This window comes from Vidua macroura, chromosome 10 (assembly GCF_024509145.1).
Source record: "Vidua macroura isolate BioBank_ID:100142 chromosome 10, ASM2450914v1, whole genome shotgun sequence".
NCBI classification, from domain to species: domain Eukaryota; kingdom Metazoa; phylum Chordata; class Aves; order Passeriformes; family Viduidae; genus Vidua; species Vidua macroura.
In genome coordinates this window covers 3,507,234-3,753,753 of record NC_071580.1, presented here as the reverse complement: position 1 = coordinate 3,753,753, position 246,520 = coordinate 3,507,234, and the positions used below count along the sequence as shown (strand labels likewise).

Sequence of the window (246,520 nt, the reverse complement as noted above, 5' to 3'; positions counted from 1 at the left end):
ATCTGCTGCAAAGTGCTACAGAAACATAAGCATCTTTCTCAAGTTACCTTCTTTGCATTTTGGTATAATGATTCACCAAAAATGTCTTACCCAGGGCAATCAAACATCAGAAAATTGTCCACCCCAAAACAATATTGGCATAGCATAGTACCATACCCAAATACATCTCGATGGAGGCTACCTAGGAACTGATCAGCTGCAGGGATCACCATTATTGGGTGAGCTCAGATGGTTCAGGGTACTGAAAACTTGAAAGAAAAATAGCACTGGAAGTCATTGCTTCTGATCTTGAACTGATTTTTTGAAAGATGTAAATGCTGCCCTTCTTTTGAAAGATAATATTTCCCATAATGGCCAAGAGAGAACCCAACTTTCTCTTCACATCAAAGGTGCTTTATGTCAGAGGTGCTTATAGGAATAATATTAAAACTCAAGGCATAGAAGGTCAAGGGGCTTGAAAACAGACTCTCTAAGGACCTCCTGCTCAAATCCATTAGAGCAGGAACTGAATCTCAAAGGTTGGCAACTTCTAGGGAGCTGCAGCCAGACAAAAGTGGGGATAACAGCTCGTGTCAGTCAGGCACATCCACATCTGAACTGCCACTTTCCCCAGAAGGATGAGGGGCTTTTTGGCAGCATCATCCTAGCGTGCTGACACAGACAATGGTATTTCCAAGAACACAAATCAATTCAAGTACCTTTTGGAAAGGCACTCAGATAACAACAAATTTATGGACTTGTAGCCTCTTCACTTTGCTTTCGGGCAGCTCGGGCTCGTTGCTTCATCAAGAGTGTCAGTTTGCAGAGCAGTGCTTGATCTGCAGTTCTTTGAGAAAGAAAATATTTTTAAAACTTATCTTGATAGATATAGAATTTCATATGAAAGATACATTTTTCCTGCCAAAAGATTCCTACAATTCTCAAGGAGCACTTCAAAACTGGTAGAGCTGGACTGACATTGCATATTTTACTGGTAATGGAGCATAGTAAAAACAGGAATGGAAAGAATAATCAAGTACCCAAAGCTACATTATCACAGAAGTATCAGCTCCTTTCAGACTTTTTCCTGGATAACATTTCAGCACCAGCAGCTCTACCTAAAATTTGGCTCATGGGTTATGTTTAAAATTGAAATTGTCTGTATTAAACCCATACATAGGCAGGTTTCTGTGTTTAATTCAAAATTCTTCCCTAAACAAACTGTAACTTCTCCATGCTTCAGGTCACAACAGTTTCTCTGTACATATCTCCAGATGGAGATGGTGTTTGCCAAAATTGAGGTTTTCAATATCTATTTAGTGACTTTAGTTACTTTCCACAGTTCTCACAAGCATTAGAAGCTCCAGCAAGTGCAGTGTCTTTTAAAACTTCTCCCACTGTGCTTGTTCAGGCAAATATTTCTGCTGAGTTCAATTCCTCACAGGGGAATTTACTTTGGAGAAGAAATGGTTAAAAAAAATTCCCCCAGGATCTGACTGAGTAGAAGTGTCATCAATTTAGTAAGAACGTTGGGACATTGTGAAGTTTAAAATCAGATTAAAAAAAAAAAAATCTGTAAACCAGGAAGTTAAGACTTCAGTCTTCCATCTCATCCAAGAAACTGGGTCTAGTATAATTTAAATAAAGTTGTTTTACAAGTAGGAGCTGAATGCTTGACTTAGAAGACGTAGAAATGCTCCTGCTCAGGGGAGGTTTTCCAAAAGCCATCAGCAGCTTTCTGCCAGCTGCCACATGCACTTGCAGGTCCCACTGGCTCAGCAACACCTCCAGGTTAGATTTGCCTGCTGAGATCAGCCAACAACGCTCCTCTTTTATAAAAAAACTACAAGCAATGACAATGAATTTGGCATTTTCTTCATCAACAGTGCTCAGCTTTGAATTCTTGCCTCATTTAGCCAAAGATATTTGGCTTGGTCGCTGTTCCTCTTTGACAGTTTAGATATCCGTGCGCTTCGACTTCATGCAAACATGTGCTTTTTATTTTAGGCTATGCAAAACTATGTCAAAATGGTAGGGAAAATATGTCCTCCTGCATCCCAGGATAAAAAGGATGGCAGTCGATTCAAATTCGTGTCCACTCTTCCATGACAAGTGCATGCACATCTAGCTGATAAATGTGTTTATTTCCAGTGTTCCTCTATGGTTCAGATGTCAAGAGAAGGACAAACTCCACCATGAGGGGTAGAAGGACTTCCAGGAGGAGCCATGCCTCTGGCTGATCTATTCCTGGACAATATTTTTAAATGACTTGAAAATATCCAAAACAACAAATGTGTCTTTCAAGCAGAACTCAAATGACAAAGAACACAAAGCAATGAAACGCAAAACTAATTTGGCTTTGCTGCTTTTCCTGAAAGAAAAATCAGTGCTTTTATAAAACTCCAGTGCTTCCAGTTATGATTTAGAGACTCAACACACTTGGGGGACAGAGTGGAGGTGGAACAGCGCCTTTCTGAAATGAACCCCCCTGACTGAGCGTCATGCTTGATTCCACTCAAGGAGAAGACAAATGCTGCTGGATCCAGTGTCCACATGCATTCCTGGCTGTCCAGCCACCAAAACCTGGTGGAGAGGGAGGCTATAACAGCATCAGGAGTTGGCTGGTCCCATGGGAGGTTGTTAGGACATATAAAACAAATTTAAACAAACAACAAGCACCAAGCACTAACATAGTGAGAGCCCTTCTTGAAAGCCTGAAGAGGCTTCATGGAAACAACAACTCCTTGGAAGCATTTACAAATGCTGCCCCATCTGTAAACACAAGAAACATCCTTAATGTAAACAGCGTCCCTTGCTTTGGAAGTGAGGGGAGAAATGAACAGGAAGCAGGGCAGCAGGAGGAGGAATAAATCAGTGACAGACTTTTATGAAATAAGACATCTTGGTCCTTTTGCTCATACGCACACACCAAAATCGCTTATTAAGTCCACATGGATCCAGCGAGCTCTTTGGAAAAGGCAGCCTAAAGAGATGAGGAACATGAAAGGAGCATCCAGAAACAGATGGGACATGAGGTTTTCAATAAACCTGAACATAGATGGGGATCTCACATAGCAGCAGCTAAGCTGCCTCGTGCTGTGAGCCCATCAAGTTTCACAAGCTTGACAACACTGGACTGACTCTGTACATGGGGATGAGAATTTGCAGAGGATAAATCCAGCCAGTTATGTGAGGCTGATGAGCTGTGTGGTTCAGCTGTGAGGATGTTTCCTCCAGGAGAATGCAAGGTCCCCTTGTAGCTCATTGCTGGAACCAGCAGCTTCTCAGTGGGATTTGCCAACGTATCTTGCCTGGTCCATGGTTAAATAAAGGATCATTTCCCTTTCTGGTTCTGTGCCCGTGCCAGAAATTCTTGTTCTAAGCCTGGATCTGGATCTCACTTTGAAATAAAAATTTTAAAGGATCCTCAGTGTCTGCTAGTATTCCATAGTTATTATGGAATAAGACCAACAGATCCAAAAATAAGATGAGAGCCAATATGGTCATCTCTGTACCAATATAGTGGAATTATTCTTATCTTGGAGAACTTACAAAAAATAGGGAGAAATGGACAGAAATTCAAAGACAGGTAATTAGCATTGCAAGAGAATAAGCTCTTGACTCCTTAATATCCCCCATTCTGTCCTGCCCATCTACCCATTCCTCCTAGACCTCCTGGCACCTCCTCATAACCACTTGAAGATTGTTTCTTTTCATCAAGAGGTGCTGTGGTCCTGATGAATAGTACCACATAGTACCACGTAGTACCATACTTCTCTGGGACAGAGAAGAATGACTGCAGACAGAAGATGCCCCCAGGTGAGATCAGATTTCCCATTAAACAGCTTTATGTGTCTTCAGTCCTGACATGACACCAAGTGCCACCAATTAAATGTGACACAGCAGATAAGACAAATCTATAGTTATCTCTAATATGTAACAGTAACTGGAACATAATTACCTGAATCACATTCACCATCACTCTGAGGCTGGAGATTCACAATTCATCATCACTTCACCGACCTCCATCACGAGTTTGAAAAAAGGCACCTTTGAAGAAAAGTTGAATTTTACAAGAACACTCTATTAGACTATGGATTAAGACAGGAAATCAGTACCTAGGGTCAAATCCTTCTGGTACTATTTACATTGGCAAGGGGCTCCCTGATTCATATCTCTATCAATATTATCTGCTCACCAGGGGCCAGCTGGGGGCAGGGCTGGACTGTGGAGGGTGTAAATCAGGACAGGACATGGTGCATCCTCTGCATCTGATGAACTCCCTGGGGATGTGGGTGGAGATGTGGGCTGCAAGACAAGATCCTTCATTTTGGGCTCCAGGGAATTCAGGGCAGAAATACGAGCCCAGAAATGAGCATCACGGGCACAGAAGGTGGGGCACACGTATGCACACTCAGATAGATTGTCTCTCCCATTCAGATCCACAGTGCACATGGATTAAGGGACATCCCAGTAATTTGCAGGCATTCCTTTAAGCAGAATCAGCAGTCACTTGCCTGACTCGGGCAGCAGAAAGGTGGACTTTATCAGACATTATCAGCCCTTACCATGAAGTCCTGACTCACAAACTGCATTGGCCCTGCTTTTCCATCTCTTTCTGTGCCATGAAGTCAGTCTCTTGGGATGAGCAAGGGATGAGCATGGTGCTGAGCATCTCCTCCTTCTCCAAAAGCTCTTCAAGATCCATCTGATCATGCCGTGTCATTTTGGGACACAAAGAGATGTCAGTGGTTCCATCACTGCTTTTTGCCATGATTTTGGTCAGTCCGGACCCATCTGAAAGGGAAGAGGTGATGATAAAGCAAATTTCCCCACATGCAAACCAGAGCTGAGGTCCTGCCGTGAAGAAATCCCTGCAGAGATGGATCTTTGGTCACCAGGCCACCTTTAAGGATTCAGTGAAGTGCCTTGGGTAAGTGAGACTCAGCAGTGCCCTGCCACTTGCAGGAGGCATTTGGCAGGATGAACAGAAATTGCTTGCTTTACACTTCTGAAAAGGCCTGTGCTGCTTAAACTCAAGAATATTTTTAACAAAAGATGGCACTGCAGAAATATTTCAAATGGGAATTCTGTATCACTAAATATGGAGTTATTTTTCAAGTCTGAGTGTGAGCAGGATTTATGGCAAGATTGTGCCTTCAACTATTGCTACCACAACTGCTGGTCCTGCCCAGTCATTAAATACTGGGTTTTTGGAAGCACTAAGAGCCTTTCATAGTAAATAAATGTAAGTATCCTCAATTTACGATTGGAGAAACAAAAACAGAAAGCAAAGACTTTAGATCTTCCTGAGATCCCAGTCTGTGAAATGTCCATGCTGGAAAACCGCAATGCTTAGGAAAAAAGTGATACAGGATCTAAGAAAGCTTCAACTGTTTTATAGAAACATTTACACACATCAAAACATTTCATCCCAGGCCACTGCCACTGCAGGTAGCTGCTAATTAAGATCTGCTGTGCTGTGGCTACTGTCTTTAAAACTCTGGCCAGCATATGTTTTATTTCTCTTCTTTTTTTTTATGTTTCTATGTTGTTTGTTTAGCTTCTGAGCTTGTCTGATGATATTTTCAAAATTCAGTTTTATGTTTGAAGATTAAGGTTAATAAGCTTGTACAATATATAAAAAGATTATAATTTATTATTCAAAAAGTTTCCTGACAAGATGTCTACAAGAAACATGACCCAAACCACACTGCCTTGTAATAATACCTCTTAAAAATTCCTGACCTCCCACTAAACACTCCTGCAGACTTCCCTGCCTCAGTCCTTGCTGAATATCTCATATATGTGCCCTGTAACATTACACAGGAGGAAATGAAACGGGAAAGTCATCAGCTCAGACTGACAAACGAGGGGCACTAGGTTACCACTAGGTTATTTTCTCCTAGTATTGACAAAAAACATTTTTTCTGGCAGTGAAGGGCTGGAGGCTCATGAAAACCCTTTCGTATCCCCTGTGACACTTCTTAAAAATGGGCCACTGAGAATATGGTGCACTGGAAAAGGAGAGAGGGCGTGGGCTGTGCTCAGAGGGCAAAGGGAGTACAGGTGTGAGGAACACAGGTGTGAGAAGCCCAGGTGTGGAAAGTGAAAGCATAAACCATGAAGAACACGGTCACTCTGCAGTCAGCCCCTTCTGACAGGGATTTGGAGCTCACATAAGCACGCCCAGGCTCAGCCCAGCAGTGGTGCTGCCTCTGCCTGGCCCCAGAATTGCTTCTCAGGACCAGCCACCAGCAGGTGACACTCCAGCCTGAGGGCAGTGTGTCCTCTTCCAGTGGTTTCCATGTGCCCACTGACCTGGCTCTCTCCTTTCCCTGCATTATACTACAAGGATGGACACCTTTTTGCCATCACCACTGTCCCTTGTGTCCCCACAACTGCAGGTGACAACCAGGCTGGCCATGGGGTTGGTAATTTATTGACACAGCTGTTTGACAATTTGTGATTTGCATAATTACAGATTTTATATTTGCTAAAAGTAGTTTGCTTTTCTAGCTAGAGAATGCTTTTTTTTTTCCCTAATTTTGTCTTTCTGGGTGGTTTTTTTTATTCCTTGTGATAAGGTTTGGGAGCACTACTATAAGAGACTTTTGTGTGACCTTGGTCCACATGCCAACAGCCACTCACCACCACTAATAGGTAAAACTACTCAGGGATTTTAAAGCTTTTAACAAGACCTTGTCTAGACTGGTATTTAGTGGCAATACAATTAAATCATATTGCAGAAGAAAGAAAGAAAAAGAGATTAAATTATTTTAATTACCTTTTGAAGCCACTTCTTCCCCATAGAGGTCAGACCTTGGTTTAAATTGCTGCATGTCAGGTGTTGGTCCACTGATGGGGCAGCAGTGTGAAGGTGAAAGGGATCTTGTGTTTGTCAACAAGATAGGCTAAAGCCTGGCCTATAGCACAGCTATATTTGCAATAAATCTGTTCTTATTTTTTTCCTTGCTACAAACTTTGTCAAAGGAGTCCCTCAGCATGGTGCTGTCACTCAGGATTCCTATGAAATGTCCAGGGCGCAGATATTGGGCATAAATTTTCCTGGGATGCATGGATGGGTTTTCCATGCCTGTTTCCCATGGGCATCACCTCTCCCTTTTGTGCCACCCTGCCCTGTAGACCCTCAGTGTGGAGTGAACACCAACCATGTCCAGAGTGGCCAAGGGCTATATTTACTTATTTATCCATATTAATTTCTCCCATATTATCCCATTTATTGTTTCTCCACCATGCTTGGGTGGATGGCATTGCTTTGCTCCTTGGGTTTTTCCAGCCTTCCCTCCACATCAGATGCATCTCCAGTGCTGATAATCTTTCCCTAGACAATTAAGCCTTCATTTGTTGCTTCCTTGCAACTCCAGATTTTAAAACTACACACTTTTTTTTTTTTTTTTTCTGTTAGGTTAGGATTGCTTCCAACTTCCAATCCCCAATTTAGATTACACGCTCAGAAACTAACTCCAAACATTTACTGCGTTTGAAGGTCACAGTGCTATTGATTGATTTCCAGTTATAATGTATGTTGTCCTAACATGAGTTAAAAACATTCTGGGCTAAATCCAAAAATGCTGGGATCAAAGCATCTGGACTTGTTGCTTTCATGTTTGGCACATAAAGGGGCTGGCAGTCACCAATGTGGTCTTGGCTGGGCTATAGTTGTTTTCATTCTCTGATGTGAAACAGTTGGGAATCACAGACCCTCCAACAGTTATAGTGGACTAAATAAAAATTGGCTTAAAAACCTGCCAAGCATTTGAAAGTGCCAGTCTCCAGAGTTTTTCACAACTTATTGGCTATGGCATGTTTTTCTTTTCATTTCTCTTGTGTTTTTTTTCTTCCTCTCTCTCTTTTTTTTTTTTTAAGAAAGAATTTTCTGCAAAATTAGACTTTCAGTTGGGTATTTGAAATAGGTAAAGTCTTCATCTCATCAGACCCAATTTATCATCTTTGATCTGACTTCACTCATTCCTTTGGCTGCTCCATCTGATTTTATAATTAAAAAAAATACATTTTTGCTATCGAACTTATCACATAAGAAAATAAACAAAGGCCAATTTCTTGGCTAGCCCATCTTAAAGATATCCCAGCACTGCATCTGCATGTCAGCTTTTCACTTTCAAATTCACTTTAAACAGATTATTCCTAAAGTTTTTTCATTAGTCTCCCCTAAAAGTCTTCTATTTATATTTGCTGTTTATAAAATCGCATCCAGAGGCCATTGTGCAACGCACTGCACAGAGTCAAAAGCCATCAAGCCCTTGAGACAAACAATGGAAACACTTTACAGATGGGAGCTGTTGTACAGATGGAGGATGGGGGCAGGAGGGACATGGAAGTTGGGGAGAGGAAGAATTATGGATGTTGGCCATGCTTACAAAAGAAGCCAGTGGCAGAGCCAGCCATTTAACCCACATTCCCATCCAGTTGCTTCCCTACTAATTAATTTTCCTCTCTTATCCTTTTAGAAGGCACGTTATAATTTTTACCCCCTTCTCTCGCGTTTCTAAAAAAATAAAGTGCTGGCAATTGAAAAATCAAATTTTTCACCAATGTAACGCATTTTTTCAGTCACTTTGGCTAATTTCTAGGAACTGTGTTAGCCTTGGGAGGGATGCTCCATGATCAGCCATGGGGGCTACCCCTGGTGAGGGCAGCACCAGGAAGGTCACTGCTGCCAAAGTTAAAGAGCTGCTCCTGTTATTTCCAGCCAGACAACGGCACCTCGCTGCACACTGGGTTGAGGTTTATGCTCAGACAAGTTTTAGTGCAGTCTATCGGTCAGAGAGAGCAATGCTGCTCCTCCTGCTTCCCACTCTTGACAGCTAATCCGCAGGAAAAGGGAATTTATTGTGGCCCCATCAGTGGTTCAGCCCTGCACTACACCTCGGCCTCCAAGATTGATGCCGTCAATGTTCTTTGCCCATCCCTCCATGCCTTCAGCAAACCTCTCCCAAGGGACCACGTGCTGCAAATCCCCTTTCTGCTGCCCAGACTGAGCTGAGATTCCTTGGATTCAGGCTAGTGATACCAGAGCAAAAAGTGGGAGGGAGAAAAGGACTATATGATCCTTAACCTCTGCATGAGAAGCAGGGTCTTGTCTGACTAATTTTTAAACAGACCATTTTCAACATCTCCAAGAGGCTTCCAATCAGTTCTGGGACAGTAAAACTTGGATTGAAGAGAGGCTAAAACCAGCTAAAAGTAATGTTTTAGAGACAGTCAGGACATGAGGGATGAAGTGTTAAAGCAAAGAGATGATTTCAGTTCTGGCACCTTTGGCAAGTCTAAATATCTCTTCAGAACTCATAGTAATGAAAAAATGAATGTTCCACTAAGAAAACCAACACTCAGCATAAAACACACATTTACCATTAATATGTAGTCTAGAGCCATCTAAAAGTAAGATTACCTTATAGTAAAATGAATATAAATTTAGCTTGCTAAAGGATTTTGAGGACATTTTTGTGTTCAGGTGAAACATTATCAATTGCTGCTGTGTGTGGCTGTATTTATACAGTTTGCTTTCTGTATTGCCATTAGAAAAACCCGTGCACATTCTTTCCATGTAAAATAATTTTGTATAATAACTTAGTCCAACAGTTACACCTAGACTGAGTATCAAAGATTTTTTTTATTTTTAATGTTTTGATTATAAGTGAGTAAATGAGCATATGTGCAATTATATTTTGGGTGCAATAGCTTCAGCCGCCACATTTTGGCATTTTATTTTATTAGCTAAAAGCTCACATATGGTTTCCATGTTTCCAATCTGGCTTTAAGGATGCAATGGCTGAATTAAGCAATGTTTCTCCTCACTCCAATTCCCTTAGATATACTTAAAAAGTCCATTCAGATTATAAAAAAAGTAAATTACGTTTTATAATATTCAGAAGGTGGCCCATGGTAGTGAATAATACAGTGCTATCTTGTAAGTCCCCTTGCACCCTGCAGAAACTGTTAAAGGCCAAGTTTCATAGCTTAAAATATTAAATCAGTCTGTGATCCTGTGGGGCAGAGTCATGCCTGAATCCCAGCAGATTTCTTTTGCTAACAACAATGCCATTATATCAGCGTGAGAACCCCCAGATAATGGGTCACCCCACACGACCACTGGGATTTGCAGGGCCTCCAGCACCTCCCCACCTTGGACCTGGAGGATCTGGGGAGGATTTTGAGAGTCCCTGCTCGACACAGTCTGACAAACTCTAGAAAAATGACCTGGAGGAAAGAGCTCAGGGTCACTTGATGTGTAGCTCTGAGCGTGGTCAACAGGAATTGTTGGGTCTGGGAGAGGAGCACAGCTCCAGGGGGGGTTATGGAAAGGGCAAGAACAGCTCTGTATCCCACAGGGTTTGTGGCAGAGGTGGTGTGGCTCAGACATGAGGCAGCGCTTCCCAACCACAGACATTGGAATCCCTAAATGCAAAGAGGGAAGTCAGGGAGTCCCTTGGGAAGAGATTTGCAATAACTGCAGGCAAACACACGTCAGGGATGGTCTTGGCCTCAGTGCAGCAGCTTGGCTGAATGACCTCCCAGGTCCCAGCCAACCCCTCATTTCTGTGAGCTCATCAAAACACATCTACCACGTCTGGGAGCACGGGAACATGGGACTTCTCTGCTCAAGTGGTGCAAAAGTAAATCACATCCAGGATATCCCTCATTTATTGCAGAATCCTGGAGTGGTTTGAATTGCAGGGGGGCCTTTAAAGACCATCTCATTCCAACCCTCCACCATAGGCAGGGACAGCTTCCACTACCCCAGATTGCTCCAAGCCCTGTCCAACCTGGCCTTGAACATTCCCAGATTTGAGGTAGCCACAAGCTTCTCTGGGCAGCCTGTGCCAGTGCCTCACCAACCAACCTAATACAGATTTCTCCAGATCTTCAAGTTTCCATCTAAATCCATCCAAATCCAACCATCCTAATACAGACTTCTCCAGTTCTTCAAGTTTCCATCTAAATCCATCCAAATCCAGCAAAACATGCAAGCTTGAACGTAACCCATACGCATAGGTACACTTAAGCATGGGATTAAACAGTTTTCTGAATGGGGTCCCTATGTTGCTAAGGATTGGCTGTTAGTCTTGGCTCTTTTTTTGAGCTAAATTGAGATGGGAAAAGGTTTCCATGCTAGGATGAAGCCAAGGGCTTCTTCTCTCCATTTCTCTCTCTTTTTTTCCTCCTTTTTTTCTCCAATAGAACAAGATAGATGCCTGACAACTTTTTCTATCTTAGTAATATCCTGGAATTTGGGCCTTTGGGTGTGGGAAATTCAAGACTAAATCACTGCTCAGACACATTCAGAAGATTGTAGTCCCAGTTCTCACATACATGATCTCTCCTGACCACTGGGATGTTTTAAGCAGCAGAGTTCTTATGTTTTGAGTAAATCACAGAATAAAAAGGGGAGAAAGTGTAAGGGGTGGTCTGAATCCATCTGATTTTTCACTGGGTCTTAGTGTTGACAAATCATTTTCTAAAGATTTGTTTTAACTGAAGTGTCCCAATCAACTCTAAACATTTGACTAACATGTTAAAGGGTGACCATTATTTTTTTCAGTTCTTTGGAGACATCAAACTACCACAACTTTGCCTGAAGTCATGGAGAAGGAGGTGACCTCAGCTTTTCTGAAAATCAGCTGTACATATACCATGTTTGTGAACAGAATTACTGTCTGTGATCACCTTTAAAAATGTAGAGCTTGGATGTTCTCCCTTTTGAGTACCAGTGAAATGAACTAATCAAAACATCAGGAGCTTGGAGAACAAGTGGATATTGTGTTGGAAATTCCACATAGTGCCTGGACATGGACACACAGTCTGCAAGATCAAGAGATGCTTCAGCCCTTCTGCCGACACTTGAAAAAAACCATTATAAGGTTTAAGGAGGAAAGCAAATTAATGGAAACATCCGCTTAAAAGGACCGTTTCCAATCACTGGTACTCCATTCATTACAGGCCTGAGTGGTTCCAGAGACAACAGAAAACTATGCATTGTTGCAATGCCAAGAACAAGAGACGCAATATGGATGTTGTGTTGCTTCTCACTCATGGCAATCTGAATCTTTTCATGCCCTTCCCATCTCGCCTGGAGCGTTCATCAGCCAGAAAATTACTGCCACTGTCTCCCACGTGACCAAATGGGAGGCAGGGCTGGCGTTTCGGGGCCCTTCCAGCCAGACACAGCTGGGCTGGGGTGCTGGCACTGGAGCTGTGTTGCTTGCACAGCCCCAGCAGCAATGTAAGGCAGACACGGGGCGGGAGTTCTGCCTGATGCATCGTCGAGCTAAAAATCTTTTACGGGAGGCAAAGTTTTTTATGGGAGGTAAAAGCACAGCAGTCCCTCAATTACAATACCTCAAAGTCTTCAGAGAACCACATGGCTGAAGTTTTCCCAGGGCCACTGCGATAACTTGTTAAAATTTGGTCAATGCAATTTAATCTTTGCTCCGCCTGCCATTTCCCCAGCATCCCTGCAGCGTGGCAGTGACATTATGGCACGGACTCCCCGGCATGGTGAGGATTTGAAAATGTCACCATATGTTACATGTATCTCAAGAGCACATGGAAAAACTTCATCTCGAGGCCTGGCAAGGCACGCACAGTAACACTTTTTCAGGGCTTTTTCAGAAAATGAAGCAGCAGCCTTTCAGCAAAGCTTGATTCCAATCCACATCTAGCAGAGGGGAGGGTGCACCATTTCTGATTAGTACCTAAGGAATCTCAAACTACTCACCAGGTAAGGCAGAAATAACCCTACAATGTCCAATATTACCTATGATTGTGGTCAACAGGCCATAACCAGGAGCAGGACATCAACTGCCACAGCCCAGTGTGAAGTCCATCGCTTGTCTACTGGAGTCACCAACTTCTGTTGAGTTTGATGAAGCCAGAATGGGTTAAGAAATGGGTATGTGTGGTGAAACTGTGCAACTTGTATTGTTTTGGCACTACATATATTCTAAATTAACAATCTTGGCCAAGTTAGGCTTTTTTTTTTTTTTAATCTTTCCTTTTAGGCCTCTTGTAATTTAATCTTACCCCAAATTTATGGAAATAATACATACCCGCTTTATGCCAATCAGTGAGGATTAGTCTTTGCAAAGACTGTTTCTTCCGTGCTATTTTGCATCTTGGTGCAGTTTTCTAGATCTCTTAAATGCAAAAATAAACAAACATCCATACATCTGGGAGCAGATTTCCAAGAGGAGCCCAGCGCCAGCTCTTTTTCCTGTTCTGAGTGCTCAGCACCCACGACGGAGCCAGTTCAGCTAAACCAGGGCCAGGTTTCCATGGGAACACGGCGATCTGGAGGCTCCCATCGTGACAAATATGCACAGATTCATCGTTTAACTCATCCTCCCACCCAGGAATGATAAAATGACTCAGTGCTGCAGCAGCAACAACATCAGCTATCGATAAGAGCAGCAGCGACCCCGTGACGGACACATAAACAGCTGGGAGGAATGTTGGCCCTGCAGGGAGATTGCTCAAGTCCCCAGTGCAGACCTGAGTGTTTGCTTATGTTCCTGCTTGGCAAGATACAGCACCGAGGAGATACTGGTCAGTGCTTGGGTAAGAGAATCATTTCTGACATGCCACTGGTTCCTCAGAACATAAGGAAACCGTGCAGAAGGGAGATACAGCGCTGGTAACTGCTCTTCCTTGCTGATTTACTGGGCCTGATTTATGAGGTGCAACTCTGGACAGGATGTTGCCAGTTGAGGCTGTGCGTTGCATGTCAGCTGCAGGATTTAGGGATGACCCACGTCCTGCAGGGAAATGGCTCTGCACTGGGCAGGGGATGGTCTGAGCAGGTGTTTTCCATCTCCAGCTTCTGTGGTGAGTCCAGTTATTCAGTCTGACAACTGCCAAGTGCACATTTAATTGGGCAGGAGAGAGAAGCTGGGTGAGCAAAGCAGGGAAGCCTTGCCCTTGTTCATACAAACAGCCTGATGAATTTCTTTCTGCTACGGTCCCTCCTTATTTTGGTTTTCCTTTCCACTAACATTTGAATGAACCAAATTCATGGAAAAGCAACTCCATGGTTGTGGAAAGAATCACTGGAAATAATTTCTGCACACAAAAATACTCGGGCTTGTAATCAGGGGACAGTAACCTCATGTGCCAGAGAAGCCACATGATGTTGAGTGTCTGACCTATATCTGAATATGCACAGAATCAGAGAATCACTTAGGCTGGAAAACCCTCTAAGACCATCAAGTCCAACCATTAACCCAGCACTGCCAGCCATGCCCCTAAGCACCACACTTACATATTATTTGAACAATTCCAGGTGTGGTGATTCCACCACCACCCTGCACAGCCTCTTCCAATGCCTGATCACCCTTTCAGAGGAGATGTTTTCCCTAATATCCAACCAAAACCTCTCCTGGCCACAACTTGAAGCCATTTCCTCTCCCCATCTCTCCTTCTCAATCTTCCTTCTCAATCCTCTCTCCCATCTTCCCTTCTCAACCTCCTGTCAGGGAGTTGAAGAAAGTGATAAGGTCCCCCTGATCCTCCTTTTCTCCATACTAAACAACCCATGCAGGCAGATTCAGCTATCAAACACAGGAGTGGTGAATAGTCACACCAAAAAAAAAAAAAAAAAATTATTGAGAAATTAGTCAGAAAAACAATTTCGAGAATAATAACAATTGCATAGATCATCTTCCTTGCAAGAAATCATATAGCATGTTGGGAAAAACTTTCAATGTGTGTGACTGTTTTGCATCTCGTCTTTTTCATAGAGTTTTTTTTCCAACATTATAAAAAAAACCCAAACATCCAAACCCCCACAGTTATTTGCTCACTGTTTGTAACACTCTGCAACTTTAAAAATTCTTCCTCCCCAGTGCAAACATACTTCCTCAGAGAGGCAGCAGCAGAGCCCCGCTAAGATGCTTAAGAGGAGGTCAAGAGAAAAGCCATTTACCAGGGGAATCTCTCTCAGGCCTTAACACATTTTTATTGCTACCTATGCACACAGTGTTCTCTCAGAGGCTAGATGAATAAATATGCCTCTTTTGAGCAAACACTTATAATGCTATTTGAACACGGGGGAAAAACAATTTCAGCTTAAAAATGATACTTACACCATGTTTACATTTTTTTTCCCAAGCTGCAGTTAAAATGAAACTGTCCAGACAGACATTCAGCATGAGGCTCAGGAAAGCATGTTTCTTTTGGCCCTTTTCACTACAGAATTTCACCTAAAAATGAAATACAAAAGACTGGGGTTTGGGGGGGAGAAATACAAAAGAAAGATTTGTTTGTAGATGAATTACTCAGTGGAAATTCATCCAAGAACATCAGTGTAATTGCTCATTAATAAGAGAGTTGGAAGATAAATAAAAATGTTTCTCTTTGAACTTTCTGCAGCCAAACAGAGTCCCCAATCTGGCGATGGACTTCACTTGGAATGAGGGGGTGCCCCTTTCCTTCTCCTCTGCTCCCCAAAACCCAGTAGATAATGCTCTGATCTGCTTTGGGGCACTCTGAGCTCAGCCCTCAGTGGCAGATCTGCCCTTGGGCAGGGAACTTCCTCATTTTCACCTCTTTGCCCCCAAATTTTAAATTCCCGAGGCTGAGGAGCAGCTCTCATTTTATCAGATGATGGAGGAATGAGCTGGACCTCTGGACACTGTCCCAGCAGCATTCCTGATGTTTTAAGAGGACTCCTCACACACTAAAAGTTAAGGAGCTCTAAAGGGCTTTCCTGGCCGGGACTGGAGGAGAGTAATTAGCCCCTGTAAGGATCCCTGTTCTCCAAGCTGTGAGAAACTTCAAATCCCACTGACTTCACTGGCACTTCAGGGCACTCAGCACCTCCCAAGATTAATTCCTCAAGCAGGGAGAGGTCTAGAAACATATATATTAGAGCACTTTACGTCTTCAGCTGCAGTAGGGCTCTTTCTGGTGAGCTTGACAAAGGACAGATTATATATTATGCCACGCCATAAACTTCAGCAATCTAAGAATTCTGAAAATACCCCGTTCTATTACTCTCCTCGCTTTGACATGAAATATTAAACACCGCTTACCAAAGTGATGTTATTGAACACAGATGTCTGCTATCACATTCAAATTGTTCAAGTCAATCTAGGTTTATATATTTTCTTTACTTAAGCGTTTGTATAAACCCAAGTGTGCCCTGACAGTAATGATTTCACAATATACTATATTCAATTAAGGAGACAAATATGCATTTACATTTTTACTGAACTTGTTTCACACACACACACACACTCACAGGCTCCAGCTCCAACTTATTTTTGACATTTGGTGGAAAATAAAGGAATAGAAAGGGTGCCACCTACTGAGTTGCTCAAAAATTTTTGGAGGCCAAAAAATAATTGTGCAAATTACCAATATGCTCATTCCAGTTAAAAACAAACAAACCTTCAAGCTATATTTGTAAGCCTGTGGGAAGGTAGCCATAAGGAGTATTCTGGTTATCAAATCACTCAGTGACTGGAGCTCTTACCAGGGTGTAGGAGACTCCAGTCCAGCTCTCCCTTGGCTCCCAGCAGGTTTGAATCCACCTATTCCTCTGGAAAACCCAAGCAGAATTAATCAGTCTGTGTCATGGCAGTCCATGAACATCTTTTGCAAGCAATGGATGTCCCAACATGTGAGAATGCAGCACTCAACAGGAACTGCTCCGTGGGAGCCACATCAATGATCAACCTGACAGGAACTGGGAAGATCTGTTGTCAAGTAGCTCCTGAACTCTATCAGGCAGATGAAATTTTGGCAGATATATAAATTTACAAGCTGAAAAGGTGCACCAAGGCTCAAGAATGAAGACAGGTTCTCAGTACCACTTCAAAAGCCAATATCACTTTCTGACCTCCACCAAGGCACAGCCTAGTCTTTAAGATCCTGCAGAGAGAGGCAGAAACATTGAAGGTGTGCCAGTGCTGCTGTTTCCTCATTTGGGGAGGATAAACTATCAATATAAGCTGCAATGTTGCCTTGATATCAGACAGAGCAGCTACAATTTGTGGGGTTTTGTCAGTTGTAAACGTCAGCCTCATCCGCTTTGACATCTACATGGGGAAGGCAAGCAAGAGCTCTGTAAATACACCTTGAGGCAGGAAGGTCACACCTGCGGTAAATCATGAGTTTGTATCTGGTATGAAGCCAGTGACCAAGCAACACCTTCGTGGGGATGGTGAATTACAAACAATCCCTCCTGACGGGCCACCAACACTGCTCTCCTTCATTCCCCAGAGCAGCCTCTGTGCAGAAAAGTTGGGATGTGACTGCCATGAGTAATTTGTGGTTTAGCTTCCTTCCACAAAAGACAAAAATCATGTTGATTTTCTTTGGAAATGTTGTAGTTATGGCTGATAGAGTCCCAGCTTTTTATTCATCTTGATTGCACTCAGAGTCCTCCCCAGACCTGCAGATGTGCAGCTGTATCTTGGTCTTGGCACATGCAGACAGACCAGAGGTTTGCACAGTTCTTGTGTATTTAATATCTGCCAGTTTCTTGTGTTGGGGACTGCTGCAGCAATTAAATACTTGGGAAAATAATTGTGAAACATTAACAGGTCCTTATTGTTAACAGGTATTTCTGGCAGAGATTCCTTCAGGGCAACTTGGACAAGGCACTCTGGTGGAGCTGGCAATGGCATTTTTTCCCAGAGGGACCTTCAAACCCTCTTGTGTGGGGCTTTGTTTTGCTGGCAGCAGAGGCAGGAAGAACAGCAGTTTGCAACATCCTCCTTCATGCCCACTCAAAGTAAAACATTAATTTATTGGTCATGATGCTTTTCACATCTGCCCTGCCTTGGCACATGTTGCTGCAGCACCATTTAGAGATAACAAAAGCTCTTGAGATAACAAGAGCTGCAGATCCATCCCTTCTCCAGCTCCTCAAGGGTCCAGGGGCTTTCTGCTTGGATAAACCCTCACTGAGACATGCATCAAGATGGATTTATAATGCTGAAATAATTCTGTCCCAAGTGCTTACAGGCATTTTTGGGATTTTTCTCAAAGGAGGCAGCCCTGTCTCTCTAGAGGACCCTTGTGTGTTGGTTGGGGTTCTTCACATATTTTTTAAAAAGGCAAAAAAAGCCAAGGCTTCTCTCTTTTTTTTTTTTTTTTTTTAAGCTAGAAATCGAAAATAAGAGAAAATACACTGCCAATTCAAATACTTTTGCACCAAATCACACACCTTGTTATCCCTTGTAGAGAGTACATCATCCGAGCAGTGACACTGAACTATCAAATCAATCAAAGCTTCCCAAGGGAAAGAAACCCCCAGCTAACACCCCACAGCAAAGGAGTTTGCAGCAAGAAACCAAACCCACTCAGCCCCTACTAATGCTCTTTTCAAAGACATAAAGATTTCCAGGTGCTTGACATCCACGTTAACTTTCTAAGTAATAAAACTTGAGCAGAAGATTCCCGTTGGATCAGAGGGGAGACTTTGCTACAACAATAGCTGTGCTGGCAAACTGACTCCTTTCAACACATTCTTGAGTTTGCATTTTAAGTGGTTTTGCCACATTGGCAGCCAAAAATAACTATTTTCTGATCAAATTCACTGGTTCTTGTAAAATGTTTTAACACGCTAACTATGACCGTGAGCAGTTCTAATAGTCTTTCAAGCTGCCTGTTCAGACCTCTTACTTTTGAAAGGGTGAAGGGCTCCACAAAAGGCTCCAGCAGAGTGATGCCATCCCTGGCTGCTGCTCCTGCAGCATTCCCACCCCTCATTACCCAGGGATACAGCCCAGATTTAATGTGATGCTATTTGCTGCTTTGTATTTCATACCTGCCCTTAACGTAAAGTAATAATTAAGAGCAGCTTTCCCCTGTGCCTGGTAGTGCAAGGCCAAGATCCACAACAGCTCCCACAGCTGAAATGTCAGGGAAAAAGGAAAAAAAGCAAATGGACAGGCAGGAATTACCCCACAGTCTCTACTTGCACCAATCTTGCTCTTTGATGATGATGTACAGCAAGAAATCCTAATGTGGTTCTTAGAGGAAAAATAAATCATTTAGCAACTGGATTTCTGGTTGAAAAAAAGCCTCCTCCAGCTGCAAAAATCAGAGCATTTTCATTAAGTCACTTTGTAAGTAATTTATGGCACTTCAAGACTTAGCAAGTAACAAAGAAATGACAGGCTGGTTTGAATGGGAACGTGGGGCACTTCCACCCCAAACGAGGCTCCACTTACCCATGAAACATGAGCCCAGTTCACAGTGCTGCTCCCACTGGGAAGCCTCCATGGCCACCTCCAGAGCAGGGGACAGAGCTGAGACAAGCCCTGGATTTCTGGATGAACCAAGGGCTTGTAGGCAGAAAGGAAACACAAAGCACAGAACCCGCTCCAAATGGCAAAGCTGCAACTTTTGCACCACTTTAGGTGGGAGGTCAGTGAGGTCACCTGAGCAGGTGGATCTCAGTTACTGTGGACCAACATGGTGGTCTTGGATAACAGACCTTAATTAATTAATTAACTAATTAATTATCACTAGGTTCTTGGAATCACTGGAGGGAGAAGCGAGCACATGCCTTAGATCAGGATGTTACATCTGGATGGGAAAAAACACCCAGCAGACGATGGCATGAAGCATTTAAGTATTAACTATAATATCTACACCACATGCAGCTTCTCAAGATGTTTTGCTGTCATCAGCTTAGTAAAAGATAAAGATTTATTGGGCTATTACTGAAAAGGAAGCTACATACTGCCAAATGGCACGGACAGTTAGATGACTACTTGCTGACATCTTTATTCATATATAAAACAACACAACTGAGTTGTGTTTTTTTAAACAACCATGCTTGAAGGAATCAACAAAGAAGTGCCTTATCATACAGCACTTTTAAGTCATTTTTAAACCATTCACAGGGTTTGGATGGTTGTTTTTATTGCATGCATACAGAATATTCTGTGAGCACCCCGTGAACTTCTAGTGCTGACTAAAAGAAGAGATAAGCAGTGCTGGCTGCAGATTGGGGTGATCATTTCTGAAGGTGCTGAGGGACAATCCCATGGAACAGTGCTCCCTGGACACAGTCACAAGGTCACTCTGGTCCCACATATCTCAGATATCAGAAAAAAAATCTTTACTCTGAGGGTGGTGAGGCACTGGCAATGGGTGCCCAGAGAAGTTGTGGCTGCTCCATATTTAGCTGGAAATAAATGATCTTTAAGGTCCCTTCCAACCAAAACCATTCCATGATTTATGAACATTCCAAGTGCTGCAGAGGCACGTCTTTTTAAAGGTTTAAAACACAGATCAATGCTAACTCTGCAGAGGTTAATATTCTGGTTTAATATTCCATGTCTAGTTTTTGATCAGCTTTTAACAGCAATCTGAGAGGTTAATATCAACATGATTTGTTGATATAGGATAACATCAACAGCTTCTTAGAACAGTAGGAATATGGCTTCTAATAAAGAAATTACTGGGTAAGTTGCAAGGATTATAGAATTATTTTTAGAACATATGTCAAAAAGATGACAAACCAAATGAACTTAATTATTCTGTTGCTTGTTGAAAACTGCAGGAAGAGTGAAGTAAATCACACAAGACAGAACCCCGCAGTATTACACAGCTCCATTCAAAATGTTTGCCCTGAAATTTCAAAAGGAATCCAAGCCTGCTCTCCCAGAAAGCAGCAAGCCAGAGCTGTCCCCTTTTTCTCTGACAGCTTGATCTACCGTTCCCCCTTTGTTACACATTTTGAATTCAATTTAGCCTGCTACTTCCAATTAACCAGCACACTCCTACTGCATTATTTGGCATTAAGCAGGCACACAGGTTCCTTCAGCTCCTGCCAATGTGAGAAGACAATACCCTGAAGGTGAACTGGGCAATCTGTTGGCAGAGCTGGGCTCTGGGAAGTGCCCAGGCAGGCTGATGGGAGGCTGCACGTGTGTGGTTTCAAATGCCTTCAAAGTGCTCCGTGCCCAAGTCTTCCCAAAATGTTGCACTTCACAACCATCCTCTTCCAGCAAGATTCATGCTGTGTTTTGAATATTTCTAATACTCTGGAGTGCCAGAAAGCTCCATTTGTCAGGCTCAGTCACTGGCCAGCCTGCCCTGGTCAGGGATCATATACAAACCCACTTGGGCACAGGCCATTATTTATTCTGTACAAACTACCAAAAGCAGGTGTGATTTCAGCCTGTTTGCTCTGAATGTGAATTAGTTCAGTCGAATAAAGTCTCATCCACAACATAAGCCTGTTGCTTCAAAACTAGCAATAAGGGAAAAACAAGATAAAGTTTTAATGACATGTTTATATATAAAAAAAAACCAGCATCCTTTCACTACAACGTGTCTACAACAAAAAGTACAGTACAAATCCAAGATACACCCCACACATTTCTTGAAGAGGAATTACAAATTCACAGAGACATAACATTGCTATGCAAGTGCTTATTAAAAGCAATAAAAAGAACAGAATGAAAAAATTATGCTCTACAAGGTTGAGATTTGGTGTTTACTGCTGGAAATTGCTTTACTCAGTGTCAGAATTTAAAGCTGTGACCTTACAAAAGAATTACTGGGTACAGTTGCAGCCCATGCATGGAGCTGCTCAGTCAGCCACAGGTCAACCTGGAGGAAAAGTCCTTCAAAAACTGGGGGCTGAGATGGTTTCCAGCCTAAATATAAAAATATTAACACAAGGATGGGAGGATAGATGCTTCTTGGTCCACCAGCACTCTCAAAGATTGTTCCTAAGCTTTACTTTGCTCGGATAAGAAGCTAAATTCTAACAGAGTCACTGTTTGATCCGCACAATGAAGCCACGATGGCTCCCAAATGTGTCTTTGCTTCTTCTGGGAAGGACATGAAGGTATTATTTCCATGTTTGTCCCGTTGGCAACTCCTGACACTATGCTGGTTATTACTTACACAAACAGAAACCTGCAGCCAATCAAAATAATATGGTTGGCAAGGAATCTGGGCAAACTTTAATAGCTATGGTTCTTCAACATAAAAAGGATAAAAGTAGAATAATAATTTTTGGCAGGGGAAGCGGGGAATTTTTAAAATTCTGATTGTTTTCCTATGAGGATAGTGTTAGTGAAGTCTAACTTAAAACATGTTTCATGGTTTCATGAATTCACAGCGAGCGAGGTTCTGCTGGGCCCACTGAGTTACACTCAACTCCTTCCCACTCCAGCTGAAGTTATCTGGAGCACACGAGGTAAGAGAGGGGGATTTGGCACAGGAGCTGCATGGCTGAAATAATTCCAGTGTCTTTCTGAAAGGAGTTATCTGCACGTGCAAGTGCGCTACAGAGGAACACACAGAGCTCTCTCTTCAAGCAAGTGTAACTAACTTCAGCCTCCTGGGAGCCAGCAAAGGCCTTCACCAAGAGGAAGATGGACATCAATTTAACTATAAACCCCATTTTCACTTTCATTTTCAACAAGCCCCAGTGCTGTGCTCAGCACTACATCAGCCTGACACTCTTTCACTGGAATCTGATCAAGCAAATAAGCAAAGTTGTGTTAATTCAGTAGCAACTATACTCACTTGCCACAAAATTAATCTCTGGAAAAGCTGATTTAGTCAGTTTTGCATTAAAAAAATTCCATCCTGTCTAATAAGGACTACTTTGTAGGCAAAGAATCAGGTAAATGTGTTAAACTGTAGTAAGGAGCAGAATCAGAACAATAATATCAGAAACAAGTAAACTTCCTTACTTAGTTGTTAATAAAGTTCAGGCTCTTCTAGGAAACAAAATCTTGTAAACATTTTCTCTGCCTTATGGAAAAAGTAAGAACCAAGATCAGACATTCCAACTACCCCAATCAAAATTCCTCTTTTTACATTTTTGAAATCTTTAATTCTGATTTTCACCTGTATATGACTGCATTTTGTTTTGGAACAAAAAGTCATGCAGAGCCACAAATCAGAATGGTCTGTTTGATGGCACTGAAGTGAACTTCTTTTCCCAAGGTAATAACATAAAGCTAAGAAGCACTTTAAATAAAAAAGTCTATTGCATATGGAGTGGTTTATATGAATTGGCATTTTTTGATTTTAAAAAAGTTTGCTGAAATATTTCCCAAAGCAGATCTACTTGGGCCCTTAATTCATTGGCACAGGCTCAGTATCAGTCACTTAAAATATGTATTTCATCATGTACCTAAAATAGTGACGTCCTTTAAAAACATGTCATACAAAAATCTTTCATTTCCTTATACTACATATTTACAATTCTATTATCAAGGTACTATGGAAAATGTAAACAAGTATACATGGGTGTAAATAATATGGCTTGAGAAAGGTTTCCCCTTTGATTAGCTGCTCAAATCACACATCAATCTACAAAAATAAGAGAAAAACAGTACATTTGATACACTCTGCTGTCTGACAGCAGTGTAAAGAGTTTTATGCTGCTGAGTAACCACACCAGTCTCTGGCAGCTGGGATGAACTGGAATGTCTGAGGTACTGGAATGTGGCCAGTGGATAGGGTGTCTTCAGAAGAGAAGACCAAGGCTGTAGCCAACTACCCCATGGGGGCTCTGGGGGAGAGGAAGCCAAAGGCTCCCCAGAGGTCCACACTGAAAGGATGAGAAGCAGTGGAACAAAGATGAAACTGAAGAAATTCTGATTAGAAACCAGGGAAAAAAAAAAAAAAAAAAAAAAAAAAGGAAGAAAATGAAATCTCCACTAGGACGGGTTCAAAGAGGTGGTGGGATCTCCGTCCTTGAAGATATTCCAAACTAGGTGGAATGAATCTCTGAAATTTGACTTGAGTGATGAATCTCTGACCCATTTGACTCTGAAGCTGACCAGGCTTTAAGGGGAAGCTCAGACCTTCAGAGATTTTCTACAGCTTTACTCACTCGACGATTCTACAAAAAATCCTAAGTGCAGTGTGACACTTGCACTTGCTGTTGTAGTTTGGCTCTGCAGTAAATACAGAGCTAAGTCCAAAATATGTTAACTGCTCAACTTCAACTGCTCTTCCCCAGCAGTTGCTAAGATTATATCTCATTGTCTCACAGGAGATTCACCTTGCAGGTTCCTGTTCAGTGAAACTGCCCCAAATTCACGTAACTGTAGGATCAGACCCAGGCCATCACACCTCCAAATGAACATTTAAAATATCACTTCCTTGCTGAGAGTCACACGCTTCTGGGACCATAATTTTACCACATTTACATTGAATGAACTTTCCAGTGACATTCATTGAGCTCTACAAAAGAAATTAAAAGGGATCAGCATCAGCCCCAGTGATTTTCTGGCTGAAAGAACAGTTAGTTAATTAATTTTGACACATTCACAAATACCTTTAATTTCAATACCTATGAAGTGATGAATAACAACAATAAGACTTCCATGAAGCTTGGAAAACACCTCCTAAAACTGTTTTGCCTCCCACAGATCACAATTTGAAATAAACTCCCAGGGGAGCAAGTGGCACTTGCTTTGGCCTGGACAGTCATTGGCTGCAGATGATCCATGGGGGAAAATTGTGACCTCACCTTCCCATCCAACCTCCTGGATCCTGCTTCACCAACTCACCACCTACCCAACCACAACAACAAACTTCTTCAAAAATCCCAAGTTACCATCAATTAATGTCATTTTGTCTCTTGCAAAACAAAATCCTGCTCTTGCAGAGCTGCAGCTTGCTCTGGTGGTGAATGGAGTGTCAGCACAAGAGCTGGAACTGCCCATACTCTGTGTCTACCATGGTCTTGATGCCCCTACTTAAGTGCACTTTTGATACAGTCAGAGTCAAGTGGTTACCACACAGATTTTGTAACTCCTAACCTAAAGAGAGGTATAAAGAGGCACTCTGAAGTATTTTAGTCTGGTTAACTCAGAGTATTAAAATACAGGACATAAATTTCTTTATAATGACATAGTTCTATATCAAAGGCAAAACCTGTCTAAACAGACAAAATAGCACCAAAATGTCTCTGTTCCATGAGGTGGCCACCAGCAGCTGTTGAATGGTATCAGGACTGCTGTGAGATGACTTGATTAAAAAAACCAAAATTGCTCAATAAAAGCACAAGCCCCAAAGATAGTATCTTTAAGCATCTCTCCTTGCTTACTATCTGCTTTCTCCATTCAAGATAAAAACTTTTCTGCATTAGCAGATACTCTTTGATGAGAAGTGCTGCACAACGCACTGAGTTGACAACCCACTGAGAAATTTATCTGGTAAAATGTGAGAACAGATAATTCCAGAAGAGCCTGGCAGATGACACCATGGTCTTTAGGAAGACAGATTCAGACAGAGTCCTTCCAATCAGTCAAACCACACCAGGAATGCAGAAGATGCTCTTAAATAAATTAACAATGTATTGAGGACCCTTGTCGGATTGTAGCAGATTCTTCTTCAGCTGCAACTTCAAAATTATACTGCATGCTTCTCCAGAACACACAGTTTTATTCAAAGAGGAATTAACTTGATGAATCCCTCTAGTTTCTGTGCACAGAGAAATAATCTGTGGAATACTCGTCAAACTTGGTGCTGGTTGTCAAGTGGGTTTAGAAAGTCCCTGATAGGGAGTGTGGCTCATTCCATGGTGATGTGTTACATGCTGCTTATCCTGATACTCTTTGGAGCTGGTCTGATTAAAAACATGTCCAGGATTTCAAGCAATGTATTATATTAATACCAGAAAGAATGTCCAGAGTAGATTAATGGAGGGCAAGAGGCTAGGAATGAGCACATGAAACAGATTCAACTCTTTAAAAGGATCCAGCTACTAAATGGCCTCTGTAGTCTTCCATAAGAAGTGTGAATACTTCAGTACAATTCAAGCTGAATTGAATAACTGTTTTCATATCCAAATTCAAATACCGTCTGTGCATATAAAACAGTTCATTTATTAGTCCAAATGTTACTGTTGTAGAGCTCTTGGAAAAATACTCCCTCTTTCTTGAGCTTGTTCTTCATAAAAAGGAAGCTTTGGAGGGCCACCTAGAGAATTAAGTAGAAACATGGTTTCAGGTCCATATAACCTAATACTGAAATATTATATAGATTATACAATTTACACTTAAATAATTCAATAAATGGTAGCCTTGAAAAGAAGGTAGAGGTGGGAGTTACAGCGGCCTCCTCACAGAGGCAGAGAGCAGGCAAAACTATAAAACACCTCCAAATCAGAAGGTTCCCAAAGTTTTTCCTAAACTAAAAGAGGAATTGTGATTACACTACAGCTGAGAGGAAACTCCCTCCATACTCCAGTTCATTAAGAGGAGAAATTATCCAAACAGTCCAAGGGGTTGACCCTCCCATCCAAACTGACCACCAGCATGGGCCAGAGGTGTTTTATGCCACCAGGAAAGACTGCACCCCCGGCCTGGTTACCTTCTCTGCAGGTTGGCCCCATCCAGGAGCTCGGGCAGGCGCAGTTCCCGTTGTGGGGATTGCAGCGGGATCTGCCAGCGCACTGGCACCGCAGGGAGCAGCCAGGGCCGTACCTGTCTGGCCTGCACCCTGCAAGGACAGGAGGGTTTGGGACAGGGTGAACACTCCTGGCAGCCTCCCCCTTCTGTGGGATCAGGAAGCTGCTCAGACACCTACATCTGCTCACATTCAGACGTGACATTTGGGAGAGCGCGGCAGTCGTCGAGTTTCGTCTGCCACATGCTCTGCCCAAGCTGAAGCCCAGCTGTCCTGAAGAGGTTCCCAGAATGGAAATCATTACTAAAAACAGGGGTTAACAGCCCAACAGAGAACATCTTGGGATCAGCTCAGGAAAGTTGCTGTCAGCGTCCTGGATCCACACTTTCTCCTTCCCCTGTCTCTCCTGCATGGCTGGGCTGTCAGTACGTGCTGGCCAAGAGCTTTCCCTCACAGAGTGTGACACTGAGAATTAATCCATTTTATAGATACTCATGTCTTGCTCTGATTGCACAATTCTGCTGCATCCTGGCAAATTAAACTCACAAAAAAAAAAAAAAAAAAAAAAAAAAAAAAAAAAAAAAAATCTCACTTTCCAAATGCAAATACATTTCATACCTAGGCTGGTAAATGCTCGCTTCAACTTTTTATGCATCAGAGGACAGGCAGGAAAGGAAAGTGAGCAGGTCACATGGCAGAGTGTGAAATACACAGCAAACAATGGCCCTCTCTCCCTCACCTCACTGAAAAACCCTCTAACCAGGGAATTTGCCTTCTCCCACGAGCACCCTCGGGTAAATAAAGTCCTGCTGAGCCCTGCGTCAGCTGCAGCCCCAGCACGTGGGAGAACTCGCCCCGTGCGCTCCGAGCTTGGCCTTTTCAATTAGGAAATGTTATGAGAAAAGGTCTCCCCAAACACCTCTGGACCTGATTTTAATTTATGTAATACCACATTTTCATGTTAATAACAATGTGTATTTAAGACATCTGTTTGAAAGTCTGCAATGTTAATTTACTACAGAAAAAGAACGACCATAAAAGTCTGTTATATTCTCTCTCCCTTTTTTTTTTTTTTTTTAATTAACATTTTGCCTGTTTAATGGGTGCTTTACCAGAGTTCAAATTAAAATCAGGCCTTTTATCTTTATGGCTGCTGCACAGTCACAGCTGCTCACAGTTATATCACAGATGAACTGAGCCTAATTGAAAATAAAAATGCAAATAAAACCTACCCCATAACAGCTTTTCGTGGATGGGGGCTACCCTAGCTGATTTAAGAAAAATAAAAATGACTCGCAGAGTTTGTGAGGAAAAAAACCTCAATTCCCATTTTTGGTGCTGAACTTCCCCCTTGCGTTCCCCTTCTGCCTAAAATTTTACTGGAAAGGCCCAGGGACACCTGGGCTGTGTGGGCACTGAGGGTGGCTCACGTTCCCACTGGAACAGTGCTGCAGACTGGGAGCTTCATTTCCTGACCACAGGACACTGCACAGAGGGAATCAGATGTTTTTCCATTTTAGTTTTGCAAGTTGCACTAATGCTTAAGCTCACAGCAATTTGTATTAATAACAGCTTGCTTGAATCTATTTCTGCCCCATCCTAGAACAAAAAGAGAAAAAATTTTCCCCCTCTGCTCCAGGGGCTCAGGAGGATTTTGGTTCCTGGTGAAGCTCTACAGTAGCACATGGATGTTCACTCCTTTTATCTTGTTTGTCACAGCACTGGGACCACAAATGTTTTCTTACACTCAGTTAAACCACTGCAACTCCTTTTACTCCAGTGATTACCCTAAAACTGCTCCATCATAATCACAGAATCCTAGAATAGCTTGGGCTAGAAGGGACCTTTAAACCCATGTGGTTCCAGCCACAGGCATGGGACACTTTTCACCAGACCAGGCTGCTCCAAGCCCTGTCCAACCTGGGCCTGAACTCTGATCAGAGTCACAGCTGTGACCAGAGACTGGCTCAGGAATCTGCCACTGCTGCCTCTCAACCCTGCACCCAACCCCAGCAGGGTACAGCAGTGGGGCTGCTTTTACCTACAGGAAAATTTTCTCACCTATTTTTATGTCCTTGTTACAGAAGAATTCTGCTCCTGTGGGCCAACACACAGCCCAAGTGCCTGTGCTGCAAAGGAGGGAATTACATTTGGGTTAAAAGTTCCTGGGCTGCTGCTGAAGGCCAGGGGCAAGCACAGCTGCTGCAGCTCCACTACCCTCATCGGTGGGGATTCCATCCTGCTTCCAGGGGAAGCAAATCCAGAGCTGGACATACTTTTACACTGGTCTGAAGAGGGTCACAAATGTCAGTGTGACAACACACGCAGCAATTGGAGCCCTTGGTGCCCAACTGCAGCCTCTGCAGTCTTCCCCACTACCTTTGCAAAACTTCTTGGTCTATTCTTCCCCAGCCTGTGTTCTCCAAAACTCAAGGCAAATGACATTTTACAGCTGACCCATGAGCAGTTTTCCTATCAGGATATCAACTTAAATATTGATTAAATCAAGAGGTACAAGCCTGCTGATAAAGGTGTTAATAACCACAAAGAGCAATTTTCTACAAACAATGTGTTCTTGAAAACCAGCAAATGTCCTTTTACAGTTATTCCAAAACCAACAGGTCAGAGTGGTATAACAATACACAGTCCAACCCTTAAAAATATTGCTCTTACCAATGTCACACTTGTCTCCAGTCTTCCCAGGTGGGCAAAGGCACTTCCCAGTCTCTGGATCACAAGGAGCATCTCCACAGTCACACTGATGCTGGCACCCCTCGCCAAACCAGCCCCTGGCACAGCCTGACAGCAAGAGAACCCTTTAGATGCACGTCTGAGTGGCAAGATGTACATTAAACCCAGAGTTTTCCCAGGATGTCTCAGGGGAAAGCTCATAAATGAAATCAGTGTAAATGCCAAGCTTAATGAAGAAATCAAACATAGCGGAATGAGCACAATATTTATATGAGCTCTCCTTCTGTTGGGGTTGTCTAATCTAACTTCTCAAAGGTATCTGTAAATCTGTCCCAGAAGTGTAGCTGGCACTTATTTTTATTTTTAATTAGAACTCTCTAGAAGACCCCTCCGTAGCACTCAACAGGTTTGACATGCACCTATTTAATAATCTTATTTGGAGTTTTAGAAGCAAATTTAGAATCAGTAAAAGGGACTTATTTTTAATAAATGGCATGTGGAACTCATTGCTGCAAGACATCACGGAGACCAGGACTTTCACTGTATTAATTGGAACCAGATTAGTTAATTTATAAGGGAATGGGAACACCCGGCTGTATAACAGGAAATCTGTCCCAAATTCAGTGTTTCAGGATATTCATTAAGCTCAAAATATGGAAGAAGTGGCTCCCAACAAATATTTCAGTAATTATATGAGGTTTTTTGAGTTCTGCTTTTGGCTTTTTTTTTGATGTTTGGGTTTTTTTCTGGTTGTTTTTTCTTTTCCTTTTTCTTTTTTCTTTCTCATCAGAGGTGTACCAGTACCTTTTTCACAGTGGAGACCATGATAACCCAAAGGACAAAGGCACTGTCCTGTCACTGCATCACAGCTCGCTCCATTTTTACAGGCACAGGCTTGAAGACAGCCCAGCCCATAAAATCCCAGAGGGCACCCTGAAAAATTAAAATGAAGAAGGCTCATGGAGAAAATCACACACACCCCATTAAAATCCTCTGTATTCTCTGTGACATTCCCTGGCAGCCAACAAAAAAAAATGATATTTATCCTTAAGTCTGCTAATACCATGGGCTTTTAAACCTGTACCACCCATCACCAGAGATTTGCAAGATCTGGAAGGAGCTGGATGATCTGGGACATCCCCAAAATTTTAACTGAACCAGTGAGGTGTTTCTTGACTCCTCTGAAGCCCCAAACCCGTGACAATTACCCCGAGTGCCTCCACTTACTGTGCTCACAGGAGTGGCCGTAGAAACCCTCGGGGCACCTGCAGCAGCCTGTGAACCTGTCACAGGTGCCATTGTGCTGGCACAGGCAGTCCAAGGAGCAGCCAGCCCCATACTTTCCTGGGAGGCACTCTGCTGGGCAGGACATGGACAGAAAAAGAGACAAACAATCAAGCAAACAATCACTGCCCTCACCCGTACTGCCCTCACCCGTATGTGACAGATTGCATTGCCAAGAGATGATACCCAGGGAATAGTTTGCAGACCAAAGAATATTTGTTATGAAGGCACAGGATTTCTGCACAACTATGATGCATTCGCATACTTCAGTGAGAAATCTTTTATGTTATTTCCTCAGTTTTAACAGTCTGCCTTTTTCAATTTCTCTCTTCACAGACTCGATGCTGAACCCACACCACGTGTTGTAAAGCCTTGTAGTGAATGGCATAAATTAGATTTTCTTTTTTTCTTTCTTTATCTACAGCAATATTTTCTTTTAGGCACTTAAAAAGTGTGAAAGAAAACATGAAGCTTTTCCTCCTCTGTGTTATCATTGGAATCCACACTATTCAAATTCCTAATAAAACCAGGAGGATCTTTTTCACACGTACCAACAGTCTGTCCATGTATAATGAGCTATCTGCTTTTACAGAACTAAACACGTCTCAAATTACTGAAAGCCAAGTCATGCAGAAGGGACTGTGCCAATATAATTAACCTCAGCAGCATCTCTGAATAAGTTAACTTCCCACTGCTGGGATAATTTGAATCTGGGCAGACGAACTTAAACGAGCGTGGCTGTCCAAATAATCAGATTGAGAACCCTGCAAATGCCAGACAGGATCTTCCAGGAACATCATATCTAATCTCTATTAAAAGGATGCCTGATTAGCTGTCTTTGATTTCCAGTCACAGCACACTCAAACCCACACTGCTGTGGAGATCAAGACTCAATTTTCCAATAATTTCACTCCCTCTCTCAAAAGATAAACAGTGAAGCTCTCTCTAGTGATGCAGCACACAGTTCCTTATACAATGTGTGCGTGTTTGCTCCCTGTGCTCCACACCAGAGATGTTTTATCTGTGAGATACACCCACAATCCATTACTCCATGTGGGGACACCTGCACCACCCTGCTGAGGCTTGGCAGCCCCAACTCAGCCTGTGGGTGACTACAGAGATCTCCAGGAACAGGCAAATGGAGCTGAACACAAATGGCCTTTTCGAGGTCAGCCAAGTATTGGTTAACTGCAAATGTTTTAGAGCCTGTGCCCAGAGAACATTCAGTGCCCACTGAATCCTCACAGCACTCACACTGTGAGTAGCTGCATCTTTCCTTTCCTCCCCGCTCCTCCTCTGCACACAGATGCACGGCGGGGCTCTGAGTCTCCTCAGATGCAGAGTGGAACAACTGCATCTCAGAATGCTGCTAAAAAGTGTCACTTCTGGATGACACTTTTATATAGGGACACTCCCCTGTAACAACCAGTTCTTGGTATAGATACATATGGAGTTTGAGGTGAATGTTCTACAGATGTCAGGGACAGAAGTGCTGTAAATCAGAGCCTGGGAGGGTGTTGGGGAGCTTGAACCATTGCAGTTATGATTTAATGAGACATTTATCTTGAATGTGTACTTAGAATTATTTACTTGTATTTCATAGCAGCAAACTTGTGGTTTCCTGAACATTCAAGTCCGTAACTATACAGATATCTCTTACCTACAGAGAAAAATAGGAACAGAGAAATGCAGAATGGTTTTTGGGAGATGGTCAGGACAGTTGTGGGAAGACTGGGCTGACAGGAGAGATTCTGGAGTAGGATATGAGCTTATTCTGTTAGTGTGTTTTGTCTTGCACAAGGGACAGGTGTCATGGAGAAGTAAGGGTGAGAGAGCAGGACAATCTCAATTGCTTTGGACAGATGTTGTCAGAACATCTGGGAAGTCTACACACGGGAAGCTCAACTCCAGTCCAGAGTCAAATGAAAGAGAACACAGCCAGTGAGGAGGAAGACATAGGCTTCTCCTGCTCTGAGGATCACATGGAAGAAGACAAAACCCAGCATTCCTATGGACAAAGAACACAAAAGCTGGACTGGAGAAGAAGAAGAAGAAATAAGGAATTCATGAGCAGGACTCAGGAGGAAACTGCTTTTGAAAAAAGACCTGAAGCTCCAACTAGGGACATTTCTGAAACTGTCCTTGTCTCTGGGTGTCTGGGGACACTGCAAACCCCAGCTTGAGTGCACAAATCCACTGCCATCAAAGCAGGAAATCACCTTCCTCACAGGATCTTCCTGTCCAGCCGAGCCCGCAGGTGCAGTTGCCATCCACGTGGTCACAGATGCCACCATTCTGACAGGTACACGTCAGGTGGCAGTTGGGGCCATATTGTCCCTGGGGACACACTACAGAGAATTAACAAAGTTTGAAAAAACCCAAAAATTAGCACCCCAAGCAAAGGATGAAGGTGACAGGGAATAAATACAAACACATGCTCCCCACATGTATCCCGAGTGATTAGGGTCTCCCTAGGGTGGTGGGACACTACTCCATGATTATTATCAGTTTCACCCAAACACTCTGTCCTGACATAGCCCCTCAGCTTCCTGGAGAAGCCAGTGCCCTGGCACCGAGGGTGGCAGGAAGGTGTGGGCAGGATTAGGCTGGGTGATGGAGCGGGGAGGGACAGAGGCTGAGCGCCCCAAACCTCAGCCTTATCAGCAACAGCCCTGGGCAGCGTGGCTGTGAACAATGTCTGGCACTGAGTTTATTTGCTGGGTATTTTAAGTGTGTCACCCACTGGCGAGGTGACCTGGGTCCTGCTTTGTTACCTTGCTGACAGGCAGGGCCCGTGTGGCCGGGGGCACAGGTGCACTCGCCAGTCCGTGGGTCACACTGGCCTTTGCCACAGGCACAGAGCTGGGCACAGTCCTTCCCATACCGGCTCTCAGGGCAGGCTGAAGGGAACACAGGATTTGTTAAACACCCAGAGGATCCAATGGCAGTTTTCATTTTTAACACAGCCACAGTCTTAGGGGAAGAGCTGGCTTTGTTTTTATTCCCCCTAATGCACTTCAAGAATCAACCATGAAGCCAAAACCCACCCAAAGACACGACTGCTTTACCTTGTGAGACTACTTGTGATTATAAAATAACCCATGATTTCACATGGAATATTTACTGTCCTTCCTATCAGAAGAGTGAATGTAGAACTGAAATATCAGCCGCTCATCCTTCAACCTTAAAACATCCTTCCATAATATTGATGCTGCCCAACAATGAAGAGCAAAGCTACGGGCAACCAAACATTCAAACATTGCCTTTCTGTGAAAAAACTAAAGAGAACTTCACAGAGACCTGAGCTTTGGAAGCAGCACAGAAATTCAGCCACACCATTTAGCTCTGAAACAGAGAAGTAACAGTAGGGTTGCCATGGAGTCTTTACCAGTTTTGCCATGACAAAACTTGATTTTTTTCCCATTTATTGAAACTAATGGCACCATAGCGTGAAGCAAAATATTGAGATAATTTCTCAACCTCGAAATTTTGGACAGGAAGAAGGAACTTGAGCAATTCATGCTGAGCTGGCTCTAGAAATAAACTTGGGCAAGCAGGTTGCAATCCTGGGGTAAGCGTCCTTGCTTCTATGCATGCAGCAGTGAGGGAAAATATTTTGCAAGAGATTTTTTTACAAAGCTGGAATCCTGATTTACAATTCAAGGAAGAGGTAGCTGGGATCTGTCTGTTTTTCTTCAGACAAGCTCTTATGCAAATGATTCTCTTTGCTGTGTTTTGACAGAAGCAGAACATGAATGTTGGCTTACTTTTGCTGCAGTTGGCTCCGATGAATCCGGGAGCGCAATCACAAGTTCCCGACACGGGGTCACAGTGGCCTCCGTTCATGCATTTACAGGGATTTTGGCAGTTTGAACCATAAGTACCTTCTGGACACCCTGTTTTAAAAGAAAACATACCCAGCAATTAGGTTAGGTTGCTACTGGGCCTGTTACATTTCATGTCTTAAGCACTTTGTTGCTTTCAGTCAAAGTTTGCTTTTCATTTTCTAATGTTATTCACTTCCAGAGGGCCAGTAGTAGTCATTGAGGAGCAGATGGCTCCTTTGGACAACATGCCCTTGGGACAGCACTGATTGCAATGTCAAATGCTGGAGAGCTGGACTGAGTGCTGCTGCTCCTGGCTCTGTGCTCTCCCATTCCCCTTATGTGACAGTAGCAAGAAAAGCAAGCCTCATTCTACAGAGGTTTTCCTCTTGGGGTTTCTCCTCCAAATGAACGTATTCCCTCTTCCCCTCCTACACAAGAGAGATGGGGTCATTCTCCCTCTTCCTTTGGGCAGCAGCCACTTGGTTTGTCCAAGTCAGAGAGAAGCTGTGAGCCATTTCTGCCTCTTTTAGCAGCTGTTTTATGGATGTAGAGTAGGTCACGTCTTCTTAAAATGTGTAACTTGGAGCAAGTTTGTTTTCTTTATAATCTATTCCTTCCCTGCAAACTGGAGCTGGCATTGTTAGTGGTTGTCCTGAGAGGCTGTGGATTCTCCATCCCTGGAAATGTCCAAGGCCAGGTTGGACAGGGCTTGGAGCCTGAGACAGTGGAACTGGATGGGCTTTAACTTCTCTTCCTACCCTGTGGATGGGAGACCATGAAAATGTGCACATGACAGCAACACAGAGTTTCAGAAGACACCTCCTCAGAACATAGATACGGGAGGAACATTATTTAAATGCAAAGCCAGAAAATTCTCTGAGGAAAAAAAAATCACCTGTATTTTGTAAGAACCACAAGAATCACTACACCTGGATGGATTGCTGTGCCAGTGTTACATGGCAACAAACTGTCTATGGAGAGGTTTTCCAGCTGGTAGTGAGGATTTCTGGTTTCTTTTTTGGACAGCTAATGTTCAAGGAGAATAAAAAGATCAGGAAGATGTAAATGCATTTGCCATGCTTAGTTTACATCTTCTGGATGATCTTTAGTGATGGAGGCTGGAACTGAGGGGAAGAGCTGGGCAGAGCTGCTGGCCATGGGCACCACTGAACCTCCAATGTGCCACCTCTGAACTCTGGAGATGCAGGTTATTCTCCTAATTTCCCAGTGTACTGGAAAAAGGAGTAGCTGGTGCTCGAGCAGCATGATCATCATCCACCAGTTCCACTTGTGCTACTACCCCCAAATGTCATTTCTTTGCTCACCCCTTCCTTCTCTTCCCTGGCAGAAGGAAAGTCTGTGGCTACTTTAGAACCCTGGTTGAAAATATATTTGCTCACGTTTCCAAGCAACAGATCCCTTGCAATCTGTGCATAAATAACTTGATGTATTCTGTCTTTCCTAAAGGCACAAAAGCAGGGCCTGAGTGGCTGGAGAAATCTCTGGCTTTTCTGAACTATTCAGTAGTGAGGGAGAGTTTATGGGGAAACTTTGAAGGGGTGCCTTTTAAAATAAAACTGAACGTTGGCTTCTGCTCAAACCAGGATAGCAGATCATCAGGGCTAAGCAGATACACTTCTATAATGTGCAGATACTCTCCCCAGCCCTTCTCAAACACAGATTCTTCTCAATGAATGCTCTGTCATCAGTGTTTCCATCTGCCAGGGATGCAAAATCTGTTTCACGTGCAAGCCCTGGATTCAAGGAGTGAGCCCTGCAACACCCCCTTAATTCCCACCAAGACTTGAAGTCAAGGACTCAGCCAGATTCAATGATTTAATTATTCTATGTGAGTTTCACCTTTCCTCCTTCTTTTCCTTTTGGTAATCTGGATTTTCTCCTTTTTTTAAAAATTCTGTCTCCCAGAATCCAAAGGATGCTGCTTCTCCCTGGCAAAGCTTTCAGAGCCATTCCTTAGCTCAAGGCTAGCAGTAGTTGCTCCATTACTGAACGGGCTGCAGTAATTCCCTCCTTCCCAAATTCTTTGTCCCTGCAGTATTTCCTGTATTTTGGCTCAAGAAGGAGCAGCACATGCTGGGCATGTTCAGCTGCTGCACCGTGCACATGCTCAATAACAAGGCCACCTCATCTGTTAGTACTTTGCAGAAGAATTTTGATGCAGATAACAAGGGCAATTTGCACCACGTCCCACCATTTCAGTAGGCTCTGCCTTTGCAAAGAGGGCTATTCTTGCACCACCAGTTATCTCATAAAGACATTTTCTAATTTAACAGCTTCCTGTGCCTCTGACTTACGTTTTTTCTGTGAACAAAAGAGTGGCAGCCAGATTTCCACCTCATTTCCTGATTTTCCTTCTGCTTTGAGTGGACCAAGAGCTCCTAAATCTTTCCATAGCAATTGCACACACACTGAGGCTTTTCTGACCAATGCTGTTAAATCACATTGTCAAATAATCCCTTCTGACACATCCTGTCACCTACAGCTTGAAGGTGAAGCTGTTGAGATCTTTCTGGCTCTGGGTATTCCCAACCCAGTCAATGTCACAGAAACATACCATGCTTTTGTTTTTTTTTTAAAAACAATTTCACCACCACTTACTGCTTTTTACTCCTTTTAACAAGTAGATCTGCCTATCCACCAAGTTACAGACAAGTGATGGGAACCTTGTTTTTAGTTTGTCTGCTTCCTCTACACCATGCCAAGAGACTTTTTCAGCTCCTCACTCCAAAATTTGTGAACATGAAAGCCCCGTTGCTCTTGGCTCCTGGAAATTTGACTTCCCAGCCAACTACACCTTTTATAGATACTTTCTTGACCCTTTTTTTCATAAATACAGCAACAGTTGCCAGAAACTGTTTCCAGCAGCATCCAGCCACATGTTGACTGGACCAGAGCCCGTTTGGGAGCGGCTCCCTGTGCTGGTTTAATATTCTATCGAGAGCTTCTTCACCCTGGAGCAGCCCCAGCCTTCCCTGCAGGGAGGACAGCAGGAACTTGGAGTATTCCCACCAAAATCATGTAAGCCATCCTTGGTTTTCAGTCAGTCACTTCAGAATCAGGCCCACAATGTCTCCCTCCACTGACCTGAACTTAAAATAACCCACAATTGACTGTTTTCCTTCTATTTTTTGTGTCTGCCTACGAGTGGCACAGGGGACAATAGGAGCAACACCAGCATAGATGAGTATCTTTCTGTGAACTTCCATCATTTCATTATTTCTCCAATAAATATCTAACAAGCCCGTGTTTATGGTTAAATGCTGTACATTTTTGGAATCTCAGAGTATAAAACACCATGAAATCTCAAATCTCATACGCTTTAGGTTTAATCCCAGCTACACAGAAATCCATGGCAAAAATCCACCCGAATGCAACAAAACTAATTTTATTTTGCAGTGAGTCTTTTTATATCCTTTTTTTTATCAGAACTTCAGTGTAATTGTTTAAGCTTTAAATTTTAAAATTCTGAAATAAAACCTGAAGTATCTAAGTAAGTTTGAGGACATTTACTCTAGAGATTTAGTGCTATACACACACAGCTATTGACTACTGAGAAATTGCTACATAAAGGTAATAGGCTGACCATGATTAAGTCTTTTAAAATGCTCCTGTTAAATAGTTGATCTCCACTACTGCTCTCCTACAACATTTATTACAATCTAATGTATAATGGATCCAGATGGCTCCAGCCCCAGTGCTGAAGGCCAGATTTCGATCTCACTTACAGCAAAAACTGATGCACAGAGGAGGACAGAATCAATCCTTTGTATTTTATTTATAATTTATATTTTGAAGAATAACTTGTGATGACGTGATGGCAATACAAAGGCCCATCTCCAAAGCGAGTCTTTCTCCTATTTCTGCTCAAGGAATAAAACAGTGTTTTAACCCTTTCTAGAGCTGTGCATGTGACAGCTGGCTTTTGTATCCAGACTGTCACCCCAAAAGGCAATTAAGCCAAACAGAGCTGTGCTGGATTCCCACAAAACGGAAATCAGCACTCGCCAAAGAGAGAAAAACTGAGCAAGAAAGACAACAGCTTTTTCTTTTTTTCCTTTTTTTCTCCTCTAAATGATACTATTACAAGCCGTGGAATAAAACCAAAATTAAAGTTGTAAATAAAAAGGTAATTAACTGTCTCCTTTATTGGCTGCTTTGGTATATGTTTCTTATCAATTGCCACATTCCACCAAAAACAACTTTACAGATGTCCTAAAATACCGGCATGAGCCATGTGGATCTGGGAATATTTTTTATGATGGAGCATTGGGCCAATTGGCATTTTGTCCTCTACACTAGTCACCATTTTTCAGTCCAGAGTAACAGTTGGTTTAATTTGATTGTTCCTCAGAAGGCTCTGTAACTGAAAGGACTTTATGAATCACTTGGATTTATTGGATTTCAGCTTGTTGTTTTCTCATAACCATTTGTCCTTACTTGAGCACGCAGAGATTTCGGGAAGTATTTTGGACTTGGTATTTGGAAATGAGAGAGCTGCACAAAATCCAGGTGTAGCTGAGAGATGCAATGCAGAGAATGATCTTTACATTCTTTAACGTGGCATGAGACTGGAAAGAATTTAGCTGGTAAATCTGGTGGGTTTCAAAATTAATTTGAAGGATTGAATTAATTACATTATTGAACTAACATTATTATTTTTTTTAGGATTTTTATTTAATTAAAAAAAATTAAAATTAATTCCTTGCAATAATACAACTACTTTTCTTTAGTGTAAATTAACCCACCCTATGCTTACTTCCTATACTGTAACTTATTTGTAATATTATAACTTTTATACTAAAATTAGGCTCTACTTCTCTCAGTCACCACTGTAATGACACAGATGAACCCAAAGCTTCAGCAGATGCTCCTGCAAGACTCAGTTCTCTGTCAGAAAGGCAGCAACCCCCAAAAATACTCACGGAGGTGGCAGTGGGCCCCATGGTAGCCCGGGCTGCAGGAGCAGTGGCCGGTGACAGGGTGACATTCCTGATTCTCAGAGCACTGGCACACTCCATGACAGTCCTGCCCATACGTGCCCACTGGACAAGCTTTGGGAAGAAGAAATGCAAACCAATAAATTAAATTTGTCTTGGTAAATACAGCGCTCAAAAAAAGAGTGGGCTGAAATTTATTAAATAAAATCCCTGCCTACGGAATGACGCTCTCCTCCGGGACTTTGGATTTATTACATTTACTTGGGGGTTACTTGAACGCTTGATTTTGTTTTGTTCAGTCAATTTGTGCCCAACTGTCAAGGGCCAGATACAATTTTCTTGTCACTAGAAAAAAAATCATAGGGAAATGTCAGGTGAAATTGACTAAAATAACAGTATAATTCCCAAGGGACCAGGCGTGTGGATAAAGACATTCTACCTTTTGCAGAGAGTTTAAACTTGCAAAGCTGCTGAAACATCAACATCAACAGGTTTCATTCTGCCTGCTGACAGCCACATTGCCTAGAGGTTTTGGACCTTCCACATTTAATTCTTACATCTCATTTCCATTAAGCTGCCCTGGTTGTGGGTCAGCATTTAGAGTCCTCTGGTGGGGGATAATGGACACTGATGTCAGTCCTTTCAATTCTTATTTATTGCTGGTTCTCCTTTGGCTAAAACAGGGCTCAGGCAAAGTTTTGTAGGGAGGAACAAAATCAGGGTGCTGCAGCTGGGGTCAGAGCAGGAGCCTGCTTCCTAAGACAGCTCTGGGGGACCAAACTCCATGCTAAGAAAGCAGAAAATGTCCTTTCCATGAGGTCTGAGAGCAGGAATAGATAGCCTAGCACAGGGACAAGGCCAAGAGAAGCTGAGCTGCTGCTTTACTGGCTGTGAGCAGGGCAGGGCTCCACTGGCACATCCTCAGCCTATTTGTGTCCACTTCAGCCCCTGGCTGCTCCCCGCCAGCCCAAGAGCTGCAAACACAGAGAGGGCAAACCCCAGCAGCCCAAACTGCGCTGGCACAGAGCTCAGCGCTGGCCAAACCACCTGGGCGAGGGCCAACCCACCCTTGGCCATCTTCCCTCCCGTCAGGTTGTTGTCTCCTCCCTCTTCAGGCGCCGCATCGCCACGTTCTAGAGTCAATAAGTGCAATAAAGAACGAGTCGACGAAGGGATGTTGCGACGAGGAACTCACTCTTGTGGCAGCCGTGGCCGGCGAATCCCGGGGGACATCGGCAGGCGCCCGTCAGGTGGTGGCAGGGCCTTCCCGCGGGGCAGCGGCACCGCCGCGCGCACCCCGCGCCGTGGCGGCCCGGCAGGCAGGCTGCAGGGGGACACCCACCCCGTCAGGGCCAGCACAGGGGACAAAGCCACCTGCTGGCACCCTGCCCACCGAGAATGTCACACTGGCCCCCCAGCAGAACGCTGCGCTTGACCTGAGGCCGCGGAGAAGGCTTGAAGAATGGAATGATGGAGCTGGGATTGTGGGTGTGTAATTTGAATAGAAGTGTGTGATATCACAGGGTGGGAAAGGTTTTAAGATATAAAGTTTTAGAATACAGTAATATATAGTGTAGAATATATTTAGAATATAGTATATGTAGAATATATATCTATATATAGATGTATCTATTTTTATATCTATATCTATTTTTATATAGATATTTTATATAGATATGTTATATATTTATATTATTTAGATATATTTATATATCTATTTTTATTATATCTATATCTATTTTTATATCTATATCTATTTATTTAGAAATATTTATATATCTATTTTTATTATATCTATATCTATTTTTATATCTATCTATATCTATCTATATCTATATCCATATCTATATAGAATAAATATACTTTATATATATCTATTATATAATGATATATATGTATAATCTATATATTTAGAATATAGTAATATATATAAAGCAAGATAGAGGTATTAGGGTGGAGACTAGTCCTTCTTCTTCACCTTCTTCATGGGTTGGGTGGTATTATGTAATTAGATAAAAAAGTGCACATTACAAACGACAAGTGGTTGGTTATTAAGTTAAAAATAAAAATAATTTAAGTATCATTTCTTAATTAGACAGTTTATCCTTAAAAAGCCTTACAAATAAAAATACAACTCAGTTTTTAATTCATTAAAATAAAATACTATAAAACTCATGGTTTGTAAAACTATAATATAAATAAAAACTAACAAATATCTACATCCAAACAGGAAACACCATCTCACACGTTTAATCCCACCCAACCTTAACAAAAAAACCCACAAAATCTCCACGCGCCCATCCCTGCGAGCACCTCCCGCCCGACCCCGCGGAACGAGGGTGTGAAAATACCCGGCCACGGCTGAGAGCTCTGGGTTTGGGGGGGACGTGCTCCCCAAACCGAGCTGCTCCCCTCACTCACGTTTGTCACAGTGCCTCCCTCGCCAGCCCCTCTCGCAGTGACACGCTCCGCTCTGGGGGTGGCAGGACCGGCCGTGGGCGCAGTCACACCGCTCCTCGCAGCGCTTGCCGAAAAATCCCGGGGGGCAGGCTGGGGGCAAGCAGAGACAGCAACGTTCTACCTGCTGCAGCAACGCATTTGGCAAGGTCTAGGCCGCAGTCTGCACCAGCCAGGCTGCTTCTGGTTATTCTTATCAGCGCCCTCAGGAATTTGTCAAGGTTACTAAGACGGGAATTGTGCTAAATCGAGAAAGAAGAGGCTGAGAAACAGAATACCGAGACTGCCAGAATGAGATAACAGAGGGCTGTGAAGCACCTGAACTGTAACCAGTCACATGCTCTGAGAAGGGCATGCAGAATGCATGGACAAGACAGAAGCACCAATCAAGAAGTGTGCAATTAGCATGTGCAGTAGTTTGTAGAATGCATAAATAGGGTAAAATGTAAACAATAAATGGCTTCTGCTTAATCATATTGGTTTGTCGTAAAAGAGTCCTGCTTCCCGCAACCTGCTGCCTGGGGAGCAGCCTCCACTGGCCCCCAGCCAGGACCCTCCCTGCCTCAGCTCCTGCTCAGGAGGATATTTAGCAGGCTGCGTGGCCAGAAAATATCAGTGAAGATATTAAAAATATTAGAAGTGTTTAACGCTGGCTGCTAGTGAGTCTGCACGGGAAAGTTTGCAAAGACTGAGTCACAGCCTGGGGTGCAAATCCAGACGGGTCCATGGAGAGGGTGATGCTGTTTGCTGTGACACAGCTCTGCACACAGGGACAGCTGTTTGAGCAGTGGGAACTGTGCCCACGAACTGCTTCCACTTCCCAGGTCCCTGCAAAGTGACCAAAGAGAAAGGGAGCTGGGCACTGAGAAGGCTTTACAGGTCGAACTGGTGGATGAGGCTTTGTGAGTCCTCAGCGCCTCAGGAGACCTCAGAAAGCTGCCCGTGGCTTGCTAAAAGCACAGCACCATAGTGGCTGAGCTGAAAGCATGTTTTAAGTCACCTGTGTATGAGATTTAGTCCCTGTTTCAGGGATTCAGATGGCTCTAAGCACGCCAAACAGCTGTGTCAAGTCTGGGTCGTGTGCCACATCTGAACCATCTGAACCATCACAGTCCAGTTTGCTGAGCTCCCCTCAATGACCCACAGAGACCCAGCAGCAGGTGGCTGATCTGGCAAATTTTCCTTAAAACTCCCTCCCTTTCCTGTGTTCTTCCTTGTGTGTAAGGTAGAGAAATACCTTCATTTTCTTAGCAGGCAGAGAACAGAGGTAGGAGGAGATAAAATGACTGGGACAAGGGCATGGTTGGGCAGAGACCTGCCTGTGGGTCTGAGATGGGGTGAGAGTGCATAAATTCTGACCGGCCTGCAGAATACTGGAAATTTAAGACAGAAAACAGAAAACTGGCAGAAATAGCTGATGGTTCAAATGAAGGATTTGCAGAAGGAGCTGCCCTTACCAACATCACAGCGGTCCCCGGTCCAGCCAGCGTGGCAGAGGCACTTCCCTGAGGGCTGGTCACACACCCCGTGGTGGCAGCTGCAGTTCTGCTCACAGCCCTCTCCAAACTGCCCGTCCCCACACTCTGAAACGGGATGGGGGAGGCTGATGGGGGGCCAAGCTGGAGCAACCCCAGCAGGAACTCCCTCATGCCTCTGCAATATGATGAGCCATCCAAACTGGGCCTAAAAACCTTCATTGAAGGAAATTTTGAAGCCTCCTTTAGGAAAATTCTCTAGAAATACACCATTTTCCTCTTTAAGCATTTCTTTCTTTCTTTCTCCTTAAATGGAGCTCACTACCTATCTTCCCTGTTCCCAAAGGACAAAGAATAGCTTATTCCTCTCCTCTGCCCAGCAAGTTTCCAGCACCATGGATATGTTCAAGTACAAACATCATGTCTCCCCTCAGCCTTCTCACTTCTCACTAAACGCCATTCTTTTTAACTCCTCCCCACCTGGTGTTTTCCACCCTTTTTCCTCCGGGTCATCTCAAACCGGACCCCAGCACAACCGAACTCCCTTCCAGGGTGACTGAACCGAGGTGTTGGAGGGGTGGAGGGGGTGGTGGGACTCACCCAGCTCACAGGCTGTCCCCGTCCAGCCCTGAGGACACTGGCACTCGCCGCTCACAGGGTCACAGGCGGCCTGGCCGTGGCAGAGGCAGCGCTGCAGGCAGTTTGCTCCGTACCACCCGTGGGGACAGGCTGCGAAGGGAGCCAGGGGAAACCTTCCGTCAGGAAGTGCAGGAGAAGGATCAACAGGGTCAACACCACCTCTCCCACCTTACAGCCCTTCTGGCCCTGGAAGACACCGCGGGAGGCACGACCAAGCAGAAATGGGGATGCAACCAGTAAGGAATTACTGTGATCATTGTAAAGCTGGTCTTGGAACAAAGTAGGTGATGAAGTGAATTAGTGACTCACCAAATAACCTTGAGACTTTCTGTTTATACCTACAAATCCCATTTTTTTTTTTTGTTCCTTCCAGCTTTCTCAACACTGGGGAGTGCAGTTCTTGATTTCTCTGTTCTCAGAATTTCTTTGAACAGTCCTCTTAAAATCACAGCTCCTTCTCTAACTGATCCTGTTGCCCACATCTGGCTGATGACATTTCACCATTTACCTAATTTTAATTAGGGAAGTCTATTAATTCCTACCACAACCAGTTTCTATGGATAGAGCCTAACTTTTTGGCAAAAAACCACACACCTCTGCCACGTGCCAGAGTGACACCTCTTTAAGATGGAAACAGGGGCAAGCTGTCACTTTGGAAAAGCACAGGCACCAGAGGATGGCTCCCCAAGCCTCACACAATTATTCTACCTCCTCACTTCAAAGAGAAAAGAAATCCCCAAACATGTATTTAAATAGAAAAGATGTGTTTGAAACAGCTTTTGTAACTTTCATTTTGGTTTTGTATTTGTGGCCTTCGAACAAAACAAAAGATAGGTACATGTTGTCAAGAACAGTTGGATGCCTTCCCAATTTTTAAATCCTTCATGGAAAGGCCTTTTCATATGAAGTTTTAAAAGGGGAATGTGCTAAATTTAAATATCACTCTCCCCCTGCCAGCTTTCATCCCCTTTCCCTAACAATCCTGTTGCGATGCTGAAGGGCAGAGCCTGAGTGGAGGTGCTGACTCCAAATCCCTGCTCACCCAGGAGCACCCACAGCAGCATTCCCAGCTCCATGGTACTGCTGCCACCCCAGGGACCTCGTGGGGAAGGCACAGAGCAAGGAGGTTCTGCAACGGGGATGGACAGACTTTTCCTACTGCCTGGGATGCATGGATTAGGATGTACAATGCAAGCCACAGTGCAGCCTTTCTTTGCCAGCCTCTTCTTAAGGCTCTGTGGAGCTGGGCTTGTGCTTAAGCCTCTTGTATGGGTCTGATTGCCAAGGCTGGAAGGCTCAATGCCTTTCACATGTTCTGGATTTAGGCTCTGTCTGGAACAGCACAAGGTAATGCCGAGGATCAGTCTAGCATGGGACAGTAAAGCAGCCCATAGAAAAGAAACAGAGCTTCATTTCAGCGTCATAATTGGGAGTTTTATGGACCTTTTCTCCCTTCATCAGCCTTCAAAATCAGCTCTCTTTCCAGTTTATGGCTGTTTCACCCCTCTGCCCTGTGCACACTGGGATCCTACAACACAGTGTCACGGATTAACTTAATGGACCAATTCACGTCACTGCAGATCCAAACCCAACGATAACTCAGGGCAACGAGCTGAGACCTAAAATACCAGTGAGCTTTCCCCAAAAAAGGGTTTTATTTTTCCCTGCTATAATCCACAGCCAGGGGTTTGAATTTCCAACTGTACCTTCTTGGCAGGTGGCTCCTTTCCAGCCCGGGCTACAAAGGCACGCCCCGGTGACGTGGTGACAGAGAGCTCCGTTGTGACAGTGACAAGTGTTCCTGCAGCCCGGCCCGTAGCTGCTCCCCTGGCATGCTGCAACGACAGAATTCCATAAAACCCCATCAGGAAGTGTCCAAGGAAGCACAGAGCACAACGCAGTGCCAGGGAAATCAGGTTGGAGCTGTGCTCCAATGACACTTTTCACATCGTAAGGGTGCCTAAGGTCATATAAAATCATAGAATATTGAGGTTGGAAAAGATCTTCAAGATCATCAGTCCAACCTTTGGCCAAATACCATCATGATCCTTAAACCAAATCACAAAGTGCTGTGTCTACTTGTTTTTTGAACACTTCAAGGAATGGTGACTTCACCATACCTGGAAATACATATATATATATATAAAACCCCATATATTAAACATGCCTGACTCTAGAAACAATAATAGAATCATTTAGGTTTGAAAAGACGTTTAGCATCATCAAGTTCAACTGTTAACTCGGCACTGCTAAGTCCACAATAGCAGCCAACACATAAACTGCATTAAAAAAAAAGATATTCTGCAAATTAAGCTCACATAAATTGAAACTGCTCTGCAACACTCACAGTTTAGAGATAATGTGTCTTATGAAAGCCTAACCTAATAATGTGGGTTAAAAATATGAATCAGAGCCCATTCTGAAGAGGTTTCTATCAAGGGGCTGGATCACTGGGGGTGATGGATCAGCTGTCATCCCCTGCTCTGCAGAATGTCTTTGTGCTAAACTAATGGCCCAGCAGAACCGCCAGCCTGACAGCCCTGGTATTTATTTGCATCCTGGTAAGAGAACTGACAACTTCATTGTTTTCAGTGTTCATTTTGCACAGCTGGGTGCCTCTGCTCACCCAGACTCTTTCTTTGGTCAGAGAGGGGTGATATTTTCAATGAGTTTGGTTAAGCAGCTGGCTCCCAGGTGAAAACTTAATGCAGTTGTCTGGCAAGCAAACGCTCTGCTTTCAGTGCTGCTCCCCGTGAAAAATGGCAGTGATAAAATTCCTGCAGTCTCCATTGCACTGGAGATTTGGATAGCTTTGAATGGTGGAGAACAGACAGTTCTGCTACCCTGTTTTCTTCAGATATCACCCAAAATAATATAAAGGGGGTTGATGGAGCTGGATCTCCTCCTTGCACAGTTTTTGCTCTGCATTGCAGGGTCTCCTGTCAGAGCCTCTCATCCCTGCAGCACCTCTGGCATGCACTGGAGAGGCAAAAAAAGCCTGGATCCCTGATCCAGGAGAGCGTCCTGCACTTGCTGAATGTGACATCTTCCAGGTTTCACAGCCAAATAGTGAATTTTCACTCAAACTTCTCTGCCTTTCAGGGTGTCAGTGAACATGGTGCACTGCTGTGGGAGAGCAAGCCCCTGGGGACAGAAGGGAGGTGTGAAACCACCTTGATCTTGGAAGTGAACTTGGTTGACAGTCTCTGACCCATTCTCAGCCCTTTTCTCCCCATCTGAGAAAGGCTTCCAGCTTCCCAGCCTGGTTCTCAGACACCATTTCTCCCAGGACTTCTTTTCTATGCTGCTCATTCTTGTCATCACTTGGAGCCCATCCATGTTGAAACCACAAGAAAGAGCAGGAGCTCAATCCCATCACAGCTAAAAGTTTGTTCTGCAAATGAAGCTTGGTTGCCAAGTGAAAAGTTCAGCACATCTACAGAGCTCTGGCTCGGGTTTTGGGAGCAGAACTAAATATTTCCACAATACAGACCAGAACTATAGCACAACCAAGCCAAAGGAAAAACCAGCTCATCACCAGATCCCCTGACTGGTTACCAGTGGTTTGTGGGAGGTTTTTGGAGTCTATATGCAAAGCTCTTGTTACACTTAACAAAAAGACAATAGGGTGTTTCAGTGAAAATTCTGATAAGAATGCAAAAATTTGTGGAGAAGAAAATTTAAAGTATTCTACTGGGTAGACACAAATGTTGTTTTGCATCCTGGTGGGATAATATTGATTTTCAAAGTACTTTTCTGAAGATTTAGGGAAAAAGTGATATACTGAGACTATTTTGTGGAGTTCCACAACTGAATGTACACATATCCCTGGGCCTTTCCTTTCTTCATGATGAGAGAAGAGAGATAACTTAATCCAAAAGTTTAAATTAATAGATTTCTTCCTGGCTCAAAATTTTCCTCTTGGTGTCTTTCCTCTGCAAGAGGAGGATTTATTTGTTTGCAGTTTTTAAAATCCCTTTTTGCATGCAGAGTAAGGAACACAAGAAACTGGAGACTTTTCTTCCAGACTAGAAGTCAACAGAATTCAAAAGTGCCCAGGAGCAAAGGAAAATGATGGGCTCTAATGTTCTACAGGGTGTCCAGGAGCTTTGATTTCAAGTGACTTCTGTGGATTATTCTCCACAAAATGAAGTTTTAGCTTTAAATGAACAGGGAATCTGCAAATTCAAGTGCTCACACACCATGAAATGTCAAACCCCTGTTATCAGTGCCTCTGGCTGAGCAGATTTTTCTGTAATGATTTATTTTTCAGATCAGTGTGGTCTCTTTTTTACCACAAAAAGCCACTTCAGTGAAGATTCTGCTGAACTCCAACAGCTCCAGAAAGAGGCATGTTTAGTACTGACAGAATTAAGGCAAAATTCAGATGTTGAGTTGTGTACATCTGCTACAGACCATATGCAGCATGAGATTTTTGGAGGGTTTGGTTGGCTTTTTTAAAGTTTGTAAACTTTGGATGAATTTGCAGTGAATCAGAATGGTTTGGGTTGGAAGAGGCCCTAAAGATCATCCATTTCCAACACCTCTGTCATGAACAGGGATGCCCTGTCATGATCAGGTTGCTCCTTCCATCCAACCTGGCCATGAACATTTCCAGGGATGGGCTATCCAGACAGGAAGGTTACATTTCTATCACAAAGAAATGCCAAATGTCAGGTCCTCACTTCTGTATCACTGAGCTATCACTGCACTCAGTGAAACAGTTCATTAAAACAACACAACAACAACAAAAACCAAAAACCAAAACCAAAACAAACAAACAAAAAAAAAGAGAGAATAGGCAACATACTTTTCCTAAGCCTCTTTCTTGGAAACCTAAAATACCTCAGGTGGACACTCAAAAAAAATCCCCAAATAAAATCTCCAAGCACAAACTGAAGCTGAGGCAGAGCTTGCTTGGCAGATTTCAGCCCAGATTAACATAATTCATTTTCAAACAACTGAAATCCACGGTCTGGTAATGGAAAGCATTAGGCAGCTTCAACAAAAGGCATCACTGTCTGTACTGCCTGTAATTAGATAGCAGAGCATAAAACTCACTGCATGGCTGGCTTAGGATCAATTCAAATCCCATGATGCCAAAATTATTCCTCAATATCCTCCAGCACATTGCCTGCAATCTGATTACTTCCACACGGGTGCTGTCCTTCCAGCTGCTGGAGCTGGTGGGTCCCAGGAACAGGCAAGGTGAATATTAAACACCCTGGGAGGATGGGGAGGGCTGAGCTCTCTCCCACCCGGAGCTGCCTTGCTCTGAGCAGCTCTGGAGCAGAGTGGACGAGGCCCAGTTGTAAAATCAAAATGAAGATCCCTCACTTAGCCAAGAGGAAAGGAGGAGACACCCTGCACTGTTAGCTGACCTCTCTCACTCATGGAGGCCTCAGGGACTTTGGCACCTTCACCAGCAGGAGGAATAAATCAGCCCAGCACAAAGCTCTAATGGCTCTGGCACAAGACAATAAATAGGATTTTTTTCCCTAATGTGAGTAAAGCAGGGCACCAGAGGCCACGGAGAAGGAGCTGCAAGTCTTAATTGAATTTAATGAAATATGCAGCAAAGCTTCCCATCCCTAATGCTAAGGACTGGGGAAGGGGCAAGGTGACACATTGCCAGTGCTGTGGCTGGACAGGAAAAACGGGCTGTGAGCAAGGAGCAAATACTGCACCTGTTCAGCAGCACCTCTTCTGACCTGTGGCATGGAAAGGTGACTCTGGTCTGCTTCTGTCCTGTGCTCACTGCACTAATCTACACTCAAAGGCTGTGACCACCACCGTCTTCAGGTGGTGCAGGTGGAGAGCCAAGTGTTCCGGTGGGAGGGCACGAGGAGGCAAAAAACTGCAGCGGTGGGATGTGAGGAAAAGTGTCTAAAATGGGGGAGATTCAGCAGAACTGACCCAGCTGCAAACAAAGGAGCAGGGGATTTTGCAGGAGAAGCCTTCTCAGAAGATGGGCTGTGTTGAGTGGTGAGGGAAAATATTATGAAGAGCAAGCACTGCCCTCAAACAGGGCTGATGATAAAATAGTGTATGGCTGAAGAACAGCATTGCCTCAATACAAGCCATATTGCTCTCTATTTTCCAAATTAAACCACTTTTCTACTGCAGAAAGCCATGATGTATGGACTAAAGAAGTGTTCCCTCACAGAGCTGGCTCGCTGTGAAGCTGCCCTGGAGCCCAGCTCCTCACCCCAGTCCTGCAGACAGCACTCATATTTTCAAAAGGAAGCTTAGACCATGACATCATCCTAAAGGAAAACAAGGAAGTTGAGAAGGTAAAACCTGAAAATCTTAAAAAAACCCACTTATTTGCTAAACTTTGCAAATAGGTTCAGTGATCTCCATATGTAATGCCATGCAGCTAAAGAAAATGACCTAATTTCCCATGAGATGGAATGAAAAATTTCTCAGAATAGCCAATTTTATATATGTATACATACAAGCACTCTGTTAGCTTAAAAATTGTGGGATAATCCACACTTGTGAACATCTGGGAAGCTGAAATTTATTTTAAAACAAATAACTTTCCTACCAATTATTTTAAAAACTATTTTGTCATGCTCAAATAACAAGAGTCCCAGCCCTGATTTTTCCAATTTGCGCATTTGTAATCTGACACTTCATAATTGATAATTATATGAGATACACCAGAAACAGATACACAACATTTAATCTCCTAATGTCATACAAAAATAAAAAGCAGGGAGCTGTCATATGGCAGGAAACAGCTCTGCTATTTAAAACCTGATGCTTATCATTTTGACGAGTTACAAAAACAAAAAAAAAACATTATAAAGAGGTGGTGATTTTACACAGCCACCAAAAATTTTTCCCTTTTTTGGTATATTTGGGAAGGAAGGTGATCTATCTGTGTTGCAAGCATATTCTTTCTCTCGGGATTTTTTGTAGAGGTTCACAGAGAGAAGAAAGAGAAAACAATTTCTATTTCTGCTCCTTGTTTTTCCCATGTGGAATGTGTTTGGAGAATTGTTTACCTGGGGTGGTTGCTTGGTTGGATTCTGGTGAGGATTGTTTGAGCTGATGGCCAATCCAACCCACCTGTGGCTGGACTCTCAGAGAGGGTCACGAGTTGTGAGTTAGTGAGATAGGAGTTAGAACAAGTAGGTTTGTAGTTTTAGTATCTCCTTTAAATAATATATTCATGTATTTTAGTATAGTTATAATAAAGAAATCATTGAGCATTCTGAACTGGAGTCAGACATCAGCATTTCTTCCCACTGGGTTCAGCTGCATTTACACTATATCTGGAAGTGTGGCCTGGCAGGGCACGACCCCATTCCCAGGGAGGTTTGGGGTGGGAGCAGGGTGTACGTACGCAGCTCGCAGCTCTCCCCCAGCCAGCCCGGCAGGCAGTGGCACGAGCCCAGCACGTGGTCACAGCCAGCAGCATTCTTGCACTTGCACACCTGGTGGCAGTCAATCCCAAAGAATCCGTCTGGACAAGCTGGAAATGCAAAACATTCCTTTTTTAGCACACTTCCTGCTTTTTTTCTGCATAAACTCCATCTCTTTTCACAGATGCTTAAGAACTGAAGTCGCATCAAGGGTTAAGCCTGCCTAGTTCTGCTAAAGTGCATCTTGGAAAAATGTGACCCTTTTACACAAGCAACAGATTTCTGCACAGGAAAATAGGGCTGAGAATATTGAAAAGCCATAAAACAAGTGAGAGAATGGAGCAGGATTCACACAAGCTGTTCCTTGTGCCTCTGTAATGGACAGAGGAAATAATTCAACGTAACACAGGACTCCAGGGCCATCCCTGCTGACCTCCCTCCCTCTGGAAATGCAAAACTTCTGCTCCCATTTACTGTTCTGACTCTTTTCTAAAGATTCTTTTACAGTGAACCTAAGCCACAGTGGTGCAGTTCAGAGCTGGAATGAAAAACTGGCAAAGTGAATGAGCAGAGAAAACCAAGACAAATTAAATGTAGCAAAACAACCCCAGGGAGCCGAAGGAGCTCTGCACCTACATCTGGAACTGAACCTGGACTAAGGAAGAGCAGCCCCATGGATTCAATTGTTACCTGTACCAGTGCTGACAGCAGTGAAAATAAGGATCAGTGCTTGTCAGTGGGCCACGTCATACCCCAAATGCTGCATTACAAGAACACTAAGGCTGCTATGCAGAGTTTGAAAATGCATTCTCTATGTAGCCTTAATTTAACCTCTGTGTGTGTGTTTAGATTGTATAAGTGCATATATTCTGTCGCACAGTACAGGATATTATGTTGCACTAAGTAATAACAAATCTATAGATACACAACTGTACGTCATTCTTTCCACAGAATCCTTGAATCAACCTCAGGAGTGATGGTGCTCACAAAATAAGCAGTAATTCAGTAAAATAAGCAGTAATTCAGTAAAATAAGCAGTAAATTCAGTAAAATAAGCAATAAATTCAGTAAAATAAGCAGTAGTTCAGTAAAACTTACTTCTTTGTCCTTCTTGTTCAATATAAACTCTTATTTAAAATCCAATCCTCACACTTCTACCATGAAATCAGAATGACTGGATTCCTAAGAGAATATTAAAATGATTACCACCATCTACAGTGACCAACAACCCTCCACACTAATTCACAGCTCTCTCCCAGGTCAGAGTAACACTGGTGTCATTGAAGAATGGTTTAGGTTGAAAGGGACCTTAAAGATCATCTGCCACCTTCCACTAGACCAGGCTGCTCCAGGCCCCATCCAACCTGGCCTTGAACATTGCCAGTGAGTTCTCTGTGTGAATCTTCCACTGTTGCACTCTTCTGTCCCTTTTCTTGCCCTGGGGCTTCTTCATGCCCAGGCTTTTTGTCCAAGTCAGTGATACTGCCTCTTCCACAGATGCAAATTCAGTTCTCCAGCCACTGCTGGCTGCTCTGGCTACAAGTGGAGGGAAAATTTGGACCATCATCCAGTGACAGTGTAAAACACTGAACATCTGCTTTGGCTGCTCTGCTGCTCAGCTTGTGACTACACATGGTTGTTTCATCCACTCAAAATCAAAAGGCTGCTCTTCCCTTTGTCCTGTCCAGGCTGCAGCTTCTTCTCTGGCACAAGAGAGGTTTGCTGCCCTTCCCAGGTTTGTGCTGCCTCAGGAGAACAGAGAAAGGGCTTCATGGCAATAGAGCATCACCAGCCTCTGCTCAGTGCTCAGCAGAAGAGAGGAGATATCAACGTGCAAGGAAGAGCCACCAGGGTGAGGTTTAATCTGTTATTCCCCATTCCCTCTGCTTCAGGAGCAGACGTGTCACAGCACAAGGATGGTTCAGCTCCTCCTGCTGAACCCTCAGTGACTTCAAAGGCTGACCAAGTTCTTCTTTAACACAGGGGCTGCACAGCCTTGTCAGCTATTCCTCGACATCCACTTTGTGCTCACTTTCCCCTTTCATCTCAGCAGAACAGAATCTTGCTGGGCTCTCCTATGGTAATGATTAACTGCTGAAATCCCAAGGGAAGGGTCCAGCCTGCCCATCCTCTGGCAGTGCTGATCCCACAGCAGTTCAGATGCAAGAGCCAAGTTTTGTGCTCCACAAGGGTGATATGTTGTTGTTATTAATGCATCAATTAATAAATATATTGTGGAAGTGCTCTGAGACTCCTTCTGCCTCCAGTTAGTGCACTAATTGTTTGGTATTTGGGGATATTTGGACAGATCAATCAATGAACTGGATAATTCTTCTGTTGGCCTGATCTCAAAACTGGACACAAGCCTTGGGTCATTCAGCACATACCTCGTGGCTCAGGCTTCCTGCATGGCAGATTCTTACATTTATTTAGAGTAAGCATTGATATATTTATCACAATAATGAGTGGTTTTGGGGTTGGGATTCTTTTGGTTGGGTTTTTTTTTGCCTTGCCTGTTTAGCTGGAATTGCATAATAACCCCAGCCCTGCAGCAGTGGGTGAGCACAGAAGCATCTTTTCTGGAGAAGATGACACTTAGGTTGCCTGTGCTCGAACAGGACAGAAAGGACTTACAAAGGCACCTTGGCTGTGATCCCTGCCCTTGCAGAGCCCAGGAATGCAGAGACATTGACTGCTGCTTCAGGTCAGGAACAGCCAGAACTCCCTGTGTCCCTCTGGCACCTTCTGCCCAAGCACATAACATTCTCCACTCGCATGTGGAAGCTGGCTGGTGGCACTGCTAGCAGCATCCACCAGAAATGATCATTTTCCTTTGGTAATGCGAGATCTTGTGAAGAAACATACATTATTTCATCAGTGTTCCGCTTGTATCGCTTGCTGCTTTCAAGAAAATTCAAAGGAAGCCTTTCCTAGATTGCTCTCACAGACTGAAATAATTTCTTTGTAGATTATTTTGTTTTCAGCCTTATTTGCAATTGTTACCTACTCTGCAACGGAAGCAGTTTTGCTGCTTTTGAAACTCCTTTGAAAGAGTCACAAGATTCACAAGGTTCATTTTCACAAAGCATTGAGCAGGGCTGAAAGATGGAGCAGGCATGTACCACCTTCAGAAATGTCTAATTTTCTTTCAGAGTGTCTTGATGGCTTTATTCTTCCCCATCATTATTATATGTGACCACAGCACAACTGCAGAGGCAGCAGCACCACTGAGTGGTACCAGATGAAGAGCAGCTGATCAAAGGTGACTCAGGGCAGAGCAGAACTGAGATGCTGATGGACAGACAAAAGTACTTTGAAGAGTGTGAGGTCTTTTGTCAGCATCCTGTGGCTCAGAGCACTGAAGTTCAGTCAGCTCCTGAATAATTCACAGCAAGGTCTCATGAAACAGCAGCCCTGGAGCAAAAGTGTCTCCTGCTACGAGTGAGCTTGGAAAGTGTCCCGTGCTGCTGGGTGATGATGATGATGATGATGGTGTGGCTTTGGCTGTTATCTGCATTACTGACAGATGATATAGATAGACTGAGACTCAGCAAGGACTAAGATTACATTAACAATTCTAACAAATATTGATGAGAGATTATGGAAATTTGTGGCAAATAAGCTTGGAAATGGTCACTTGAAGTGGTGTTTTGCAACAGACTTAATTCATATTGAGGGCAGCAAATTAATGAAAAGAAACAGCAGCTTCCCACCAAAATGGGAAGAAACTTTCCCCAAATGAAAACCAAAAATTCAAAGGAAAATTTTGGGATTTCTGCAGTCTCAGCTTGAATTCAGATCCTGTGCTGCCACAATGCAAAATACCAAAAGCAACGACTGCAGGTTCAAACACCCGTGCTGTGCAGGGGTAATATTAATTATTAATATCAACCAAAATCACATTTTGTAAGGTACTGTCTTCTCCTAGGACTTCAGACTTAGGAGGGTGCAAAAGTCTCAGTTTCAACATTCCTGTGATGACGGAGAAGCCCTTCCCAGCCACGGGCTGAGGCACCAGCAGGATGTTTGAAGTCCAAGGCAGCCAGGGCTCGATGTGAATTTCTGCCTGCAAGGCACAGAGCCTGGCCAACGTGGGTGGATTGCCAAGAGGACGGCAAAAAGCACATCCCTGCCAGAAGGAAACCCTGCCAGTCTCCCAGTCACTCGGAACAGAAGCGCTGCAGCTCCTCCGAGAGAAGGTGCCAAGAAGGTTCCACCAAGGGCAAACCACCCACATGTTCTCCTCCCTCGGCGTCTTTTGGAAGCTGCCAAACTGTTCTGGTTGAAACTTCCTAAGTTAAGAGGTAACCCAGGTCAGCTGAGAGCAAACACTCTGCCTTCCTGAGAGAAAACACATGGAAAACGGTGTTTTGGGAAGCCCTGACTTTCTCTCTCCCCTCCACAATCTTCTTTCAGGAATTCAAAAAAGACACAAATGTCCAACGTGACTGATTTGGAAGCTGAGATTTGTTCTTTTTTTTTTCCACCAACAGAATCCCCCAGTCTTCTCCATATTCCTCACACCTATTCTGGCAAAACATGTTTAGCCTCTTTGTTCCCATTATAATTCCTGCTGGGATGAAGAGATTTATACGACACAGACAACTGCATCATTTTTTTTTTTAATAATAAAAATACAATAATTAAAAAAATAGTAGATTTAGGCAAACAGATTTCAGCTAAATTACACTAAAAAGGGATACCATGAATTACGGTGCAATTTGCATCAGAACCTTGGAAAGAATTTTTATTTTGTATCATAGTCCCTGATAAGAATGAGAGGGAAACAATAACAAGGAATATCAACTCCAACCTGTGGGTGCCTTGCCATATTCCTGGTCAGGCTGTGGAGCATCTTCCTTCCCATGAGAGGGCAGCAGCTGCCTGCAAGTGCTGTCACTTCCCTCCATCCTCGCTGCTGAAACTGGCTGATTAAACTGCTTTCCATGCAAAAGAGTTGTGACTTTGGCTCAAATACCATAATCTGCAGAATCTTCAATCACCTACACTTAACTTTCACAGTGTCTGAATGGCCCTGTGTTGGTTTTCTTGTATTTTTTATACAAAAAATCTACAAAATGATGCAGCACGACAGCAACCTCCTGTGGTAATGACACAGGCTGACTCACCGTAATGTAGCTAAAGAATCCAGTCCAACACTGTACCAAATGACTAGGTGATAGATAGAATAGAATTGGATTTATTTAAGTTAGAAGTGAATCTGTTCTTAAAGAGTTCCACAGGGATGATGCACACATCCATGTTTTTCTCGAAAGCAGTTCAGGGAGGCACTGGAAACAAGCAAGCATAAGGCTGAACTGAGCAAGCTTCCACTTGCTCAGTGCTCAAATAGTGGGACTCTGCTTGAAAAGAGTCTTCATAAAGACTCATAAAGCAGAAGCCTTAAGCATATATCTAATTTTAACATTTGAAAACACGTGCCCAACATTTGGCACCCAGCACGATGCTCTGCTGAGTTAGGAGGGGAGTTCACATTTCAGTATCGGCTTCCAATAAAGTTCAGTGGTTCATTTAGATCCAGTGCTGTCAACCGTAAAACCTGCTCTCTGAACAAAACCCAAAACAAATTCTCCATGAATCCTGAAGGGAGCAGGGGGAGCAGCAGTACCTCTTTCACAAAAGGTTCCTGTCCAGCCCGCCGTGCAGGTGCAGGCTCCGCTGACGTGGTCGCAGGCAGCTCCGTTCTGGCACTGACAGCTGGACTCACAGCCCGGGCCAAAGCTCCCCTCAGGGCACCCTGCAGCACAGGAATCACAACCAGATGATGGGTTAATGCCAGAGCAGATCAGGGATCAATGGGGAATTTTTACATGCATGGGAAGTCTGACTATTTCCAAAATAATCAAGGCGTAAAGGGAATGGCTTAAAACTAAGATTTAAGTGTTCCCCTTGAGGTTCAGGTAAGTTGGGGTGCATTTAAGATTTTTTAGATTTAAGATTTATTTTAGAAAAATTCCAGAGTGTTGGAAGACTAAATTCTGCACAGAAAATGAACACCTTCTATTGCAGAGCCTGAGACTTCACAGGTTCTGCATGATGACACTTTGCCCCACTGGTCTGGAGTTGCTTATGTGCACATCTCCTCTGGGACTTCATCAACTGGGAGGGGAGAAGCTCCCCTGTTTTCCTGCAAATCCTCTTTCCCCAGAAAGCTGGAGAAAATATGAAATGTGTTGGTTGCCTTCACAAAGCTCCAAATTGAATGCTGCATGCTTTATTTTCATGCTCTGCTTTGAAAGATTCAAGTGAAAACATTACATCTGGGGGACAGATTAACAATTACATTTCCACAGCAGTAAATGTGAGGAGTTTTAAAAGATTTGCATGGTACTCGCTATCAGCAGAAAGAAAACATTTGAGAATGAAAATAATTTCTTCCAGGATTATAGGAAAATCAATTAAGACCAGGGCCAGTTGCCTAATTCACAGTGGATATTTTGGACAGGCTGAAACACAGAGATAGACTTGGCTAAATACAATATTACGGGGCCTCTACTCATGTTTGAAGGTCTTGTGAACATCCCTCTGAATGAGTTATGGAGATTATTGCCAGATCTCTTCTAGAAGTCTATGATTTTAGCATTTACAGCAACAAAGTGATTTTTCAGGCAATCTGGAAGGAATCAGAGAGAACAGAAAACAAGAGTCCTCAAAGACAGGTCCATGTCTGGACTAGGGGGGTGGGTTTGGTGTTGTTTGTTTGGTGCCATGGGTGGGCAGTGATTGGAGCTGGCAGGAATTCAGGTGCTCCTGCAGCTCAGAGACTCTGCCAACTGTGTGTCTTACAGAGGAGCTGGGATGGGAGATGGGAGAAGAGCAAGGCACCTTAAGTATTTCTTCACTTTCAGAGAGTCAAAAAATGGGACGTTGTTTAAAAGTATGTTAGAATCTATTTTTTTGCACTTACAGGTGAAATCCCTTCCTCTTCCCAAAGCTGCACATCACCGTTTAACAAATAAATACATACAGCTGCACTTGTGCCTTGAAAGCTTGATCCTTCTCCATGTTTCCCTTTCAGCTGAAATTTCAGTCAGGGAATCTGTGCAAGGGAAATGGTGCTGCAGTGCAGCAAGAGGTGTGGGGCTCTCAGCAGAGCTCCCTTCAGGCCCACAGTGTTTAGCCCAGAGCTGAGGCTTTTCAAGGTGATGGCAAAGGGTCATAGCACTTCACAAATGATTTCACAGTCCACAGCACAGAGCATCTGCCCCTGCTCCAGCAGGCACAGGTTGCTGTGATGCGTGTCAGGATCCAGCCACCCCGACAAAGAACCTGAGCACCTGCCAGGGGAAGGAGTGCAACCTTCAGGGAGAAGGAAGAGATACCTGGAGAGCAGAGGAAATATCCAGGGACAGTGAAGATTTCACCTCCGAAGTAGCATAAAATTATGTGAAGAGCTATGGTTTTCATTATCTTGCACACACACATGCACACACATATACATATGTGCATTTTTAAACATATATATATACACACAGAGAAAAGGGGTAAAAAGCAGACTAAATTGAACAGAAAGCCCACAGAAAGAACTTTAGGGACTACCAGATGTTTTGTCAGTGGCGATGGCTTCGCTGATTCCCTTCCCAGCGAGGATTACAAGCAGCTATTTGGCCACTCTCTCTCCGCAGAGATGCTATTTTGAGAGAGATCAAGAGTGAAAGAGAAGCAGAGCTGGCAGCTCCTTCTCTGGGAGCTGGTCCTCCCCACACACTGTCCTTCCATTCCCTCTGTGCCAACAGCAACAAGGGCTGCCAGATCAACTTTCCAGGCTTTCTTGTCTTAGGTCACGGTTCCAGATTAATTGTTTTGACATTTCTGTGTGACACCAGCAGTTAATCCTGCTCATGCTGCTGAGACCCTGGTAGCTACATCTGTGCTACTGTAAGATTATTAAACTAGTAGATAAAATGTTTGTTTTATTTAACAACATCAATATAATCAATAATAATAGTAATAGCAGCTTAACTATGCAACTTACTGACACAAGATGAAGTGGATTCCAAATGCTTGCATGAAATGAAAAAGAAAATTGGCACATTAATTGGAAAAAAAAAATCAAGCAGTATTAAATACAGAGATACTGCTTCTGCCTCATGAAAGTCCTGAATGAGAAATTGATGATACCTGGGGAGAGATATGAGAAATTGACTATGAGCCTGTTTTCATATGCTTGAAGCATCTGCTACTGACCTCAGTTAGAGGTGAATGTTAAGGTGAGGGCCTCTGATAAGACCATTGCACATTTTTGTTGTTAATAAATACAGGACTCCAAAAATTCCTGGTTTTCCTTCTGTTATGTACATGTGAAGTATTTCTATATGCCTGACCTGAAATAGAGATTTACGAAGGGTAAGTGCTGCCCTAAAACTGAATAAATAAAACCAATACAGAAACTTTTATGCCACAACCCAAATATACATCAATCCTATCCCCCTCTTGAGATCCTAACACTAAATATAGCTGCTGGGTCCAAAACAAGGCTGAAAATACCTTTTCTGGAAATCCAATTAGGGAAAGCAACTAACCCTGGTGAAACGCGAGAGCGCGGCGCGGGGCAGAGCGGGGGCGGAGCAGCCTGGGAGCGTTCCCGCGGGGAACGACCAGGAAAACACAGCTTCCAGGGATTTGGGAGCTGGGCTTTGGGAGCTCCACGTGCTGGGGAGGCAGGCACTTACTGAGCTGGCAGTGCTGCCCGGTGAATCCCGGCTGGCAGGAGCAGGTGCCTGTGGCGGGGTCGCAGCCGCCGTCGCCGCCGTCGCAGGCGCAGGAGTTGGCGCAGTCCCGGCCCCAGCGGCCGCTGCTGCAGGCTGCCAAGGGAAACGGGGTCACATCCAGCACCACCCCCAAACCCTGCTGCACTTCCACGTGGGAGAACACAGAATACACAAAAATGATACAGGGCTAAACTCCCAGCTGCAGCGCAGGCGCAAATTGCGGAAATAAAGACCATTGTTGCTGGTCTGTTTCAGCTGGACACAGGCAGATCTTATCCCATCCATGTAAAACTAATAATTCATAAGCTGGGCCAAGGGAAATTTAGGTCAGATGTTAGGAAAAAGTTTTTTGCTGAAAGATTGTGTCCTGGTTTAGGGCAAACCTGGGAGAGAACCTTCAAAGGAGCTCCTCTAGAAAGCAGACTCGAGCGGCACATTCAAGTGGCTGAAGAGTGATAAAGATATTACTCTTATCTATATCCAGAATGATAAAGTTCTGGAATCATCTGCCCAGGGAGGTGGTGGAATCACCACCCCTGGGTGTGTTTAAAAAAAGCCTGGATGTGACACTCAGTTAAGGCATGGGCTGGACTCGATGATCTTAAAGGTCTCTTCCAACCTAGTGATGCTGTGAATCCACACCCATCAGTCACAAATCTATAATTTCATGGAAATAAAATATCAGCTATTGACTCACTCAATGAAAATCTGCATAACCAGAATTAGTTAATGGGTTTAACCAGACAGATTTGGGAGTACCATCCATGCTTTCCCCAAAATACTGGGAAATGCAACATGGACACAAAGGAATCTCACAATGTTTGTTAAATGTTTGCTTTCATCCTAAAATAGCACTGACACAATTACACCAATGTACCACAGTATGTCCTTTCTTTCAAGTAAAGGATGAAGATGAAAGTGCCAATTAGGGCAACAGAAACCTGATTTTGGAGTTGGGAATCTGTTTAATGCCTGGTCTGCAATAGCTGGAAGGGCTGCTGTACTAAGATACCACTGCAAAACAATTTTTCTTAGATCTTATCCTGAGTAGAAATGAAAGCTTTCCTTTGTCATGGTCTCTCAATTCTCTAGACAGCCCAGGGAGTTGTCAAAAGCCATCTCAGTGACTCTACACACTACCAACTGGCTTGATTTTTAAAATATGCATATGGGTGGGAAATTCAGATTTTCCCAGCATTTTCTTCAGTACAGAGCCTGAGAAGTCAGGTGCAAAACTTGCTGCTATCAACACTGCCAATTAAATGATTTTATGTGTTTAAGACCAAGTTTAGAAAGAGGTTTGTCTTCTGTTGGCTTTTTGCAAGAGGCATCACAATGAATCTAGCAGAAGAGATGTGTCACAGGAAAAGGGAGGATGGCTTCACATTTATATGGTGCCATCCAAAAAGGGCAAATCTACTCTCTCACACAGCCACCAATATGGAGAGCGATTCTATGTCAACAGAAGGATGCTCTGCTCTTCCAGAGAACAGAATTTTTCACAGCATTTATATTCCTAAGTTAAAAAGTGACCTTTAGACACACGACTCTACATGCCACTCACTTGTTGAATAAATCTCCCCCAAACAAAATGAGAAATGGAGAATTAATCTCAAAACTAATCTGCACTGAAAATGAAAAACAAAACTGTCTGTCAGTCAAAATGCTGACGGGACAGATGGTATTGGGCAAAGGGATCCATAGTGTTGAAATAAGAGCTTATATCAATACTTTGCGCTTCATCAGCCATCTATTTCAATGCTTTGAACCTGGATAATGAAGGATTATAACCACCCAGGCTGTGCAAACCCACAAACACACCGCTTCAGAAGCAGTAAGATTAGCAAAACTATATTAAAAAACTGTAATAAACTAAGAGCAAACAGAGCAAACGTGCAGTCCCCAGGAGATCCCGTGCGCCCTGACTTACGGTGTTTGCAGTCGTGGCCAGTCCAGCCCGGGGGACAGGAGCACTCTCCAGTGACGTGGTGACACTGAGCACTGCTGCCACAGCTGCACAGCCACAGGCAGCTCTGTCCATAGTGCCCATCGGGGCAGGCTGCAAACAGAGACAGGCTGTGACTGCACCCGGCTCACAACCCAGCCACAGACTCATCTTCCCAAAGAGACAGCGGCGGCTCATCCCCTAAAACAGGCTTTGGCTGAATCCAGGGATCAAAACACAGATCAGCAACACAGAAATAGCTGGGATCTGCTCACACCCTGGGTGTCTGGGGCTGAGTCTTGGAATGTGGGAATAGCCTGAGTTTAGAGCTGGTACCCCTGTGCATCAGGCTGTTTCCTCAGAGGAGGAAAACCTTCCTCAAAAGCCATTTTATGACTAACAAGAATTAAAAATGTGCCACCACCGAGGTCTTGTGCAAGGCAGAGCTGTCCTGAGAGCCTCTGTGCATCTCAACAGCCTCACTCAGGCAGCCTTTTAACACCCAGAGGCAGAAGAGCAGCACAGAACAGCTCCTTGAACGTATTCCCATGATCTCTGGCTGCAGGGATAGCGCTGATACTGCTCCTCTATCCTCAGTATTATTTAATTCTAAGTGATCTGCACCAAGGAGTGCTGCTGCAAACATCACTCAAGAATGATGCCATGTGGGCCAGCTGGTCACACCTCCTGCCAAACAGCCAGGATTACACCACCAGTGGTGTGGCTGTTAAACATTGTATTTCCAAGTACAGCTTGCCATAAGTTAGGTCTAATGATAACATCCATTTGGGATGCAGCTTGGCTGATCACGTGCATTTACCTGCCATCTCCCTCCCACAAATAATGTCAAATCCAACCTGGGGAATTCCTGGAGATGAAGGGCACTTTAATCTCAGAGCAGCGTGTTTTATCTCACGAAAGAATAAGAAGGCAGAAATCAAACCATAACCTGAGTTTTCAATCTGACTTTCTGTTCATGGGGAGGGCTGAGGCAAGGACTCACTGGCAGAGCAGGATGGCCCAGTGTAGCCAGGGGGACAGTCACAGGCTCCAGTCTCCCTGTTGCACTGTCCCCCGTTGGCGCAGGGCTCGCAGGAGTTCTGGCAGTCTGGTCCCCACTGGCCATCTGGGCAATCTGGAGAAAAAGCACACGAGGTGTAACCAGTGCCATTTTGTGTTTCAGGACAATTGTAGATTTCTGCTGTTACCCTGAACAATTTAAAAATAATAGTAAAACTGAGCTGGATTGTTATATTACCTCTACAGACTTACATCCCTACAGACCTACATATTATATATTATATTATATTATATTATATTATATTATATTATATTATATTATATTATCAATTATATCATATTATATATATATATAATATAAATATATAACAATCTTGTGTGCAGGCATTAAACTGCAGCACACAAGAACACAGCTGAAGAGAGACCAAAGGCTCTCTCCCAATTTCCACCACAGTTTGTCTGTTCATTGGTTTGGGAAACAGCCAAATTCTACTTCACATCACGTCTTCCAAAGCCAGGCACTCCCTACCTTGGTCCAGCACCTCACGCACCTTGCTCACACGTAGCACCAGTCTTCCCAGCTGGGCAAACACACTGCCCTGTCCTCGGATCACACGGGGCTCCTCCACAGCTGCACCTCTGCCTGCAGCCCATCCCGAAGCTGCCAGGCTGACAAGCTGGACAAAAAAACCCAAAATCATGGTTGGGAGCATTTTGAAGACATTAGAAGGAGCCACGGCCACCAGTTTTAAACTGAGCTGTGCTGGCAGAAGTGATCAGTGGTAGCAGTAGTGTCTGAGCAACTGGGGGTCTGAAATTAATTTTGCAGCAGAGCCCTGCAAAATCTATGTCTGAAGCTTTAAAAGCAACTATTGTTACCTGGACAAATGTTAGTTTGGGCAACTGGCCTCAGCCTTGTGCCTTGACCTTTGCAGGAAGAGAGAGAGAGAAAGAGAGACAGCATTTGCCAGGCTCCAAATATCAGTCTGGTTTCAGAGGGGAACTGCCAACTCGTATCAACAACAAATGTACCTGCTTATCTGCAACTTCTATATCTGAATCTAAGTTTCCTGAATAAGCTTTCCCATCCCAAATGTATGTCCCAGGGAATCATGCAGTGAGTACCTACACAAATGGCATTTTTCTCCATGAAACCCAGCTGGACATGGATGTTTGCAGGCTCCTGTCTCAGGATCACACAGAGCATCAGGAGGGCAGCTGCATCTCAGTTTGCAGCCAGCCCCATAAAACCCTGGGGTGCACTCTGGAAATAGAAGCAGGTACAGAACATGTATAAGAAAAAGGAAAAGTTAAGAGAAGTGAACAAAAATCGGAAAATAATTAGGCAGAAACTTGCAGAGAATACATTATAATGTACATTTTAGAGGTGTTGTTAAAAAGTGTAAATACTTAATAAATGCTTACATTTCAAAGAGGTTACTGCTTAAATGTAACCTAGAAACAGGGTGGCAGAATGCTTAAAGATTTATTCAATTAGAGCACTTGAGGATGTATTCAATTAAGTACATTGTGGAATTATCTTTTTTGATGTGTAAGTTTTGCTCTCTCTGCCTTGGTGAACAGCCAGGGCTGGGCAAGGCACGCTCCCTGTCAGAGCTCAGCCCATCAACAAGAATTATAAAAATATTAAATATCATCATTATTGTTCTCCCCAAACCCACCAGAATTACTGCCATAAATCCAACACAGTCCTGCCTGGCCAGAGAAAAATCTGAAGGGAGAATCTTTACTGTGTTACTCCACTGCTGTCTGGAAAGGGCTACTGAGACATGCAAACATGAATGCGGGATACAATTCTCTTTGAACTACCCCCAAAAACTACAAAGAGTAAGTTGAATTCAAAGAGCTGCAAATCTGAAGGAAAAGCTGCATTACTGAACCAGTTTACAAATCACCCCACTGCCATAAAACATGTATTTTGCCACTTATTTACTGACTGCGTCAAAAAAGCACAGAAATGAAAACTCTTCATTACTTAAGGCTGTATTAGGATTTAGGTTCTGGATTTAGGTTCTGGATTTCTGTTGTCATTTGACCAATGACAAACATTAAGAATTCCCAATTCTTAAGCTCCAATTCTTAAGCTCCAATTCTTAAGCTCGCCTTCAGTGTCCCTGCAACCCTAGCAGGGTTAAAACCCCACAAAATCATTACTAGGATATGAATATATGAGTAGCAGCAGCCAAACAAAGCAGATGGGTGGAAGAAGGAGAAGTTACTGGGGCAAAGGAAGAAGCAGATGTGGGGAACCCGGCTGTGGGTGGTACCTTTGTGACACTTTTTGCCGTGATATCCCGGCTGGCAGGTGCAGGAGCCGTTCCTGGGGCTGCACTCCAGCGTGTGCTCCTTCACACACTGACACTCCTCCAAGCAGCCCGCGCCGAAAGCCCACCTGGGACAGGCTGCAGCCAGAAGAAAAGGAAGCATCAGCTCTGTAATTATGCAGGAGCTGGCTGAAATTGCACACTGCTGCAGAATGTAACTGCTGCAAGAAGCAAAACCTCTGTTTCGCTTTCAGCCAGTACACCCCTGCTCCACAGCAGCACCTGTTCATGTGTGGGTGGGTGGAAGAAGAGTTTACATGATCCCTGTGTTGGGCCATTCATTTCATGTCAAGCAATATGTGGTGAATGCAAGAACCAGAAACATTTCAAAGCAAACTCAGCTGATTTTCCGAGTGAAAAAAAACTTGGGTGCACTCCAAGACAAAAGCATTCGTAATCAAACCCAGAACAAAATAAAACAAAAGATTTTTGATCTCGCATAGATTTTACAAACAAAACCTCTAAGTACAAAGAAACTTGATCATCTATTTTGCAAACATTTTGTTTTAATTCTTTTTATTCCATCTAATGTCTGATCCTCATCCTGTCCCAGCCAGCCCTGCTCCCCAGCTCCTACTCATCAGCAGTCAGCAACCAGCTCCAACCAGATTCCAACCTCAACAATAACCCTAATGTTAACCTGTCCACCCCACCTATAATCCTCACCTTTGAGCATCAGTAAATCTCAGTCCTCATAGCAAAGATTAATCACTAGAGGAAAAGATTAATGAAGTTTCTGGGGCTTCCTGGCACATCTCAAAAGTCCTGCCCTCCTGCTACTCCCAGACTATTGCAGAACCCAAAGTCTTGATCATTTTATCACAGAATGGTTTGGACTGGAAGGTAATAAAGCCCATCTCCTTCCACCCCCTGCCATGGGCAGGGACACCTTCCACTGTCCCAGGCTGCTCCAAGTCTTGTCCAACCTGGCCTTGGACACTTCCAGGGATCCAGGGGCAGCCACAGCTTCTCTGAGCACCCTGTGCCAGGGCCTCCCTACCCTCACAGCAAAGAACATTTTTCTAACAGCTAAGCTAAACTTCCACTGGTTTAGCAAATCCATTCCTTCTTGTCCTAGCACTGCCTGCGCATAAAGTCACTCTCCTTCCTTTCTGCCAGCCCCCTTTAGGTGATGTGGAATCTTTTACAGACTGTCACACTCTGCACACGTTGAGCAGATCCCAAAAAGCCCGGGGACTTACTGAGGTGGCAGAAGCGGCCGTAGAGCCCGGGGTCACACAGGCAGGCTCCATACAGTCTGTGGCAGTGGCCCTTGTTGGCACAGTTGCATGGTTTGTTACAGTTCTTCCCAAAGAAACCTTTTGGGCAACCTTTGGAGTGCACAAACACAAGAAGCATCAGCGGCTGCAGGTCAAAGCCCCAGTCCCAAAGCAGTTTGTGGCCGAGCTGGGGCTCTGCGCAGCCTCGCCACTATGGATATTCTCAGTTCAGTCAGAGACAAAAAGAGAGGTTTCTAACCAGGCTGGGCCTGGGAAGCAGTTGGAGAGGATTGTAAATAATTCACGATCTCTCTTGTTGTTCACATTGTTTATAGATATGTTCTGCCACCGTGCGTCATTCACAGCACACCAATGGTGTGAGATGTTTTTACTTTAAGACCAATGAAATTAGTCTGCACGATGTTCTCTATAAATAGAGCGGTGTATTTAAAATAAATCAGTTTTTCTTCTCGCCTTCTGAACTGGAGGTCTTTCATTCCCGTCCTGCCTCAACAGCGACATCCCACCACTGGCTTTTCTCAATAGTTCTGCTCACTGTTTAAAACAAAGGAACCCGGGGGGTGGAGTGGAGAGCTGGGGCAGAGCTGGAGCCTACCGTCCTCGCAAAGCTGGCCCAGCACACCGGGCGGGCAGTGGCACTGCCCCGTGCCGGGGTCACACCAGCCTCCGTTCTGGCACCTGCAGACGCCGGCACATCCTCTGCCGAACGTCCCGGGGGGACAGGCTGCGGAGAGAGCAGCGAGCGTGAGCACAGCAAGAAACACTTCCCCTCTGCTGTACAGGCAGCAAAACAAGGCTTTGGTCAGTGAGGAGGGCAGCAAGGCTGGTGAAGGGTCTGGGACACAAGTCTTGTGAGGAGCAGCTGAGGGAGCAGGGGGTGTTCAGCCTGGAAAAGTCACGGGAGACCTCATTGCTCCTACAAATCCCTGAGAGGAGGCTGCAGCCAGGTGGGGGTCGATCTCTCCCGGGCAACCAGCAACAGGGCAAGAGGACACAGCCTAAAGCTGCATCAGGGGAGGTTCAGGTTGGTCATCAGGAGGAAATTCCTCACAGAAAGTGTGATTGGGCATTGGAATGGGCTGCCTGGTGGAGTCACCATCCTTGGAGGTGTTTAAGAAAGAGACTGGATGTGGCACTCAGTGCCATGGGCTGGTTGAGAAGGTGGTGTTGGGTCATAGGTTGGACTCTATATCAAAGGTCTTTTCCAGCCTAATTGTTTCTGTGATTCTGTGAAAACTGAGCAAGGAGAGAGTCCTTTTAGTTGAGCAGGCTCTAAACAAAGTCATACTCTTCTGTAAAGCACTTCCACCTGATATTTACTAGGACATCTCAAAGGACACTGAATTAACCAAGCTTTGGGAAGCACTGTCATGTATCCAACCTTCCCCCTGCACATGCTCCCCTCCCCACAAAGCACGGGCTCAAAAACCATTGCCTGTCAAGTCCAAAGCTTAAACATCAGAGCACAGCTTTGAACACTTGGAGATAAATATTTTAAACATTCTTCTTTTCTCTCCCAAACACTATTATAAAAATAATATCTTGTTTTTCAAATGTAGTTTCTGAAACTCCTCAGGTAATCATGGCAGCAATGGATCCACAACAGCAAAAACAAACTGTGAGATGCAGCCTTGCTCTGCTGTTTGCAGCCTGAGCTGGCTGAGTGAATACAGTTGCTGGAGTCATCTGACTTCACTGACATTTTATCAATGTACATTAAGAAAGTTGACATTTCACATCAATTTCCATTTGGCTTCTTTGGTGCATTATTAGAGAAATTTAGTTCCAGTTTTCTCCACTGTTTTAGCTTACCCTAAACCTGCTCACCCTCAACCCATGAATTGTGCTGTATATTTCAAAAAGCAAGAGAAAAGAGTGAAAGCAATCACATATGACTAATTCATACAGATTAGATACTGTATTTATCACTGTCCCTGCTGACTTCATCAGACAGCAGGTTTAGCTCAATAACATGGTCCTATTAAAATTCTTTAAATTCCAGAGGTGAATTCCATTAGACTACATGCATGGAGGTCTAGTGCAAATACACATCATAAATGTTGTTATTTATTTATTAAATGAACTAAAGAATTTGGATGCTGCCTTGAAATTTTTATAATCTATCCTGAACTACCAGCACACCAGGGACAAAAGTAAGACTATCCTCACTTGATAGCTTGAACTGTCTTAGACAGACTGGAATTTATCCTTTTAATCTTCCCCATTCTATTCTCTTAGCTGCCCCCAGTGTTTACAAACCAAAGCCACCATCAGTCTCCCAAAATAACCACAGGCAGACTGCTGGTTTCAATCACTTGCTTGATTTTTCTACATTTCTGTCCATGTGATGATGTCTCCTAAACAATCTTGATGGCAATTAACCTGAAGAGTGCTGTCTACTGATGTCAAGTAATAAATTTTCATCGACTTTTTGTCTCACCAGTGACAGCAAAGACTTTCTGAGAATGATGGGCCATCATGTCACACACCATGAAATGGAGGGACCCATCTCAAACAGGAAATCTGCTGTATGATGTCTCAGACAAGCAGCAGATAAGTTTTGCCAAACTGCAGATGAAGAACAGCACATCAAGAAATCACCACTCTCTTTCCAATGGGTTTTGACACATACTTCTGAATCAGAAAGATCTTCTGCCAGGAAACAGGAGCAAGGAGAGTGAAAACCTGTTATAAAGGGCACTGACTTGGCAACAGAGTTCTGAAAAATACCATTTCCAATGTGAAAAATTAACTGCTCCAAGAAAGTAATGCTAATAATAAAAAGAATGATAAGGAAAGAGAAATGGAAAACATAAGGGAAAAGTTTAAAAGGCAATGTCTTGGGGTGCTACAATGGAAAAAACTCAAGTTTAGCATATACATCCACCCAGAGTGTCACACCAACTTCTGGGACAGACTTCTGGAAGTCACTAAGGTAGGTTGTGGAACAAAGCATGGCCAGCAAACTCCAGCAGCTTTTAGCAGCAGAGCAAATAGGAATGGAAAACCACCAAATATTTAGGACAAGGATGATTCTGTCCTGACCTTCACTGGAGTGCAGGGACCTCTGTGTACTGCGGCATCACTAAGAGCTCCTATCTAATGTGCCCCAGCACAGTAAATTTGATTATGAGACAGCTGTGCTCCTTCAGGAGCTTCACAGGTGAAAAGTACAAGAGGTTCCTCCCATTCCCCACCTGCAGAGCCCCTGCAGGAGGCTCACTCCCCCTGCCAGCCCCCTGTACTCACTCTCGTTGCAGATGACACCAGCCCAGCCGGGCGGGCAGACGCAGCCGCTGCGCTCGCTGTTGCAGCGGCCCCCGTGCAGACAATCCTCACACCTCAGGCTGCAGTCCTGGCCAAACGTGTCACCCAGGCACACTGGCAGCAAAAAACCACACAGGGCTGAGTGAGCAGCCAGACAAAAACGCTTCCACGAGCTCTTACCTACGGCTGGGCTGTGAACACCGCCGGCTTGGCACAAAAGGCACGGCAAAATGGGCATTCCTGAATTTCCCTCTTCATGTTTCTGACTCTACGTGAAAGGAAAGCTGGGTGTTCAGCTGGAATTTACTCCCCTAAATGCTGTCATTCTCCAGCCAAGAGCACTTCTAGCTACTTTTTAAAAGCAAGAGTTTTGCCTTCAGAAAAATGAATTTTTACCCAATGCTTGGTAACATTTTATATAACTGTAAGAAGTTATTGGGACTTTCCTTCTCTCCTTGCTCCTTCTCTCCTCCTTGTTCTTTTATTGCAGTAAGTGGATGTAGTGCTACTTAAACATAGTTCAGTGGTATTTTCAACCACACAGTTTGAGCATTCTAGGAAAACAAAGCAAAATACACATTTATCAAGTCTCTTCTCTTCTGGGATATGAAGAGTTTTATATAGGAAACCTGGTATGAAAATGCTTTTTTTCCCTCTCCTTTCCCACCCTCCTTTTATCCCTTGCACCCTCACCTTCTCTTTGTTGGGTCTATTGAGACAGGCATGAAAAATAAAGTTGTCTGTCTGGTAAAATACTTCAGTGGCATTGAAGATCCCATCCACACAGTTTAGAGCCTTCAAGGCTTTATGGCTGTGGCTGGAAGCTTTTTGGAAGGAGATTTTTAACAGCACCTGAAAGTGAGCTGGCAGCTTATTTCAGCCTTATTTCAGTAAGTTACAGGCTGGCTGCATTTCACCAACAGTTCTCTGTGTGAGGCCAGATTTCCTCAAGGTCTGAGCACCCAACTGTTCCCTTTTCTGTAGCTGAACAAATGCCCAAGCTTTCAGGGACATTCATAACCCCAGTGCTCCCACTTGGAAAAGGGTACAAATTCATACTTCAGGAGAAGAATACAGGCCATCATTAAAAACATCATGCTTCCAACCTTAAAAACTCATTCAAGTTATAGAAAATATTTAATTACTTGCACCAGCTTGCTGTTAAAACAGGCTTTTTTATAATACAGATAGCAGCACAAAACCATGTCTGAAGACACAAGGAATAAATTACTATTCAGGAGGTAAAAGAACTTACTAAACCATTTAAAGTTCCTTTTCTCCATCACCTTTTCATTAAAACCACTGAATGCTGCAAAGCCTGAACCTTAGAAAAAGTGCAGCTGCTCAGCTGTGACTGATAATACCCAAATTTCTGTAGCTAAATATAAATAAAACATGCAAAAAGTGGTCAATAAATATTTGATTGTGGTTTCTAGGCCTGAGAATTTTGCCTGTGGTTATCTCATTTATCAGTTTCCCAGTTGGTTATCGGTGTTGTTGAGTCCGGCTCTACTCTGTGTGATTTGGGAGGGTCTTAAGAGATTTGTTCTTAAAAATAAGGTAATTTTTTATTAAAGTCAAGACCAGCTCCTGATTTTTGCCTGTAGGGCACAGTCCTAAGATGGGTAATTATAGAGTTTATATAAAAATCACAGGACACACATAGGAAAAAACCAGAAATCCTCCCTGGTGATTCACCAGCACTCAGCACAAAGCAAATACAGGGTTTCACCTCATAAAACTCTTAAAATTGTGAAGTTTCCACCTTTGGGGGGAGAGACTGGATCATGCACAAAGCCCAGGTGGGTGCAAAGCTGTTCTGCACCCACTCCTGTGACAGTGGGTGCTCCTGTGCTGTGTGCCACCATGTGAGCTGAGCAACACATGGATGGGCTGGTGCTTTTCCCAGAGAGTCAAGGCAAACCTGAATCTTCAGGGATTGTTTTTAACACAGGCAAAATGCAAATATCTTACACAAAAAGCCTCCAGTTGTTATGAAAGGGTTTGTAAACGGGGAGCCATGCTCTCAGCTCTAGGAGGAAGGGAGTGTTTCCCCAGGGGTTTAGTGCCCTGCAGGAAGCCATGCCATCCTCTCACCCCTGGCACGATGAGCTCTCTGTGGCTGCTCGGTGGGGCTCTGTGCAGGCACCCTGCTTTCCAAGCAGCCTCCCAGCCACTGCTTGCTGTGCTGCTCACTCTTCCCCTGCCTCCCTCCCAAAGCATCCAGGCAGCCTCCTGGTTCCTCCAACAGGTCCCATTTGGGATGGAACATGGACGCAGGCAGGATGCTGGATTGCAGGATTAACGCTCATCCCTCCTCCTGACGCTGAGCCCTGCCAGCCCAGCCCCAAATCCTCTCCCTGGGACTGATCCCCCCAGGTTGCTGAGCTGGCTCAGGGCCCTGCTGGTCACTCACCGACCCTGTGCACCAGGGTGAGCTCTCCTCGGGGGTCTCCATCCTCGGCCAGGGCCCCGAGGGCGAAGCGGAGCAGCTGGGGGGGCCCTCGGAACTGCAGCCCCGGGGCACCAGCCAGCCCTGCTGCCTCCTCTGCATCCGCCTCCTCCACACCTAGGGCTGGACAAACACAGCCATCAGCACCTCAGCCTGCCTCCACGGCCTCTCATCTACATCTTTTCTTACTATTATCATGCCATTAGATGTTCCAGTCACACCTCTGCCCAGCAGTCCCAGCACAGGCATTTTCTCATATGTACTTACAGAGTTTTACAGATGCCCTCCCCACCCCATCTTTCCTTTTTTCTTTCTTCTGGGAAAAAAACTCTGCTCCTGGAGAATCAAAATTAAATGAGGAGATTCATTTTCCTCACTTGAAGTTTGAGATTATTTTTAGTTAATGAAGGTCATTACTCTTGCTCGTTTTGGAGATGACAAATAGAAAGTGAGGCTGGCTGTGCAATTTATTTTCAGAAACATTAAAACCTGAGCCTTAAAATGACGGGAAATCAGTTGGCTTTCTTTTTGGTGTTGGTTAGAATATCAAACTCTGGCTTAAGGTTTAGCAGTTGCTAAACTTGGTTATAAAACTGAGTTGCTCTGCTAAACTCTGGACTGGTTACTCTGGCAGAAATCCAGAATAACGTCACTGACTAATGGAAAAGTTGCCCTGGTAGTTCAAAGGAGAATCTGGCTACCCTTATTTGGTTCCCCACAGGATGTTAAACTTCATCAAATAGAGCAAGAAAAGTGTCAAATACTATTTATTTCTAAACCAGAAGCTTTAGGTTTTCAAACATGTCCAGGGGATTTAAGTGTTCATCTGCCATTAATCTTTGGCAAAACCCATTTCTGGAGGATGAACGTGGATCCACGCACTGCACGTAGCCCTACCCTGGCCACGTTCAGAGATGGCTCAAGCTGGGCTCCCAAAATCCCAGGATCTGTGAAAATCCCCGTTCTAAAATCACTTTTTAAATCAGTGGGAAGTGCTTAATGGCCCTCAAGTTTTGAGAAGAACTCACCCACGCAGGCCCATCTGCTATCCCCAAGCCTGTAACCCTCCTTGCAGGCACACTCGTACGACCCCAGGGAATTCACACAGAAATGGTCACAGTTGCCATTATCCAGATGACATTCATCCACATCTAGAAAATCATAAATGGTGATTAGGAGCAAGTATTCTGCTTGGAGAGCCCATGCTGTGCCCAGCTGCATCTGACAAATTATTCTATACATAAGAAAATACAATTTTTCTTATGTGATTTGGGGCTCTCCATTTCTCTCTGGTATTGGAGGTATGAAAACATTTCAGGGCAACAGGGAGCAAATTATTTCACTGATGTTTTTGTCTCGAGTGAAAACAGATGCTTTAAGCTGTTAAGCTCAGTTGATCCTTCAGTTATTTTGAAGGCTCTTTTTTTGTGAAAGGAGTGTTTTAACACACATCAATATAAAGTGTCCATGGAGAGAGGAGGGAAAGTTTCTCTCTGCCGGCTCCTCTCCCACATCCCCACTTCCCCTTGCTGGATGCTGGGTTATTCCTGTATTCCAGCCTCACAAAGAGGAAATTACACATTTGTAAAACCTTATCAGCAAAGCTGGAATAGGGTCAGTGACTCTCATTAGGGCAGTGCCCACAAAGCCCTAAGGGCTTTGACAGCATTTCTTCTACCTTGGGCTGTGATTTGTTAGACCGAGCCATTGGTACCAAAAAGCTTTTGACAAGGGCATGGAATGATGCAGGACATGTGGGAATGGCTTTAGACTAACAGAGGGAAGGTTTAGACTGGATATTAGGAGGGCATTCTTGACTCTGAGGGTGGTGAAGCCCTGGTTGCCCAAAGAAGCTGCGGCTGCTCCATCCCTGGATGTGTTCCAGGCCAGGTTGAACGGGGTTTGGAGCAGCCTGGGATAGTGGGAGGTGTCCCTGCCCACAGCAGGGGTGGAATGAGATGCCCTTTAGGTCCCTTGCAGCCCAGCCCAGCCCAGCCCAGCCCATTCCCTGCCTCAGTGCTCACCGTCGCAGGAGCAGCCGTCGGCGCTGAGCTGGAACCCCGCCTTGCAGGCGCACTCGTAGCCCCCCGCGTAGTTGATGCAGAACTGGGAGCAGCAGGACTCTCCAGTCTCACACTCGTCCACATCTGCAAGGAAAGAGCAGCACGTTCAGCCCTTGAGACACCCCCAGCTGCTGCCACAGCTCTGCTGAGGGCTTTTGTGCTGCAGCATTCGCTGCTTTACAGCTTCTTTCAACCACATAAACACTGTCTGAATCCTGAATCCTGACAGCAGCTGCCTTCTGCCTTCTCCCAGAGCAGCCATGTCCTGGGAGAGGCATCTCCTCTGCAAGTCTGAGCTGCCATGAGGGGATTTGCAAAACACCAGCTGGTCTTGTGGGTGATCAGGACCCAAGGGAATGGCTGGAGCTGTGTCAGGGAGCTTTAGGCTGGATATCAGAAAAGGTTCTTTCCCCAGAGTGTGCTGGGCACTGCCCTGAGGCTGCCAGAGTTCCAGAAGGTTTGGACAATGCTCCCAGGCATGCACAGGGTGGGATTTGGTGTGTCTGTGCAGGGTCTGTGTGGGACTCAACGACCCTTGTAGGCCCCTTCCAACTCAGAATATTCTATGGTTGTATGAAAAGAGACAAGAGCAAGGACCCACCAGCCCTCAAAAACATTCTGTATAACAGTAAGCTACATCTACCATTTAGACTTCTTTACATTCAGCCTTATTCAGTGCAAACTAACAATTCTGTGATCCAACCAGGCACTTGCTGGACAGCAGCAGCCTGGAAGGTTCAACTGTAGTTTTTGGTAACTCATTTCCTGTTGCCTCCTCCTGCTCTGTGCCCGCTCAGAAATTGGTATCATTGACACCACTGTTCTGGTGATTAGATGGGAGAGCTGAGCTGTTATCTGTGCACTGCAGGCTCCTGGCTGCTGTCAGGCTGCTGAGGAGGTCAGTGGCCATCCAAGGGCCACCTTGTCAGTGCTGAGCCTGCAAAATGCTTCTGAACGTGGCCTGGCTGAGCAGCTGCAGATGGGAAAGGTCAGTGTCTCAATTAACCTTGGAAGGAGCACCAACTTTATGAGGAAACACGGACAGGAGAAAGAAAATGTAATTAATCAATCGAGGTGAAGGAGGTCAGTGTGAAAATGATTAATGCAGGTTATTTGAAGGCAGTGTTTTCCAGAAATGTCACAAGCTGAGCTCCTCTGCAGTACCATCAGGTGACGCCTCGCTCTGGGTTCCAGCAACAGCCCCTTGTTTGTTCAGGAATGCAAAATCTGCATCCAACAAAAAGGAGATTTTTGTTGTTAAGAGCAACTTTTCATGTCTTCAGCCTTCCTCTGTGTTCTCCCTCTTCCCTTGCTGTGTCTGGAGTATCTGCTTCCCTCTGAGATCCCCAGCAGCAGGTCACTGAGCTGGGATGTGGGCAGGAGGCTGCTTTGCCTCCTGTCAGCTGTACAGACAAGACTGTGTAACCCACCCACCCCTCAGAGGCTCTGGCTCCAAATCTGCCTCCCAAACTTTTTCTGTTTTTGCTTTTTAAGCTCCATCATCACCCGCCCTTGCAGCCCTCAGTGCTTCCCTCCTCCTCCTCTCTCCTGCACTTGGCTTTTTTTCCTTGAAAGACTCCTTTTGTCTGTAATGCCTCTCACACTCATCAATGCTCCCACACTCTACCTCTTCTCATCATCTCTTATCTCACTACACTGCTTTGTGGTGCCTGTTCCTTTTTCCATTCCCTCTCTCTTCCTGGCTATTCTTAAAAATTGTAATGGCATAGTGACAGCAAGCCCAAAGCAGCATGAGATATATTTGCATGACAAAAGCCATAAACAAAACAAAAACATAAAACACACACATAAAAAAAATCTCGTAGTAGAATTGCTTAAAACATGAATGACTTTTGAAGCTCTTGTCTCGAAATAAACCCAAATCTAACTCTGCTGCTTTCACCTCCCAAGTGAGACTTCTCACAGGCAGAGTGTAACCTCATCACTGAGCAAATCTGATGGAAACACAGCAGGCTCTGGAGCACCAAGTGGAGTTTGCGCATGAAGCACTTGGGAGCAGCTGCGCTGCTGCTCCCAGCCACCAGCTGAGAAGGGAAGGGAAACAAAGTCAGCTCCGTGATGCCTGGGCTGCCCGTGGCGAGGCACAGCCCTGGCAGCAGGTGATGCACCAGTGTCACTGCCCCTCCCTGCCCTCCTCAGGGACCCAGCCCAGCCGGCTCCCAGGGCCAGGCAAGCCGGAGCAGCGCGGAGGGCGCGCCAGAGGACGGCGTTAATTAACACCTGCAGAAGGAGCGAAGGCACGGGTTTCCCTGAGCGACAGCTCTCCTGCAGGCTCCCCGGGCCCTTCCACACTGCTCCCTGCTCCCAGCACGGGTTACCTGGGCAGGTTTTGCCGTCCCCGGCGAGGCGGTGGCCGCGGCGGCAGGAGCAGCGCGGCCCCGCTGCCGTGTGCTCGCAGCCGTGCTCGCAGCCGCCGTTCCCGTCCCGGCAGCTGTCGACGATTTCCATCTCGATGCCTTGCAGAGAAATAAATCAAAAGGATGTTAAAAGGCAAGCCCGGGGGTGGGGGAGTCACTGGAGGATCAGCCTGCTGTAAAACAGCAGCCATGGGTGCTGTAGCAGTGAGTGTAATCAGCTCACACCCCCTCCCCAGAAGAGCAGGCTTTGGAGTCACTGAGCTCCAGGTGTTTGTGCCAGAACAGTGGATGCTCTCAAATTCAGCCAAGTGAACAAAGGTGAGGCTGGTTCAGTGATCAGCAGCCACCTCCTTCCCAGTTTTCCTCAGGTTTATGCTTTGTCTGGACACAGTGCTTGCCCCAAAGGAGGAACAGAAGCATCTGAGGAGCCCTGGTGGTGCCCCTCAGCCCAGCCTGATACACTTCCCAAAGAGCAGCTTTGAGTTTTGCATGGCAGTGGCAAAGAGCTGGGCTCTGAAACATCCCCCAAGCACAAAGGCATTGAAGCTTCCTCAGCAGAGTCCTGCTGGTGAAATGGACACCCAACCACAATGCAAAACAATCCCCAGGTTTTGGTTCTTGGATGTCCCTTCCAGGGGGACACAGCAGCTCCTCTGCTGAGACTTTGTCCCCTACAGCTAAGACAGGGTGGTACAGTGCCACTGCCAGCCCCCTTTGCCCTGACAGACTTCCATGCCCTCCTCATGTGGCTGCACTGGACAGTCCTCAGAACAACCTGGCCATTTCCAGTGGGAGCCCTCACATGAAAAGGGGAACACCTGGCCACCTCATTCCCACCCAGCTACTTCATCAGATGATTCTCCAGGATAAAAAGAAACCATAGAAGTCCTTATATGAAGTTTTTCATGAAGGATTAGCCAACTTTTGTTACAGAGCTATTTAGAGAGAAAATAATCTCTCCTACTGCATAGGGAAACTGAGAAACACCCTTCCTAAAGGAGCCACTGTATCTCCAGAAACACCCCAGCTCAGAGTGGTGGCCATCAGATCTGGCACAGAATTTCCCCACCGACATCTGTGTTGGTGGGCTCTGGTCCTACCCCTCTCTGTGCTCCCAGGGAGCAACCTGCTTGCCAACAAGAAATATAATTCCAGCTGGAAGAGGGTATAAATTAAGAGAATAAATATCACTACATCTCATGCATAGTGTGATTATTTGCACCAGGGAGAAGAAATCGTGTCTCCTGTCCAGTGTGTTAAGCTGGGATTTAGTAAACCCAGCAATTAAATGCAGAATCTGACTTCATACACAATCTTCATCATTTACTTTGTCTCAGCTCTTCATCAGTAAAACTGAAATACCAGCTCTTCCCCAGCCACTCGGGAAATGAAAGAATAAACAAGGACTGTAAATTGCTCAAACACTGGGATAATCCTGATCATAAATATATGCAGAATGTTTTTATTTTTATTGTTTGCTCTGCAATATTGTACATGAGGCAGAGAGAATCACCATCCCCTGAGATCTGCTGAACATCCAGAAAAATTATTATCAGAAAAGCACAATGAAATCTAAGTGGTCTAAACCTCTTTTTTATGCCTATGACAGAAGATTTCATATCTATATATTAATCACATTTCCTCTGCCATTGCACCACTCACAGTTCCCCATCATCTATGAAAATAACTCTCCAGGATGTCTCTCACATAATTGGGTTTTGTTTTTAATGTATGTTAATGCCTTGAAACTGGATTTCAGTCTTAATAACTATTTCTTACACACACATTTTTAAATAAAGCACTCATTCTCTGGCATGCAGCATATTTTCCTAAGGAAGCTCTGCTGAAAGCTCTTGCACAGTATTATTAGATTGAATGATCTTTGCCCACCTCTTTGCTAAAACAGGTCATGCTTTTGTCTGCATTCCAGGGAGCTTATGTTAGGTCCATAATAACCCCAACTCTTCCACATCACCTCCTTTATTAATCTAAATTTGCCCTCGAGGGCAGGCCAGGGATCACCTATCAGCTAACAGCACTGGGAGCCAGTCCCCCTCTCCAGAAAAGCTGTGTTGATTAAGAAACCCCACTGGCAAGAGGTAAGCATGTGAGGAAAGACAACAGGAATTGCTTTATCTTGGGAAGTTTGACTGTTTCAACTGTTTTTTCATCCCAAATCTTTCTTTTTTAGTTGCCTTTTTTTTTTAAAGCATCCTCTTAATAGTATCAGTAATCTTTGCCAGACAGGCAAAGACAAGAGCAGAACATCGTGTTGGTTTTCTCTTGCATCAGGTCTGTAAGAAAGCTGGGAGGAGGAGGAGGAGGAGGAGGAGGGCAGGAATGAATACATTTCACAGAACAGCAGCAATCTGGTAGCTCTGCAGCAGAATTCACCAGACTCTGAAGATAAACCAACAGGGCTATTTGCTCTTGGAAAGGCAGTAATTAAGGTCTGTGAACACAGGCTTAGGAGCTCGTCACCCTGCAAACCCAGCAGCAGCAGCAGAGGAAGAAAACAGTATTAAGCCTGATCTTTTGCATACATTTACTCTGCTGGGGATGCTAATCCCAGAGAATGAGAGGCCTGACAGGGAGCAGAGAGCAGAGGCTGAAGGTCAGGGCTGGGCAGGGTCACTTACGGTAGCAGCGCCGCCCGTCCGCGCCCAGCTCGAAGCCGGGGCTGCAGGCACAGCTGAAGGAGCCCGGGGTGTTCACACAGCGATGGGCACACCTGGCCCTGCCCTCTGCACACTCATCCACGTCTGCAAGCACAGAGAAAGTCGTTCAGCTGGATACGGAAATGAAAAATCATGCTGCTCTACATGGACGCGGCTGCGTTTCCAAATATCTGCTGGAAGGATTATCCTGGGGTCAGTCTACAAAGGACAGCACCCGATGAGCCCAGGAACATTATACTCACATTATTCTCCAGAACAATCTTTTTCTGAGCACCATTGACCTTGAACTTCTCAGTGTGACCATTTACAGTATCAAACACTGTATTTGCAGTATCAGCCAAAGCTATTTATTTATTATTCCTGTAAAAAGACCAACGGCAAAAGAAGACCTCGTGTGAAGAACTCAGAAGAAACTTCCAAAACTCTGAAATTATCACCATGCCATCCAAGCCATTATAGTTAAATTAATGGATCAGGAAATAGCTGATTATTTTCTGAATGTCAAATGATCTGGATTAAGTGGTGGTTGGGTTTCAGCAGGGACAATGGAGAGAGATCACCCCTGAATCCTGCAGCTGCTTTACAGCAGCACAGTGGGAGGCACCTGCTGCAACCACAGCAGCTCCACCAGCCCTGTGAGGAAAGGAAAAGCTGCAGAGCCTTAAGTGGGGAGGCTGCTCTTCCCCCAGTCCTCTGCCAAGCAGGCTGCTCCTCAGCTTTGCACTTGCTGGTCTGTATTCTGGAGTTAAATGTCCCCAGAGGTGTCCATCTTCCTAAAATCTCAGTGGAACATAAAAGTACTTGTAAGGAGTTAGTTAAAACTTTTAATTAGCTTAAAAAAAAACAACCAAGCCTACAAAAATTTACACCAAACAAGCCTACAAAAATTTATGTATTTATATATATAAATACAGCTGCACAGAACACTGACCTCTATGCAAAGACTGGTATCACACATGGCAAACCCCTGATGCATCTCCTGTTCCTTCCCATTCTGAACATCTTTCTGGCAAAATACACATTATTTATTGCACTGATGCTGGGTCAGTGTCTTAAAAATGGCAGGGAGCAATCTGATGTGCAGCTCTCCACCTTTTATCCCAGCAAACCACACTTTCTAACAGTTTTGCCCCTCCACATATGCTGTGCCCAGTGCTGTGCTCATGGCCCCTGCACTTGAGCACAAGGAGCTTGATGGATGCAATCAGGCTCCTTGCAAAGAGAGGCCCCAGGCAGTGCAAACACCACACACTGGCTCATGAAAATTTCAGGACAAATGACAGCTTCTCTGAAGCAGCCATGGGAGCAGCTGCTGCTTAGAATAAAATGGGTTATTCCTCCTTTTTCTCTAATTGTCATTTTGTGAATACACTACGCTGGCCAATGCTGTAAATGTTCTTTTCTCTTCTTCTTTTTAAATAGAAAAATAAGAAGTTGAACCACAGCCACCACCCTGCACAGGTTTCTTCCTGTCCTAAAGCTAATAGCTGAAGTATGACACTTCAGCTGCCCTCTGTCTCCTCTCAGCTCGATTTCCAGAGAGTCAAACAACAGCTTGAATTTTGCAAAAGGCATTGAGTAACTTCTAGGAGAAAAAAACAATAATTGTATATCCATGGTAAGACATGCTGCTTAATGATTCAAAAGATTGTTGCCATGAGGCTGGGGAGAAAATTTGTTCCAATGTATAACACTGCAAGTTAAGTCAGTGATTCAGTTTATACATAAATCAAGAGAAATGTCAATGTGCATCTGAGATAAAACAAACAGGCTGACCCTACTGCTAAACCCACTGTTGTTTCCATCCACTCATTATCAGTATGTTACTTGAAAACAGTTTGTATTTTCAGTAATTACTCATGAGTAATTCCAGTAAGAAAGAATCACTAAGATGTGCCACTCTACTCACAGAAGGGCTCACAGGCAACTGAGTAAAATACTCAGGCTAGGAAGTAAATATTTTGAAAGGCACCCAGCACCCTTTATATGAGACAATAATTTACATATTGGCAAGATTTCAGCCAAGTTTTCAAAAGAGGAGTGTCAAATTAGTGCATATATATATATATATATATATATATATATATATATATATATATATATATATATATACACACCCTGATCCTGACTTGACTGTTAAAAATCTGTGCACCATTAAGTCCACAAATATTTTTTATTTCAGAAAATTGCTAAACTATCTTCCAAGAGTTTCACTGAAAGAGAAAAGCAGGTATTTTGATCTCTAGCTCCCCCAAATTTCAGGTCGGAAATGCTACAGATTCTTTTTGACAGCTCCAGACTAAACACAGGACTTTAGAATTCAACTTTTTGAGCTCCTCTCTCTGGAAATCTTACACATCATGATTTCTTCTTTCACAGTAGTTTCTCCATTAATATGGAGACAGTTCTCTAGCTAAAAAGCCCTTTGAATTCTAAATAGGTTTTCAGTGACCTGGTTCAGAGTTTTACTTGAACCAATTTTCCAGGAGCTGTATCTGGGACATTATTTTAAAGGGACCCTACAAGAATAACACTACAGCATTCACAAATCCAGTTGCTAGAAAGCATGACTTAGGAGATCACAGAGAAATCTTCATCACCAAAAAAGTCCTTCAGGAGTATGGGCTGATGTGAATATCACAGAGAGAAAGGCTGTTTCAAAATGCCCACATATATTTGTCTAATATATTCCTTTCCACTCACAGCTCAGTAAGCCAGAGCACTGATTAATAACATTCTTCACAATAAAGAGTCCAGAGTTTCTTACCTAAACAGGACTTTTTGTCTGCGGCGAGAGAATGCCCTGGATGACACTCGCATTTTGCAATTCCTCTCTCATTCTGACAGATTTGTGAGCATCCTCCGTTCCCACTTGTGCAGGGGTCTATCACTGAAACCAATTAGAGCACACTGTCAACTGAAAGGTCACTTTTTGCCTGAAAATGGTCTTACCTGCCATTGTTGCAGCTAATGACGAAGTAGCTGTAAGAGATTAGACTGGGAAAAAATATGACAGCATCTGGTGAGTAAAGCTGCTGTTTCTCTGGATGCTTTTTGTTGCTGGACAACATTTTTCACAGAGCAGCAACAAGGCTTTAAACAGCAGGAAACCGAGCTTGTATTACATTGGAAGTAGGACAAAAAAAGTACATTTTATTGTTATTTTGCTGTACCTGAACAGATTTCAAGAGTTCTCTAAACAACAGCAATTAGCACTCCAGTATGTGTGAATCCATAAACACACACAATGATGGAGTTCACCACAAAACAATGAATATTTAAAAGGCTTGAGAGGAAATAAACACTGAAGAGCCCCCAAAGACATCTTTCAGTCTATAAACATATGCCATTCATGTTGAACATCAAGGCTTTTTCCTCTTCTTGAACAATAACATACCTTTTCAAGGATAAGCTGCCCTAAGTGGCAAGTACTTAGGAAAACTTTTATGAAGTGCCTACAGAAGCCTCCATCTCAACAATTTCACTGTGTTGTATGGGTTTATTTCTGGAACATGTACCTGCTGGAAGCATACTGCCCAAATAGAGACTGCCCAAATAGAGACTTGGCACACCCCAAAACAGACCCACCACGACTGTTCAGACAGGTCTGACTTGGGTTAAGATCTGACATTCTGCACCAGGCTGAGGTTTTGCTTTGGAGCATTCATTACACCAAAATTCTGGTGAATAACATTCCACAGGTAAATTTGGAGAACATCTTGAAAATGTGTCCTCTACAGTTCTGCTTAGCTTCAAATAAAACTTCTAAAAAGCTATACTCGTTTCCCTACAAGTCCAGCTCTGATTCAGTTTTAACATTTCACTAATTACTGTCTGATTCGAGACAGATGACCAACATTCCTCACTTGCCCTGCTCTGTACAAGCCAGCTTCTCTCAGAGCCCCAGAGGAAAGTCACCATCGGTTCAACAACACTGGAGTCAGGGTTTGAGGAGCCCTGGGAAGGGCTGAAGGAGTTTTGCTCTGACCTGGCTGCTTTGCCCTTCCACTGGCTATACAGGAGAAGGGAATAAGAGACAAAAACATCTGCTTCATGTGGATTTAAATATGGGACAGGGCTTTTTTTTGGTGACTTTTCTGTGCAGCCAAGTGGCATTTTGTGCCACCATTTAGTAAAGGAGGAAGCAGCCACAGAACATCCTCAAACTGCCTCATGTCACCTCCTGCCATCTCGAGAACGCACAACACACAAACCATTCCAGTCTGCAGGGCTGAGTTCGACTTGACAGTCTTAAAAAAAAAAAAAAAAAAATAAAAGCATGGGTAGGGATGTAGAACTGAAATTGGACTTCTGACACGATAGGTTGCAAATAGGTTTCCAAGGAACAGCAGCACTTCATCGTGCATGACACTTCCAAGGCTGACAACTTGGCTCTGCAGCTCGACAATTTGCGGTCTACAAAGGATTTAGCTCCAAGCAAGAACTCACTCCTTGCTGATATGAAATATTGAGTTATTTGCCGATTCCTTTTCTATTTGGGTAAATTAAATGAAATCACTATCAAACAGCATCTGTTAAACCTGCATATTATGAAGGTTTTCAGAGCAGCTAAAGCTTTAATTTGAGAATGATTACAGCACGGAGTAAAGCTTGTAATGCTCTGTGACATGACAACAGGCAAACAACAAATTACATGGTAGATGTTAGTAAAACATAGTAATTCAAATAAAGGTAGCAGCCTTGGAAGTCCTTGGATGAGGTAAGTTTGTAAAGGAAAGATCTTCAGGACATAAGGCAATCAGTGATTGACTTGCTTTCCAGTGATATGTGTGTTCCTGTTAGAAGCAGGTTTCAGGAAAAGCCAAAAATAACTCATTAGTGTTCTTTTTTCACACATTTGCCTCTTACTGGTTCATTTAATAACTTTAGTAGATAACAGACTCCATCCTACAAAGCTCTACTCCAAGCTGTTAAACACTATGGTGAAAAATTTACTGGCATGGTTTCATTTCCCAGGTGCCTCAGGACACAGAAACCCAGGATGGTTTGGGTTGGAAGGGACCTTAAAGCTCATCCAGCTCCACCCCCTGCCATGGGCTGGGACTCCTTTCACTGCCCCAGGTTGCTCCAAGCCCTGTCCAGCCTGGACATCCCTTGGACACTTCCAGGGATGGGGCAGACGAGGCTGTAAACAACAGGGTCTCCAGTCCTATCAGCCACGACCTCTAGAGCACCTAAAAAAAGAGGTTTGGGCCTTATCAAATTCATTTTCTTGTTCACAGCAACCATGACTTCACACTGGAGAAAATACGAAGTGGTAAAGAGCAAAACTGCCAGGCTGGAGTGTTTCTCTAAGGCTTTGCAGGGCTGTGGGTGCAGTATTAACTCCCAAGGAGTCCACAGGGATGAATCCACACCTGCACAACTCCTACACCTGCTGTGGCAAACACTCTCATGACATTGTGGTTTCTCCATCCAAACCATGACTCCAGCAGCCAAGCTTTGGTTGGAAAATAAAAAAAAAAAACAGCCAGACTTACCTCCTCCCACCTCTTCTACTTAAAATATCTCTGAACTGACAACCCAAATGCATTCGTGATCACTTCACCCTCATTTGTTCCTGTAAAAATCTTGTCCATGGGCTTACCTAGCACTTTTCTCTCCCAGGCATTCATTCACTCAGGTATTTATGGGGAGGAAAGCATCCTACTCAGTCCTCATTTTGCAAGCTGAGCTTGCAAAGGCAGAGCCTCCTTCCCCCGGGCACAACTGCCCTCCTGGGGAGGGCTGCACTTATTGATTTTGGTTCAAACACCCTGGGCTGAGCAGGCACCCAGGGAATGGGTGCTCACCTGCAGACAAGGCTGACCCTGCCCCTCTCCAGAATTCAGTAACTACAGGCTGGTGACAAACCACTGCCTTTGGTGAGTGGCTAACTCTCTTCAGCCCCACTGTGTGAGGGGGTGAACTGTAAAAACCTCCCCTTTTAGGGGGTCCCAGCTGAGAGAGAGCATGGAAGTGGTCCATGGGAGCTTGAACTGTGCTGTGAGCACTCCAGGAGAACTCCCACCCCACCTGGCACCACTCAGACCCCTCTGACCCAACCACTGTCCCACCACTCCATAAAACCCATCTCAAAGTCCTGTGCAGGCTCTGCACAGCCAAACACATCTCGAGATGTTCGGGAAAGGGATGGGGAACAGCAGAGGAAGCTCTCTGACACCCCCTTCTCCCCAAACCTCCCCTTTTCTGGCTCTTTCCGATAATCTCAAGGAAAAAACGTGAGAGACAGAGAGGCCAGCAGGCTGTGGGTGCTCCCTGAGGTGCAGCCCCCACTGAGGGCAGCATTTGGGGAGGCCCAAAAACAAAGGGGAAGAGTTCTCTGCACCCAGCAGGAGCTGGGAGCCATCTGAACAGCAGGATTTACATACACTTCATCCACAGCGTATAAAATCTCCAAGCAGAAGAGGAGCCATATGGAAACGGTTTTGTGACAGGAATTTCAGCTCAATAAATCCATAAATTTGGCCTTATCTTTCTCTGGCATGTTCAAGGGTGTGTGTGTGTGTGCTTGTGTTGGGGAATGGGGGGGGGGGGGGTTGCCTTCAGAACTGATTAATATGTTAAGATATACAAGAAAAGAAAAGCAACAATCAAACCCAAAGGTAGCATTGCTGTTCTGCTTGAGAGAGTGCTTAGAAACCTGAAGGGGAGGATGAATGAATCAGCCTGTGATAAGCCAAAAGGAGATAAAGAGAAGACTTTTTGTAGAATAAAACATGCAATGCAGGCCAACTCTATATACAGCTTGATGAGCAATAAAATTAGAATTAAATCACGATTAAGTTCCTAACCTATGTCATCAACATCATTGTGCAAGGAACAGCCAGGGATCTTGGAGGCCAAAATCTTGTTCAAAGTTGTGATTCAAAGTGAACTTCACACCTCAAACACGTGTTATTTTAAAATCCTGCTAATAAGCAATTCCTAAAGCTGCTTTTGGCACGCAGTGGGAAATAGGAATGAACACAGTGACCCAAAACACCATCCTGGGGTCTTTTAAATTGCCTTTACTGTGTGTCTTCAGGCAGGTAACACAGGACTCACCTTCACAGGATTTGGCATCTGTCTTCAGCTGGTAGCCTGGCTGGCACTGGCACTTGTAGTGGTCCTCACTGAGCTGAACACAGTCCTGCTCACAGCCCCCGTTGTTCATGCTGCAGGAATTGACAGCTGGAGCCAAGGGAGCAGTGAAGGAATGCACGTCAACAACCTGGGAGGACTTATTTCCTATTTTAAATACATAAATGACAGCAAAAGCAGGCAAACCTGGCTGAACAGCTTTCAGAAATGCACCTGTCCCCTCCCCTGAGTGACTGCCCTCCCTTGTGCTCACAGAGCCTGGCTGACAGTGTCCCACACCGGTGAAATCCTGATTCCAGGGAGAGGCAGGTGAGATCTAAGGGCTGTAATGCTGACTGAAGCACAGCACCCTTTGATCTGACAGCACCAAAGCACTGCCAGTCCACCGAGGCAAGGAGGAGGAAAAAGAGCAGCCCTGCTGGCACTTGCCCATTGATTATCTTTTTCTCTCCTTGCTTTCATTGATTAAAAATAGTAATTGTCTTTCAGGCTGATTTCCTCAGCCTCATAAATAAAAAAAAAATCAAATAACAGAAGCCACAAGCTCTGCAGAACAGACTCACACAGCAAACCACAGGAACAGAGGGTCCTCTGTACATCTTTAAAGATGCTGCTTCTTTCACCCAAGCAAATTAATATTCTTTTTTGTTCAACACATATCCCTGGCCTCTGGAGAAACATTTCTCCTCCTGACAAAACATGTTAACACACACCCACACCTATTCACAGGCTGCATGTAAAAATAAGAGTGATGGTTTGATCCTGCTATTGTGCTGTGCTGATGGGAGTGTGTGTGCGTGGCTGCATCGAGATGGATTTCCACAGCAGGGATGTAGAATGGAGAGATTTAAATGAGATATTAGGAAGAAATTCTTGACTCTGAGGGTGGGGAGGCCCTGGCACGGGTTGCTCAGAGAAGCTGTGGCTGCCCCATCCCTGGAAGTGTCCAAGGCTGGTTTGGATGGGGCTTGGAACAAGCTGGGGTAGAGGAAGGTGTGGGATGTGGGGGGAGTGGATGAGTTTTAAGGTCCTTTCCAACCCAAACCATTCTGGGATTCTCTGTTCTCTATGAGCAGCTGGAAAGATGATTTGGTCCTTCATGGAATGCACTAAACTCTGAACCCAATGAAGCCAGAAAACAGCTTTGATATTTATTTTTTCCATATTCATTTTAGCAATATTCGTATTTCTTCATTTATCTGTAACAGACATTAGTAAATGTTAGTTGCAAAGCCCGCTGCAGGATTCGTTTCACCCTATGCCACCAATTAGCAAACGCTGAGTTTGTGCAGTCAAGAATGTGTTTAAAAGGTGAAAAGAAAAGCAAATTTCTACATTCTCCTGGCTGCACACACAGCAGGAGGCTGGAGGAACCTCAGTGCCCAGAAACCCGACCCTGATCTCCACCTGTGCCCACGAGCCCTCTGCCCTGTCACAGACAGAACCTGAAAGCAGCTCCTGTCTGCACAGGAGACAGCAGACCCCATACACTCTGAGCTTCCAGCTCCCTGCACATTTGTATCCAAAGACCTGTTTTTCAGCAAGAATATTCAAATAGGATGAAAACATTTCAGAAGACGAAAAACATCTTAAATCCAAGTGACAGAATATACATGTCGGCTTTTAAAAGTGCCATTTTCTCCCTCAGCTTCTGGGCACGAGCCAATTTGGATGCAAGGGGAGATGAGCAGCAGCCTGTCATGATGAGGGTTTGGGAGGATCTGGAGGTGGGAGGGGACAGGTGTGAAATCCTGTGCTGGAGGGACCGTGCATCCCAGTTTGGTGTGGCTGTGCCTGCAGCCAGGGAGCCAGGGGCTGCTCTGGAGCAGCCAGGGCAGGTTTGTCACGGCTGCTGCGGAGGCACCAGGCTGGATCCGTGAGAGGAGGTGCCAGACTGAAGGAGAAGAGCCTCCAGGGACAGGACAGGATGGATTGTGCTGGTGGCTGCCAGGTGCCAGCAGCACGTCTGAGCAGGGAGAGGCTTGGCACCTCATGGGTCTGACTCCAGCTGTCACTAAGGGCCTGTGGCTGGAGGGCTGAGCACCTCCACGGGCAGAAATACAGCCTGACGTTCACTTTCTAAAATTTACTCCTGGAATTTGGTAGAAACCCAGCCCTGATGTGGATTCCAGACAGGCTGGGGATGATGCCAAGAGAGGGAGGGGGCATCTGGGAAGGGGAACAGTGATGGGAGACACCCAGTGAGAAACACAAGGATCACAGAATGGTTTGGGTTCATCTTAAAGATCATCTCATTCCAGCCCCTGCCATGGCAGGGACACCTTCCACCATCCCAGGCTGCTCCAAGCCCTGTCCAGCCTGGCCTTGGGCACTTCCAGGGATCCAGGGGCAGCCACAGCTTCTCTGGGCACCCTGTGCCAGGGCTCAGCGCCCTCACAGGGAACAATTCCTTCCCAATATCCTATCTAACCCTGCCTTCTGGCAATACAAAGCCTTTCTGCCTTGTCCTGTCACAATATGTCCTTGTAAAAACTCCCTCTCCACCTCTCTTGTAGGCCCCCGATCTCATAACAGTTAAGAAATACACATTTCTCAACCCATTTTGTTTTTATAATAAAGGTGATATTTTTACAAAGAGCTGGGTCTGAAGCCATAGTTAGATACATGCATAGCAACCATGGGGTTAGAACGTGCAATCTCTTCCAACCTATGTTTTCTGTCACCTTAAATCCAACCTTGGCAGTGACAAGAAATGTAACTTCAGACATACAGGGCTTATATTTATGTTGGGAAACACAGCTTATAGAGTTGTAGAGGTATTTTCTTTGTTACTTTCTCAATATATAAGAGCCTTAGTGCGCTAAAATCTCCATAAAAAAACCTGCATCTCTACAGCTTCTCCACATAAAGCAGACATCAAAGGTAACAGCTGGCACCAGAGATGAATCAGGGTCTAATAGCTGTGCCCTGTTTTCTCTTCTAGGAGTTCAAACAGGAATAAATTCCACTGAAGTCAATGAATCTACAACAGTCCAAACCCACAGCCTGATGCTACAATAAACATGTTCTTTCTGAGTTTCAGCTTTTCAGATACCAGCTGGTTAAACTCCAGTGAAGTCAAATTCATTGCATTAACATAATCAAGGCATTACAAACAAAACAAACAAAAAAGTTGGACAGGGTTGCAGTGAATATTTGGTCTGGCATGTGTATTTATAAATTAATTCAATGCTGAGCAAAATTTGTAGGACCAAAAAGCTGAAGGAAGAAAAGGAGATGGGATTTTATCATGGCATGAAGTACTGGATAATATCACAGGATTCAGGAATTAAGTAGTTTACTTTCACACACTGGTCATCACTGAACAAGGAAACCCACTCTGGAGATTTTTGGGTCTGAGCTGAGAATGGGTAGAATACTCTGCTTTAGAGTATGAGCAGAAGTTTCCAATGAGAGCAGGAAGAATGACAAAAGCAGATCTCCTCTCTCCACATATTTTAAGGCTCACACTGGCAGAGGAGGGATGGACCACCAGCAATTAGTCAGGATCCCAAACACCCTGTGATGAGGTGGCAGGAGTACCAGATTTACTGGAGAACTTGTGGCAGAAGTTCAGTAATATTCTATTAATCACATGAGGAAGGAACCTATCCCAGTTTTTGAGTCCTCAGATGTAAGCTGAATATCTTTTAAGATGATAGATCCACTTCCTCATGTATGGGAGATTTCCAAGCCATCCAGGCTGCAAAATCTGCTTCCCCTCAAATGATTTTGGCACTTTTGTTCCCACAAACACAGGACTGCCAAAAAAGAAAAGGAGGACGTGGAAAGAATGAACGTAACAGCAATCTGGGCTGGGCTCCTCTGAAAAGCCTGTCTAGAGGGACTCTTCTTTCTTATTTCTGCAGCTGAGATAATCACCTTCCACAAACAGCTCAGTGCCAGAATGTGGTCCCTTTTCATTCTCAGCATGCAGGAGAGATCCTTACATCCTCTGAAGCATCCATGGAAGAAATACCACTGCTAATCCAAGCCTGTTTGAAATGCTGGATGTTCTGCTTAGCTGCACTGGGTCAGAGGAGAGGGGCATTACTGGTTTGCTTCTCATGAGATGAGTGATGAAAGCTAAATGTACAACCTGCTGCTGCACAAGGGGCAAACTCTCCATCCCCAACAAGGACCTACTGCCCAAATCCTGATCCTGGGCACTCCTGAGTTATATGAAATGCTTCTCCCTGTCCTCATCAATTAGTAACTGTCTTGTTCTCCAGTGCATGGGAGCTTATTATATCCATTTGTTTTGGTGTCTTGTCTAAACAGCTGGAACAGGACTCAATATCTTCCCTCAGTATCGTGTACATCCATTATCATGATAGCAGAGCTCTCTGAAACTCCTGCCTCCCATCTTAGGACTTCTGTTTCTCCTTGATAATTTCTGAGATACTGAAAACAAGGCTGATCACTGTATTAAGTATTTTGAACAACTTCTTGAAAATATTTACATTTATGAAATGAAAACTTTTTCTCTGGTATTGTTCACAGCTCGGACAAAGCTAAACTGAGCTTTCTGATTATTTGAGGCAAGAGAAAATCTAATTATTTTGTGTCCACAGAAAACTTTACAAATTACACGAGTAAATTCATTTAATTGCCATCAGCATCTACTTTTTGCCTTTATCACACAGTTCTCTTTCTCTTTTTTCCCCCCTAAGTGCCTTTAGTCCCCTTTTGGTATAAAAAATTCCTCTCCACCACAAATGAGACTATTCAGAGGGAGTAATGCAGCTCAAATAGCACATCTTTCACTTCTGGGTCTTCTCTGGTCAGATCTGATCTGAGCAAGTTTAATTTCTTTTTTAATTCACAGAAAACCACAATTGCTTTTAGTTAACCATGAACCACTCTGCTTTTACATATTTTTTTTCCTCTCACTGTAGTTTTTCCTTGTCCAGTCCTTCACCAACTAAGATAATCAAGAAAAGACTGAGACTTCATCACATTTTTAATTGCAGTTAATTACCAAAACACTGAAAGTCTCTGTATGTGATAAACCCTAAAAAAAACCTAAAAGGGTAACTTTTAAAATAAAAAAATCCATTATTCCCACAGCTTGAGCACTGGTACCTCCTATGTCCTGGCTGCATCAGTGAATGTATTGCTGTGATAATACCAAGAATGACTGATGACATCTCTGGCTGAAGTTAAGCACAACCAAGGGACTTTGTGCAGGAACTGAGACAATGCCCAAACTATTCTGCAGATGTGGTCTGACTGTACTTGACTGCTCTTCCCATATTACCTCAAATCAGATTTAAAAATTTAAACAAAAGGTGCCCTTTTCTTCTTCCCAGATGACAGAACATTTTAATCCTTTCTGCAGAATTCAAAAAATTTGACTTTTGTACTGATTTAAATGCAACACAAGAACTGTGTATTTCATATTATTGTTTTTAACAACACGCAGAATCAACTCTGGTGTGCCTTGTTTCAGGCTTTGGAGTCCAGCCTAAGAAACACAGGGTTTATTTCTAATGGCAGAGCTGCTAATCCCCTCTGCATAAACAGGCAATGTGTCATGGCTGAGCTCCATGGTGCTCTCATTGACATGAGCACACCCTGCAAATCACAATCATTTACCCTGGAAACAACCTCTAAAATCACCAAGTCCCAGGGCAGTGCTGGGATGTGCCACAAAGAAAAAGCACTCAGAATTAAAAAAAAAATGTCATTTGAAATGAAGACCCCCTAAGCCCTTTAATGCCTCCTGCAAAAGAATTTTCACCAACATGAGACAGCATCAAAAAAAATAAAAAAAAATAAAAAAAACCCAAAACAAACTAAAGAGTAAGTCTGGCAACACCTGAATCCTCACAGGCTGCTTGAACCAGAATGGGTAACGATATTTAGTGGAAACTCAGATTGGAAGAGTCTAGAAGCCCCTGCAGTCAGAGCAAAGCCAGTGCTGGAAGGGGTGAGGGGTTCCTTACCGAGGCAGGTGCGCCCGTCGGCGTGGAGCCGAAATCCCGGCTGGCACTGGCACTGGAAGGAGCCCTGGGTGTTGACACAGCCCTGCTGGCAGCCTCCGTTCAGCACCTCACACTCATCCACGTCTGCAGGAGGAAGGGACACGGTGAGGAAGGATTACAAGAGAGCCCAGCACAGACAGACCCTGGTTCTCCTGCAGGGCTCATCCAAAACGCAGCCAGGGCGCTCGGGCTGGGTTGTTGCTTACTACTTCATTTTGGCAGCAAAGGAAAGTGGAATTTTATGGTATTTTTCCAAGATCCTGCAGGCACTGCTTCTGTAGTCTGTGCTTCTGAAGTCCTTGTTAATTAGAGTGATTTGTGACATGGCTCTTTCACTGAGGCCACAAGAAAAATATAGGGGAAGAATTAGGGTTAGATAACACATCTGAGCCTGTAGGAACTGCTGATCAAACCTTTGGCTTTTATAAAAACTTGCTCTACGAAGATTTCCTTTTGCACCAGGCTTTTAATCCTATTTGTTCTTGGGGGTACAAGCAGGTACAACTGACATGAATGGCAAACAGACACATTTTCCATCACCATTACATTTTCAACCATGGAAAGCACAGAGAAAATTTTAGAAGAGTGAGGAATTTGTGCTTCATTTTCTGTGTCCCTTGCCACACAAGCATAGAATGACAGAATGGTTTGGGCTGGATGGGACCCTAAAGCTCCTCTCATTCCAGATCCCTGGCCATGTGCAGGGACACCTCCCACTAGACCACGTTGCTCCAAGCTTCATCCAGCCTGGCCTTGGGCACTTCCAGGGAGGGGGGAAAACACTTTGTCCTTTGTTCTTCCTTGTGTTCACCTAAACTTTCCACAGCATCTTCTCAGACGACCTCCCAGAAAAAGGATGTGAGCTCCTGCTGATACCTTTTCCAAAGCTAAGCAGGCATCATTCCATATTTCAGGGGATTTTGGAGGATTACATTTGGTCAAATGAAGAGGGAAACAAGCATTAAACCACCTTGAGAACACTGCTGTAAAGTTCCAGCTGAAAATGATGGACAATGATGGACAAAGATCAAGAAGAGTTTAAGTAAACAGGTGAAGGTCTAAGACAGAATCATAAAACTGAATTTCCAGAAGTACCACATAAGCAGTTTTTGCACCTCTTCAGCAACGTTGGGCTACTGTAAATAGCATTTGATTGACATGTTGACACCATTACCTTAAAAATCAACACAGGGGTCATTGGAAATAAGGGTCAATTAGTCCATTCCCTGAAAAAAAAATCACCTGGCAGATACTTGCCTAGATTTTGTCTGTCCTTTCCTTAGCAGTCCCCAGGGACAGCAATTCCACCTCCCACCATCTCCCCCAGGGCGATGCTTGTCCCAAATTATCCAAATGCCAGAGATATTTTCTTCCCCAAGTCAAGCCTCCCTCCTGCAACAGACATCTCTAAAGAACCCCTCTTTCAACACTGAAGCCTCCTGCAGATTTAATTGCTCTTTAGATCATGTTCTGAAATTATCTAATGGGAGGCAAGTCCACAACTGCTCCTGTGGGGGAAGCAAGTCCACAGTGAAGGAATTTCCCCCCATATTGCACTTGAGGAACAAGGGGTCTGGCTTTCATATCTTTGCTGTGGTTGTATCTGTTTTGCATTTAACTTTCATGGTTTACATTTTTTTTTTTAATGCTTTTATGTTTATTCCATTTTAGAAAATCTAATCAAAATTAACTGTAAGAGGAAGTTTTAAAGAAGACTTGGAAATGCACAACATCCTGCTCCTGAGGAAATGTATTTATGAAGCTAAATTTTAATACTTCACATGTGAACTTCCCTCACCTAAAATGAAGTCCTGGTGTTGACTGGTGTTTAAATTCAGACCATTTGCTAATGTGCACCACTTTTTGATCCTTCTGCTGTATTTGTTGTTTTATTAGACTGTATACTACATACATGTCCTACTGCCTGGAGACATCTGGAATATACTTTTTTTTTAAACAGAAATTTTGCCTCTTAAAATGTAAACAGTAAACAGAACATGTTATTCACCTTGTTGAATTCCATACCGCTAAGAACCAGACTGCTGAAAAATGCCAGGATGAAATCAAACCCAGGAAACCCTTTCTATGGAGTGTCAGAGAAATAAAATAAGCAAAAAGACCCAGAAAAAGAGAACAAGGAAGCAGCTGAACCACACAGTACGCCATGTTCTAGTATTTATACCTCAATAAACTCAAACACTGGGAGCTTCAATATTTTAATTTTATAGGCTACGATCAGCTGGAGAATTTCTCTCATATACCAAACACTGTTTTAAGTTCAGATATTGGCACTTACAAAGGAGAAAAAAAATAGTCCAGCTAATAAAAACAAGCTGGGAGTTAGTGATATTTGTTAGTCTCCATTTGGAGATTTAAAGGAGTGACTTGGTTTATGGGGGAGCTCTGCACCCAGCAGCAGCTCTTCTCTCAGCAGCATTTCCCTCGTGCTGGCACATCCCAGAGGGCCATAAAGCAGTGATAGTGCTGAAAGGCAACACAATTCAAGGCAAAATAAAAGATCCTAAACCACTTGTGCACATGAGCTAGAGCCAGCCCCAGCCTGAGCCTCCCTGCAGCAAGCGGAGGCGAGACCCAGGAGCCGAAAATGCAGCTCCACGACGCCACATCCACAGCAAATCTGATGACAGATGATCCCTTCCAGCCCCAGACTTCCTCTGCAAGATCAATATTTTAAGGATTATATGCTGAAAGATTCCTTCACATCCGACAGATAAAATCAAGAGAAATGCAAGGCGCAGTCGCCTTTCCACGTCTCCTCCATCTCAAGGCCAGGAAACAGCTTCGCCCCCAGTTACAGCAGAAAAATTCCCCAATTATTTTGTCTGGGGAGCAGTCTGCAAAGCAGACACTGATCTAAATGCCTGAACTGCATTTGGAAGTTTAAAAAGCCTAAACTATTTGGACTTTCACGTTTAAATTGCTCTACTAATAAAGGACACGTAGCAGCAAAGCAAGAGCTTCTGCTGTTGTAGGTACACAAGTGGTGATTTTTTTTTCCTACTTGGGAATAGCTATAGAAAGATGAAATTATTCTAGAATAGCAGATGTATAAAAAATATTTAAAAGCATTCCTGAAATATAAAGCCCTTCCAGTGCAATTCTAGAACATCACAGGATTATGGAAGATTGTATCTGTATCTGTGATTAAATTTGGATTAGTTTCCGGTGCAGATCGAACTGGAACACCTTCCTGCTCGAATTTCTATAGTTACAACCTAGGATGCTTATCTGAATAACCTGAATTTCAAGCCACTTATGGCTTGCTTATCACAAGTCAGACTGTGACGAAAGCAACTGCATCCCCACAAGAGAGAGGGAGAGCAGTTCTTGGAGACAAGAAGGAAAATGAGAGCTGTGTGCTGTCCCCAGGCTGTCTTGCCAAGGAGATTACACTGCTGGGTGAACAAAGCAGAGGTGGTGTGTGGATATTCACCTTCTCCCCTTCAGAACATTTCAGAGATGCTTTACAGGGGGATTCCCCACTTCTGTACCTTCCTGTGTCCTTGTTTATTCACCTTTCATCAGGAATTACCTAATACTCATACAAACCAAAGTCTGTGCATTCCCAAGATGTAAAATATCTTAACCACAACTTCTTTAGCTCTTCATGCTCCTGAGGGCTGTGCCCTTGGACTGACCCTTCCTCCATCCCAACACCTCAAGTTCCAAACACAATAAAAGAGGATGTGATGTACAAATGTCCAACCCACTGCCAGCACCAGACCCTTTCCAAGGGCAGATCCTACAGGTGGAGTTCCAGGCTGTGAGATCCTCCACACCCCTGACTAAGGGCCCTGCTAATCACCAAGGAGGCTGGTCCCTAATTGATTTGATTAACCACATTGATAAAAGTCCATCTGCCCTGCCCAAAACCTGTTTCAGTGCAGAGCTGTGTGGCTGCTTGTTTGGAATTCAGGATCATCACATTGGCAGCTTTTTTCACATCATTCTTAAAATGCTCAGGAACAGCTATGATCAATCAGTTCCTCAAAAATGCACAGAGAGCAGTAATAAACATGGATAATTAGTGAACCTGCAATCATGGTTTTTAAAAAGGAAGAAAGAAAGCAAGATCCTGCCAGATCAATTCTCTACTAACAGAAAGCTTTGCTTTTTTAGACCACTAAGAAATGCAAACAAGATACAGAACTGAACTCCAAAAAAAAAAAAAAAAAAGAAAACAGGATAACAAGCCTCCTTTTAGAGAATCCTGAATGGAGGAGAGATGATGTGCCAAAGGTATCCCAGTGATGGTATTCTCACTGAGGAGGACACTGCCAAAAGCTCCACATGACACAAGGTGACAGCAAGGTTTGCCTCTCAAGGAGCTTCCCCCCAGCTAGTGGCATTTCTTGAGGGTGACAAATGAACAGGCTTTCCCTCCCTTGACTATTAAAATTTGCAGATTGAGAACTGTTCAGAGTCAGTATTTTCTGAGAGATAAGCAGATAAAAAAATTCCTCTTCCTAGTGCCCAGGCACTGATGGAGAAAGAAACCAGAACTGGACAGTATCAACCTCACCATTTAGAAGAGATTTTGTCCTGGAAGGGGTCGAAAAGCATTGGAGCAGGCTGCTGGGGCAGTGATGGAGATGGCACCATCCCTGGACATGGCTTAATGGTGAACACAGTGCTGGGCTGACTGCTGGACTTGATCTTGAAGGTCTTTTCCAACCTCAGTGGTCATATGATTTCAGGATTTTATTTAAATATTAATTAGTTTTCAGCAAAATCTCTTCACTTTGTCAAGCAGAGAACAACATGGAGAGGCAGAGACCAAACAGTTGTGAGCATCAGCCACCCCACAAGCACCAGAATATGGTGTTCTTCCATATGGATGGAAAGATTTCTGTCCAGCTGGGAGCTGATGTGAGAACCCATTCTGGGTCCTTGCTGGCACCTGCACACAGGGACCCAAACCCCCACCACACCATCTGTGGATCTGGCCCAAATGACTTTCACAAAAGCATAATTGCACCCTTTTTTATTAAATGCCTAAGAAACACTACATAAAACAGGAATGAGTGACACATAAACATTTCCTCTTTCCAGCCACCACAATCCCCCAGCTTGCTGCAGAAAGGATGAGACCAGCAGAAGCAGGGAAACACAAACCCCTACTTGTACTTACTTAGGGAATGGTTTGTGCTGATGGTTTAAAAGTCAGATCATAATTTAAAATAATTACAATGATTATTTATTTAAAAAATCTGGACCAGAAAGAAGAAACGTGGTCTGGTCTTTGTATCATTATCTTAAAATCACTAAAATCAGGGTTTGACCCCTCTTTACCCAGGGAGCTCTGTGGACCACTGATCCCCACAAAATATTGTGAGGATCAGCCAGGAATGATGGTGACAGAGAAAGAGGGAAGACTGGATCTTAAGTAAAGTACAACAAGAAGAAACCTTCAGAGGCTCTATTTAAAATTATCGCAAGTGGATAAACTGTTCAACTCCAACACAGATTTGGAAATAAGTTCCAACAATCTGGCTCACCCCTCCCTTGCCCCAACCAGCTCCCCCAGACTCTTCAACTGCAGATCATTTCGTACATCTGATAAGAAAACTCTGATTGTTTGCTATTTAATGTGATATTTTAAATCAACAAAGATGCATGACAGTGCTTTGCCTTCTGTTATTTGTAACTACACTGTTACTACTCTCTTTTCTGTATTCCAAAGGCTGTTTAAACCTCACAAAAGTTATGAAGTGAAAATATCATATGGTCTTTCCCCACTAATTACATGGTGGATTTTACACATTCTTTAGTGTGTTTTTCAATTAAATAATTTATGTACTCATGGGAAGGAAGGGAAACAGGCTTAGTTCCCAGACATTCTTAAGCTGATCACAAAAGTCAGAAATTATTCTATAAAGTAAAACTTAAAATAAGCCCCTGTTATTGTTGTAAGTCGGTAAATTTATAACAGATTCAACTCACAGCTTCCTTTAAATCACAGAACTGCTCAAGTCTCAAGCTCAGAAATGTCCAAAACTTGACAACCAGTGTGAATCCCCTCACAAATGCACTCGCTACAGAGCATGACATAATTTGCTCTTGCAGCAGAAGTTTTGAAAAGGATCTCTCCTCTTTTACTAACACTAAAATGATTTTCAGGGTCTGAAACTTTGATTGGGAGTTTGAAGGGAGTTTGAAACTCCTGTTGCTATAAAAATATTTGGCCATCTTTTCCACAATGAAAGAAGTCTTACATTGGTATTGACTCTAGGAAGGAAAATACAAGTTTGAAGTCTGGTCTAAAACAAAGCCTAAAATTAAAATAAACAACAAAAAAAATTAATTCATATTAATAAAAAAATGTATTTCTTTTTCACTGAACCAAACTGAGCAGCAAAGATTGAGAAGAGCAGTTTTAGGTGGCTGGGAAGTTTTGAAGTGCAAAACTCCTGGTCTGGGGCTTTTTATTAATGCTCCGCAAAACACCACAAATATGCTACAAGCTCCTTTGAGTGGTTTGCTAGAACCTGGTGTTAAAACACCTCCACGAAACAGCTTTCAGCACAGATAAATGTGCTCCTGCAGAGCCAGCTGGGTCATTTTGAACTGTTAGTGCTCCCAGGCTTTTATTTTTGCTCCTCAGCTATTTGTTCTGCCCTTTGCTGGCCCCTGCCATGGATTAGATGAGCATCCATTGTCTGCTCCAGCTCCCAGCCAGCCAGGTCAGCCCCGACTGCTGCAGCTTCCTCACGTTCCTCACCCCCAGGTGTCCCAGGCAAAGCTGCTCCAACAGGATTAACTCATGCAATGGCTCCAGCAAACCAAAAGGAGCACCTCATGGCTGCTAAGAGACTGCTTAAAAGGCAAGGTTAATGAAATTTCACCCAATTTAGCCCCTGCAAACTGATTTCACAACGGAGGAGGACCCTTGCTGGAGCAGCCAGTTTTCTACTACATTTCTTCACCCAGGATGAAGGACAAAGCAACTTCTACCAGCAGCCATTCTGCAGGCACAGAAAGAGGCTTTACGAGTGATCTGGTTATTTACCTGCCCTTGAAAATGGGGAAGGGGAGGTGAATAATGGCATTAGACCACCACAGCTTTTTGTACCAGGTTCACTGTCTGTCAGCCCATCCTCCAGACCTCCCTGGAGATCTGGTCCATCGTGGAGAGACATCTTCTGCCCTGAAGCTGGTACCTTGCCCTACACCTCAGATGCTTTCCCAGGTAGTTTTAAGGACTTCCAGCTGTGCCTAGGCCAGGTTTCACTTCTCTCCTTCTGGCTTCTCTCTCTCTACATAGAAAACACCAAAGGATGGAAACCACAGTGCTGTGAAACGTTGAACAGCAGAGTCATCAATGGGACCTTGTGTTAGGTAATCAATATTCATGTCCAGATCTGAAAGCAGATGCATCTCCTGATGGCTGTTTTCAAGGGAAAAGGACAGAGGCATCTCCAAGGTATGGTATTTTTGACAGATCCATGGAGCAGGAATGGCAGGAGCTGCCCCACAGCCTGCTTTTAGGGAGAAGGCTTCTGTGAGCACTGCAAGGGACAATCCACCCCATCAAGTCTGAGAGACCTGGATTTCATTTCCTGGTCTCTCACTGGCCTTACTGGGGAGTAAAGAGATGAATAAATTGTCATGAGATACTATGCAACCCTGTTAGTGGGGGCCACGGGTGACTGAAAAGAACAACACTGACCTGACACAGATCCTGGTAATTTGAATTCATGGAATTTGAACTTGGTATGGCAGAGCCTCCTTTCCTTTCCCCTTTCCCCTCCTTTCCTTTCCTTTCCCCTCCTTTCCCCTCCTTTCCTTTCCCCTCCTTTCCTTTCCTTTCCCCTCCTTTCCTTTCCTTTCCCCTCCTTTCCTTTCCTTTCCTTTCCTTTCCTTTCCTTTCCTTTCCTTTCCTTTCCTTTCCTTTCCTTTCCTTTCCTTTCCTTTCCTTTCCTTTCCTTTCCTTTCCTTTCCTTTCCTTTCCTTTCCTTTCCTTTCCTTTCCTTTCCTTTCCTTTCCTTTCCTTTCCTTTCCTTTCCTTCCCTTCCCTTCCCTTCCCTTCCCTTCCCTTCCCTTCCCTTCCCTTCCCTTCCCTTCCCTTCCCTTCCCGACTGGCAGCAATTTAAAGTGGTGACTTGTTGCTCCCAATCCTGGACAGAGTGATGAGAGAAGAGAAAATTGGCCAATATTTGCACTGCCCACTTCTGCTTACTCTCCATGCCTGACATGCCACTCTCTCATGAGATATTTAACAGTGGTTTAGCTCAATAAACATCCAAAAGCCCCCTCATCCACAGCTCCAAATGCAAACCATATGCTGCAGATGAAAAACCCTGAAGATTATAATTGGAACTGTCCATTCAATTTAAACAAAGTCAAGAATGAAAACTATTTCAAATTCAATAAACAGGCCATTTCAAAGTGTAGACACTGTGGAGGACAAGCTTAACAACTTAATTGACAGGTAAAGCTTCATTTCTAATCCTCATTTTGATATCATCTGTAGCCTCAGGAGTCAAAACACATCACTGTTCAGTGCTCAAAATATGCAGAGAAAATGAAAATGTCAGCTGAATGAAAAAAAAAGGAGAAGCATCTGTTTGATAGCTGTGTAAGCCTGTGATATGTAAACTGCTTTGGAGTCAAGCAGCCCTAATTAGAGTTTCAAGGAATTCTTCATTAAATATACAGACAGAGACGTATATATATATATAGATATATATATACACATACACACACACTTTAAGCAATTATTGAAACCAGACAATTTGCAAGAAAACCAGGTTATAGAATTAAAGGAAGGAACATGACAATTTCACAGACAGACCTCAGACAACACTGTGATGTTTTCACACAGCCGTGTAAAAATACATTTTTCCATCTTTTCACAAAGCAGCTCTGTATGTTTTTCTCCACGCTAAGTATTTAAAACAAAAAAAGAATGATGCTTTTTGGGATCTTGGTGTAGTACACAGCATCTCAGCAAAGAAAAGCCAAAAGGGAAGAGTTGATAGGGTTACCAGCCCCCACAGTGGGGTTAGACTAATAGATATTTTGGCAACTGCATCCCCTTGAAGGCTCCAACTCCCATCAACATGAAACCCACACAGATGGACACAAACTCTCAGTGAAGAACTGTGCCAGGATAAGTGAATGACCACATGAAATAACAAGGGAGTAGAAGCTGAAGAATGACAAACCAGATAAAAGGGTAACTTAGGCTCCTAAATAAACAAAACCCAGCTTCACTGATGTCACTGCTTCCAGTAGAAAAGAGGTAAATGTACTGGCTGTAAACAGGGAAGTTGGGAGGGAACGTTTTAAAGACAAATATCAGAATTTGAGGTGATTTCTGCTTGGGAGAAAGACTTTGAGATCACCAGTATCAGCAGCTACTGCAACACTCCTGCAAGATTTTCTCATGTGGGGCGGAACAGCAGAGAGAATATTTGTTATGGGTCTATCAATTTTTAAATACAACTCCTCAGCACAACCCAGTTGGGCCCTGCTGTGAGGTGGGAGGGTGGCAAAGGAGGAGAGGATCTCTACAAGGAGCTGCACTTAATAAGTGACAGCATGATACAGCCCAAACTCCTTGTGTGGACTGAGTTCTGAGCTGTATTAAGGAGGTTTATATGTTGGGCCATCAGCATCTTCTCTCGGCAGGATATGGCAGTTTGCAAGAGTAGCTGTGGAATAAAAAGAGAAATGCCTGATGTGATGAGAACACCTGGATTTTGCTAGCAGCAATATTAATGCACACTTGCTGAGATCCGTGTCTCTGCTTACAGCAGAATGCAGAGAAATGTGTTTTCCACACACAGCAGGTAAAACATGCACAAGGAAATTATAATCATGCAAACACCTTCATAATGTGGTGTTTCCAGCTTACAGTACATGGGCTGTGCTGGCTGGAAATACAGGTGTGATTTGTGACAGGGAGGGCACAGGCACCATTCAGCCACCAAGCTCCACCTCTGCCACTCTAAAGCTGAGACCACAGCACAACCTCCTGTCCCCGTGTCACAGCTGGCTCCTGGCATTGCTCCACAGCCATCAGTTCATGGGGTGCAGGTGCCACCACAAGCATTGATCCCCCACTGGAGCCTGGAGCCATCCCAGCTCCAGGACAATCAAAGACATAAACTGCCAGGGAGCAAAGGACAGCATTTTACACAGGTTTTCTTGCTCTGCTTCCTTTAGGACATAAATCACATGTGACTCTGCAGAGATTCTAGCAGGAGAAGAGAGAAGTGACATGAACACATCTGAAACCTACCCATGCCAACTTCCAGAGCTGGATCCTAATCAGCAATCACAGAATGGTTTGGATGGGAAGGGACCTTGAAGATCAACCAGTTCTAATTCCCTAGCCATGGGCAGGGACACCTTCCACTAGCCCAGGTTGCTCTGAGCCCTGTCCAACTTGATACCTTCAACTCTTCCAGGTACAGGCCACGAATTCTCTGGGAAGCCTGTGTCAGTGCCTCGCAATCCTCACAGGGAAGAATTTCTTGTCAGCATCTGATCTAAACCTGCCCTCTGTCAGCTGGAAGCCATTTCCCTCTCTTATCACTCCATGCTTTTGTTGAAAGTCCCTCTCCAGCTGTCTTGGAGCCCTTTTAGGCACTGGAAGGGGCTCTGAGGTCTCCCTAGACACTTCTCATCTCCAGGCTGAACCACCCCAACTCTCTCACCCTGTCTTTGTATGAATAATGCCACCAGGCATGGAAGAATTTACTTTCCTTCCTTTTTTCTTCCTCTTCCCAAGATTAAAATTCACATCAAATGAACCAGTTGATTGCTCCATTTTTATTAGTCATTTCTGAACTCCTTGGCTGACACTGAATCCCTTTTGGGACAGGAACTGCTCACAAGGTTCTCAGGTGGGCCTTTGACAGAGCCAGCGTGCAACAACAGCAGGTTCACTTCAAGTTGTTCTTCTAATATATCCCAGCTAAAGCCCTCAGGTACTCCTGTAATTGAAGTTTGAGTAATCCAATATGATGTTGATCAAACTACTGATCTTTTAATAACGCAGTGTAGCTCTCCCAGCAGTTGCTATCTCGCTGACAGTCATGTCTGGATCGCTTCCTTTGGGCCAAGGCTTTGAACAGAGAAGCTGACGGGTTTCTGTTTGCTTTAGATTTTATCACAAATTGTTTTAAAGCTTTTTTGAGGTTGTATCAGATGGCTCATAAAATCCACAGGCATTTCAATAATAAAAAAAAAAAAAAAAAGGTAGTTCTATTAGGTGTCCAGGTGAAGAACAGTGTTAAATGCTCCCAAAGAGGAACACAAACACCACTCAGGAGCCGTGCTCTTTCCTGTCCCCGTACTTGCCATCAGTTCTTGTTTATACAGCCTGTAGGCAAAGCTTCAGAAAAAGCTGTAGCCACCCTGCACAATACCCTCCTCTGAAAGGCAAACGTGCACATTTTTCCTCTCACAATTTCCATTTAAACTATGAATTTAAGGTTTTTCTAAGCCTCGCCTCTCCACACAAGAATAATTCAGCTGCAATTTGCATTTTCGATGTGCTCGAAATGAACACCAAGATGACTCATGTGCTGTTTATAAGATGCCTGTATTTGCTGGTAAATACCTTGCTACAAACAAGCTATAATTTAAGTATTCAGAAGTCTTGCTTCTGCATAAAATTACTACTAAGTGTAATTTTGGAGACCATGACCAGTGCTTCAATTTCAGGCTTGCAAAGCTCTTCCTACACAATGATTCTTAAAAGTACGAGTGGATTTTCTTCTCTGATAACAGCAATCATTGTATCTCTGTAATTGCAAAAAAAGATTACCTGGCTTTTAATTCACATTAGTCAGCTCCAACAATACCGTGCTTCTTTCCTTCAAAATAAACTAATTATTGTCAATCAGCCCACTGGAATGTTAACATTCTCTATAACCTGCCTTTCAGATGTAGTCATAAATGCAAAAAAACTAGCTAATATAAACTCATCAGGGTTCTAGAAATATCTCAAAACATATTTGTGCTGCAGTCTGTCATTTTTTGTCACATTATTTCCAAATATTATCTTTCATCTGGACAATAACAGCCTTTTCACATCATTCTATAATGCTTTTCATCTAACTATTCATAGCTCCTCCGTTAATTAAAAGCATTAAGTTCCTGAGTAATATGGCAAACACTGCAATATTTCTGAACTTTAAATGTTTCCACTATCAAAAGCTGATCAATACACCTTTATGCATCAAGTGGTTTGGACAAAGAAAACTCTCCAGGGCAGTTTTTTTTTTTTTTTTGCCCATGCCCAACTGTGTTGTGAGCACAAAGTCCCAACTGCAATACCTGGAGCCACTCGCGGAGGAACCACGGAAGGACATTCCTTCCCAAGGATGACGGCAAGTTGAGGTTCCTGCTCCATATTTGCTCCCAGCTGGTGGAGCTGGAGGAAGACAAGGTAGCTGGAAGGCCGGGGAAGCAATCCCTGTGCCGAGTCTATAATCAGCTGTGACGCACGGGGAGCCGCGAGCGCCATATGGCAGACGCCGTGGAGATGGGGCTCTGCGTGTGCTGCTACCTGTGGCACCCAGAAACAAGATTTCCCCTTCAGATCAGTGATCAATAATTCATCTGATAACTGGAATACAAAGGGAGAAGGTGCCAGTTTTCCCTGGGGCGCGAGCAGTGCCGTGCTTTTCAAGAGACGCTGCTGCCTTGGGACGCGGCACAAGTTGAGCTGCAGGGAATGCGCGACACGGTGACAAGCTGCACTACACCTAACCCTGTGGAATCCTGACAAAACCTGAAAATTAAACTGCCAGCTCCACGGCTTGTTTACACAAAAGGCTGCTATTCAAATGTTGCAGCTGAATTAAGCGTTCAAAGGCAAAAATCTAGGCACCTAAAAACAAGCTCCGTGGAGAAAAAGAGATTTACCAAGACTATCTGGAAATAATCATTGAATCCTTGAAATATAAGTGGTCCCAGTCTTCCCCAAAAGTCAAGGGCTTTTGGGTAGGACTCCTTCAACCGTTGCTTTGGAGCCTTGGATTAGGATAACAATACCCTTGACCCAACTGGTGTGCATAAAACTTCTGCTTAAAAAGTGACTGCAAACTGACTCAGCCTGTTCTCAGCTCCGATGGATGAAAACACGTATCCAGGATAAACGAGCTGAGCCTCCAATGGCAGCGTTCACTTTGGAGGGAGCTGTCATAACTGTGAGCCTGACTACCCCGAGGGATGGCAGATGTGAGAATCTGGGTGGTTCAGCTCGCAGCCGCCTTTGTTTGGTGTGTGAGGGAGGAGCGGGGAGCCTTCAGCAACAGCCAGGCAGGAATTGGGAAGAAACTAAAGCAGGGCAATTAAAATTCAGCAATAAATCAATTATCAGAGCATCAGATGATCTTCTCGACACAGAAATGCTCTGAACCAGGTGGGAAGTGTCTCTTCTGGCCTGAGCAATGTGTGTCTTCCCTGACTGAAGAGAAACAGACACAAAATTTGGGATTTGCTGAGTTTAGTATTCGATGTATTATAATAAGATCAAGAAGGTTTGTGTACCTGGGTGTTTCTTGCTGGGGAGGGCTCACAGAAAGCAAGCCTAGACCAAGCCACTGCCAGCCTGAAATGAGCCCCCAAAATTCAGCTCAGGCTCCTGCCTGCTTGGGCTTGTCAGGAATCAGCACTCAAGTAATTCATTTAAAAAGTCCAATAAGCTGAAGTCAGTGTTACCCTTACTACGACCATGTTGTCATTTTTGCTACTTACTTGCTACAGCTTTTTTTGCTGTAGAACTACCAGGAATAGACAAATGCAGACAGATGACACAATTTGCCTGGGAGAGTGTAACAGCTCCACGCAGCTATTGATCCCAGGCAGATCCACCACAGCATGGGAGAGCACGAGGGAGGTCAGAGGAACAACCTCCAGCCATCATTTCTTCTCAGAGAAATGCTTGAAATTGAGAATTCCAAAAGAATGACTTGGGAGTAGAAATAAAATTAGATTCCCCATCAAGTTTGCAAATGTAAAACATCTCCAGCAGTTTCTGCCCGGAGCTTCTCTGCAGCCACACACAAAAATCACACAGTCCTCCTGCCTAAATCCAGCAGTCTCCAGAAAACCACTGAAGTCTGAGTGCACAATGCCCAACAATGTATATAATGCACAATTAATCCTTTATCTCTCTTAATACAGTTCCCTCTATAAGAGAAGTAGGGGAACCCTTTTTTTTTTTTGTTATTACCAACTGGGATCTGAAATCAAAAGCAGTTATTAAGCTTTTTGCTCATGACTAAAAATAATGATTTGACAGGTAGGAGCAATCATAATTAATACTTAAATATAAAACCAGATATTGCTTCTTGTTGAATTCACTTTAAATATAATATATTTACCAGTATTCTGGATGTACAAACTAATGGAGAAGAAAATGTTTGTTCTCCACCCTCCTTGGCAGATTACTGCGAGATTTTTATACTTTGAAACATAAATACTTGAAATCATCTGACTTAGCTCTAAAACCCCAAGCTGGAGTCCCAGGATACCTGAGAGCCACTAAAAACAGGTTTGGAAAAATCAGAAATTAGGCTTTACCTTCTCTCCTCTCATAAGTTTTTTTTTTTTGCTTATTCTTTTTCTCTACCTTTTAGAATTGCTGTAAAATTCCAATACCCTGACATGCCTCAGTTATCAAGATGGTTCACCCAGGGTCTGATAAGGTGATAAGGTGGAGTTGTCCATTCCCCTCACTCTAGGAGGCAAACATTAGGTGGGCAGAATAATTCAGTTACAGATAATTAGATAACTGTGAAACAATTCCTGCAACTGGATTTATTTCCTTGTCTCAAGACAAGGTCTTGAAATAGAGGAGGATGAAGAGGGCTGGGTGGCTTCCCCTCATCTGAGGGCGCCTTCACTTGAGTGCTGTAAGATTTGAGTTCAGCTGGTCTGGTACTTGCTGCATCTGGAATAAGAACTGGTACTGTTTGGTATTTGTTAAATATATTCTCCTTGTTCTCCCTCTGCTGAAGTGTTCCTGGCAATAAGTACCTCAGTGTCACGGCCTGCCAACAATGTGTGCTGAATCAAATGCAACTGTTAAGAGTTAAGATCATGAAAAACCATCCTGAATCCTTTCAGTAGACTAATTTCTCCTGTTCTAATAAAAATTAAATAACTATAATTAAAAATGCCTTGTCATTTCCCTCCAAGTGCATGGTATTCTGTCCTTCAGTTTTTTATCACAGGACATGGCAGACACCTGTACATTGATTTGGTGGGCAGGGAAAGCAGCCCAAATGCAGAATTAGCATTTGTTCTCTTCAATAAAACCAGAATTAGACAAGAGTAAGTTGTGTTTCAGACCTTATTAACTTAATAAATGCTGTCACCGTATTAATAAACACTTTCTTGCTCTCAGACATGTCCCTCAGTACTCCTTTTAGCCCACCATTAACTTTTCCAAGGCAACAAACAGTGTTTGGAGAGTCCCCCCCGCCCTGGGAGCAGCTCCAGCAGTGATCCCGGTGACTCCTCCATTTCTGGGGTAACCAGTGGTGGCCCTGGCACAGTCACACTCTGGCTCTGGAGGCAGCTGCTCCCAAAGTCCCCCTGGCAAAGGTCAGGAAAGCTGCCAGAGCTCCGAGGTTTGACTGAAACCCCCAGGGATGGGGCTGCAGCCATTGCAGCATCACTCTAATCAGCCAAACAGGAGCTCCTTTTCATCAACAGTTAATCACAGGACTTCACTTGTCTCTAAGTTCCTGCAGTTGCCTTGACAGATGAGAGCACAATAATATAAATAAGAAATGACAGTTTACCAAAGAAGGTCAACATAAGGCCACGACCTTTTTCTACTTGACTTCTGCAGCTTATTCATGTGTGAAAACACGCTTTTGTAGCTGTAGCTTCAGCATCCCTTACAGATCTGGACTTGTGCCAACAACTGAGCTTTAAAATTACCATTTAAAATACCATTTTAAATGGTATTTATGTTCAGAAAATACCATTTCTGCATTTTGCGATGCTCGAGTAGAACTGCTTCGCATCAGAATAAAATACAAAATGAGGATATCTGCATTTCACAGCCTATCTCGCTGACACAGTGGTACAAACAAGGAGGTATTTGGGCACACACCCATTTCCTCTCCCTTCCTCAGACCAGGTCACACCTTTCTGAGCAAACCCACGCAAAGCCCCTGCCTAGGCTGCCCCAGGAACAGCACAAGATGCACAGGGCACAGCATCAGCCTGACAGTCCTACACTGGTAAATGTCAAATATTAATTTGTCACATTATTTGTGCAGTGATTTAAAGCCAAATCCTGTCTCATCATTCATTTCCATCAGGCACACGAGGAGCGGGAGGGAAGCAGGAGCTTTCTGTCACAATCTGAAATGCCTGCGCCAGGAGCTGCCAGGAAATATTTCTCTGTCAGAGAAGCAAACTGAAGCTCTGAGCATGAAGGCTGCTAGAGTGAAAGCTGCAGTACAAAATGGAGATAATTAGTTTTGAAAGGCTAATCAGGTCACTGCTCTGGCTGGCATTTCTGTGGAGATGCACAGGCCTCCAGCTCACCATATCTTGCCTCTCCTTAAGAGTATCCCTCACCGAAGTGAAGCAAGACCTTACAAACCACATAACAATGAATGACATTTCCTGCATAAGAACCCCCAAAGAGCCACAAAAGATCCCTACAAATAGCCAGGAAATATCCCTACAGTCCTTGGAATGAGGATAGACCCCCACAGCATGAGTCTGTGCTGCCCAGTCCCCTTCCCCATGCGGGTCCAACCAGCCACAGAATCACTCAAGAAGGAGGTTTAATCAAAGCTGATGGCAGTAACTATTTTAAGATTATCCCACCTATTTTGTGCTGTTGTCTTGTGCATATTCATGGAGCCTTGTGTCTTGCACACACCTTTTACACCCGAGAAGGTGGAGATGTTGAGCATTGTCAGCTCGCTCAAGCTGTGAAATTAGGTCTTTGGGTCTCCAAAAAAAATTGCCCTCAAACCCCCAGCAATGCTTGATTAAAACAGCATTGCACTTCAGTACATTGTTTGTTAGTGAATTTTTATCCACTTTCCCTTCCTTAGCATTAAACAGCTACAAATGGCTAAAAAAATATTTCAAAAAACCCAACAGTTCTTTCCTGACATCTTTCCCTTTTGTCAGAAGGATGCTCTATTTTGTTTCAGAAAAACACGATCAATCTTTCCAGTAATAATGACTTGCTGAATAAGATCTGTGCTACTTCCATGCTGCTTTTCTAACAATACACCTTATTTGTACCTTGGCTTATAAAAAAACCCCGTACACTGATCAATCATTGCAGGCACCAGTGAAATAAAACCAACTACGAGACAAACAATGGGAGCAGAAGAATAGTGCACATCTATTTAATGCTTGAGTTTAGACTAAGGGGTAACATAAAGCACAATGATGCTATAAAGGCAGAAAGAATGGAACAATCCAGAACAACAATAAACTTTATTCCTCCAAAACCACTGGTCAACCTGAATGAGGAGATGTTTTACTCCTATCTGCAAAAATGACTCCTTTGAGCAATGCAGAGGCATTAATAAAACCCCAGTTCATGCCCTGGGAGGCCTTCCAGCAGCACTCACAGTTTTGTTTGAGAGCTCACTTGTGGGAATCCAGGACATCCCTCTGGCTGCCCTGGCTGGCTCCAGACCCTGGCAGGGGGCTCGGAGACCTTGGCAAGAAGTCAAAAACACCTGTGGCTTCGATTTTAGCCCGTGGAAAAAGCTGCCAATTTTGTGTGAGGAATTACAAGCCACAAGGGTTTGAGTAGTGTGGTCATTGAATTAACACAGGGTGAAAAAGTAGAATTTTGGGGCTTTTTAGAATGGGGTTCAGGGAAACAAGATGGAGGGATTTGGGCGTGTCCCAACCTTCTTCTCCTTCTCCTTGCCCTCCATGTCTTGCTGTGCTGGTGACACTTTTCTGTTGGTTTAAGGCACAGACACACTGTCCAACATCAATGACAGATATTGGCACGTTATTGTAACCACGGCACACGGAGTTTTGGGTATAAAATGTGAACACTGCCCTGAGGGCAGACAGAATGCCATGGCCGAGCTGCTGGACAGAGCTCAGCAGGGCAGAGAGAGAATGTTCTAGAGAAGGGAAAATAAACAACCTTGAGAGGCTGATCCTACACATTTCAGACTCCTCCTTTGGCTGCATGGGCTGGGGAACGAGGACTTTTACACTTTTGGGGTCACCTTGACATCCAGACTCTGAGACTTATTTTCCCCTCATGTAGTAACCAGCCACTAAGTTACTCATATTGTGTTACTCATATGAGTAACACTAAGTTACTCATATTGTAACACCTGATGGCCAGAGGTTGGCTGAATCTGGCCTCCTTGCAGGTCAGTACAGCCAAATTCTGTCATTGTCACCTCTGCAGAAGTTCAGGTGTATTTAGTGACACCACCACATTCACTCTGTTGTATGACTGGAGCACTTCCAGTTCATTGTGTTTTTCCATTTTTGCCTGAAGATTTAAAAAAAAAAAAAAAAAAAAAAAAAAAGGCCTCAAAACAGCTAATAATATATTCCCCTGCAATTCCTGGTCAGATAGAACATAGTACAAAAATCAAGTACCTTAAGCTCTGTTTGAGATTTTAAAGACTGTCCAAAAGCTTGAATTCAAAGTGTATTGTAAGAACTGAATTGTGCAGAAGGAACACTAATTTGACTAACTTATTAAAATAAGACTAGTCTAAAGGAAAAATTACTCTTGCATGCTGAGGATTATGATGAGTAGGACTCCTGCTTCCAAAAACTTTGGTGTGGTGAACTTTTATGCACTGAAAGCAGTAAGTAGTCATCAAAACACAGACCTGTGCACTGGCCCATGGGCATCTTGCCAGTCAGTCCCCCAGAGAGGCAAGAGAAGTGAAGTAGCAAGGATCTGTGAATCATAAATGATATTCCTGGGTTGAGCTCCCCAAAGGCCAAAATGAAAACATGGAGGACCATAATGAAATACTTCAATCAAAATAACATAACCATCTACAGCTTACTTTCACTGTCAAGGTGGATCTCAAATGACAGGCTGCTATAGAAAATAATTCTGTTGTCTTTTAGTGAAAAAAGGAATGCAGCCAAATGAATTACTAAGTTAGGAGAAATCATATGACCATAGACAAGAAATACAGTGCTTTATACAAACCTTAAAAAGGAGCTGGAAATGGTAAAATGAAATCTTGGAAGAAGGGAATTTGTGAGACTGTGCAATGGGAAAAGCCAGAGAACACAGTTTCTTTTGAGAAGATATTAATACAGTTTATGAAAAGCTGCCCTGAGATTAAAAAGATACCATCAGTGATGCATTTACTGCAGCACTGAAATGCAGGGGAGGTCCAACCCAGGCCCACAGCAGAGCACACCAGATGATGTGGCAGCACATCCCTGTTACCTGTGTCAGAGGAGAGCTCAGGAAGAAGGAAGTGCTCTGGCCTGCAGCACAGCACACCTTGGGTACCTCACACCTGACCTTCTGCAGCACCTGACGTTGCACAAAATGTAGTGATGTAGGTCAACACATCATCTGGGCTTGTTTACACTCACTCTGTTTGCCAGTGAGCCTTTAGGAAGTCTGACCATAATTCATTATGTGTTCTAGCATAAGTTTTTGCATAAGAACGAATTTTACCCTCTAATGCACTAACTAGACTTAAATTTCCCTTAGGAAAAAGACAAATGGGTTTACATAGCATGTGGTTTTAAATCCTTTTTTATTCAGTTAATCTCTAGCTGTGGAATTGTGACTGAAATATGAAAATGTATGTGTATTTTCTGATAAGAACCATTTTGCTTAAGAGACAGATGAAATATTATCAAGCGTATACACTTTCTTCAAGTTTTTCAACTGATGACGGAAATCCCATAATCAGAACATGGCACAGCCAATCCAGGTTAAGTGATAACATTTTTTTCAACAAAATAAAACAAAACCCCAACCCTTTGAAGTGTTCTTACAGTTACATCTTCATAATCCAGACATGAGAAGATCTGCGCTCTCGACAACTCTGAGCACACGCTCTTCAGCTGGCTCACAATAAAAGCCACCATTTCCTTCCCTTTCCTAAGTCTGCTGATTCCTTAATAGCAGTGAGATGTGGTACAAAGCATTACCTGCACAGGATTTTCCATCTTCCCCCAGCTTCTGGCCAGCTGGACACTTGCAGTGGTAGCTGCCGATGGTGTTGCAGCAGCGGTCGTGGCAGCCGCCGTTCCCCGTGGTGCACTCGTTGACATCTGCCAGGAGAAAGAACAAGCAACCAGTGAAGAGTGGGCACTGACCACAGTACCTGAAGATCTGAGGACAGTCGTGTCTGACTGATGTGAAAAAATGAGAAAGTTTCTGAGATAACCAGCTCGGGATTCTGAAGCAACCCCAGGATCAGCGACTCCCGGCCACGCTGCTGAGCCCCTCCACTCAGCCAGGCTGTGCCAGGGGAGGCCTAGACTGGGTACCACAAAACATTTCTTCATTGGAAGGACTGCCAAGCACTGGAAAAGGTGCCCAGGGAAGTGGTGGAGTCACCATCCCTAGAGGGATTTAAAAGATAGATATCATAGAATCATTACAGTTGGAAAACACCTCTAAGATCCTCAAACCCAACCATTAGTGGATGTGGCACTTGGGGACATGGTTTAGTGGTGGGCTTGGCAGTGCTGGGTTAATGGTTGGGCTCAATGGTCTTAAAGGTCTTTTCAACCTGAAAGATTCTGTAATTTAAGAGTTGCAAGGGTGGGATTTTCCTCCTCCTTTTCTACACAAGGTGAGTGCAGAGCCCATCTGGCTCCGGCCACAGGCTCTACCCAGCTCGCCAACTTCCACCTCTGGAACAACCTCTACACAGTCATTTCCAGCAGCCTCACTTGGGTATTAGGTTGCTTCTAGAAGCAGTGGCAGAGATTAGAAACCTCTGAAAGATGGTAGGATTTTGGTCCTAAAAAATCAATTATGGTCCTGCTTTCTGTCAGGTGCTGTTATCTACACACCTGACTTATTCACCTTGCAAGCTGCATGCAAAATAGAACTTTACACATTACAAACGAAGAACAATGAAAAAATGAAAAAAATGAAATAAATAAATAAGTAATAAATGAAAAAAAATAAATAAGTAAATAGACAGCTAGTGGCAGAGAAATAAATCAATAGCAAAGATCTTCGCTTACATACCTACTTAAATATCCTACATGAGAAATTTCACAGAAATATGATAGAAACCACCAAGCCAGCAGTGCTGCTCTGCTGAGCAGAAGCTTAAACAACAAACAGTATGGAGGTGATTTCCAAAATAGAAAATTTGTTCAAAGGGGATGGTAAATGTAACAAGCCCAGCAGGTATTTGCTGCTCTGACTCCATGCACAGTGAACTTGGGAAATTCCTTCTCACTCACTTTGCTCTCTGAAGTGCCCATGTCCCACACACACCCAAGTCCAGCAGTGCAAGGGCAAGCAGGGAGGGACCTGGGGGAGAACAGTGGGCTCTGGGGGGCTTGGCTTCAATTTTTGGGCAAATGTCTTCATCTGCCTTGGTGGCAGAGCTGGGGTTGAGGGGACACCCCACCTCCTCAAAGCCCAGGCTGAGGGTGCAGGTGACAGATCTGACAGGCCTTTGGCACTGGGAAGGAGCTCACAGTGCTCTCAGGTGAGACAGCAGGAAAGCCAGGAGGAGGAGGATTAAGCAGCAGAAGATAAGCATCATCACAACTGTAAAAACCACAGGCAGGTACTTCGTATTAGTGGCACTCCTCCTCCCCAAGGGAGAAATGAGGCTTTTAAAAAAACTATTTAATTAGTTTGTAAAGAAAAAATAACAAAAAAAAAAAGGAATTTCACAATCATGGAAGAGAGGTGAGAGCCTTTCAACTGTAACCCTTAGGTGTTAAAGACTAAGATTGACCAAGGTTTTTTAGTTCTTTGATGAGCTTAAGTTCCACTTGACTGGTTCATTTCTGATCCTGGCTAAAAGCCACAGTTAAAAGAAATTTTTGAGGAGGTTTCAGACTATTAAAAAACTAAAAGAAACATGTATCATGAAACACCAACTTTCGCTGAAGTGCAGCTGAAGAGGGACAAACCCACTGAAACCTCCTCATTTCTCTACAGCTTTAGATTCAACGCAATGACCAACAAAATTATAATTTCTTTGTCCTCAGTGATACTGGAAAACACTGGCGGGCTATAAAGAAATAAACCAAAATTCAGTTATCCCAGAGCTATACAACAAACCGATTCCTAACTCACGTGAAGCCAACGAGGCTCTTCTCCATTTCACGGGAACGCGATTCAAACAGAAACTTTTCCAGGAGAAAAACACTCCCCCACCCCTCCTCTCCAAAAACAAACAGCACCAAAATAACAACGTGCGTCTGCTCGCTTCTCCTCGGCAAGAGATGGGGAGAACATATGACAGGAGGCAGATTTTGGACGTGTTCCTCCAAGCTCTGGGAGGAGGCACGCGAGCGCTCGGCAGCGCGCGGCCCCATCCAAGGGGTTTACTCGATGTGCCTCGTGGTGATAAACAGCAACGAGCCACAAAATAACCCAGCTCCACAGCTTCGACTTCTATTCATACCAACAGGATCAAAACTAATAAAATCTCCTTGCTGTTTTTATTTTTTAAACAAAATTAGGGGAAGAGCTGCTTTATTTTTTAGCACCCACAGTGTTACGTGACCTCCTGGTGTAAAATATTGACTGGGTGAGGTGGTCTAGGATATACAGCCCGGTTTATTAACACCAGTGTCTATATTTTGAAGCAAATTATTGGAACAAAACCTTTCTAGCTGAGGAGCTCATCATTATCCCCTTGATTTCACCAGGGTATAATCCATTCGGAAGTGTATAGTGCTGTTGCATGCTAATACATAGGAAGTTCCTCCTTTGATTGCAGAGTGTTCCTGGTAGCAATTAAAAATCTTTTCCTTCCTTGTTCAGCATAAAATGCTGTGGTCCAGCTATTGGTGCTGCATGACTGAAAACCTTATTTCCTCCTTCTTCTAACCCTACCTTCTTAATGCTCTGTCCAGGATTTCCTTGTCTCTGCCTTAATATTTGTTTTCATCTTTTGATGAAATATTTTCAGGCCATTTCTTCGCTGCTTTTTACACCAGAAACCCACCACTTCTTCTGTTATAGTCGCAAAACTTGACTTTCCATCTCCACGTGTCTTTAAAACAAACACCTTATTAAAAGCTAATCATCATAAAATAAACTGTGATTTAATTTCTGAGTTAAGACACCAAGAAAAGCTTTTTTGATACAGCTTTATTAGAGAGCAATCACATTAGAAGGAATACACTGAGTAGGAATAAATCTCACCAGTTTTAGCCCTAATATTATGGAAATTTGCTCTCTAATCATCTGCATCCTTCACTGTCCTGTCTCCTGTTCAAGACCTTCCCCACTGCCTGCACCCTGCCAAGCTGTTTTCTGCAACTCCATAATAAAGGTCAGATGTTGCCTCAGTCCAAAGAAGCACAAGAAATAAATGATCTGAATGTGAAGTAATAAAGAATGTGTTTTACATTTGTAAAAGGCCGGGTCACAGAGCTTTTACAAGCCACAATCAGCTGTTCCATATTCCTAGAAAAGAGTAGTCAGGATTTTAAAATCTGATTACAGCTTTACCATTGAAAAAAAAAAAAGAAAAAAAGGAAAGTTAAAATAAACTCAACAAAAACAATTCTGTCAAATGATAAATTTCTGTCTGCTTTCTATATTCAATGTCACTCAAGGTCGCAAATATATTTTGCCTTTTGAATAGTGAGCAAAATGACAGAAAATTTCTGACACGTAACAAGTCTGCCACGTTAGGTCTGACAAAAGTTCAATGTTATCAAGCCTATCAATCCATCTGTAATGACATGCTGTAGGCACTTCAAAAAAAAAAAAGTGATGTTTGCTACAGCAACGTTTCACATTTATTTATAGAGCCAATGTTGCAAGACAAAAACATTATCCATGGGACATACTGGATATGAGCCTTCAATCTTGCCATGGGAAAAAATAATTGACAACACCTTGCATCTAGATTAACTTGATATTAACTTTACATATGATCTTTCTAGCATATATGTGTGGGGGAAAAAAATTCTCAATATATTTTTAATCCAGTAGTATGTTAAAATATGGATTGTTGACATGTGCCCATGTCCCACGCTCCCTGCACTCGTGGTATAATAGACAGAACTATGTGAAAAGCTGTCTTTTCTCCAAAAATCTTATAAAATACTTGATATGGATGGGAACATCCCTTTTTTTCATGAAGCAAATCACCTTTGCCCAATTAACCCTGCCTAGGAGCTACATGCTAAATGGAGAAGGACAATTCCAATCCCTTCATTCCTCTGTTCTTGTTAATGCTATTCCATCTGAAAATGTCACATATCCTCAGCTCCAGGGAAAACAGCCTTTCAGCAAGTTTTTATGAAAATGTAAGCGATTTCAGATTTCTACAAAGAAATGAAGGTTTTATGTAAAATCAGACACTGGACAAAGTGGTTTTCATTGGTAATTCCAGCTTGAAATCTAACAGCAGCGACCTGCTCTATCACTAGCTCTCAAAAGTAGAAAGCAGATGAAGAAAAATCTGTGTGAAAAGCAGAAATATGTGTTGGCATTTGGGCAGAAGTCTCCTCTCCACTGAGCTGTTGGTGAAGGCTGCAGCTCTGCAGGGTCTGCACCTGGAGCTCAATTCAGCATCTCTAAAAGCCAGTGAGGGATTAAACCTGCCCTGAGCACAGGACTGGCCAGAGCTGGGCAAGGAGAAAGCACCTGCAATGAGCAGGGCTCAGCTCTGCAGCAGGAAAACCAGGAAGTGAAAGACCATCTAATTTTGGCAAGTTTGTATGTTTAGATCAGTGGAACACAGCAGTTAACTCACTGCCTACAGGTTAAGGCATTTTTATTTTCCCCATATGACAAGTTTAATGCCATATTCATTAATACAAAGACTAAATTTTAAGATAACAAAAGGAATCTCATTACTGCCACACAGTATTTAAAACCCATTTTCCAAGGTTTCTGTATTTATCAGCTGTATATGAGCAATAACTTTATTTATTGAAGGCAGCCATATGCAAATTTGCCATGTGGGTGCCCAGTTTTGGGGCTAACCCGTGCTCTGACCCATGAGCCACAGACTCCAGCATGTGTCAGAGCACCCTGGACTTGAAATAAATCACTGAAGTGGAATAAAATCTGTAAAATCATTGCCATTGTTATTGCAATCCTGCCTGAACAAAGCCCACCAGCACGGAGCAAGGAGGTGATTTTGATTAGTTTAAAAGCGTTAGGGTAACACACCCTGCTCCAATCGGGGGTCACAGCAAGCGCAACAAATTTATTTAGAGGGAAGACAACATTTCATTAATAACACTTGGGACCTTCTCCTGGAGACTATGATGAAGGTGGGTGGATTTCAGGAATCTAAATGCTAAATATCTTCAAGAAAGTTTGATTCCTCTCTCTAACGGGCACTGGCAGCTTATATTGACTTTTTATACCAATTTAGAGATGTAAATTCCTAACTCAGAAAACACAAATGCTGATGGGCAAAATAAACCAAACCAAAGGTTAGGATCAAAGTCTAAATATAGTTTATCATGTGCACCTCAAATGCTCCTATATGCATACTTTAGTATATCTGAGTGCCTGGCACACAAATGTGTAGAACTGCAACTACCTTACAATTAGCTTTTATAAGGAGGTATTATAGGCACGTGTCTGCAAATCACAATGTCCATTTCACAACTTCTCATACATTGGTCTAAATAATTTGATTCAAGTTTTAAAAAACGCTGAAGATCCAAAAAAAATGTACCTCCTTTAGTTTTACACACTCTTTTTGTTTTTTTTAATTATAGCTTGGATGATCTGCAACCGAAACCATATGTCTAAAAAATCCTGAAACCTGAGAACGTTGATTTGAACTTTAAAGGCCATTCACTGCTACAATGCAACGTAGCTCACACGAGCACACGAGCACATAGATCAACATTACACAAAGATATAATGTAATGAACAAATACACTGGACAGGCTGCCAGGCACAACACTTGCACCCCAAAGACTGCATTTGTCTTTTGGTTCCCTGCAGAAAGCTTTGCAGCAGTTGTCTGTGAGCAGTAATTGTCTCTAAAACATAAATTACATACATCACTTCCAGCACTAACCATAAATTATCCGCCTGAATAGCAAACAAAGCTGCTCGTTCTGATAGTCAGCGCAGCCCTGCCCGGGTATTGATTAAGCACTCTCAATGCTTTATTAGGTTTTCTTCCCCCACAAAGTCAATACCAGGATGAATATTTCTTCTTGGGCTGTTATGAAGTATCGTAAATCTGAGTCATTATTAACAAGCGCCTGATTAGTGGAGCAAACTTACCAGAGAGTTTGGCACAGGCTCCTGGAGCCTCACCTCCCAGCAAACACCCATCACTGCCACTGTCTCTGCTGGCAGCTGTGGTCCTTGTGCTTCCACAAGTTATCACCTCCTTTTTCCAATTTTTTTTTTTTTTTAATTAAAGAAATTACTGCTGCACTCATTGCTCTTTATCCCCGTGTCACATTCCCATATGCAGAGAGCATCCATCACGTAACGAGTCTGTGCATGGCCCCTGCTCCCCAGGGATGGGGGCTCTGCTATGGTTTACTTTCTTTTCTTACTGTGGCACTAAAACATTTCATTTAATTCAACTTTGATGCAAAACCAAAAGTAAACAAAGCTCCTTGTTAAACATACTTAGCCAGCATTCATTTCTCCTTATTAAAATCATCATCTGAAGGGAAAAACCCACATTCATCAATCACTTGCACTTGGTCGCATTAAGAACAACTCCTTTGAAGTCAGAATAAAATCTTGTAGGGGGAAAATACAGGCTCAAAGTTTGAATAGGTGAAACCACAAGCTCCTAAAGCCCAAGATGCTGCTGTGTTAGACTGGACCTGTAGCTCATCTCGTGCCACTACAGGGAACACTCTGTACCTGCTGCAGGTACAGAGATTGCCCCTCCCACCCCAAGCTCTCCTGCACCACAGACCAGACTCAGTTATGAAACTGCCACTTAAAAATCCTTTTAAAATCTGTCCCTGATCATGGTAATCCTCCATAACCAAATACATGCCTGCCCACTTTTTAAAATTTTTCTTCTTTTTTATTCCTAATGTCCTGCACATTGAAGACATTTTGCAATGACTTCCAAAACCAAACTGTTACATAAAAAAAAAAAAAAACAGCTTTGATTTCTTTTGATCTCTGTTTAAAATTGTCTGTCAAGCAGGAACTATTTCCTAGAAGTGAAGTGCAGGACCTAGAACATGCCCGAAGTTTTCCTCTGTTCACTAGCTAGAACTAAACTGAGAGGTGGAGCTGGGAGAAGGTCTATCAGAGTACAATGAAACCCTGTAATGGTGCTCATTTTTAAACTATGTTTTCCCAGCCAAGGTATGAATAATGCAACCAAACAGCCCAGAACATCTGAATAAAGCAACAGCAGCCTAGCGGATGCTAATTGGCAGCAATTGGCGCTGATTGTGGAGTGCGGCTGGAGCTGTGATTACAAACAGAGCTGATGCAGCCAGCCCAAACCTCAAGTACTGCTGCTGCAATTAAAGATATTTTATCAAATTAGACAAGTGTTTGCCTTTCCCTGCTACGATGGTTATGAGCAAAACATAAAAGAAAGCCTGGCTGGCTGTACGGCACCTTCCCCGCTCCGCCGAGGTGAGTTTCTTTCTGCTTTGAGTTTTTATGCCACAAAATGGAACCCCTTCAGAAAGAATTCAGGGCTCTGCAGTGCCATTCTTAAAAGTCCTTGCTTTTGTCTAGAAGTGCTTTTGCCCTAAAAATGCAGTCTCTTTGCAGTCTCTTTGCATTGTACTGACTTCCAGCACCGACAAGTGCTGGTTATGCACACACTAACACGGAAAGGCTTTGAACTTTCCAAGTCTGATTTCACAATGTAAGCCCTTAGTATTTTTGCAGGCAGGTAAACACTCTCCAAACATCATTTCCGAGGCAGTGACTACCAGTGAGGCTTCAGGACTCTTAGCAGCTGGATTGATGTTTTGAGTGCTAAACCCCAAGCACAAGTTGACTCCAGCCAAGCCAAGTCCTGGAGCCCAAAGGAGAGTTCACAAAATGCACTTTGAACTCCAGACATCCTTTCACCCTGCTGCTTTCTGCTTTCCTCAGGCAGGAAGTCAGTAAACCACCTGGCCGTGAACTGAGGCTGGCTCTTTGTTAATATTTTCTATTATCACCAACTCTTGCTTCTTGCTCTCTTGCTTCTGGATCTCAAGAAAATTAATATGTACTTCTGCCTTTTCTCCAGTTTCCTGTAAACATCTATAAAGGAGGTCAGCAGAACTGAACTGAAAAATATATAGAAAAAAACCCAATGTGCTGGGTCATTTCTGAAAACTTAGCATTTACAGTAATTTTTACTGATGTCCATGAAAACAACAACAACAACAACAAAAATCAAGGTTATGCAAATGTATGGAAGTTTTCAGGCCAGAACAGCTGGAGAGTTACAGCCAGTGTCATAGAAAATTGTGAATAACCTGAAGATACCCATGGGTTAGCCAGTGCCAACATCTTCAGGACCAAACACAAGCTCGGAGACCACAGCACTGGCATCGAAAAGGAACAGCAAGGAAGCAAAGGCAGCACTCTGTGTACTCTACTCAACCTGTACTTTTAAGGGATTTATGATGTCAGGTGCTATGAAGAGCACGGCACTGATCCAACACAGCAATAACAAAACCAGAGATAAAGATAGATGTGCACGTTGGTGCTGCCTTTGAGGCTCCCCAGGATGAAAGGTGAATGAACAATTTCAAACAGAAATAAATGCTTGTTCCAAGTAAAACCTGTAAGGATGGGTCAGATTCTACCAATTTAGTGGTGGCATACTACGTGCAATGCAGGGTGTTGAGAAGCTCTGCTATAATATTACTCGAATGTCTGTGTACAGCAGCAATCTGAGTTTGTGACAGCAGGAGTGTGAGAGGATGAGCTCGAGCCAGCAGGATGCAGGAACAGGCAACCGAGGGCTGCAAGAATGGCTTGTCTGGAAATCAGCTTCCAAACATTCAGGGAAAGGACACAAATCACAGCTTTAGCTTCTAGCTGCAGAAAAGACAACAAAGAAAAGTCCTGTTGGAAGTGAAGAATAAAGTGTTTATTCCAGCTTTGTCCCTGTCTTTACTCTGTCCTCAGAAGAAGAGAATGTCTCCTTTTGTCTACACAAAATGTGGAATAAATATTTCAAACCCAGAGTGTCCTTGACTCCACTGCAACAAAAGGGAAAGGGACACCTGAAGCACTTCACAACCAAGTTTGGTACCTCAACCCACACCAGAGCAGCTCTCCCCTGGTCCAAAGCAGTCCCTGATGCCATGGGTGCAATCCCTGATGCTGCAGTGGCCAGAACTGCAGGTGATGAGTGATGGTGCTGCCACGAGGGTGCCCCCAAAACGGAAAATGTCAAACCCCTCTCCTGCCCACAGTCCCCCATGCAGGACCAAAGCCCCAAGCCCAGAAGTTGCTGCTTAACCTACAAACAGGCTGAGTTACGATAGTATGGTCTGACCAAGCTGACAAATTAGGCAGCTTAAATTTCAGGGCATTCCTATTGTAGTAAGCCAGTTCCTTACAAACTGTGCTTTTTCATAACATAATTAACCCCAGCACTAAGCATGTGAGCAAATGAGTTCATTTTTCACATGAATAATGGAAGCCTTTTTTTTTCTTTTTTCTCTTTTCTTTTCCCAAACCATTATGAGCAGAAATGAATATAAAAAAATTCTCAGCAGAGAAAGGATGATGTGTGCTGGCTTCTAGTTTAGAATAGGAATTCATTATGGAGATTTAAATGGAAGTTCCTATTTTCTTTCCTTATTTTTCTTAATAGTTGTCCTTGCCAGTCTAATCCAAAAGTTTGCTCATCATCAGATTTAGCCTGGGGTTAGATCAAACAGCCTCTGCTATGGCCTGAAATGGGTTGAATTTCTCTTCCTTCCCATATCCTCCTGAATATCCTCTCCCATCTTTTGTTTTCCATTTCTAGAAGATCTTTCTAGCAGTTCTGTGGGCAGAATTACTCACTGCCCTGACAAAAATCCTGTGCTAACTTTAAATGTAAACTCACTCCACTTCCTACTACAGAAAAGAACGTTTCTGTCATCATTCCCTGCGTGGTTAAAACACAACCACACAACCAGGTCACTTGTTTACAAGAGACACAAATGGGAACTGGTTATTCAGTTTACAGAAGAGTAAACTGTAAGAACTGGCAGAAGCGCAAGGCACAGTCACTGTGCCTTCCAGTAGCTGATCTTGTGTGTCAAGGGCAAAGCAACCCATGGGAAGAAAAAAAAAAAAAAAAAAAAAAAGAAAGATTAAATCCTCATCAGTTTAATTTGTAAAGAAACCCCCAAGGGAAGTCATTATTCCCAGAGACTCCATTGCCTGATTTGTCTTATGAATTCTTCCAACTTCTCTGACACCAACAGGTGCTCGTTAACTATTGCTTACTGTGATTGCTGCTGACTGTCCCTGCTGAAAGGGAGTCCCTTGAAAAGTCAAAATATGGCATTTAGTACTAAACAGGAGCTAAATATTGCACAGGTCTGAATCCTGCTCATCAGAAACGGCAGCCAGGTGAGCATCCTTTAGCTGAAAGGGAATTCCCACTAAGGAATTCAACCAAGGCACTTAAAGTTGAATATGGAGTTACATCAAGCTTGAAAAAAGAGGGATGTACAAACCATTAACTCCCATGCACATTTCACCAGTGACAAGCTCGAAGCATGGAACTGAAGAAACGGGATTTTCTCTTTCCAGATAAATTAACAATGAGGAGCAGAGCACAGCCGGGATTCCCCAGAGCCTTTCCCAGCAGAACAGAACAGCACAGAACCCTCCTCTAAAACAAACAAATCAGGCCCAGTGTGGTGGGGTAAGGCAGACACTCTGCAGAGGGAAGAAGCTGGCAGCCAGTTCCCTCAGCCTGGCACCAGCAGCTGAACCTGGGACCTTCCCTGCTCCTGCTCACACATGTGCTCACCACACGGGAGCAGGCTCAGCCTCACGCCCCAGGAGTTCTGCTTATAAAAATATGGGATCCCAAGGTTTTTCCAAAGGGCCGGTGTCAAAGGTGATCACCGGCAGAAATTAGAGGGCTGAAATTGTTAATCCTGCATGGCTGAAATTAATTCGTACCAGAGCAGGAAGAGTCAGTCTCACGTAACCCAAACTTCACGTTCTGGTTCCCAGCACAAACTAAATTTGCCTTTTAAATCTCTCTGGATGTGAGGCATCTGGTCTTGATGGAAAGCCATACCCTATTTTTTCAAGGGGTATAACCAAAGAGAAATTTGCATTTATGTTTTCAGGGAGACATCAGCTTAAATAATTTAAAACTTCAAAGTTACTACATGACTTGGTCTTTTTATATATGATCATTTTACACCTTAAAACCTCTCTCCCTGCAAGCAGCTGACATATATTTTTATATTCCTCACTATTAACAAAGTGTGTACCATAGTAAAATCTTAACATCACACCACACTCCTATAAGATTATTTGGTTTAGGATAACAAACTCTGTTTTTTTGAGCAACAGTAAGGTCAAAGTATTAAATTTAAATCTCTTAAACAGAATGTGCATTAGAAATAAACTCAAAGTTTTAAAGATCTATTGAAAATGTTCAAAAAATTAAAAACAGACAGCAAAGGGCAAACACTACAAGGAGAGAAAAAATTGAAATAGGGCCAGAAGGCTGTGTAAAAATAAATACATATCCAGCACACATTTATGTGCAGCACACCTAACGTAGGCAAAGACAAGTATATTCCACAGACACGTGTATTGTTTGGAGTCTGAGTCCTGTTTTCAGAAGAGTGAGGAGGTAAATCAATAAATATGTTTACCTTGATCTTTAGCTCACTCTTATAGACCACTCAGAGCATCTCATTTAACCAAAGCTCTTCAAACCCAGCGCTGCCAGCTCTTCAGCTGGTGGAAAAACAGTCGTACAACACATGTCAGAGGATCCAAGGCTGAACAGCCTGGGCTGAGCACTGATTAAAAACCAAAATCTTTCCAGCCATATGAATAAAACACCCCAAACCTGAGCAGCAAGGCAGGACTGCCGCAGCGCCGCGGCCGCGGGTCGGTGCCAGTTCGCAGCTCAGGTTTCCACGTTCAGAATTTCACCCTTCAGTTCCAATCAAAAAAGAAATTCCTCACATTCAACCCAGGCTAATTACTTTTTTGCATGGAAGAGGCAGCCAAATTCCCTGTGACGCACAAAGGGAAAGTGTGATCTATGAGCAAAGTGCATCCACCACAACGTTATGGATGGTTCTGGAAATGCAGCCAGAAACAGACGTCGCTCCCAACATCGCCGCTGTTGCCAACAGTTACCACCTAATGCTGTCTGAGAGATTGCAGTGATTTCGTGTTCAAAGGGAAAGGCAAAGCCTCTGGTGTCTCAGATCCCACGTTACTGCTGGCAACGGGGAGCTTTAACACCTGGAGGATATTCCTGGAGGAGGCAGCGATCGCCTTCCCCATGTGGGACACAGCCGCTGCCTGTGCATCCCTGAGTTACCCAAAAAACAACAAACCACCCCAAAACCTTGAGAGCTGGCTGAAGTTTGCTGCTGAAGGAATGAATGCAGCAAAGCCATAAACTATTCCTCAGTTACAGGACACTTCAGTTATTAATTTCACTTTTTCTGCCCACACTGCACTGCCTTTTTGGCCCACCCAGGAGTGTAAAATGATTAATTTTACTAGATATTTATACCTCCTAATTTTACTAAATATTTGTATCTCTTCTCCAGGACACCTGCATTATGACCATTAACAAACAGTGAAAAGTGCAGATAACGTGTGAGCATTTCTCCATATTTACTTTTTTTTAATACACGAAAGATGTCAGCAGTGGCCAACACAGGTAATGCTAAAACCTGGTTATTACTAGGGCAAAAGACCAGAGGCTCAAAGATGGGAGAGGAGAAAATGAATAGTTTAACTTAATGGGCAAACTTCTACAGAACATAAAGCTAAGAAGGGCAACTTGTTAGTATTAGACAACCCAAAATTATTAATGGAGGTTGTTAGGATTCTTGAGCAGGCAGCCATAGACCTCTGAAATGCACAGTTTAAAACATGGCTCCTTTTCCTTTACATAATCCTTTTTAGGGATCACTTTCTGAAATTCCTTTTATGCATTATCAAAGGAACCAAGAGTCAGCTTTTCTAGGAAGAAATCACTTGGTTTGGGTGAAGACCAAGAAATCTCCTTAGGCCAAGATTTAGGCTGTGTTCCTAACTGCTCCCCTAAGCCTGCGACCCAGAGAGGCAACATTCCCCTGCAAAACAGACCTTGAGCTTAACTTACAACAATCTGCTTCATCTCCAGGTGAAAGTTCTTCATAAGGTGAAAAATACTATTAAACTTTTTTTTTTCCTTATTTCTTCCTTCTCCCTCACCTCGACAGTCCCACACTTCCAATTAAATTAAAAACTGGACCAGCGTAGTTTTGTGGGATTTGCCCCTCCAATGCTTAAGTATAATTACAAAATGGGGGGAATAAAATTACAAATTCCACCAAGGTCATTAATGTACAAAATGCAAATTGTCTCCCATTTGTCAAAGACCCTGGGGAAGTCTAGAGATAATTGAAATGATAGATGAACAGAAGAGACTAACTGCTAATGGTCTGTATATCAATGAATCAATGTCACATTTATGAAGGGCTTTGGGAAATTATTCTAAATACTTCATCTACAACAGCTGAAGTTTAGCCTACTTTTTCTTTTTAATGCTGAAAAATTAATGAAAAAGTTCAGTTTATAGTTACACAAGTGTAAACCTGGGGTAATTTAAGGTGGATGGCAAGAAATTGAAGTGCTACTTATGTTTGTGCCAGATGTGACTAAAATTCTCAGGTACCAGGGATTATGGGATAAAAAAAGCAATATGTATTTCAGAGATAATCAAATATAGGACCAGCCTCACCCTCAAAGCATTTAAACTCAGCTGTTCACCTCTGCAACTCCATTTCTTCAGAATAAGAATAACCTAAAAAATCAAGGAGTACACATACCACTGATCTCTGTGCTTTCCTATTTGCCTCATATTTTCAATTACAAAGTGAACTGCTCAGATCAGGGCCTGTTTTCAGATGCATTTATGGGGCACTGACCAAATGGGAATAGCAGATGGAGAGAGGAAAACCCAAAGTATTTCCTTTTCAAACAAAAGGCGAAGCAAATCCTGCAGGTAACTTTGGTACAGTTTCACAGAAAATCACATTTCCACTTCAAAAGAGGAAAAGCTACAACCAGTAACTCCCTCTACAGAGCATTCTCCCAGTTGTGTGCTGGCCAGGCTGCATTAGTAAGGGACAGTGAAGAGGAGACATAAATAAAAAGTGACATTAAGATGTCATTTCGATTGAATCTGTAAATAGTTTGGGGATTTGGGTCAGTTTAGACTGTTTCTTTTATGATTATGATTATTATTACATTTAATATTCTTTTTTTTTCTGCTTTTCTTCCCACACACCAGAAAGGTCTGGGTGAAGGCAAACCAGAAGGACTACTGCAGGCTTCTTTTGTGAAAAAAATATTTTTCTAGCAAAAATAAATAACCCATCACACCCCTCTGAGAGGCAGTTCACACTGCAACAGGTACCATCACCACAAAATCACACACATTAAACCCTTTTCCACCTTGATTTCACTGTACAAAATCACAGGAAGGGGATGGGGAGAGGGGGTGGGTTTACTTGTCTGCGGGAATGAGAAAGATTTGTTTCATCCAGAAACAGCACCACGATTGCCTGGCTCGTGGAGACATGAGCTGATCCACAAAGACACCTGATTTCCCCAGAATCTGAATGAAATGGTCCTGTCTGAAACCCAGAACTGCTTCTCCTCTTATGGGACTTGGCACATAAAACAAGAAGGGAACAAGGCTCTCAGGAAAACAGCACTGAGAGGAAACTTTGCTGCTGTCTGAGAAAAGGTAACAAGTACACACTGCAGGTAAAATGATCACACTGCATTTCTGTTCATTACAACCACAAATATTCATAAAAAGAATCAAGAAGTGCCATCAAGCTGCTGAGAAAACAAGGAGGGATATCCACGTGTTGGAGCCTGCCTTCTCAATTATAAAATATCGCTAAGGATGATGGAGATGTGGAGCAGCTTCCCTTACAATAAAGCCTGGGGCAAAACTGGTCAGAAATGTAAAGTCAGTGTGAAAAAGGAACCCCCAAGACCAATCTGCTGAGTCACTGACATTAATCAGCACTGGTCATACTGACTGTCTTTTTTAATAAAGATCTATGAAGAAATACTCAAGAAAATCTCCACAGGAAGGGGATAGTGCTATGGGGTAAAACAAGATTTGCAGTGCCTATTTTGAGGAAGGGAGGGAGGGAAGGAAAGCTAGCAGCACAAATAAAAGAAGGTGTCTTACAAACTACAGGAAACTTTTGTAGAGATAGCCTGTTTTGGATGTTTCAGTTGGTTGGCAAAACCTGAAACCACACAAAGCCAGTGCCTGCTTGATGGTGACTTGTTAATATTCTGTCTTTTCTCCCCCACTGCCCTGTCAGTCTTGCTCAGTGCAAGCTCAGACCAACCACTCTAAACCCAGCAATGTAACAGCCCACCTCAGCTAAATCAACATGTATTTGTCTCCTTTTATCTATTGTTAGACATTTACCAGTTAGAGGGGAGCAGGAGGGTTCCCTCTCCAAGGTCTCAGAGCTGCCCTGCCCTTCCACAGGTCCCCTGTCCTCCCCAAATCCTTCCCCTGAGGAAGAGGCACAGAGAGGAGAAAGAAAAGAGCAAAAGCTACCCCAAAGAAATGAAGCTGAGCTTTACAGAACTCCCTAGCTGTCAGTGAAGGTGGATCTCAAGGGCTTTCTCTGAGCATCTCAATTTTGCAGCTTTCCATCCCTGCTGGACTCCCGCCTGGGGTTTTGTGGAGGTGCTGAAGGAGCAAAGCCCTGTCCTTTTTGGGTTTTCAGGGGAGTGCTGGTTCTCATCACCGTGGGCTCCGGTGCCAGGTAACCCAAAAGGGCTGTCAGTAATTTCACCCCACAGGTGTGCCAAAGGGGTTGGGTGCAGTCCCTCTCTGTTGCTGTCACATTTTCCCAAGTAGCCAGTTAACAGAACATTCAATTCCTCCATTTGCTGAAGCACATTTGTTCTGCTAGATCTTAATTTTTTGAATGAGTGAAATATGAGTTAGGACAATTTACATGAGTTAATGATACAATGCAAGTTAACTGATGGGTTTTTCTGGCTTTTTGCAGGGAACAATCTGCACGCAGCCTTTCTTTCAGGGCCATAATTACTTGCAATACTAGAGTCTCGGCACACTCTTGCCTTTTTTATTTTTTTCCTGTTTTACAGATGTGTCACTCTCACAGTACTAAGTGAAAACAGATTACCTGCCACTGATCACCCAACACATCCTCAGAGGAAGGTGGGGGAAGCGTCTCTCCAGTGACAAGTTTTGATTTGTGGATTAAATTCTCCTCTTAATTGAGCCATGCTTCTTCTGCTAACAAATTCCTGTGGAAACCCCAGGATAAATTTACCTCTTTGCAGAGTAACTTTTCCTCACGTCACACCCTCCCCTTTCCTTCTCCTTATTCCATTAAGATTTTGAGCTATACGTGCAAACCCTTCATCTCAAACACTCATTATGGAAATACTGCAAACCCAGAAGATGTCACAGTCGTTTCTTTTACAGCTTTTCTTTTTGTAGGCGACATTCATATTGCAGAATAATTTAGACAGTAATTTAATCACAGGGTTTAGAGGTCCAGCAAATGTTACATTTACATAATGTCAGTCTTTCAGCAGATAATTTGGTCCTTTGCATGTGTTAAAAGACGACATTGCTTGTTAAGTTCATGTTAGTACGTTTAACCCAGCAGATGAATGGCTGGCTCCTTAATCTGCCATATATTTCTAATTTTCCTAAGGATGATTAGAAAATTTTATTTAGAGTAAATTCATGAGCACAGTCATTCCACTGGAGTGACAAATCAAAAAGATTATTAAATCTCAGGGTCCAGAAATCGCCATAGAATTGTCATAAAGTCCTTGTAACACAGAAAGTTCCATTTTTTTCCTTATATAAGTACTTCACTGGTCAATATATTGCTTCTGCCTCCTTTGAGTACGTGACTGAAGTTATTGAAATGTGCCTCATTAGTTTCATAATATTCTCCTAAGGACATATGGGTACTTTGTAGTTTGGAAATCTACTGTTCTTTGTCTTGGCAAATGCTGTTAAAGAGAATGAAATAGGTTTTAAGAAATGTGATTTTGTTTCAGTGTGCCAATGCTACTATCCTGGACATCCAAAAGATAAAATAAAAGGTGGTAAATCATCATTACCCAAAGAGAAGTAGCATGTCTGTACAAGTGATTTTCCAAAAGTACTACTGTGTATTTAAACTTAGAAGAATAATAACCTAGGCAAACATCTCAGGACCCTTAACACTAAGTACTTATGTTTAATACAGCATTTCTGCCTTTTTATTTTGAAGTTGCACATTGTATCCTCACTACTTAACATGTAAATTGAAATCTCCATTATAATTTAAACTTGTACAATATCAGGATTTACAGCAGGAAAAAACCTGTTGCATCATCTGGCCAGCCCATGCCACTGTAGGATATTCCCTTATTTTCCACTGCCTCACTTGTCTGGTTTTAAATCTACTGTAGCCAGCCACAAACCAAATCAATGAGCCAAAAACCACACCAGGAGCTGGGAGCACATTTTGATCATTCAGTTGTAACTCGGCACCATTTCTGCACCCTTTAAAATAGAAATGTGTTTACCTAGAGGACAAATTCATACAGCCTCCTGTCAATGAAACAGGTAATAGACATCCCCCGTGAGGGGCTGAGAGCAGCTGGAGAGCAAGGCAGCAGAACAGAGTGAGGGGAGACACTCATTATTCTCCTTAATTCACTCAACTGACAATTGTCACCAGCCTGACTCCTGCAGCACATGGAAACCCTTTCTCCTGGCTTAAGATCTTGAAAGGATCACATTTCATTCCCCCCCAAAAAAATTCATTTCTTCCCATCATACACTTCATGACAAACCAGTTTTCAGTCTGTATCCTTTATCAGTTATTTTTTTTTTACTTATTAAAGGAGCTGAATGGGATTTTCCATTCATTACTTGTTTTTAAAATTAAATCTGAACAGTTTTTCCTCTTATGGCGAGTTTGGGCTGAGGACTCCAGGAAAATAAGGAAACCCAACTTCTTCCAGATGTAAGACAACTGTGCAATGAAAAAATTGAATTGGTTAATTTGCATTAATACTTAGATAATAAAGCTTTAAAACAATCAGAATTAAATCAGATAAAGATTTAATTACCACTAAGGTTAAAAAAAGGATTATTTGCTATTGCCACTTAAATAGAGCAAGTTCCAAATTTAGAGCTGACACAACTGACACGGGCAACTCAGCATGCACTGATAATTTTGTCATCAAAGTGATAAAATTCTAAGCTCAAGGCACTTTCTTTGATTATTCTTTAACACAGTTTGCAGTATGGCTGGATGATCCATCCCCAAATGTATTTCCTTACTCAGCTGCTGAGTTCCTAAGGCAATTTAAGGAAATACCTGCCCCACACGAGGCTGGATCGCCTCAAGAAGGTCCCACCAGGTGACCCCTTTGTCAACGAGACTGGCACAGATACAACAATTTGTGGATCTGCCCCAGGAATACATTGGAGAAAACGTGCATGATCTCAAACTATGCCAAAAATCAATGTGAATATTGATGTACAATGAGATCTTTAATGGAGAAATCTTTACAGTTCTTTACATCAGCCAAATAATTAAATTAAAAAGAACTAAATGTTTTCCTAATTAAGCAGCATGAAGTGCCAAATACTGATCTATTTTAATCTCCAACATGTTTCTATCATTTTTCTCCTTGCACTCCCTGATGTTCCCATGTTTAAAAAAAAAAAAAAACTCATAAAAAAAAAGCTGTCTTACAAATCCAAACTAAACCTCCAAGCCTCACACAAGAAAGCAGAGAAAAGTTATAGAAGTCACTCTAAAATGTTCTCATTAGCACTTCTTTAGGTAAGAATGAGAATGAAAAAATGAGCTCTGTGAGGGCTGAGTGTCACAGCTATTTGCTGAGGCTATTATAATCATATCAGTGGCTTATTGAATTTCATAACCATGGTTCTACATCCTTCAGTGACAACTACCAGAGAGCTTGACTCAAAATAAAACTCCAAGTCAGAATGAAGACATAGACACAGTATGCTTACACACTGAAGAAAATAAAATCTCCAAAGGTCAGATTTGTTTTATGGTTAAATAGGGACACACACAACGCTCCAATTCCTACCTTAACCCTAGTGAAGCCACAAAAGAGTAGAATGTGAGTACACATTGTGTATGTACTCCCTGCTGTGCATCACCACAGCACAATACAACCTGAGAGAGAACATTTCACTGGTTTTACCCTGAACCTCACCCAGTGCCAGGAATGAGGCACTAATTCCATTTCTGCCACAAAACTCACTGGGAATCAACCCCAGCACCACCAGGATCAGACCTGGAGTGGGCAACAACAACCCACTGGTATCAGGCACAGGGAGAGCCTCCCTGAGAACCTCCCACAATTATGAGTAAGTGGAAGCTGGCACGAAGCAAACCTTGCATGATCCTAACACAGCTCATCCTCCCCAGACTGCACCACTGAGTCATGCAGTGCAGAGGGAAGCAGTGCCTTTATGATATATAGGTTTTCTTTACACGCAGGTTACACATTAAGTTTGCTATTTACTGAAGCCTCCAAACTTGGCAGCAGAGGGAGACTGTGTGATTGCCAAAATGATTGGGGAGAATTAGGACTAGACGGTGCAGTAATGACAAAAGCCTTGGGAGAGATCCCACAGATGTTTCCTGATGCTGAGCAGAAACTGCATGCTAACCCAGCTAGCAAACAATCATCTGACTAATAAAAGTCAACAACCAAGGCAAAAGTGGAATACTCAGTGACTCAGTGTGCAAAACACCTCACCTGCCTGCACTGGTGCCATGGCGAAGTCTGGGAGGTGCCAGTCTCCAAAGGGCAAGGAGACAAACAAGGTCTCCTGGTGACTTCACCAGGCCACAGCTTCATTAACCTAAATCTTCAGGGAGCTCCCAGTGATCTCTCACACGGTACAGAACCATGATTCATTCTTTTAATCATTTCTGTCTGGTGAAAAGCTGTGTCAGTGTTTCCCTCCCTCCTCCTCCTCGCAGCCGAGCTCCTCTGAGTGACAGCAGAGGATGCAGGTGTGCGTGGGTATGTTATCACTGCCACCACCCCCGTGCTGCACCCCGTGTTTGCTGAGGACAGTTTCAGTCCCCCAGGGAAGTGCCTGCACAGGCAACACGAAGCTATCACAGCCATTCAGCTCCTCCTTGGTGCCAGCTGAGTGTGGAGACAATTAACAGCTCCCTGCATGTCCCACCGGGAAGGGAGACAGCAATACCTCAAAAAGAAACCCTCACAAAGAACACGCTCTCTTCAGCAGGCACACCCAGAGCACTCCTGCTGCCTCCTGGCCTTGTCACCACCTGAAAGGCAGGTCTGATAAATCCCTGTAAGTCCTCCATACACGGCCCCCTGTGCCAAATCCCAAATGAATCTTGTTTACATGCAGCACAGACACTTCACAGGGCTCTTCCTGGGGGGAATGAGCCCATCTGGTCTTGTGCTGGCCGACCAGGAATGGTTCTACCTTTGAGGTACAGCTGCTAATTTCCAGGGGAACTGCCTGTCCATTTGAATACCCAGTGAAGAGTGGAACCAAACACGAGCTCTCATCATGAGAATTTTTTATAGCAAGGCTCCAGCCCCAGGCATGCTCAGAGGAGGACATGACAATGGACTTTTATGGCACTTGCAACTTTTGGGCCAAGTCCTGGGCAGGCAGAGCTCCAAAGACTCCAGAGTTACACCACGAGAGAATATGTCAATTGTCTGGCCAAGAGCATAAAAACCTTCTTGTTATTGTTGTTAGGAACCAAATGACAAGCAATTCATTACTGCACTGCAATTCAGTGCAATTTATTGGTTGATTTGCTGTGAGGGATTTTAGCTACATACTATAAAAAGAATGCAAATTCAGTAATGCAAGTCTAAATGAATGAGACATAACATTTTCTCACAGTTTGCAAGAAATTAACCTTTAACGTCTTTTCTATGCTTTGGGAACAGCACTTGGCCAAAAGCTCTTACAGTAATAAAGCAGTGACCCATAGCAAAGAATAAATGTCAGAGTGAAATGATAACAGCAAGCCTATTTGCCAGAAAGTGGTAATTTATAAGATTTTAATTTGAGATCATCATGGGGGGTCAGCCTTATCAAATAATTCAAAATGTAGGTCACAATTATAGCCCACAAAGTGTGGTTCTGCTCTGAAATGTGACTGCAAAAATGGCATGTTTATTACTTCTAAATGATTTTTTTTATCAGATGCATTGAGTTTACAAGTAAAATGCTAATGGGACAGGCTTGCTTTTTTCTTTCTCCATTTTTTACATTTGTGTAGCTCACTGATTTCAGTGCTTATTTCTGATTTACATTCCCCTAAAAGGAAAATCAAACCCATCAGTTTCCCACCTTCCTGCTTGAAAGCCACAGAGCCAAATTACGTCCTTGCTGTTCCCTGTGTCACCAAAAGCTTTCAACAAATTTACACTTTTCTGGGCTAACTAGAATGTAAAGCCCTCCCAATTCTCTAAGTAATAAGGAAAAAAAAAATCCAATCCACCTCTCACTTCAGACAGATTCCTTGGGTGGTGTCCATCACATCGATGGAGTGCTCCATCAAAATCAGTGGAGTTCACCCCACAGCTTGCTCTGCAGCACTGTCCTTGGGTTTGCTGGCTCCTCAGTCTAACAGCAGAAGGAGAAAAGGCTTTTAACAGGTTTTTCAATCACCCTGCCCAAATCAGTAACTGCGAAATGCTAACACCTGCCTGGAGCAGAGCACCCGGCGTGGCTGGAATCCAGCCTTTGCTTCAAAGTGAGCCAGACTAGGAGATGGTCCAGGAAGAAGGAGAGAACCATCAAACACATTTCCTACCTTTTCTCGCAGCATTTTCCAGCCCTGTGATCTCCCAGCTCCAGGTGGATCCCTGATGCAATGCAGTGTAATTGTTCATTACTCCCAGCCCTTCCTCAGAGATGCTCTCGGGGCATTTCTCAGCCCATTTCCAGGAAAACTGATTTCTTTCTAATGAACCAGCAGAACAAATCGAGAAAAAGTGAGGCCTGGCTAAAGAGAAGTGTGTTTGCTCCACCAGTGCCTGGATGGAGACAGGAATGTTTCTTATGTGCAGGAGGGACCTTGCTGTCAATAGCACACACAGGGAGTGAGTATTGCTGCTGCTAAGCAAGTTCTGTTCATCCTCTTGTGCCTTGAGAATTTGTGCCTTTGCTTCTTCCTCCTTTAAACTACAATGAAACTTACTAAGGCTGAAAAAACCCTTATTCCTCTCTTTGGCAAAACAAGCTGTAAACATAGAGAAGAAAACCCACCCAGAACAAGCTCAGAGTCAATAAGAGTTTGATTTAATAGTATTTAACACAATGCAAGTGAGAAGATGACATGAAACATCTCCAGAGTCTTCATTCAAAACGGGGCCATACTCAAGTTTTATCACTCTCTAATTTTATTTAATAATTTTATTCCATAATTAAATTTCTGCAGTAATTCTATCTTTTGACATCCTTCTTCTGTCACAACTTTCTGTAAGCCAGCATGTACTTTCACAAAACTCAATACTGACATGCCAATGGATGATCAAAAGTCTGCATTTGCCTGTCATGGGCTAAAAAACAAACCCAACCACAAGAACAGAGATGTCACGAGATTGCTGGACTCAGAATTTCAACAAGCAATTCCATTATTTTAAAATCCACATCACCTTCTCCAAGGTATATTCCCAAGAGTGGGAATAACTGGCCAGTTACAGAGACTGAAGAGTTGGTGGCATTGTCTGGGGGTGACAACTGAACCCAGGCAAGCATAACGTTAAATATAACACCTTTCATTATAAAACAAGGTAGGAGAAATGCAACAAATTATTTCTTACAGACAATTTGTTGCTTAATGGCCTGAAGCAGCTCCAAGGGCTGTAAAAGCTGATATGACAGTCCTTAACCACAGTAACAATCTATACACTGGGATTAATGCCACCATAAAGTTTAAGCAATGGTTTATAACTCCAAACATTGGCAGAAGCAACCAATTTTCTGTTTCTTGGAAAGCAAGAGTATCTTATATTAAGAAAATCATAATTCAAAAGCAAGGAGGGGGAGAAAAGAAAAACCCCTGCCCTCCAAATGAATAGGTTTCACTTATTATAGTAGGTGTGTTGAACAAGACCTAATTATGAGTCAGGAAACAGGACATGAAGTAATGATGAAGTAATGCACTGAGAGCACCTTGCTGCTGCTTTCTCCCAGGCTCTTCAGGCAGCATTTTAAGGCGGATGCACAAGGCTCAGCAGACACTGAAGAATAAGCTGCTTTCAGGAGGCAAATGCCTGGCAGTGCATGCTTGGTCACAAATGCACACAGAATGACTGGAGATCTCCCAGAAGCAGCTGATAATTTGTCTCTGATAGTGTGCCAACAAAAATAGCCTAAAAACCACATCCTCTGTAATGGAACCTCATTTTTCAAAGCTTCAAAGGACAGTCCAAAGCTCTTGAAAAGAAAGGATGAAAACCTGAAGGGTGACAGGGAGAGTCAAAGCAAACCCAAAATCTGCCCTAAGAAATGCTGAGTAGGAAGTGCTCTACTCTCTGCCCTGGTCAGAGCTTTTAAGGAACCCCACTGGGCGTTCCAAATCCCACCACAGCAAATCACCTCGTTAGATCTCCAACATTCAACTTCTGATCCAGACTGGGAAAAAACTCAGTGATCATTTCCCTCCTCGAGTAATCATTTCCCTCCTCAATCACTTCCCTTCCACTGCATTTGAGTTTCCAGATGGGTCTAGAGCAGCTGTAAGTTCCAGGCTGGGTTCCTATCACAACAGCTTTGTCACAAGGCATCCACAGCAGATTAATTGATATTAGAGGTATGTTTTAAGACTTGTGTGCACTAAGAGCTCTAAGATGAAAGCACAATATGTTTCAATGGGCACAGCTGAGTATTTTGCATCGTTGCTTGCACTGGAGGACAGTGTTGAGGGACTTGGCAGAGTGGCACCATTTGATTTATCCCTGCTGGCTCCTTGGACAGTGCCAGCACTGGGGCTTCTCTGTTCTGCTGGGTTAAAAAAAAAAAAAAAAAAAAAAAAAAACATACCAAAAACCCAAACCAGAAAGACCAAACAGCATTTTTTTTCCTCTTTGCTACTGTAAGTTAAAAAAAGCCCCGAAACAACAAACCCCACATTTAAAGTTTTAAGCTTTCAGAAAATACACTGGTATTTTGGCACTTCAACACCTTGTGTATTACCTCGCCACTTTCTTCTCTCTAAGTGGCTACATTACTCTTGCAAACTAGCAAAGGGTGTGGAAATAATTATTATCATCTAAATTTTCTGTAGAGATCATCAAAGGACAGTGAAAAGTATCTGTGTGCAGAGCGGGGGAAGGAGAAACGCAATTACTCCTGCTTGATCTGTTTATTCCATGAGTTGGACACAAGTCATTGCCGTGACATTTTCATTTTCCTGGATACACGACTGGGTTCTAATCTCATTTGTGCTGGTGTAAGCACAGGAGGATCAGCAAGCTTTCCCCCCCCCATTTATGTTTTGGGAAGTAACAGCAGGAATCAGGCCCCCCTAACCCTTGATCATTAATTCTGGTTCACCTCCTGCATGTAACAGTAGCTGTCAAAAAGATTTTGGAAAACTGTCAATCTCTGGTAAGAGATAAAATCTTGATTAATAAAAATAATTTAAAGCTGAGTTTGTTCATTGGAAAGAGAGGTCATTGGCACTACGGTGTCAAGAAGCCAATATTTTACAAACACATGGTATTCTTAGGGGAAATCAAAGCAAAGTCTGTACAGAGCCTCCTGCCAAGTGAGCTAACAACTCCATTTAACAAAACAAAATCATCCCGATGCTTAGAAGAACTCTTTCCTTAACAAATAAAAATCAAAGCAAAATGCAGACCAAAGTGAAATTACTTCCATGATCAAATCAGAAGGTAAGGGCCAAGCTGTGCTGTTGGGGGAAGGGGAGGGGGACGGAGATTTGCCTTTAACAAGCAAGAAGATGAATGGAAATGATCAGCAGTGAAAACTCAGTTATCTGGGCTTCTGTTCTGCTGGCCCATTATTTACAGCAAAGCCACTGAACAGATTTGTGTTTCCAGTTCTGCTACAGTGAGAAAGCCCAGAGATGGAGTCCAGAGGAGCTGGGGTCAGCTCAGCCTGGCTGCCCTTTGATCTGTACCCAGCACCAGGTGAGCACCTCCTCCCACCCCAGCTGTTTGGGCAACGCTGCCCAGCTTGCTCAGCAATAACCAGGTTATTTCACCTGCAAACCTGCAAACCACCTGACCTTGGGCACTGCCACTCCTGACCCCTCTGAGAAACCAAACCACCCCACTGAGGGCGTTCCTGTGCTGGGCTTGTGGTGTTTTTGGGGATAAAAATCTCCTTTCCACCTCTGAGCAGTCATGCTTTTATAGCAGCACAATGCACTGATAAAGTGGGGAATTATCCCACCAGTTAGCAGATATATGGAAGTACAACACTTTTTAGTGTTTAGCTGGTGATAAATTTCCAGGGTACACAGAGATTTTTTTTGCTCCAAATTTTAATTTGGATGAACTACCCCCAGATGCAACACAGATCAGTGAGGGGCACCTCCAGCTAAGCTCAGAAAGCAGCTCCAGCACTCAGAAATTCTCTGATCAAAACCTAAAATGCCTCTGCATCAGGTTTTCCTTATTGCAGCTACAAGAGGCTACGCCTAAGAAGGGAAAAATAAAAGTCAAGCTTCATCCTGTGCCTCTCTGAAGGGCGCTCCTGCGGGTAGGAGTGTGTGTCTATGTTGCAGATAACTAACTAGCTACATGACAATATGCATTGGAGATGAAACCAAAGCAAATGCCAGCATGATATATTGTGTCAGTAACATCAAAGGAGAAGGGGAGGGGAAGTGAGTGTGAAAATCAAACAGAGTACTTGGGAAAGAAAGCTAATTTTGAGTTTGATGTGCACGAGTGACACTCATTAAAAATTGACGAGTGCATGTGAAAGGATGCCACCTGGGATTATGCAACTGCTAATTAACATTTAACACCATTTTCTAACCTTATAAAATATTCTTAGCCTGCTGAAGGCTTCTTCATAACAAGCACAATGGAGGGAAAAAAAAAAAAAAAAAAAAACCCAGCACCTAGCAACAGCAAATGGAATGGGAAAACTTTATGAACTTTATAAAGCAGCACAGAAGGCACGAAGGGCTTAAAGGGAGAGTGACAAGGCAGCACCATCCCTGACAGGGGAAACACCTGTGCCTGTGCCCTGCTCCCTGTCCTGCACCAAAGGGACAAAGGAGCACAGGGATGTGGCACTGGTTACAGGCACTGGGGGCTCAGTGTGTGTCCTGGTGCACTGATGCTCCTGCCCGTGGGTTTCACTGGATTTCCACAGAATCATCACTTTTTGGGTTGGAAAAGACCTCTCAGTTCATCAAGTCCAACCTTTAAACCCAGCACTGCCACACCCACCTCTAAACCATGTCCCTACGTGCCAGGTCCATACACCTTTTAAACACCTTCAGCACATATTAATATTAAATTAATATACAATCCAGCATGTTTTAAATGTTTTCCAGCACAGCACCCAATTTCACCCTAAATAACACCCTCCTACTTACTGTAAGCCACAAATGAGAGCATTACGTGAGATCTCCCACCCTTGGAATTTAGCATGAGCCTTGCAGTAGCTGCTAATTTTCCCCCCAAAACTCCTTCTCCTGGATTCCTGCCACTAGTCAGCAGGGAAATCCTGGGTTTTAGTCTTTTTTAGTCTTTTTCATAATAGTGGTCAGGGGAAATATGGACTTCAAAGCACGAGCATCTGTTCTAGCTGTAAGTTCACATGGATTTGGGGTCCCAAAATAGCAATTTTTTATAAGCTGAGTAGAAAGTTCTCCAGAGAAAAAGGGAGGATAATTAAAAAGAACAGGAGAAAGTAAGAGAAAGTGGAGGGGAGGCGGATAAGGTGACGAGAAGACCTGAGCCTGGTGGAACAGATCATTGCAGTGAGGGAGGAGAAAGAGGCAGATTTGCTGATTCAGAACAAAGCCCGAGGAGCACTCCAGAGCATTTCAAAAAACCTAAGCCCAAAGCAACGAAATTAATAGATTACATTTGGGTTTGGCTGTTTCAGCTGCGTGTTTACATTGTGTTGTTTCGCAGTTTAAACAAAGAAGGGAGCCCAGAGGGACAAACCCAAACAGACCTTGCCTTTCCAGGGCCCAGCGTGGGGCATCCCAGCAGATCTCCCTGCTGCAGTGACAATGTGCTTCTCTGCAGTAATGAGACATTTTTTATAAACCCGGGAGCCTTCCAGAATTTTACACACATATCCCAGAAATAAAGTGCTTTTTACAAGATAAACACCTAACGCTGTCTGTGTACAGTGGAACTTTATGATATAAAGGATATGGCCTAACTGCACAATACTGACATATTTAAGTAGATTTTAATTAATACATTGGTATTCATACAGCATGCCCAGGAGGATTCCTGTGTCTTTTTTCACATGCTTCCAGATGAACTTGCTAATTGAATGGTTAAATGCTTTCCAAAGAGGCAAGACATCCCCTTTTCGCTGGGAAAAGGGAATGGGATTAATTCTTGCAAATAATTCTCCAGCACAGTCAAAATCTTTTAAAAAGAGAGTAATACCTCTGCCACTTTTAGATGTGTCCCAGATTAACCAAGCTCCTTAGATTCCATAGATGCCAAGAGCTGTTGATGTAATGTCATTTATCCACACCCAAAAGATGTGAGGTGTTGCCTTGCTGCAATGAACTCTGGTCCTTCCATCCTGGGCAGGGATAACAAGAACAGCACACACTCAGGGAGGGCTGAGCACAAAAAAAAAAAAAAAAAAAACAAAAACAAAAACCTCAAAAAAGTGTAAAAGAGGGGTGAAAGGAGCTCAACAGATAAACAAAGAAATGTTCCAGTTACAACAGAACACAACAGGAAAGCCCAAGACGGGGCACAAGCCCCAGCAGAGGCTGTCTCAGCAGACAGTGCTGAAGCAAAGCAGGGAACTGGAGGAAAATTGATTTTTAAGTAGAAAAAGAGTAGTTTTCCCTTGCTGAATTGGAAGCAGTGAACTTTCAGATGTTCAGCCTGTGACTGTGCAAGCTCTCCCTGCTGCTCCTGCCCCGTGGCTGCCGTGGGGCAGTGCCAGGTTTGGGAACAGCTCTGGGGTCACCAAAGCTGCACCCAGAGCAGGACCCTGCTGCAGCCCAGAGTGAAACCTGTGAGCTGTGCAGCAGGGGTGGGCTCTAAAGAGAAGCAGAGGGATGTTTCAGACAAAAGAAGAATGAAAACTCTGTAATGTAAGAACATTTTCCATCCTTATGACCCCTCTCCATGACCAACATCCATTCACACTTCTGAGCATGCCTGACCTCCTGATTTGATTTACAAATCCCAGATATTACACTGGCTCTCTCCTTTCAAATTGTAAAATGTGCCCTGAGAAAAAGGAGAGAATGAAGTTTGGATTCCTTTTTTAAGGATTACCGTTCATCATTACCATTGCTTCAAAACTACTTTAAGTATGGCTTTTTCTGAAATGGCCCCTGTTTAAAATGTGGAACTTTATTTCCAAATAAAGAGATACTTATTCTGCAGAAAACCCAGAAAGATAAAGCTCACTGATTGCCATGAACTGTCATCTTCACAGGGAAAAAAAAAAAAAAAAAAAAGATAAAAAAAGATCAAACACTTTAAAATCTGTCCAAAGCTTCCAACCCTTAAGCTAATAAAAGAAAAACAGTAAATCAGCTTTCAAAATATACTACCCCAAATTTTATATTTCTAGAAAAGCATGTCTCTGAAAACTACTACACCTCAAGTACGAGGTAAGAATAAAGTCAATACCCTGTGTTACATGCCAGAAGGAAATAGGGCAATTAAAAAAAAAAAAAAAAAAAAACAAAAAAAAAAAAGAGGAAGAGTCTGGAAAAGCCTCTTCAGAGGACTGGGGAGCAGGTAATTTTGATTGCCAGTATGCAAATGAGGAAGGATGTGGATAAATGGCATGCAGAGATGTGATTTTATTTCTTTATTTTTTTTAAACTCTCGCTAGAGTCTTCCAATTTTTGAGCTTTCTGTTTCTATAGTGAGGTATCAATTTAAGGCTTTCCTTATTTCTCTCAGTGTTTCAGCTTGGAAAGCCACTGATGGTGAATTTTGGAGCATATTTAGAGCAGGTGGCTTGTTTTGTTTGAGATTACTGTCAACAACTGATATAAGAGGTGCTTTTATTTGTCCATCCTTCCTTGATTTATATTCTTCTGTCTGTACCCAGAGGCAAAACCAAAACCCAAAAACACGGAGCTGATTTTCTCTAGCAAAGTGCTGATTCCTCGGTCCACCACGTTTGTCACCTGTTTCAAGGGACTCAAAACCCAAGATATATTGGAATAATTAGTGCAGAGGCACCTGCACAAGCAAATACAATCAGGTCCACAACCAGGAGAAATATTAACAAGGATAAGAACCACATTCACTGGGAAAAATAACCCTTTTCAGTACCAGGCATCACAGACTCCTTCTGCTTCCTGCCAGCTTCTCCTTTGGTTTATTTGTGATGACACCACAATAGTTTGTTGGAAGTTTCTATTCTAATTTGGCAAATAGGAATGTGAGTAAATCTTTAGCTGTGCTGAATGAAAATTCAAATGGTTTGTCCAACAAACTTCAAAAATGAAGTTTGGGTACTGGAAGGATAAGACAATCAGTCATTGCTACAGGATATTTTTTGGTGAGTTTCTTGTATAAAACCAACATTCTCAAAAGGAGAGCTAATTGAATTTTCTTCAAGAAGAAAATTTAGAGAAAAGTAGGTACAGCATAAAAAAGAATGTAATCCCCTTCCACATCCTAAAATAACAGTAATACAAATTCATCACATTTTGATTTTAGTAAGTAGTAAGTTATGTAAAATGGAAAAGGAAACAAAGAAGCTGCAGCCAATGATACCAAGGTGCTTTCCACAAAAAAATGTACCATCTATGAAGCCTCAGGATAGGATAAATTTCATTTTGCTTCCAGTCACTGTGCCTTAAAATCTCCCTTTACATTTACAACTCATATGACAAAAAGGACGGCGAGATATCAAACCCTCCCCACCAACAAAAGGAAAGCTGGTATCTCCCAGTGCAGAAGGCATCCTCTCCATTCAACCTTTCCTCTCTCCATTCAACCTTTCCTCTCTCCATTCAACCTTTCCTCGTCCCAGGCTTTGCAGGAGCAGGGGAGGAGCAGAATTCCTGTCCTGTGTCTTGTGGGAGCATCGGGACCCGGCGGAGACGAGCGCCCACAGCCCCTGAAACCAAGTATGGGTCGCCTTAGAGTTTGCTCACGAGGTCTTACCCACCCTTGATTTCTGGAGCCATGGGGCTGCTTGGGCAGAGTCTGCACCCCGTGGCACCAGCGTGGGGTGAGGATGATGAGGGTGATGTCTGTCTGCACCTCACAGACCCCTTACAAAGTTTTGGCCAAGAAACACACGTGCCTGATCTTGCGGCTGATATTTCCTGCACAGCATTCCTCTTACATCATCTGTACTGTCTCCGTTGCACTTTGCTGGGACTAATAAACATTCCACACTTACTTTGCAATGCATTTTCTCCCTGCAGGACAACCTACTTGCTATTAGCATGTAAACTGCACACTTGCCAGTCAGGCTAACCTCATCAATCTTATCCAAGGCAGAAGAGCTTGTACCCTCTTACAAGAATTCTGGGACTGCACTTTTTAGTTATTCATCCATTTATTTGAAAGGAAAAGAAAAATAACCAAAAACTTACAAGATTTCATCTCTAGACTTCAAAAATAGGACATATTAATGGGAAGAAAAAGGATCGCTCGAGTTATTTTTATATTCAAATTTGAATTTTTTCCCCCAGAGGACTCCGTTTTTGTGTTTCCCAGAAGAATATAGTTCAGTTCCATCCCTGCTTTGAATTAGGAAAGCAGAATGAAGGAATTAAGATTTTTAAAATAACTATCAAAACCATGCCTTGGTTTATGCTCTTGCTCAGTAATGGCTCACCACTCACCCCCTGAGGAGCAGAATAAATTAAGCATGTACCATATTAACAAGCCTCCTGTTCTGGGGCTGACTCCAACATCCCTGCATTGTGTGTGGAAGATGAGCTCCTCCAGGCCTTGGAGAACAGGATTTTAACCTCACCCTGCTGCTCTGCCCTCCAGGAAAGGCAGTCCCTGCCGGGAAGGGGAACCAGGAGAGCAAAGAGGGTCCCCAGAGTCCCCTTGATGGTCACAGCCTGACCTGGGCCAGCATCCTGGCTGGCCAGCACTGGGAAATGTCCTGCCTGGCTGATGGCTGGGAAATCAGCACATCAGGAGGGAAAGCAAGAAGTATAAAAGCATAAAACAGCCTGAGTTGGAAGGGACCTTAAAGCCCATCCAGTGCCACCCCCTGCCACAGGCAGGGACATCTTCCATTATCCCAGGGTGCTCCAAGCCCTGTCCAACCTGGCCTTGGACACTTCCAGGGCAGCCACAGCTTCTCTGGGCACCTCTGCCAGGGCATCACCAACTTCTCAGGCAAAAATTTCTTCCCAATATCCCATTTAACCCTGCCCTCCTTCATTTTGAAGCCATTCCCTGTCACACCAGGCCCTTGTAAATAATCTCTCTCCATCTCTACTGTACTTCCTTCAGGTACTGGAAAGCCACAACTGGGTCACTCCCTCCAAAGGTTTTCTTTTCCAGGCACCCTAATTCTCCCAGCCTTTCATTGTGTTCCATCCTTCTAAACTCTGTTTGTCTTCTTTTGAGATTTCCCAAGACAAAACTTGCATCTGGGCCGCACAATTCAAGCGTTGCAGATGGGAACAAAATTTGTCTAATTTTTCAAAATTCATTTGTACTTTTTTGGGAGGCTCCCCACACTGTAAAACTGAGTTCCCTCGTTTTGTGTTGCTTGAAAAAGTAATTTTTCACTTTCTCTAAAAAAAAAGAACACATGGGCAATTTTGTTTTGCAGTAAGAAGAGAAAGGCAGAGAAAGATTATGAGCTTCATTCAAGACTGCACAGGAAAACCACCAAAATAATAAAAAGACCTTTTTAAATTTCACCCCTGATATTTCAGAACCAAGTTCTGAATTCCTCTGGAGGATTTGTGAAGGAAGAATTTCAATATGTTCCCTCTGCCAGAATTAACATGAGACTTCATTAGACAGAAGTGAAGCTGAAACCCGAAAGATTAGACCTGTAAGTGCAAAAACACTGGGCATTTCAGGGACTCCTTTCAGCAGAGCTGCTCCCTTGCAAAGCCTTTCCAGATGATACTCCACAAATGGGGCATTGCTCAGAATCTGAACAAAAGCTTTCACCAGCAGGAGAGGGGGGGAAAGCAGCCACATTATTTCATTCTGAAGAGTGGCGTTGTACAGCAATTACTTTGCATAAAATCTTCCATAATGAATTAAGAACCCCGAGTTAGTGCAGCAGCCAGGCTGACAGAGCAGGCAATCCATCAGAGAAATGATTCATAAATTAAACCATCCCCAACTAAGGCCTTCACATATCACCGTGTAATAGCTCCTAAGGAGTCATTATGGGTATTCTGTCAATAATGCATAAACTTCATGACCCTTTTAACTCCCACCTCTCCTCAGATCCAAACAGTAATGGCCCATCATTCCTTCCCCCAGCCCTGATTCCTGGGTGCTGTTTTCCCACCCCATGGAAGTCAATGAAAGTGCTGCCATTGATCTTCAGCAACACAAACTCGCCCTCCCCTCACCTTAACTCTAACAAACAAACAAATTCAAACTTAGTGCTGCCAGGGCTGGAGATGCATGCAGAGGACAGGGAAAAAACAAGGAAATGAAGGATTAAACACCAACTTTTCTCATGCTGCCAAAGCCCTGGGCAAGCCATCCTTGGTGTGTTACACAACACGCAGAGAGATGGGCTCGTTCAATTTAACTGTCACCAGTTTCACCAATCCCCCTCAATTTTCTGCCTTCACATCATACTCTCACATGCACCCTCACTGATAAGAATTAAAAAAGCCACGAGAAAGCATCTCATACAACATTGCCTACGAGACTTGGTGGCTCTTCCACAATATCCCACCACAGCTCCACCTTCACCTGACCAAAACCATGGACCAAACATCAGCACTGCCCAGGTGAGCTCTGCTGGAAGGCACCTCCTGGGGCATCAGGGTCCTCAGAAGCACCTCAGCAGTGACTGCCAAGGAGAGGTGCTTTCCAAGTGAAGCGTTTGATATCAAGAACTAAGCAAAAGCATCATTTGAAACCTGAACTATATTGGCCAGGGAATGAAATAAGAGAATGTGAGTCTGGCATTTTGCAGCCCTTATTTGTAAGCCAGTGATTTGCAGAGAATTCTTTCAGTAGAAGAAATACGATGGCCAAATTCAGAAATAAGTGTATTAATATTAAACCATACATAATAGGTTATACTTTATTATTTTAAGGACTGTTTAGCAGAAGGAACCTCTTCTTTCTTTCAAACTCCTGAGTAAGTTAAGCAACCTCTTTTGTTACATACAAGAAACCATCCTATAACTTTGGATGAAACAACACAAAAGCAACACTCCAAATACCACAGGAATTTTGCTCAGAAGGAAGATTTATGAAAAGAAAATAAGAAATCCCTTTTTAGCACAATGTATATACAAGAGAAATTATACCACCCATAAAATCTCTCAGCTTATAGATCCATTTGGAATGAATGAATGAAAACTAAAATTCTGGGGTTAGATGAGGATGCCCTTTGGTGTGCAGCACAGGGTTGGTCTGTGCAACCTGCAGCTGCACACACCAAAAAAGCAGAGTAAAACACAGCCTGGCTCATTACTGCAGCTCCTGCAAGTCATTGCTATTCTCCTTCCACCTTGCAGGGTTCACTGGCAGATCAGTCCCATCAATTACTGCTCTGTGCTACGAGGCTCTGATATTACCTCAAGGAAAGCTCTGCACATCCAAATTCAAAGGCTGCCAAGGTGCAGTCGTGACTTAAACATCATCATTTCGTTTTCACACGCAACAAGGAAACCTATCATTGTGAAAATGGGTAATCAGCCAAATAATCTTGCCTTCACTTCATTTACAGGTCTGCAGCTTGTAGTTTTAAAAACATAGTGAAAGTGTTGGGGTGTTCTAGCAGTAAATATTATTCATGGTATACTGGAATTTTCCAGGTAACAGAAAGAAAACAATGAGAGTGAGATGATGAATACCAACTGCAAGGAACCACACATCCTGGGTTTCTTTCCAGTATTGCTCTTCAGGATGGTTCAGATACTTCTCTTTCAGGGATTTTATGCATGGTAAGCAGTAAAAGCAACCAGAAATATTTTCATTGCCCCAGCCTTCTGGACCCACCAGGATAAATCACCCCTTAGAATAGTAGCACCAAATACTTCATGTCAGTTCAAACCTCTGGATGCCTAAACCCATCCTTTACTTCACTAGTAATTACTTTTTTAGAGAAAAGAAGAAATATTACAAGCTTGACAACTTAAGCCAGCAGTGACACATTAATCTTTCTCTTCAGGTAGTGTCTCAGACTGAGCATTGCTCCCAACAGCAAAGCCCTGACGTGGGGAGGGGCAAGACATCCCCACACTGGGGAAGGTCACACTCCTCCTCACCCTGCTTCTGTCTAAGAGTTGTTAGATTTGGAAGAGTTAGTAATTTTTTTTTCCCTAAAAAATAACCCAGATGGAATTTTATTTTCATTTTTTTCCTGTGTTGTTTCCATACCTGAACACCAGGAGCCTTGAACTCTGCCACAACTCCCAGCTGTGTCTGTGCCCAGGCTGACCCTGATGCTCGCCCTCTTTAGCACAAACACAAACATATTTTACTCAGGGCATCCAATAACCTGAAAACCATCATTTCCACTAGTAAGAATTCTGAATTTTTCAACTCCTTGCGTTCCCATTAAAAACAAACCAGAGTTTCTGTTGCTGTGCAGGTGCCAAGCAGAAGCTGCCACTGAACCACAGGAGGCACAAACGGGACAGTCACACACTGACACAGTGCCAGCAGGGGCTGCAACAGGGTCATGTCCTCAAGTGCTGCCAACACCAGAGAGAACCCTGACCAACGCAGCCAGGAGGATTCACAGGAGCTGAGTCTCCTCCCCAGGTCAGGCAGGAATGTGAAGGCACTGCCTTGAGCCATCCCACAGGATGTTCACACCAGCACCAGGGTTCAGGTGAGTTTGTGCACTCCCTGAAACGCTGATTTTACATCTGACACAGCTACACAGGCACTGCAGGCTCTTGCCTGCTGCTCTGAGAGCACCCTGAGAGCACCAAGGTGCTCTCAGAGTACACCTGCAATTTTTTTTAGGATAATAAGTGGTGGGAGAAGCAGCCAAGAAGATGCCTGTGCTACAAGGGGAGAAGTCCTGAGAGGGCAGGTTTTGTTGTTCTCCTTGGGCTATTTAATATACAAATATGGAATTCCAAATATGGGATGATATATAATAATATAATATTATATATTACATATATAATACATTATGTATTTTGATATTATATATTATAATTATATATTATCATGTCATATATTATAATTATATATATTATAATATTATATACATTATAATTATAGATATGATCATATTATCTATATAAAATCCTGGCTGCTCTCTCCCTGCCACTGAGCAGTAACTGTTCAGGTTTAGTGGTGGCACTGGCATCACACAGTGAGGTTGAACATGAGAACAGTCCATGTGCATGGGTTTGTATGAGGAAAATCAGCTTCACACAGCCAAGGGATATATAATTTCAAGCGCATTTGGTGAAACATGACATCCACAATTCAGCTGCAGACTTAGATCTAAGGGGTTGTTCTGGATCTGGAACCCAAGAAAACCAAAGTGCATTGGGCACAACCACCTGACACACACCCCCTTTGTGGGCTCCTTGGAAGAAAGAAATAACTCTCCCAGAATAAGAATTCTCCTTCCACTGAGTTTTTTATGTACCCACATGCACAACAAACCTTACTTGATGTCTCCGTAGCATTTGCACTGCTTCTTATTCAGATGAGAACACAAATGCAATCCACTGGCTTCACGTCTTTGCTTCTTGCAGATTGACTTTTTTATACCCTTACCTGGCCTAGTTCCATTTATTAGGAACATATAAAAAATTATTGCCTTCTATAACTCTTCTTCAACAATGCCTCCAGCCTGAAGGCTTCATGAAGTTATAAGCAAAGATTTATATGTAATAAATTATTGAAAATGAAAAATATCTGTCTCCAACAAAAGTAATATATTTCAGGTAACAATGACTTTTCTAGTGAAGGGGAAGATAAAAGTGTATTTAGCAGGTATTCTGATACCATAAACTAGAATACAATATTTGCATGTTCAAATATATTACAGAAAAATATGCTAATTCAAATCTGACATTAAGAAATTACTTTCTATTGCAAATTGGAATTCCAAATGAAACAATAAGCTGCACTAGACTTAGCTACACAGTCCACTTGGCAAAGAGAATCCACCTATAGAATTAATAAAAAAACAAAACAAAAAGCACCCCAAAAAAAAAAAAAAGCGCATATTACTGTTAAAACCAGAAAGAAATCCTAGAATGAGATTTCCTGCCTTTGCAGCACATACCTTCTCCCAAATACCCACTCATAAATTTCCCACAGGAGTCCCACATCCACACCCCATCACTCAGTGCATAAAATGGTTCACAGCTCTTGTACAGAGAACCTGCTAAGTGGATTAAAGCTTATTTTTCATGTGTGACTTCATGATTTACTGTGTTTGGACAAGATTCTTCCTTGACTGAACTTGACCTAATCCATTTATGATTTAAAGGGGATTTTATGTATACAAACACACGAACAGATAGTAAAGCACTTAGATTCATTATGCAAGAAAACAGCTCTGAGATTCAGACTCCAAAGAGGGTTCTAAAACCTACTGTCACATATGCTTTTTATGTTTTTATTTCAAATGCGTATAAAACCATTTTTACTGTTGACTTTGACTCCACAGTTCAGGATCAGATTCCACTAGTTTTAGATGGTTTGAACTATTTCTATATCTTAAGTCACAGAACCTACAATGTACATAAAACTGTCCAAACAGAATTTATACTTACAAATAATAGATCAAGCATGGAAGCCAAAATGGGAATGGCACATTCCCAACAACAAGAATGAAATAATATTTAAATAATACAATATAAAAACCTCAAACAATTTTTTCTTCTAAACTGCAGTGTTAAAAATTTGTGCTATGGTTTTACTATAAAATGTTTCAGTGTATTATAATGACGGAAAAACTTTCTAGAAAAAGTTGTTTTCACTCTCAATACACAGAAGGAAAAGAATTGTGTAAGACAAAGGTTCCAAGATGGCTACAGGAGGATAATTCCAGTCTTAGAAACAATTAGTTAACAACCTTATTACTGCTAAAGAGGAGGTTAGCACTTCTGCTCCTGCCACGGGGTGAGAATGAACTGCAAGTTCTGAATCCCAGCTGGTTCCAGGGTTGTGGAACCTGCTGGGAAAGCTGATACTCTGCCCTCCTCTCACTGCAGAGTTCTCAGAGAACCATTTTAGAAATTCAATGCAATAACTAATCCCCACTTTGTGAACACCAACAGGCACCTAGCGCTAACTTAAATTTGGGGAGAGGCTGAGGGAATCCCACAGCTCGGGGGTGAGCAGCAGCCACAAGCCATGCCCATTCAACTGGAGCTCATTTCAGCCACCTGGGCTCATCCCTTCCAGTTGGTCACCATGGTCCTGAAAATGCCATTGCATCCTACCTCAGCATGGCCCGAGGAATACATCAAAAGAATCGGGTTTTAATTCCAGACTTAGTTTCCCCTTCTAGGCTTGTGTACTGCTGACCAGGCTCTGCACAAAATTCAGATTTGCAGTTTGCATTTGAAAAAAAAAGAAAAAACCACAAAATGTGCCACATTTCCCCCTACAATGGTACATTTCTGCAGCAAAGGAATACACTTCCCTCCTACTAGTACTTTTTTGAATGGTCCAGGAGATTTTCCCATTCCCAGGAGATCTTCAGGTTTACCTTGATCAGTTTATTGGCTTCCTCACACTGGTTTTCAACAGCATAGCAATTTCATTTTGAAACTAAAAGCATTATCAATTTTCTTTTTTATGCTGAATATATTAGTAGCCTTGAAAGATCCTGCTAGCAGAGCTTTCCCAAGGATGGGTGGATTTGCTTAGCCCTGAGAAAAGTTCCATTTCCAGGAGCTAGTCAGCAAACAGAACCTATTTCAGCTTCTTCCATCAGCAGGTTGGACCATAAATACCTGCAGGAAGTAGATCTGCAAGTCAGATGGAGTCATCACTACCTACTTACTCTGAGGAGAGTGCCTGGCTTTAATACCTTCATAATCACAATTTACCATTGAGAAGCTGCCCCAAGCTATTGCCAATTTATGGTGGACACCCACGATGAGCAATAATGGCTTGTACTGTGATAAAATAGATTTATTGTCAATATAAATATACTTACTGCAGCAGCTTTTCTTAGATCTTTATTTATAAGGCACACCAGATAGCCCAGTGAGGGAAAGGAAGTATTTCTATATACCAGACTTTTCACTTCATTTCCTTGAAAGATTACAGAAAATCATGGACACAAGGATCATATCAAAGGTTACATATTCTAATTTCAGAGAAAATAAAACACTGTGAAGAAAAGTAACTCTACAGAAATCCAGGCAAATATTAGTCTATATACCCAGGTTTTACTCTAAAATGAACCCCAGACTTCAAAAGGAATGGAGTTGAGTTGATTGACCCTCTGGAGATATTTATCTCATAAAAGACTTTCAAATTATCCTCCCATCCCCTTAAGATATTATCTTCATAATGTACTAAAAAAAAAAAAAAAAAAAAAAACAACAACCTGGCCTTTGGTATTCACCCAGCAGTCCTGGATGGTGCTGAAATTAATAAATAATAGAGCCACTAGCAACACCCTATTGATTTTCTGCCGGATTTGTCTGTCTCCTCAGAATTTTAAGAAGTGTTTAAACAGATATATCCATTATGTGTTGGAAGGAATTTTAAAACTCCCCAGTAGGGCTGTAGTTGATGACATATTGACAGTATCTCAGCCTGAAATAATTTTGGACATTCTGCCTGTGTTGTCTGCAGACGCAGAGCCAAAAACACCCAGCTGAAGGGCAAAGTGAAGGTCAAATGCCTGAAGCACTCAGAGAAAGCAGCTATACTTGAACACTGTTGCTTCAACCCTCGGACATCAGCTTGTGAAGACAGAAGCAATTCCTGTTATCAGCTGTACAAATAAAATTATTAAAGCATCAGACTGTTTTTCCATCGAAAAGAGCGCCCCAAGGACTGAGATTTTAACTCTGCTGCAAAAGAACTGAGGAGTTCTTATCTTCATTTGCTAATATAAACAGAATACCTTCACTAATTCCCCAAAGCAGCTCCCAGCTCCTTTGCAGAGCTTTCCTCCAAGTTCCTTCCTCGTGCTCCACTTCTACCACAGCCCAATTTAAGAGAGCATTTAATGCATTAAAACTGGAAGGCTTCAGATTTTCCATTTGAAATGTAGGGCACCAGAACACTGTCACCTTGCTAATAAAATGGGATGATGTGGTTTCAGAGCCATTTACCAATCCCTTGGAAACTTTTTTTACATTTTAATGCACAAGTTAAATGGAAGAGCATTTAAGAATTTTGGAACTACTTTGACAGGAGACTAAAACAAGAACATGTTAATCAGCTGTGTAAATGCTCCTTTTTGCACTGATCCTATTTGCTGCTCCTTTGCTTGAGCGGGAAGGTTCTCCTCATTATGGTCCTGATTAAGAAGTTTGATGTGCTGACCTTGAATATCAAATTAAGCTCCACGCTGCAAGCAAAGCATCCTATCTTCTCTAGTGGCTTATAAATTCATTAGACACTTTAGACAGAGTTTTAAAATTTGCTGACACTAAATTCACTCAATACGGAACAGAACTGTTAAGATTTATGAGGCAAATCTGCAGTTAAGTGAAACATGCAATCTCCAGGTGATTTCCACCAGGAATCCTTTCCATCTAGGCCCTCGCCTTGTTTTTTAAACAATGCCCTATTGAATTTCAGACTGTTAATTATCTCCTCCTTTTCCAGCCAAGTGATCAATAGCAGAGGACAGACAGCTGCTGGCACGAGCCCGAGCCAGGAAGGCGACAGCGCAGAATTCGGCGTTTGCCCGGTGCCGGTGGCTCCAGACACTCGTGTTGCACACCCCTCACAAGTTCAAAAGGAATAACTTCTGTGTAGAACTTCGCTTGCTGCTGTGTGGAGTGAAAATAATTTATCTCAGGTGCCATGTTTCTGAAGCGGCTGGATTGGAATTTTAAATCTTTTTGCCATCTATACTCCCCAAGGGCACGAGAAGTGAATCAAGGCTGGTTTTTTTACTTTCATGGATTCTAGGCTTTGACAGGAGTTCACAGCAGAAAAAAAAAAAAAAAAAAAAAAAGTAACTTCTGAACACCAGGCAAATCCTGTGTGCCTGGTTTTTGCTTAACAGGCTTTATTTTCATTTTGGCAGAATATGTTTTGTTTGCATTTAAAAAGGGGCATTCGATATCAAATACGAGTGCTTAACTAGAAAGCAGCTCCACCAACACCACCAGCCTAACACACAGGATAAGACTCACAAAAGAAAGTTAATTCAGTCATTTGTGAAGACTTAAAAGGGATGTCAGGATGTAAAGCCTGCTCACAACAGGAAGGAGAGATGGTGAGAGGGAGACACGGGGTAAAATCAATCCTTGGAGTAATATTCTCACAAGACTCATTTATCCGATGTAAGGAAGCGTTTGTGTCGCAAACCTCCGTGCCGACAAGATTTAACTAAGCAGACACGCTGCAGAGAAAGGGTCAAGATGAGGACACAGAGGCACCTAAAATACCCAGCAGCCTTCCCTAAATACTCAGCTGAAATTATTCTCTCTCATCTCGCACATGGTGTGCGACACAACAGTCTCAAGCCGTATGGCACCAAGGATGCTGATGTGCTCCTCTGCTGCCATGCTGGCCAGGAACCCAGAGCAGCAGCAGCTGCCACAGGGATGTCTCTTCTTTCACATTGATCATTTTGCAAATACAGAGGATCAGCGCAGCTGTACTCACAGCTCCAGGGTGGAGGCAGCATGGCTCACACCAAGACTTTCTTGGAAGTCTGGTGTCTGTCTGCAAGTTAGTTTGGATGAGAGGATCCAAAATCCAAGTGGCAGACAGGATGCTTAACAAACTGATGCAGCCTGAAGCACAAAAATACCCTTTTTTTCTGGTGTAGAATTACACTTATAGCCAATTCTGCCTCAAACAAATGCATCAAAGTTGAATACAAATACAAGCAAAAATTTGCTATGCTGATAGAAACTACATACAAATAATTGGGATGGAAATGTTTATCCGGAGAGTGACTCAAAGTGGCCTGATGAAGGAGTGGCATCAACAGAACTTGGTATCAGTTTTCAGTTGACTTCTCTGCTCTCAGAGCTGTTGGAGGGGAAGCAGATATATCTAATATCAACCTTAACTGCTGGAGCTGCAATTCCAACCAGAATGGCAAGGTGGAAACAGGGGTCATACCTTGACCTTGTAAACAAAGAAAATAGAGAGCATAATTACAGACCCCACAAAACAAACACACAAACGTGGAGGGACAGCAAAAGGACTTTATCCCATGTTCCAGCTGGCATTTCTGGGATTTATGACAGAAATTAAGGTTGATAAGAAGTGTCAAACAGTTAATGACATCAGAGAGGAGTGTGACCTTCACCAACCCAAGTAAAAATAAACTTAAATAAAACAGCCAGTTAAAAGATGAGGTGAGAAATGAGATGAGACCAGCAGCCATTTCTGCTTCCTCTTGAACCAGAAAGAGAAAATTAGGGGAAAGAACTGCACAGAAGCCTGTATGGGGGCAGGAAATGTGACCTAAGGTCTTCTGCCACAGCTAATCTCTCCTCTTTCCATAGACAAATATGACTGGATTCAAGATACAACAAAGTGAGATAGTACCAAGGAGTGTTTCATTAATGCCACAAATCTGCTTTCTGAAAACAGAACTGATGTACCATGGTTTAGTCACATGTAAACAGACAGCAAAACACAGCACAAAAAGTTGTACCTCGTGCCCATAAATGTTGTGCAAAAGAATCCAGAGTTTTGCCTGCATTTTTTAAAGTATTTTGCATTTCACCTACAGCAGAATGTCCTTTAAATGAAATGTCATAGCAACTAAAATACCATCTTCAAACATAATTTCATCCTTGTTCTCCATCGCTTTTTCCTCTTTCCTGTTTAATGCTGTAGTTGCTCACATTTGATATTCCTGTTAATCATCAGCACAGCATTTTACTTGATTTTGCCATCAAAGGTTCTTGAGGTTTCCTTCCAACCTGATATCCTGTGATTCACCTCTCCTATTGCTGCCTTTCCCAGATTTATCTGACTTTATTTCTTGAAAAAAAAAAAAAAAAAAGCAAGATCTAGAAATATTTTGTGCTCTGAACTGTCTGTTTTACTAAACACATATGAAAATGCAAAATTTCCATCTCGACAGTCAAAGTTCAGTCTGTGGTTCAAATGAGTGTTGCCTGCACATGGGTCATAAAAGAAAAGCATTAATAGTGGTTTAGTCCCTCAGTTCTTCATTTCTTTACAGTTGCATCTGGTACTGAACCAGGAACCCCAAACCCAACAGGAGAAATTGAAGAAAAACTTAGAAAAACTAGAAATCTGCGTCCACTGCCAGATGGTCTACCAGCAACAACAATTAAAAAAATATTTAATGACAATAAGGTCTGAAAGGAAGACACAAATACTAGAACATAAGGTTTTTTAAAGCAATTGCTTAACAAATTTATAGAGGGATTAATAAGACACATCTGCTCGCTCTAGCTGGAAATTCTGTCAGTGGCACAGGAGTTTCTTCCAGTCCTAGGTTTATGCTATTTCATAAGAAGCTCTTAATTTCCTATCAGTGGTCTCCTGTGAGGCAAGGAAACACAAATCTTTCCATTTGAGCAGGAAAGGGGCAGTTTGAGAGCCCTATCTGGACTCCCAAGGGAGGAGAATTCAGCCGCCCTTGGCACCATCACACCTTCCCTCATTTCAGTCTCGCCCGTGCTGCTCAAAGTCTCCTTGCTGAAACACTTCATTCATTGTCTTACCTTCAGTCAAGTCTCAAATTCCACACCTTCCCTGGCTGCTGCCAGGCACCTGCACACTCTCTGCATTCAGAGCTCACCCCAAGTGTCAGAAACCCCAAAAACACTTTGTGCTTTCAAGTCCTCCCAGGCCCTACAACCTCATTTCTATTACTATTTACTTTAGCAAATACCAGCTGCCTGTTCTTCCCTTCTCCCACTTAGCACATTTTCAGCCCCCTCCACCCTCCAGGAGGGATGCTGAGTTCCTCTCTAATGTGATCCCACGAACGCTGCTCTCACCACACCAACCATCTTCCCCTAAGTGGTTTCATCTTCTCTCTGATGAAATAATTACCAATTCTACCTTTTCCAAGATCAGTGAATCTCAGTCAGCCCTCATTAGTGTAACTCCCTTATCACAGCACACAATATGACTATCAAAATTGCTTCCTGAATCCTTCCTACTCTTATTAACAAGTTAGAAACAGCTTCTGGATGGAAGAGTTTTAAATACTGAGATGTAATTTACAGTTTACTGCACAAACCTCAGAACAACTTCCATGAACTTAAGTACATCAGGCTCTGTGCTCAAATTAAGTTGCTCCTCTTCCACCCCAAAGGAAGACAATGTGTTTAAAGAACCAGCAGAGTGGCTTAAACTAAACTTTAATTCCAAGTCCCTTCTAAGGCAATCAATCAGGAACTAAAGACCTCAGAAAAAATTACCTGCAAAATTACCTCGCAGCTGTGACAGGGCAAAGGACAGGGCACTTCTAAGACTTGGCCCAGTCTCACTGCCAGGTAAACCCACATTTGCTGGGAAAAGGTTAAATCCCTCCTTTAGTCCCTAACAAGTGCTCAGCCTATTTTTTTTTTTTTTTTTAATTAAACAGTCCTGCAAGGCAATGCCATATTTCCATGATCTCCTGCCTGCCCATGTCAGAGATCCCGTGCAGGTTAATGAGAACCAGGAGTCCAACATTCCTGCACAGCTCAGCCCCAGCTGCCTCCCACAGCCTTGTCCAGCACAGCCAGAGCAGACCCCTAAAAAGCCACCAAAATTCAGTTTTGAGCAGAAATAAACCTGTCTCAATCCCTAGTTCATTTTAATCCAAGGACTAGATTTCAGGGTGCCTAGCCACACTTTAAATGCAACAAATATGATAATGGCTTTTTTTTTTCTCCTGGAGGAAAGATAAGTCTGATAAGGAGGAAAAAAAAATCAATTTTTTGTCATGCAGCAACTTTAAGTTAATTTAACAGTATTTCAGGATGACTGCACATGGATTCTCAGACTGTCAAGTACACAAGTTACAATCCCTTTACAGTCTCATGCTGTACCCTGGGATCTGCCCATTGTTTTAGTCTCCCAAAATTAGTTTGGAAGCCTCGCTTGCACACGGCTTCTTTTCTCTGTTTGCCGTAATTTTACTTGAAAAATGATCCCATAAATGCTTCTAAGTATGATCAGTGTTCCTGATAAAATTAGAAGGTGCTTTGTGGTATGGTGGTTATGGTTTCAATTTGCTTTTATGACCTAAACTTCCCTTTCCTAGCAATTAATTAATTCAGCAACAGGATTTTATAGTTCTCCTGGAGGAAGGAGGATTCCTGGAAGCTTCTCTGCAGAACACAGAGATGTCTACGTGCACCCTTTGTGCTGTTTCAGTGCATCTCCAGCTCCTCTCATCTCCAGCTCAGGCCTGTGTTTTATTCAGAATGATGAGTAATGCAAACCTCAGTCATCATTTCTGCCTTTCTCCTTTTTGGACTCATGCACGGTGCCTTTAGGAGCTGAGGTACCACAAAAAAAAAAAAAATGAACTTGAAAGAATCTGGTCCCATCTATGCAATAAAAAGAGTTTATGTTTGAGGATATTAATTTCTTCTTACATTAGTGAGAGAAGGATAGAAGGAAAAATCTGCCAGCAACCAGCAACAGAGAGCTGGGAGGAGATTCTAATTTGAATCCCCAAGGGAAATTTAGCCAGACAAATGAAACATCCCAGTCTTAGCTGGTTAACGCATCATTAAAGGGCAATGAGAACCAAGTTTTGATCTAAAACCTACCACTATCCTTTTACATCCAGGGCTTGGCCTTTGCTCAGTACAGGAAGACAATCTCTGCTCACATTACCTTAAAAAGCAATTTCTGCTTCATCCTGGGCTTAAAGAAGGACTTGAAGGCCCGGCAACAACAGGACATGTAACAGGACAAGGGGAAAGCCACCTACGTGCAGCAGAAATACCAAAAGACACTCTGGTTAGCAAAGATTTTTTCCAGTCATCTTTAACTTCCTCCTCCACAGTGCTGAGAACTTCCAAGCACTTGAGAGTCTCTCAGAGGAGAGATTTCAGGACTGCTGGAACTGTACTTTATCAGGATGTTCCTTTCAGACTTGTTAACAGATATTTCTTAAAGGCTAAAGTTTCTTTGGAATTTGCTCTCAGATTGATGGAGAAGGTGGCATTCACTTGGGAGGTTTGTGGCCCTTCCCTAGGAAATATTGCTTAATTTACTTCAGAACGTGCAAACAGGTCTGAAACCTGAGAGAAAGCATGCACAAAAATGGGTGATTTTAATTTTGGGACAGCAAAAAATTAAGCTATGTTTTAAAGCTTAACTCCTGAAAGAATTCAGATTTCAAAATCTTTATAGTCTTGTTGAGAGGTTTCCAGCTAAGTCACTCCCTAGCGAGGTGTGAGTGGTTTTACACATCGACACCATTTTAGAGCCTTTTATCACAAAATCCTCCATTTTCAGGGGGCAGTTGTAAGAGGTGTTGCTCCCAGACTTTTACCATTTTTTTGTCCTGCAGCCCAGGCTCAGTGCACTGGTGTAACACTATCAAGGGCCTGAGGAGATGGTCAGGAGCCACTGCAGAGCTGTACCTGGGAACCAGAGGCTGGGCAGAAGGATTAGCCACAGCCTACTGAGCTAATTGAGCACGTTTCACTTATCCTGGCACTTAAGAGCCAGAGATTCCAAGTGTGCTGGTGAATAAAAGAACATCTGCCTGATAACATCCATTTCATGTGAGTTACAAGTTTCAGAGAGCAATTACACACCATTTTTGTTCCTAATCCAAATCAGATGTTTAAAACATTTTGTGATTGCACAATTATCTTGTTTTATGAGGCAACCCAAACATCGTTTAACAAGATTTGAATGCCACTGTGTATTTTCAATTTATTAACAAAAATACAGAAGCCAAGCCCCCAAACATGACGGGGAGAGGCAATGGGAAAAGGATAACAAAGCAGTGGTGAAAACAACCCTGCTGGGAAAACACCACTGCACACCTCAACGGGAGCAGAGATGATCCCAGCTCTCCTGCTTTGCTTTTGTAGGATTATTAAGCAGGCAGGAGCTGCTGAGGAAGCAGAGGCAGCTCATTCCTACCAGCTTTCCCACAGCTCTCACCTGGGGATGACACAGCGAGGGCCAGAAGAGCCTGTCCCCACAGCACGACACAAATCCAAACACCGAGAGAAGCTGCTGCACTTAAAACTCTTCTGGATTTTTGGTCCATACTGGGATTTTGGTCTGCACATCTGGTCAAGCTACGCAGCAAATTGTGAATACATAAGGTTGGAATCAGTGATTTTTGGATGTCTTTTCCAGCCTTAATGATTCTGTGAATCTGTGAATCCTTTCTCACTGAGAGTCAGAAGATTAGAGAGGCAAACACCTCATCCTTCTATTTGTGTACTCAGAGACCTCCCATGACCTGTTCCAGCACAGAGCCAGGGAAGGGCTGCAGTAGGACTGGGTTCCCTAAGTTACTTGGGGATCTGCAGCACAGCCCAGAGTTTTCTCATTCGGACTTTATCCAAATGTAAAATTGGGAAGGAGAATAAGCCAGATGCTGCCTTGGAGAGAAGAGAGGCTGAGTAGACAAACATAATTCTGTTACTCAGGAATTAACTCCCACAAAAACATGCTTCTGCCACATTGAAATTGTAATATTCTGCTTCCAAATCTACAAAACTCATTCCAAGATTATTCAGTACAAATTACACCCTTATAAAAAAAAAAAGATCTTTGATTTATCACATCTCGTTTATATAACCTCCATTTACAGTCAAAAGCTAATTTAGTGTTTTCTAACAGAAGATTTCCAATGTTACTGTACTGAATTAAGCAGCAACACTGAAAAGCCCAGGCCAACTCTCAGTCTTGAGCAGGGCCAACAACCAAGACTTTAAAACTTCACTTGCACCTCCCAGTTTTCACTGCAGGACCACAAACATGCTCCACGCAGGAATGACCTTCACCTGCAGGATGACAGGGACTCCAAACTTCACTTTTTAAAGTGAAGCTCATCATACCCCTCTAGGCTTTGGCAAGCTATTTTAAGACTAGGCTTTTCTTAAGAGGTCATGGAATACATCATCCTTGCAGTGCAACTTGCACTCTCAGCATCCAACTGCTCGGTGCAGCTTTTATTCTTCCGCCCCTGCTTGGACCTGTCTTTCCTTCTCATGATTCTCAAATGCTGGCAGAACAAAACTCTGAAAAACTCCACCAAACCAGACTCTCCTGCAGTGAAAGAGCAAGAGAAGCCAAGAGCAGGGACTGAACAGTGCACTGTAAAAACCTTGGAAATGGAGGAGGATCACCCCAAAATCTGGCTACATTCTGCCTAATTGCTTGACAGCACAAGGTGGGAGCCAAGCAGGGCTGCAGCCTGAAAACTGTGGCAGAAAATGAGGGCTGCAGACATCAGGCATTTAGAGAACAATGAAAACCACAAATCCCATAGATAATTATGACCAAAAATAGGAGCTCAATAATTTTTTACCACTAATACTGTTAGTAAAGAGCCATTACTGTATTCCGTCTTATGGGAAAAAAAATGTTTATGGAAGCAGAATAATGTAATCATTCCTCTACATTTAGGAGGTCTGAGGTCCAAGGAACACAGAAAGCAGTGAAATATCTGCTGCTCTTATTTTTACCACTGAGAAATTTTCATGAGCAGAGTACTCAGATATTATCTCCCTTCTGTAATGTTTAAAAGATGTACAGCACAGAAAATAACCCAGCATCAGTAGAGGCACGGAGCAGAGGACTGAGAGGTCTCCCAGAGCTCTAACTTTTTAACATTCTGATTTTCTGGACTTTCAGTAGAGCTTATATAAGTCTATATAATTTGCAAACACATTTCCTCCTGAGTCATCTTTTATTTACCTTTTTTCTCCTCGCCGACTTACAGAACCAGCTTTGTGACTAAACAATTTTGGTAAGCCTTGCAATCAACAGGATTAAACAGTGTGTGCTGGGTGAACTACAGACAGAATTCATTTGTCAGATCCCCAGTGCCCTGACTTTAATCAGGGGTAATAAAGCCAGCAGTATTGCTAATCCAATCAGCAAGACCAATGAAAAAATAAATTTGTTACTGCAGTTCAAAAACTGCCCTTTCACTGTGCAAAGCAAAAGAGGAATGAAAATCTCTCCCTTTCCCTCTCTCACTCCAAAGGTCCCTAATGAACAGAAGAGGGAGGAGGCAGAGGAGTTGCATATCAAAGCCCAGTTGTCCCTTGAAATCCAGCTTTAATTATTAATACATGTGATGTGCTGAGCAAAGACAACACGTTTGAGGTCTTGCAAGCTTACACTGCAGAATGTAGTGGTTGCAAAGCTGCATCACTCAGAGCCAAGGAGGCTGCCTTTTCAAGAAATTTCTCCCAATGAATTGTTGACCTGAATATACTATTTTTCTACTGTGCTAAAAAAAAAAAAAAAAAAAAAATTCGACACTTAAGATACTCCTTCTCCCAGAAAACTGTTTTCTGTGAACAGCTGCTTCTTTAATTCTGTTTGCAGAGGGACAAGGTGCAGCTCAGAGCACTGCAAGCCACAGAAGAGTTGCAAGGACTGAGCAGGTCAGGATGATTAATGAGCACTTGCTGACTCTGCTGGCTCAGACTGATGCCAGGAGCTTCTCCAGCTCACCTTCAGCAGATCCCTGTGGCAGCAGTGCTTGGAAGCAAAGCAAAAACTAAGGAGTGGGAGTATTACAGCTCCACCTGCCCTCCACTGCTCCAGGAAGTACCATGGGATCAGAGAACAGCTGGGGTTGGGAGGGATCTGAAGGATCTTCTCACTCCAACCCCCTGCCACGGGCAGGGACAGCTTCCTCTAGCTCAGACTGGTAGGTGTCACTATTTTGGGATGGGATATGATGAATATTTCAGTTACTCACGGAAATGTTTGTGCCAATCATTCATTACACACAAATCCACGGGCTGAGGGCAGAAGCATTTCCCTCCTGGTGGGAACAGACTCCCAGCTTTTACAGGATTCTCTGCAGATCCCTTGCCTTCTTAATGGCAAGGTACCACTTCCCAGACACACCTCAGTGAGGGCAAGGACTACAATAACAAACCTTTCATATGTCATAACTTCACACCAGGTATTTCCAGAGAGAACCACAGCAGTGAAAGAGCACCATGGACCTCATCTCCCTCGTGTCCTGAGCTCCTCATCCTGAGCTGCCCACACCTGCTGCCTTTGAAATCTGAACTAAAACATTACTGTGGCTTTTGCACAACCAGAAAGAAAATCCACTTAATGCCAGTCTCTGTCAAAGGAGGAACTTCCCTCAGAGCTGCTCCTTTTTTTATGGCTCCAACAGCCTTAACTTTCTTTGGCTGATTTACTTCAATGGACAACAGCCCCTCGTCATTCTGGCCAAAACTGAGATGTTGGAATATACTTGTAGGGAGATTTGTATTATTCAGCTTGGTTTTCTTCCCCATCAGGCCTCGTATCTCCAAGCTTTTCAAGAAATGAAGTGGATGTCTGTCTTTCAGCATCGCCTTCACTCGTTGTTTGTGAGGGTTCCACAGATATGGGAACTCCCTTGGTCTCTCCATCAATCTTTAAAATTACAGACTCTTAAGAATATGGCTGAGAATGGACAGTTCTTAAAATAATTTTTTTAACTTTAATAAAATTTATTTTCAAGGAACAAGTTTTTTTTTTTTTAATAAATTGTTGAAAATATGTGCCAAAAGTAATGTGGGTAAGAAAACAAATCCCCAACTCACTGCAACATTAAATGCTCTGCAACTGTGATAAGATCCATCCTCTGGACCAGATTTTGAAGAGGTCTAGTAATTGTTATAAATCAGTAATGAGTGCATAGAAATGGGAGGATGAGTTGGCATTAATGACAAGATGGCAATGCCTTTTGGAAGATTTTTTATTAGAATTTACATTCTTACCTATATCATTGTTACTTTAGCAGGAGAGGTTGTTCCAGACAACAAAGCAGCTGCTGTAAAACAACTACTGCTAATACTTTAATTATAGCCACATCATCATTAACTTGTGCTCTCTCAATCTGCTGCCTCCACCTGTTACTGTTAAGTTTATATTTATCTTATTATTGTATCTGAGAAATAAATTATCTTCCTGTTATGTAGCTTTACACTGCTCAGCGAAACAGGAGCCTGAGCATGATCAGGACCTTCATACACTACCAAAAGAGGAGAAGAATATTTTTTAAGTTCTCTTTCAGTTTTCTCTAAGGCTACTGGCATGTAGAGACTGAAGAACTCCAGCCTGCAGGTTAATGCACTTTCACAAGGAGAGAAGCAAAGAAGTTCATAAACACTTCATAAAGCCCACAGGCACTGATGAAAAGCAGAATCTACATCAAATACAAAACGTTTTTCAAGATGCCAACCTCTTAGCAGGTAGGCACTGCCTATTTGAACAGCTATTTTTTGCACTGATGATGGTTTAATGAAGTAACTTTTGCTAGGTGTTCAAAGAAAAATCACTGTCTCTTCATTCTGCCTTATTATCAGAGCCTGTTGATCACTGAAGTGGAGCTCTTTTGGTCCTCTGAGTCACAGCAGGAAGCCAACACACAGCCATGAGTTGATTGAAAGTCTGAAACACAGACTTTGGAGCAGCTCCTCAACAAAGGTGTAGTTTTAGAAACAGTGACAGACTGTCTAGAGCTGGAGAAAAAACTGTCACACATGACAACCCCAACACGAGTCCCTGACACCTCACCTGTGAGCTCACTCATAAAACCAGGGAAAAATCGAGAAAACTTTCTGAAACTCTCTCCAGACAACAAAATCACTTCAAATTTTCCCCAGACAACAAAAATACTTCAATTAATCTCTGTTCTGATAGACTGTTTCTGGGCATATTTGTAAATGGCCTAGGGAACTATAATTAAGCAGTTAACTTGATGAACAGCTGCACCTTTTTGAAAGCAGTCATTAAAAGTAAGGACAGAGTTACCTGCCTCATTGTTTAACAAGATCTATTAGAATAAAAACATGCAATAGTAACCCTGGAGGAAAAATAATTCTTCATAAAATATTAGATGGTTGAGTTTGGTTTCCCCACAGAGTTTCTTTCCAGGCTCTGTATTTCTTTGGAAAGAAGGCAGCATCTCATTACTGCTCCTGTTCTTTTCAAAGAACAATGCTTGTCATTTAGCTAAAGAGAAGATATTCCAAGGAAGTGGGTGACCTCTAAATCCTCCTTGGATATAAAAATTCAGAAAAGACGTGTATGGGTCTGAGCTTCCTGGAATTTTCAATGAAAACAATATTACCTAAAGTATTAAGATGTCACAGAGTCGCAATAGAGGTCTGAAATGTCATAAAACAGTTCATCTTAAATGACTTTCTAATTCTAACTTATAATTACTCAAAATTTTATTCATTTATAAAAACTATGCATGCATTAGCACAGAAGTTTTTCCTGCTATCAGGGTTCAACAAAAGTAACCCAACAATCTAGGATGTTTCAGTTTTGGAAAACAGTTAGCAGCCATAGACAAAAATATTTTCATTTCTTTGCAGCCAGTAGTTCTATCAAGCTGCTATAGAACAGATAAAAGAAAAGTATCTGAAGCTATAGCTCATCGTTATTAATCTTCATGAAAAATTACTATTTATTTCTAATATAGTCTATTGTATTTATTTTTTGTATGACCTTGGTTGAGGGTTAATGGGAAGACTCTGCTGATTTCCACTCACGATGGTGCCAGAATGTTCCTACAGGGGACATCAAAACCCAGTGCAAGAGAAGCACCATCACTGTTATTTTAAAATATCACCATCATTGTTATTTTAAAATATCAGTTCGCCTTATTTAACAGAGTCAACTTTAGTAGCTTCCAAAGTCTCTTCTCTGTTCAAACACAAAAAGAAATTAATTCAGTAAAAGAAAAATAAGCAGTCAAGAGGTCAACTTTTCATTGCAGGGACAATTAGAGCCTGATCTATTCCCAAAGTAGCAATGGAAAGACTTAAGAGCATTTGGCTCACACTGAAGACAAAAGGAGTAAAGAAGCCCCGACCTGGATGCACATTGCAGGTTTGTTTCAATTTATGATGCCATTAATCTGGAGGGGGAGGATCTGTATTTCAGCTTTTAGCTTTGGACAGGTTTGGTTTAAGGTCTCATTTATGCCCCATCGCACTTGACTCCAACCAAAGCACTGAACACTTGATTATTTACCACTGCCATGGCACCAGTAAATGAAAAACTACTTTTCTGGAACAGAGAAAAACAGCTTGCCCAGAGAGGGTGAGGAGTGTCCCTCGCTGTTGATATTCCAGAGCCATCCAGACACAATCCTGTGCTCTGGGACAGCCCTGCCTGGGCAGGGACCAGTGACCCACTCGGTCCCTTCCAGCCTGACCCATTCTGGGACTTAACTTTGAAGGCTGTGAACAACATTTTACAACCCAAAAGGCTCATTTTCAAAGCTGTCAAGCTCACACACCCCAAATGAGTTGCCAGATGGTTTTGGCACCAGCATTTCTGAAAAGCCAAGCTCCAGGAGCTTTTTCCTTCAGAAAAGGGAGAAAGTTACCATCAAAACAGGTACCCCTTGCTGGCAAGGGTTAAACCCTGCACAGGCCAGCACCTAGGAGCTACAAAAATAACTTCAGATAGGGAAATCTGGCTTAATTATTGCTCTTTCCACCAAGCCGTACATCCACAACCACTGAACGACAACGTGCCTCAGTTTCCCTTATTTATGACCCAGTTTATACAACGCAGCTGCCACGTGCCTACAGATGGGGTGGTCAGGGTCTGTCATTTAAAAACCATGAGGGTATTGATGCCTGCAACTCAGCCCTGAGAGAGGAGAGGCAGACAAAACCAATTTGGCACCCGGCCCTGCAGTTCCGGTGCCTCTGCGGCACTTTGGATCAGCCGAGGTGCTGCAGCAGATGAAGCTGCATTCTGCACCCCCCTCATCCTGCAGCTTTTGTGGGAACAGCAAAAAAATATCCTCGAAGCTCTAACCTTGTTTGAGCATGAAAGGTTAAACAGGCAAAAATCAGGCCACATAATGAGAGACGGAACGAAGGGAAAAGAAACCTTCCTGGCCGAAGGATTCTCTGCTTCTGGAGCAGATAACCAGGCAAAGATCACACAGTCTGCCCCCAGAAGATAAAGTTTCTGGTGCCTGTTCAATGCAAAGGCTTCTGCTTGTTCAGCACAGTATTTTTTTGTTGTATTTGTTTCCCTTAGACCTCGGTGATCTTTCCTGCATTCAATTGCTCGGCTCCATTTCTCATCACACTGTGTGCTACAAAAGCAACTATTCAGGACTTGGAGGTGCTGAAACTCCTTATCTTGAATTTTAAGGACAGGTTACACTAACCTCAGTCACAGTGAGCAGTATTTTGTACAAAGTGTATGCGCCACCAAAAAGTCCCTGAGAACACCAATGCTACAGAATATGGCACAACAGGAACAGAGATATCACAAAGGATGGAAATGTTTCCTTGGTACCTCATGCTGCCTGATAAATATATCAATGAAGTACAAAATTTAATGCATACTGGAAGTCTCTGACATTTATTACCAAAAAAAAAAAAAAAATTGCATAATAGAATCCATACTTGCACCAGAAGAATAGGGCAAGCTGCATTTGTAAAAATCTGCTGAAATTAACTGCTCTTACAATGTTTCTGACTGGATTGAAAGATCTTGTAATATTCTGAGCAAGCCCAAAGGGGAGGGTAGACCTTTCTTTCTTTGGAATAGATTCAGATGCCAAACCACAGGGATTGCTTTGGCTCTAGAAAACCACGTCTTCTGAATTTCCGTTCCTGGCAAGAAATACAAGAAGTAAACCAGGAGTAAAGAGGAAATACGATGTCATTTCCAAGAAAACAAAATTGCAGGACCTCATCTGTTAAACTTTAGAAAAGTGGGGATGAGCAGAGTAAGCATTTGTGGGCACAGAGAGGCTTCCCAGAGCCTTCTCTCACAGATGGAGCCGGGCTGGAGACGGGCAGCCCTGCCAAGGTCAGGCTGGCAGCAGTGCTGGATGGCAGGGCCACAGCCCAGCCAAGCGCTCCAGGAACGAGCTGCCAAGCAAAACTCACACCCCGACCTACAAATCGTGCCCATCAGCGGCCTGCAGGTGAAAAACAAGCGTGGAATTTTGCAGTGCAGCTCCCCTGTCCAGGCTTCGTTCGTTTCAAACGCGGTTTCTTCGCCGCTCTGCGCTGAATCACAGGCTGAGCAGTTCATTACGCTGGAGATGAATTTTGAAGTCTGTGCAGGTGCAGTGCCCCAGAAATCCCATCAGTTCCCTCACAGATGTTCCTCTGGGCCCTTAGCAGCCCCACAGTGCAAACAAAGCGAAGGCTTCAGCTGAGCAGAGCGAGCCAAGAGAGACCCAGGATTCCTGGCACCCACAGAAAAGCAGTGACAGAAAAGCTCTGGAGGCCACCTTTTAACTAAAACCATCTGTGAAGGTATATACTTTGTCACAGCATTTTCTCCCCTGCACTGTTTTTTTGGTTTCCAGCTTCATGAATTATCTTAACCAAAATTAGTGCACATGGCTCAAACAAGAGGTTGCTTTCCCCCCACCCCCCCCCGTCATTAATTAATTTCATGGATAAGCTACCAGAGCTTATCTGCTCCAGAGATGAACCTTTTTTATGAAATCCTTGAAGAGGTTAACATCAGTATTCCTTAAAATCATTTTTAAAAAAGCTATTTTCTTCAAACCTTGGGCTGGGATTAGCTTTATCATTTGTGATTTTCAGTATACTCTGAGTAGGATTGCACAAAACTTCACAATAACCAATTTTCTATTTCCCCTGAAGTATCATTAGTTGAATACCACATTCTCATGGCTTTACATATGCCATTAATTTCAATCACTTTTTATATCTTTGTATGAAGCAAGTAATGATGAGAAGTAAGTCAAATTAGAGACCAAAGGAAAGTACAAAAAGACACAACCTGACTTTATCTTAATCAGCCTGTACGAAACCAGAAAAATATGGTATCATTTAGAGGTCTCAGCTGTAAGAACCTGTACAAAAGCAAGCAAGATGCCTACATAGCACAGCAAATTGCCATTTCCAGCACTTCCCACACACTTTGTGCTATGTTAGCTCAGGTACCAGGAGCAGAGTGGCTAAATTAGCTAAAAAAAAAATAGCAACAGAGTCTGGGGGAAATTCCAAGTTAACACAGCTGAGAGCACACAGCAGTGAGAAATTGTCCCCATCCTGAATTAGCTCAAACAAACCAGAAAGAGCAGTAGGAGGTGAAAAACAACAACACAGCAAAGCCAAAAAGAACTCTCCAACACAGAGCACACAAAGCAATCCTAGAGCCACACCAGGTTTCTGACTGCCCCAGAGATCTGCCACACCACAGAGCAGAACTCTGCGAGATTACCAGCGAGTTACATCAGCTTCAGGCATGGTGATTTTTATATTTCTGCACTCTGCAGAAGAGGGGCTTTGTGCAGGCGCCTTCTGCTGAGCAGCACAAGGGATGGGATTCTGCTTTCAGATGGAAAAACTGCTCCCCCAAACGCTGCTCTCTCCCCCCTTCCAAAACACCAGAGGTTCTGGCTGGCAGGATTAGCAAGGGCTCTTCCAAATTCTGGGATGCACCAGCCAGGAAACCCCTCCTGGAGCTGCCCCTCTCTGCCTCCTCACTGGCAGTGCCTGGGAGCTTTCCAGTGGCCACAGCCCCGCTCCTTCTGCCCACAGGGCAGGAGGCTGTTCTGCTCCCACTGCAAAGACTGCCCATCATCTGACACCAAAGGACACCAAGACCTGTGCTGAGTGAACACAGAGCTACTTTCCTGAACAGAGAATGTATATCCACCATCTCTTTGTGGATAAATAGTTTACAGACTACAGGTGCTGCCCTAAAGTAACCAAGCATTAATACAGTGAAATAAGGACAAAACAATACTGAGCAATGGTCTGTACAGTTTTTATCTATCATAAACAAGAAATTAAGGCCTTTGATATAGAAGAAACACTCTTACAGACTTGAATCCATTTAAAATGGATTTTGTTTAGAGTCACTTCCAACTCCTACAGCTTTCTTACGAGCCTCAGGACTTCATTTTTAAACAAGGAGCCCTTTGTATTCTGTCACACATCCACAGTAGTAAAAGCCAGATGTGAACTGCAGAGTCTCATTAAAAGCATTGCTGCAAAGAGGTGATGGAAGCTTAGAGGACTCATGACCAAGCAGGGAGGTCTGAGATTCCAGTAATGGTTCAAGGATACATTTTCAGAGAATAAAGCTGTTTAACGTGAAACAGCCTTTGAACTTTCGAATACGTGTAGTGCTGAGAGCACCACAGCTCATAACAGAGTGGCAAGAAATAAAGATAACCAGTGTTTGTTAGGTTTATTTTACTCTACAAATGCTGGACATAACGATGGTTCCCAGTCAGATAAATCCTGTACTCCCAACACTGGTTCCAAAGCGAAATGGCTTTTACCCAGATTACAGCTAATACCTCACCAGGCTGAAAATAACACAAATTTACACACATTGGAACTGATGTGGGAGCAAAGGCAGCTCTCTGCTTGGAAACATTTCCACCAGGGACAGCACCACTGAGGCACATTTGGTGGTCCAATAACTTGGAAGGATCCAGAGCTGATGTTCCACATGGTTCTGTTTCTCCTCTCACAACAATCATGCTTACAAGGAATATAAAATAAAATGTGGAACCAGCAGAGTCAGGGCTTTAAATACCCCTGGGATTTGTGCTGTGACCATTCTGAATGTTGCTGATGGGGCTCACTTGGTGGTAATTAGGAGGATGCACTAACTCTGAAGGATGATGATAAGGTTTTTGTTAGCATTTTCTTGATTTAAGTGCTTAAAATAAACTCAAGACAACACTTAGGACAGAACCACACACAGCTTAAATTAACATTGTAAATTCAGCATTCAAGTAGTTAAGTCTTCAAACTTTGTGCCCTGTAACAGTCAAGTTATTTCAGTAAAATAACTGAATTTTTAATTTTTCTTTATAATTCTTTGAAAATCTGCTCCTCTTCACATGAAAACACCAAGCATCCCTGTTTCCCTAGATAGTCATTTGAGTTCAAATGAAGCCACATCTCCCCCCTTCCCTCTCTCTGAGGCATAAAGAAGACATAACACTGGAGAGAAACTGAGCAGATTTAGCAGTTTAAACTTATTTCCTCATTTCAGAACGATGTAAGTGAATTTAATCCAGAAAAACTGTATCATTAATATGTGCTTACAGGCATTTCCTTGAGCTTTCAAGTTTGTAGAACAGTGTGAGTTATCATATCAAAACCTTAAGCACCGACAGGGAAAATGGGAGCTGCATTATGATCAAACATTAAGATAAGGCATGTAAAAAGTTTTATTTTCACATATGTAAGTTCATTTTTCTTCAAAAAATAAGTGCTAACTTTACCCACCTTCTCAGCACCACTGCCTGACTCTCCTTGTATTAGCTCTACTAACCATGATTAAAGGGGATGAAGTCCAATTCTCCTCTTTGTGACTAACAGAAAAAAAAAACAGTTATCAGTGATGAAATATTTCCATCAGGTAAACAAAGTGCCAGGGAAATATCAGAACCAGCAGCAGCAGCAGCAGCAGCAAGGCAGAGATTTCCATCCAACCTTTGCCTTTGCTCTAGCTATCTGAAGTACTTAACATTTTCTTCCACTTCAGCAGAGGCTGCTTGAAAGGAAAAATAATTCAGCACTGTCTACGCAGAGAAAGAACAAAACTCTACCTTATTTTAGCAATGTATCTTATTTTTTTCATTAAAATACTGTTGCCTAAGTTTCCAATATAAAAACTGTCCTGCAAGTACCACTACCAGGAGTGACAGAGACAAAAAAAAAATTACAGGTATTTAACTAGTGATTAAAATCCAAGGATGACAGGACACATATAAATTTCAAACTGAAAATCCTTGTGGCTTTTTTGTGAGGAGTTATCTAGATCATCTTTTTTTAAGCAAAAAAAAAGCAGTTTACTGGCATCGTTATTGTTGCTTTTTATCTACAGCTTGCAGAGGCAAAGTGTATTAATAAACATCCCCCTGGTCTCTGCCACAGCTTCCAGTTTGCAAGTGTTTGCATTAATGTTGTGATAGCTGGATTGAAAACCCTGCCCAGGGAGGAGATTCCTGACCCAAATGGCTGCACAAATTCCTCCTCTGAGACTTGCCCCACCACACTTCTGAAGCACCTGATAAAACAGGGACACATCCTTGGGAATGCAGAGCCAGGGAATGCTGCTGACAGAGACAAATTTCCTCCCACAGCACATGAAAGGGAAAGCTCCTGGTGCAGGGGGCACGATCACAGGGCAGAATAACAAAACACCGAGCTGCTCGTTTCACCTGAGCCAGAGAAAAGGTGCATTTGTTTCTGAGCAAACAGCGTGTCAGACATGCAATCAAAGGTTGTAATTAGCTACTAATTATAGCAGCCAGGATCCAGTCACGGCGTAGTCACTCAACAACCCAGATCTCCATTTCAAACAAAAGTTCCTGTAGAAAAAATATTTCTGGGGGGAAAAAAAATGGAGAATTGGCACTTTCCAGTGTCAAGCATCAGCAATTAAAAGCAATTATAACCAGAGGATTTGCTTGCCTGCATAATCATATTCACTCCAGTCTGTCTGCTGGCTGTACAAAGGGAGGGTCAGGCAGGAGACAAACACAGAGCTGCACAGGTCAACTCAATTTATCTGGAAGTCTCAGTGGACTTCCAAAATAAAGAATCCTTATGGAGAGGGAATGTGTCAGCCACACAGGTCTGAACCTAAACATATTTTAACTTCAGAAAAGAAGATACAAAAGAAGTCCATGATGAAGAACAAAAGATTAATAGTTCTGGTCACTGCCAGGCATTTGATTCATTTTCTCAAACTGACAAGGTGGGGGAAAAAATGGAGATCAAAATAACTGTTAGCAACTAAATAATTAAGTATTAAAAGGAGAAAAATAATGTGAGGACAGACCCTACTGCAGGTAACAAGAGAGAGCACACATTGACAGTCAGAAAAACTAAGAACCATCCAGTCCCTGGGGTAACTTTTCCACTTAAATGAACTGCTTGAGAATTGGTTCATCAACTCCATCTCTATTTTCCTAGTTCCCCTATGGTTTTGCTGCAAACAGCAGCTAGTTTAATGCTTGCTTGTACTTGGACATAAAATTCTAAATCTGCATTTCCAAAGAAACTCAAATTCCAGGTATTCCAATTATTTCTTTGCATCCACTTTTGAATGGACAGGCTAATTAACAAATTGTTTTGATGCTTTAATGAGACTCCAACTCCTTTGAGGATTTAACTGCAGTGGGGAGAACAGGGCTGCCATGTTTTCTGTCTAGGTATTCTTTGGAGAGAACAAAAGCAACTGCTACACCTTATTTTACCTACCAGACACCTCCTTGCCACCCTGGGAGGTGACCTCCAACACTTCACATCACTTTTTTGGGGTTTTTTTTTGAGTCCAAGTGTTGTAATTTCCTTTGCTCATATCCATACAGGCTTGGGAAACCCCCAGTCTGGGTAAGGGCCATTTGCAGCCAGATCTCAGCATTCTTTCTTCTGCTGCTCCTTCATCTCTGCGACATCGAGTATTAATTTTCTTACCTTTCCTTCCTTCCAAGGTCCCCAGCAGCTCTGTCCCATCAATCAAGGTGTCAGGCTACATTACCCATATGATAAAAATAAAAGCAAACAGCTCTCCTTGCATATTGTCTTACATTGTCTCTCACCTTGCAGGACCAGGGACTCCACTCTCCCTGAACAATCAAAAACCTCTGTAACAACTTTGTCACCATGAAGCTCTGCTAAGATTAAGTTGTGGATATGACAAAAAAACAACCAAACCCAATAAATAGCTTAAATTCTCACTGGCATTCTACCTGTCTACATTCTTTTACATTTAAGATGTAATTCTGAGCAGTGATAAGCAAAATTCGTTTGTATTTCATCAGTCTCAGGACCTCACCCGTAACTGAACTCTGTGATGATGTTTAAGTGAAACACCATAAAGAAGATAAATTACTTTTTATCCCTACAAATTAAACAAGAAATAAAACTACAAAATCACATCTTTCAGAGTTTGATGACTCCTGTATTTTGTCACTTTTTTCCCCAAATCACAAGGAACATCCTTCTCTTTCTCCTTCTGGCCCTCACCCAACCTTTGTGATTTGGCAGTTCTTTGCATGTTTATACACAAGTATTGTATTTTCTAGTGAACCACCTCAAGCCTTTTCAATATCACAATGAGGGACATTTGCTTATGCTAAAATGGTTTTATTACCACAATTTTCTATTCTTGCAATGTTTTTAACTGTGGAGTACACAGAGTGTGCTGGGCAGGCACTATGCATTAATCCTACTGCCAGAAAAAGAAAGAATTTCTCATTGGAAGCATCTGGTAAAAGCACACTAGAGGCCTTGAAATCATGACTGGTGCTCTTACTATTTGCAAAAAAAAATGAGTACAAATACACACTAATTTGATTTCCCTGACCCTGTTTGCCCAATAGGAACCATCTGCTTCTGTTCATCGCTTCCTATGCACCCTGATCCAAGATCACAAATCCAGCAGCAATCATCCCTTCTTTGTCTGCAGTGTCTTTGCATTAACCCAAAGCAGAAGATGAAATAAAGAATGTTAAAATGAGCTTTAACAATCTATAAAATTCTTCCATTACGCAGTTTATGGCGAGTGATTATCGCTACACTTTGGATTCCCATAATGAGTTACTTTCTTAATAACCTCCTGAGGGCATCATAGAACAGAGTCAATGGCTGAAAATTACAGGGCAGACAAGAGACAGCTCCACGTCAGTGTTTTATATTCAACAGAGGCGCAACTGGACTGAGCTGGGCTCTGCATCCTGAGCTGATTTCAGTACCGAGCCTGAATGAACTAAGGGAAGAATCAGCAGAGTTCATCTCAACTCCACTCAGCAACACCTGTGTGCTTTTGTCCTCTGAAAGTAGAGATTTGAGACACTCAAGTAACAGCAGATAGAGCTGGTGTGGAACACCAGATCTGCACGAAGAGGAGGAGCTGTGAAAATCCCATGCTCTGGCCAGCACACCATTACTCATCCTGGACAGCTGGAATGGAAACAAGGACCACATGAATCATCCAGGCTGCTCTCTAGGAACACACTGGGCTGCTCTGCACAGGCCATAATAATAACATTTGTTATTCCACAATGGACTTTTAGATTAACTGTCTTATCTGGTTTTACGATGCTGCGCTCGGCGCGTTTCAGTGGAAGGTAAATCACTTCACCAGCCCTCCTCCAAGAAAGGCACCGTAGATCTTCCAGGAAATAAATATTGATCAAGCCCCTGTCATAATTACAGGCTCTTCAGAACATTCCATTTGCACCAAGGAAGTTTTGCCATTACTGGGGAGGCCTATGCACCTGCAATGAGATGTACTATCTCAAAAATTAAATTGGAAGAATAATTTTAACTGGAAGTCAGGTTCATATAAGCACCAATATGGCCAATATTTATTAGAGCCCTAAATCAGGTCCTTCTGTAAATGATAACCAGTGAACAGATGTAGCATTATTAAGTCAAACCACAAACAAGGAGATGCTGCAATATGCATAAATTCTTTGAGCACTTAGCTTAATGTAATTTTTCTGAGGAGATTACAGGTGGCAATGCAACAAATAAAACCTAGGAAACAGTTTTCTACATCCTGGCTTTTTTTTTTTTTTTTTTTTTTTACTCCCAAGGATGGCAGTCACAGAGGTACAACCTTTGGAAAAAAGTAATATATTTATATTATGCACAAGGTTAGCAGAGTTTCTGAAGCTCTTTCTGTGACTACACTTTCTCATTCTCGTTAGCTATGTAACAGTTGTCAAACACCTCATTACAAGATAAGCTCAGTTTTATTTCAGAAACCGAGGAACAGACGAATTAACTGACAGCCCCAAGAACAAATTGGTTATAAGAAATGGGCTCAGAAGCTGCTTTTTATAATCCCATGAAATACGTATCTCGAAAAAGCATCATTAATGAATTTGCTCAGAAGCAATCTGAAAAATCCTACGAGGTGAGCAATACAAAAATCTAAAAATAAAAATAAGTGGGCATAAACCTGCAAGATCTTCAGTTATTTCTGAATCTCCGGATACAAGAGAAGCGCAAAAATAACATAGGAAGGGAAAACATTACAAGAACAGTTCAACTGATAAATGTGTTCATATCTTAAAGGAGTTAATAATTTACAGAATGTTAGAAATAATTACTTGTTCAAGCAAGCTACCCACCGGAAAAATTTTTAGAGCCATCAGGGATTTTTTAATTCAGTGTATCGGCTCAATTCTGATTCAAAGAGAAATACATTTTACTCTGAAAATAAATTGTAGACATGATGCTCTCTTTGAAATCCAGCACGAGCCCCCATTCAGCTGCAAGAAACGCTTTGGGGGAGAAGCTGTGTTTCAAATTTATTAATGATTCCTCAAGTTGTTATAGAAACACAAGTGCAGCAAGGCAATGTCTAGAGACACGAGCCCCTTTCATGTTCCCTGTCAGAGGAGCTGGTTGCTGAGGTTACCTAACAATGGAGGAACTTGTACATCCAATTCCCTCTTTACAAAGGCCCCACGAACCCAGGGCTTGCCACACAACAATGCTGGCTAAAGCAACCACTGGGCTTATTTACAGTGTGCAGATTTAGAAAACACTGCTCTCAGCTTTCTGCAAATACCTGGTGGCCACTGTAGCCAGAATCAGCTCTTCAAAGAACGCAGCAAAAGGCTGTTGCTGGGGAAGCAGAACTGGACATTTCTAATACAACAGGCTTCAACTCCACCAACTGCTTCAGAACCTCCAGCATGTGCTAAATTCATTTTTAATTTCGGTACACAATTGAGTGCTCAGTGAGACATTTAGGGTGAGATCTTAAAGGCTTCCACGCACTCTAATAGCTTCAGTCAGGACTTGCAGCTCCTCTCAGGAACAACTCCCAAGAGGGGAAGGGAAAGGCACTGACCTCTCCTCTCTGGGGACCAGGGACTGGCCCAAAGGGAATGTCTGGAGCTGTGTCAGGGCACGTTTGGGGTGGATATCAGAAAAAGTTCTTCCCCCAGAGGGTGCTGGGCACTGCCCAGTCTCCCCAGGGAATGGGCATGGCCTCGAGGCTGCCAGAGCTCCAGGAGGGTTTGAACAACATTCCCAGGGATGCCCGGGGTGGGATTGTTGGGGTGTCTGTGCAGGGCCAGGAGCTGCACTGGATGACCCCTGTGGGTCCCATAAGTTGGTCATTCAAAAGAAATAAAGTTTCTTGTTGTTAGTACAAATTGCAACAAAGAGCATTTGAACACCTTGCAAGTGAGTGGGGATGAAACATCGAATAGAGAGGAGAAGGCAAAGGAAAAAAGAAAAGAGAAACGTTTGTTTTCAGATTTCAAATGGAAACCTCTGTTTAATTACAGTCAATGACTGCTCTTCTATCAATTTTAAGAGAGCCATGGCTTCACCCCCCAACAATTATTAAGTGTCACCAACTACTACATCTTTTTTTTTCCTTTAAGCAAGGAGAGAAATAGTAAAATGAAAAACCTTTGAGTCTGGCAAATCCCAGAACAGCAGCTGAATATAAATGAGGAGATAAATGATGAAAAGTGTGTTAAAGCAATTCTTCAATGGGTTGGAATAAAGCAAAAGTTTGCATTCTCACTCCACATCCCCAAAATGGTTTTTGCATAACTGGAATTAGAAAATCACGGCTGGGTATGGGGAGGTGTCTCAAGGGTGAGTAACAACCTCCCTTGGGAGGATTTGGGAAGAAACTCCTACAGCACGTCTGTGAGGTGGACACACACGTGTGTGTGTTACACACAACCACATTTACCAGAAAGAGACAATACTTAAATAAACAGTGTCAAACAAAGCTCTTCATTGAGAATTCACCATTTTTAAAGTTCCTGCAATAAGATCTCTAGACAGTATTCTTTGGAAAAAATAAAAGCTGCAATTTGCACTCTGTGTTTTTTTTTACCTTTGGCCTTCTCTGCAATTTGAGCATGACCACACGAGCTCTGCGTGGGATGGTTTCAGAGCTGGGATTTAACAAGACTGCAAAATGTTCCTGCACCTACCTGGCCCTTCTTTGAGGCAGGCACAGGCTGTGGGGCCACGCTGCCATGGCCAGTTTGCATCCAACACCTTTCCAGACACATCCAGAAACACCTCCCTGCTGGTAGAGCTCGCACTGGGTCCAGCCCAACACACATAAACCAGTACTGGTCCCAGTATAAAGGCACTGGAAGAACCCTGTACCAATGCAGGCAAAGGAACTGGCTTTCTCTACAACTCATTCATTCCAAGTGTTCAACTCTGCATAGAATAAAAGAGGCAAGTGAATTCTAAAATTAAGAAAAACATGCTCAGTAGATGTTCTTGGTAGATTTGGTTTCACAAAGAAAATGAGTCTTTTCTTTGTCAGCCTTCCATCTACAGACTTTCTACTCATGATGTGTCCAGTCCTCAACACAACCCTCCTGCTACAAGTCACAGTGCCTAAAAACCCCAGTTCAACACTAAGGAATGCAATTCTCTATTCAGAGCTCTAAAAGATTATAATAAAAGGCTATTTTTCACAGAAGTGGCATAAAGAACACTCAGTAATTCCAAGTGTGTGAGTTGTGTATCATTTCTGTGTATCATTTAGATGATTAAAACAGTAATGGCACATATGGCTAGAACTGGCAGGCTTCACTTAATAAAATACTGAAAAATTAAATGCCTTATTTTCATTATGCTGTTCAGAGGGTGTTGTTGCCTCTTCTCCTGGCAAAACACAGTCTGAAATCTGGATTCACCCACAAATCATTTCTTGCTAACACCTGAACCATGGACTAGAAGGTAAATTCATCCCAAGTCCTTTCTACCCATTCTCCAATTCCCTAAAGAAAAGATCTTGGGGGCTCTGAGAACAGCCTTATATTTTCCTTAATGGTTATAGTTCAATAAAGCTGACATAATCCAGAATGGCTTGAAATGAATAAATCTGCTGGATAAAATCCACAGATCTTACAGTCTGCTCCAATAAGAAAAAAAAATGGTTTCACTCAAATGAAAAAATTGATTATGAACCTGTCTTGAGAATGGCTCCTTAGCAGTAGACAGCATGCCTTTAACAACTGCAGTCCCATCCTCACAGATGACTGATGATCTGAGAGTCCAGTGTGCCTCACTGAACTTTATTTAAACTCATCACAGCTACAGAATTGCTCTGGAGTTCTCATGGAACTCCATGTCCAAAAGTTCATCAATAGGTTTTCAAGCTGAGGCTCCCAGTGCCTTTTGCTGCTTTGTGCTGCAGACAGGCAGGGATTTGGGGAATGCAGGTGTGCCAGAGCATCCTTAAAAATGGGTTTTAAATGGTACTGGACCTGCTCAACCAGAAAACTGAGCCAGTGGGAGGTACCTCATCCCCAGGGGACTCTGAGGTGTAAATTAACAGGGTACCCTGTCCTTGTTCCACAACACACAGGCTACTGCTTGAAGTAGCACCAGCACAGGAGGACTAAATGCTCCTTCTTCTTAAGAGATTTTCTGCCACAAAACCTTTTGCAGACTGCTTTTCAAACTCTCCACTTTCAATTACACAAAGAGACTTCAGAATGGGGCCAGTCAAGCTGCTCCTGATTTAGTGATGGAAATAGAGAGAAATTTAGCAGGAGAGTTCACAGAAAGTTAATTGGCTGAACTTACAGGCAGAGAGACTTTCTGCATTAGGCCATTATAGAAAATATAGAATTAAGAAGAAAATGACCCCCTGAACTTGTAGGAACAACTTAGACCACAAGACAACAGAAGGGGAGACAACAGCAAGTGTTCAGCTCCAGCACTGGCTGAGTCAATTCCCAGTTCATCTCCAAAGCTAAAAGCAAAACTCACTGCCAGAGGAAAAAGAATAATGTATATTTTATAGATTCTCCCTCCATCCTTCCAATGTTCTGTCCTCATTTCCAGCCACCACTGCCAGGTACTGCAGGTTTCCATGCCTGAGAGGGAGCCTGGGGAAGGGAGAAGGGTCTGCAGGGCAGAGTGGAAGGTGACAAGGAGCTCCAGCTGTCACAGCAGAGTCCTGCTCTGAATCACGGTGCAATATTCACGATAAAGTGGCAGCAGTGGGGCAGAAGGACAGCTTGAGGCAATAACTTCTCCTGTACCTCTTCCCTCTTTCAGGACCTGCTGCCATTTCCAGTGTTAGGCCCTCAGAATCTGGATAAAATCACACTCTCAAATTCTCACACGGCACACTGAGGGCAAGTGTTTGAAATTCCCACTAAAGTGAACCAGATGTTGGAATGCAGCAGTGGAACTAGGAGTCGCAGCACAGATCTTTAAGAATTATTTAAAAGTGTTTGGAAGACACGACATTTCTAGAATTAGGCCAACTTATAATAAGATGAACATTTTTAACATTAATACAGACCAGAGCTGAAGGCTCAGCTCTCATTTCTATCGACTGTAACACATTTTTCCTGAAAAGGGGTGATGAGAGAAGATGTGTTTTCTTTCCGTGCCAGACATGCACATGGACCTGACACTGAAGGAAGTGTTTCACAATATTCCCCAGTGGCTGCAGCTATGATCCAGAAACTGATCCTTTAAGAGCATTTAGTCATAACACTGGTACTTTTTTAATAAATCAAATCAAAGTGGCCGCAGCATTAGATAAGACATTGAATAATTTTGCTTAGGACCATATTTACTAGGGCTGGGAAGAGCCTACTCCACTCTTACTACAATTTCTTTGACTTTTAAAAGGATTGGAGTTTAGAGGGAAGGTGGCTTTTTCTATTTCCTTTATTTATTTTTTTTTTTTTCTTTTTAAAAAGTGATGCTGTAATTCAAATCCCGGTAACCTTGGAAACAGCCTCTCTCCTCAAATATGTCTGTGTCAATTAAAGTAATTGGGACACTCCAGCTAATGGTGCCGAGATTTCAATATCCAGGCTAGTGCCCAAGCATTAGTCCTAAAGGACTTTCAGCTGAGACACAGATCCTCAGAAAAAAAGCATGTCTTGGAAAGGTTCTGCTCTTCTTGTGAGCATTTGTAAGGAGGATGGCTGGGAAGAAGCTACCCTTAAACAATGTGTTTGTGTGTATTCACAATGCCCAGATTATTCAGTGACAGTGAACTTGGGGTTTGTTTGTATGTGTATGTCAACAAAACTTCTAAGCAAAGCAGGAGAACAGCATTATTACCTTTAAGATTGACTAAAAACTCTACAGATTTACAAAATTAAGCTTTTTTTCCTCACCCTTTGATAACATGTGAACATAAACATGGACACACACACCTCAAAATTACATATTCATTAAGAGACAACCTCTATCCACCCCAGATTTATGAACAAGCAAACAATACTCATTTTACTAAAGTGCCTTAGGCTAGCCTGAAAACTGGAATAAACCAGGATTCCCACCTTGTAACACTGGTGGCTGGGAAAAAGAAAATCAACAAACTGTTCAGAATTTCTCATGGTAGCTCACTCCTTCTTCACTGAAACTAGAAAGGCTTTTTTAAGAAAAGGAATATCCTCTAATGTATTTTGAAAACCACAGACATCAATCAATCACTCAGTTCAATGACAGGCATCACCACCTTTCTGCAGATATACTTTAGTAAAACCCTTTTTTTGAGAGCGTACAAATATATCTTGAGGCCCACCCCCCATCCACAAAAGAAGGCATTAAAAGAAATATTTCTTTTACAGAGGATACTCACTGTGAAAATACAGGCATGCAGCACTGATAATTAAAATTAACTTTTAAAGTCTTCTGGAGATAAATAGCTTTTCATGGTATTTTAAAGATATTTATTTTTGTACATTAAATTGCTGTATAGCAGAAAGTGATTTTTAGTAAACGTTTTTTGTTGTTATGCAAATGGTGAAGTGCCTAAGCCACATCTAAATCTGTCCCTTCCATCCCTATCAACAGCAGAGAAGCAGAAGAAATTACATAGCCTTTGGGAAAAATAATCTAAATAATGATGGTTTGAAATGATTATGACTGAGTATTTTTGTTGTCACACATAATAGGGGCAAAGGGAATAAAATAAAGTCCAAGCTCCGAGCAGTCTTTTCCCATATGAAAGATTTACTGTAATTCTTTTTCTAAAGCACAGATGGTCCAGGCCTTCCAGGCTGGAAAACCAAAACTGAACTGGGTGTTCAGACCTAGGCTGAGGTGCCCAAGTGATCCTCTGATATTAATAATGGAAAAAAAAAGGGGGAAAAAAAGCAGGCAGAAGAGTGCAGTAGCTGAGTCAGGACCCACACACACACCACTGCCAGCAAAGGCATCAAAGACCAGAAAGGTCCCAGCCCAAACTGTTGTTTCAGTCCCTCTGAGATGTGGAGTTATTTATATAAGAAATCTGTAATACAATATGGAATAACTCCATCGACAAGATGTGAAGTGGGATGGGTCCAAGTCTGCAGCAGAGCAGCTGCCAAACTGGACTTGGACAGCTCAGCTCTAGAAGGCCATTCTTCAGTTTAAAGACTACAATAAGCAAAATCCCAAAATATTATGCCTGTAAAAGACTTTGGAAATTTGCTGTAATAGTCAGTAAAACCAGCAGAGATAACAATGCAAGTTTCAACTTGTTACAGTTTGAGTATGGAAAACACATTCTAGTCACTGAAAACCCAGACAGGAAGGGGTTTTGTAACAATTTACTTTTACAAAGTAAAAATTTGTAGTTTCACTCTTCAGATGGGTCCAATTGTCCTCCCACTGAAGGAAGCTGAGTTTGACATTCACATCAGCAGCAGAAGAATTAGGCTATAAAGCTGCAACTGCATATAAACAGCTGTCAGATGATCACATTGCAGAATAAACACAACCCCAAAATTAATTCAGAACAATTATTTATACAGGCTTAAGTGAGATCAGCACTGTGGATTTTTTTCATTTGGTGGAGATAAAGATTATCTTTGTTTTATTACCTTCTTTTACGTGAGTAGATGCTGAATACTCTATCTTGCTGTAAAACATTTCATATTTCAGCCTAAATATTTATACTGAGTTTCATTCTGAGGCAAAGGAGTTTAAACTTGGTGCTTTATTGTACTAGTTTTACATTAGAATAGAAGTAGTCACGTTCTCAGCAGAGGAGATTTTAATGCTGCACTAAACCCATCCTGCTGACCATCTCTGAGAAGAGGCCCAACACAGTGCATTGTGCCAATCAGATCTTCCAGAAACACCAGCAGAATTAAATTTACAATAAAGGCTATTGAGACCTTTCCAAGAAAAACAAGCTTGTTTAGTTTTTAGATCATTCAATAAAGTATCTCACAGAAAACCCGAGTTGGAATCCAGCTCTGGTGAGACACGGAGGAGGCATATGCTCGTGCAGAGCAAAGCTGCTCTGAGAGCAGCTGGAGATCCCTGGTCTGCAACAACCCTGAGAGCCCATCTGGAGGGGTTATGGACCCCAAATCCCCAGGGTTTCCCTCACTCACAGAACTGGGATGTTTTTGGGATGCTGAGTTGGCACCAGGCGAGCTCGCACAGAGTCACGCTGTGTGACTGCAGGGCTCCTCATCCCAGTGAGGGCTAAGAGGAGTCACAGGGAGCACTGCAGATTTATCCAGCACCTGACAGAGCAGGGCTCTGCTAAACTTACAGGAGTTCTCTACCTGAAGCAGAATAAGGGAGGTCTTCAGGTCCATAAACTCTTGAATTTTGTCGCTCTGTTCCAAATCAGGGCGAGATGAAGACAAAACATCTCTCTGATCTTGAAAACAAGCTCAGAACAGAAATCCTGACGCCCAGCCAGGCCTACACCACAGCACATCTTCTCTCATGCTATTTGCAAAGGCATCTGCAACCTCAGCCTTGGCTGTCTCTAATATTCAGTGTTTTGTTCACTTCAAACTAAGTGCAGGATGATGAAAACTCATGCAGCATGATGGTGCCAAAAAGAAAAGCTGCACCACCATTAATTGCTACACGAGTACATCAGATCTGTCACGAGCAGTGACATGCCAGGCATAACAAGCATCTCTGAAGTCAAACTCCCCGTTTCTCTCTGCCACAGAACAGAGGATGCTGATGACAGATGGGCAGAGTTAAGCAAGACGACCGGCCAAAATCCTCTAGCTGCATTTCACTGCCAACACCAGAACCTCAGTTTATAGCAGAAACCACTAACTTTCAGGCAACAGACAGGAAAGAAAATATATCTATAAAAAATTAATGGTATAAATAATAAGAATTAAAAATGAAACAATCATCTATTCTTCTGGCACCTATTCCTAAGTTTCTCCTCTGGCTCCAGGACTATTCCCTCTGCCTGCATAGTCCCAGATCCACGTAATTGCAGAGCTGCCACTCCACATCACTTAACTCTGCTATCCACTGAAGTCAGAACTCCTCTCTTCTGACTGTTCTTTATCCTCTCCACCTGAACTAGGATGCACTTTTATTTTGCCATGCTGACTGGCACCAGCCTGGAGTCCCTGGACAGAAAGATTCAGTCATGCCTGGTGTGTGTGAGGTCTCCCACCACTTCTAGCAGGAGGTGATCATTTCTCATTTACTCCATGGTGACAGCACATCTTTTATCAATAATGAAGCTTCCAAACCTGCTTAGGGTGTGTGCAGTCAGGAGGGGCCCTGCCAGACAGAGCCACTGTATATAAAGTGGTATTTTAACACTTTGCCCCTGCTCTCTCCCAGATTCTGCTGGGACAGTTTGTTTTGGGTTCACCCATCTTAACCTGAACTTGTGTTGTTTCACATTTAAACCTCCCAGAGATTTCAGTCTGAGCTGCAAGTACCTAAGTCAAGAAGGTCCTCTATTTTAGTGTGGTTAATGGTGCATCAAGTCTTCTGCTGCCTCATATCCCTCCCTCAAAGTCAGCACGGCTGAAAAGAGCCTAAGTCAGGGTAATTTCAGCCAAAGTCCCTTCAAGTTTCTGCAACATTCACATTTTCCTGCCTATGAGTTGTAACAGCAAGTTATGAAGCACTGTCATTTATATAAACTTGCATTTTAAACTTAAATCTATTCTCAAGAAAATGAAGACAATGATTTACTTAAGTATGAGAAAGAATGAGATCATTACAAGTACACTACATCAAAAATAGCAAGAAACTTTTCAAACCTCTTTTTATATTGGCAACTTTTGCAGACTTACTTCACTATTCATTAGTATCTGGTCAAAGTGAAAACAATCAATAGCAAATTTCTACCAAAAGAAAAACCTAACAGCACAATATCATATTGTGTGCATTAAATCAATAGCCCTCCTCAGTTTTAATGCAGTTTCTGCAATACTTTAAAGAGAATTTTGAAATGAGTGGTTTTTAAACCACAGAATCTCACTTCCTTCATTGTGAACTGAATAGGCTTTTCGTCAGTGTTTCTCCATGCAGATGAAATTCTCTATAAGGGCTTCAAAAGGCTTTGCAATTATTAAGATAAATAAACCATCCACATTTCTAATATGTACTTCGCAGATGGGTAAGATGAGGAAGTCTGAAATCTGCCCCAGACACAGAGCAAGCCAAGGACAGACCCATGGTAGTGGGGTTAAGAGTTCATCTTCTCTGGAAAAGTAAAATGAGCCTGCTGCGGAGTTCAAACCTGGCAAAACACACACCTGCCACACCAAACCTTCAGAGACAGGGTGGGAGAGGCCAGGGCCAACACAAACAGCTCCTGCTGAGCTGGCAAGAGCAGGGATGGGGCAGGGGCTCCTGAGGAACACACACGTCTGTGGCTGAGTTGGAGGGTACAGCCTAAAGCCATCACTTCCATCCCAAGGGCTGGGGATGATCTTTAAGACCTGCAGCAAGGCAACAAGTCCTTCCTGGCTTGGGAAGCAGACCAGGGGCTTCTCAAAGCTCTGCAGAAGTTCTGCACCAACGCCACTCGCACTCCAATGCAGTAAAACACAAGAAATGCTTCCCAGGAGATGGCAACACCCTTGTCTGAGGGACTGTCACACACAGCCACCCAGCCCTGAGCCTCAGAGCCCACATCCTGCAGCATTTAACACAGGAGAGGGAGGAAGAACACTGCAGTGGATGAAACACGAGCCTGAACTGCATTGGCAGGAAGGGGACTTGAGGAAAGTGCTGGATAAAGCAGGATCTCTCTGTCCCTCAAGTGGGATGACAACACAGCAGCATGAGAGGAACCTCCAGTCAGTCACTCTGCCCTCACACAGCAAGGCCAGATGGATTTTCTTTTCCCCAGGACTGTGCACACCCTAAGACATGGCCACTGATGTGGTTTCTGGACGAGTACAACCCCCCAGCCTGAGTGCAGCAAATCTTTGTGAGTCCCCAATTAATTCAGCCCATGGACATCAGAGCATCACTAGGAAGAGACTGGCACAACTGCCAGCTATGCAGGCAAGAGATCTGCACCATCACTGGTTAAAAATCTCACAGGTTTGCTGTTAGCACTGAACAAGGTTAATAATGACCACACAGAAAACCTTTGAAATGGTGACAGAAATATGGGCCCCCCAAGAGTGCAGAAAACACAGCCTGCTTAAAACCCCCAAGTCAGGAAATTTGACACTGGACAGGAGCAAGCCCAATAAATAAATCAGGTGATAGTTACTACGTACCTGTGTCAGGGTGAGGGGCAAACAAAACTCACAGCTTTACATCCAGAGATGCACAGACAATGAACTGCAGGACAGGTCAGCCGGGGTGTAGGTGCAAGGTGACACACACTGGGATGAACTACACTCCAGGCACATTCTGCTCCTGAATCCCAAGGCACAGTGCTACCCAGAGAGCATATTTTAAATCAATTTTGATATTTATAAGAGAGAATGTGCTGTTGCTATACACACTTTCATCTCGATGCATTGGTATGTCTATTAAAAATAAAAGAAAGAGATACTGGCATTGAATTTGCATTTTTGAAAGCTTAAGTAAATGAACATTTATGAAGAGGCCATGAGAGCAATGTATCAATTAATAAGAGGAACTTGCACTAAGAGAATAGTCCTGGTTCAAAGAATGCTGGTTAGCCAAGACCAGGTCAGAGCAGATTTAACCTCACTCAGCTCTTCTCCCATGCATTCTCCCCCACCCCAGCCTGTGCATCTCCCTTTTCTAAATGTTTAGGTACACCTGAAACTTCACAAATGTGGGTGTCTGGATTTGGGACTCATTCTGAACTTTGGGAAAGTTCAATTGTTTTTCTTTAGACAGTCTTCCTTATTTTAAGACTCAAAGAAATAAAATAATTTCATTTCTGGGATGCAGTAACAATTCTGAAGTGCTGAACTCACAAATTACCTGACCAGGCTTTTACAACAACATGCTCGTAGCACACCACCTTTTGGGTTCTTTTTTGGTTTTGTTGGGTTTTTTTTTAAATAAAGACAGCACCCTTACATTACAAATGCTTATTTAAGGATCCATAGGAATTTTGAGAAAAATGAGGTAACATCAAACCTCCGTTTGAACTGCTCTGAATGGATAACTTCCTGTGATATTTTAATGAGTTGTGCTACTCTCCATACACTTCTCTGAATTGCTAGTTAGCTTTATCCTTCACCCCCAGCAAGCTGTCCATAGTCCATGAGAGGAAAGATGGCATTCCAGGTTTTGGTGAACCTATTTGCCATCCCATTTCCAAGCGGAATGAGACAAAACCAAGAGAATGTTTTCAGCAAAACTGAATTAGTCGCCCAACCCAAAAATCCTGAAATATTTATTCACAGATACACTTGTTCATCAGCTCTGAAACTCCTGGTTTATTACGTGCCTGTCAGGATGAATGATAATGCCAAGAGGCTGGCAGGATAATGAACAACTGCCAGGATAAATGGATCCTCACACAAAGCTCTCTGCAGTACAAAGATGATGACGAGAGCAACGCTCAGAGCTACACCTACAGCTTCTCCTTTTCCATTTTTCCCCATGTGTTGTGCAATTTTCTTCAGTCTCGAGTTTACTTGGCTGGAACAAAGGTGGAACATGAAACAAATTGTGGCAAAATTCTCTAGAGATGTGAAGCACAACTCTGCTGCAATCAGTGTATAATTGCCTAGTCATGCCACAGATGAATTTGCTCTCCATGCAAAGAATTTAGCAAGCATTGTAATATATTCACTTATTTCACAGTTATTAAGTCTGCCCTCTGATGAACATCTCTCCCTTATCTACTGTGTTAGCACATTCTCCCTCCTGTTGCTTCCCACACCACATAAAACTATTCAAGAAAGATTATTACAAGTGGAGATTGGGTGTGAAAATAATTCCAAATTCAGTTCCCAGAGCTGTTCATACAGTACCACCGTCCAGTGCATGAAAGAAGATTTTAACCACAAAACACAGGAATCAGGGAAGAGAGGATTTAAGTGAACTCTCCACTTCTTTGACTGTACAAGGATCCAGAGAGGATACACTGCAGATTCAGCTTGGAAAACATCACTGACATAAACAGCCCCTACTTAGAGCAGCAGCACAACAAGGATATTCAGTTAAACAAGATTTACACACAATTTCAAGACTATTTTCCACGGGATACCAAGATCCAAAATGAGAAAATATTCAGGAAGTTTAACATCATATTGAGTTGTTGTTTTTTTTTTTTTTCCCAACCCCCAAAAAGTTACATTTACAGCTTCTAGATTATTTACAACATAAATGCTGCACATAGATTGAGGCCTCAGTAAGAGTTGCAAAGGGTCAGTGGGGAAGGATAAAAGTCACACTGCAGGCACATCTCAGACTGGAGCAGGTGCAGGAAGAAGAGATGGACGGACAAGTGAATATCTAGCCATAAAAATTTCCATGGAATGGGCTGTTTCTCCCCCCACGTTACATCATGTTAAAACTAACAGGATTTCCAGCACTCACATGTGAAGGAAGCCACGTCAGACATCCAGCAGACCAGCACTGCCTCCCCTAACTCCTGTCAGCTCTCTGAGCTCCCAGACAGTGAGATTACAGAGAGAAAAAACAGATTCAGGTCAGCAACCCTGCACACAAAAGCCACCCTTGCAGCATGGATAACAGCGAGAAAAGCAATTGCCTGCGAATTCTTGGTGAAGCAAAGGCAATTAGATTTTACAAAAAAGGAAACTGTAAGAAATAAGTTTTCTTTAAAAGGATAGCACAGACACCAATTCCTCCACTTCAGTACCACCATGAGAATCTCTCAAATGTCTGAAAAACAGGAGCAACCACTTTTATTCCAGGTGGTCATGAAATAGATTTGGCCTTTTCAACCTTTCGTGTACTTAGAAGAGATTATTAGAAAGTACCTGAAGAAGCAGAAAACAATTTTGAAATAACTGGATCTAAAGTTTAAGTCACAACTTGAGCTTTGGAAAGTAGCAAGGATGGAAAAAAATGAAGAGGGAAAAGGAAAATGAATGATAAAGACACTCAGAAATAAAAGAAATTTTAAGAATCACAGGGCCAGTGTCTCCAGGGACCACTTCATCCACAGCTGCCTCTTCTTCCACAGGAGATGCAACAAAGCAGAAATTAAATATCTGCCTAGACAAATAACAGCTGCACTTCCTTTAAGCACAGTAAGTCAGTGCTTTCATTATCACTGGGGGAAAAAGGAAGCACCTATGAAAGACTCAATTTTCAAACAGCCAAATCTGAAATTTACCCAACCTTCATAGCTTTTTATGTCACCAACAGAACCTATCTGGAACAGGTTTTATTTTCAGAGGATACCAAATCTTACAGTAGAAAAAACACAGAATGTTTTCCAACACTCCAAATCATTACTCACCTCAAAATTTAAGAGAGCATGGGAAGTCATTTTAGGAAGCAACTGACCAAGGATGCTGGAAAAATCATTTAGACCAAGTTCTTGCTCCAGCCTGACTTGGAAAATATTGTAATTTGCCTGTGGAGGTTCTAGCTATTAGTTTTAGTTTTACAAGGCTCAAATTCACTTTAGAATTATCGATTTTCCATTTATAAAAGCTGAAATATATCAACAACAAAATAATTAAAATATAACTCCAGTAGTTACATACTTTTCCATTTCAGTTGTGGTAATCTATTACTGACATATCATTGAATAAAATGACAAATAAAGTGAATTTTTAAGGTATCTTTAGCACATGTTTAACCTTCTCCCAACCCTCCCTGTTCGAGGCAAGGACAGGGCTTTCTTAAGATTGCTACAGAAATACAAAAAAAGTCCAGTAAGTAGCATTTCCTTCCTAACTTGTTGAGGTTAATCACACAACCAGTGCTTAGATTAGATAATCTACGACTTTTATTTGTGAGTAGTCTCACATTTTTGGGTGGAAGCAAGAGTAAAATCCCGCAAGCCTGACATATCTGAGCAAGAGCCAGCGAGACAAAAAACAAACCTCATCCTGCAACCTCCCTGGGGAAATCTTTATTCATTTTAATACTTGTTCAGTCAGCTGTCTCAGTGAATGACAAGGTTTTATCTCTAATGTGAATGGCTTTGAAGGCTACTTGCATTATCCATTCTTCAGCAGCTGCTGCTGAAACCACAGGGTTGCAAACTTATAATTAAATCCAGCTGCCACTACTGCGAGCTCAGTTCTATCGAAGTGAGCAGCAATGCCTCGTGGTTGCTGGCAAGATTCTGCCTCCCTTTCTAGACAATGTAATTAACTCTTCTGCCCCTTTTAGATGAAATAAACATCAGCACTGAAAATGCTGTTAAATGACTGTAAAACAGTATTTATGCTGAAGAATTCTGCTGCAGTCATTACACCTGAGAAAACAAATTTCTAGGTGGATGATGGCTGACAACAAATAGCTGCTTCCTTAAGAGCACGGAGAGGACACCCAAGGAGACACAAGGCACAGGATGGAGGGAGCTTGCTGTAAAAAAAGTGACAGATATAGACTAACACATCTACTCTTAAGCCTTAAAACACAGCCTCTGGCAGACAGCACATACCCAGACCCAGCTTGAGAGAATTGCAGACAAGAGCTGGAAAGGAACCAGGACAGGCACCACAGGTTTTCCTTTGATGCTAAAATAATTTTTAAAAGCCATTGTTCCTGGTTTAAAATAGATTTAGAGGTGCCAGACCAGAGAAGTTGTAGAACTCCCTTCCTGAGAGTGTTCAAGGACAGGGCTTGGAGCACCTGGCCCAGTGGAACCAGTGGAACCCCACCCCCCCATGGCAGGGGCTGAAAAAAGATGTTCTCTAAGGTCCCTTCCAAACCTATGGGCCAGTCCTGGCTGAACAGCTAAACCCACACATTTCTAAAGGAATCCCTTTTCTCCTTTTACAGTGCAAATCTGTTCATACCCACACTGACAGAACAAGAGGACACAGTCTCAAGCTACCTCAGGGAAGGTACAGGTTGGATATTAGGAAAAAATTCTTCACCGAAAGAATAATAAAGTACTGGAATTGTCTTCCCAGGGAGGTGGTGGAATCACCATCTCTGGATGTGTTTAAAAAAAAGACTGGTGCTGTAGTCTAGTTGAGGTGTTAGGGCACAGGTTGGATTTGATGATCTTAGAAGTCTCTTCCAACCTCATTATTTTGTGATCCTGTGTGTCAAAGTGCTTGGGTCAGCAAAACTAATTAGCCACCCAAATGTGACTCTGCCAGTCAGAGTCCTTGCAGTGCTGCTCAAGGCAGCTCCACTCCCTCCCTCCCACAAGAAACATTCAGTGACAGAGCCTCAAGAGCACCTCATGGCAGGAGCAGCAATCAGCAGTGACACTGCCACTGAAGGAGAAAACAACAGCCAGGCTTGCTTTGTGAAGGGTTCTCCTGCTATTTGTACCTCTTTGGAAACAAACATCAGTCCAAAGATTTTGGAGGGTGGGAGGGAAGGTGCAGCAGAAGTGTTTGACCTCTGACTAAAGGGGAGAGCTCTCTGCAGACAGGACAGCAGAAACATCTCCAACTTCACTCTGAAAAGCTACCAAAAGACAACAAAAATGTTCTTAAAGATGTAACAGTCTGCTGGATATTCTGCCAAATCAGTTAAAATTCCATGTTGTCTAGATGTTTTATTAATATAGGGGTTGCATCCAGAGCTACACAAGCACTGCATGAACTGGGTGCTGGCAGAGCTTAGCCAGGGTACCTTGGGCAAATTAAATCCATCTGCATTACCTGATCAAATTCACTGTGATCCAGCTCAAATCCCTGAAGCAAGTTGGAAGCCCAAATAAATCTGCCTGCAGCCACACAGAGGCCGTGCAGGTGTCATGAAACAGAATCCAGATGTTTCTAGAGACTCAAAGTCTGCTCATCCACCTTTTGTTAGCGTGGGGGGGAAGAATGTACCTGCACAGCACCTCTGCCCAACACTCAGTTTGCTGGCCCTTGCAACCACATCTCCTCACCCAGCAGCAAACGAATGCCAGCAGCCAGACAGCAGCTCTGCCCCCGTGATTTTCTTTTCCTTTTACCTTCTGCAGCAAGCACAGACTAAACAGCCTTTTGTAGCAAAGACAACAGGGGTGAATTCCCCCTCTCCAGTGCTTGTGCTGAGGTTCATTTCCTCCTGACATATTTGTTTGCAGCTCCAGCTCTGCTGTCTGTCTACCTGTCGCTCCCTCCTAATGGCTGTGGAGCCCAGGCAGTGCATCCCTTTCAGCAGGATGGGCTGATGATTACATCCTGTCACACCTAGCAGAGAGCCAGGCATGATTTTTCAATCAGCTTTTTTTTTTTTTTTTTTTTAACCGCTCCTGTTTCAGAACGGCACAGCTTTGATTCCTCTCAGCTTTTTAGTGGCTGCTTTAAAGGGCTTTTTTCATCTGGAGAGGCTCGTGTCTTACTGCTGATGAAAGGGGTTTCTGTGGGCAATGCTGGCAAAGAGCAGGTGGGTGTGAGGAGGGGAGCAAAGAAGAAAGGATGGAAAGTTTGGAGCAAGCCGTGCTTTCAGGGTTTGTTTGAATCCCGCCTAGGGCCTTGCTCACAACTGGAATTAATCTCTGAATCAACTGTTATCTATCACCAGAACAGATAATGTCGTTTTTATCTCAACCACAACTTTTTTCACTGAGACATTACAGATAGCTTGGACCTCCTGCAGTGATCTGCGCACTACATTTGTCTTCTGCAAATCTCTGCCCAAGAGAACATCCAGCTCACCTTCCTCGTGGGTTTTCAATCAGCTCCAGACTTGTGGCACTTCATACTGAGGTCCAATGTTACCTTCCTACTGATTTGTAGCTATACCCACCTGCAATTTAAATATACAAATCCCAGGATGTTTTAAGTGTCAGGACACCTGTCAGTTGTCATCAGAGCACAGGAGACAGGTTACAGAAAGATGTGTCACCATGAGACCAAAGCCTGGCAGGAAATGACTGTTTTGACAGATCTACATGATGGGGATGACGTTGTGGATTAGAAACACTTTTTTTTTTTTCTTAATACTCAAAATCATTGGGTTTTTTTTCCTCTTGAAATGATTTAAGAATCTAACGTGAAATTTATAGGTTTCATTAAGGTTTAGGGGTTAAAAAAAATCAAAATCAAATCAAAATCAAATCAATAAAAAAAAAATCAAAAGTGCCTTTTTGTTTCTCACATTTGGAAGGCAATTAGGTCACTGGAGGGCTGAAGGACTAAGTCTCCAGTGAGGCCAGAATCAGCCAAAAGGCTGCAATTGAAGACTTTACTGCATCTAAATTTTGACTAAATTTGATAAAACACTTATAAACTGAAAGAAAAAGCCGTCAGATTCCCCCCCCTTCTCCCTGTGCTTCTGGAAGGGCCCAAACTGGCTCTGTCGATGTCGTGAGGCTCCACCTGAGACAAAGAGAGGCTGTGGCAGCAGCTCCAAGGCCACCTCCAGGAGAAGCATCCAGGTGAAGGCAGCAGTGACAGCAGGACACCGAGCCAGCCCTGCCAGCCCCCAGAGGCTGGGGACACCCTGAGGGTCACACAGGGACACAAAGCTGCACCTGCTGTGAGCTCACCTGGTGGCAGCGTGCTCCAGACAGCACCAGGAACACGGAGAGATGCAGGCAGGGGGAAATAACAGTGAAAACAGCAGTGCTCCCACTGATGAGATACTGAGAGGGGAAATTGGAAAAGGTCATCCTTGTTTTAGACTGGTTTTAGTAAGGGCAGAGCTGTCCAGACCACTGAAGTCTGGCTTTAAATCCAAAGCCACCTAAAGTTATATAAGGGGTATTTTTCAAATGCATGCTGGGCAGTAGAACACAACACTGAACAGAAATCTGTAACAGCCTCTGAAACACTTTTAAATGTCTGAAATGTTCAGTGCAGGAAAGAATTATAGCAAAGAGATAAATATTTACTGGGCTCTCATATGACTTCACTGAAATGAAGGGCTTCTGCATTTGCAATATGACCAATTAATATGAAATCAAGGGCTTCTGCATTTGCAATACAACCAATTAATATGAAGGCTTAAAACCTACACTGCTGTTCTTTCACTGAACTAAACCCATCTGCTTCAGAACTGGCTGAGTTTAGAGCAGTGGCTGCATCTTTAACACAAGATCAAGCACTGCTTGCTGGCCACAACCAACCTGCCAGGTACAAAGGGAAGACATTTAAAGCAGCATCCCCTGAAAGTGCCTCACACTGCTGGTGTTTGCTGTGTGCCTCACACAGGACAGACAGAAAGGAAGTGCCACCATCCACTCTTAGCTTCTGATGAGGTGAAACACGCCAACACTCCCTGTTAGCTCTGCATGCTGCTCAAAACACACTCATGTTTTCAAACTCTGCTCCTTGGAAGGGTTTTGGAACCCCTAAGTGCAGAGCACTGTTATTACCTTGACAAGTGCTAAGGAAGGGCTCATTAGCACAGTCCCTAATGCAGGAACAGTGATGGCAGCACATTCCCAGCCCACAGGATGCTCTCAGGAGCTCACAGGGGCTCCTCCAGTGCTGCAGGAAGGCACCAAAGCATCTCCTCCTTCCCATGTGCCACCTGCCAGGGCTCCTCTGTTACAGAAAGGGTGTGACAGCCAAAAAACAGGCACAGGATTGAGGGATCACTGCTCCTGGGAGTCAAAAAGGAGCAGAGGAAGAACAAAACAGTGTCCCACTAGGAGAGACGGTGATCAAAAGGTTTCTTTCTGCCAGAGGACAGGTACTTTGCTACCCTGAGCAGCCTCATCAGTCATCTCTGCTGCCCTTGCCATGACAGGCTGGCATTTTACTAATGAGACTGAGTCATTTGGGGCAGGAGAAGGACTGAGCTAAAACAGAAAAAAAACTCCAACCTAGTATCTTTAAGGTACTATATGCACTAAACTAGAGCAATAGGAGCATAAATTATCTTTTGTGCCATCCTCTTCCACTTTCCCTGTGGGCTAATGGCAAATTTTCAAATTAAAAAGGTTGTCTTGGGTCAAACTTCAGGGGAGTCATAGCCAAAATATAAAAACAAAATGCCAAAAACCCTGGCACAATGAGGGCCCAGCTATCAGAACTAATTTACCCCCACAAATATTTAAACATTTCATAGTTTCAGTGGGAAACAAAGATCCATGAAAACTGAAGACAAGTCTATGGGCAACAGATCCATGGGAAGTTTCAGCTTGCCATTTGCTATTTTAAAAAAGGAAAATTTGTAGCACTGGTTCATGGATTTGCACTGCCCTGTAAGGCTGGTGTAGGTCTTCAGCCTCAAAGAAGAAAAACTTAAAAGAGCAGGATGCAGACAGGACATTAATGAGAAGTTGTATCAAACAGCTCTTTGCAGGAAGAAACATTTCCTAGAGGAAAATGGAAGAAAATTCTTTTTCACAGTGAAAGAAAAGAATATTTTTATTTGCAAGAAAATATATCAGAATTCCTGCCGTTTTAAACAATGGTTTCAAAAAAAAAAACAAAAAAAAAAAAACAAAAAAAAAAAAAAAAAAACAAACAAAAAAAAAAACAAACCACAAATCACCTTTGTTTTAAGCAGTTTTATAGTGCAAACTCTGATCTACCTGCTCTAGGAGGTGCTGGTGTTTTTGTTTACCAGAATCTTTATATAGTTCAATATCTTAATAGTGTGTGACCAGAGTGAAGGCAGAGATTGACAGCTAGTCAATGAACTGATGGATATCTCCCTCATAAGCATTTCATTTAGCTACCCATGCAGTGTGCATTCTGCCTTTATACACACATTCCAATGCTATTATCTCACACTTAATTACTTGGGTCTCAAAGCACCTGATGAAGGAATGAGCCACCATTAGCAGCATTTCACGTAGGACAAAGCCCAGGCAGAGTGGGGTAATTTGCTACAAGTTACTGCACTAAATATCCAAGGTCAGTGGCGGGTGGAAAAGAAAGCTCTGATCAGGTGAGCACTGCAGCCAGCAGAGCACACTGCCTCTCCAGATGTGTGCCTGGGAGGCTCTGACTGCAGCCTTTAATGATCTGCATCAGGCACTGCAAAAGAGCTTAAAATTCCACTTGTGCGGCAGCAAACTGTAGTGTAAAAATTAATCTGTTGACACTTTATCTGTTGAACACTGGAATATTGTACTCAGCTTTCTTTGGAGAGGACAAACACCACGCCACCACGAGATGACTTTGCTGACAAGTCTTCCCTGGTCATTCCTCACCTATTTTTAAACACCTTCCAATTACAGCCATTGTCTCAGACAGGCTCAGCCGTACTTATGCTTTCATAATTATGGGTGCCTCTTGCAAAACATTAATCATGCTCAGATTTTGTATCAGTCAAGAAGTTATAAAGCATGTTCAGTTCTCTCTCTGTTTTTTTACTTCATGTTTTAAAACCCATCAGGAGGCACTCGGTAGAACCAGCCACAGCTTGAGATTTGATGAGAAAACACTTAAAGAGTCAAAACTAACCCCTCATTTTCCACTGAGCAATTCTATGTACACGAGGAGCAAATAAACACACCTTGTTTGTAGAATTTGGAATGTTTTCACTGGCTGCATGTCCAAGTAAAATTCCCAGAGCTGAATGAAACAAGCTAAATGAATTTCATGTAATTCCAGCTCAGGTGGCCACCAGGCCTTGAACAAGACTGCCAGGACAACCAGTGAGTACCAGTGACACCAGCACTGCAGCAGAATTCATTCTTGGCACTGGGTTTTACCTTCTCTCTCTTTTGTTGCAGGTTTTCCCTCCCTTTCAATGGGACAAATGTGGATCACAACTTCCAAACAAGTTAAAAAAAAAAATGGAAAGAAACCCAGCTTGCAAGTTCACATTGTAATTGATACAAGTCTATTATTACAAGACAAATTGCAGCAGACAGTGCAAGAGACAGCTCAATCTGTTACCCAGACCCTGCAATGGCTGTATGAAGAACTCGACCATTTCACTCATAAATCTTTCTCCTAAGTTTGCATTGCTGCTTGTGTGGGTAAAATAATAAAACCACGGAGTGACGTGTACAAGGGAGGCAGGAACACATTTCTAAACACAATTACATTGAGTTTGTTACAGGAGCCCTGACCCTGGCAGCATCTAACCAGGAATATGTCGTGTCCCAGGCTGCAAAAACACCCCGTGATTCCTTTAAACAGCCACGAGCTGCTCTCATGCCAGTTGTGAATAATCATCTCTGCTGGGATGGCTGTGAGGCACCAGGCTGCCATCAGCCATTCTGGAGGATCCACCACAAACTTTCTTCAGGACAAAACTCCATTTCCAGGACACTGACCACTCCCTGACTCAATGGCAAATATAAACTCCACAAAAAGAACAGTTAGAAGATTCCTGGGACGTATGTTCCCATTTATTTCTTAGAATAATTGAATTTACTAATATTTTTATGGAAATTTCTTACCTGTTATCTGCAATTCACAGCACCCAGCAAGGAGATCATGAGAGCTGCTGCACAAGTGAAACTTTAGAATCAGCTGCCAACAGTGATGACAGAAACGGAGAAGAAAATCAAAAAGGTTGGAGAGAGGGAGATATAAAATGGGATACATGAAGCAATTTTGCTCAAATGAGTTCAAGTGCAGCTATGAAATGCCTGTGGTTCCTCCTCTGTCAGGAGACTGACAGGAAGCCACAATACCAGAAGTGACAGAAGCCAAGATTACAAATGCGAGAAATGGATTTATAGAAAATTCTCAAAGCCTGACAAAAAACTCACGTAGTATACATCTGTATACAAACCTTAAAATAAAAAATACTAACTTAAAAATTTCATACAATAAAATGAAAATAATTTTAAAAATTAAACTAAAAACAAGTTTCAAAAAATAACCTTACAAATAAAACTAAATACTTTAAAGAAATAAAACTATAAAAAATACATAGTAATAAAACCCACATAAAATAATTTTATACAATTAATTTTAAAACATTTACAAAATAATATAACTAAAACTAATAAGCCAAATCACTTATATTATAATTAAAAATTAGTTAACTTCTAATTGTAATAGCATAAATTATAACATCTATATTATCTCACCCTTCTCATAAGACTAAGAATAAAAAAATTTTAAACACTTCTCAGTTACCCCATCTCTAAGTCAAAACAAACTATAATCCAACAAATTGGTGGATTTGATTAGGGTTTTCAAGGGTTTTTGATTAAAACTGGAGGATTTTCTTTTCATTTTGTTTGTGCAATATTTGAAAAGTGTTTAAAAATTGGAGGATTAGGTTCTGTAAATGAGTTATTCAAAAAAATCAAAAAACAAGCAGCCGAGGGGCAGCTTCCTGCCAGCAGCTTGTGGTGTCCCAGGCAGTGAGAGCCCCCGAGAGGGGCTCTGGACACTCCTGGAGCTGGGGGACAGAGGGGACAGGAACTGCAGGGACAAGGACACAGCACCAACAGTGCCCTGGGACAGCCTCACTGCACCAGCTTTGACATTTTACAGCACGTGCCCCAAAGCCAAACTGGCTTCCATCCCTTCCACTGAATCCTCAAAGGAAAAGATGCTGGTAGAAGAAATCCCCTTTTTCTTTGGGGTTAAGTGTTGGAAGGAAAGCAGTGAAATTTGCAGTGAGGTCACACAGACAAGTGGGGAGGAGGGGACAGACTAAGCTTCATGATCATTTAAACCCAGAATGTATAGATTAATGCAGCCACATGAAACCCAAGCTCCTTTAAGGGCAATATTCCAACATCAGCCAGGAAAACTAGAGGCCATGGCTGTTAGTCCCACGGGACATTTCTCCTTCCTTTTGCCTGCACAAATATGATACAAACCTCAGAAGAATCTGACTGGAGGCACCTGCAACAGTTAAGAGGCCTTACACTCTAAATTACCTTGCTTTTGTTAGGCAGGTGAATGGTCCATAACATTCTTCCTGAAAGAAGGTTTTTCCCTTCAGAATTCAATTTATAAACTTACTCCTGCCAGGCTGTGATAGCAGCTGCTGTACAAACCTGGAAATGATGACTACTAGAATTCCATTCAAACCTCAGGAATCAATAGAAAGCAGACAAACGACCAGAGATAAAAGTTCCACCCAAGTGCAAAGAGCAAGGACTGCAGGATACCTCTCATTGTTTTTGCAGGGGCTGCAGTCACCAGCCTGTGAATCAGAGACTGCACAATCTCTGCAGCTTGAAAATCTGACCTGTGCTAGCCACACAATCTGCCTGCTGGGAATGCCTCAGTTCCACAGGTGTTTCCAAGCAAAAGGAGTCTCAAAAGGCAATTTATTATGGCAAGGACAATTCATAATTTGCCGAGATCTATTCCATTTGGTAATAACTTATTATAAGGCCTCCTTGGAGATTGTGATCCTGCTTGCCTTGAAGCAGCAGATCTTCTGTAAGTTAATCACAACCAGCCTGCCTTGGTGTCACTCTGGCTCACCTCAACTCACCCCCATAAACCTGTTTTTGTGGGCAGTAAAGAAATACCCAATCACAGCTCAACTGGACTGAAATTGTCTGCAGGCAGCAGCAGCTCCATTGGAAACAGCTCTGCATTTTATTTACTGTTCTAGTCCTCCTCACTCACACTGCCTGACAGACAAGCCAGGTGAGGACACGAACATATTAGAATTTAAAAGGGAAAAAGCGAAACACTTAAAAATCTGCCTTCCTTTGAACAAAGCACAATATGCTTCAGTTGAAAAGGAAATTATCATTTGCCTAATACAAAAGAAACTCTTTGTCCCAATCACAGCCTACTCTGAAGGAATGACTTTTTTCCCTCCCTTAAGAAGCCAAATGGATGCAGTGCTGTAATTTTGGAGAGCTTTACACAGTGTGTTAAATTACAAGACAACCCATTGTGGATTTATCAAATTGTGAGCCAGCGTGTGAGACAAAAAAGATTCTCATTGAGAGTGGGTGATAGAGTCTAAGTCACACAGAATTCAGTCTATAGCATGCTAGAACACAGTGAAATGAAAGATTGGTGCATATATTATTCCAGGAATACTATGAAATATTTGGTAGTGAGCTATAAAACCTTCCTACTTTGAGATGCACTAAAAAAAAAATCCCATGAACAAATACAGTGGTTCATTTGCTGCATTCTTCACCTACTGCCCACCTGCTTTGACTCAGAATTTCCTCTCACAAAGGTAAAAGCAAGGCTGAGAAACTCAGTAAGAGCACCACAGGAACACTCAAGTTGAGTGCAATAGACAGATACTCCACTGGACACCACTGCTGATATTCAGTGATATTATCCACCACAGACACTCACTCATCTGATAGCAAATTTAACTTTCATCTTGCTTTGTTAGAATTCAATACAAAAAAAAAAAAAAAAAAAAGATAAAATTCTGGAAAATCAGAGAATGACCAAATAACCACTTAGAAGTGCAGTAAAGGCACCTTTAATTTTAAGTCAACATTAATAAAATACTATTGTTTTCACAATTATTACTGAAGATGCATTTTATCTGACCACCAGATGCCCTTGAGACAATTCCCACTGCACTCACCATACTGGCAGCGAGGCCCCTGGAATCCTGCAGGACACTGGCACACCTGGGGTCCCTCTTCAGAGCATTTCCCTCCATTGAAGCAAGTGCCAGCAGTGCAGAGCACTAGAGCACACAAACAGAACGGGACAGGCTATTTCAGCTGATTTTGTGCCAAGGATCCTCCAGAACTGCTTTTCTGACAGAGTCCTGCTGCAACATGACCTTCCAGCTAAGAAGAAACCCAGATTTTTATTGAAGTGCAAAGGCTGGACTGCAGCAGGACTTGGTACCATAGGTGTAGCTACCTTGTTGAGATGAAGAAATGTGATAAAAGTAGGACTTAGATATTGCAGTTTAACTTGAAGGTGCTTCAGAGGCAGAAGACAGACTCAAAGCACTGCCTGAATCCAAAATAAAATAAGAAAATCTGCCAGACAGCAATGGAGGAGTGGTTAAAAACCACTGATGCACTGGGAGATATTATATATGTGCAGGGGAATTACAATTCTTCCCTTCCTCTAACACAGAACAGTTTTATTTACAACTTAAATTCCACATGCTTGAGCCAAACTTGCAAAGAGAATCAAATAGAAAAGAGTAATTCAGCCACTTTGGTGCCTTAAAGAATTCAAAGCAAGTCTCCACTGCTCTTTCAGGAAGAAAATTTCATTTTGCCACTGGTGCTCACATACCTTAAACTTTACACCAGAGATTAAAACACAGATTGTAAACATATTTTTGACTTCTTACAACTAAACAGGTGCACACTAAATATGTAGATTCGGGCTGAAACTAACAGGAATACCTCTCAGGCTTGTTTTTGTTTTTTAACTACAAAGAGACAGCCATAAAAGCAAGCTCTGTGAATGCAGCCCTGAAGTTGGTATGAAGACTAAAAAATAAATAAGAACAGATGCTAACTTTCATACAGAAAACACAATTACTGACTAAGCAGTAACAAAACTAAACACTGAGTAGGTTGCCATCTTCTACGGATGTCTTGTTAACAGTGGCTGAAGTTCTGCCTTAACTTTTAAATTAAATTCCATCTTTTAGGAAAACATCCAATCATGATTAGAAATTAATGATAGAAATGGGTTTTCATCAGATGGAGAACCACAGGGTAGAAATAAAACTGCCTCAATGGCACCAGCAGAAGGGAAAGTGCCAAAACCAGTCAGACTCCACTGCGAGTGCTACACCCAAGAAACAAGTGCCTCACAGCAGATTTCTCTGCATAATTTGGGTAACAGCAATAAATTTGGTTGGCCTGTCAAAGCCAGGCTGGCACAAAAATGCTGCAACAGCTCCAATTAGAGTTTACACTGTTAATCTAAATTGTGTGGATTAAAATTGGAGCCATTTGCTGCTTTTACAGGAGCGCTTTTTTATTTTTAAAGGACATTTTCTCCCCCATCACTGCGGAAATGCCCGTTACAAACCACAAGAAACAAAATCCTTGTATCTAGAAGTGGGCATTCAGTAGGAAGGCAAGGCCTGAGGATGTCACCTCGTGGTCTGTCACAGTTTTGTCCCAACTCACAGTGCAGGCAGCCGGGTTCATTGTCCTGCTGGGCCCAGCCGGGGCAGCACTTATAGACGGTCTGCTGCTCCATCCTGTACACCTGCTTGTAAACCGTGTAGTAGCCAGACCTGTGGGGAAAGGAGGGTTAAGAGAGCAATCACAACTCCCATTCCACTCACTCCCACCTCACCAGCAGCTCACTGTACTCATATGTCATATTTATGAGACTTCTTTTTCAGCCTCCACCAGGAGCTCTCGTTACAAACGAAGCAAATACAGCAAACTGCATCCTGATAACACCCAATAGCTCTGATATGCTATGTCCACACATTATTTTGAAGAATTTGTATTCAGGCTAGTCAAAGGTGAGTATATTTTATTTTTTTTTTAATCAGTTTTGGGTTTAGCTGTTGGGGGAGTCAGATCTCCCATCAGTTCTAAGCATGTGACAGAAACAGAAAGAAATTCAATTTTTCAAAGTCAATGACTTGACAGCTGGGCTTCACCTGAACAGGAACAAGACAGGAACACTTTCTGATAGTGTAAAATTCTGAATCTAAAGCCAGTCACAAAGCTCATGAGCAACCCAGAACACATTAAAAAGTCATATTTTCTACTCAGTAATAACAGATTTCAAGTCAAATCTCAGGAGGACACTATGCCCATAACCACACATTTCAGATGAAACAGTTGACAACTTCTCTCACAAAAAAAAAAAAAAAAAGTGAAAGAAGTTGCACAAAGATTAGCAACAAAACCCATTTCTAACAATAGATAATCTATTACCTTCTCTCATAGCTCACACACCACCTCCTCTTTGTGCAGCCTTGCTTCCACATCCTGACCATCCGACTGAAGGACTGAACACAGGGCTCCTGGTGTCCCACCAGAGCCAGCTCCAGCACTGGGCACACATTGGGCCTGGGTGGGGGAGAAGGAAAAAGATAATTTTTATTTCTAGCACCAAATTTAGACATCTAGAGAAACACACATGAAACTCTGCTGTGTGCAACGGTTTGAACCAGAATTTTCACTGGTGTTGGAACACACTGCAGCTCCAAGCCTTAGAAGGCAGCATGTGAGCAATGCACTGAAATTCATGCTCCACACAAGTCAGTGAAGGATTTACCACAGATTCAAGGGCAGATAAGATTTATCTAAACTATTGCTAGGGAAATTGTATATTCTGTAAGAGCCCCCCTCACTATCAGTCTCCTCAGGGAAACACACAAAATTGGTAAGAGGAAGTATCCTTGTTCTCTGCTGATTATTCCTAAAATAACCAGACCAAAATAAAAGCGCTGCTTTGGAGGATGATATGTAATCTTCATCCTGCTACCTAGCCAGAGTTACAAAAATAGCAGGCTCGCAGGAGGTATGGAGGGTCAAAAAAAAGGTTACATGCTGATGGTTTTGCAGAGATTTTGTCTGCCTTATCCCAATTTCCTTGCCCTGGCATAAATCAGGAAATTCTGCACAACGGAAAGCAACGGCATCAAACATTCAGGGTCTAAATAAAACCGTAAAGAATGAGGGGTTTTGTCATCTTTGAAGGCAGGAACCTGTTGTGACACGAATGAAATTAACTCACTGATTTTTTTTTTTTTTTTTTTGAGTAGTTTATAGATCGTTAGTGCAATAATTTAATCACCAATTCCCCAGGACAGCCTGGTGAGGCTTTGCCAGCACAAGCCTCAATAACTCAAACACGGTGGGGAACAGGGACCTTCTATACCCACCCTGGCAAGAACACCATTCAGCAGACAAGTCCTGCCCCAAATTTCAGCCTGAGCCCTCTCCAAGCTAGAGGGTGACCAAGTAACACCCTGTCACACTTGTTTCCTCTGTCACATGTAGGAACATGACCCTGTGCTAGAAAACCTGGGGGTGGCACTAATAAGAGAGCAGCTCTAGCCCAAGAGCTGCCTGGCAGTTGGTCATCATCACTTACACTGGATATTGTTAATATCTCACTCAGGATTTATGGTGTTTTTTAACTCCTATGAAGCCTGAACACCACACAAGGTAGCCTTGCTAACGAGAGAACATCTTTCATCCACAGGTCTTCAAGTGGTTTACAAATATCATTAAATTAAGCCTGCCCAGAACAAGAAAACGCTGTAATGATGATCAATTTTCCTGCTGAGCTGAACACTCGGAAGAAGCCCTGCCTGGATCAAATCCCACAGGATTTGACTGGACAATAGTCCCAGTGCTGCGCAGAACGCTGTCATCACCCCATGGAGAATGGCACATCCAGGCAGGTCTCCCAAAGCCACCACAGCTGCCAAGGGAACACCTGGGACACCATCTCTTTGCCCAACAAGGACACTCCAGGAGGAGGAACAGAGCAGATTTAAGCACAATCCAAACAGCCCTCAGGAATTCAGGCAGCCCATGTAAAGGAAGACAGGAGAAGAAAGCCCACAGCTGTAAGCTCTGGCTGTCCTGTAACACCATGGGAAAAAAGGTAAAGAATCCATTTGTACTGGAACACCTGACCTTGGCAGAAGTTACTTTCCTGAGCTAAAATACCTGGTTCTCCTAGGCCTTAGAGCAATTAGAGCAACCATCTGCATCATCCTAAACCACACTGCCAGTGGACATCCCTCCATGTTCTTCCTCCTCCTCTGCTGCCCAGCCTGCACTCAGTATTGCTCCGTATTTCCCAGTCCTCAGGTCTGCCCTGGGTGCCAACACCTCAGAGCAGAACAGGAGATGGTCACAGCCCAGTTTCAGATTGCCTTAAATTCCTCAAGCAACCAGCCTTCCCCCACATTCCTAATGTCATCTCCAGTATTTAGCAATCCTTCCCATGTGTCCCAGCCACCCCTTCCCTCCAGAACCACCTCCCCATTTAACATATTTAGCTGAAGTTGAGAACCATTGTTCCCAAGCCATTCTTAGCACAAAGTCTGCCATTTGTTTCCCATCCCAAGATCTTTGTGTGCCCAAAATCTTGCCTGTTTTTCCTCCTTTCCATTACGTCAGTGGGTCTAATAAAACCCTTGCCTTACTTAGCAACCATGCCTCACTTAGCAGGCTTTTTAAAATGACTCTCCCTCCAGTGAATAGAACATCATGTTCTGATAATTCATGCATATCTCCTTTTATTAGAATTGCCTAAAACTTTCCAGATAAAGGTACATTCATATGCATCGCTCTTCCATAAATAAAAGAGAGGAGCTGACAATTGTTGTAATGACACACTGAGCCCATCCCACAAGTTCCTCCTCATGTGATATTGCCATGTTTCCAGGAATAGCAGTATTGACTTCTAGGATATGGTTAGTGGGAAAAAATGACGCTCGCAGAACAAAACAAGCCAGCAGCAGAGTCATATGTTCATGAAGATTTATTCAAAGTAAGCCATTCCTCCTTGATGCCCTTGGGATAATTTAAAGGCAGATATCAAAACTGCTGAAACACTATAATTAAATTGCAGCAATTGCATAACATGTAATCCTGTGCTGGCAAAGCTGGGAATCAAACATGCCCTCTCCAACAATTCAGCATCCTCACAGCTCCCCACACACACAGTCAACACGGCAGTTCTTGAGCCACCTGACTCACTTGATGCCTCTAAACCTCAGAGCAGCTCCTGGAACAAGGCTACAGCTAGTGAAGGTACAGTTCAGCACTGTGGGACTCTGCTCATTAGAAGCCATCCAGGACTAAGCTGAAGCCCCAAGTGGATGCAGCAGTGTATTAGAGAACAGCTCCTACTTTAGTGCCGTGCCCTTTGCATTCAGAAGATGTTTCTTAACGAGAGTTTAAGTGTTAAAACAAGCAAAAGACTCGAAGGCATATTATGGGCCACGATTTGATTGATACAGCAGTCCCTTTAAACCCTTTTTGCACTGGTGCTCTGTGCTAGCCAAGGCTAACACCAAGGCTATTATTAGCTTGTCAGTCTGACTCAGGCAAGGCAGAAAGCTCTCTTAATATTTGCATTAGGAGACTGCCCTTTAAACAAAGACACCCTACACACTTCCAGCTCAAGACTTGAGATTCTAATGAACAGATAATTAGACCAACAAGGAGCAAGAACAGCCTGGGCTAATCATATGGCTGTGGTGCCTGTGAACCACTGCACAACGGGAAAAGTTCAGAGAAAATGAAAAGCATCTCCAGGCGGGATGTAATTCCTTCCTCTGTTAGGAATTTTAAAAAGAAAAGGAATAGACCTACCACAAAAAATCACAGAATGGTTTGAGTTGGAAAGGACCTTAAAGATCACTTAGTTCCAACCCCCTGCCATGGGCAGGGACACCTTCCACTATCCCAGGCTGCTCCAAGCCCTGTCCAACCTGGCCTTGGACCCTTCCATTCATAAAGGTCCATCATATCTCTGAGACAGGGATATTTTCCTTTTCTGCCCAACACCTGGAATGCCAAAGTAAATCTCCCATTCTACCCATCTGCTTTTCCCCAGCTCAATGCAAGAAGCTGAAGGTAGGCAGATTTAACAGTAGTGAGAGAGTAAACACACATCAAGATACCCCTAAAGATTTCTTTCAACAGCACAAACTTTAAATCAAAACATTAACGAATACAAATCCGGCTGTCCGATTTCAGGTCTTTCCACAGAGACTCCCTGAATGACACCACCTTCTACACTAAGTCAGACAGCTGTTAACATCTCCCTAAAAATGAGATGTTGCAGCCTGCATTGCCTCAGCTGACGAATTTGCAGCCTGAACACTATTGATCTTCCCATAAATCAGTCAATAGATGAAACCTGTCATGAGGAGCGACTTGCTGGAATCCTGTATTTTCAAAACACTAATTGGTTGCTGCTCCTTCCCTTTACGCTGTTATTAAAAGTTTAGAAAGCCACAGTCTGCTTACTCAGTTTTAGTTTGAAAAGATCAAATAAGAGTTTTCTTAAGGGAGCCAAGATTACAGTCAGGGCTAAATTCTCCACTGCTGTGATGATATCTGGTTTTGTGCTAGAGATACACTGATGTTGATCTGAAAATAGCTGTACACTGCTACAAAGGATTTGGTTAGAAGCTTTTCAGGTTAACTGTCTGAATCCCCTCACACCTCCAACATCACCGTTGTCTTATAAAAAAAAAGATCTCTAGAAAGACAAGGTGGAAACTTTCAGAAACACGTGGCACTGTAGAGGAGAAACAGCCAGCAACATGATGTTGTATGCAAAAGAGATTTTTGATTCAAAGTTTTTAATCTATATGATCTCAATTGGAAATGAGAAAAAACCAAATTTTATTTGAACACAGGAAAAGAAAAGTCAGATCGGGAAATAGACCACAGAACCAAGAGGTCTAAAGAACAAGTTACATATATTTGCTTATATACATAAATTTTGTCTCTAGATACATATTGCTTAATAATTCACAAAGGCCAGAATGACAGAAAAGGCTTTTATTTTTTCAAACTGCCAAGCTCCCCTTTCTACCCTTAATCTATTTTAAGGCTCATTTCCCTGATCAAATTAATCAGCACTACCAGAGACAATTAGGACATCCTGCTCCCTTGACCACTAATCAATCCCTGCTCTCTCCTGATCCTGTATCAATATTTGTGATGTTCACAGCCCCTGTGGGACAGGGATTGTAAGCACCAAGCTCATTTAGATTAGGTCTCATTATCACTGCTGCTCTCTGGCTCTGTGGATGAAGGTCCACCACACAAGGCTCCCCCATCCCACAGGTTACTAATGCACTGCTGTGTCTTACTCACATCCTCCCTCTGATTAGATGGAGCAGCTAAATAACATGAGAGTTCCTTCAGCCTTTGTGCCCTGCATCTAGATGAAGAGCAAATCAATAGGAGATGATTAATTACACACTCAGCTATTATAACAACAATAAGAATTTTAGTTCTTGCCGCTATCAAAGTGCAGCGCCTGTCGTTTACCTTCCACTTAACCATCCTCCTCCCTCCCCCAGGACAGAATAATCTATTTTGGTTGGCAAGAAAAGCAGAAGATAAACATGCACATCCAGATCATTTAACCATGACTGGCCGAGCCACCAGGTTTTTTTGGTGGTTTTTTTTTTTTTTTTTTCATTTTGAAATCAGGGAGCGATTTATTTTTTTTTTCCTTTAGTGTCATGTAGATGCAATCCCCAGCAACATCCAGTTTTATAATTCTGTCTACTACATCCAGGAGAGCACCAGTGACCAGGCCTGCAAACCAAGCAGCATGAACACTCAGCTTTACAAAATTTAAGGACTAGTGACCAAGGATCTCTCTCTTAATTAGAAAACTGTATGGGCTATCACATAAAAGAGGCTAAGAAATAGTTGGGATGAATTCATTGCTAAGACAAAGCAGATAAGGGTCCAAAATCCAGGCTAAATTGAGGATGTAAAAGCGTGAAATCAGGGAGGAAAGCTCTAGGTGTAATTGCACATTAACTACACCCACTGCCATTATCACTCCCCTGCAGAGGGGTGTGTAACACTCCAGTAAACTCCCAGTAAATCTGCCAGGTGCACACACCTGAGCTTCCTCCAGCAGGAAGGCACAAAGGGACCTGATGTTAAAATATTAACATAAAAATCATTCCAAGTGTCACACCACTTTGTCATAAGGAGAGAAAGCTCACTCTGGTTTACAGCAAGTGCCACACTGTTTGACAATTAAATGAGTTAGAAGGCACTGAAATCCTCAGTTCTATTTCAGCAACCATATCTAGGAATTGTTAACTGCTTTTTTGGTGTCTGCCAGATTTTAGCAGTTTCAAGGCAGAACTTTTTTTAAAGCTTACTTTTAAAATAACTTAAAATATATAACTTCCAGTCAAACTGAAACAAATATGATTACATGTAAAGTATGCAATATAGCTAAGAAAAATCCCAACATGCCAACATTTTAGGTGTTAAAATATTCCAAGTCTTTTTAGCTTGATACCAGTGTTACCAATGTCCATTTTTGAGGGGTTTTGTTTGGTTTGGGGTTTTCGTTTGTTTGCTTTAGCAGTAAGAAAACTTGGTTAAGCTAAATATTTAATTAATTTTAAGCACAGAAAAACTAACATGCATTAGTGGATTAGTGTTCAGCAGTGGCAACGTAGAAGAGGGGGAAAAAAATCTCAATTTATGTTTTGGATTAAGAAACTTTTGCTGAGGTTCTAAATAACCCACAGTTCCTCGTGTTACTCTAGAGAGAGAGATGGACAGGCTTTGACTCACAATTATAAGATATAAGCAATATAACAATGAGAGGAGTTTATACAGCTGTATTCTTCACCATTGACGGTGCACTGGTCAGGCAGGGAGAGCACCAGCAATTACAAACAAAAGGGCAACCACTGAGGAGTCTCCTGAGGGTTGATGTGTATAAAAACTCATTTCCTATAGAGGAATATTCCAACCTGAGAAGACCAGGCCCAAAATACCCAATTGTTTCATAATTTATGGGGATTTCTTTATTAAAAAAACAGTACAGAGCACCCTATAAAGCCTCTTCTCAGGCACATCCTGAGACATTACGCTAAATTTTCAATATTGAATTAGGTCATGTACATAAAAACATGGTCTGGGCTTGGCATTCTTTTCTAAACAAGATTTTGTGCCAAGGTCTTCTCTGACTTGCAAAGGGAAGACAGCAAGGTGTTCCTACTACAGAACACAAAAGCAAGTGTCAGCACTCTGACTTGAGCAACATTCCCCTTTCCACACACAAATATTCATCCACAGGTCCAAGGCACTGAAATGGAGCTCAGAGCACACATCACAGCCCACATCATCTCACACCAAAGGCAGAAATATCAAGTTCCCCTCCGGAACAATTAATGATTAGTTTTAAAGCAAGGCTAGAAACTGGAATCCAAAGCACAAACTGCATATGTTCAGTACATCATTTTAAAATGCTTTGATTTCGCAGTAATGAAAGGAAATTTCTTTCTGCTCAGAAATAAATTAAAAGCAATAGATTTGAGAGGGAATGTAAGCAATAACAGGCTTGAATTTCAGAGGAAGGAAATCTATTAACTGTGTTCAAAGAGAGAAGGTATTTAATTGGTGAATAACACAAGTCTGCAATATGGGCTGTTAACCCTCTGGGAGCCAAAGTGTCACTTCCATCAAAGTCCTGCTAAAAAGTCACCTCGAGACCAGGTCTGCCACCACAGATAATCTCATCCCTCCTCACCAGGGGGGTTTCTTCAAATTTATTAAAGATATTCCACAGTCTGTCATACCTAGATCATGGCATGACTACAACTAGGAAAAACAGGCAATGCTGGATATAAACAATGCAGAAGGAAAGACAAAGCAAAAACCAGGCAATTTTTCCCAAGAAATACTGCAAAAACACATTTCAAGCACATTAAACTATTGCATAAATAACTAAACTATAGCAACATTCCATAACAGTTACACCTAAAGAAACCTGACAAGCTTTTTCCTCTTAGAGTGTATTTTTTGAGAGTAATGTGAGAAGTCAAATCCCATTAATAGTAAAGGGGTGTTTCCCTCCACGTTCTTGCCTTAAATGTGCAGATTTAAGAATCATACAGTACTTGTAAGCTACTGTGATTAAGAGCAGGAAATTTCTAAACCTCTTGGGAGATTTAGAACCATTTTATGATGTCTCTGATACAAACCCAGGAATTTCTAAAACTGGAAAAGAGTTACAGTTCAAGTTCATCTTTGATAAATATAACAACTTCAGGCTATCAGATTTTATTATCCTGTCTTACACTTATTTCAGTGTTTAGGAGAAAGTCTTGATCCCATTTTTCTCCTGAAGAGCAGGAAAATGTCATAAATCAGGAAAAGTACAGTACCACCACGACGCTCATTCATTATCTTTAAGTCTCCTGACAGTGAATATACTGGGGCAGAAAAAGAGGAAAAGAGCACTTTGCCATCTGTTAAAAGACTAAATTCAAAATTAATATTCCTCTAGGAACTGTGAAACAGAAGCCTGAAGTGCAAAGTCTTGAGAAATGGGATTCTGTGCTGTAGTGCTGACCAGCATGAGCTCTATCTGCTGGCAACATCCTGTAGTGCACGGGCTAAAAAGAGTAGTTTTGTTCAGTGTGATGTTCACACTCACAAAGATCAGAAACATCTCAGCCTTCAGCTGCAAATTCAAGGATTGGGGAAATGAGGGGATGAAACCACCAGGAATTTTGTGCCAAGGCATTTAAACCATGCTTACTAAAATCCCATTATCCAAGCCTCAAAGGCTGGAGTGGCTGCTGCTCAGGAGGAGTGAGGGTTTGCTGCAACCCCGTGGAGTCTGAGCAGACAGGAATGGGAAGAAGGGCTTGAGGTTTCAGCTGAAAACAAAATTCAGTAGCCTAAAGCAAAATTTGTCAATGACTCTCAGTTGCCAGCATCACTTCAACCAAGGTTTAAAGAGAAATTCTTAATCCCACTTGATGTACAAATTTAATACAAAATTAAACTATGGTACAAATTTGAATACACCACTAGCAAACCAGGTCCTTATTTTCACTACAAAAACTTGCAAATTTTTTTAACTACAAAACCTCCAAGTGTAAGACAACCATTCAAAGAAGTGGAAGGAGATTCCACTATATTATTCAGTTCACCTCAAGAAAGTAAACATACTTTTAGCCCTTATTTAATGCTAGGAAGACATGCTTTCCTCACACCTGCAAATTGACATCACTGGAGGTGAAAATAAAGTATATTGGCTAAACAGCCAATACATTGAGACAATTTCTCACCAAGAAATGTTTACACAATCTCCTTTTCACATCATTTGGACGGTATTATAACATAATTCCAGGCTCCAAGTTTAAGTTGTATCTCCGTATACTTTATGGAAGCATTTCTCGTTTTGTTTTCTGCGCTCCATTCCAAATATCCAAATTGACATGCAATTTGTTCTGCTGTAACAATCACAATTCAGAGGCATCTCCTCATATGGAAACGCTTTGCACAACAGCAGTTAATTCTTGAAATGCATTCCATCAAAAAAAAAAAGTGGACTTTGCCTTTTTTAATTATGCCTTAAAAGGGATTTTAATTTATGTCACTCGAAGGTAGTGTCCACCGCCACATCTGTTTGCAGTGGTGCAAAACCAGCCCTGTGTCATTGCACCCAACAGCTGGAACAGCTGAAGGGCCAGGTTTACTCAAGGTTTGCAAATGCAGGTTACATGTGGATGCTAGATTTTGCTTTTGGGAACGTGATTTATCAGGAGGAGCACAAGAAAGCCTATAGTGCCCCAAAGAATTGAAGAAGCTGGAAAACAGTAACTCAGCCAGGAATCCAGCTCTACATCCAGGTGTTCCTTGGAATGCGACCAGATTGGTCGTGGATAAAGTGAAAATATGCAGATACAACATGTGAGCAGTAAAGAAAAACCCTAAGCAAAATAGTTTTATTACAAGATTGAGACTGGACCCTCTAAAAGCAAAGCAGCCCCTTCAGATGTCATCCTGGACCTGCAAAGCCAAGGGGCTTAATGCTGACAGGAACAAAACTCATCTCCTGCCTTTTGCAAAGAAGTCCTCACCCACCTCACCTGGGAACAGAAGAATCCATTCTTGAGCCCTGTCCCAGTCTGACTCTGATATTTATTGCACAAAGGGGGTTCCCAGCACATACCTCATAACTCCACTGCCTCTGCTCTGTCCTATACCCTAACTACGAGCAGACATCTGTACTGCTCCAGCTCCCAGGGGAATGTTTGTCTAGGAGAGGATTTACCACTTCTGACAGCAGCTCAAGTCCTCTTTTAGTTCCCATTTCTGCACTGTCCCACAACTACCTCCTGATTTCTGTGAAGCCCAATGCTAGATAACCACACACCACACTTACTCTGTCTTACACACCCCAGTTTTGGGCTAGAGAACTCACTATGAAGTGTTAAAAATGTGCTTTTTATCATGAGACATGGTTAATTCCTCATTTAAAGGCCCAAATATGCTTTACAATGAAAATGGCATATGTGTTCTCTGGTCATTCCAGAGTTCTCTGAAGTTCTGTTAGAGGATCATCAAGGGCTAATTGTATGGAAAAGCAGTTGATAGAAATATCTCATCATTCTCTAATCTGTTCTACATTAAATCTCCTCAGGGGGCTTGGAAGCAGAGCACCAACATCCACACAGATCCCTCCCATTTCTAGCTAGGAGCAAATGCTCAAGTTAGCAACAGAACAAAAACAATTATGAAGAATATCCTGTATAGCCTCAGCCACATAAGATCTCAATCAAAACAACAGTGAAGAACACACTCAGCACGGTGTGTTCCAAGGGATGCATTTGCTGTTCTGATTCCATTGCCTGCAGATGACCAACATGAAAAGAACAAACCAGAATTGTCAGGAAAAGGTGATTCATTAAAAAAATCCTCCTGGACATGTCATTGTTTCTGGGTGAAAGACTCACTCCTAAAGGGTGGTGACATCTTGCATTTCTGCTTACACCAAAGGTAAAGTCCCTAAACAGCAAGAAAGTTTGGAACAATACTTAGACTTGCCCCAGCTTGGGAAAAGCAGGAAGAATGGCAGTAATTTCAGGAATATGACTCTTGGGAAAAGCACTCAAGGCTCTGACACAGGTCTGGGGGTTTGGGTGGCTGTTCCTGATTGCTGCTGGCTGCCAGTGCACTGCTGCTCCCAGTGACTCCAGCCCAGCAGCAACATCCTCACACAGCATCACTTCCAGAGGGGAATGGTTCCTCTGCTCTTTCTGTGACACAATCTTTAAAAAGGTAAAAGCAAACAAAAATTGTTTGGAGGCAATTCACTGTTAACAGCACCTCCAGCTTCAAAAGTGCAGAATCATACTTATTACTGATGTCAGATGCAAACAGATTAATGTAGGCCAATGCTATTCCTCCTCCTGATAGAGTAATTGCTCAGAAAGAGAGCACAAAGCATGCCTGAAAGAAACACAGAGCACTTTTAACAAAGGAAAATGTTTCACCACAGAATGAGCTTAACTTCTCTAAGCACTGTGATGGATACTTTGAGCTCCAGCAAAATGGAGTAATATAAACCATCCTTAAAAGCACTTCTGGTAAATGCCGTGTAAATATGTATTGCATAGAAAGCCAGTGAGCAATAGGCTTGGAAATCTCAATTTTCAGACAGAATAAAGAACTAAACTGCAAGCAAATAGAACACATTAATTATGAAAGAGAGGGATGAAGTTGATGAAGATAAAACCCAGGACGATAAGAGAGGTTAGAAATTCGGGTATACAGAGATATTTGAAAAGGCTGTTGTCAGGTTGCTTTGACGGGGGGCACAACATTCCTTAAAACGCAAGACGAGAAAGGTACACAAGGAAAAGCAAAGGTACACAGCAAACAGTTTCCAGCAACATTCAATTTCAACACGCAAAAACTTCAACCACAGATCTCGTGCATGCGGCCAGCGACTCTCTTCTAGAAACTGACCAGAGAGCTACCTCCGGACGCAAACCTTCCACCGCATTCACAACAAAGGGCATTTGTGGCTCATGCCGTGCAGAACCCCTCGGAGAAAGTTCCCCGGCGCCGCGGCAGCCGCACACGTGCGGCCCCGAGCTCTTTGTGCGCTCCGGGCCGCGGGCGGATGCTCCCCGCTCCATCCCTGCCCTTCCCGCAGCATCCCCAGCTGGCACCCCCGATCTTTGTCCTCCTGCCCTCCCCAGGTTGATGGCGAAGGCAGGAGCAGCCCCAGAGCTGCCTTCACCTCCCGCCAAGCCCAGCCCAGCCCTCCCTCCTTGCGGGAGCCCCGCAATCCCATCCAGGAGAACTCCGCGGGCCGGCACCGGCGCGGAGTTACGGCGCACCCACCCAAACTTTCCCCGCCGCCCCGGGGAGCCGAGGGGAGCCGGACCCTCCCCGCAGGGCCACAGGCGGCGTGTCCCGGCCGAGCCCCGCACACTCACATGCCCCGCTGCAGCCGCGGCTCCGCGGCCAGAGCGCAGCCCAGCAGCACGGCCAGCAGCGCCGGCCCGGCTCGCATGGCGCTGCCGGGGAGGGAGGATGGAGCAGCAGCAACACCCGCAGCAGCAGCGGCAGCAGGAGCAGCAGCCCCGGCCCCCAAATCATTTAAAGCGGCGGCACAGCCGCGCCACTGGCGGGGCGGCCCCGGCCCGGCCCCATCCCCGCCCGCCGAGCCCGCCCCGCAGCGCGGAGCGCGGAGCGCCGCGTCCCGGGAGCTCCCCTCGGGAGCGCCGCTGTGTTCCTCCTGCAAAGGGAGCATCCCCTGCTCCGCATCCCCTGCTCCGCATCCCCGCGGGGAGCAGCTCCGGGGGAGCGATGAGCGGGGGAGAGAGGCAGGGGGTGTTCTCCGTGTCCGAGCGCAGGGATGTGCAGCCTCCAGCCGCCCCGCTCTCCCTGCGCTGCCGGGGTGCCAGGAGCGTTCATGCTGCGCTGGCAGACACGGGTCTTGGCTGCTCTTTATTTCCTCGGGTCCTTCTTTGTTCTGTACAGGATGCCCAGTGCAGTCGTATCTGAGCACTTCTGAAACCGTGAAAATAAACGCGTTTAACATCTTGAGGGAGGGATAACACCGCTACTGCTGAGAGTTAGTGACAGCAAGAACATAAAACTGGAAACTGAGGAGTGGCTTTTAAATCCCAGGGCTGCCTGCCGTCCTCTAGACCATCCTCTGATCTTTATGATCTCTCCAGACCTTTACTGCTGTCAAAACACAACTCTTTCCCCTTTACTGCTCAGAGAAGGGAGACCAACTGACCTGGAAAGGGAACTGTGCATAGTAGCAAATAAAAAAATGAGAAAAACACACCTTAAGCGTTTTATGATCTAATGCAGGGCCCCGGGTCCATTACAGCACGGTTTCCCTCTCTCCAGAGAGCTGTGACTAACCAGGCACTGGGCTGTGAACAGCAGATGGGCCCCGAGCCAGCCGGTGCTAAAATCCGTGATTCCTTTCCACTCCGATGGAGTGGCTTGGTGTCCCCTTGCTCTAAGGTGGCTCCTGCACAAATTTGTGACAGACACAGCTGGATGGGTGCACCAGCATCCTCACCAGCCAGGAGTCAGCCTCTGTTTTACAGAGCATTCATTTGTCTCCCTTTCAGCCCTGTAACACGATACACCCACTTCTCATTTTCCACACACTTTACAAGTGGTTTCCTGTATGGTTTTTATTTTCCAAGGCCTTTGCTGAAGTAGGTAAACATTTACCATTCATAACAAGAAAACTGGTTTTATATTATTCATTGCTTTGAAACTTGCATGGACATGATCCCTTGGAGATTTTATCAACTGATTTCTTTTTCATGGGGAAGAAAATACAGCTGTTATCTGGCCTTAGAGTATAATAATTGTACCCTGAAATTTCAAATGAATGGCTGAGTCTTTCTTGTGTCTGGAGTAGTTTTAACTCCACAGGACCTTGTGTTGAGCTAATCTCATTACCTCCCACAGAGCACATAGTTTTTAATAATTTTATTTCTTAAACCCCAGAAAATCTTTCTTCATAAAATAATAGACGTTCATTATGTCAAGGCTGAGTGTTCATTATGTCCTGTGATGTCATCCCAACCTGGATTATTTTCAGGATCGCACCATGGCAAAATAGCAAAAGATCTCATTCCTCAGTTGTTGGGGATTTTTCCAGAAGAGGTAAATTAGTCTTTAAAAAAATACTTCAATTTTTTCCATCTTAAGGAACTTAAACTATTCAACGTTGTTCTTCAAAGCTGTACGTGATCATTACAAATTGTGCACAACATTTATTATACCCAGTTGTTAAGAATAATGGACCAGCAACATGCAAACTGGGAGGTACTGAAATGCAGAGGGAAGGCCACTTAATAGATGAGACCTTTGCCTGGGGGCCACCCAGCAAAATGCAGCTGCAGCCAAACTCTGGAGTGAAAAATCCCTGCTTTCTGGGCAGGAGGCTTTAGCTGCTGTGACCTTGACATTGTCCTGAACTCCAAAGCCAACCCAGTCAGTGCAATGTGTTCTCCCTACAAATGTAATGTGTTCTCCTCTGCTGTGCTTTATTTGAGAATATCCTGCAGAGCTGTTGACTTTAATGGGATGATTCCCATGGGTAGAGTTGCAGCATTGGTGGAAGGAGTTTCAAAGCCTCCTGAGATAATTGATCTGCTGGGATCCCAAGCCAGTTAAACCTTCAGACCCGACACAGAGGTAGAAGCTGACTCATTTATTCCAGTTCTTACACTGGCCTCTGGGGAAAGGGGCACTGGGAGCAGCATTAGTGACTTCTTTATATTCCACAACCTTGCTGTGACCAACCAGGCACCTTCCTGCTGTCCTGAAATTTATTTGCTCTAAGTTCTGCCCCTTTGACCTCAGCATCTACAAACAACACCCTGGCCACTGCCAAAGCAGCCACTGGACATGTTGACCAGAGCTCCCCTCCTGGGAGGGGAAAGGAGTAAATTAAATTGCATCTTGCTCAGCTAAACCAGCTTTTGAACTGAGCAGGTGAAGTGCCAATTCCCCTTGGTGGCTTTGTGCAGTTATAATGGGATGCAGTTGCCTAGAGTACAAGTGGTTAGGGAAAAAAAAAACAGCTCGTGCCCTCCATATAGTACTGAAGGACTTTCTAAGGGATGGAAATTGCATTATTCTCCTCTCCTGTTGATCAGAAAATTATTCTGTCAGATTCCAGTGCAATCCAAATCCAGCACATTATTTACAACACTGTCCAGATCACGAATTCTGTAAAAGATTTGGTATTTCTCACAATGTTCCATCCTATCCTCTCCACTTTAAAGCGTATTTCCCCATTCATTAGCATTTTAATTTTGATGTGTAATTTCCTACAAACAGGCTGTGACAGTTGTTGTGTATCCCCAAGCATGAACGAGTGTTGCCCAAAACTTTGAGTCAGTGTCACACCATCCTGTTCTATTTTCATTTTTCTGTCTAATTTTCAGTATCTCCATTGCCAGTCTTTTTAAATTGTAGCTAGTTACAGGATTTAACAGTCCAATCTGATATAAAGAAATTTTCGTGCAGAGATTGTAATTAGGAAGGCTGAGCTCTGTTCTGTTATTAGCAGAATTGTGATTTTTGGAGTGGTGGGTTAATTGCTAATAACCATATGCAATGCTTCTGTCAAGATGTTTCCCATTACAGTAATTAACTTAGCAGCTGGGGTAACAGACATTTACCATTTGTCTTCACAGTATCCCTGATTTAGGATTGTTCCAAAACCCTTTTTGGACTCTGTTTGTTCAATTCCCAGGTGTAAGATGAAAAAGAGGGGAAGCTGAGGAGGGGAGATCTGGGAAGAACAACTTGCAGGGACAGTACCTGTTTCAGATATAACGTGTCTATCAGTGGATTCTCAGGAATTCTGGATTTTTATTTACTAATCTTAGCCTTGGACCATCATTTTCACCAGCACTGACTGAATGGAGAGCATGGCAGAGCTGCCTAAAACAGAGAATTTTTCCAGAAATGATTACTCAGCTGCTCAAATGAATCTGATCATTATTGAGGATTTATTAAATGAAAATTGCAGATTTTTTTCATTGCCTGTTCATATCCTTAAACCTCAAAATCCCTATGGTAGGGGATTTTTTTCTTCATGTTTTGTAGTCAGCTATACAGATATAAACATTTTTTGTTAATTACTTCCTTTCTGTGCTGTCTCACTGGAGCTCCTTCCTTCACTGAGCTGTGCCAGAATTACAGTAATATTAAGTATATGGCCCAACCTGAAAATTAAAAAGAAAATAAAGTTGTTCTCTGAAGCCAAATCACATGACAGAGCAGTAGCAGTTTCCTTGATTTAATTCATCAACAGAATATATTGAAATAATTCATTTTGTTTATGAGATAATTTTAAAGACTTTTAAGACCATGATGCCAGATTTATCCTCTTTTTATTTTTTTTTTTAAGTTTGTTCTAGCCAGAGCAAATTCTGTACAGTGCTACATTAAAGAAGGTTTGTTAATACCCTCAGAGATGTAAAGCAGCACGCCAAGGGCACGGGAAGCTTTCTCTGTTGCAAGGAATTGGCTTTGCTCCACTGCAAGGAATTGGGGAATGCTAATTCACAGCAACTGAGGGTCTAGCCCGCGTTGTTAATCATAATTATGGACTTATTTTGGGAGGTGCATTTTCTAAAGTAGTTGGGGGAGAAAAGAAAATTAAGTTAAAATTATTTTGTTCCACAGGAGGTAAAAGCAGTACATAAATAAATACTTGGTGTTGCAGTAGATCTTTAAAACCTACAATAGTTTCTGGCACTGCAGCGTCCTGTGATATTTTTTCCTCCAGCACATAATAGTAAGTTTCTGATAATAGTGCTCACAGACAACTTTGATTATAACCACTTGTCAGGGAATGGATAACTAGGAAAATAACACCATATTCAACTGTAAAAAATGCTGCCTGGAGTACATTAACACAGTGATAATTTCTGCTAATAGCAGCCTCCGAAGCCCATCCATTAGCTTTGAATTGAAATCCCTGCTTCGTTTCTGTCCTTCCGAGCATTCCTGCCCTCTGACCCTCTCTCCCTTTCCTTGGGAGCGGCAGAGCCATCCACAGGCACCAAGAGAAAGGACAAACTCTGTGTCTGAGCAATCTGCTGGGGACTGGGGACAGGGACACTGCTCCTGGTGGCTCGGGCAGTGCCAGCCCAGGGGATGGTGAGGGGCAGGGAGTGTTTGTTCAGGAGGTTTGCATTTTCTGCCAGCCTCCTGCTCCTTCCCTGGCCACCTCCTCCCTGCCAACACGAGTCACCAGCTGCACTCTCCCAGTGCCACAGGAATCTGGGTTTTCATTCATGTTCCTTAGGAGGAAAGGGCAAGAGGGGTTGGAAGGGAGGGAAAATAGGAAAGGTCTGAACAATTCAACCCCAGAGCAGTAGAATCAGAGAATCACAGAGTTGTTAAGGTTGGAAAAGACTTTCAGGATCATCAAAATCCACTGTCAGCCACCACTGCATTCACCCCTAAACCATGTCCTCAAGTGCCACATCCTCAGGCTTTTTGGACACTTCCAGGGACACTGACCCCACCACTGCCCTGGGAAGTTTGTTCCAATGCTTACAACCCTTTCCACGAAGAAATTTTCCCTAATATCAACTGTAAACCTCCCCTGGCAAAACTTAGGACCTTTTCCTCTTGTCCTGTCACTGGGACACGCCTGACCCTCCCTCACTACGCCCAGGCAGGTTCAGAGGGCAGGAAGGTGTCCCCTCACCCCACAAAATCTCTACAAACAGCAACAATGTTCAAACAAAGTATTTCTTTTTGACATAATTAGGAGAAGCCCATTGATATTCAAGTCAGGAGGATATTTCTGTAGGGACCTATTACATCTGATTGGGAAAATAAAATGTTACCCACACCCACAATTACTTCTATAAAGACCACTGATCTCCTTCCTGAGCTTTTCTCTTTAGCATTAGTTAGCCAAAACTCTGGTAAGAACAGGCTCTTGACAATATAATCCTAAAATAAGTTTTATGTTGGCAGGCAATAGCAACTGGGAGTACTTTCATCTATTTCTGGATTTGGGATAACGACACTCCAATGAGTGGCTTAATCTGGTGTGCTTGTGTACATTCAAATGAAAATCACACATTAGGGGGCAAGTCACATCTTCTCTGACCTACACAGGTGAGAGCCAAATGTAACTCCAAATTTAATGCAGCTATTCCAGCCTCATCTCAACACAAAGGAAAGAATTAGGGTTTAGAAACTTCAGACCAGTCCATTTTTTTGGCAGAGCAGTGTACTATAAAATATTTTCTAGGAGGAACTATTTTATTTCATTTTTAATAATTTTTTTTTTCACAGTGATCTTCTTTTGGCCATGCTGATACCCACCTGAAAAACTTGCAAGCAGATGAACAAGCAACTCATCCAAAAATTTAGCAGAGTATCTTCATGCTTGTGCATTCAGAGAAATAAAATCTGGGATATTCATGCTAGGAGTGTCTAAAGTGTCATCAAGTCAGGAGATACCAAGAGCCCTTGGAGACTTGGCCAATCTGATTATCAAATATTCCTGATCCATCCAGAGGATAGGAAATTTCAGAGAGTTATCCTCTAAGAAAATTGAAACAAATAAATGAAAAAAAAAAAAAAAAAAACACCAAGAAACCATTAAAATATGTGATAAAAGAGGTTTGCTGCCCCTGATGAATTTTTCAGTTGGTTCACAGCACAGTTCAGTGAGTGCCAGGGCAACACTAAAGGGATGAAGTCAATCACACAAACCAGGCAGTAACAACACTCCAGCAACCTCAGCCTGTTAAACTCCAGACTCAACCAGCACTGATACTTCAATCATTCTAATTTATCCTCCGGGGTAGGCAGCCCCCTCAAAATTTGGTTTTCAGATGTTCAAGCTGGTAACTCTCATCTACATCACTGAAAAGGCAGTCACAGAATAAATCAAAGTAAAAGAGGGCTCAGAAGTGGGATTCTCCTCAGGGTTTCCCCGTCCCTTTGGGATTGCTGGTGGATCTCAGATGCGAGCTGAGCTTCCTCCTTGGTCTAACGCAGTGCTGAGCACATCACTGGCACTTAAAATACTAAAATTCAAAGGAATAAATGCTTTGTTTGTTTGCTTCCAATTAGGAGCTAATGAAATCCCAGGAATACACTTCCAGGTGGTTCGTCACAGAACTGAAACTCAGGAGTGTGTTCCTGGGTGTAGCTTCCCTCTCTGTCTGTTCTGCTGACACAACTAGACCACGCTTCATTCTCCCAAAGACATGAGAGCCTCACTTTACTGGTTTTTCCTCCAAATTACCTGCCTGGCTACTGTCACCATTGATCTTTTAAGTCCTTGACTGAGTAATCAGTCAGAAAGCTAATTAATGCAGTGGCTTGGAGGGAAGGATGAAATGAAAAAGGAGATTTTTCCCCCTTATTCTTGATGTTTTTATTGCCTTTGAAAGGTGCTTTATCTGTAGCATAAAGGAGCATTTGTCTGCGCTTTTTCCTCCTGTCAGTTCACCTACTATAAATCTATTTCTCAGCTATTAACAGAAACCAGGAGAATTCCATGGAAATGGTGATACTGAAATCTAAGGAAAAAAGAAATCTAAGATTTTGTATTTGTTTTTCCCCTGTTGACACTCACAGACTGCAGGGTGTGTTTGGAGTGAGTAGCAACTGCAAGACCTGACCCAGATTTTCAGATGGTTTTAGAACTAAACAGACATTTTAATAGTAAGACAACTTTGTTATATTTTCTAGAAAAAGCAGGGTTTTTTTTTTTTTTTTCTTTCCTTCCTTGCTGCTGGGTCTGCTCCCCACAGACAAGAATGACCTGTGTGATCTGCAACCGCCCAAATTCATCCAGATTCATTTCTAACCAAAATGGGTCAAGCTCAGGTGCCTGAACATGTGGTTTAAACACCACCACTCAGCTTGACTTTAGTCTGAGACCAAGGATATGAGAAAAGGGAATCTCAGAATAGTTTGGGTTGGAAGGGACCTTAAAGATCATCCTGTTCCACACCTTCCACTATCCCAGGGTGCTCCAAGCCCCATCCAACCTGGCCTTGAGCACTCCCAGGGATGGGGCAGCCACAGCCTCTCTGGAATGCCCCATGCTAAAACATATATATTCCAAAAGTACTCATCAGGGTCCATGGTTTAAAAGAAAAATATTGCAATGCTAAGGACCAAGTTCTCCTAAAAGAATAAATGAACTATTTAAAAGTTAGCAGTACACAGATGCTGTTTTCCTCATCCTGGGTATCTAAGAAGCACAGAGTATTCTTGTCACTGTAATAACTCTGATATGTGAAAAGGTATTTAATTTCCTTTTTTCTCAAGGAATTCTACATGCCCTGCAACAGCTCTTTTAATCCACAGAGTTAACCCCATACTGCCACGCACACAGAGGTGGATATTTACATATTCTACAGCAGGATTTAAACACTGCTGTCCACAGGGAGCTGATGAACCGAAAATGGTTTAATAAGCTTTCTCTTAAAATACTTCAGGGAGGCAGATATTAGCATCAGCAGTATTTGTTGCTAAATGCAAATAAAACCATGGTGCATGTGGGAATTGTGCTGCCCATGCTCCAGGAAACAGCGAGCCCAGGGCTGCAGCAAGCAAGTGGCAATTAAATATTTCACACATGCCTGCGTGGCTCTTTATCCACAGCACCATGGCCACATCCAGCAACAATTAATGGTGTTGGGATGGAATCCCCAACACATAATTCTGTGATTAACTCGTGGAGAAACCCATTTCCTATAAAGGTTGACACAGGAAGTGTCTGAGAAACCCACGTTGATATAAAGAACTGTACAAAAAGAAATACAGCAGTCCAAAAAGCAGCTTGCCCTCCAAGAAAACCAGCATTGCCTGGGCTGAGTACTGAAAACTGAGCATGTTTTATTAATTCCAGTATCAAGACAACGATAAATTAAGCACCTAGATACACAGGGGGAAAAGGCGATGTCAGCAGTTACAGGCTTTTTAGACTTGACCTCCTAATTTGTGCAAAAATCAAAAATATCCCTGAAGTTTACTATAATTAAAGATTAATATAAATGCTGCAAAGTTCTGAAAAGTTTATGAAGCTAAACGTTGCCACTAACTCAACATTTTTCTTCTATTATTGACTTTTTAGATGCAAACTCTGATCTATACAGACTTCAGCAAAGCATTTCTTAGATGTGGAAAATTCTTTGTTTAACCTTGAGCAGTTCTCTGTGCAGGAAAAGCTAAGGAGGATATAATGGTGAGTTGTGTCAAAAGAGGAATTGTTCAGTTATGGCAAGCTCGTTAATGAGCTTCCAGTGCTGAGTATTAAGGAAAAAATAGCAATATCTTTGCCCCTGGCACAAGAGATAGAACCAGCCTCATGGAGTTTGCTGTGGAAAAGGTTGATGAGGATGAGAATCTCCTGTTGGAAAAACAAGATTACTTTGAGGCTGAAGTCTATGGACACCATGGATGGAATCTAAAGCCATGAAAAGCTGGATGACATACTTGGGGACTAAGAATAATTTCTCCTACTGGAGGGGTCTTCTGAGCTACCTCATCCAATTTTGACTATTCAGGAGCTGGAGAAGAAAATTCAAACACCATGCAGACATGGAACAGGACTATTAGGATGAATCAAACAGCAGGAAAAGAGAAGGAATTTGATCTGTTTAGAGCAAAAGTAAAGCTTATTTAAACTAGCAGTGATGCCTTGTGCAGGCTGAGCTGGAGCAGAGGCTGGGCAGAGTCACAGAATAAAGCAGGGATTTATTCAAAGGATCTCCTCCATGGATCCGCCTTGGGCAGCACCAGAGCCCAGCCAGGGCTGCACCCAAGAGGAACCAAAATGGTCCCAAAATGCACGAGCGCTCCCGGGGGCTCTCACTGGGATCAGCTCTGCTCCATTTGCACCTTGCAGTTCATTGTCCCATTCCAGCTTTAGCCCAGGCACTCCCATCCTGCTTGTTTTTCTCTCTCCAGCCCACGCTGTTTGTGCTCTTGGGCCTGAGATTTGGATCATTTGTCCTTGGTGCCCAGCTGGAGAAGGAATTGTTTTGTCTCCCTGCTCTGTGCAGAGAGCTCACCATCCCATAATGTGAAGCTCAGAGCTGCACACTAAAGCAGCACAGAATGTGAGAAATAGAAAAGCTGAAACCTGAGGCACCAGCAGGATGAAGGTGAGGGAGGAAAAGGGGATTGCTCCATGAGTGCTCTCTTAAAGCACACTGTGAAAGGGGGGTGGGATGGGATAAATTTCAGGGACACCCAGGAAGGTTGGCACAGTAACAGCCAAGGCTGGCACCAGAACGAGCCAGCCCAAAGCAGCCACGCAGATGTTTGAGCAGTGAGTGCCTGGGATGGCCTAGTGCGAGCAATAGCAGCAAAATTAAGAAGTAGCATGGGGGAAAATTGTAAATTCATTAAAAGAATTCTAAAATATGTTTTTATGTGATAACAGGGAACTGGGTTTGGAGACCAGGCAGTGCCTCTCAAGCCCTCGCTCCTTGCTGGGTTTCAGATGTTTAATTTTGAATCCTATCACCATAACCAAAGTGTGCTGCAGCCTCAGGTACAAGAACAACACTGATCTTCTTCTGATAACTCCTGTGCTCAAAACAGGGCTATGCCTCAAATACCTGCAGGAAATAGCTTTGGAGGAGGCCAATTTAACTAACTGTCAGTGACTACCTGAATTAACAATTAAGCCTTTTGCTCCTTAAAAGGGGAATAATCATTTGGGTTTGTGTCTGGGTGCAAGAGAATCCTGCACCTTGCTGGGGGATGTTCAGCCTTGTTCAAATCTAAATAATAACCAAAAAATAGACAACTAACCCTACCATTAGAGTGTGCCATGATGTTTCCTCTAAGTAGAGAAATGTGTTTGTCTTTTAGATCACAGAAGAACACCCAGAGGCTGAATAAGTCAAAGACCAGCTGCAATTTGCATGCACCCATATCATGATAGCAAGGGTGGCTACAGCAGAGGTGCCAAGGCAGTCCAAACCTGCTGGCTGAGCTTGTTTGCAGTGTTGCTGACATTGGGAAATTATCAGGTTTTATAATTTAGTTAGAATTAGAAAATACTACATGCCAACTTTCTTTTCAGTGTAGCAGCACCTCCTTTTTGAACCATATATTTACTGCTCAAGGTTATCACTGCAGGGCTGTCAGAGGCTTCTTTCACACCTGTATCACAGCAGCAAGTTGCCTCCTACATTTTCTTTATCCTCAGCAATGATGCACGCAGGAAAAATTGCTGTGGATTGATCAGCAATTACAAAGTTGATTTTGTGGACCTAAACAACTGCAGAACATTTTGTGCAACAGCATTTCCCCCACTTTGGCACTGAACTCATGGGAGGAAAATTCAACAGAAACATTTAATTTCATAAAGCTGGTACGGCAGACAACACTCATTTAACATCAATTAGTGTTATAGCTGATAATTTGGGCCAGGGCAATATAAAATTGGCAGGCAGAGCTTGGTGTGGGCATGTTATGGATAAAGGGGATGCCCTGTGGGTAAAGGGGGATGCCTCTGCAGCTGAGGTGCTCCTCCCCTGTCACTTCACTCTGTGTGTGTGGAACAGCAGCAGGACACTGCTCCTGTTATTAGGAATTGCATCCATCTACTGAAACCCAGTTTGAAAGCAGTTTCTCTTTGTGTACATTATATTCAGTGAAAATGGGATTTGCTTCCCGACTGCTTGGGATGCATTTTGGCTGCTGCAGCCAAAATCTTTAAACTTAAGGTGTTTTTTGTATTTTGTCAGTTTTAGTGTTGAGCACAGCAGTGATACTCTTCAGATATGCATTATTTACTGATCAACCATTCTGTCCTTCTTAAGGCTTGGTTTTACTTACTGAAAGATCAGCAAACGCAGCATGGGAACCAGAATCTGAGAGCTTAAGAATCAAAAGTTTATGGGAATTGGGTTTGTTTGCTTGCTCCCAAAGCTCATAGGTGACCTGAAATGAGCCATGAGAAGAGTTGTAAAGTTGTAAAAAAAAGATAACTTCAGGCTGTTTAGCCCCTAAAGTAGAGCTGCAGTATCTAAACTTGGAGCAGAGGGGAAATGGATCTAAATTATCCCCTAGGAAAACATAAGGGACAAAGATGTGTCCTAAATCTCACTTTCCTCTAGCCTTAAACACTGGGCTGTGAACAAATTCCTGTTTGTTTGGACAGTCTGAGATTACCCTGCTCTTTATGTGGAGTGATCACTGATAATTCAGCAATCTTTAGATGAGGGGTCAAGGCCAAGTTACCTCTTTTTCAGTTCAGTGCCTTCTTCTGCTCCTGCTATGAGCACCTCCACCCACCTCCACCCCTGTCTTGGCTTCCTTTTCCTCTCAGCGTTTTTCCAGAAATTCGCAATTTCTCGTCCCAATTTCTCCTTTGTCAGGTGCCTCCAAAGGTGAAGACTGGCAGAAGCACAGGAAACACTGAGGGATGATATTTTCTTTTGAACTGTTGGGCAAGAATAGAGACCCGTGTCGTCCAGCATAATTCCTGTTGAGGATAAATACTGGCTCCATGGCTTCTGGAGAGGTTATCTCAGGCAGCACAGAGGGGTGTCAGCGAGGGGCAGGCAAAGCCCTGCTCTGACAGAGGCAGCTCTGAACAGAGGCTGGAACAGATTGTTAAAAGGATCAGGGAAACATCACCATCAAAATCACGGCCATTGTGAGCTTTGGGCTGGCAATTCTCACTGCTCTGCCAGGATTAAAGCACTTGTATTTCACCTCCATGTCTTAGGGCACTGGGGGGTTGTGCTTTAATTTCAAATTTCCCTTTAAGTTCTCTCTGCCTTGCCAAGGTGGCCTAAGGACAAATCCATTAATCCGTGTGATGTGCAGGTCTGTTTACATTATGGGAGTTATGTAAGCAGGTAGAGCTCATCAATAATTAAAAGTTCTGTGGCTAAAGTAGAGATGTGGCCATTTTCTTCTCCTTCTCAGGGTTTCCGTGCCAGCCCCACAGAACTTATGCTTTTCTTCTGAATAATGTGAAGGGGTCATGTTTTGAGGGATGGCAGCTCCAAGCCTTCCATCTGCAGAGGTTGTGTCAGCCTCTCTCATTTCTCACAGAAACGAGCTGGAGGAATTACCAATGTAAAACAGGGATTAGAAAGGGAAGGGGATCAAGCTCCCTGTTCTGTTTTGATGGCAGTCTGTGCAAGGTGTAATAAAATCAATAGTTTCTCTCACTGAAAGGGTTCTTTCTATCTCCAGCAATGACAAGAGGATAGTGGGCAAAGAGCTCTATTAGCTGTTCTTTAAGAATCAATCACACTTAAAAGCAATAGTCAAAATGACAGCAACTGCACAATAGATGAATAATTTTTCACACAAATAGCCCGAATTTCAGAGAAGTGACACACTTTTAAAGAGATAGTAGATAAAATATCTGCCTCTCTGAAAACCATGAAAATACTAAGCATTTATTACTAAAGACACTGAAACACAAAATGCTCAGATCCTTAGGGGGTAAAAGCTAAAATACCAATTCACCTGAGCAAGAACACGAGACAACGATCAAGGTTCACTCGACTCAATTTTAAATGTCACATCAGGAAGTACAAAATTCCTGAAGGAATTTTGCACTCAGGAAGAAAATCCTCGTGGCTGTGTCACTTCTGCTGTCAGACAAGGGCTTTCCCTCACCCACGGTACAACAGCCCCTGAGCCTCAGGGGCTGGCATGAGGCTGTGCCAGGACAGGTTTAGCTTGGCTGTTAGGAAAAGTTTCTTCTCCCAGAGGGCTCCCCACAAAATGGGCCCTGGGAGCTCCAGGAGTTTTTGGAAAACACTCTCAGGGATGCCCAGGGTGGGATTGTTGGGGTGTCTGTGCAGGGCCAGGATCCTTGTGAGTCCCTTCCAACTCAGGATAGTCTCTGATTTTATGACTTGCTGAGGATGATCCAGCACAGAGCCTTTGTCTCACACCAGATGAGAACCAGCTGTGTTAAATCTCTGTATTATATCTACATCCAGCACCAAGATGTAATTGGCAATTACAAAGTCACATTAAACATTATGTAATGAGCTATTTAAATACATCAGAACTGTGTAAAACACCAGGAAAAAAAAATATATCAGGTAAAAGCCATATTCATGCATAAATAATGAGGGGGAAATACAGCAGTCAGCTTGTTCTGGTGTATCACACTGAAATTTCCACGTGGCCCCAGCAGTGTGGAAGGGCAAATGGAAGCCAGAGCAAAGAAGGGAACTGTGCCTGGAGAATTTTTCCTTGTTGACTCTGGGTGAGCTTCTTGTGGCTCGACAGCAAGCATGAAAGCACCATCAAGGCCAAAAAAACTCTGGTTAATATCTCCCCCCTTCTGCCTGGGGTGCAGCTTTGAGATACTGGAGAGGAGGAACACTGTCACTCAGTTTGAGGCAAAACCAGGCAAAAGCTGCGTGCTGGAGCTGCAGGCAGGATGACTTTGTAAATGTGGACAGCAGACTGTACTCTGTCTTTTCATGCTGTCGTGTTTCTTTGTTGATGTCTCTGTTTTAAGATCTTTTTTGCTCCATGCATCACCAATTGCCTTTTGTTTTCTCACAGCAGGAAAGGCTCTGTTAATCCATATGTCATGACAAAAAATCCAGCCTTCTCTTTGATAGGAACCAAGCATGACAGCAATCTATTGAAAAGGTGTTTTGGACTATCATTTCTTCCAAGCTAATTTATTGACTGGATGGCTTTCAAAAATAATAGGTCTGTTTCCCAAGATAATGAGCTGAGATGTGACTCACAAAGTCCGTGTGAGCACACAGACAGCCTAATTATGAGAAATAAACTAATAATAAACCATCAGTCTCTAGAAATCACTGGCTGTTGTGATATACAAGTCCAAACATCAGAGAACATGAATGCTTCCACCTGCTCCCTTCTGCAGTGGTTTTGTTTTATTATCCCTAGATATGTAAAATAAATTTTTTACCATTAAGTCCTAGACAGATCAGGATGCTGAGAAAGATCTGATCTTTGGAGCTGGGAGGGTGACAGCCTTGCTGAGCAAACTCCAGCTCTAGAATGTGGTTATGAGGGGAAAATGCTGTTCAAATGGCTATTTAGTCAGAAGCCACAGATTTATAAATCAGAGCTGGCAAAGTGAATCACCCATGCAAATAAAAGCCCTTTAACACACCCCATTGACCACGTTTTTCCCCCCAGTATATTTCACTTTAAGTACAGATCACAGTGTAACTACATAAAGAATGTTTCTTTCCTGTAGCATTTGTGGAACAATTTAAACCATTTTTAACAAATAGTTTCTGTCACTCATTTTCCCATTTCTTGGACAGATGATGGACAGGACACAGCCACATTTTGCCTGTAGAAAAGGCAAATTAAAGAAATGTGGCATGCTTAGGAAACATGAATTATTCTCACTCAGTGAATCTTCTGCTTCTAACAAACAGGATGCCCACAATCTTCTCTTCTCTTCCAGGACCGTGCCCAACCTGTGCTGAAGCTCTAAGAAGGCTGTCACTACCTGGTCCAGCCAGTTTTCAACTTGTGGAGCCCAGAGGGAAAATCTCACCCTGCAAAGAGCTTTTCTGACATGTTTACAGCATACAAAAAAAAAAAAAAAATGGTATTCAAGGAAACTTTCACCATGTTCTCCTCCGCTCAGGTGTAAAAGCAGCAGGGATTTTTATGATTACTGACTACCTGTACTCACTGTGGAGTAATCAGCTGTAAAACCAGTTGAACAGTGGAAAATTCTGTGTTTATCACTCTTTCAAGGCTGGCACTTTTAAGTCTGACCCTGAATCATCCCGACCTCCACTTTGCTGGTGAAACATCTCTGCCTCATGCTACCAAGGAAAGAAATTGCTGCCTTAAAATGCTTTGACCTTGTCCAGCACATTCCTCGTGCCACAAGTGACTCGCTTTTCATTGCTGTCTTGGTTTGAAAAGCCAGGTGTCTGCTTAAGGAAGGCAGGGGCCTCCCCTGAAATGCAAAATGTAAACCCCTCCAAATTATTATAATTTTTGAAATTAAAAGGCTCTCAGGCAAAGGTATGGGAATAGGAATAACAGTTCTTTACTAGGAAAAATACAAATGCAACAGTACAAACAAACAAACCACAAAAAAAACCCAAAAAAAACAAAAACAAAAAAAAAACCAAAAAAAAAAACCACCCAAAAAACTCAACCCCTGGCAGAGTCAGAGCAGGCCCTGGCAGCCTGTGGGTCAGGGTGGTGGCAGCAGTGCCATTCCATGGGGGCTCAGCCCTCCTGCAGTGCCAGCTGTGCTTCTGCTGGAGCAGGATCCTGGACAAGGCTGGAGTTTTCCTCTGGAGCTCCAGGGCTGGTGTGGATGGGCCTGGGCTCCCTCTGGGAATGCAGTGGGGCAGAAAGCTGCTCCTCTGGGAATGCAGTGGGGCAGAAAGCTGCTCCTCTGGGAATGCAGTGGGCAAAGGCTGCTGTGGTGTTCCCAAAGTCAGATTGTATCCAGGTAGGAATGCTTGGCTCCTCCCCTGGGCGGAGCCTCTCCCCATGGGATGATGGAATTTTCTCAGCCATGCAGGGACATTCACTGGCCATGAACAGAAGATAATTAATAATTAATGGCCCATGAACAGGAGAGATCTCCTGGAGGGAGGATTGGCTGTGGGAGAGATAAAGAAAAGTGCCCCATGAACAGCAGAGAACTGCCCCAGCTCTGACAGGTGGCAAATGGAATACACACATATTTTACAACCCAGGACAATTGCCAAACAAGCAGAGCCCACCTGCTCAGAGATGACAAACCAAAGCTGCAGAAATTGCATTCCTGGAGCTTTTATAATCCCCCCTAAGGATTTGGAGCTCCCCTCTAGCAGGGTGAACTCCGGGCTGCTGGGGATGCTCTGCCTCTGGCTCACATTTCCCTGAGTTGTGATGGGATTTCTCCAAGAACACTTCAGCCTGTTGTACTTACAGCAACACTTGACTGATGCTCAGACAGGCTTTTGACAAATCTGGTTTGTTCTGGGGATGGACAAACAGGGGAGCTAATCTGGAGCCACAGAGCCATCATTATTTTCTAACTCTGTTTTGTCTTTAGCACAACAGATGTCCATTGAAAAGAAAAACATGTTCCCAATGCTTTTAAGCTTGCCAGGATTTTCCCTCCACAAGCATCTCCTACAAAAGCTGTTCCTGAGAAAAGCGAGTGACCCAAAGCCCCATTTGGAGCTGCCCTGAAGAATCCCATTTACACAGATTTCCATTTCCTCTCCTTGCAGGGCCCTGACTGAGGCCTCCAGTCTGAGCAGTTCCCAGTGATTGTGGGGCTGTGCAGTGGTAAAAAGCTCCCTTAGCAGAGATGAACAGATGCATTTTGAGTTGTGAAATAAAACCTGGCCCTTAAAGGGTGAAATTCTGAGACATAAACAATCCTATGATGCCACAGCAACCCTGTTAGGATAAGTTTGAAACCAATTTGCCATCAATATTTTTGTACAAGCCCAAGTACACAAACTCAGTACCAGGTAGGCATTTCTAACAAGTGCAGGTGAGACAAGTACCTGTTGGTTTCAATTAAGCTTTGCAAAATCCCCTCTTGTGCCAGGAGAAAAATAATGAGGCTACATGAGCCAAAAAGCTTCACTTCCAGTGCAGACTTTGGGCTGTGTGAATGAAATTTGCCCTGAAAATAAGCAACTCACCAGCACTCTGAGAACAGCAGGTCAAGGAAAAGCAGGACTAGAGCTGCAGAGTGGGGGAGAAGGGAATTAAAATGTTTTGTAAGCCCCCAGTTTCCATCAGCTGGGTACAAACACTTTATTCTTGTTTCCAATGAAACTCTGTGGATTGTTTCAAGGTAATAAACATCCACCGTTGATCATCTCACTTGGCACTTTTGAGTGTTCATCCTGCAGATCTCAAAAAACTTTACAACCCTCCAGCAAAGGCTGCCTGAAAATTCTGGAAAAGTTTTCCTGAATGTTATCAGCAATTCATAGAAAGGAAGAAAAAACCCCAAATTTTAAAAAATCACAGCAAATATTTTTCCATTATATTAATGTCCAGGGATGTCCACTGAAACAAAATCAGTTGTAAAAAAATACACAGTGGGAGATGACATTTTTATAGTTTAAATAAACCACACATTGGAAGAAGAAAATTACCATCCCTCATTCCCAGGGGAGGAAAAGGCAGCCTGGGACATGTCCAAAGTGAAGCAGAGATGGGATGCTCAGAGCAGTTATTCTGAGGCCACACCAGCTTCATGAGAAGCTTAGGTGAACGTTATCAAACACAGTTTTATCTTTTGTGACAAAATGAGATCTCTGAACTCAGTGAAGAAACCGCCACAAACTGGGCAAGGATTTTTTTTTTTCCCTATTTTCTATTTTCCATTTCTTTTTTTCGCTCTGAGATAAAACTGGTGAATAAAAAGACCCCTTTGAATTAAAACATGACAGGTATTCCCAACTAACTTTTCCTTGAACAGACTGTACTCTCAGTGAAGAGAGCAGAGGAGCGGAGGGAATGTGTCAGTGCAGTATTTACTGCTTTGTGGAGGAGGAAACACTGCTTCCTTCAGTTCTTTAGGGCCTGTAAAATTCCAGATGTTCCTCAAACACCTGGAATGGCACAGGAGCAGGAGGTGTGTGGAAACCAGCAGTAGCCCAGGGCAGATACAAACACCTGAGGAGCAGAACCCATCCAGCTGCAGGTCTGAAGGAATTCTGTGGCACAGAGAGAAGAGGAAGCCAGGGGTAGGAGGATGAGAGAACTTCTCACAAAGATCCTTCAGACCAGGAGACTTTTTCAGGAGCCGGCATTTCCACAGACCCCCACAAAACAAATGTGCTGGCTTAGGGAACTCTGTGACCACGATTTGAGGGTTTTTTTTTTCCCCAGCAAGTTTAATATTTGGAGTTTAGTTCAATCTCTGTAGTCGCCTTCTGGGGAATTTTCATTTTATTCAGTCTGAAATCTAAACTAAAGTGGTTTTACCCTCCCAGGGCTTCGTCTGGCTGGACAAAAAGGAGACAAAGGTGGAGCCAAAGCTCTCCGTGCTCAGCCCGGCATTGCGGGCCAGACCCAGCTCTGCCAGCCTGCCTTGCCAGGGAGAAGCGGGATTGGCCGGGAAAAGTGGGAATGGCTGGGAAAAGCGGGAATGCTCGGAAAAGTGGGAATGGCTGGGATATGTGGAAATGCCCGGGAGGTGCGGGAATGACCGGGATATGCGGGCATGGTCTGGAGCTGCGGGAATGGCTGGGATGTGCGGGAATGCTTGGAAAAGCGAGAATACTCGGAAAAGCGGGAATGCCCTGGAGGTGCGGGAAGGGCCGGGATATGAAGGAATGGCCAGGATATGAGGGAATGGCCGGGATGTGCGGGAATTCCCGTGAAAAGCGGGAATGGCCGGAAAAGTGCGTATGGCCGGGATGTGCGGGAATGGCCGGAAAAGTGCGAATGGCCGGGATGTGCGCGAATTCCCGGGATGTCCCCCAGCATCAGGGATCTGGTGTCACCTGGCGGTCGCATCCCGAAAAGGCACCGGGCGCGGGGATGGCAGGAAAGCGCCCGGTCCCACCTTCCCACCTCCTCTGGAGCTGGAATTCGGGGCTGAAGGGCGCCTGTGAGATTCCTGCTCCCCGCAGGAGCAACATCCAAGGTGCTGGCCCTGCATTGGGTCTGAAATGTCACCGCTGAGCAGCCACATAAACCAAAGTTCTCAGCGTTACCCAGCACGGGCTGCTGCTGCTGAGGAACATCAGAGTGTAAATAGGAGAGAAATATAAATAATTCAGGGTTAAAGATCATCGAACAAGGAGAGAAGAAAGAAGAGGAAGAAAAAAAAATCTCAAACTGACTCTGCCTGAATGGCAGAGAAGAGAATAGCTACGTAAAACACCCCCTTGTGTCAGAGAGGAGCACCAGGTGGACTGGAGAAGTTTCTTCCAGGCAAGGACCACAAAGCCATGGAATCTTTAAGGTCGGAAAAGACCTCTGAGGTCATCAAGTCCAGTGCCAGCCCAGCATCACCACCATGCTCACCATTAAACCCTGTCCCCAAGTGCCACATCCACACACTCTTCAAACATTTCCAGGGATGGTGACTCCACCACTGCTCTGGGCAGCCTGCTCCACTGCCTGACAACTCTTTCCATGAAGAAATTTTCCCTAATATCGAGTTTAAACCTCCCCTCGTGCAACTTGAGGCTGTTTCCTCTCATCCTGCCACTTGTTGGAGGGAAGACCAACTCCCACTTGGTTCCAGCCTCTGTGTTTGCTGAGAGGTTCAGGTGCCTGTGCCATCCCTAGACTGGGATAAAAATAATGTAACGGATAAAAATAATATAAATTGAACACTGGGGGCCACACCTGAATAGTTTTAGGAGCAACCACCCCATCCTGACAATGCCCATACCCGCAGAAGGTAGAATTCTGCTGTGCAAATTGAGAGCCAGAACACCTCAGCATTTTCCCACCAGGCTGCACTTGCAAGAAATATTTCTGTCACTGGATGTTCTTGCTACAAGGTGTTAAATTTGGCTAACAAATATAATGCTCCTTTTTAATGTAGAACACGGCTCCACTTCAGTCAGCGTTTCTCCCCTCATTAAAAAGTAAAACAAAACTTCATCAGCACAAGGTGATTTGCATACAGAGGCTTCCCTGCCATGTCTAAAACATGAAGTCATATTTCATTGAAAAACCCCCAAAAACGATTATGTACTCACTTCAAAGGGCTTAATTGTTATTCAGCATGTGAAATGCTACTAAGAACCCCAGAAGGATTTGCTGGATTTTTTTTCTGCAAATACTGTCACAAATGTGCTCCAGTCGTTTACTTTTGCAGTGCTTATTGTCACGGAAAGATGAAGTTAAAGGTCACACAGCCCTCAATTCACATGAAGGTTCCTAAAAAAGCTTGGAGAAGCTTCTTGCTGATGAATAGGAATCAGAAACCTAAAATGTGGCAAAAGGTAGGTGGCCTTTGTCCAGAAGGCAGCTGCATTCTAGGAGGAACTTAAAAAAAAAATTAAAATATGACACACCAGGGAGCTTGGAGTGAGGAATTTTTGGTGTGCTGCCCTATTTTTAAAGAGATTACTAATGAGCTGGGGATCATCAATCAGCCTCTTTGCCTCTTCCTTTTGTTTCTCTCCTTGTTTCCCTCATCATCCTCTTCAGTGGTATCAGCATTGTTGGCCACTTCTGGAGGGGCTCTAGGGATGGAGAGACAGCAGTTAAAAGCTCTTTACTGAACATTTTACCCTGTATTTTCTAATCCCTTTTCCAAATTCCATTCAACTGCAGAGTCCTGATCTCAGGGGTAAATACGGTCTCAAAGTAAAGTCCACATAAACTTCAAGGCAAAAGGAATTTATAAGATATTGGACAGAGAAGTAGTATGATCAAAGTAAAACATCAAAAAAAAAAAATTTCCAGACTCAATCTTTAGGTGCAAAGGAAAATAACTTAAATTGGCAGGAGCACATTCCTGGTTGGTTGTTTCAGTAAAAGCAGCTCATTATTTGAAGGAAGAAACTCTTCCCCCAACCTAAAATAAATGGAGATTTACAGTGCAGCCCCCACTGGGATGACAACAAGACTTTTCTACAAGGTATCCAAAATAGTCAGAACCCCAGGGTCTGGAATATTTTAGTCTTAGGACCATAGAAAAGAATCACAGAATGGTTTGAGTTGGAAGGGCTTAAAGACCCTGTTCCACCCCCTGCCATGGGCAGGGACAGCTTCCACCATCCTAGGCTGCTCCAAACCCCATTCAGCCCAGCCTTGGGCACTTCCAGGGATCCAGGGGCAGCCACAGCTTCTTTCTGTGCCCAGAAAGTGTGGAGAGTCCCTGGCTGAACTCTCCCTTCCCCTGATTCAAAGAGCTCTGTAACTTCCACGTGTCACCTCTGAGGGAGGTGTTATCCATCCCCAGAGGAGACGTTGGTGTGGAAAGCAGCTCAGATCACAAAGGCTTGACTGCTGGGTCTGAGCACAGAGCCTCCTCTGCTTGGCTGTTTTTAAAGGCAGGGTCCCAGGCAATGTTTCTTGTAGTCAAGGAGAATTTGTGTTGAAAGGAATTTAATTGGTGTCCCAACAAAGCAGTAAGGCATGGAAACAGGATAGAAAGCTTGGATGCACGTTCTGGATCTGGTTTATAATGAGAGCGTTTGGGGCCCAGGCAGTACTGAAGAGATTTCCAGGGATTTCAAGAGCCATGGCCAGATCTCTTGGGCAAAGTTTCCTGTAATAAGGGACTGCTCTACCCAGGCTGAACTGCACAGTTTTGTGAGTGAAGAAAACCCCCAAGGATGATCATGAGTCTGTGGCTTTGCACTCTGCAGTTTTTTATGCTTACATGCAGGAGCTGTGACCAGTGGTGACAGCTTTGGCACCTTACAGGATGTTTGTTATTGCCAGAGGAATTCCTGTGCTGACTGAGAGTGTTGGACATCTGCCACTTACAGGTTTGTCACAGAATCCCAGAATGGTTTGGGCTGGAAGAAACCTTAAAGTCCGTCCAGCTCCACCCCTGCCTGGGCAGGGACACCTTCCACTGCCCCAGGCTGCTCCAAGCCCCATCCAGCCTGGATTTGGACACTTCCAGGGATCCAGGGGAGCTCTCAACCCAAATGAGGCTGATGTAGAGCATCCTCTGAGGTTAATATGCCCCACATCAAGTGTAAACCAACTCTTGCTCTTCTAGAACAGCTGTTTTCCCAAGAAGGGACACTCAGGAGTGTCACCCAGCCTCTGAGAATCCTGAAGTTTTCAGCTGTGTGTTGCATTCACATAAATATATCAAATATCATGTTATACCTGCACAGGCTTTGGAGTGAGCTCTAAAAAGCACATTGCTAACAGTATGAGGCTTGTTAAAGTCAGAGGTTTAGCTCTTCCCTTCAAATAAGGAAAGGAACCTGTTTCAAGAAGAGTGTCCTAGATACTGTAATTCCTACTGGGAAAAAAATGGAAATTTATCTTCCATTTAAAAAAACTGCTTCAGATGAGGCCATGTGCCTTTGGTATTTCTAGAGAAATACTGGCAAATTTGGTTATAAGTGACAAAGAGGATGGGTAATCCTGACTGATCCTGAGGCTTCATGCCTTGAGAAAATCATATAAAACCTACTTCTTGAACAAGTTTCAAAATTTGCACTGAAACACGTGAAGAGAGCTCTAAAAAGACAGTGGACACTGAGCTGAGGGGGGAAAAAAAGACAGCAAGCCCGCTCTTAAACCTGATATATCACCAAATACCATAGTGATAAATGCTGTAAAAATTCAGGGGTTTAGGATGGACATATCAAAGTGGAATAAGGAGTTTCCAACCTCATCTACGCTGTGCTTACTCTCATCTATTAACCAAGCCCCATTTATGTGTCCCAAAGCAGAGACAACCTTCTTTTCTCAAAACACCCTGCAAACGTGGAAAAGAGAGAGTCTGACTTCAAAAGCTCTCCCAACACTCTAACAGTAGATCAAGTGTATTTTAATTAGAAAAAGGTTCAGGCTGCAGAATACAGGTCTGGCTCTGGACCCAAACTGCTCTAAAATTCAGCCTGGCTGTCATCTTTCAGCTGGGGCCTCTTACTTTTACTGTGGAAATAAAAATGAAAAAAATCCTCCACTGTAGCATTGGTAGGAGTCCAAATTGACAATAAAGTTGCTGGAGTTTCTTGGGATTTACCCTAACAGGAAGTTTTATCGCTGCACATCAGCGTTAGTCATGCCTCAGGTTATGAGTCAAGTCAAAATAAAGCAATCACCTCTTAAATTGTGAAGGGAAAAGAAAGTAAAAGTGAATTTTGGAGTATGCTGGAGTCAATAACCTGATGTTGGCTTTAACAGAAGGAGGGTGTCACTCAGAAAAGTGTCTGTAGGAATTCCAGCCCTTGTTTTATTTTGCACATAATACACATTAAATAGCAATTCTGAGAACTGCAACCCTTAGGTGAACATAGTTCTTACATGATTTGGTTAGGATTTGCACTTTGAATCAATCATTCTTAAAGGTAAGAGGTCAGCAATTATTTTACCTTTAGATTTGGAGATTTCTACCATCTGAAACTGGAGAAAAATCATCAGCTCTTCCTAACAGTAGGTTTCTTCTACATGTCCTACATGAACTCAAAAGCTCTATTGCTTTGCTGCAGCAGCTTTCTCCATTCTTTCAGCCTCTTTAGAGATAAAACAAGTAAATTTTAAGCAACCAGGAAGTTTACCTGAGCCACTGCAGAAAGCTCACCATAATAAAATCCTATTTTATCAAAATGTGGCAAATTCCCTCTCCTCGTTGCTGGCATTTGAATGTTAAAATATCCAATAATGCATTTTGATTTCCAATTGTTTTGGTTATTTCACCCCTTGGAATACCACAGCTCTAGTCCAGATGTATTTTAATCTTCCATACTGCCCCTGCCAAATTTCTGTTTCCCATTTACTGAGTGCTCTCATCATGAGCAATATGTCTATGTCACTTCCTCCCTGTATGTTCAGGCTTTTCCTTGACTCATGCAATCTGGAAGAAGCTAAGCCCAAAGGAAAATTGAAGGCCTTTAGGGTTGCTATTTTTAAATGCAGGAACTTCCGTGGGGCTGTTTGAAAAGGAGATTCCTTTTGAAGATAATAAACAACATGCGAGAAATAACATTTACAGTTCCTCTTCAAAGTCTCATGTCCCAGCGCTGGAGCGGGTCAGCAAAACTGGCACTCCAAAAAAGCATAAAATATCCAAAGAGAAGTCACAGAGGATCAGGTTTCCACAGCCTGATGTGGTGGGTTTTGAATTATTTGCTGAAACAAGTGACTGTCCCCACTGATCGTGGATGCCCCATCCCTGGAAGTGTTCCAGGCCAGGCTGGAGGGGCCTTGGAGCAGGCTAGGATAGTGGAAGGTGCAGGGGGTGGGACTGGATGGGCTTTAAGGTCCTTTCCAACCCAAACCATTCTGGGGTTCTGGATCTGCATCACCAGGCTTCTGGGGTCTCTTCCTCTCTCCCTCTCCTCCTCAAGGGTTGGCCTGAGCTCCTGCAAACCCATCTTTGATCCCCACGGGTGCAAGGCCAGCTGCCCATGAAACAAATCCTCCTCTTTCCACATGAAATGGGCAGGAAGGGAGGGTCCCTTTGAGCCCAGAGACAAGAGAGGCAAAGGTGTCCCAGGGGCAGCACAGGGATCAGGAGTTCATTCCATTCCTTTTTGTTTCTCCTGGCACTCTGTGAATTGCCATCCCCTTTTACTGAGTCCCTTCTGGCAGTCACACAGTGCAGTTCTGAGCCCCGCTGGACACAAGGTGATCTCACATTTAAAGCAGAGTGAGAGGCAAACTGCAAGAACGTGCTCAGAGTGCACCAGGCTCCTCTGCTATCGAACAGCAAGGGCCAGCCACGTTCGGCAAACACTTTGGGCTTCTGCCACGACCTCAGATTCCAGCTGAGAATCCTTGTGGCACTCAGAGGTGCCAGGGTGCCAGGCAGTGTGCTGGGATCCCACTGCAGGCTGGAATCAGGAGTGAAACCCCTGCTGCTGCTCAATGCCCCAGTCCCACTCACATTCCTCTTTCACGACCACTTTTCTGTTGCTTTTGCCTAAATAAATACTTCCGGCAGAAGCTTATATTTGAAAATCTTGTGGTTTATAGTTTACTATGAAAAGTAATGGTAGCTTTTTTTCTGTGCTAGCAGCATGAATTAAGTATTTTTCCATGTTATTAGGGGCCAGTTGATGGTACTTTTCCCACTGGTTGACTCTCCTCTACCTGGACACTTATTTCCATGAAACTTTCAGGAATGTCATATCTGAGATTGCTGCCCTCTGGTAAATCTGCTCGAGTTAAACAATGAACTGCAAGGTTTGAAAGTGAACAACACACAAACACAACGCCCTTGTCTGACTGCAACATCATTTCCTAAGGAAATGAAGTTTGTTTTTTTTTCAATCAAACAAGACAAGGCATGCCCTGAGCTGGACTTCGTGGCTCTCAGGGACTGTTCATCATCAGGGCCAGAGCACAAGAATGTCTGATACTGTAGGTGAGCAGATTTTGCTCTCAAGGCTCATTATTTACAAGGCAGTAACTCTGTGCAGAGGTTCTTACCAGCAGCTGTAGCACTTCTTTATTCACAATGTAAATGTGCTGTGTAAATGCTTGTAAAACTTTATGAGCTCAATTGCCTCCAAGCACTTCAGCCCAGGTATGGTTAATAAATCCTGCATGTGCACTGTCTCGACCCCCTCCCCAAACTTTCCAGGGCAAAATTCCACAGGCAAAGAGCTCCCCTGACCCACTGAGCAGTGTTAGGGGTTTTTGTTACCTGACTCTAAAAGACACAGTCCCCTTGTAAGGAGCTGTACCAGAGATTTCATTAACTTTACTTTTTCCATGCAGCACCTGTAGCCTCCATCTCACACACTCCCAGCCTTACTTAATGACGCTGCTGAGCGCCCACACCATCATCAATGATTTCTTTATTTCTCTGTGAGATTTTTTTTTTTTTTGGGTGAAAAGCAGCAGCCTGGCTCTCCTCGATCTTCTGGAGAATTCCCACTAGGTGGCACCGATATCCAACATTCCCTCTCCACCCTGCGTGTGGATTCCCCTTGCTCTGCTCCAGGTCTTCTCTCCCCCAACCTTTTTTTTTTTTTCTGCAGCATTTCCAAACTCTGAGCTCATCGGTTTTAATAACTACAAAAACAAACAGCTCACGGGATCTTTTTTCCCTCTCCTTACAGTGCTGGATGGATCCAAGCCAAAGCCAAGTTATGTTTTTTCACAGGCAAAAAAGGATCAATTTCCAGGGTGGTTTCTACAGCTGGTTCAGGAGCCTGACTGGTACAGCCGTTAATTATTTCTTTTAGGACCTTCATCATTCGAGTCCTTAGAGGTTCTTTGCTTTGTCATTCATCCTCACTCATGTGCATAACAAACCTGACCTCTGCAGGAACACCCCGATCCCAGACAGACCAGGGAGCTGGGAAACAGGGAAAGCTGTGAGGAAAACTGATGTAGCAGTGACTGAGAGCTGCCAGCAGCCATTCATCTTCCAGGAAATAAGAGAATGCCTCAAATGAGGCTTTGGTAGCAAATAAATCACAATAGTTCTTTCAACAGGAAGTAGTCAAGAGTAATTCTCACTAATAGGACTGAAGTAATTTTGGATATCTTTCAGAAGAGATTGAGATTTTTCAGCGGGTCTTTCTCAAATTCAGCCCTTTTCTCCACTCCTCCATACTCTTATACGTTCCCAAACAAATATGTAGAATTCCTTTGGACTGGAACTAATTTTAGATGGTAATGTAGCAGCAAAGCCCTTCCAAGACTAACAATTAGGAAAGACAGTTTTGGGAAAAAAGCCTGCACACATTTTCCTGGTGAATAGCAAGAGGCTAGAAGTCAATAACTCAAATTAAATTAAAACTACTATTTGGGGATAACTCTGTAATTGACTGGATAAACAGCTTCTGTTTCTGAGTCAGCCAGGCCATGATAATATCACTAACAGATAAAATATTCCCATGAAAATGAATGTGGATATGGCTGTTGAAGTCCTGAGTTCATTTTAAGCTCATTTAAAATTCTTTATTTACATTTGTCTAGATTTTAAACATAAACTCCCGAGCAGTTTTTTTTCTCTCCTCAAATTAACTTGACAAAGTAAGGGTTTTCAAACTCCATTTGAAAGTCTCTATTTTCGATCCTTTAAAAGTCACAAGGACATCCCAGACATAAACATCAAGGAATGTACATTAGTTCATCACTCACTATCTTACAGTGCAATGATAATGTAAACAATTATGAAGATGGGATTTCTGGAAGGCCAGGCAGCTTTACAGCTGTGGGATATCAGACCCTGGCTTTTATTCAGGTGCTGGAAAAACAAAGACTGTGAAAAAGAAGTGGATAAGTGTGACAGGAATGGAAAAAGCAGGGGATGGAATAATTCAAAAGTCACTGACCTATTTACTCCTGCATCTGCCACGGCCTCTGGACAGCCCAACGGGAAATGCACCAGGAAAAAGTAATCACTGGAGATTATCCTGTGTATGAGAGAGAAACAATGTCTGCAGTCAGCCTTCCCAAGCTCAACAATTTCCTCTAACTCATAAAAAGCAGAATGCAACTGCTGTCCTTTGGAACAGCAGCGTGGGGCAGACAGGACAGAGAATTCCCCAACACTCCAGGCACGGAGAGCCCACCAGGCTCCCGTGTCCTCACACCTGCGTGGTGCTCCCCCAGGAACCGGGGATTTTTCCTCCCATTTGGGATTTTTCCTCCCATTAGGGATTTTTCCTCCCATTTGGGATTTTTCCTCCCATTAGGGATTTTTCCCCCCAGACTAGGATTTTTCCCTCCCATTCCCACCTGGCTGCAGGCACAGCCCCAGGGCTGTGATGTGCAGTTGTTCATCCTGGGGCAGCCCGAGTTGTTGTTTGTATTTCACTCACTGGTTCAGAGGGATCTGCAGAATCAAAAAAACACACAGAAGCAAAATACAAACAGATCCCTGTGAAAATGCACAAAATGTGCCCTTAGATCAGTGCCCAAAGGCTCAAATATCCTGCCCCTTAATTGTAGGAGTATCCAGATTATCATTAGCACTCAATCCTTAGTATTTTTCTTTTTTTTTTTTCCTCAGGAACATGGGTTTCCAATTGCGAATTTCTCATCAGGTGGATCACCTGATCACCGTTTAAAGTCAATTCACTGTTTAAAAGACATGGGATCCTACTCTTTAAGTGTTTACTACTGTTTTTATGGAACCTGTCACGTTAAGAACAATGGAGCATGTAATGGCATGAGAAGGGGTTTTTTTCTCTGGGGATTGCAGCAAAACGCTGATCAAATTTCAGTGTTTCTTAGAAGTTGTTCTGCCTTGAAAGGCAACTAATGGCTCCAGCAGGGGATGCACTGAATTTCAGCTGTGGTGACTGCATGGCAGTGACACAAAGTCATGTATGGCCATTTCAAATGCATCCTGCATGTAATTGCAACAAAGAGAATTTGTAGCTCCGTGGCAAACACAGCTGCACTACTTCCAAGTCCTGCCACGACAGCTGTACATTTGAATGCATCTACTTACCTGCATGAATTATTCACAAAGGATAATGGTTTTGAGCCAGTAAAATGACATGACTGTTTTAAGTCAGGAAACAAGATAAAGTCCCAGTGTAGCCTCCTCAGACATCTCCACCAGGAACCACATTTCTCACATTTCTCAGTAGGGAAATGTTTAAATTACTCTTTGTACCCCCCCACAATTTTCTCATCAGTGTTTCATCCCCATTCCTACCATGAATGCTGAAGGATTTACAAAAAGGTGTCTTTATGTGCATCCATGAAGTAAAAGTCAATCATCATCTCCTATCCACATGGAGAACTGGGGGCACCAGAAGATAAATGTCAAAGTTCTGATACCTTGGAGTGTCCAGTTTGGGCCTTATGCTTCATGATTTTTTCCCCCAGAGTATTAATTCCCCCATAATATTAAATAGCACAGAACTTTCTGTATTAAAACACAGCCCTCCTGTTGTCACCTCCAATCTGGACATCAGCAAACAGAGTTCAACTGATTACTCAAGCTGGACCCTCAGACACAGCTCAGCTATAAAAATCCTGACTTCCCCCAATGTCACAAACTATGACCTCAAGCAGGGGTAAATTCAATTTTCCCAGGAGAATTCACATCTTCAAGTCCAATCTTTTTATTCCTGCAGCTCCTGATCGCTAAGAGATGACACTGCATGTTAAAACAATCTTTGTATGTCTCAGTAAGCTTTAGCCACTGGGCAAAAAGGTTAAACATCTGTAGCTGGAATGTACTTTGTAGCTGGAGAGGTAACAACAGATGCCTTGCCAGGACATTCCTTAACTTCTGCAGCCAAAGAAATGTTCTGTGACTTGTGTGGGACAACCTGCACCATGCATTTCCATTGCTTGGGATCCCTGATCCATTGACAAGGAAGTTTTAAATAAAATAAAAATAAATAAAAGACCTGCTGCCTGATCTGTTAGGCTGCTGTGCTCATTACACCATTCTGGAAAAACTCAAAGCTGTTCAATGATCATTTTTATTAGAGATGTAATAATTGTGGCATCGAGTTTAGTGAAAAAAAGTGACAGAAAATACAAGAAAATTATCTTATGAGGAGGAAAATAAACAAAGGAAACAAGCAAACCAAAAACCATAGTTCTGTGGTGTCCAAATTACAGAGGGGTGCACTTCCCACATCTTGTGGTTGATGATGAGAACCTGTGTCCGAAGGAAATGGGATTTTTCTGACATCTCTCCCCTGATCAGGTTGTCAGTTACACAGGTCTGAGTACATGGAGAGGAACTTACAGGGTGATAATTTATACATTTCTCACAACTTAGAGGAACTTCATTTTGCTCAACATTCCTTGGTTGACCGTGATGGAATTGGCCAATCTGTGGCCAACGGCTGGCGCTGGGCAGCACAAAGTCCCAGCAGCGGGGTTGCACAAGCCTCCCGTGGGCAGGAAATGAAGGCAGAGCTGATAAATGGCTCTGTGTGAATTCCTGCCACGAATTCCCTCTGCAGCCTCCCAGCTCCCCATGCTGGAAACCACTCATCCCTCATCTCTCTGATTAGATCAGTAACGTATCCAGAGATTAGGCCAAGTTACATTTCTCTCCTAGCAACTAATTTAATGCTTTTTAATATATTACAGCCTCTTTTAGGTCCAAACCTTTCTATTTTGGGACTTCCAATTCAAATTTGCCTAATAGCTTTGCATAATAGTCCCTTGCTCCCAATAAATTCCTCATTTCAACTTTAATTGGTTTGTTCATGGAGAATCGCAATTTACACGAGCTGAAGAGATCTTTCACTAGCAGCTACTGACTATGAGTAATATTTGATTAAACAAAATGAGATAGTAATTTGCTTTTTTTTCCCCTAGCATTTGTTAATGATATTGCCAGTTTCTACTAGCAGTTAAAGTATATTTACACCGTAATCAATTAAATGTATTTAGAATAGATATTGAATAACACTGTGGGTTCGGTGTCCTTTTAAATTTACATTTTATCATTTTAAACATTTTAAAATGTCAGCCAATTGTTCTCCAGTGCAAAGTAATCAAAACTGAAGACACAGATTGGTTTTATGAGTGATGATATAAGCAACAAGTGGAAACACAAAAAATTAAATAATTTGAAGAGCTGTAATGCTGAAGTATAAATCACCCCCAGTGATTTGAAAGTCTCAGTCCAAAAATGAAGAATTATCTCATTTTACTCAGCAGAGCTCGGCCTGAAGAGCCTGGAAATGGAAAAACCACAGGACAGCTCGGAAGGAGTTTGCTAGAGGAAGGGGATCTGGAGCTTGGGTGATACTAAGGAACTTCCTGGAAATATTTTTGTGAAAGACATGGATACTCTAAACCAGCATGAAAATACCTCAACTTGAAACACGCATAGTTGGAAGAAAATATTTTAAATGTAGCTTTGAGTACCCCAGGAAATTTCCTAAAGACAAGGGAAAAGGTCATGATTCTTTTTTTAATCATCACTGTTTCAAAGCAATTACAGTTCCTTCCTGGGTGTCTAACCCATGATTTCAAACACTTTGGTCCTCAAATGAGAGCAAGGGATTCCATTAAATGAAAATATATCAAACAGATATTTGAAATACATGTAGAAATCATATTAGCTTGTGGTACTGACTGCCATTAATTACTGGAATATGCAGAATATTTGAATAAGAATTTTGTAAGCTCCTTTGATGTTTTTCTATTAAGGCCAGAATAATGCCTATGGAAAAGAAGGATTTATGAGTTAAATATAGTTAGGAAAAAATAACTTTGGCATATTAATTTGATTTTCTTCTGCTTATTCTTTTATTTTAGCTTGAGAGTTGGTTGGGTTTTGTTTGTCCTGTAATAAAATACACTAGGAGAGGGAGCTGTATTTAGGCTAAGTCTGAATTTATGCTGATGAAGTATACATGACACGTTTTTCGGCACCACAGGGGGATTTGGGAGCACTGAATTAGGATGGCACATTTTTGGGAGCCTGACCTGAGATGCACCAGTGGCCTGGGCAAGGACAGTGAAGGCTGTGACAATCAACACCCAGAACAAAGTGCAGCCAACAAGCCCTGAAAAAATAGATTAATGTGATGAGTAGGTTTAGATGGGATACTGGGGAGGAATTCCTCCTTGTGAGGGTGGGGAGGGGCTGGGCTGAATTCCCAGAGCAGCTGTGGCTGCCCCTGGATCCCTGGCAGTGCCCAAGGCCAGGCTGGACACTGGGAATTGGAGCACCTGGGACAGTGGGAGGTGTCCCTGCCATGGCAGGGGTGGCATTGGGTGATCTTTAAGGTCCCTCCCAACCCAAACCATCCTGGGATTCCGTGAACACCTCAGGGGCTTGACTACAAGACGCTCTTTGGGGCTTTGCCTTCCCGGTGCCCCTGAGCCCCAGACGGTCCCGGCGGTGCCACTGGGGCACGCAGTGCCTGTCACACCCGCTGTCACAGCCCTGCTGTCACAGCCCTGCTGTCACCCCCTCTGTCACAGCCCTGCTGTCACAGCCCCGCTGTCACCCCCTCTTCACAGCCCCTCTCTCACAGCCCCGCTGTCACAGCCCCGCTGTCACACCCGCTGTCACAGCCCTACTGTCACAGCCCCGCTGTCACCCCC

The 246,520-nt window shown here is 43.1% G+C and overlaps 1 protein-coding gene across 1 annotated transcript; it reads right to left on the bottom strand.

Annotated features, from left to right (window-relative positions):
• Positions 1-25,861: 25,861 nt before the first annotated feature.
• LOC128812107 (multiple epidermal growth factor-like domains protein 6) lies at positions 25,862-214,421 on the bottom strand. The gene is made up of 38 exons (XM_053986317.1): positions 214,345-214,421; positions 202,292-202,426; positions 201,524-201,633; positions 199,999-200,103; positions 112,429-112,551; positions 92,248-92,370; positions 86,264-86,389; positions 81,963-82,085; positions 79,157-79,279; positions 76,479-76,616; positions 74,101-74,223; positions 73,105-73,227; positions 72,041-72,193; positions 69,607-69,738; positions 66,953-67,081; positions 66,319-66,447; positions 65,060-65,194; positions 63,901-64,035; positions 63,323-63,448; positions 62,755-62,886; positions 61,737-61,865; positions 59,768-59,899; positions 56,704-56,832; positions 51,056-51,184; positions 45,408-45,536; positions 43,663-43,791; positions 43,045-43,170; positions 41,552-41,680; positions 40,326-40,454; positions 39,116-39,244; positions 34,113-34,241; positions 33,120-33,245; positions 32,565-32,693; positions 30,289-30,417; positions 29,866-29,994; positions 29,044-29,169; positions 26,335-26,463; positions 25,862-25,941 (listed from the first exon to the last, which is right to left on the bottom strand). The coding sequence occupies exons 1-38, from the start codon at positions 214,419-214,421 to the stop codon at positions 25,862-25,864; spliced, it is 4,767 nt and encodes a 1,588-aa protein (XP_053842292.1).
• Positions 214,422-246,520: the final 32,099 nt, after the last annotated feature.

Coding starts and splice junctions, on each gene's coding strand:
- LOC128812107 (XM_053986317.1), bottom strand. CDS start 214,421: ATGCGAGCCGGGCCGGCGCTGCTGGCCGTGCTGCTGGGCTGCGCTCTG. Junction 64,036..65,059: donor CGGCAAAAAGTGTCACAAAG/GTACCACCCACA, acceptor TTCTATTTCCAG/AGTGCACCCCAGGGTTTTAT. Junction 51,185..56,703: donor AGGAACCTTTTGTGAAAGAG/GTACTGCTGCTC, acceptor TTGCATTTCCAG/CTTGTCCAGACGGATTCTTT.